The 224,402-nt window shown below is 38.5% G+C and overlaps 5 protein-coding genes across 10 annotated transcripts; 2 read left to right on the top strand and 3 right to left on the bottom strand.

Moving 5' to 3' along the window:
- Positions 1-9,800: 9,800 nt before the first annotated feature.
- On the bottom strand, positions 9,801-72,826 carry SLC41A2 (solute carrier family 41 member 2). The gene is made up of 11 exons (XM_026117999.2): positions 72,471-72,826; positions 61,623-62,367; positions 58,483-58,590; positions 52,077-52,148; positions 51,012-51,156; positions 48,967-49,113; positions 39,368-39,515; positions 37,475-37,554; positions 24,336-24,467; positions 23,226-23,374; positions 9,801-12,109 (listed from the first exon to the last, which is right to left on the bottom strand). Exons 2-11 carry the CDS (start codon positions 62,175-62,177, stop codon positions 11,924-11,926), a joined length of 1,722 nt encoding a protein of 573 aa, XP_025973784.1. The 5' UTR covers positions 62,178-62,367; positions 72,471-72,826; the 3' UTR covers positions 9,801-11,923.
- A 3,364-nt stretch (positions 72,827-76,190) lies between these two features.
- NOPCHAP1 (NOP protein chaperone 1) lies at positions 76,191-82,547 on the top strand. The gene is made up of 4 exons (XM_026117892.2): positions 76,191-76,388; positions 77,796-77,882; positions 79,654-79,790; positions 81,166-82,547. Exons 1-4 carry the CDS (start codon positions 76,319-76,321, stop codon positions 81,346-81,348), a joined length of 477 nt encoding a protein of 158 aa, XP_025973677.1. The 5' UTR covers positions 76,191-76,318; the 3' UTR covers positions 81,349-82,547.
- A 437-nt stretch (positions 82,548-82,984) lies between these two features.
- ALDH1L2 (aldehyde dehydrogenase 1 family member L2) lies at positions 82,985-122,170 on the bottom strand. 5 transcript variants are annotated; one of them, XM_064513516.1, is made up of 24 exons: positions 115,219-115,336; positions 109,969-110,087; positions 109,218-109,365; positions 108,539-108,773; positions 106,392-106,557; positions 105,453-105,554; positions 103,377-103,466; positions 102,176-102,310; positions 101,650-101,775; positions 100,334-100,425; positions 99,371-99,518; positions 98,485-98,604; positions 97,184-97,311; positions 92,827-92,977; positions 92,039-92,109; positions 91,827-91,932; positions 91,283-91,370; positions 90,405-90,498; positions 90,043-90,139; positions 88,445-88,543; positions 87,521-87,686; positions 86,154-86,259; positions 84,761-84,960; positions 82,985-83,726 (listed from the first exon to the last, which is right to left on the bottom strand). In XM_064513516.1, the coding sequence occupies exons 4-24, from the start codon at positions 108,625-108,627 to the stop codon at positions 83,671-83,673; spliced, it is 2,430 nt and encodes an 809-aa protein (XP_064369586.1). In that variant the 5' UTR covers positions 108,628-108,773; positions 109,218-109,365; positions 109,969-110,087; positions 115,219-115,336; the 3' UTR covers positions 82,985-83,670. The 5 variants fall into 5 exon arrangements, with proteins under 5 accessions (XP_064369586.1, XP_064369587.1, XP_025973728.2 ...); XM_064513517.1 differs by lacking the exon at positions 115,219-115,336 and adding an exon at positions 110,968-111,285; XM_026117943.2 differs by lacking the exons at positions 109,218-109,365; positions 109,969-110,087 and adding an exon at positions 122,026-122,170 and having other exon boundaries at positions 115,219-115,360.
- Positions 122,171-128,823: 6,653 nt separating this feature from the next.
- Positions 128,824-170,642, top strand: WASHC4 (WASH complex subunit 4). 2 transcript variants are annotated; one of them, XM_026118042.2, is made up of 34 exons: positions 128,824-128,966; positions 132,965-133,104; positions 134,256-134,309; positions 134,452-134,517; positions 134,686-134,731; positions 137,092-137,159; positions 140,470-140,552; positions 141,445-141,487; positions 141,990-142,093; positions 142,630-142,750; positions 144,289-144,412; positions 144,524-144,651; positions 145,390-145,550; positions 147,343-147,469; positions 148,780-148,905; positions 149,434-149,541; positions 150,449-150,595; positions 150,683-150,762; positions 151,981-152,086; positions 152,896-153,012; positions 154,493-154,661; positions 154,796-154,950; positions 156,336-156,410; positions 157,183-157,287; positions 158,814-158,948; positions 159,770-159,878; positions 160,590-160,656; positions 161,402-161,488; positions 162,061-162,208; positions 163,584-163,680; positions 164,190-164,386; positions 165,429-165,528; positions 167,063-167,138; positions 169,850-170,642. In XM_026118042.2, the coding sequence occupies exons 1-33, from the start codon at positions 128,906-128,908 to the stop codon at positions 167,128-167,130; spliced, it is 3,522 nt and encodes a 1,173-aa protein (XP_025973827.1). In that variant the 5' UTR covers positions 128,824-128,905; the 3' UTR covers positions 167,131-167,138; positions 169,850-170,642. The 2 variants fall into 2 exon arrangements, with proteins under 2 accessions (XP_025973827.1, XP_064369576.1); XM_064513506.1 differs by having other exon boundaries at positions 167,895-170,642.
- A 31-nt stretch (positions 170,643-170,673) lies between these two features.
- On the bottom strand, positions 170,674-211,660 carry APPL2 (adaptor protein, phosphotyrosine interacting with PH domain and leucine zipper 2). The gene is made up of 21 exons (XM_026118044.2): positions 211,385-211,660; positions 206,436-206,534; positions 195,896-195,955; positions 195,357-195,428; positions 191,808-191,895; positions 189,685-189,726; positions 189,510-189,568; positions 188,375-188,521; positions 186,060-186,142; positions 180,090-180,248; positions 179,191-179,379; positions 178,824-178,866; positions 178,691-178,747; positions 178,484-178,572; positions 176,792-176,944; positions 176,624-176,676; positions 174,939-175,113; positions 174,193-174,229; positions 173,928-174,068; positions 173,151-173,198; positions 170,674-172,285 (listed from the first exon to the last, which is right to left on the bottom strand). Exons 1-21 carry the CDS (start codon positions 211,436-211,438, stop codon positions 172,157-172,159), a joined length of 1,977 nt encoding a protein of 658 aa, XP_025973829.2. The 5' UTR covers positions 211,439-211,660; the 3' UTR covers positions 170,674-172,156.
- Between the last annotated feature and the right edge of the window lie 12,742 nt (positions 211,661-224,402).

Raw genomic sequence — 224,402 nt, 5'->3', positions numbered from 1 at the left:
TGGCAAGGATTTGTCTTTCTGTGAAGCCTCCAACTTTCCGTTAATGAATTAGCAATTTTATAAAAGCCCTTCCCATTGCTATCCAGCATACAGCTTCTATCCCTGGGCTCCCCGGTCCCACCTCCAAGGCTGTGCCGTGCCAGGACAGCAGAGCCATGGCATCGCCAAGCCATCTCCATCGCTGTGGAGGGAGAGGCCGTGGTGCCTTGCTGGGGGTGGGGGAAGGATGTGAAGAAGCACCAGGATCCTTCACTCTTCAGGTGCCCTTTTGCCCATGCAGATAAGCCCAGTGGAGATGACACAAAGCTTGAACATAGCCTGTCCCTGTGGTCGTAACGCACAAGCTCTGCCAACACTTTGCAAGCCTTTTGCCTGACTGCAAACACACTTCACTGAATTCTACCATAGCTCAACGCCCCCCCGCCCCAAAACCAGGAAACAGAGGGGGAGGAGGCGCAGAGGAGAAAGTTAAACACATGCAACCAGGAGCACAGTGGAAACGAGAGCGTCTGCTTCCCAAACGGCAGGACAGTGCTCTGTCCACTAGCTCTGTTACATGTAATTACTTGCAAGATTCCTGATGCCCCCCCCCCCACACACACACACGCACAAAATTGCTTGCTTTTGCAGTTGCACTTACAGCTTTGCCAAAGGTTGAAAATTTTGAGAAGGTGGAGTCCAATTTTATGTCTCCGTGCTCTAAAGGACAACATATCTAAAAACTACCTCCCCAAATTAAATGCAAGTCAGTTTTAAAAATCTAGGTTAAACAAGAAAAACCAGTTTTATTTTCCCTGTTTAAACAACAGGCCCTTTTCCCCGTTACTCAAAATGTCAATCTGCGAGAGTGCCCAAGTGCCTGGAATGCGGGAGTCAACGCGTGATCAATAACCCACTTCTGCTGCTTATGTTAGAGGCATTTAGGCTTGAAAGTAGTGACCTATTCATGGAGGGTAAATATAGAAAATATTTTTGCTCAATTATAAGTTGTTAAAAATATCTTTTCCTGATATTTTAAAAATGTTACTGACTTTGACATTGAAAATGGATTCCTCTGCCCTGACTTTTTTGACTAAATGCAGACCCAAGATGATAGATTTTCTTTAGATATTTAGTAGTATACATCCCACAAGTTTTCAATAAATACCCAAGATATTTTGGAAAATGAGACTTCGCACTTCATGTAATATTATGTGGGGTGTTTTTTTTTTAAAATTTCTTTGCAGTTAGAGATTTTACTTAAAAAACAAACAGCAAAGCACAATGTGCTCGCACTAGCAAAAGTCAATCCAGAAATTTATGTTCTCATTTCTATTTTTTGACTAATATATGAAGCTGTCAGGGTAACACATAGTTGAATAATAACAGCCAATGCATTAGGTTTCAGCTTATTTGGTATTTTAAAAACTAGATTTATAGCATGGGAAATCATGGCTTTTTAGGTAGCAAGAGATCTCCATGCTGTCAATAAATATTTGCAGTCAATCAATCAAAAGCAGCAAATTGCAACATGCTCTAATTTCCTGTAAAAGCATCTGCAAAGAGAGGGTTTGAGCCCTGCCTAGGCCTTTGCTAGCCAGACTTAGCCCAAAAAATAGTTATCTGCTAGGGTAAAACAGGTTTAATTTTGTGTCTAAAATAAAGATTTGGTTTTTTTATAAAAATGATCGCTCCATTAATGCAACAATCAATGCACACTTTTACTTTTTTTTTTTTTTTTTTTTTTAATATGAAAAAGATAGATATGGAAAAAATGTCAAATCAGAAAATGCAGTGCAGCTATGGAAAGACAAACACTGTTTGTGGAGGCTTGCAAATAAACCTTGAGACACCTACTCAAGGAAAACAACACATTTTCTATCCTGGAACTGTAGCTATATGTGATTTACTAAGAAATTTGCCTTCAGTAATATGGAAAGACATAACAATTCAGCTATTGTGTATTAAGTATACAATGTGCTTTGCTATTTTATCATAAAAATGTTACTGGTGTATATGCAATAAGATTTTATGTGCAATATGTAGCATTTATACAGCAGATGCTTTTAAGCTTCCCTTTTTTCACTTGGGAAAATTTCAAAAAATTAAAGCCACAATTAGTTTCTACAAAAAAAATGTCTGAATTCAACTGGCCAAGGATTAGAAGAAGGAACAGCTGAGCGAAATTCAAATGAGAAATTAAGTCTGCCGAACTAAGGAAACGGAATACACGACAAAACTGGAGAGCAGCATCTAAGGACACGGTGAAGTGAATACTCTTGTTTGCCTTATTGTAGCATGTTTCAGATTCCCTGACAAACCTTCACCAGTGGTATTGGGAGCTGACTAAAACCGCCGGATGGCTCCCCTCGCACGTTCAGGAGTAGCTGGGTGCTGAGGCCCAGGAGACGCAGCTGGATGTTAGCGCACCGGGTCCCTCCCAGCTTCTAGGCCCACTTACGCACTTGGCTTGCACAGCGTCTAGGCACCGGTCTCAGTTTTCACGAGCGTACGGATGTGAGAGGGAAAGCATTTAGGCCAACACTTCGAAAAGAATCACCTACTTTCAGCTCTAAGACATTTTGTGCTCAGTTTTGACTTGCCGAGGCTCCCTCTGAAGCCACTGGGACCTGCGGGTCCTCCACACCTTAAACCAGGATAAGGCTGCGCTCACCTGTGCTGCCACAGTCACCCGTGATGGGTGTTACCGCTAACCCCTCCTTCATTATCCAGTTTTCATGCAAAGTAAGCCTTCCAGGTGGGCAGAGATTTCCAGCTGGAGGCAAAGATGTTGGTTTTCCCTCTGGCAGGACATTTCAATAGATGAAGTCAAGCAGGTGTGTTCCCAGTTAGAAACAAAAAAAAACCTGCTCACGTTTTCCTTTGATCACATGAAGAGCCTCAGGATGATTAACCGGTGAGACGGTGTTGATAGTTAACAGTTTCATACCATGAAACTTACTGACGTGATCTGGATATGGATATGCTTCATGATACCAGGGAACCTGTACCATGACACAAGCCGGGTGTTCAGAGCGGGACTGCGTGCTGCACTACCAGGTGCTGCCCTTGCTTTCAGCAGCTCTGCCAGGCAGCTGAGCAGCAGCCTCGGACTGTGCAAGCCTGATCGTCCTGTCGCTCAGAGGAGCTTGGTTTTACCAGCTGACTTCCAGAGACTGCAATGAAGAGCAGAGGTGCTGCCTTGTCTTTTTAGGCCCAAGTTTGAAGTTTTTATACGAAACGATTTAAATTCATCGTGGGTTGGTGACCGAGGATTCCAGTATCTCCTGATTCCTGAGAGGAATTAAAATGGTGTCAGCGGTATAATGAAGCTGGCTTTTCTCTACGGCTACTGGCAGCACCCTGCACAGCTGAGGGGGAAGTACACAGTCCCCTGCCTAACCCTGGAGGCAAACTGGGCTATTCACTGAGCGCAGGAGCGCTCACGTACTCGTGCTTGGCAACATAGCATTCCTGTCCCTAATTCTGGGGGCTTCTGTTGGAAAAAAGAATCCAGATTATCTAGGGGCTTTCAGAGGCCTTCTGGGAACAGATGACAGCTGTGGTCATAGCATACGGAGGAGGTGTAGATCTCTCGCCTAATCTACCTCAAAGAGGGAGGAATGGACATGCACCTCCTTCTCCTGCGCGTGGCAGGGTCTTCTGTATAGATACAAATAGAACTGAATGGATTACAAGATTTCATCCCTATCTAGCAGGAGACTTGACCAGGAACAGATGTGAGGGATTCACACAACCATGACATGATCTGAGTAGCAGGGAAATCTGCAGGTATGTTGTGGCTCTGAACAAATCAGGTAATTAAAAATGAACTTGTTCTGAACACTTCAGTTCCATAATTTGCCACAAAACTGGGTGTAATCTTGTTAGAGATGAACAAGAATTTGCAATCAGAAAGGTGAACAGTCACTACTTTTGCCGAACGAATACATGTTGTGAGAGGCTTCTAACAGTAGTAAGATGTTATTCTATCATCTCCTCTACTGAGTGCTAAAACTCTTCAGGTTTGTTTCTCTTATCACCATTCAGAAAGCTATATGTATTATTCCAGAGATATGTATGCATTACTGAGTGCTCTGCGTGCAGATTCTGTATCTATTAAAGGTTTATGTAATGTAATTGTCTCAAGCTTGGAAAGGCCTTAAAATGCAGGTTTAGTACCAAGCAGCTGAAACTTTCTATGTGCTGATGGACATTTCCACACCTTCCTCCATCTCTAGTAAGACGTAAGAACCTGGATTGCAGAGGAAGCAGCACATTCCCATCACATAAGAAGTCAACAAGGCAAAGGAGAAACTAAGCAGATAGCTGAGACATGTCGCATGGGACAGAGAGCAGGTCCGCAGGGCAGAGTGGGGGTAGCTCGGTAAATACCTTCAGATGGGTTGGAAGAACTGATACATGGACAGCTTTTCTTTCCCAATTCTAGCAAAGTCTTACGATGTACCAGCAACACAGTAGGTATCTCTGTGATGGCTCTTCCAGCTATGGAGCTGTCTGAGGTGGAGAGATCCATCCACACTGCCAGTACTTCTGTATGGTACCAATCCCACCTAATGTCATACTCTGTATAATGCCAAGACTATATATTCAGGCTTTGCTCAAAGCAGAAGATTTAGCTCTAAGGGGCTAACAGTCACAGCTCATGACAGTCTCTCCCTTGCCTTGTAAAGTCTCATGCACAGAGTGCACATCCAGACACGACAGCGAACAGAGCAGCGTTTCATGCTCTCTGGAACATTACTCTTACAGTGCTTTATAAAGAGTCTTTAAAAAATGAGTCTGCGCTCTAACGTGGGAATATAGCAAAGGCCAGCTAGAAGTGAAACCTGGGAATGAGGGTGTCTTTTAGGATCCCACTGTGCAGCATTTTAGATTTTTCATACCGCACCAAGGATGCATTGGATTTGTGAGTTTACTTTCGGAGGCCTTAGTGCCTTCTACTCCACCGGGGTGGGGTGGACAGGGTATAGTTTCCACAGGCATGTTATAAACTCATACCACAATAGTACCTAGTGGCCTTAATGGATTTGGCTCTGAAGAAGCAGCAATGGAAATCTCAAAGGGTTAAGCATTGAAGTAAGCCAGAAATCAAATGGGAAACAGAGTGATCAGCCAATCTTCATACATTAGATAAATAAAGACCTTCCTTACTCCTCCAGATTGTCTACTCCTTTGACCACAAATTCAGATAATCTTGGTAACTGAGCTGATTTCAGTTATTTACTGTGACCATGCTTAAAAAGCTAACTTCTGATTTGGAAATGCTCCAAACTCCAGAGAGACTCTTCTGTTTTAAGTGAAGGCTACCATTCATTTCTCTAGAACTGCAATTAATCAAACATGTCTAAGGAAGTCTGCATTTTCATGTGTAATGAGTAAAAATTGGCTCAGTCTCCAAAACAATTAAGACAAAGCAGAATCTTGGATGCTCTAACAGAAATAAGAATTGGTTATGTCAGCACAGGACAAGACTAACCCTGAGAATACCTGCTTGAAAGAAAAATATTTAATGGGAAAAATGGCTTTGGATGATCTAATGCTAACCATAGTTAGAGGATTCACCGGAAAGTAGCCTAATGGATGATGGCTTCCCAAGTATAAATTGAACATGTACTACTGTAGCTCCTGATTTTTGAAGAACAGTTTAGAATGTCAAGTTTATTCAAATGTTGCTCTACTTTCGCCAGGACATGTCAACAGCTTCATTAATCAAAAACAAAAGAAGACAGAAAAACCAAGTAAACAGACAAATTCCTGTTTAGATCTTGTGCACGGTAAAGCCTATAATGCGAATCTGAGCACTAAAAATAGCAAATCTTAAGGCAACATTAAGAAGCCAGTTTTATCTACCACATAATTCATTCAGGACCGTATTTCACTTGCAAAAAGTAGATTTAAAATTATTCAAGGAAAGCAACTCCTTGACCTCTCCAGGCTTTTATCAACTCTTGCAGAGGAAATAAACTCCCAAAAGAGAGAGCAGAAGAATGTTAAATAAAGTTAATGGGCAGGTTCGGTAAAGGAAGAAGGAAATTTCAAGTATTTGTTTGAACCAAGAAACGAAAGCATAAATACTGCATATGATGAACTGTGGCCTGCATATTAAATAAACCACTAGCAGGATGTGAAATCAAATGAAATTTTTAATTGCAGAGCAATCGAAGCCCACCTGGCATGGGGGGGTTACAGCTTTACTCCCATTTTAGAATCCCTCTGTTCTCCAATCCTAACAAAGCTGAATGGCTACAGGGTACAGTACTGCTCTTGGGTACCCCCACAGAATATGACAATCTTGCATATTTACTAAACATCTTAGCTTTAATTGTGAATTATTCATGCTCCGTTAATACTAGATTCCCTAGAGTACCTATGCAAAACATGCACAGTATGATGAAATTCTCACTGAATTTAACAGAAAGCTTTTCTTTTATGAATACCAGAATGAGGCTTTAATGACCAAACACACCTCTTTATTAGTTCTTTCCCTCCACCTGTATTTACAGAAAGCTCATTTATATCTTTGAGTAGGTATGGGAAAAATGATAATCAAAAAGATAACCGAACAACAGACTGGCTTCACTAGGAATGCATTTGAGATCAATTAAAACAACATATCGTAGCACAGAACAACCTGATCCAAAAAAAAAAAAAAAATCCTTTGAGAGACTTTATGCTACCTCCTTATAATACTGTTTTTGAGCCTCATCTTCCTCTTTTTAAAGCAGGTTAGACTTCAATTAGCATGCTCTGTTAGTATTTTCTGCATGTCTAAAGAGCCTATCTATCTTTGCAGCAGCAATTTTGCCATAATAATAATAATGAATTTCAAACCCTCCATTTCACAGAGTTCTTACAGTTCTTATACTAGTGCATCCAGATGTGTGTATTTTGAGTTATTTTTGGTCTTAAGAGAACTTGCACAATGCTCAGAACTGAAGTTAAACAATAAATATGTTAAAAAGATGATAGCTGTCATTTTGATAAAAGAGGTGAGATTAATGTGCAGCTTACCGTATTCTCTTCAACATACCAAAACACCCAATGAAATCAGTATACTAAACACTGGTATGGAAGAGAGTATCATAAATTTAAACATTACAGCATTAAGGCAAGTAGTACAGTCATGATATAAAAATCTAAATATTGATCTAAGTAAGTTAAAAGAAACACCCTCCCCTATAACAAGTAGCATAATAAAGCTGTGGAACTATCCTGGCTATACATTTACTATAAAATAAGCTGGAGTAATTCAGCGACTGAGTAGAATGCAATGATCATTTCAAAGCACTACACAGAAAAACAAAACACCCATAGTATAAAATGCTTCTGATTCCAAATTTTAAAGCTGCATTTAGTTGCTGTTTAACAAATGAAATTGTTGCCTTTCATGCAAGCTCATAGAATAATTGAGATGGTTACAAACGCCTCCAAAATTCGGAATGATACTCACTTCACATAACCTGCCCCTACTTCTATTTTACTCTAAAGATATTCTTGAAGTAGAAGAAAAAAAGAGGAGATGGTAAGAATGGCCAAGAAAATACAGTTTTATTCTTCCTTTCCCCAGCTTATGCTTCTCTTTTTCACCCAGTAGAAAGAAATACATCCTGCTAGTTTGACTGGTGGGTATGAAACATCGTTCTCAGGAAGCACCTACAAATGAAACAGAACAACAACGAAACGACTAGCCAAAGACTCACTAGATGATACAGACAAAAGGTTTTATTGTTGCTTTTTGTTTTGACTGAGGCATCTGAGAAAACTGCGTGGCAGAGTAATGTACTATATTTTATTTGAAAAACTAAAAACTTTGAATAAAATCAATTCTAGGAAAGAAAAATCCCTCTGGTTTAGACAGCAGGAACAAGAGGTTGGATTTGTTTGATGAAATTTTTTTTTTCTTTACATAGCATACAGTAATGTCATTATCAGCCATGACATGTTCTGTATGTCCTGCAGCTGATTTTGGAAAGAACTGTTGTCAATTAAAAAAACATTCCCCAGAAAATACACTGCAAGTTTTTTTTTGTTTGTTTGTTTTTTTAAAAAAAGGATGTGCATCTCCATGGGTTTTGGTGTTCAGTGCAATACTCAGGGCATGCCACCGTTCCATAGTCAGCTAAAGCATTCTTCATGCTATGCTCATTTCTGCCCCTTTCTTTTGCACAACTCAGAGTTGTGGCTTGCATAGCTCACTGCTTGGGCAGCTGCCTAAGTACAGGTTGTGCCCAAGCACAGCCCATTTCGTCTGATACGAGACGTCACTCTTCATCTGCTGAATTAGCACCTTTTAATACAAAATAAGAGCACTCTGACAGTTACTTGGCTTCAGGTAAAGATGATAACTCATAAAGCCAGAGCAGCTGAAGCTTCTGGCTGCTTTAAGTAGTCAAGGAATGGAAATGGTAAAAGCAGTCGCAGGAGAAGGTGTACCATGTATTGCAGGTTAAGAGCCTGAGTAAGAAAGACAATGGTGAATGAAGTGATTTGAGCAAAAGTCATAAAGAAAATACCAGGAAAGAAGGAATTCTTTATGCTAGATACTGGCAAGCAGATAGATGTGAATTCACTATAGCCCTAATTAGATTGGAAATCATAAAGGAAGCTGTGAAAGCATCTTCTAGCAGGTGTAGGGGAGCAAAACACTTTGCTGATTTTAATACAAAGAGCGATCATTTTATCAGCAAGATTATAAAATACGGCTGCTTTATGCTGCAGCATGTCCCTTTCAATTGTATGCTTTGAATAGTATAAAAAAGGGACACGTTATCCTGTCCTGAATAGATTTTTTTTTGTATCATTTCATACACACAAATATAGTGGAGTAGTTAGCGATTCCTGGGATATGCTTAAAAATCATGTTGGTGGAGACTGTAGAGAGGTTGACTTGCCTAGAGTTAAAATTGGTCTAGGGAGTGCTCAGTTTTTGAGCAGACTATAGATTCTCTGATATCCAAGAACTTTTTAGTGCCTTCCTCCTTATTACCCTCATGCAAGGGAATAATATCCCCCCAGAAGCTTGGTGGATAAGAGCTTTTTCCCTTCATAATATCATGCAGCAGAATTGCCAAACCTGTGTAAGTTTTTTAAATACCTCTTCAAACATAGGAAGCAAAATCCTTCCTGCACCATGGATTATCTATTCCTTCTCTTCCAGATGTCTAGGCTTTCTGCACTTTATCAATATCATACTTCCCCCCATTTAAACTTTTTGTTAACCATACCTTACTGACAGCATTTATTTTCTTCTCACTTCCACCATTCCCCAAAGTACCCCTTTTCCACCTCTACCTCCAAAGTACTTCTCTTGCTCGCCTTCCATGCAAGTCTCCCCAACTTCTTCCATCACCAGTTTCATTTTTCTTCCCTTTCTGAAAAATAAGTTTGGCCTTGTCTTTTATTTTTTTCTCCAAATAACTGACTTCTGTTTGCTATTATATTCCTGCCTCTCATAAGGAAGGTTCTGTGAAGGTTTGCACCTTTCCTTCCCACGGTACAGATTTTGCTCTCTCAATCATGCAACAACTCTCCTCCTCTTGAAGTTTTTCCATTACACTGGTTTCATCGTTTATTCTACTTCCATGCTCAGATTTTCCCAGTCTGTCAATGTATGTCCCCTTTTCAAATTTCACTGAATTTGTCCCTTTTGACAACTCCTCAATTCTGCCATCTAATCAGTCACCCATTGGTCAGCAGGCTGTACCAATATTTATTTCTGGGAAAATATTTAACACACTAAGGATACTGTCATGACTAAATACTATAATGCACTCATGCATCACATAAGCACAGGTCAGTCAAGTATCTCAAGAAATTTTAATTTTTAAGAATCTTGCAATTCATCAAAAATGACTTTAAAAACCAGTAACTCCAATAAGAAAAGCACTTAAAATGGCAGTTTAGTTCATTCAGATGACAGTTGTATCATAATTAATAACTGTGCATCTAAATCTATACCCAAGATAAATAACCCTTACTAAAAAAAATTAAAAATCAAAACCTGTTACATCTAGTCCATTTTACACAATTTAATAGGAGTATTTCCTGCAATGTTACATACAAGAAACTATTTTAAATAACATTAATATAAACTAAGAAAAGTCAGAGAACCTAAATTTAGAAAGACGTCATCTTTCGCTCATATAACATAAGACATAATACATATGATTCATCCACCAACTATGTTATCATAACTGTAAGAAAAAGCTTAAATACAAATGTTTAAATGGGGTGCTAGATGTCAGGCATCTAAATCTGTGTGTAGGCACTGAAATAGCTGGTTTAATTTTCAGAATTGCAAACATTTTCAATTTCCATAGAGTTTAAGGTGACCAACACCTACAAAAGTCCGACTAACACTTATGCACACGATTAACTTAATTCATCTGAGTAGGCTCATTAAATTAAAAGGGACAATTTATATACATAAACTCACATGACTAATGTTTACAGGATTACAACATATGCTGATATATGTATTTAGTTGTCTAATTAAAATCTCAAAATTTAAAATGTTTTATCATAATATTTAAAATCTGAATTGCTTATGCAATCATGTATTTAGGCTGTATTCTATGGTCTTTAAAAACATATGCTGTAAGGAACTCTCACTAGTTTTTAAAACAGAGCAATTAGTACATTTTTTCAAAGTGGCAACCAGTGTCCCCATTTGATCAATGTATTATATGAAAAAGTGAGGTATACAAACATGAGAAATCATTCAGGAGCAGTACTTTTCCCTATGGACCATACTAGAGTTTTAAAGCAGAAATCCTGTTAGCAACAATGGAGATTTATGCTAAGAAACAGACGACATAGATGATAACTGCAATTTTAAAAGTTTATGCAACTTTATAAGTGCCTAAGAAGGCAACATATTTTTTTATACCCCAAATTTTAATCAGGGATAAATACTTACATTTGAATCAACACCTCTAAATATTTGACTAAAATCAAAATACCGGCATACTCTTTAAGTATGTCAAATATCAGTGCCATCACAACACCATTAATATTGATTAGTTAAACATCTTTCCAGTAGCTAAATGAAAATGCAGTTTTCAACACAAGGAGTTTTAATTATTCATCCATTATTTTTGATCAGATCAGTGTCACATTCTATGCCTTTACTATGCATCGGTTCTAATAAATTACATCAGCAAAATGATTAGGTTGCTCTTTTCAGTAAAAAGTAAAAGGGCTTAATTCTGCAGACACTTTTCAAGTGTCTAATTTTACAAATACTGATGGTCATATTAGTATATTTAAAATAAAGCATGTGACAAAATGTTTAGACAATCAGGGTTCAGATCACTGTAATAGTTATTATTGATATAAAATCTGCAACAGCCAGAGAGCTACAGCACTAAAATTGCAAGTTAGGAACATATTATCAACTAGTCAGGTAATGTTGGTAAAACTGAATTCATCTGAGGTCTACCAGCCACTTCTGTGGTAAGATGAAAATATATACACTTTGTTTTGGGGAAGAAAAAAAACAAGGCAAGCTACTGATTGGCACCCTCTTCCTCATCACCACTGAATGATCAATTAGAGATTTTTCTAGTTCACACTGTATGTAATGAATTGTTCTTTTAAAAGACCAGATCTTTTAAAAATGTTAAACTTGGTAAAAGATTGATCTGCCCTTCATTGTGTCTACTCAGATGTTTTCAACTAGCAGCAATCCTCCTTGTTTTCATTGTAAAGATCTCAAATATCCGCATAGGTCCATCTTTTTTTAAAAAAAACAACAACAACAACAACAACAAAGCAAACCAGAAACTTTAAGGCTGTTTTATATCTGTGTCAATTTGATCTACTCATACCAAACAGAACAATTGTTTTGAGGACCTTCAAGTGGAATGACCAGTCTTCTTAATATTCTGGAAAAAGTCATCAATTGCATCCACTGGAATAGTCAGTCTCCAACATCCCCATCTCTGTCACCTATGAGCCACAGAAAATGAAAACCCATGGCTAACAAGGCAGTTCCAAGTAGATCTCCCAATGCGGTAAGATATGGGATAGAAAAACTGTCAGGATCTTTTCCTTTTTTCCAGAAGTGGTGCACCATCCAGTCAGCAATCCATAATAGAGTAAACACCTACAGAACATCAAACAAACAAAATCTGTATTATTATCACTTAAATTATACTGAAAGAAAGTCAACAGTCAACGTTATTATTTCCATAGTGCTTAGCACTATCGTACACAACTGCTTTTGAAAAATATAAATGATTAATCTGAATTAATTTCTGATTAAAACTCCCCACAACCAGAAACAGGGACACTTAGCCAACTTCTTTCAAACAGAATGAACAAATTAAACCACTGACAGCATTCTTTCAGTCTTCTGCTTGAAAAAAATCTGACAATGGCAAGAAAAACACAAATCCCACACAAATGTGTGATGGCACTTCTCACACCAGACAGTATTCTGTGTAGTGAGAGCATAAATGAGGTTTCAAGATTATTCAGCACTGACTGATGCTACCCCAGATGAAAGCACTCAAAATAGACTTAACTTGTTACCACAGACCTAGATCTGAGGTGTAATCAGACATGATATAAAGAATATGGGGTCAGATTAAGAACAGTTTCATCTAGATAGTATGAGCCACTACAAATGGCTTAGAAGCTACTTTTATGCATGAAATACCAACTTCAGCTCTACTGTAATAAGGCACACCTGCAGTATATATTATGAAAGTGTCACTCCAGGCTGAATATGTACCAAAGTAAAAGATTTCATTCCCAACTGTGAATGTCTGAACATCTGAGAGGCTTGATCTTAATACCAAAGGTATGTGTAAATCATCAACCCAGTTTTAGAAAAGAATTCTTTTAATGTTCCACAGCTGTATAATAAGAGGTTCTGGTTCAGTGGAATCATGTGGTGTGGCATGGCATGAGATGAGTGGATAAAAACACTACTAACTGAGCTTGTGTTTCTTCTTTTCTGCCTAAGATGAAATAAACATTATATTGTATGCATTTTTTAGTTAATCATATCTTCAGGAAGGATAAACTCAAGACAGTTATTACCATATCCATTTTTTTAAAGTCTATTATGTACATTTAAAAGAGTATGCAATAAAAAAAGTGGTAAAAGGTACAAAATTTATATTTTACTTAATTAATTACCAACAATTACTATCAAAAGCATCTTTATAAATGTGTCTACTCATTTACTGAAACACTGATGTGATGTGATGTGGTTGACACTTCTCCACAATACAAAATACAGTACAATGAATGTTACATAAAAATGTGGTGAAAAAATTATTCTCAGTTAATCATTGCTTTACAAAAGCCTATTTTCAAATACAAACATGGACTTCCAATTACAAAAAAAAAAAGGGAGAGTATTTGCTTAATGAAAAATTCACAGCTTATTTATATAAACATATCTTCTGAAAAGGGAACTCTGTAGTCTAAGCTAATTATGCAAGTCCTAGGTGTGCTGACTGGAATCCAAACAAATATATTTAAAACAGATGTTTTCTTTGGAAGACTATCAGATTCTTTGAGTTGGCTCTTTCTTCTAACACAGACAAAAAGAGGTCTGTTTATAAAAGATACTGTATGTTAGCATCACTTACTGGATGTACACAGAAAACTCTATAGCCCCCAAATCAACAATAGTTATGCATATTCTACTGGAGGATGAAAGCACTCATTCCAAGAATAATTTACAATCTATTTATATAAGGCACACAACTAATTAAACATAACATACACTGTACAATTTAAATGACAGTATACACATTTGTCTTTAAAAATTCATGACATGAAACTTTTAATTGGTCTATATATTTTCCATTCTAAAATAACTGGCTTAGACTATGGTGGAAAGTAGGTAGTTTGGAAATTAAGCTTTGTGAACTTTTCAAAATAATTATTGTTGACATATTAACTTACGGATGCATAACACACAATGCAAATTATAGCAAGCCGGGTTTCTGAAAGTAATGGGAAAAAAAGAATTATGGTATATTGTACTAACCGAAGGCTTTAACAGTATACACTGCCAGCAGGGACATAGTGATTACATTATAAATCACAAAATTCCAGTTCACCAGCCTTTATTTTGGGGAAGGAATAGTGCTATTGTCATACATTTGCATGGCTAGAAAATGACTTAACAAAGATCAGTCTTTGGAAATGGTTGGTTACTTATTTGGCCACAATATTGGCAAGGTAGGAGTCAATCAATGTGACCTAAAACATTAATGAGATTTTGCTTCTTATCAATATTAAGACAGAGAGATCACAACTGTCTGTCTATTGTTATTTTTGATAACAACACTAAAACTCCTATCATGAGTTTGCTGACTTTTTGAAAGTAAGACAGTCCTTGAACTTAAAGTGGTAACACACAAAGATCTGACAGAGGCAAAAACAAATATCAGGCAGATATACCCATGCAGAAGCGTAAAGGAGAGCAAAGACTGATAAAAATGGAAAGTTTCTAAGGCACAGGGAGGAAATTTTATAGGAGGCATTATGAGACTTGTCACAACAGTAGTTTTGTGCTACATTGCTTTACGTTTGCTGGGATTTATTAGTAGCCTATACTTATTTAAGCAAAATCGTGCAGATGGCATGGTAGTGCAAATACAGCATATTTCTACTCTGCATTTATTCTATGAAGAACAAAGCCCAAGCATGCTTCAAACTGAAAACTAGCTGTTTTGTGGAAAAAAGAATGAAGGGATCAACATTACAGAAAAGCATAATGAGACAATAAAAAATTACCTGGTTAACATGAAATGCTGTACAAAAATGATAAGAAAAGCATGAAAATATATGAAGAACTATTGTTCAAGATGTGAGCTAGTATTTTACAATTATTTAAAATACAGAGGAAGAGATCGATGAAATGTCTTTTGCAAAAAAAAGAGAGGAGGAGTAGAAATATGAAACAGGACGGTTTTGGAAGTTTTAAAAAAACCCTAAATAGCTACATATATAAAAGGTTTGACTAAGAAAAGGGAAATACTATATAGCCACTGATCAAGAAAAAAATAACAGAGCAAGCATTGCAAAAATACAGACAAAATTCCAGACATTCTGATACTTTAAAAGAAATACTGACTTTTCTCTTTAGTCTTTTAGAATCAATTACTACTAAAAGTGAGGAAAATGAAGCTACAGACATCATCAGTTTTAGACTAAGTAGGTATGAAATAAGTATCCCAATAATGCCTGATATTTTCTATTTATAAATGTGGTGTATCTGTAAAAAGATGTATTAGTCACATTGCCAAAAAAAGTCTGCAGAAGACAGAATAGAGACACTACTTAATCAATATAGCAATAAGACTGAGAAAAAGGAGGAAAGAGAGGAAGAGCGAGTGGCTTTTATCAGATCCCAGTGAGCCTTTATCAGACTCTAATGACGAGGAATCTGAAAATAAGGAGTATAAATATACCTATCACATTGCACAACAAAGGATAGATATAAAGAAAGAGTAATTCTAGATATTGAAGTTTCTGATTCAAGTTAATATGAGATTGAAACTGAAATTGAAGACAAATGTTTAAATAAAATGAGGCTGTATATTTAAAGCTGAAATCTTATGACTGCAAAACTAGAAACATTACATAAGACAAAACAGTTCTTTTCCTTTGCTACAAATGCAAATTTCCTTTGCTACAATGCACAAAAATTGCTTTCATTCTTTGCAGGTCATTAGATAAAATTACCAAGTTTAGCTATAGAAGAGTTATTTTGGTCTTTTGCATGTAGTGAAGTCCTCTAAAAGCTGTTTGCACACTCTTATATAACTAATTACTCATGGCTTCAGAAATGGGAAAAGAATGAAACTCTAATTTAAAATAAAAATATGTAACTCCTTCCAAACACTCTTAACATAGTCTAAACAATATAGGCTAATATGTTGCAGCATGCTATAATATTTTTATTGTTTCTTTCATCTAGGATTACCATATTTCATTAGTGAATACATGTCAAACTCACAGTGATAAAAGTATAACATTCAAATGAATAATCTTTATTAATGAGGCTTGACTCTTTCATGTTTATATTAGTTTATATATAGTTTCTGTGATTAGTGAATTCCAGTACCAAGCTGAAAAGAGCAAGTTTAGGTTACATAGTTTGTAGATACTTTTTCACACTGATAATCAGGCATTACCAAAATTCAACTCTAAGTGCTATGTGGAGCCAGGACCTTTCAGCGGTTTATTTAGCATGCCTTAGATGGACAAGATTTCCAGCACCTTATTAGTACTACTGTTTCTTTTTAAATTGTTTCCGTGTGAAGTTGCATTATGAAATAGTTTCATTCTGTTACTTTAGACTGGAAACATAGATGCAAACAAACTGTGATATCCTGCTTTCAAATGGATTTTAATTGTCTTACTCTCAATCTTATATTGACTCAGAATTCACCCACAACATAACCATGACAAGCTCTGGTAATTATTGTATAACAGCTGTTATAATGATGAATTTCAGAGGTAAGTTTATATTATTTTAAAAAATTATTAGTTAATGAAACCCTCAATTAAGGATCTCTAGAGATTACTGTGTCCTGACTCTGAAATTCTCATCAGATTTATGGTTTAGGTCTTGTAGTGGTTTTGATCTGAATTAAGTTAATTTTTAAATTGTACTTTGGATTTCTCAGATTTTAAATTGCTTTTGATGTCTTCATGTGAAACTGAGTATTACCTTTAAAGCACTCATAACAGGTCTATACTGAACTTGCTGAATTCCCACTGTCTCCAACCACAATTCTGTAGTCAGAGAAATCAGGAAGTAGGCTCTACATGTTTAGGCAATGAAACTGTTGCAGACTTGGACATCTGTGCTCTTCATATTTCCTGAAATTTGCACTGTTTTACTAATTTTTCAAAATAGTTCTCCCTGCTGCTTTCTCAGGTAGCAGCTCTGGTCTGCATCATGCCTAGGGGGACAAGTCACTAGCTCCCCCAAACATGCAGAGATTTCCTTCAATGTTTGGCTGTAGAGAAACCAGAGTTTTTACTTGCTATTGTCATTCATCTTTTAGTTATCTTGTGATTAGTAAACATCAATTCATTCTCTTTGTGAGTGAATATAGATATCTCACAGAAGAGCCAACCCTTTCCTTAGAAAACTTCTAAAAACTTGCTTCTCAAACAACGCTAATCAAAACGAGTACATTTCACCGGTCTTTTGCCTTTCTGGATTTGATTCAAATACATACAGCAGCTGTGGCATGCCTATACACAAAAGTCACATCAGTTTAATTTAAATCAGTTTCCAAGCTGATTTAGGACTTTAACTAATGAACTTTGGAGACTCTTGATGCAGTGAATTAAGACATCATAAACCCCAGGCCTTTCTCCATGCTCTTTTGAAACTACTCCTACGCTATCAGAGGCAAGAAAAGACAATGCATGTTTCTGTGTCTTCTGACTCTTCTCTTTCAATCTAACATAGCAGACTGGCATTAAACTGGCAATGCAAGTGAGATTGTGCTGATAGGCTGGACTGCGATCAGCACTCATTGAGGCACAGAGATGTGTTTGCTTCTGCCACCAGTCATTCTAGTAACGGCGGAGAACAGACAGGGAAGGAATGAGAACAATGGGCTGAGGAAAGAGAGCATCATCATCAACTACTGTAAGCGGATGCTCTTCATCATCTCTTGGACAATCTATGATTTAAGAAAATTGCCAGGAGTGCTGGGCAATTTTAGCTTTGCATTGCTTCCCTCTAACTTCTGTGTAGAAAATGTCTTGGGAGCAAGGCCAGGAACCTATCTGAAAACTATTATTCCTTGGTAATACTAGTTCACTTCCTAATGTCAAACCATTTAAGTTACGTGTATGCAGGTGATATGTATCATCACCTGTTTTCTACCTAAAGTGCATAGCACTATGGTATCCAAGTACCCAGATAGCATAATATAAACTTACATATGACTAAAACCTTATCTAAGTAAAAAAGACTATACTAGTTTAACTGAAGGTGTTTCTAAACCAATTAGATTGTACCGGTATCATTTTGTGGGAAGGAAATTCTTTTACTCCATAGTTTAAATCCAGATTCCTCAAACAGTCTTCTTGCTCTCTTTGCATCTTTGCCAAACACCCAGGTTTAATCAAGGCAGTCCCAATTTCAGGCTGCTTGTCAGATGACTGAAGGAGAGTACAACCCAGACCATTAAATGTTCAGGTATGCTCAATTTGCAGTAGCTACAACTTAGTATATCCTGCTACATACACGAGTACTTTGAGCTTAAACTTCTGGGGGGGGGAAAGGGATATCTCTCTTCTAATGACTTTGTAGGAACCAGGCTTCTACTACTGACAGTAACATGTCTAGAGGAGAAAGGGTTAGCGATGTCCAGGTTCAGGTCCCAGTGAATCTGGCAAGTCTGTTTCTCATGCTGCAACAATATGGCATTAAACAGGCACAACTGTCCAGGTTTGGATATTAATTTCCCTATTTCCTTGACTTGTGGGGTCTCTTTAGCAGGTTCATGCTCTACATTTTGGAAGTTCACATTTTCTGTCAAAAAAAGCAGTATTTAAAATGCAACAATATCTTTTCTGTAAAAACAATTTTCCATATTTTGGTATAATTTACATTATACCCCATGGGTAATTTTTTCACATTGAAGAGAACCATACCATCACGTTCTATTAGAAACCTCGAATACTGAGAAATCTAGGACATTTCTAATGTAAACAGAAAGTCATTAAGAGCATTGCTCATTTCTTGGATTCTGTTGCCCCAAACAACTCTGAAATACTGAAAAAGTTACTTTACAGGAGTAGACATCTGATCCTCATTGGATAAGAGCAATTGTATTTTGGAATGACTAATTTGCTTGGTGATAGCTTTTGGAATCTCCTCTTGTTTGTTTATTCCCAGAGTCTTTAACATAACTGTGCGCTCGGATTTGGTTAGAAGGTGTGAAAATTCCTTAGAGGTCATTTTACTGGCTCAGTGAGAACACTAAGAACAGAGGCAGCCTTTGAATGTCCAAAGCAGTATGTCAGGACTGATGGCTTGGCAGTCCCAGTCTTGCTCTCATTCTACTGCAGTTGACAAGACAGAAAATGAAACTGCTCAGTGCATAGCTTCATACCGTTGGAAAGTATTTGTTCCCTTGAAAGGTAGAGGAGGGGACTGTTTTTCAATTAATATATTGTTTGTTGCTCAAAAGCCAGACTGTAACTTCATGTAGCATAGTGGGAGGTATGTGTCTGTGTGACTCGTTTTTGTAAAATTTTCAAAAATGCGTTCCTGTTGAATAGATGTCACTTACCAAATCCAAACCAGGTTTAAAATCAATCCACTGGTTTTCATCAATGCACGCTGCTTTGCCTAGATAAGGTATGCTGCATTACTTGAAGTAACCTACATACTTGCAGGTGCCTATTTACATAGATGAGCTTCCTCACACTTTTTATTCCGGTATTTTCCTCTGATGCTGCCACTGATAAACACAAAACAGGCTCTCCACTACAGGACTATTTCAAAGCTTTTGAAGTCAATCCTGAAAAAATCTAGTTGAATGCAGATGAATTTAAATAGTTGTGTAGTTTTCCCCATCTTTATGAAAACATAATTGTGAAATCCTATCTCACTGAAATTAAAGGAAGTTTTGCCATGGAGTTCAATAGGACCATTTTTTTAAATTTATTTCAAGAACAGCAACAATATACTTTTGAAAGTAGGAAGATTAAGAAAAAAACCAAACCTTCTGTTTGGCCAAGAATTGTGTTGTTCACAGAGAATCAGAGAGAATGAGATGTTGCAGATCACCATACTGGCTAGTCACATTATTTAAAATATCATAACTAATGATCTTTTAAAACAACTGTATATTCAATGAAACTGTTCTTTATTTTACTACATAGTGTATTTTTGTTCAGTAAAAAATAAATCATACTAATGCTAATGTAAAGCATGGCATATTAATTACTTATTTCCCACAAATATTTCAATTACGAGATATCCCAGAGACAGAATATTGAAAATGGAAAAGAACAACAGTAAAAGGAAGCTGATAAGCACAGGTGGCAAAAAAATCTCAAGCAAACAATTAAAGTATCAGAATTGGATGAAAACAAAATTAACTACCTGACTGGAACTTCAGTAATATTGTATGGAGCTTGTAATGCAGATAATTTCTGTTTTATTAGTTGGTGAGGAAGTATATTGAAGTTTACAGGCAACCTGAAAAAGTATTGTTAAAATGCCAAATAGAGGAATTCATGTTTATGTTACAAATTTACTGTAGAGGTAGTGTGGAGTATTTCATTGACCAAGAAAGAGCATAAACTCACAGAGCAAGAGATAAATAAAAAACTTGTAATGATACCTTTCATTTAACATTTCCTTGATTTTTTTCAGCTTATTATAACATTCCAGTTCTACTTTTGTCATTCCCTAAGCCCACACACATTTTAACAAATATTGTAGTGGACAATCAGAGATAATAAATAATGTCTTGAAGTGAAGTAAAAATATAGTTCAGTCCACTGTAAAACACTTAATTAAACAATGTAAACATCTCACAAAAGCCACTTGATCTTTAAAGATAGAAAATTCACTTTTTTGTAGCTTTTTTATAATTTGGCAGGTTTTTTAACGACTGGAAAAAACGTAAAAAAGTTGAGTATATTGCCATAATTATCATTCAGCTCCATATTTTTCCCGCTAACTTGATATAATAAATAATGAATTAGAAAGTGTAAAGCAGTGATACCAAACCGCCTCAAACACAAGACTGACCATAATTAATTCTTACCTTTGGGAAGCACTGTAGTCTAGCAACTTATCATATATCACCTCAAACATAAATAAGGTATTTTAGCCTGCTTAAATGCAGGCTCGTAATTCTTGATGTACATTTTCATATGCCTTCAATGCACAAAATGTCAAGTCCAATACATTATCAAAAGGGCTAAAATACAAATCTTCCACTGCTCAAGAAACTGTCACTTGATTTGTTCTATTGATAATTGAAGTGACAGTAATTAGCTGTGAGGTTTTTCAGTTTTACTGTAGAGCTGGAAAAGCCATCATTGGGAGGACAAAAATATTAAAAAAATCTGGAAAAATGAGATCAGTAGATGTTGGTTTATGCAAACATGAAAGAAATGACAGTTTCAAAATCATTGAAAAATGGGAAGAGGAATGAGCATGGATATTTAAGTGTTTTACTTTAGAAAGGAGAAACCAAAAGCCCAGAAATGCAGTAGGGAAGAAGAGTACTAGACTGACAGGTAAATGAAATATATTTGAGATTTAAGGGTTAAAGCAAGAATTCTCTCTTTGAAAATTTTAAATCTGCTATAGTTACAATTATGTAAAACTATGATAACCACTACTAGAAAAATGCCAGAATAATGAGAATGGAAAAGAATCTAGTTAAATATTTTCAGAAGGTCTCAAAAAACAAGGGGTTCCAAATTGTAAATCTGTCAAGACCCTTGAGAAGTTATAGTGTGCAATACTGTTACTCAGTTTCAGAACAAATACATTTCAAACTGCCTGTTATGGCTGAAGACAGAAGGTAGAGAGGGGAAAATCATCCATAAAATGGAGGGGGGGGGGAGCTAAATGCAAGGTATTAAAGGTTAAAAAACGGAAAATTAGGTGTGGTGTTACAGAATGAGTAGAGATACATGACTGTAAAACCGAAAATTCTAATCAGCCCTTGAATTTATAAAGATTAATTCACATGTGCATTTTTTCCCATGACAAGCCTAAACTACCATGTGATATGAAAGTTCTTCCCTAAGGCCTTAACCTGGTTTTCAGCTGAACTGCAGTTCTCAAAACCTGCCCTATCTTCTGCTGCTGAAGAAAAGGTTTGTAGTCATAAACATATGATAGTAGTTCTGTGAGCAGGTGAACAATATAGATTTCATATGGATTTATGTCTTTAGCTTGATTCCCATGTGAATTCTCTGAAGTCTACTAACAGCTGATATACGCAGTCTTGCCTTCAGCAGAGGCATTAATGGGAACTCTTTCGGACTTAGTATCACTCACTGACAGCTGTCTCAGAAAAGCTTGACTGAACTGGGTCAAAGGTTTCAAAAGTTATTAGAAAGGACAACCAGACAGAATAGAGAGTGTGAATAAAACAAGTGATAAGGCTGGAAACTAGAAATAGTATGCAACAGGAAAATTAAAAATAACGGTTTGACAACTTTTAGGGAGAGACTCTCACATGCAAAGTTTTCTGGTTATATTCTACGTAAAAAATATGGAATTCTCATATAAAATTAAAATAGAAGCAGTTTTCAAAACTTAACTGGAATAGCAGAGTGATGAACACAGGAAGACAATTCAAAACGTTAAAAATTATGTTTTTATTAGGAATTTATTGAACGATGACAGTTTGTATTTTAAAATTAAGTTGATTACATATTTAGAAGCAATATGTGGACATAGGGATATTTCAACTGTATTTTTATTGTGCAAGATGAACATTCAAAAAATTTTTAAGTACAATGAAACATTTTAGTTAGCCAAGTTTTAGCTAAAAATTGGCTGTGGATTTAATAAAAACATTTCATTTTATATTACTGATTTCTCTGAGTGAAATTACTTCAGCTTAAGGCATTGCTATTTCAAAAGGCTTCTCTCAAGACCTGCCATTGCTTGGTTTGGACAGACCACTAGGTAAGACCAGCCAAAATAATGTAAAACTATTTAACAATTAATGCAATTACAATTTCTCCTAGAGTGGTTACTGTCAGCCTAAGTTCAACTTTTGTAAATATTATGAATGCACTAAGCCGTAACATTCTCATCTACTACATTTTTCAGTATGTTAACTAAAACAGTACTGTGAACCATTTTAAGAAACTACTTTGAGAGATTCGAGAATTTTTCCTGGTGTAGCCATTTTTCATAAATGCTACCTTTCCTTCTCTCTACTCCCCCTCTAGCTGATTAATAGGAGGGGGTTTTTAGATGCAGTGGTGCCAAGAAGAAAGCAAGAAAGAAAGAGAAAAAGCAAACTGCATGACTGGGAAATAATGCAATCAAGTGTTTTATGAGAAGCACTCACAATACAGACACACCTGTGTAAGCTGTATGCATGTGGGGATAGTTACCTCCAAACTGTGCTGAAAGCCTCTTGTACTATTCATGAGATTTCAGAAACCAGATAAAGTGTGATTTTCTTCAAGGATGTACTTTTATACAAGCATTTTCAAGTTATATTTGTTCTTACCTGTAGCAGAGCTGCAAACAAATACACTGCTATAAAGATGGGAGTTAAGGAAGTATGGCCACTTTTCATTAAATGGATAGTGTACAAGAAAATTAGGTGTCCAGGAATCACCAGAAGAAGCAGAACTTGGGCTGATTTGTTATTTACTCCTATAATAAAAAATCCAAAATGCAGTTAAGCTCTTTAATTACTATCTTTTTTAATTAATTTTAATATAAAAAGCAGGTCTGTGGAACAGCAGGCATTATTTTCCACTGAAAGACTCCTTGAGGGTTTCCACTGGGGGAAGAAAGACAGCTCTAGAGTCTCCTAGCAAAGCTAAGCAAGGCCATTGCAGAAGAGGGTACAAACTGTCTGCTTTGAATCACTACATTTCCTACATCCATTTGGGTTCTGTACACATGGATTACCATCTAATTTTTTGGAGCTGCAGTGATTTCCGACAGTGTTCCTAGCAGAGAGGATATTTTGGACCCCATATTCAAGATTTATCCTCAGAAGAATCTTGTATTTCTGAAAAATAGCCCCATATTTACCATTTTCTTATCTGCACCAATCTATTTCACAAATATGAAAGTGTAATAGATGCTACTGCAAATTCAAATTTCATTATAGCTACTATATTATTAGGAAAGTGGGCAATACTAGGGAGGAATAAACTGGGAAGCAAGAATCTAGACAAGAAATGGAAAATGGGGAGTGGAAAGCAGGGACTAAGCTTAGTAATTATGGTAGAAATAAAGTTTGGTCGTAACAGGACGTTAGTGTGAACTTCTGGAGTTAGATGACAGAAGTTAGGAGCAGGCAAATGAGCTAAAGCAAGATAAAGGCTGAAATCCTTGTCAGGGGGTATCCTCAATTTCCTGCCCCATCAATCCCCACCTTTGACCCTTGTGATAGCTAAAACTTTCTCCTTGCTATTCTCTATGCACCCCCTCTCTTCACAGTCAAACATCTGCAGGCAAAGGAAACTGCCATACCTCTGCTGCCTTTGAATCGTGTACAACAACTTATTTTGTTGCTCTGTTCCTCACTGGAGGTATTGGGGACATATGGGGGGGAAAAAAAAGAGACACGAGACACTAGTTTTAACAATTAACTAATACATACCTGTACCATAATACGTTCTGCATGGATAATAGCAACCCTTTGCTTCTTCTGGCAGTTCTCCAGGAATGCTGTGTAAATGGAGGTAGGTAGAAATTCTGCTAGCTTGAATAGCTACTAGATTACCACCAATACCTGAAATACAAAAGGACAAGTGGTACACTTTCAACTATTTTTTTCCTTTAATAGGCAATATTTTTGCAAATTTACCAACTTCCTTGATGTTTAGCACAGCCCATTAAGTACAAAAGTCAAATAGAAAAACATCTTTAGAATGTATGTTACTTATTGATGGGCCAACACCAGTCATTAAAACAATGGAAAAACCTGGGCTACAGTTTAATGTATCATTAGACAGGAATATTTGGACATCAACTTTAATTTGTAATAAAGGCAAAAGATTCCCCCCAAAGGTTCAACCTGACACTCGCTCGTAGGTGAAGCTCCCTTTTAAAGCTCCCTTTTCTTTGTCAATCCCTCCCAGAACAACAGAAGTACTACAAAGCTGTGCCACCACTGGATTACCTTCCTAGGCCAGTATTGCTGGCAAGTATAAATAACACAAAGCAGATGCACTATCACAAGCATAAATGCAGGCTTCACAGAATCACAGGACTGCAGAATTTTTCAAGAGATGATCTACCCATTCCCCTTTGCCACAGAGAAGCTTTAACCAAAATCTTGTGCTATTCATAATTCAGGTTGAAAGGACAAGCATTTGAATAACTAACTGATCTTTAAAATAATGGCAGTAACACGAATAATGGCATAATTCTACCTTCTCCCTGACCACTCTTGATGTGCTTGCCATCAGAAAAAATATTTCTGTGAAACAACTTTGATGTTCAGTGAACTTAACAAACAATGTATACCTACATCACACAATCCAGTGGCATACAGAACATACCCAAATAAGCTTCGTAGCAATACAGCGGTATTAACACACACAGATCGTCTACTGCTATTATGCTCAAGTATTGTCTACTTCCACATCAAGCACAAGCTTTTTTCCCCCATATTCTTTACAGATCAATGACTTGCTCTGAGAAGATATGATTAGGCAGAAGTAAACACATGAGCTGACACAGATCTTGTCCTACTCAGGAAAGAGAAAGATCTTGTTTATTGTGGTTGAACTGATTTGTTTATCTGATACTTTGGGCTTTGGTTGCAAAACAAGTGTCTGTGGGTTACCAGAAGTCCCTGTTTGCCAGTTCTCTTTGGGGAGTATGCTGCAGTCAGGACAAAGATCTAATACTGAGAACTCAATGAAGATTTCCTGCCTCATCACTGCTTAAAGACACTAAACGGCAAAATCTAAGGAGAGAGTAGGACTTTTAAGCAAAAGGTTTACAATACCAATCAGGAAATAAGGTATGAGCAAAAAACACACGGAGTTGGCAGAAAGGACTGATTATCAAAGGAAGCTGCATCTACTCAGTCAGAAAATATAGGGAAAAAATGTGAACTACCATAAAAGTTGAGTCAGTCTTTGCAAAGAAAATTAAAATAACAATATATTTTTTTCAGACAGACTACAGAACTAGAAGTAAAAAAAAAAAAAAAAAAAAAAAAAAAAAGGAGTCAAAATAAACTATAAATGGGTACAGATTAAAAACAATCTAAGTTTTTAGGGTCTCTAGGGTCTAAAGTCTTTTAGACTTTAGAACATCATCTTTTGATAGTTTTCATTATGGACAATGGTATTGAGACTCCTTCCTAATGAGAATAAAGTAAGGAAACAGAGGGAGAAGTAAAGTGAAGGATCAATGCACTACATTTGGATGGGGATCAGATAACTTCTGTCTGAATTATCAAAAAGCTGTTAAATAAAACTGCATCTTAATAAAGCTATCAAGCTGGGTATCGTGCCACATGACTAGAATATATGAAACAGTTCCTGCTTTAAAAAGATGGTATAAAAGCAATCTGGGTTATTACAGGCAAGATAGCAACTGCAAAAACTGACATAGTCAAAACAGTATTAAGAGATGAAACAAGTAAAATCCTTTCTCACTATCTCTGTCTTTTATAGTATTATGAAAAGAATAACAGAAATAATCAGGGCTATCTTTCCAGGTATGTTTTGAGGCTTGCAGCAATGCAACCATCAAACATGTTGGAACAGGAAACAGATTTCAAGTATTTCCTAGGACATACACAATTTCTGCTTTTGACCAATTATTTTCAAATCAGTTCAATTCATCCAAACAGAAGTATGATAGATGATCTCGACCTCTTTTCCTAACTAACAACAAAGGAAAGTGGATATAGGAGGGAAAAGAATTAAGGAAAATGGAAATTTGCCCACTTGAAAGGACAATAAAGAAAGTGGCTAGACAACAGAGAAACAGACTAGTCTATGAAAAGAAGGTACAAGACTGCTTGTCAAGCCTCTGATGGATAGGTATTCATCAAAAATCTTTGTACTTTTATAGCCATCCTTTAGAGAGAGAAAGCATGCTCCAAACATATTTGTGCATGTAGATTTAAAAAAATGACTCAAAGGCAGTCATAGTGATTCTAAATCAAACTGGTCAGCCATGGAACACTGGTAAAAAGAAGGTGATATCTGCTCAGCAAAGGAAGCTGACAAACTAACCAAAATGGCTAATGTGGAGCATGATTTCTGGAGATGTAACATTGTCTTTTCTATTTTCATTTTAGATAAGCTGAACATATATGATCTGTTTTAGCTAATGGGAAAGGAAACATTCATATATTAAGCAAAATTATCTTAAATTTAATTTGGTCTGAGTCTCAGCAATCTAAGATCGTTGGTATGTGGATAGTTTTACACACATATCCTCAAAGAACCTCATACACTTTAAGCAGGTGTACTGAAGTATAAAAATCTTCTAGAATCTATGCATTCTGCTCAGTCTCAACAAATTGACAATGTAGTGATGGACGGCAGCAGTCACATCATCCTTTAGTTCTGCCTACCCACCTATCAACTCTTCCCTCTACCTACTTTTAAACCTTTTGGCCAATTTCCTCCAATACAAGGATTCTTAAAGATGCTAACTACCTCCAAGTATGGTTAAACAAGATAACAAACAGGAAACCGGATTAGTAGAGAGAAAGATTCAAACCAGTGTTCTCAGTGAGAAAAAGGCAGTCATTTGAGCTGTATGCTTATCAGCATAACCACACCAGCTGTCTAGTCAGCACATACATAGCTTGGAGCCAAGCACGATGCCTCTTACTCAGCCAGTAGTTAAAAGGGATGTGGAAAAGGAATGACGGTACTGTGGAAAGCAGAGGGAGAAGAGAGAGAACATTGTGGGCAGCAGGTATTGCAGGGACACAAGGTCATAGGAGCACTGGGGACAGAAAGGGTTATCTGGTGCTCTAACAACACAGGAAACAAATCAGTAGAGCATCGCATGTCATTATTCTGCTGGTCACAGAATGACTTGGATAAGCTGTGTCTGCATTAAATGTATCCCTTTGACATATACACAGATATTCAGTTTATTTTTCTCTAATAGAGGCTATTCTGTGTGTGAAATTATCTCAGCAATATCAGATTAATCATATCCCTGTGAGAAGTATAAAACAGATAGAATTGCATAGGTTGACGAGATGCCAATACACCAAACTGGTAGCTCCTGAGCACCTGAATGAAGAAAATGGTAGTGTGCTCCATAGCTGCTAATATTATGAAAACCTCTGCAGGCGTATATGTAGACTATTTCCATGAATATTTAAGTCATAAGATTTGCTTCCTGGAAAACTGTATTGGAGTCATCATAGCAAAACTTCCATTTTATAATAAAGATTAACTTTTTAGCTTCTTTTCATTCTCATGAGAACTACAACACAGAGAAAAATAATTTATTTCAAAAGTAAAATCCTACAACTGTTATTGCATTCCTCTCAGGACAGCAGAAGTGCTTAACTTAAACATGAAAATACTACTTTGTCAATAAGCAGAAGAGAAGTTGTCTAGTAACATGTGAAGAATGTCATGCTGGCTTATGTTAAAAAGAAAGTTTAAAACCTCATTGTTTTATTGAACCAGTCATGGGCTTAAGCAATAGCCTCTTTTCTGCAGAATAAATATTTCTTCTGAAAATTGTTATCACAGTTCTTTCTTGCCTAACAAGCACACAAAACTATATTCAAAGCAGAGCCAAAACCATGTCATATATTTGCAACTATGTTTACCACTGTGATTCTAATAATCATTATCTGGAAAAGGACTTTTTTCTAATAGTAGAATATATATATACACACATATTGCAAAGCACATTAAAAGTGCTTTGCATCAATACATCTTAAAGAATATTTCAAAGCAGATCTGTCTCATTAACATTTTATCATAATTCACATTTTATAGGTAGGAAAACAGAAGCTAAAGGAAGCTGGATGGGTGTTGCTGATGTAGGCTAGTCAGAGTCCACCTAATCACACAGGCTGTTTTCTTCAGATGTCTTATATTGCATGCTTTAATAGACAAAAAAATTCTGTGTAAATATAACCAAGGAATTTATGTTGTATCATAGATGCATGATGTTTGAGCAAGTATGATATGCTTGCCGAATATACTTGCCCATCCCCTTCAACTCATTTCCTTTGATTAAAAAGTCATTCAATGATTTATGTACATGATATATTTGCCTATCACTATAGTTCATATATACGTATATAGATAGATAGGTAGATTGTACGCACACACACAGTACTACTGTGTGGGGGCATGATAATTTCACTAAATCAGGCAGTTAGCCTGTCCTAGATGTTCCCAAACCCATGACCTGCACACCTGCAACAGTTTATGCTTTCTGTATTAATTCTTGGATTATTATTATTGTTATTTTTAATCACATCAAACCCTGCTTTCTCACTTAGAGGGTGAAGGCACCCATTGCTTGATAATTTTATAAAAAAGTGGGCAAAGCCACCTCTTCCTCTCAAGTCTATTTCAGCTATGTTTCAAATGAACAGAGCAAGCACTACTTACTGCTTTTAAAGAACAGATGTATGCATCTAACCTTAGAAAAGGATTCTAAATGTTGAATCTTGAGCAGACAGAGGTACTTGTCTCTTCCCTGACTTAAGTGGCAAAGACCCAGAAATGCTTTCAGGATAGCTCTCTGCTGGAAGAGGACTGCTCTCTTCCAAGATATATCACCTTCTTTAAAGTCATCAGGAGATATCGTTGGGAGCCCCTTGCTCTGGGTTTTAGTTTCTCTGCAGGAGACCACGCACCTAGAAACAAGGTGTTCCAAAGCCAAAGTTCTTAGTAGATATAGCCCTCTATACGTAAACACTTTATATCTGTCTGTAAACACCTCATAGGTAGAGTTGGTATAAATTATGACACAGTCCAATAATATGATTACTTTTCTTCCTCTTAGACCTCTAATTCAATGCCACAAAGTACTGTCTAAATGTCACTTCGATATTTTGTTTTAGCATTAGCATATCATGATTACCTCATGTCTTATTTAGTATCCACTATTCAAAGTCTGGACTGAATATAGACTTATTAGTCTGCCTTCTGCTTTTCAGTGGTGCTTGTTACTATAAATCTTACTTTAAAAATATTAATACATTTATTTTTAAAACATACTCGTAAAGTGATGTTTTCCTCACTTTAATTATTTGTGCTATCTGTAAAGACTATTTTGTGGTTTTGGATGTCCAGTGTGAAACATTTAAGTTCAGATTTTTCAAAATATTTTCAAAGCAGACTTCTTATTAATTTCATTTGTACCAATTTAGCTTAGCATTTCTGCAAGTCAGATCCAGGATCTCTAAACAGGCATTCCAGAAAATGAGAAATAAGTTATTACTAATTAACAAAAAAAATGGTTTAAGGGACTTTTTTAGCACTCAGGGAGAACTGTATGACAGGCAAGAGCAATATTCCAAAGCTGTATTCAGCTAGCTTATTCATAAGGTTACCTCCTCTCCTGTAGCTTTCCATCTCATTCTTTGATTTTTTTTTGTTATGTTTTAATAAATTAAGCAAGGTTCTTGCAGAAAACTGCCTCCTCTGAAAGCACTGAGAGCACAAGACAAAGCTTGCGTACTCAGATTTAATGACCAGTGCCATAACTACTAACAAGACTACGAAAATCAGTTGACTAACGGTGTAAGAATGGCAAACCGGTATGCATATCAGTTCATTGAGATAACAGATTTTTAAAAATTCAGCTGTGTGGAGACAGAGTAACCAGTTACAGAATATTTGAACAATACAGAACAATGACTGTGTTGTTCGCTAGCATCTACGATACAGTTTTTGCAAAAGTCCAAAAAACAATTAATGTCCACATAAGGAGAGAATTAGTCCAACACCATTCCCAAATTGATTTTTATTGTGGATCTATGTATCTAGAGAGGGAAAGCAAAAAGATTCCTGCTTTTGAGCACTCTTGAGCACAATCCACAGTTCAAAATAGTAAATTGTGCCAATTAGTCATTCTGGAGTTCAACGGCAACATGCTTTTTGATATCACTTGTATTATAAAAGTGAAATGGAAAGGAAAAAAAGAATTTCAGTTACAATAGTGACCAAAGTGCTAAATTTTGGAATAACTAGATTATCTTTCAGAAAAGTCAGTATGAATTTTTGCCCTGACACCTGCACCAGTGACTTCAAAAAATCAGGTTTTATGCAAGTGAAATACTAAAATGAGAAGCCTTGCTTAACCAGATACCTCTCTACGTTGTTTTTTTATCCAAATTTCTTCTATCTTCCTTTGCTCTTTGTGGCACTTCTGTTAACACTTAAAAATGTTTTGGGGAAAACAGATGAAAACCATTAGCTTTTCCTATAGGGCCATTTTTTAAGAGAAGTCTTTAAAACAACATTGCACGTACAAATCATTACATTTTACAAAAGGAGTGGGTTATGTTTGATTTGGCTTATAAATTATTTCTTTCTCATGCCTAACTTAGAAATTGTTCCTTGACTTCTACTCAAAAAATGAAAATATTCTCGTTATAATTATCAAATTATGATGTGAAAGCTAATTATTACTGAAATCTTGTAAAAGATTTACAAGACTTACGAGAAAAAAACACATACTTTATAGTAGCATAGAATACACACATTTACACATACAGGCTAGCAACTAGTAATAGTAGAACTACCACCCAATAATGTGTTAGAATTAAATATACAGAATCAAAATCCTCCTCCGTTTTCATGCCAAAATAAAGATTGAGTTATAGAGTTCTCATACAGAATAGGTGCCATTCTGAGACTATTACACTCTTTCCAATTCAGGATGCAAAGTAATCCTTTCACTACCCAGCCAAGTTGCTCTGACACCATGCATGTACTCTAATGTTTTCCCTTGTAATTCAGAGAGGCACCAAATTTCAGGAGACCATGATTATCTTCTAATCAAAGCACCTCTGTGTTGTATGAAAGCTGAGAGTACAACTACTCTGTATGAGAGTAAAATATACAAAGTTACATAAAAATACATTTTTTGAGGGGGAATGTTCCTTGGTGTTTTCTTTCCACATTCTCCCAAACAAAGAATCTACAGCAAAAGCTCTCTGAAAGAAAAAACAGTCTGTTGTTCTATTTATCCTATAAATACATAAACAAAGGTATGGTTTGGGGAATATATTATACAAGCTTAACTTTCATCTCCCAGGCGACAGACATGCATTAAGTTTTGCATTAAATTTTCTCATACAGGTTTCTCATATTCTTTGATTTATATTTATTCCCTTAAGGTATCAAATACAAGTACAGCCAAAGAGTAAAAAACTTTACAACAGGTTTGTGTTATCTTTAAAGAGTACTGTTTCAAACCATCTGTAAAAGAAAGTGTTGCTATATAAAGCCTGCAAAGCATGTCTGATTTTCAGGCATTTTCAGAATTATTTTGTAGTATCTCAGTTGTACAAAAATACAGAAAAATGGGGGGAAGATCTACAGATATGCTGGTCATTATGCAGTAATTCCTAAAATGTAAATATCTAGAAGATAGCTCACTATGTTTTGTCTACGGATATAACCAAAAGGAAGAGGAAAGTGGCTCTATCTAGTAACTGCACCTTACTTCATTTCTGCGGCATACTCTCAAGCATATAATTGTTCAAAGCATTATCTTTTTCTGCACAAAAGGAACTCCGTTTCTTGCCAATTTCAACTCCTGGGCCAAATTCAACATGCTGTGATGCTAGAAGAGGATCTGCAAATTTTAACCAACTTGGCCATTACAAAACACAAAAATCAACTTTTAGTATTGAGGCTGAAGCACAGTCACACTTCGGTTTAGTTATTTTATTTAGAACTTCAATACATGAAAAATAGACATCTAAATCTCAAGTAGTCTGTAAGTACAACAAAGGTTGAGACCACAAAATGATTTCTTTATATTTAGAAAGCAGAGTGACAATTTAGCCCAACCAACCATAGAATTAAAAATAATTATTACTCTCAAGAAATGTGTTTAACAGGGAAAAATGGAAAAATGGTTTTAAAATACTTCTGGCCACCAGCAGTAAAGTTGACTATAAATGCCTCTCTGATTAAGAACTATTTTTATACCCTTTGCAAATATTTGCAGTTATTGTTAATAGGGGTAGGAACCTTTGAGGCTGCTAATATTCCAGACCAATATTTCTTAAATGAAAAGGTATATGGCTCCATGCTGTAATGTATGTGGCGGAAGTAACTTGTCCCACATCTAAGAATGTGCAAATCACCTATACAGCACGAAGTCCAAAGCTATTTAATCGCTAGGAATCCACAGGAAGCCCAAAACCTGACAACTTTGCAGCACATACTGTCTGGGATTTCTAGCTATCCAACAATGGGCACTGAAAAGTCAGACAGTTTGAAATCAGGACAAATTTACCCTGCCTCAATTTTTGACCAGACAAAATTTCAATAGGTTACAACCTTTCCTTCAGGTTTCCCTGGTGGTTTCCTGGGGAGTAGGAGCAACAAACTTGAAAGGGAAAGGAAAAAGCATTTGAAGAGCCTTTTGAGGGGGAAAACCCTCAGCTACTTTCACTATTTATGCTTACAATGAGATTTCCAAGGACAGAACTACAGGACTGGTAGGCAACACCTTCTGCAACAATAATATTTCAAAAAACATCTGTTAAGTGGTCTAACACACCTTTTCTGTTGGTAAATGAGCGACAGCAGATGTGCTTTTTTAACTGAAAGATTTCCTAAATTCCAGTTTACTACACTATACTGACCAGCAACACCAGGAGGTGCCAGTAGAATTACGAAACCCAGGAGGGTTTAATCTAACAGCAATCAAAAAAATTACTTACCTACAATTTCCTTTCTCAGGAGCTGTATCATAAAACAGGCACATTCTGCATTCTCTACACAGAAAGTATTTGCTCTATATTTTCCAATAGAAAAGCTTCTGTGTTTACTATCTGGAGGTTTGAGGGGGTTAGCACACGCACATACAACAACATTTACACATTGCTCCCCTCTACTGATTTGTGAATGAGGGAAGAACAGAATTCCTTAATGCCCCTATTGCTGCCAGTGGCCCAGTAAAAGCAGCATTGCTATTTCTAATAACAGGCCATAGGCCTTATGCTAACTTTGCCTTACTCAAACTCTGCAAGGCCCTAGTTTTGGCCTATTAGACTTGTAATCAATTTGTTATGAGAATTTGCTGTGTAAAATGGAGCTTGGTAGGAAGTTTTTCCTGTAGTTTTCTTGCAGTTTTCTTGGAGTTTAAGTGTGGGAAAATAGCAAAAGCCTTGAAAATATGGGCACAGGACTATAAACAACTCGCTGATAGTCCATTCCTGGTTACTGAAGAAGTTTAAATCTACAGAATCGGGGGAAAAAGACTAACACAACAAAAAAACATAACAAGAAGAGAAGTAACTAAGCAATAAAAATCCAGATGAACAACAGGTAAGGCACCTAACGTGACTTGGAAAAGTAACAACTTCAGGCATTGCACAGTAGACCGGAGGCAAAGACCAAGAACAGCCTAGAAACACAAAACATCTTATAAAAAGGCAGTATTTTGAAGGAGGATGGTACAGACAGCACATCACATCATTGCAGAACCACTGTGGGACTGTCAGAGCTATAAGCCAGCCCCCTGCTCTCCCTGCCTTCTTTAGGGACTCTCTCTTTCCCTGCCTGCCCCAATAGCCCTGGTATCCTCTCTCCACCTGCCTGATTCTTCAAGGATCTTTTGACCTGTCACCTAATCACCCAAGGCTGTGTATCACAGCATGCATATATATATGTATGTGTCCGAGCGTGTTTCCCCGACAACTTCTGTGCATTTCTCCTCTCTAACACTCTAACCTGTCAATAATGCCCTATTGCATACAAACTTGATTTGGCTAGGTACTATTTGGATAACACTATTGGCGCATTCTTTTTCTCTAAAGATCGTTCAAAAGAATGTATGCACAGTCCCTTCTCTTGGTAAATGTATGAAAAAATCCCCAAGAAATAAAATGGTACATTTAACTTTTTCTCTAGAGGCATGTTTATAGCAAGCTGTCATTCTTGGCAATTAAAATGATTTACTAAGTTCAATCACTAGCCAAAAATGTTAAAACGGTAAAATGTAAACACGCTGGCAATATAGGTTTCACAGCCAATTTCTGTGGAAAAAAAGAAAAGACGACCTTGAACAAGATGCATAGTTCCATTTACAGCAGCAGTCTGTAACTGCTACAGGGTAAAAGACCATGATCATTGCAACATCTGGTAGAAGCATGAGGCCTTGAGAAAAGAAAGCTGTTAGTGGCATGGTAAGTGGTAAGTCTAGAAATAAGTGAGTATTCTAGTACAGCATATTGAAGCAAAGGTAGATGCCTACTCAGAAACAGTAATAAAAAGAACTGCCAGACAGTTGTTTCCTTTTGTAAGCAAGAGGTGACATCTAAGAAAGCAGGACTACTGGTAAGAGTTTTGGGTACACCTGCCTAAGAAAAAGAACATTCTAGATTACTGATTTTTCAGCTTAGTAAAGAAAGCTTTAAGCTAGGTGGGAAAGGGACATCTACTGGGAAAGCAACTCAGAAAGAGAAGCAGTCTGTCATGCTTTTGTGCTCTGAAGCAAAACTTTTGTTTCTACTGGCTGGAGAAAGTTACCACGGGAAACAACTGTTTCAGGCCCCAAATTAGCTAATGAGGAAAAACTGCTTATAAAAACCAATTTAGTGAAAGCAATCATCAAATACAGTTCACTATTAAATGAAAAAAAAAAGGGCATCACTAGAATAAGGATAATGGATTAAAAAAAAAAACCCAACCCCCAAGCCCCAGTCAGCAAGAAGCTCAGACAACTGCCACCTAGATTCTCTTAGGAAGAGGAGTTACTGAAAAGGACTATTATGAGAAAGCTTTCTGGTGTAAAGCAGAATATAGTTGAAGATCAACATGGCTACACTGCTCTTCAGGTATCTCAAAATCAAAATGTAGATAAAAAGAGTAGCAAGTTGGAATGAATACAAAGGAGAGGCATATGCACAGAAGCATAAAGGCTGAATTGGAAAAATGAATTTAAGGTTAGCAAGGAACATAAGCAACAACATAGAAATGCTTCACATTAAAGTAAGATTAAAAAGAAAAAGAAGACCTTAATAGGGGGGGAAAAAGTAACGTGCTACATGGAAGACTGAAATATTCAGTTCCTTTTGCTACCATCTTTGTAAAAATGGAGATCTGTGATCACAAACTTAGATGTATTAAGTCTGTAGGGCCCAAGGGTAAATTAAATTTAAAACATCCTTAGAGAGCTAGATGAACAATTCCTGAATTATCAGTGATTATCTTTTCAAACTCATTATCTTTGAGGTTAGAGAATACCAGAGGGCTATAAAAGGGAAAACAGAAAATATAACTTTAAAAAGAGCCGAAAAGGATGACCTGGGGAATCTGTACATCGGTCCAATTTCTATTCCCAGATAAGTATTAGAATAAATTATTAAACAGACAATTTGTAAGCACCTAGAAGATATAAAAGTGGTAAAACAAGGGCTAACATGAATTTTTCAAGAACATGCTTGTGTCAAAACAATACCACTTCCTCCTCTGACACAATAGCTTGCCTATGGGCACTGCAATAGATATGCCAAATCTTGACTGCAATAAAGCTTAGAAAACTTTTTGATGCTATCTCATACCACATATCCTGTAGCAACCTCTGGAAATAGAACACATCAGGGTGATGTGCTTCAAAACTAAAACACAGGGTCAATATGAACATTTTATTATCAAAGTGGAAGAGAATGACGAGTGGTCATAAGTCATGTAATTGATAGTTTGGAAGTCAGAATAGAATATAGCCATACAGAATTTGCAAAGGCCAAATGAAGAGAAATCAAAAGCACTTTGTAAGCCAAAATAAGAAGTCAAAATCATCTCGATAATTGGAGAAATGGTTTGAAATCAACAATATATACAAGGGCAAGATAATGTAAGAAATCAAATGGAGAACTACAAAACAAGAAAAAAAGAGCTAGGTAGCAAAATAGCAGGGAAAGTTCTGGTAACTATAATTATCACAAACTAAATGTGAATCAAAAGGGTGATACTGTATCGAAAAAAGCTCAGAAGTTCGCATTTTCAAACTGCATTGGTGTAATAAGATATTACCTCTTCTTATAAATTCTGCCCCGCTGATACCCTTAAACAATCAAACATGTAACAATTTATGGACTAAATTTTCACAAATACTCCTGGAAAGTACATAACAAGCCAGGAACCAACACACACTTTTCTTGCCTGTAGCATCCCTCTTAATTCTTAAATCTACACATACTACAAGTAATTTAAACTACTATTTTGAAAATTTGCCCTTGGATGTTCAAAGGAAAATCTTTTGAAAAAAAAAAAAAATCTTTGTCTTCCTCAGCCATAAGAGTTTCAGTATAATATTTGAATATCTCTTTTTCAATTTTTACCCTTTTGGTTTGTCACTGCGCACTTTAGGCTCCTATTTCTCACATTCTCTATCATGTTTTAATGTTCATAATAAATAAGATCAAGAGTACTCCTTAGGTGTTTAAAGTCAAAACTCCTTAGAAGACAACAAAGTCAAAACATGAAAAGAATATAGCAGATACTAATTTGCATAACAGAATCTTACTGTAATAGATTTCTATCAAATCAAAATGTATCAATACAGTAGTAAATAATTCTATCGTAGTCTTACCATTAATTACTGGTGTATAAACAACAATTCCAACCAAATTAGGATCCGATACAGTTGTGTCCAGAATAAGGCCACCAATACTGAAAAACAAAGTACAACATATAGAATAAGGTGAGCAGATGCACTAATTAGTGTTTCAAATCTTATTTAGCATTATCAATCTTTGAACATCTTCAAGCCATTATTTTCTTCTCAATTTACCTTTTTTCCCTATCTCTGTTCTGACCTGCAGATTAATATTTTTAGCTGAGTTAAACAGATGTTAAATATGAGGCACAAATTAAGTACATAAAAATCACTGTCAATATTCTATGTTTGAGAGAGTTGTAAGTAATCATAAATGCATATGCACTGGGATGATGAAACTTTAAAACAGAGTCGCTAAAAATTCCCTATAAAAAGCCTAAGCACCAATACCCAAGCACCTACACTGTTTGAATTATAAATTAACTTATTTAGTAAGGAATAATAAAAATGTTAGTATGTGACGATAGCACTCACTGTGAAATTGAAATTCTAGTATGCATCTGTAAATACCCAAGAATACATATACAATAATTTTGCTCTATTTTTCTACAAAGTGGCAGGGTATGTCACTATTTTTTTTCCAAGATCACTCATAGGGGCTGCAGTCATGAATTGTAGATTCCTTTGCTATGCAGTATGTAAACACCAAAAAAAAAAAAAGTGTTCTACCTCAAGTATGAGTTGTTCATAAATCTTTTCCTAATATTAGGAGCAAATTATTAATCTTTAATTTAGATTAAGAAATCAAAAAGCTCATGAAATGCATGAGACTGCTGAGAAAATTATTTATTTATTTCAAGTAAGGAAGCTATATATTCCAAAGCTTTGTTAAAACAGCATTAAAATCAACCAGTACTTGTACCCTTCTTGGTCATGAAAAGTTGCTAAACTTAAACTTTTGAAGAACAGTAAAATATAAAAGTAAAATAGGCAATGTTCAAGCAGTTCGACCTTACATCTGGCCTAAAACCCAGTGACACATGAAGATACTCTGAATAAACAAAAACACTGTGGGAAGAGCTCTAACACCTCACTGATGAGACAAAACTTAGAACTAAAGCATAGCAAACAGGAATTATCAGCACATAAAACAAAGTCAAACTCACAGAACTACTTAAGTTATGCAATCTGTTGCCACCCCTTTACCTTTTTGTATGCACCCCTCATCAGCCTCTAGAGGCCGTGATCACTTATCCCAGCCATCAGTGGACAACATCTTTGGCAAAAATATTGCAACAGACAGAAAAACTGTGGCTGGCAGACCTACAAAATTCAATGCTAAATAAGACAAGCTTGGTCTCTCACAGAACCAAGATACTCATCTTGTTTTACGTTACAGTTAAAGCCCCAAAGCTTATAGAGGCTAACCTTCCCCATAGAGACCACAACTGAAGTAATTGTCAACCATTTGTCTTGCAAGTCTGTTGACTATAGCACAAACAATGGCATGTTCTTTGTTCTTTCTCTTGCTATAGTTACTGATTTATATATTAAAATTGACTTCTTGTATATCAAAGACCATAGAATTTCAAGCAATCACTCATAGCTTTCATTTGACTAAATCAAATCTCTGAGATCAGTGTGCAGTCTTGACTTAAAACTGCAAGACATTAATAGTTCAACATTTCCTTCATTTGATACGGTGCTACTCTGTTCAGTCATTTCCACAGGCTACTGCTAGCTCCCCAACTCATTGCTACCTGTAACTTAACTTCGTAATTTCCCACTTTTTTGAAGATTAAAGTTTATCTATATTCCACATCCCAGAGAGTTGTTAAATGTTTCTTTTAAACACAAACAGGTGTTAAATAAGATATACAGAGAGACAGTGTGACTATCAAGACAAAGCAAGACAAATAGACTTACCTGCTGATAATCATAGCAGTTATAACAGGCTCCCATCCTGAATGGAGAACAGTTCTGGTTGCTGGGTGTTTGGCAGCTATGACAATCCCCATGGGAGTCAGAGCCAAAAAAAAGGCACCAACCAAAGGAGATACATAGTAATATGTCTCTAAAATAGTAATAAAGAAAAACAAAAGAACTGTTTTACTTTCAAGACATTCCTATCAGTTCTAATTCAGAACGCTAAAACAGATTATATTCCACCTTTTGCAAGAGAAGAATTTTAATAGTCTTTATCACTGTGGTATCTAAATTTTCAACTACCGCATTAAACAACATGGTCGACATCTGTCATGTATGACTACTCTCTCCCATCTTCTCCGTGACAGAACAACATATGCAAAGTAGGAATTTTTGCAGAGAATTTTTATATGATGTTATATGATAAAAAATATAGATCTTTTTGTTACACATCTCAAAAAAAGGAACTGAATGTACAGAAAATAAATATTTGTTTATGTACAAATGCGTAGCATATATCAACCGCCTTCTTCCTAAAGCACAAATAATATAGTAACCTTCCCAGAAAAAAAGTGTATCTAAAGTGATACAACCACAATGTGTTCATATATCTTGTCATTCATGTAAGGCTTTTCTGAGCAGAGTACTAAAACATTTATGTGAGTGGCTCAATTTTTTTATAACCAGTCTGAAAGCGTAATTCACAGCCACAATTCTGCTGCTTGCACCTGTCCATCAGAATTGCATCATATTTCATAGGAAGACAGCTGCAAATACCAGTAAGGGAGGACCATCATAAAGTAGAACTGCTAATGCAAATGGCTGCCTCTGCCGAAAGATTACTATTTTCTTCACAAGTTAGTTTGGTCTTACAGTCCCATTCAGTCAGAAGCTATCCCACTGACTCAGGACTTCCTAATTGAACAGTGAGGTAAATAATGGAAAATCTATCTATCTCAATGGCAAGTATGTATAAACTATACAAATATCCCAATTCTACATGTGTTTATTTTTATGAGAAATGTGGCAGTGGTATTTAGCATTGAAATTTTGTCTAAACATGCACAATTTAGACAAAACTTAAAACAAAATATATTTTAAATCATCAGTTCTGTAGTACATATAAACACTCTAACAAAGAGTAATATAAAGTATAAACAAAAGTTATCTCATCCAAGCATTATGGTTTATTAGAAAGGCTGCAAATTCAAGCAGCTACTACTTTCATGCTATCTTGGTGGAGGGAGGGAGAACAGCTAAAATTACGCCTGGAAGAATTGCTGTAGAGTTTTTAGAAGTTACTATCCTTCTGCCTTGGCTGGTACAACCTCTGCAGCAAAGCCAGCACAAAAGATAGTGAGATTACTTACATTGTGTAAGCTAAAATTAGAAAGCTACCTGAATAAGAATGAGATGAAGCCCAAAAGTCATTTTTCCCCTTCCTTTTCTAACTTTTGTAAAATGTACTATCCCCCTCCTCTTTTGTGGTGCTACTTCTTTTTCCATCTTTTCTCCTCTTTCTGTGACCTAAGAAGAGGAAGATGGGCCTACTGTAAAAAGGTCTCACTCAAAAGTGAGTGATTCCTTTATTTGGTAATTATAGTTTTATCAAACTTAATAAAAAAGACAAAAATGAACTGATGTAAAGTTGTCGAACTCTTTTTGGTCATGTGGACCATTACTTATTACCCAGGTAAATGCATTCCTCTCTCCACTTGCAATGAAGAAAGATCCCTGGGTAAATTAAAAATGGTCACATGCAAAGGAATCATTCATTCTACATCAGTTTATTTAAATCTTTGATGCAATAAGTTTTTCTCTCCTTTTTTTTCCTTTCCTTTTAAGAAGTTAACCATATTGTATTCCTGCTGCTTACTTTTTCTCCCTTTCTGGTTGTTCCTGTTATACAGAAACAAGGGGAGACATTAGCATGTACCAGATCCCCAACAACTGATCTAAAGGTCAGAATGACAGAATAGTTCTAATGTATATTTAGTAAAATAGAAAAGGGCAGAAAATAATGAAATTCCATTAATATTATAAAGTTACAAGTCTTTACTACATTTGTGGAGAGGCTGCCAATTTTATTACATGATAAAGTCTGCGGGTCAGCAGGGATCCTCTGTTGGAAAAGACATTCAACAGCAAAATACAGATGCAATGTTGAGCAGCGGAGAAAAAAGCATTTTCCTAATTAATCACTAATTTTCAAAAGTATCTCACTTCTACTACGTCAACAATTAGCCCACTGTACTCTCTATTACAGGATTTCTACCAATACAGGAAAGGAAATTAAAAGTTCAAAAAAGCATGTTTTTTCTATAATTTCCAATCTCATTAACAACTTAAAAAACTTTTTGGAAGGTGATCAAGAGAAAAGGGAGAGTATTTAACCATCTGCACCAGTCTCCAAGACTGGAGAACTAGTCCAAGAATACAGTCCAAGAACTACAAAGAACACTAAAAATAAGCATTCTTTTACTCAAAGTGAAATATATTGTATAATTCCTTTCTTCTAGAAAAGAAAAAAAAAGAACAGAGATATAACAGAAAACAGTCCAACAAATGAACCTTCATATCAACCAGGCAATTATACAAACAATGCTAACCAAGGGTTATTTCATAAGTAACTTTAATAAATACTAATTATGTAAAATATAAAATTGGAGATATACATAGAAATATGTGATTCTACCACAAAAATGTTTTATGACAAATTTTAAAAAAGGAAAGAAAAATTATGAGAAGACAATCTCAGCTAGTGTAAAATGATTCATGATGTATAGCCCAAATAAATACAAATTATATCTGCAGTACGAGAGGACCGTAATATTTCAAGAGGTCAGCAAATAGCCAGATGCACGGCCAGCTTAACAAATCTTAGAAAACACAACTAACCTATGGTTGATTTTCAATACTTTCCCAACTTGAATTCAAGACATTTTAAGTTAGCTAAAAGCACCTACTGTTAGAAAGAAATATTTATCTACACAATATGACACAAGCTGTCATTTTTACATCACACAAAGCAAAAGTTAGATGAATTTTCAAGAGGGTCAAAAGATGTTTTATAACAACAAGAACAAAGTACATAGTGACATAAAAGATGACGACATGAAAGAAAATGCAATTGGTGTTTTTTTGTACACCGTGATAGGGCTTCCAAGACTACTCAGCAATGGCTTAGCTTTGTTCCTTTGAGTCAACAGTAGGTGGAAGGAGTTATTAAACCCTATAGATGGAGCTGCACATGAACAGGATTATAAAAGTTACCCCAGTGTTACAAAACTGCGTCAGAAGTTTCTTCTTGAAAAAAACAAAAGCCATTTGGTCCTCAGGAGCGGGCCATCTTCGAGGACAGGACACAGCTAGAGCTTCAATATATATATTTTTTACTTCTGCTATAGCATATTAGTAGTTTTAGGGGGATTCCCAGTTCTAAAAATGCTAGAAGGAGTGATAAAAGAATATCAATAGGCCACCAACCATCTCCATGCTGCTAAACAAGATGGAAATCAGGTATACGTATTAGTCAGTTTACAAGCTTTAGACTAGACAAGTGAAATTCACCCTACACAGGTTTTAAGGCAAAGTTTTAATTAAAAACAGAACTATAGAAGCAATTAAGAGTTTAGAAACATATCTCAGAAACTGTCACAAGTGAGCAATAATAGACTCCAATGCCCTGCAGGACCAGGGAAACTAGTTGGTTCCAGCCTAACTCTTGGAAACAGAATGTAGGATTTTTTTAGCTATGGGTGACGCTACTGGTAGAACAACTTACTAGAAGAATTAAAAAGATGCTAACATTGAAATCCATCTTTTGAGTAAGGGTGGGCCATTTAGTCCACAAAAGAAGACAAAAATGTATTCTACAATAGCTGGAAAATGGGAAAATGGAATAAATGACTCCTGTTTTAGGGCTCATTTTACTCCACTTTTGATAGCTTTCTAGTTTTTAGCTTATATGGTAAAAGGAATCTTATTCAAATCTTCTCTGGGGGCTCTGCTGTAGAGGCTGTACCATCCAACAGAGGAAGATCAACTTCTAAAAACCCCCAACAACTCTTCAAGGAACTTTTGACTGTGACCTTAGATTAAAAAGCAAGTGGGGAGGAGGGAAAAGACAAGGACCTCAACCAGTTTCTAACTGACCTGCAATTATTTTAAGCACTCATTGCCTTAGCAACCTGTGATACCAATCGATCTTCCAGTTCAGAAAAAGTGATGCCTAACATTTTAATGCTCATGCAGGGCATCTACTGTGACCTAACGTTCAGTGCAGCGCCACTCAAAACAGTGCAACCTCTGGTAGGAATTCTATGTAAATTAGAAGTATAATACTTCAAAGTAACAGTTAGAAACCTGAAAATAAAATCGGGAGTCACACAGTTTGTTTTCTCAACCGAGATGCAGGAATGCCTGAGACATACATATATTTAAACCACGTTCTGTGAGGCAAAACATTTATTTTTGGATGGCTTTAACCTAGTCTTCAGAGCATTACAAATGACTAACAAAGCCACGCAACATGAACTCTCTGCATTTAGTATACCGGGTCTTCATATTTCAGAGTGTACCATCTTCACTAGTCGAGGAACACAAACCCCAGCTCCAACGACGGTCCCAGGGAGCCCTCTAGTGCTCCACAAGGAAAGGCCACCATTCATATTGGATTACGTTGCACTAAGCTAGTTACTTAAATCGTTGAAGTGAAGGAAACATAAAGTACATTTTCCTCACCAGAAAACAAGCCCCCTAGCTATTTAACTATTTTACACTGTATTAAAAGATACAGTAACCTTATACAACGTGTTTAAGCACCACTAATTTTAAAGCATAAAAAATCTGACAGTGGCTTAGGCATCCTACACATTTAAGGTGCTGGGTATCAAAGACTCCTCTCCAACTGGCTAAAGGATTCAACTGATTTAAGTATTTAAAAGACAAGTCTGTATATGATAATTGTCTCAGTAAAGAAAATTATAAATGATCATCTTTAGGGAGGCAATTCACAGAGTAATTTAGATGTACAGATACAGTTCTTTTAAGGGAGCTGAAAAGACATAGTTGTTAACTTTATTATTTAAACCCCAGCGTTAGATGGATTTGCCATTATTTATGAAACACTCAGAAGAACTTTTAAAAAACTACATGTACGATGGTGGCTAAACAACATACTTGAGTTAGCCCTGGCCTAGGTAAGAAGTACAGTGCTACAGTCCTATTCCTTGCCTCTTCTGGGGACACCACCATGAAGCACTGTCTCAAACCAAAAGCTGAGCACAGGCATACAGCTCTGTTACAGACAGGAAGAAAGCTTGTAACATAAATAATTTTCCCCTTCCAGTCTCACTATCTGAAGGCAACTCTTTCCATGTTGAGCGGAGCCATAAACTTACACTCTGTTTCAGCACATTTGGGTAGCCAGGCTAACAAATTGTAGGGGAAAATAGCTCACTCGGAAGAAAATTCAGAGGTGAATTCATCCTCCTTCACTTCTAGCTCATAAACTGGCGGGGGAGGGGGGGTTATAACATTCCCATTCTGCTTGCTATTCTAATATTGAGAAGGCAGGGAAATGACAGAAAGAACGTAAGAACATAAGCCGCTAGGTGAGGTCAAAGATCTCACCTAGTCCAATATCCTGTGTCTGACTATAGCCAACAGTTAAGGCTCTAGGAAAGAAGATAAGAAAATGGCAAGTTTATTTCCATGCTTATTTCAGTGTGTGCTGCCAGCTTCTGCTACTATGTGCCTCAGTGATTTCACCACCCAAGTTTCTATCTCCATCTTTGTGTTCAATACTCTTCAATGGATTCCTCTCTGAAGAAGTCATCCAAATATTTTCTAAAATCACTTTGGTCAGCTTCATATGGTACGGAAATAAGTTCCACATATACTGTACTTTCAATTATATAAATAATACGTAAATAAATATTCAATTATATAAATACTTTATTTTACTTTTTAAACCTGGTGTCCGATCATTTTCTAAATACCTTTTCCATGCTGGTCAAAACTTTGTATACCTTTCCTGAGCTAAAGGAGTACAAGTATATTTAACTCTCCCCATACAGAAGCTACACCATACTTTTTATTCATCATTACCATTTCATTGTTCAAATAATTACATCTTGGAAAACACATATTTTGAAGGTCTTTTGAAGTATGTTCTTACTTTAGAAAGTCTATTTCCTAAGAGAGGGTAATAGAAAGATATTGAAAAACATGAAGAGCAGAAGCAATCATTTCAGAGGTAGTAAGACAATTACACATAGCAGCAAAAGCGAAGTATTTCCAAAAGACCAGTTGGAAACAGAATTGGAAGTAACTCTTAGAAGTGTACTGGAGAATGCAAGAAAATCCTTTCCCCTACTCATATATACTCATCAGCTGCTGACTGAAATGCATGTGAGTGCTCATGACAGCTATAAAAGTAGCAAAGGAACAGTTCAAACTGGCCCCACTTCTTTTTTATACCTCTCTGATATATTAGGCCATCTCCAAGTAGAGATGTAAAATTTCTGGAAATGTGTGAAAGCATGCAAGAAGAAAGTCTAAGTTTCTTTCCCCATCTTGTTTTTGGGTTTCAGTGGGTCTTTTTGTTTCTTAGTTTTTTCTTCCAAAAAGAAAGATGAATGTTTTAGGAGCAATGGAAGTATTAGCAGTAACTATTTACTTCTTTAAGAATAAGAAACATACTATATGTAATTTATACAAGGCATAAGAAGCAGTACTAGTTCTAGTCATGAAATAATAAAACATTGTTAAGTTGTGAAGACAAATGTAGCTACTATTAAAATTCAGTTGTGTGGCATACTAATACATGCAACTAATTTTTGCCTGTAGCCACAATTTAAAAGACAGAAAGGAGCAGAGGAAGGCATTTAAAAACAGAAAACATCAGTATGACTGATTTACTGATTTTGAGCCCTACAGGTTTAACTATATAGACAACATTACAATTCAAATACATAAGAAAGTAATATTTCTAGGGAAAAGCCTTAGGAAACAGATGAAACATCACTGCCATGCTTATTGCAATGTAGATAACAAAGTAAAATCTTAAAGACCACAAAAAAGTTTGACTTACAGAACAGAAGTTTCTAAGAAACTTCATTTGAAATACTTAGTAGTTAACACTTAAAGCCTGAAGTCCAGCAGTAATATTTTGAAATCAGCCACAGTCCTGGCTAGAGCAAATTTTAACAATAACCATAAATCTCACCTAAGTCCTAACTCAAATTTGGCAATCCACATCTACTCAAATAGCTAGCACCCCTCCTAATAATCCTAGCTAGCTCTCTGCTCTCTTTAATCCAGCTAGGATACCAGTTTCACTGGCTCTTCATGGGCTAGCATAAATCCTAATTCTAAACTGAAATCCAGTCAAACATATCAACTGTGGGGACCTGAAGTCTATAAAAAGCACAATACGCCAATATTTCTACTCTAGCAATACTTTTGCACATAGCAATAAATCTAAATTAACAGTCTCTAATGAGCTAAACTCTAATTACTATCCTAGGACTAGCAACAGCTAGAGACATCAAATTTCATGACAATAGATGCTTCTCCTCCATTTTTCTCATCATGAAAAAAAAAAGATAGGAGGTTAAAAAAATCTGTATTAATTTGCTTCTCACTGTAAGCTTGTAAACTATAGGAAGTATTTGAGAAATAAGTTATTTTATTAGAATATGATATAGAATATGCATTTAATTTAAGTATAATTTAAGTTCTAACAAAAAAAGCAAACATTGAAAATGGATAAGTGTTGCACACTGATGTAGTTAAGCTGACATCATGCCAACACCTTTTAAACATGGAAATATAAAATTATTAGTTGAAAATAAAGAAAAAAAATGGCAAGTAGCACCAAGATAGCTTGAGTCTTACATACCTTTTCTGATCGATGCCATAACACTTACACAGAACAGCTCAAATTTTTAGAGAAAAAGGCTTGAAAAATGAGCATAGGTATAAAGAATATATATAGTGATGTTAACATATCTGTTAAAACAATGATGACTCAACAAAAAATTTGGCCTGTGGTATCTTGTACTATAATTGTCTAAAATTATGTATTTTTAAATACAATATATTTTAAATAGATTATTTTGAAGGAGTCAATTAGAGCAATAATGTAATTTTAAATATTGTTCTGAGCATTCACTTTTTTTTCTCCTGAGAGAAAATGTTTTCACACTTTTTGTTTCCTCATAAGGGACAGAGGGGGAGACGGAGAAACAGGAAAAAAAAGATTGATTTTCAAGTTCCCCATTCTCATTTTCCAAGCTAACATCTCTTTCTGTGACAGTCAAGCCTTTCACTACATCAGCTACAATATGAGCACGCTTTTAGTAATAATAATCATCAGTATATTCATTTTTAGCAGATATTGTGACAATGAACCTTCTTCAGTACTCTGCTTCTTTAAGAGAACAGGACTTGGACAGTCTAGGTCTTGGAAATCATAAAAACAAAGGACTACAGAAACATGCAGACTACTAATGTAAGAGAAGAAAGGCAGACTAAAACATGAATTCACAAGAAAATTAGTTTGGAGCCGTTTATGTGTAATTTGCCTGTTCATAGGCCTTCAGCTATCAGTGGGAAAATGAACAATAATAATAATATAATAAAAAAAATTTAAAAACTGTCATCAAGAAGCCAGATAGAAGGTATGATTAGATCATTACCATCTGAAGTCAATAGTCAAGGCAGGTCTCTCCTTTGCTGCTGGACTATTAAGAATGCTATTTGATATTTGCTTTTTCATCTTTCATGGCAGAACTGCTGTTCTGAAGAAAGCTACAGCGAAATCAGCAGATTTGTTTGAAATATGTTCTCCAAATATATAAGACAAAACAAAACAAAGTAAACAAAAAAGGGTAGAGCCGTTATTTGGAGAAGGTGGAAGTGGTTATTTCATTTACTGTTAAGCATAAGTAAAAGCTGGAAAAGCTGGTAAATGGTAAAGCTGATAAAAAGATGCATGGGCACAGTCAACAGGAGGGAGACATGAAAGTGTTCTGCTGCGAGGGAAGCAGGAAATATGGAAGAGCTGGGGGAACGGGTACTGGAAGCAAGAGTAGGAGAGATGAGGAACAAGTCAGTATTGCAGTATGAGCTGGAAAGAACTGTCTTGTAGAACGACTGATCAAAACATGCAGTTCAACACCCTCCCTCTAGTGCAAAAGAAAAACAATTAAATAGGGCTCTGGGAAGCAAATATTTGATTTAGGGGTGGACATTCAGGAAACTAGGATGAAGACAGCTCCCCTCCCCCTGCAGAAAGCAGAGAAAATTCACCAACTCAGCAACTGCAGTTTCAAATTCAAATACAGATCTGCTGAGGTACTCTGAGACCGTTTAGGATATTAGGAGATGGTGCCAAGATTGTGGCTAGTGATTTTTACCATTTTGGAGAGTGGGTGGAGGAAGCATGGCATAATGTTTCAACCCGAGATTTATTGTCTGATAGTATAAGTGTTGATAACAAAGCCAGTTACACTAAAAGGTTTTCTAAATCTCCTCCCTCATGCCCCTGGAAAGAGCTTCCTAGGGAAATAAATACTCAGAAACATACTTACCAAGGCAAGTATAAAGACCCTGACTTATCCATGCTAGTATAGCAAGAGTGATAAGATCTCCAAAACTTGCTGCTATAGGAGTGGCAACATTGTCAGGATTAATACCAGTCTTCTTTGATCCAACAATAACTCCAACCATTATTATTCCTAAATTCAACAAAGAAGAAAGTATGCTAATCATATCTATTTCCCACAGGAAATTCCAAGATAATGGTAATTTCAAACTTGATAAATAAGAAGTCCATGCCTTTGCCCAGGATGATCATTCCTCCCACCTGACACATTTCTGCATTTTTAATTCTTAGCAATTTTAAAAAATGAGGTTATGTATTTTAAAAACTACAGCAAGCAAAGAAAACCATCTGTAAAGTGAGCTGTTTTTGTTTACGATTAGAATTCTCACTGTTAAAACTGTAAATCAATCATCTCTTGAGAAAAAGATATTCATTGTGTTACTTCTACACTCTATTAACTCTAGCTGGCTGAGATTTATATTATTACAGTAGGCTGAAAACAACATAAGATTAAACACTATGATATTGGAAATTGTGCAAGATTTCCAGTCATGAACTTAGCACTTGAAGCCATGAAGCTGTATCATAATGTAAATAAAAAACAAGCCAACATATTAAAATGATAGTTGCTACACAGTCAAAACATTTTAAATTGAGGCCATTGGTTTCTATTTTTTTCTATAAACAGCAACACTGCCACTCTTTTTAAGAAGCATTTCTCTAAAGAATGCAAGCGGCTACTAAAAGCACAATTCACATTAAGAGTATTCTTTGGCAGGTACTTGAAGTACTTTCTCCTCATCATATAATACATTTAAGAGTTTCAACTGTATTCATTATTCTCCATGTTGTTTTACAGAAATAAAAAAAAAAAGTTATTCTTTTCATGTATTTCAGCAAGTAATGTTATTTATTATAGGCTAAATTAGGAGTTCACTTTCAGATGAACTGCCTAAAGAGTTACGCTGCATTAAATTCTCAAACGGAAGAACTGAAATGATCATATGGGATCACAATATTTCAACAGCACCTGTTTCATGTGTAGGAGTTAGATGCTTAGAAAGTAATTTCCTGTGCTGGCCAATCACCAGATACAACAAAGATTTTTCTTTATGTCTAGATAATACATGACAAGTGGAAAGAACACAGTCCTGTTTACCGATCCTACTGCTGCTCTTAATTCCACCTCATGATGAAAATCAATGGCTTTGTAGTCACTAAAAAAGCATGTGTTCTTAATGTGGTATTAATTCCACGCAAAATTTTAACGATGTCAAGACAGTTTGCAATTTTCATATAAGTAAATATATCATGTTAGTAAAAAAGGGAAGCTAAACATTACGAAGACTACTAACTGTGTATTTTCACTAAGAATATGTCACAAGTAGAGGCACCTTTTTTTCCCCTACTGTCCATTAAGGACTTTCTTAAACTTTTATGACTAAATCTTTCCTGACAATTGCCAAGGATAAGCTTAAATGCATCACAGCATGTGGCTCAAGACAGATACACTGATACTGTCTATAGAGGGCAACCTGGACACTGAGCCAGTGTATGCCCTTCCACTACCAAACCAACTGGCTCACTTCAGACACAAAGCAGATCCCAAATACTATGGAAGCAGCATGGATAACCACGGAATTTGCATTCAGCTATCACCCAGGCTCAGCTGGGCTTAATTACAAATAATTTCCACATGTCCAGTTCTGAGAATGTATTTTGTACAGTAATGAATATAAAAAGTAGGGAAAAAGTTGCCTTCTCTCATCTCATTAGGAAAACCTAAAAACCACACTTTTTGTTTTAGAGATGCTCAGGAGGTCATGCAAATTAAACTCTTCCAAAAATATTATGGAAGAGGGATGTAATATTAAGGCCTACATGGAAATTGCAAAAGGGCATTCTATTGTCAGCTGTGTTTTAGTGACTATGCATTACTGGATTTCAATTTTTAAGGATAGCAGCATAAATACACACTCTGCCTCCACAAAGCAAAGTAACTGTAAAAAATAACAAATACACTTCTTTTACCTTGTAAAAGAGAAGCTATGAAGGCAGTTGCTACACTGCTAGAACACAAAAGGATTGAATGATCAAAGCGGTATTTGCCTTCTGGAATCCAGCCCAATACAACTGCTGCCACTGCTGCCAGGAAACCAACTACTGTTGCCTGAACCTAGAAAAGAAACAGGTAAATATTTTTGGTTATAAATGAGTGGCTCTTAAAATAATTGATTTAAGGGGACTATGGGATCATTCCCTGTTATTCTTTCCTCCTATCTACATTTGCTTGCAAAGTGTAGAGGGAGCATGCATATCCATCTTGCAGAGAAGATGGTATCCCTGATTGATCAAGAAGAAAAATCCTATGCCAGTAGTAAAGGCTTTACCAGTAATTCAGAGACTCAAAAATAACAAAAGTAAAATCAGGGAAAAGAGCTGAGGAATCACCAGGAGCCTAAGATGAAATGCCTAAAAAGCTTCCTAAGCCATTTAAAACAGTGAAGTCACAGCATAAACACTTCACTTTTTTTTTTTTTTTTTTTTTTTTGAATCCTGTATGTTCCATTACAAAATATGAGCATGGAGTAGTTCTCACTTTAGATTAAGAGATAGTTACTTTGGAGAATAAACACTCATTTCCTCAAATGACCCAGCTATTTAAAATATAGTTTATTATCCAAAAGCTCCATTACATCCATTACATCTTTTAAATATTGAATCCAATTAAAATACAGTATTGAAAAGATTTGAGGTCAAGTTTTAGAGTCTTTGACAAATCTGAAATTATTCTCTAATCAGCCTTAGAAATGTTCTCTCTGGAAAATTAAAAATGAAATACTATTGATACAGTCACAAAGCATAGTGGTGATAAACCTTCTTCTGGTGATAAACAGAACTTTATATTGTTTTACAGAAGAACTACACTGTACCACAAGCAATCGATCACGAAAACATTATATTTTAAGTATGACCCAGTGGAGTAGAGCTAGATTCCTATTAACATTTTCTATCTCCACATTTGCCCAAATTTGTGCTGGACATTTTAAATAACTTTAAGTTTTGTAAGTAAACAAGCTAGTCAATTGCATTTACCTGTTTTAAGGCCAAATTGCCAATTATTAGGTTCCATTTCTCAATGGGAGAATCCATTTTCCCAATATTTACCTGTCAAAATTACAAGACAATTTAAGACATTTGGGTTTAAAATTACTTAGAAAATTCACTAACAAGGCAGAAAACCACAAATAATTCAACTCTCACCAAAAAATGTTGATATTATGTCCATTCTATAGGGATTAACAAACTCAAAAAAATATTTTGTGGAATTTGTTGATCATACACAGTAATTAGAAATTTGATCCTTAACAGCTTTTAAGTTTAAGTCTCTTTTAAAACAATTAACACCTAATGCCAGACATTCTGAAAGCAAGTTAAAACCAAGCTGTGCTTTTTCAAGTCAAGCATTTAAAATTGCACGTGTGTTACCTATTCAAAAATAGCCAAGGCTGATGCAGTTTCATGCAGTAAGTAACTTGTTTAACATTAGCCTGCTGTGTAAGGTATACTAGCTACCTGATATTCCATGAATGCTCCGAACGCGACCAGTGATTAGATCCGTGGCTGGAAGGGAACTTAGCAGTGTTCAGTCACTTTAGACTAAACTTTTTTCTATGGGCCCCAGATTCTATGAGCCAATAAAAAATGTGCAGACATATGTATATGTAAACACACATACTTTTATGTATATGTATTAATTGATTGCAACTACCCACATACATAAAATGTATTTGCAAGTGCTTACAAAAATCAGAAACTACATCTAGTAGTGTTTTGTGTTTAACTTTGGGTTTATTCCAATACAACCAGAGACTTATAATGCTGTAAATGATACAAGTCCAGGCCTAAGGCAGTAGTTGGAAAGACTGCAAATTATTATTATTTTAACAAATGAAAAAGGATATACATGTTGTTTTATAATATATTCCATACTTTTATTTATTTTTTGAGTTAGAGGACAAAATCTGAAGAACCATACGTACCACTGCAGCATGACTGCAATAAAAATACCTTACTTTTTGAGCTAATCGAACAATTCTTACTTTTTTTTGCAGAAATACTGGTGTTTATTTTTTCTGTAGAACATTAATTTATAAAATAACCTATACTTCTCAAAATACAGAAAGCCTCAATGCTTTTTTTTTCTCTTTCGATGATTTCTTTTCAGTTATACTTCCATTTCTTTTCCATTTTTTTATGGTTTGTGATTTTAGTGATTTACGAGGAATGAGGTGTTAAAAGAAATACCCAACTAAAAAATCTGGAAGCTTAATAAGACATGTTATCTCAATCTACACTATAAATATTTTACAGAATTCAAAGTACAGTCAAAGCTCTATCAGTATATGCATTAAGTTTAAATACTACAGCAGTATTTAAGGAAGTACAGGAAAGAATCTTCTTTGCATCCTTCTTAAATATACATGCTAAACGATGGGCTATGGAAAGCTTCAAATGTTTTTTCCTTTCAAAAAGTTTTTGAAAAGTATCAAACAATCCCTGCTAAAACAGTAATCCTGCAAAATGCTTGATTGATTCAGCCTGCAAGTGAGCTGCTGCCAAAAGGCATAGTTCTTCTCTCCCCTATCATCAGCTGCAAGATCATGTTCTCTTTCTTGAATCACATCTAGCAACTCCACAAGTTCATGGCATTGCAGATTTGCTTGCTGCTTTATGGAAAACTTTTTTTAGGGAAGTAGAAATGGATTTTCTTCAACAGAATGATCTGATCTGTCAGTGGCTGCACAAATGCTCCTGGGGTTAGGAAGAAAGAGAGAGCAAGACTCCTCCCTCCAGCTACAAATTTCCATTAAATCAGATAGAATAGATGGACCTAAACAAAAGGCTTATGAAGCCACACTGCTAATGCCTGCCACTGATAACAAGCAGACGATCAAAACAAGGGAGTCTGCGTAAAGTTTATAGGGATGTCTGGATGAGTGTCTTTCTTTTCTTCCTCTTATATAAAAAAAGGAAAAGGAATAGGGAGAGGAGACAATGGTGTAAACTGAGACAACAGTGGGAATGACCCAAAGAACAGAACAAAGTTGAAGAATACAAAACACACAAGAGAAATATTATGTTTGAAAGGGCATTTGACCTACGTACATGTCATACACTTATGCCAGCACAATGTGGGGGTAGGAGGAACTGTTTACTTTAACACTAATGCCAAAAAAAAGTACAAGCTATACCCTTAAGCTGATTAAAACAACAGTCTTGAGACACAGTGAAAGGACTAATTTTAAAGTGGATAGGAAATTGTGAGTGACTCGTAACAAGCAGCTAAAGCAGAAATTTGGGCAACAAGATGAAGCTGATTCAGGCAAAAGCTGGAAACAGAGGTTTTATGAATAGAAACTTATTGAAATAACAAAACATTATGTTTTGGCTGACTACATAATTACAATGGGGTAAAGTGAAGATAATTAGTTTACAGCCCCAAGAGCATAGGCACATCTACAAATTCAGATGCAATTATAAACTAACTGAGCCAGAAGGGCAGGAATGAGCTCCAAAGCTGAAGTTATATTAGAAATTTTCTCCTTAAAGGCAGAGCTATTCACAGAGGCACAGTCCTGCATTTAGTGTTGAGACAGTATTTGTTGGAGAGCTGGCTTGTGCAAATTTGCATCAGAGGAAGGAAGATTAATCATACAAGTGTCTCCAAATGACCGTTTAGATATGCCGCACATGAATATACATGGCTAAATGAATGTATGGCTAAAGAGAGCCGGGGTCAATGAAATCAATGCGAAGAGTACAAATACCAAAATCTTTCACAGAGGTCTGAGAGAAGTGGTATGTAAATTGTATGTCCAATAGCAAGTTTTTTTTGGTAAAACTCTTCAGTAATGAATGATACAATATGACATAGCACCCATTTTTAAAACCTAGGAGAGTGCCAGTAAACAACTGTCCTGGAGTTTAAATTCATATTTGGCGACCAAACCCAAGCTGCCACATGTAAAAAGTTACAGGCAACAGATTACACATGTAATAACATGTAACAAATTCCGGTATATTTTTTTTCTAACTAACAGACACCTTACAAAGCTCTTGTGCATTTGTCTGCCTTCACAGCAGCTCTCTGTGAGGATGGCTGGCTATCCCCAAGCTCACAGAGCTGTGCATGTTGCAACTGAAGTTGAGCATGAAAAAAGGCACGTAAGAGAAAGTTGCAAGGTTCTTTGTAAGATAAAGGCCATTTTTTCTGTTTAACAACATATAAAGACTAAATATCATCTCGTTAGTATTATCTTGATAATGAATTACCTAAAGTGTTCTTATTTCATACGATATTCTTATTTCATACAATATTTAAACCTCCACTGTGTTTTACATGTGTATATGCATACAAACACACACACACACACACACACACACACACACAACCTCCAATATTTTCTGTTGATCTTCACCAGCTGAAATACATTAGAGTGCCCACTGGCTAAAGGAGAGAACGTCCACCAAACTGTGACGTGTGTCTACCTCCTTCCTAAGAGGGATGTGCAATGAACTTCAAATAGATCTAAGGAAATCCTAGAAAGTATTTCAGTCGTCTGTGTAACTTAGTCCAGGGTCTTCCATGATCCTTCAGGAAAACAGGCCACCTAAGGAACTACCAGAGACATCAGAAAAAAAAAAAAATCAAGCCTGTTGATTCAAAGCTGGGAAACAGCTTGGTGCCAGTGGTGCTGTTGCCTGAAGAAATGTACACGTCACTGACTTCTTCTTAGCCAGCTAAGTAATTTTCATGGTGGTGCGCTGTGAACAGGGTTGACTAACCTGATTTGGCCAAGCTGGACATAAGACAACTACTGGTAGTGCGATGAGAGGAAGCCTCCATGGCATGCTTGAGTGAAAAGCTCTGAAGCATCAGCTGACTTAAGTTTTGGTGAGACTTAATAACAGTAGCAGTGGTAAGTGGAACTGGTAAAACTCCTCAGACTAAGCTCTATTAGAATGGGCTGTGCATCAAAAGATGAAATATAGCTTTCACAGTTGGCACAAAGTCTAACAGGCATTCGCCAAAATCAGTGAAATCCAGAAAAAAGGAAAAGGTAGTTATACATCAAAAGCAGCACAGCATTTTGACTCAACAAGCTAATTTCACGGAAATAAAGTAGTGGTAAAAGGTAAACTGTCCAGAAGGATGCTGTCCCAGAAAGGATGCTGTCCTTGCTTGAGGGCAAATATGATGAATAAACTGGTGAAGGCAACAGACAAGAAGTAAAGCTTAAAGCACTTCATCAGTCTGGCTGTATTCTATTGTTTGAGTCTTGTTAGGAGCCTGGCATTCAAATGTCCAAACTGGTACTGAAAAATCACATTCAAAACATCTGCAGGTCATGTTATCACACAGTTAATGCGATACTTATAGGCATGCCATTCTGGTTTGGGGGGAAGTGGCCTGAACCTGAGGGTGTCAACTTCAGCTAAGCACTGAACATGCAGGCAGTGCTGTGGAACCTCCTGTGTCAATCTTCCTGGGGAGGGGAGCCCAACTCTTTGACTTTAGGTAACAATTGAGAGATAATATGAACTGGAGTCAGGACTCCCAGTGCAGAAAAAAGGTCTATATTTTACAGATGTCTCCAGAGAGGCATGAGCATCACAGATGAGATGGTATTGCTGAGGATGGGGAAATCAGGCAACGATCTGCTTAGAGAAGAGGTGCTGGAATCGTAATCTGACAAAAGTCTCATCCTTTTGCTTGAGCTACAATTGAGCCAGGAGAATTAAAGATCACATTATCTGAAGCAGAGCTAGGGGAGCTCATTCTGACCCTCGTTTGTTACATCTTCAGTAAAGCACTGGCAGATACTGGACTTCCTTGGATTTATTCTTCACGAGGCAATACAAATACTTTAAATGCTCAGGCAGGGAGTTGTGTAAGATGTGAACAAATTAAGTGACAGGTCAACACAAAAAACCCTGCAAGGTAAATAAAAATATTCATGCCTGACAATAAAGGCAGTAAGGTTTAAATGCAAATTACTATTAAGAAACAATAAGAAAACCCAGAAAATTAAGAACATTAGAATCAAGCGGAAAACATGACTGAATAGCTAAGTCTGCTGCTGATGAAGACGCAACAAAACCTGCCTATTCATATGTATGAAAGAAAGGGTATGGGGGAAAATTCATCAGTTTCTATAATGGGCATGACACAAGCAGACCTTCACAGGACTGCTAAGGTTATGTCCATCACAGTGTGTATTTGGGCAATAACTGAATGTGATGTGGTAATGAAATGTACTAATGACAGAAAGCTGGAAGGCCTTCTCAATACAAAGAATTATAATATTATACAGAAACTAGATGACCTTGAGGATTACAGCAACAAAACCAGATGAAATTCAACAGCAGAAGTCATGTCAGAGGTCAGGTGCTTATGGACTATTAGTATTTCTGCCAGAAGATGGAAGTGACAGCTGGAAATAACACAAAAGGAGAAATACTAGGACTCCATAATTGATCACCAAGTGACTGAGGTCTAAAAGTGATGCTCCTAGGAATAGAAGTAAATATAATCCTAGAATGTTTCAAGGGAGCTATTTTCAAGAGAAATAGGGAAGTGTTTTTTTACAAAATTACACTGAGGTCTCATCTGCAATTATACACACCTTTTACCAATCCTTTTTTCCAGAAAAATTCATTCAAGCAGCAATAGAGAGAGAAAGCCCCTTGCCCCCTCAGAGAATGGAAGGCTTATCTTACAAAGGAGAAATACTGCATAAGGCAGTGTGTTACAGAGATACCCAAGATAGCTCAGGTATCAGAAATAGTTTAGCCAAGTTAGTGGAGCATTCTATTCATGACAGTTATTCACACAGAAAAAATACACACGCAAAGGTAATCTGGTTTCTTGAGCTAGAAAGACAAAGGGATGGAACATCCCTTGAGACATAAAAAAGAACTATGACAAAGACATACAAAAAAAGGCATAGAAAAGAACTACTTATGCTAAATTACAGTGTTGGCACAAAAAAAAATTGTTTAGCTAGAAAGTTTTAAAAAAGTTTCTTGTGGTTTGATCAGCAAAAGTCTAGAGTAGCAATGTGAGCAATGCTTTATTTTGGTGCCACACAAGTGGTCTTTGAAAAACGTATTTAAAGCTTACACAGTAGCCTATTCAAACCCCATCAAGGCCAAAGAGACCAGTCAAGCTTCCAGAATATAAAGGTAAATCTCAAAAATCTACTCAATCTGCTGTGAAGGATGACGCAAAGGAAATGGAAGAAGGTAAAATTTTGGGGTGTGAAGATTGGAAGAGGGTTGCCTTTTTAGCTTTGCCAATTTAATAACAAATTTAAAGACCTCTTCTAACAGCCAAATTAAGCCGTAAGTACAAAACATTTCTGTTCCAAAGATCTGTTCATGTTTTGAAATATTTACAGCATATCTGAAGGGGTAAGGGAAAGAGAAAGTTACTTACAGCAGTTGACAGTCTGGATGCCAAGGTCATTTCTAAATTTCCCTTGAGACCAAGAAGTGCAGGAACCAGGATAAAAACTTCAGTAACATTCTTGAACACATCCCAGTGCTATTTAATGGATACAGAGGGGAAAAATTAAATTGAAAAATTCTCTTTAGATCATCCTTAAAGCAATGCCTAAAATTCTGTAACTCATAAGCTAAGTCTCTATAAGACACAATCTTTTAATATTAGACCTAGAAAACTTTAAAGAAAAAACTGTTATCTGTCTAGATAAAAGACAATTATGACCGCATATTACCACGCTAAAGATCAGAATACCCAAAGTAAAATATACAAAAGTTTCTAAATGAATATGGCTCTCCTACTGCACTTTCTTCTCATCTTTTAGATAAAGACTAAGTAAAAGTAATTTGAAAAATTTATTTTTCCTGGTTAATCAATAATTATTTCTTACTCTCTCTGAAAAGGGAGACTAATTTTTAATATTGCAGTTTAATGCATGTAATTTCTGTTTATATTGTGCATATGCTAAGTTAATTTCAACCACTTAAATTACACTACTAGTACATAAAACCAATAACTAGAAACTAATATGAAATTTAGTAACATTTCTCTTCATACTAGCAGGAAATTAAATCTTGATCTTACAGCAAACCTAGTTCAAAAAGATGTCATTAACTTGAAGTCTTTTTTATGACTCTAAAATATTATCAGGTGCTATACGTGCTCTTGAGTTCTGCTGTTAATTTACAAAATATTTTCCTCTTTTCCCTTCCTGCTGTCCAGAAACTTCATATAAAAACAGCAAGTAATAAGTTGTCAAATGGTCAAAGTCCATAACTCTGCTCTTATCTCTTTTACTTATAAAAAGCTTTGGATTTGCTTACAACAAAAATTTTAAAATTTAGAAGAGTATCGTTTTCCAAAACCCAGACTTTATAAAGCAAAAAACAAAGACAAAATCTCTCATAATTCTATTATGTGAGCAATTCTGAGCTCTCAGAACAGAAATGCTGTGCTGCATTAACTGTCTGTCAGTCCATGTATTTAAGTGGTATTCATCTATCAACTTTACCTAAATTAATGAAATTGTAATATAAATTGTCTCTGTATTCAGGGATTTGTAGCAATTTAAAAAATGATTTTAACAAAAGACTGATTCAATTCTCAAATGTAAACAGGATCTGAGAATATACTATATTTGAAATTACATATATTTTTACTACTGTGAAAGAATAGCCACAAAATGGTTGGTAAAAATCCAAGCTTAAAATACTTTGTCTTGTTTAAATTTTCATTTTCAAAACATGTTCTGTCATATTTTAAAACCTCACTTTACTGACATCATCGTTTAATGGCAATTTTAAGGTGCAAAAAGCTATTACTGACTCTGGTTACTTATTTTTGCCCCAGTGTCACAACCTTGCTCCTGCATGGTGAGCTGGACTTGGAAACCAATTGAGATTAAAATTAATACAGAAAAAAAATTTTTTTCAATCCAGTTCAACAAAACCAGCTACACACACAGTTATGTTCCCTTAAGGAAAGAAGTGCAAGGTGAAACACTGTGTTGGAAGCCAATAGTGGGCACAATTGCCTCTTTTGGCTGGTCATTAAGGTATATCAGGAAGTAAATCATATATTAATGAACATGAGCAAAGCATCTGAACAAAGCATAAGACTGGTAAGATTTGTATGAAGAAAGCATAAAATTGACATATAACAGTGAATATATACAGAAGCAGGAAAGTGTGCATGCCATTTTTTATTTTCCTTTTTCTGATGTGTAAGTGTCTTAATTGATTAGGTCAAAGTTTTCTAACTCTCTCAAGATTTTGAGTGACAGTCACCTTTTACTCATCTTTAAATGAACACTGTAAAATTTTAAAATACATCTAAAAACATCTAAAACAGAATGAAACAAAACATAAAAGCCCAGATTAATTCCTTTACAGTCTTTCCAATATGAAAGGTGTGGTTATTTAACATATGTTTGAATAATCTGCGTATCTACTCATACAGGAAGAGAGAACCCATTAGGTTTATAATTACAATGAATTTCTGTTTTTGAAAAAAATAGAAACTAGGTAGGAAATAAAAGTAAATATAGCCTTTACAAAGCAGACAGAATGCAAGAAAGTAAGCTAGTCCAATCAATAAACCTTTCTTAACTGTTACATCAATTTTCTTCAAACATCACTACACAAAGAATTATTTCATAAGCAACTGTTACTTTAATGCCACTGAAATGCTTGCTATGCGCAACTGAGTTAAGCAAGGAACCAGTCCTAAAAACATTCCATATCAGTAGGGTCTTAGTCATATAATACTCCGACACATTGTTTTAAAATATTATTAAATACAACTCTTATAATTCAGAGAAAGTTCTGTTTTATCTTAACCCTGAATAACTATCATCAGTTAAATTTGCTAGCACAAATCAAGATAATCTGGCCTGAATGTATCTACCATAGTTATATTTCAAGGCGGAATTGGCTTTGTATCCCTGTTCACAGCATTGATGTTTGTAATTCTGTGTTCACTATACTTAATATTATACTAAAAAGTCACTTACACATACCTGAACACTCTAAAAAACTCTAAATCACTTCATATGAATTTCATACAGAATATGAATGTAATGAACACTTTTATATACCATATGTATTACACGGACCACATGTACACATGTTCTCAGATACTGTAGAGATATGAGATGCACAAGTAGGTGAGGTAATACAATAAATTCTTCTCAATTTTTAAACACGTACATATTGTGACATCACAGTTTATTACAACGTCCACTTAACCATGTATACATTTATTAATGTCAACAGAATTTTGAACCAACTTACTTTTTTTACTAGATTTTTATCTTTATTTAAAGCAAGAGGTAAGTTTATTCACCAGTTTACTATGATTAAGTGACAATACTTACCTAGACTTGAATAACTCCCAATGAAATTATGAAACTGTTTTAAAAGAAGTATAGGGAAAAGGAGGAGTTCATAATAGTAGAAACACACATAGATATAATTGTGGTTTAATATCGCAAAGATCTGCAATACCATGCATTAGAATTGAAAAACCCACAGATCACCTGTCAAAAAAACCCACCTTCCAAAGCAAATACCAACCTGCACAATATCCAAAACCATGCCAGCGGAAACAGTTCCAAATCCTGCTAGCAAAAAAGGTACAAGTATCTGTAATGCCATAATACTACTAGATTCTTTGGGTTGTTTTCTGCTCCCTTCCACAATGATATCTTCATTGCTGTCACTAGATAAGTTATCTTCCTGCAACATGGCATCTGTTTCTGAAGCGTCCATTCCATCACAGTAATTATAACTGGTAAAATCATCGTATTTAGGGCTACAGCTAGATGGGCTGTGTCCATTACTACCATGGAAAGTGGGTTCTGAGAAGTGATGGTACTCCATGTGCTGATCAGATCTAACATTAAAATTGTGTCCTGCTGGCTGCAATCCATCTTGCCAGACACCATTCACTTTTTTATGTCTTTCATCCTGGTTTATCTGGTAAACAACAGGAACCATACTCAAAAGCAGGTTCAAAAATTTATCAGACTGAATTGTATTAAGATTTATGGTCCAATTAACAAAACCTTCCCTGTCATGAACTCTGCTATTTGTTTTGGTGATAGTAGATCTGCCTTTACAGTTAGTCATAGTGTTACAGAAATATAGGTTGGAAAAGCACTTTGTTCCTCAGACATCAACGAAGAAATCCTGTAGATAAGTCATCAAGTGCCACACTCGATGGTTTTAAAATGGATAAACCAAAATGATCCTTTTTTGCAGGTAAAAAGATTTTCTCATTGATCTCAGATCTTGAACAATTCCATAAGTAAGGCTGGATCTGAAAAAAAAACCAAGTATATATTCAAGCTTTAAAATATTTTAACTCCGTACAGAAGACACAAAATACTAGCCTAAATTCTCAGGTCACCCGATACCTTTTCAATGGAAGTGTTTGTAGAAAAGCAAATCTACTCCAACCTTTAACTCCCTAATTTGGAAGAAATTAAAAGGCAAAAAGGAAAAACTGGTGAATGAGGAAGCTTCTCAAACCCCCATACTCTCCAGTGAGTGAAAAAGACAGCAATGTGGATTGTAAGTGAATACACTGATACCCTAACTTTTGCCTTCTTAAGGCCTGGAAAGCCAACATCATCAGGTAGTGTGTGTAGTCTAGATTTCCAGCGGCCTTGAAGGCAGTAGGTCCTGGCTGCCAGAAAGTCCCCAGAGAAAAGTATCTGGAGGAAGTGCAAAGGCACAGATAAGGAGAACCCACTCAATGCACTATGGAGCCACTACTATTCCTTGGACCCTATGCTAATGGCATGAATGTGGGGCACAGGTAAGAAAAAAAGAAAAACTTTCAAAACACTATCATAGGTGGTAAGCCTAAAACCATTACTGGCTGGGAAAGGCCTTATGTGTTGATTGTCCCTGACTCCCTCTCAGAAAAAAACAATGACAAACCAGTACTGGTATACTGACTGGTATGTACGATTTGAAAGCATGATAATTTAAAATCTTACTTACTGAATTTGCTCTGAAGCAAGCATACAAATTATGTTAAATACAAGTAAAGAGCTACTACATATGTAATGAAACTGGACACTTTTTCACAAAATACTATAATATCAAGGAAAGGAGACATTGAAATTCAGACTAATTACTCTAAAATAGTTTAAATTTGCCTAATTTAAAAATAAACCCACACTGCTATACTCATAAATATGTCATATTCAAATTTAATTAAATTAGAAAAATTAAATAAAAATGCTAGGAGTTGAGGTAATTTAAATAAAGATACTAAAAATCTGATTTTAATTTAATTTTGCATGTGGTGTACACTGCAGGTATTTCCTGAAAGATAGGTTATTTTGATATCTGGTAACCACTAAAATAAAATTATTTGATCAGCATTAACACTAAATGTGGTTTGTTTATTTTGCTTTCTGTGGGTGATGCAAATACAATACTTTTTTATGTTTAGTGTCATTTAATGTGCATTTATTTCAACTTTTAAATTTCCATCATGTTAGAAAATTAAACAATGATGTGTTGGACAGTCTCAAGTCACTTGACATTTCCTCCATCAGAAGCCCCTTTACCTTGATCTTCTTCGATTTTCATGTTACGGTCACTGTTACAACAGTTTACTAAAAGAACGACAGCATTCATTTGACTTGAAGCTTTGTTGACTTTGGTATTTACTGTTGGACTCCATAATACAAGCAAATGATTGGCATAAACAAAGAAACAAAGATTAGGCAGATTACCCTAGCATGATGCAGGATAACACAACTCCACAAGATCAAGACACCATATCAACGCAGAGCCAGAAAAACATGTATATTTACAGACTGTAGGAAATAAAAATAGTTTAGGGTTGGAGGATTTTTAATCTGTTTTCCTAAGAAAATGGGGTGCCCAAGATCATCCTTTTTGTGTTATGGTCCCTGTTCTTCCCCTCCCTCTATTTCAACATTGTTAAATCACACAATATTTTTGTAGCAACTTCAACTAAATTTGACAGAGTGGAGGTCTCAAAGCTATTAGCTATTAAAAGCGTTATAAAGAGAGACCTGAATTTATGTCCCTGTTATAATGCATCTTCAAACATTAGTTAAGATAATTTACCCACATATAGCCACAGCAAGTCAGACTTCAAAAGTCCTGCTGCTTATAGAACTACCACATTTTTTTCATGAGTGAGGAGATGATGCAGACTCAACATGAAGGCTTTTCTTCAACAACTGATTTACCCAAGGGAGCTCTGGCCAAGAAATGCATATTTTAAAGATGGCAATGGAGTCTGTCACTTGAGTTAGGAAGAAGTCAAGTTTCATAAGGAAAAAAACATTTTTTTTCCACAGAACCAACAGAACCAAGATTCCTTAAATGTCTTTTGCCACTCTACAGTAGGTTGTGCTATGTTGAACCTTCTACCATAGGTGTACAAAAAACTCCTAGACCTCAAATCTGTTTTTCACATAGCATACTTTAATTAAGAGTAACAAAACAACTATTGCTGCTATCCCAGAAGAGCTCTAACCACAGGTCAATACAGTGTTCAGTTAAATGCTACAGAATGAGAGAACAAGAAGGAGCAGTTTTGTTCTTTCCTGGCCCAAAGAATGTATTGTCTAAGTAAAAGAAAAGATACGGTGCATAGAAAAAGACAAACAGAAGTATTAAATCAGCAACCTACTACCAACTTTTGTGACAACAGCAAAAAGTGTTACTGAAGAATTAAGAGGAATATAAGCAGAAGAGAGGATCACGGGAAGTTGAGGAAAATAAGGATTTCAAGAATAGTATAGCTGAGTGTGCTGCAGTTTGCCAACTGATTTATGAAGATGCAAAGGGCCACACTAGCTATGAAGTTTGCAGAAGGAAACATTTTGGACCACTTTAGCCAAGTGAGTTTCACGTGACCACAAGATGCATTCAGGTTAGAGAAACTTTACGACAGAATTAAATAACAGGATGTGGAATTACAATGTAAAAGAGCCCTTGGTGAAAGACACTTACAGAGACCCACAGCAACCTTGCCGTTTGGTTGGCTTTTTTTTTTTTTTTCACAAAGGGATGAGGGAGTAACAAACGAAGGATTTTATTTCACTCCCAGTGAAATACATTAAGGAAATTTCCCACTAGCTTTAACGAGGCAGAGTCTGGCTCTCATTGTGGTTTCTCCAATATGTCTTCCAATCATATCACTGGGAGTACTAGACTGGTGACTCATGGAAATTATTCACTGTTCTGGAACTTTGGCCAAAAATATTTGGGTTAATTATCTGTATCTTAAAACCACATGTTTTTTTTTCTCCTTGAAAATTTATACTTTATTTTTTAAAGAAATAAATCTTTGGGGGAGGTTGTGGTTTCATTTAATACGAGAAAGTGTTAATAAATAAAAATAACACTAACAGAAAAAAAAAAGAGGGACAGAAAAATGATTCAGTCAACTAGAAAAAGTTACAAAAGGGGAAAGAGGCCGGCCTGGATGGCTAACAGCTGAAAAGAAATAGTACAAAGCAGTTTGGATGATGGCCATTTATGTTTTTCCTACCAGAAAGTCTTGGAACACAAAAAAGTGAGCAAATGATAAATGCTGAAAAAGGAGAACTTAAGATGACGAACTGAAAAATATGCTATACAATAAAGAGTAATTATATCTTTAGAGCATGCCCAGAGAAGGTAACCATGAACCTTTGTGAAAGTAACTATTCATTTTTAAAAACCTATTCCAACAATCTTCCAAATGTCATTTGATGCTGTAATTCTATCCTGAGTTAATGGATGCTAATATTGCTGTAGTTTTAGGTTTTGTTTGCACCTATACAAAGCAGCAAACCATCTAAGGAGTAGAATGATCTCTGGGTCAAGAATTCCTTCAGAAGCTTCATCACTGACAAGAACAATCTCAATTTTATTGTGCTGTCTAGAAAAGATACAGGCACCAAAAGAAGCAAGCACTACTAGAGTAACTCATACAAAAGAACTCTATTTCTGTATTAAAAATAGTTAGAGCACAGGCAGGAAGTATAAATCTCAGAAATCCCATCCCCAGCTTCTGTGGAAGGAAGAGATAAGTGAATCTGGTTCTTGCCTTATAATCAGGAGGTTACAGAGTAAGGTAAAGTACTAAAAAAAGGGAGAGAGAGACAAAGTTCCTCTGAGAAGCCAGGAAGCAGCCTCAAATTTACCACAATCAGCACATTATATGTGAATATGAAAGGACATCTTTTCTTTCTTCCTACATGCAAAATAATGAGCTATGTCCAGACTATGAATATAATAATTCACACTTCTTTATTGTTTCCTAAGTACCTACATTTAATAGTTTCTTCCTTTCCTTCATTCATTCTATTTCACATAACAATTAATGTGTATTATTTGTATCTCTCTCAGTCCCACAAGCGTACACAAATAGTAAATACAACCATACCTGCTATTTGCTGAGGACATACTCCTGAAAAGTGAGACACTTTGCAATTTGACAGATAACAAACCAATTTTCCCCTTAAGAATTAATATATTTGATTGGGGAATGCCTGCAGCAATTAAAAAAATACACATAGAAACAGCATACATGTGGAGAACGGACAGGCAGAAGCAGGATCACCAGCTAGCTGGAAGAGATGCTGACTTTTGGAAATGGGGAGCTACTTCAGAAAATCTCGGACACTTCAGCTATGAGACTAAACATCTGACCTTTACCACATTTTTCCATCCCTCACATTTGATTGACTTGATTGATCTTGATTCATCTGACAGAGATGAACACAACAATGAAAATGTAACTCTTCAGGAAGGGGCAGCAAAAACACTCTTCAAATAATATGATTATCCAAATGAATTGCCCACACTGCTCCAGATGTCCTCAGGACTCAATTCCCAAGAGCATGGAACAAACATATGGCTTAAAGAATATCTAGCACTGGAAGGATTAAGGGACTGGATTCTACAGCTAAATATGATTGTCTGGTGAGTAGACTGTTGATAATTTCTCTTAAACATGAAAACAATTAGTAATTAAATTGCCGTGTTCTTTTAGGTACCTTCAAAAAAAGGGAAGGGGATGAATGGACAGTCATAGTGTATGAAACTTTTTGTAGAGTCAGCATTATGACAGGCTAAAACAAAGATGTATTAAAATCTAAGTCTAGGAAAATTAATTTTCTGATCCTCTTTCAGAGTTTGGCTAACAAAAATAAAAGATAACACCTATTAAATAATACTGAAGGCTTTCACAGGATGCAAATCTACTCATGCCATAGTCAAACTCCACTTTTCCTAGAAGTTGCAAACTTTTATTATAGGTAATCATTTAAAGTAATAATAAGCTTCCATTTTTATATTTAATCTCTATGTTGCACTTCTATGTGGTCTATAATAAAACACAACCTATCACCTGAGAAACACCTCAGTACAAGAACAATCAAGGGAATATCCTTGGAAAGGGATTTTCAGGAAAATGATATGAAACATTAATGAAATACTGAGCTTTAATACTTTTCCTTAATCAACATATAAGTACTTTGACAGCTCTATATCAGTCTTGAAAAGGGCCTTTCATTTGATGACAGCCAGTGTATGCTGATTTTACTATTTCTAGTGTTTTTCCATATAGTAAATTTTTTTTCCCATTAATAGAGATTATTTCTTGTGGAGAAAACTCAAGAGGGTCTAGTTTTGCTCATTTTCACATTTACGTTACATATCCGTTTTCAGAGCAGATAAAATCCTAATCACATGTACAGAAATAGGAATTCTGCTATTGATTTAAGCAGGGTTAGACTTTCATAATTCTGGACATGTTTGTAAATGGCATTTATTAATTCAGGAAAGATGCCACTGTTCCTGAATTGTATACTTAAATCACCATATTTACGTAGCATGGAGGAGATGCTGATTATGTATTTTTAAATAGTCTTCTGTGACACCTTTTACAGTTACTGGATATTTGGTATATGATTCTTTTCCCTTTATAGGTCTTTTACATCTGCTCAGTGTAAAACCAAAATCACAGGGATAATTATAATGAAATGGTCATATCCGTGTCTAAGGACTCTCATAATAAGTTGGTTATATCCAATGGTTGTGCTGCCATTCAGGGAGACCTCAACAGGCTGGAGAAACTGGCCAACAGGAACTTCATAATGTTCAACACAGGGAAATGCAAAGTCTTGCAGCTGGGGAGGAATAACTCCACATACCAGCATAGCCTGGGGGCCAACTGGCTGGTAAGCAGCTTTGCAGAAAAGGCCCTCGGGGTCCTGGTGGACATCAAGTGAAGCAAGAGCCAGCAATGTGCCCTCACGGCAAAGAAGGCCAATGGCATCCTGGACTGCACTGGGAGGAGCGTTGCCAGCAAGTGGAGGGAAGTGATCCTGCTCCTCTACTCAGCCCCGGTGAGGCCACACCTCTGTCTAGTTCTGGGCTCCTCAGTAGGAGACATGGATTTACTGGAGAGAGTCCAGTGAAGGGCCATGAAGATGATTAAGGAATTGGAGCATCTGTCATATGAGGAGAGCGAGGAGAGGCTGAGAGAGCTGGGGCTCTTTAGCCTGGAGAACAGAAGGTTCAGGGGGATCTTATGCATATATATCATTTATACATGTATAAATACCTGATTTGGGGAAGTAAAAAAGAGAGCCAGAGTTCTCAGTGGCAGACAGTGAAAGGACAAAAGTCAAGAGGCACAAATTCAAACATTGGTAATCCCATTTATGTGTAAGAAAAGGGTTTTTTTACTGTGAGGCTAGCCAAACACTGGAACAGGTTGCCCAGACAGGTTGCAGAGTTTCCAGCCTTGTAGATATTTACAGCTCAACTGGACACAGCCCTGAGCAACCTGCTCTAGTTGACTCTGCTCTGAGCAAGAGAGGGTTGGACTAGACAATTTCTAGAGGTCCATTCCAGCCTCAACAACCCTGTGATTCTGTGAAGTTTGGTACGTGAGGTTTTGGGGTTTTTTTGTAAGTTCATAATAAGATTTACATAGATAACAGAGGGCTCTGTAGGGCCTCCTCTCCACTGTTGTAACTGTCTTGTATAATACAAGTTCCCAGTAATACACTGACATCCACATACAGCTATGGCTAATCTTTAAATTGCTAAATCCTTGTAAACATAGCAGTAGAAAGTGAAAGCTGTATTGGATCACCTCAGCATATATAGAGAGTAATAAACAGACTGTATTATCATTAGCCACTTTGCGGAAACCAGAGTCCAAGGTGGTGCATGGGGGTAAGATTATTTATAGCAGATGCTTAATGTTTGGTATCAGAGACCAGAAAACATGCTGGAAGTTAATAAATGTTGTTTACAAGGCAAATACATGGCCATTACATACCACTGATGGTGACGGTTGATGTGGTGTTTATTGTACGGCAGTTGTAGGGTTAAATCAACAGTAAAAGAAACAAAAGGAATAAATAATAAGGAAAAAAAATAGATGAAACAACCTCCAAATGTCTTCTTGAATATAAGTAAAACTAAAGAGCAACTAGCCTCAGGCTCAATTTTCAGACAAGTTTTAGACTATTGCATTCCACTTCCTGAACATGGCAGCTTTTGATTTTGGCCCCAAGGAAAGGAAAAGCAGCTGTCAGAAAAAAGTTTGATTTGCCTCTACACTTTTAAGGCAACTCACTTAGAAGAGACCAAAAATGCAGCCCAAAATGGGGTGGCAAGGCTGTGAAATGTGGTCAGGTTGTAAAATCACCCAAACGAAATGCCAATTTAAAAACTACCTGGCAAATCATGCTCAGCTCATCAAAAGTAAGTGTGAAAGTGTTAAATATAAAAGACAATGCATGTAGTCCTCTAGATTAAGTGACCGATAAATACTTACCGGGATGAATCCTAACTGTACTATTTGGGATGCCACCTACAGTTTTCTATTGTCATCACCAACTGAGAATGAATTGCTTATTAACTCAGACTCATATAAACACTTCACGTTGCTTTTTGGTGGATACTGAAGTATTTGAAAAAAAAAAGATACATTGCTATTTTTCCTTCTGAAGGAAGGAAAGTCATACTGTAGTATTCTGGTCACAGTTTCACAATCTCTTTAAACCAACAGAAGTAGGAACTCCTGCCAAAACAGGTCTTGCCACCTATTCTCATCTTTTCAATAGCTTTAATCATTTGTGTGGCTGCTGAGCAAGCCAAGTGAGGGAACAGATATGGTTGAAAATTACTTTCTGTTTGATTGGTTTTAGGGGCGAGGTTTTGTTCTTCTAACTTTTTTTTTTGCTGGGTCGATTTTCAGCTGGATCAGCACATCTTACAGCCAAGCAAATGTTAATGCAAGCACAAGGGAATGAGTGGGAATATACAAAATAGATGAAGGAGAGAATGGAATTGCTCATTCAGGAGTAACCTGCACTTAATTTGGCTCAAAGGAATCACACAGCTGTAGTGTAAGAACTCGTTTCTGAAAGAGGATCAGAAAGGAATGCTTACACAGAAACACAGAAGTGAAAGTATTATGTTGCAACATAACAGGTGTGTGTATATATATATATATATATATGTACCCATAATAAATCATAACATCTGTAAACTCCAGTAGGTTTATTTCCTTGGAGCTTTTGTTTAAAAGTTATTCACAGTATTCTAAACTTTATTTACTATGTTTGATAAACCTTAGAATTTTTCATATATATATATATATATATATATATATATATGAAACTACATAGTACTCTTGTAGAATGCTGGATGGGAAATTCACTTCCTATATGTTAAGGCTTTACAATCGGTAAGTCTGAGTAGAACACTGTATAGACTTTTCTGAAAAATTCAAAAAAGGGCACATCTGGTCTGTGCTTCAACAAAGTTAAGTAAAACACAGGAAGAAATAGAATATAATAATTCATACGTAATACTGCTTCAGCATTCCTGCAAGTATATCCAAAAAGTTTACAAACTGATGGGAAAAAAAGTCTACATCTAAAAGGACACATTGCCTCAGACTGTGCAGCCAGTTATAGGAAATGAACTGAACTGAAAAAGCTAGTATAATTTAAGGTGTCTGCTAAAGGTTGGCAGGACTTTACCAAGTAGAGATATATGAGTGAACTTTTGTTCTGTATTTTTTATGTTTTGTTCCTGACATTAAGATTAAACAATAATTCAGTTCTGTATGCTCCACTTATCAGAGCCTGGCTAACGTACTGTATTTTATAATCTAGGATCTATTATGAGCAAAGAAGGTTTACATGATTGCATCCTGGACAGGATGGGGGAGCTATGATAAAGTTCACTGAAATTAAAGAAAGAGATGGAGGTATTACTTGAATTTAACTGAGAATTAATGACAGAGTAGAAACTAAAATGTAGTAAATCACAAAAAGCACTTACGTTTTGGCAGGAAAGTATGGAAAGAGCACAACACATGTTAATTACAGGGCTTGTAAACAAATGGGATGACAGTTCAAGTCCACCTGTATTTTGTACAGGTAAGAGTCCCATGTTTTTCTGGCACCTGCATCTGTGATAGCAGATTATGGCATATTTTTATAGGTGCAATGTGGGAATAGAAATGTAAATATACACTGATAAGTAGAGTGCTAAGAAATTAGGGTCATTGGAAACGTTGGGCAGATCTTGTATAGAGAAACCAAAAAGAATCATTGTCCAGACTATCTGGAGCAGTGCATGATTATATGCACGTCATGAAAACAGCTACTGGGGTTTGAAGAGAGCAGGGTATCAGGATGCAGGTGGCATTTTATCTTTCAGCATCAGTAGGCAGGATGCAGGACACTTGAGCAGGACAGGGAAACCGGTGAATCTAAGAGCCTCCACTAGTTCAGGAGGAGATGCCTGCCAGGAATATGATGCGGATGAAAGGAAGTAATACAGAGAGGCTGTTTGGCTGAGTCCCATGGCCCCTAGTATAGGGAAAGGAAGCGTGGACGGAGGAGATGCCCTCCTGCACTCAGGTAGGGTACAGCAAGAGTAGAGGAAATGGAAAAGGGCTGGGGGGCAGTACCATATATACGGAAGTATGTGCCCCCCGCCTCCAGGAGAAAAGCGAGGCGCCGCGCCTTCTTTTGGGGAGGGGGCGAGCCCTACCGTATATACCGGTGGCTCGGCGCCTCGCTGTTGGCGCCGTCCATTTAAGGAGGACGGCGGGTGCCGTGTATCTCGGAGTCCTTACGCAGACGCTCGTATTCGGGGTGGGGTCGGCGCGCTTCTCCCGGGGGAGAGGCGGGCGGGGAGGGCACGGCGCCGGCAGGGCGGCGCAGCTCAGCTCCTTGACTTGCGCAGAAACTTTCCAGCTCGCCGCCTCCCCACGGCCCCCCGCTGCCTCCCCTACCCCGGGGTGGCAGGTCGTCGGCCGCCCTTGCGCAGCGCCCGCCCCGGCCCCCCTCCCGATCCCGATCCCCCCCCCCGGCGCCCCTTTGGGCTGTCCCTTCCCCTCACCTGGGCGAGAGCGACAGCGGCGGCAGCTGCCCGCGGTCCCGTTCCATCGCCGCGCGGAGAGCGGCCGCCGGCCCCGGGCAGGGAGGGACCAGACCGGCGGCGGTGACAGCTCCGGGGCTAGGTGAGCGCCGCCGCCACTGAGCAGGCGCGGAAGCCGCTCGAGGGCGGGCGGGCAGCCCCCGCGATGATGTGGCCCGTGATGCGCAGCAGCTGCCGCCGCCGCCGCCACCGGCTCCTCTGACCCGGCAGCGGGCGAGGGAGCGCGCGGGGGAGGGGCCGAGCGCCGGCAGCGCGAGCCGTGGCCAACCGTCACCCCGCGCCGTTGGCGGTGGGCGCGGGGGGGGGGGGGGGCGGCGGCCGCGGAGCCCCCCCGCCCCGCCGCCATGGCGGGGGCTCCTTCCCGGCGCGGGGGGCGCACGCAGCGGGGACGAAGGGCGCCCCACGCCGCCGCCCTTCAGGGACGGGCAGCCCCGCGCGGGGGCGTGCGGAGGCAGAGGGGGGCCGCGGGCAGGGGGGAGCAAGCCGCGGCCCCCTGTCCAACCGTCGGCGTCGTCTCCGAGCGGCCCGGCCCCGAAAGTCGGCTCCGCGGGCGCAACGGGGCCGCCTGGGGAGCCACGCGTCATTACTAGCCACTTCGCAACTCAGTTCTTGCGTTAAAAAACAAAAAAATAACCAAAAACCTCACAGACTTTGACCAACGGAACGAGAAGCCCCTGGCTTCAATGACCCGGGCTCCCGGAGCATCGCCACCCGCAGCGCTGTCACGGCTGCGCCACGTCCCCGGCGCCTCTGCCAGGAGGTGCTGAGGGCATGGAAAGGCGGCGGGCATGCAGGGAGCTTGCACAGCTGGCCTAGCTCACACTCCTCGCCCTGCTTTGCCTTTCTGACCCTCTCAAATGCTGGAGGCTTTTTGATTTTTTTGCCCCCCTCCCGGCAATGGAGGCAACGTGCAAGATTGGGTTTCCATGCTACTCCCCTCCGAACAGCCCTGCTAATGCTTTACAGCATAGGGAAAACAAAAGACTGCGAAGCAGAGCGTACACCAAATGCACTCTCTTGGCAGACCACAATGATGCATTTGCTTCCACTTGCAAAAGCTGTCTTGGCAACATAACACAAGACTCAGCATTTTTTACTTATTTCAGAATTTTAGGGAACACTTAGAACATTTTCGCTCTGCTCATGTAGCATGGCTAAAAATAACTTCCCGAAGAAGAAGAATGTTTACAGTATTTGGTTCAGAATGTATTTATGTGAAAACTTTATGCTGTGCTGAAAACTTTAAGCAAGTGCTTAAACTTCAGTCTGTGAATAACTCTCTTGAAACCAACTACATCAAATTAAATACATATCTAGTTAGTTGCAAAGACATAGCCTTGCTGGGCTTGTTTTGAGACATTTATTTCTTTATATTAATATTAAAGCATTTATATTTTTGCAGTTGAGAATGTGTTTTCAAAGCATTATTGCTAATATTATTCCTGTATTGTTGCTTTATACTTCAGAGCAGTGAGGATGCCTTAAGTGGAAAGTGAAAAGGAAGAAAGAGGGGGAAAAAAAGACGACCTGGATTTAATGATGGCAGACAGGCTGACAGCATCGTTTTTCCTTTCTATTGACAGAACAATAGACAGCATGGGCAAGTCACCAAGTATCTGTCATAAACTGTAGCTAAGTGCTGTGAATATGTGTAGAAAAGTGGAGAGTTAGGCATGGGAGAATGTATTTGCAGGACTGGGGCCAAAATAATCTGCACGACAGGAGTGAAATGTACGGCATCATCTCAAACTCTGAGTCAATACTACATTAAATGAATGAAGCAGTCCAAGCCATAGAGCTATTAATTCAGTGGCAAATGCTGCCTCAAGCCTGAATTTATTAGAAGATGGGCTAAGGGAGTTGTTGTCTCCCTACCCCAGTAACCATATATACCCATGCCTTGTGTATGCTTATATATTAGGTGCCAGGGATACATAGCTGGGCAACCTTCCAAATCAGATAAAGGTTTCATCTGCTGCTGTTGCCCATAGATTAGGAGACATGTTTGAGGCTGGGGAATAGCACCTAAGGGTGCCATTTCCGCCTTTCCTAATTGCTTGTTTGGTGATCTTGGGCAACTCATTTCTTCTGTCCATAGTACAGGTTCCTTCACAGTATTACGTCCCTCCCCCCACTGAATCACTTGATACCCATGGATGGAATATATTATTTGACATCCACACATTATTATTTTGGGCTGTGTGCAAATTCAAAAAGACTCATTTTTTGTGGCCTGACACAAAAAGACTCAACCCTCATGAGATCATGAGAGCTAGCAATGGAATTTTTCTTGGAGCCCGAAACTGTGGTGCACATTTGAGTGTAAGATGTGAACTTGATAGGAAATGCAGTCGTGGCAGAATCATGGAACACACCTGGATCTGCAGCTGCTGTGGGAAAGCAGCACAGGAGACTTCCCCTGCTTTGGCCAGCCTCTGTCAGGAGCAAAGCAGTTCAGTCTCCTGGTTTGCCTCCAGCACCTTTAAATTTGTTCATTCTCAGATACCGGTGTGTGTGTTTTTTACTTGTTTCTTATGCAGTGAGAGTACATAATCATTAGGAGTTGGGGGGGGAAGGTGTTTCATATTTCATCCTGGAGCAGTACTTACATGATTACTACATTTTCTCATTTTTGGCCTGGACTTTCCATCTCATCTCTTATGAACTATTCAGTTCTGTTTTTACAGTTTTCACATTGTCTCAACTGTAATAGATAGGAACAGAAATCGTAGAGCAAATCCTGAATAACAGGTTGGCCAATGCCAGCTAAGCTTGACAGTTATGTAAGTTTCTTTTCCAAGGAATAATTAAAGTTCCCTCAGGGTCTAAAATTTAATCTTAGGTGCATTTGTCAGATTCTGATAATGAAAATGGGAAAGGTTTCAAAAAAGCAGATACTTACCTAGCTGCCAGGCATTCAAATAAAATTATCCACTTGCCGAGTTTAATACTCACATTTTTTCTACAAGTGATTGATGTATTTTTCATGCCAAATCATTTCATAAAGATGAAAAAATATTTTTTCTTTGTAATGTGAATTGTTTTCCTTTCTATATTTTTAACCCTAGATTTACACGGACATAGGTGTTTGTATGTTACTGTAAGTTTTGTGTTTACCCTTGTGCTAGCCAAAGGTCATGTACGAAATAGAGAATTAATGTTGGTATTTTTTCCTGAATTTAGCTACTTCCTCCACAGAACGGTTTCATTTTTAGATGCTTAGCTCAGGGTTGCTTTAAATTCTGAATTTTTCACAATTTTGATGTACAAAGATACTCTATCGATTTTCCACCGTTCTACAAAGAGCGGATAAAAGCTGAGGATATGAATTGGAAAACAGTAGTTGTCCTAGGCTGCACAAATACTCATGTTGTCATGTATTTTGTTATATAAAAAGTAATGGTTAATTCCGCTGGGCGAAGTGCCGTGCTAACACGGCCGAGACGCAGATCTGACTGACGGGGCTGCCTCCACGATTTCATTTCCCCGTTACGTAAGGTGACACCACGCGGCAAGTTACTACCATACGAATCAGGATCCCTGGGGGTACACACAGGCGCCTCGCCCCATCTCCCGCTGAACTGCACGCGTAAACGGAAATAACCGGTATCTGCCGCGTGAGTTCGTGCGGCCGTTACCTAGAAGGACCCCCGCCCCCAGCCGGCGCGTGCGCGCCTCGCGCCGGGCCGCGCGCGGCGCGGATCAGCTGGGCGCCTCCGGACCTCCCGCCCTGCAGGCGCCGCTGCGGCGGCGGCGGCCGCGCGCGGAGCTCGCTTCCGGCTCGGGCGGCGCATGGCGCAGGACGGCGCATGGCGCAGGACGGCGGGGCGGCGGGGCCGGCCGCCTCCCGGGAGCTGCTGGCCGTGGGGCGCCGAGGAGGTGAGCGGCCCCGGTGGGAACGGCTGCGGGAGCGGGGTCGCCCCCGGGCAGCGGCGCAGCCGAGAGGCTGGGCCTGGCGAAGGCCGCGCCGGGCCTCTCGCCGCGGCGGCCGGCCCGCCCGGTTGTACGGGGCGAGCGGCGCTGCCCGGGGGCTCGGCCGCACCGCCCAGCGGGGCCAGGGCGGCGGGGAAGAGCGGTCCGTGGCGTAGGGGACGGAGGAAGGGCGGTTCAGGGCGTGGGGAGCCCGCGGGCTCGCCGGTCAGGGGATAGCCGTCCTCTGCCACGGCCCGGGGAGGCTTCTCAGGGCGCGCAACTACTAGCGCTGTTTCCTATTACATTACATTACATTTTGTTACATATCTCACATTTATTACTAACGTTTTCCTAGGCGCTGCTGATACAGTGCGGACTAAATACCCCCCGGAAATTAGTATCGACAGTCATAGGCGCATTTCTACCAGGAAAGAAATGTTAAAAAGAAATAGAGCTTCATTTTAGTTAATGTGGAATGACTGATGGCTGTCTTGGCAGTCATAAGAATTAACTTGTCTAATTAATGCACATTTTCAGTACATCATTTGGATTTTGTGAATCTTGAAAATATATTTAGCATCTCTGTTTGTGGCCTGCTTTCATTCATCACCACCACCATCATATATGCAAGAGAAGGGATTTTAATCAGTGTAACTCATGCACATTAGCTGTTTCCACAGTGCAACATCCTGTTACAAGGTGTTTTTCTATGTAGTATACCAGGGGACAGCAGACTGACTTCACCTAGCTATATGACTATCCTGACTTGAGTATTACAGGTAGTGCCTCTACCTGTTGGTATCTGTCATGGAGCAGACTTTTGATAACGACTTCAAAAATAGTGGATGTCTGTAAGAAATGACATGCTGGGTCAGACCAGTGATCTGTCTAGCCCAGTAGTCTTTCACCTGACAATTGCAATAGAAAATGGCAATTATGGAAAGCTTGTTAGCTTAAGCATTTTCTGCTGCCTATTCTTGTAATTGCCCAGGATCTGTAATTGTTGGGGTCGAGATGCTAGAGTGATTCCTGCCCAGTTGTTTGGTATCTGTTTATGGCTCTCTTGTCCATGAATTTGTGTAATTCTATTTTGAACCTGCTGGTCTGTCTGCTTTCACAACCTCCTGAGGTAGCAAGCTCTAGACATTCACTACATAAAGAAGTACTTTCATGAACCATCCCAAACAGAAGTCAAGAAACAGTACTTGCAGGAAAGGAGACTGGAATTCCTGGAGATAGAGATGGTTGAATCCTGATCTCTCTTAAGTTTGTTGTAGAAAGGTAAAAAAGTAGCAGCAAGGAAAGAAGTTCACACTGAAAATGTGACATTGATGGCTGACATAGGTAAACATTCAAATGCTTGTTTGTTTCCAGGACTGGAAGAAACATTGTTGATTAGTTCAAAATTTAGCAACAAGAAGGCCACAAATTTACAGACAGTTAGGATGCCAAGGAGTAATGGTAAGTATAACTTTGCTATTGGAACACAGTCAAGTACTATTTAACATATATATTTAACATAACTTACTCTAGCTTCAATAAATTTTCAGGTATTTCCTCGCATTTATAAAGGGGGAAGCTCTTGTGTTCTGTTTCTGTTGGTGTTAGGTCCTCCCTTGCAGTTGCATGATTAATGTGTAGGAGGTGCAGATGTGACTTCTGCAAAAAATCTAGATTTTGCGATGCTAGGCTTTATGGTTGTAAGTTTTAGGGACCTTGTTCTTACAGAAATACTCCCACTGTCTCCATATAGTCAATTACCTGGATTGTACCTTAAGTCATCATTTAGTCAGCTGCTTTCAAATTGATATAGGAGACACAGATCATTTTCGTAAGTTCATTTTTAACAAACGTGCTGTCAAAAATTATTAAGACAGATTATATAACCTTTCATTCATAATAAATTCATTTGAATGTATTAAGGCATTTTTTTAAACAAGCTATGTTCCTTTTTTCTTAGTCAACTCTACACATAGTTAACATTCTCTTCAATGTAACTCCATACATACCAGTGGTGTAGTAATTATGTTTCTTTGAAAACTGGGTATACCTATTTCTTCAGGACTTGTTCTCTTCATGAAAACATACCAAAGTTCTTCACTTGCAGATTGCTTTCTTCCAGTATAATCAGAGTTGTTGCTTTTTATTGATCAGGTCTTCTAATCTATCTTCAGAAGTAATTTGTCAGTATAGAATATTTGCTGCTATAAAAGCATTTTGGTAAAAATTTACATTGTCGAGTTACTGTATTTTTATTTGTGATTGAGCCGAGATTTAAAAATAATAGCAGAACAAATTACTCTGTAATATCAAGTTCTTCCTTGGATATAAGTCTTTAGGAAGGTGACAGTATTTCAAAGGTAGGTGCTACCTATTAGACTTCTGCGGAGCTTGTTCAGAATAGTACAGTTTTACTTCACGGGGAGTGAAAACTAGAGACTGAATCATCTGCCACGTGTAGGGGAAAGACTGTCTGAAGAAATTCTGGAAGCAGGTGAAGCTACTCTCTTCCTCCATGACAGGGGAATGGGTCTGATTCTCTTAATGACAGTGATTATCTTAAAATTGTTGGGAAGTCCCAGCAAGTTTAGAGAGAGATTTCTGCAGAGGATAAGTGCTTTATGCTTCAACCTAGAGCATGTCTCTTTCCCACCCTCTTAATTTCAGAGCCTGCTGTTGATACTGTATTACTTTCTTCTGTGTGGCAGCATGACACCTGTGACATTTATGCTGTAGCTAATTTTTCCATCTTCTTTCAGTCTATACTTTAAGAAGGAGGAAAGAAAGACATATTTCCATTGAGATAATACTGATTTTGAAATTTCTCAAGATGCCACTCAGTATGTTTTTAAAACAATGGATTTGCAAGCAAGTTTTCTTTAAACTAGCCACACTTTATTTTGAGAATCCAAATAGAATTGATAAGTGATTTCTTACTGAACCACGTTCTGACTAATAGATTCTGTATCATTCAGGAGTCTATGTCTTGGGAAATTGAATATTGTAATAAATCTCTTCTTTCTAAAAATCCTAAATATGGTAGACAGTTGGAAATTACAGTTGAAATGGAATCTGTTTTGATATTCAGATTTTTGTAGTATACGTGTATAAATTAACGTCTCTGTGTATATATGTGTGTATATGTAGATATAAACACACGTGTGTGTATATATTTACACATACACACACTTTTATATATGGTAATTCTATATTATAATTATTTCTATTGTAGTTTTGGACAGAGTACAGAGCTTTCTACCACAGATGGCACATGCAAATGATGAGCTAAGAAGAAAAATGGTAACAACACCAGGTCATCAGTTTGATATTGAAAATCTAGACAGTGCAACAGAAAAAGTCATAGAAATGGTAAGCGTGTACTATATTTTTGATCTCATAAAGTAAACTGAGATGAGGTTAGAGTAATTCTCTAACCTTAGAATTAACTAGTTTGATAGATAAGGCTAAGTCTTTACCATTTTAGTCTGAAATATGCAAATTGAAAGTCTAAGAGTAATAACTCACTTTCAGCTGTTTTTTGTAGGTATTTTTAGGCCTGGCTATAGGTCTTTGGCTACCAAAGTCATTAATGTCTTTAGGGTTTGTATTTGTCTATTTATTTATATTCACATCATTATTCCCTTTCGCTTAACTGGAATGCTGCAGCCATGTGCTCACTTAAGAAAATTACAAAATGAAATGGCTGTGATATGTGCATGTATCTAATCATATGGCTGGAAGATTGCCTGTCCTAGACAAGTGCCTTCTGGTCTGCAGACTTGCAAGAAAGAAGGCAGCCTGGGGTTGGTCTGTGAGCTGTTGGATTCAGAGTTCTTGCAGATTGTATCCAACCTTCATGCTGTAAGTTGTCCAGCACTAGTATTGATTGAAAGAATTCCAAATAGTGAGAAGAAAAAGCAGATCATGAAAATTATTTGTTTCAATATGCTCAAGTGGAATGAATAACTTGGACAGAGAAGATTTTTCATGTGATAGTGTCCGACAAGTGTCTTGGCTTTATAATAAATAAATAAGCCAAGAGACCCGGTGATTAATAGCATAATGCTATTTGCAGATCACTGAAGAAATTTACTAACATCTCAGTTCCTGTATGTTGCTTTGCAGCAGATGGGAAGTTTTTGAGGTGAAGATCATCAGTTTAAGAGAAATGTTTTCAGAGAGAAAAGAATACCTCAAAAATCATGGTACTGCAAATGGAAATACATAATCACTTTTGCTTTAAAAAATGTCATGGTGGTCGAGATGACTTGCTGTTTTGAAGTAGTTTTAGTACCAAGACTAATAGTGGATTATAAGATAAGAATTATATTAATAAATATTTATACAAACATATGTTTGTATATGTATCATGATCTCTTATGCATTAAATGGTTTGATTTGAATTCTTCACTGAAAATTACAGCTTTGATGCCCTTGCTCATCAATTTAAATATCTGATTTAGTTTATCTGAGTTCAGCTATGTACTCATTTCTCTGGTAATCATATAAAAATGCTCTTATATTTGCTATGGGCATAATAATTACATTTAAAAAAAACTGGAGTTGTGTTCATGATATTTTTTATAATCCCACAAGAACCCAAATGTCTTTCTAATCGTGGTTGTGGAGTTTTCTTATGGTGGTAGGGTTGTTTATCTGTTTGCTTTATGTTTTAATCAAATGATAGGTGCTATATTGAAATGTATAATATGTTAACTTAAGGTCTTTTTTTTTTTTCTTCCAGAATGTGGCTTTAGTTGAACTGAGTGGTTCTGATACGGATGAAGAGGTATCAGTCTCAGAAGATGACTCAGAATCTGAAGATGCCTGTACAACTGATGAAGTGACAATAGACAACATTAAGTTTCCTAAACAAAAGGGAGAAAAGGGCAAAATAGAAATTTTGGACAGCAAAGTGAATGAGTAAATCCATTTGTATTTTACTTTTTTTTGAATGAGTCATGCTTTCTGACTTTGAAGACTTGACCCTTAAACTGCCTTGTTTCCCAATGCGACGTCCACCAGGATCATGGGAAATGCTGTAGTTTATATGGTTGGGAATGCAATATCCACTTGGATGATTGTTTTTTTTATAGTTCTGAGGCGAGCTGCATCTCTGAAGAATTACTGTCTTATTCGTCAAATGACACAGAAATGAGCTTCACTGGGAAGTCCGACTAAGAAAGCAGCTGGAAGTGAGGCACTTAAGCAGGAAGGCATGCTGCAGAGCTAGTTAAGAAGTAGAATTCTTGGCCTGTTGCCTTGCTGAAAAAAGGTCTCTGTAGTGTGGTAGAAAGAGTTTTTGCCTAAAGGAGAGGGAAGAGATAACTAAAAGAGAAGCTTTGTTTTTTGTATTCATTGTCCTCTGAAGTGAAGTGTTATGTACATGTCTTCAATATTAAACATTCTCTTAAAGTACATTTGAGGTATGTCTACATTGCAGTCATGATAGTAACTGCTGTACATGAAAGCAGTGGCTGAGGTTATTTCAAGGTAAGGTAGCATGTGTAAGAACAACATTTTAACCAGCCGTGACTCAAGAGAAAGTTCAGCAAACTCTCTTGGGTTTCTTGGTCTGCACTGAGCTTTGTATAGGTAGATCTATAGATCTATCTATGCATAGATTGCTGCTAGTCCCTAAACTAGCTTGTATCAGCAATAATGTTTGTGGCTGTAGTGTAGATACCCTCAGAGCTTAAAGGGTCAAGTCTATCTCTGTGGTGTTGCAATTGCTTTAAACTTCACTTTTCATCTCCCACTTTCCCTGTCACATACTTTCATCCTCTCCATTTTGTTGACAGCTGTCCTTTCCAGAAGAATATAAAGACCTGTACTTAGATTAGTTTGACACAACTGTGGAATCATAGTCAGTGAAAGTATGTGTCCTTCATACTTACCTCAGATTGATAAAAAGCAATGATTTGGACTGTTTATTTACCTTAAAGATCATTTTGCATTTCAGAAGTATCTGTGGTGCTCCTGGATATCATCATTTGTTTCTCAAAGGAACTTTGTATTTTCTACACCATTAAAATAAAATTTTCTATACTGTATTTGCTCAAATTTTAAACTTCAAACATTGTGACTTGAAACCTGCAATTAATTAAACCATTATTTGGAATCTCACACTTAAATCTTGAATTTTCTTTAAAGATCTATTTACGGAGTATTTGGGATAGGAAATAAGGATTGTAGTCTTCCTTTCACAATACGGATTCTTAAAAACAGGAGGAGGGCACGGTTCACTGGGATTATCTGATTAAATCACAAAATATTTTGGAGGAGAGGAAGGATGGAAAGCAAGGACTGCTATTTTTGATGGCAGATCAGATCAAGCTTTGGGTGGAGTTGTACTCTTAAAAAGAGCAAGCAGTTTTAAGTAGACTTAGTTTGTTAGATAGGGTCTTGATCTGTATGGAAAGCTTCTATTCAAATTGGAAACAAGTTTGAAGGCCACTATCTTAACTCAGTGATTTTTACAAGAGATTTTTCCAGAGATTAGAAAAAATGAAAGTAGGAAATATGAATAAGCATTCTATATAAAACAGTGATAACAGTCCATGTGCACAGACACAAAAAGTGATTTTAATCTGTTAATGTAACCACCTTTCAAATTGCAGGCAGATCACACGTTCTGTATCAACAAAAAGATAGAAAATATTTTCAGTAATTTTAGCTTGATATGCATAGTTTAACACCAGTGTTGAACTCTGTATGTACTATACAAAGATCATAGTAAGTGCACTTTCTTGCATTTATTTACTTCTTATGGCACGAAGGTTTTCTGTACTGCTGAAGAATCACCAGAGCAGAATGTTTGATTGCTACTGTAAAACTTGAACCAGTTTTTAGCAAAAATGACATAATATATTTTAGTTCAACTTTGAGAAAAGCCTTATGATTAAAGATTTAAAATGATTATGTAAATAATATGTTCATGCAAATATAAAAGTAGGCATGTGAGAACACATTCTTCAGTTGTACTAAAAAAAAAAAAAAGCCCACTTTCTTTTTCCTGCTTGTGCTAATAACTGTTACTGTTGCTGGATAATTTAAATAACTTCCGATTAATGGTCAAATGTTTTCATCTTTCAGTGAGACTAAAATCTGGACCTGATTTATATAAATTTGTGCATGGATTGGGTGTATTTGTTTGTTAGTTTTACCACTTTGGACAGCATATCCTGGGCTTCATGGAGTCCATAAGACTACAACTCAGCCAGTTTACTTTCCAAGTGAGACAGTTGCTTTAATATTCCACAGTGACAGCTTTGGTTCTGAGATATTCATGAAGAGCTTCTTCACCTGTAAGAGCACAATATTAACCAATTAGAATAGCAGCTAAATGAGAGAATGTTGTCAACCTTTAGCCCTATTACAAAAATTCACAACACTAGCCAACACTTTGAGTCCTTAAGGAAAAATGACAAACTGATTAATTTACCCTCCTGCTGAGATCTACAGAACTGGTTTGACAAGGAAGGGCCAAAGCCAACAAATGTGGGGAAAAAAAAAGGAGCTGGAATTTAAAAATGTGTGGGATTAAACAGCAGCAATTTCTAGATGGTCGTTGTGGCTCATAGTGGAATTTGAAGGAGTTTGATTTGCCTAGAATAGGTTACATCTCTAGGTATAGATTCTGTGTGAAGACTCTTAATTATTTTTCTTTTTTTTTCCCCTGATAATATTAATAATTATGGTTTCAGGAAATGTTTGATACTTGTTATAGATTCCAAAGGGAAAATCTCTTGTGTCACAACGAAAAAACTTCTCTTGAACTTTTCTTTGCTATGGGGCTTGATCTGTATAGACTTGTAAAGCTTCTTTGACAGACTAGATCTGGCTTTTTTTAAACTGTTTTCTGAAAGAAACAAGTTTTATGCAGTCTTGCTCTGGGCCCCATGGCAATTTTTTATCACATTTTAAGGCATAATAAAGAAAAGAATTTCCCATGTTCTTACAAGAGATGTAAGTTAGTGTTCTTTCTGAGGGAAAGGAAAGGAGACTCTGGCCCATACCTTCGTTGCTTGACAGCAGCTGGTAGCTTGTACACAGCTCTGGACAAGCTGTAATTTGACCACTTCAAGAGAAATTGGAAAGGAATATTCTGTGTGCCATCAAGGTATTTAGGAAATGTACGGGAAAGGGTGAGCTGGAGGTACTGAGGCAGGAATTCTGTAGGGATGGGAGCAGAGAGGAACTAGCTCACTGCAATTGGAGGAACATAGGAGATGCAGGGCACATACCCATAGCTCAGATTTACTAGCTGTGCTGTTCACAGGGAAACTTTTTTTTTTCATTGATTTGGACTGTCTGATGAAAAACGGGGGACAACTTACCTAAATCTTTTCCAAAGCCAGATTGTTTAAATCCACCAAATGGTGCAGCGACATCGGTTTTGTTGTACGTGTTAATAAAAACTGTTCCAGCTTCTAGCTTTTCACTTATATAGAGAGCTTTGCTTATGTCTCTCGTGAAAACTCCGGAAGCTAAACCATATTCTGTGGAATTTGCCCTTCTTAGCACTCCATCAACATCTCTATGGGGGGAAAGAATTGATTTAATTGCTGGTAGGTAAAATACACAGGTGTTAACAACCTTCCACTGTCAATTTCAATTTCATACTTTTTCTTTCCAGTTCGCTTCTTAAACCACATCATTTAGTAAGTACTAATGTGTGCATCAATCCATCAGATTTATGGAAATTCATACCATTGCTTCAAACTTGTAAAGTTTATAAGTTTACATTTCAATGGTTAAGATTTACACTGAGAAATGTCGAAAGAAAAGTTGCATCATGCATACCATCTTCGTGCAGCTGCAGTACAAGATGGGGAATAGAGCAACACAAAAATACTTGTAAAGCAGAGCTATGCAGCAGATTATGAATCGGTTTGCTAAAAACTGGCCCCACTTTACAAGTTAGTGCAGAATAAATGCTGAAACTAAGGCTTCTATTGTGACGCATCTTTTCAGGCCATGTCTAGAGTGCTATTTTCTTTATGTATTTCAGCTCCATACAGCTTCAAAATCCACAGTAATTTAAAAAATCAAAACACTTAATATAGTCTCTTATTACTAATATAGTTGCTTATCATACATAATTTATAGATGTGAAGGGTTGTCTATGTGGTCAGTCCTTAACTGCATTTTCAAACTGCAGAAAAATGAAATCTGGTGGAAATAGTTATATGACATTTATATATAGATTTTTTTATTTAATCTGTGCGTAAAATTAATTCCTATGATTTGGAATGAAAGCCATTAAAACTGGCAGTCTACAAAATATATAGAGCGATTTTCATCTATAACAGTAATGTGCCAGTGTTATATAATGCACAACAATGTTATGCAGTCCTTTGCGACAATGAGAAGAATAAGCAATTCCATTGGAAAAATACATGTTTTGTAATTTGATCAGGCTATTGCAATAATCACGTCACCTTCAGTAATAAGACTCAATATTCAATGAAATGTTTCTAAGAGGTGGCATTTAGGGTTGCATAGTATCCCCTACTGCACTGCTATAGCATTGATTTTGTGTTGACATGGAGAAGGATGTCCCCCAAAGTGTGTTTACTTAAGATTTAGCTGGAAAAAAATCTAAGGATTCAGCCTGGTCTTACAAGATTTAACAAAATCATACTACTGGACACTCTGATAATATTATTTTTACATTTTGAGTGAAAATGAGAAAATAATGTTTCTAATAGTAACCAGAAGAGAACATACCCATTTTTAAATTTAGAAATTACCATCACAGGACCAAAGGATTCTTCCTGGGCAATATACATATGGTCTTCAACATCTGTGAATACTGTGGGTTCCATGAAGAAACCTAAACAGAGGATAGGGCATCATTTGAGCACGGACAAAATACTTCTTGGTTTGTATTGTCTAGGCCATCTCTTTTCCATACTTTGAGGTGAGCCCAAGTCATAGGCATGTTGAGACTTGAAACAGAATACTAAGATTGATATGAAGTAATACGTATGAATGGCAATGCATGTGTGTGAGCACTAAAGAAGCAGCAGAACAAGGGTTAAAAAAATGGCCTGTACTGATCACAGCAGTAATGTGTGTTGTTCATATCAAGACTAGAAGGCCAGCACCCCACAGCCAGGCAACTTCCCAATGGAAGACCCTGGACTCAGGCAGGAAGGTGGCAGCAAGGTTAAAGGTGTCAACAGGACTGTAGCCATAAAGATCTGTATGTTCCAAACACGAAAAAACATGTGATGGGCAGCAACTTTGCCTAAGATTTATGGAGACTGAAGTAAGCAAAATTCTGAGGTAAAGGGCCAGTCCATGACAGCTGTTGATTTCTATTGGGTGTAAAAGACCTGTCCAAAACCTAGTTAATCATTGCTAATGAGGAAAAGCCCAAGAGTCAGAGTGAGGACTTCACAGTAGGCATCCCTTGCTGTCCCTGTGTTGCACACCGGTTCTGGCCAGACCTCTTCTACACTCACATCTGGGTGTGTGAGTGTATTTGCGTGCGAGTGGGTAAAATCAATGTATTTTGAGATTTTGTATATTTGCCTTCCCTTCCATAAGATTTCTCATTAAATTTATTCCATTGATTCCCTATAGCTACAAATTTTCTCTTTCATTTTCTTTGGGTACACAATCGTTATGTTTTGAAACTGATGCAAATGTTTCTCCTTCGTTACTGATACAGGACAGATGTCCACGAGAAAATGTTTTCTCTTATGCCTGCCCATCAAACTTAGCATTCTTTACATAGCAAAAAATGCTTTTGATCATAATTCCTGATGCCGACTCCGCAAGCAAGGTATCCCAAACAGCTTTAGTGTTTTGTCAATGTAATTAGCTACAACTATACTTACGCTCTTGCTAGTTCAACAATGTTGCAGAAAAGATCTCAGTGCCCCACAAGTAACAGCACTGGATTCTGAGTCAACTTCATATGCTATGCTTCAGTTGCACAACTTCTCTTAATACGGGAGTTTTCAAGTCTCATCCTGGGCTTACCTGGTACTGTTCCACAATACTGCTACTCTTTATTTAATGCAGCAGAGACAACCACATTTTATTTAAAGTGTAAGAATTCCAAACACCTTTGGGTAGTATTTTACCTGGTCTATTTACTTGTCTTCCTCCATATACTAGAGTGGCACCTTCTTTTACTCCAGTTTCACAATATTGCAGCAACTTTTCCAAATGTGCTTTGTGATTTTGTGGACCATGATCTGTAGATCTATCAAGTGGGTCACCAATTTTCATCTTTTTTATTTCTTCTACCTATGGATTATCCAATTAAAATGAAGTTACATAATGTAGCAAATAAACAGTTGTTAAAGTAACCAGTGATTCTGGATGCTTCATTGCTTGTGCTATGAAGTTTGGCCCCAAGAAAGGACTGAATTTTTAGAAGATAAAATGCTCATTGCTTTCTAAAATGATGCTTTATAAAGTGTCTTATGCTTGATGCCCTCAATTGCTGGTTACTTCTGAAAGTTTTTGATGCTGTTTTCATGCATTCATTCTCTTCTGCTATTAAGATACACATGTAAAAGGTTACCTTTTACTGGTGGTGAATGAGCTATCACAATAATTTCCTTTTCTTGAGCTAGATAAATGAATTCTGCAATGGTACTATAACTACTGGGGTGACTACTGGATTTTTAATAATGACAATTGTATGATTCTAGCTATGCTTCCAATATGCCTTTTTTTTAAACTTCAAGCAGTCTTTGATCACACTGACGTAAGTTCAGTGATTTTTTTTTAAATCTTGCTTTCCTAGTCAAATATGAAATATCACTGATGGTACAATATCTACTATGTCTCTTATCTGTGCATTTCTGATGAAAATATCTCCCTTCAATGCCTCCCTTTCAACCTGGTAAAAGCTTCATTGGAAGCAGCATTGCCTATCATAAGCAGTAATGAGAAGTTAAACAACTAAAAATAACAAGAAATGTACGTGTCTATAAAACTAGTGGATCTTTGTGCTGTAGGAAAGTATCTACTTAAACATTAGTCCTTAAATATCTTACCACTTTTCCAACGAATTCATCATGGATTGATTCTTCCACAAACAGCCTGCCAGCAGCAATGCAGTTTTCTCCTTTGTTGAAATATACTGCTCCCATACCCTGATCAGGGAAAACAACACATTAATATATGCATCTTTTTGTTCATTCTCCCTTTCGTTCTGTTCACTTGGGTTGCCCTCAAATGTAATGCTTTATTTAAACAGACATCATCAGTGCAAGAAGCAGACTAGTCTTATAACCAGCAAACACTCTTCTATGGAGACAAATGGCTCAGGATGAACCCATTTGCACTGCTCTTTCCATTTCCATCAGCCTTCCACAGAAACACTGGCTGCAGCATCACAAAGAAGCGGGCTGACAGCAAGACCGATGAATATAAAACTGTGCTAATCCACCGAGCAATATTGCTTGTGTTGATAGTTGTATGTAACTGGGTCAGCGTTATCCCATTCTAATCTGCAGAGAAGCTCCTATTTCAAGAATGCGGATTCACACCCTGTGCTGTTTGTTGCTTTGTACTTACCAAGAACTGATGCCTGCCACTGTTTTTTCAGGGGAGTGGGGAGGTGGGGGAAGAAAGGGCAGGACAACTAGGACAACTAAAACTTCTAAATGCTTGTTTTCTGGCTGCTGCAAAGGTCTAGGTAGTGACCTAGACTAGCTCTGGCACTAGTAGGTATGATTGGAATCATGTGCTAGTGTCAAGAGCATAGCCAAAACACATTGTTTCACAGTCACTAAAAGCCGTTAATGTCACTTATATCTCAGGCAAACCTCTGCATCATTCCCTTTCTTCTCCAGCTGAGAGCATTGGTGGGGCCAAGCAGGCCGCTGATTGCTATGTGTCAGCTTTTATTATTTTCCACGTATACTTCACTGCGCAGTCACACAAACTATTGTGCTCCCAAAAGAGGGTCTAAAAGTGGGAAAAATGCATAATAGCTTCTTCCTGGTAGCAGAACTGCTTAAGCCAGTTCAATGAATTCATGGAATTAGCAGTATGGGTAAGTAGTGTGTGGGAGACCTTTGTTTTGTTCTTAGTGAGCAAACTGTATTTGTTATCATTTTGATGAATCAGTACACGTGAACAGGAAATAAGCTCCTTAAATCTACTGAATTTCTTGTTTGCACAAATTATTTAAAAATTTTAAACAAGTTATAGCTGGTCAGGAAGGTGGAGGTTATAGTGATGGTGAATTACAAAGCACTATATGGCAGTATGGAGCTCACTATATTTTGGCTCACTTTTCAGGCTTTTGTATTTGAAGTTTTTTTTGAGTATCAAATTTTGACAGAAATCACTTTTAATGTATAAACTTGGCTGGTGAAAATATTTTCCACCTATATTTCCTTACTTGGTTGTATTTTTCAATGTATACTTCTTGTAGTACAGATCTCTGGCTTTTTGATGGAGCATTAAAGGTTTAATTGTGCTGGCACAGAGAAACATCCTGTAGAAAAAGAGTCTGCTTTTTAACAGATTGCATGAAATTTTATGAAAGGGTCCCTGCTGCACTTTTTGGCAATTCAATAAGAATATTGCAATATTGTGAGGATGTATCATGAAGGCTTTGAATATAGTTTTCTTTGTAACTTACCATTTTTACGGCTCTGTCAAGTTCACAGTCATTGAATATGATCAATGGCGATTTACCACCAAGTTCAAGAGAAACTTTCTTCAGATTAGTGGCTGCACTGGAAAAATCATAAATAATTATGTAAAAACAAGCTTTAAATAGCTAAATCCATTATTTTGCTTTAATCAAATCTAGTGAAAACGTATAGCACAAACTTCTCTCTATTTTCCAATAAAGAGACTTAAGCAGAATTCTACATAAATGACCATACATAGTTATGCTTCTGTATTACTGTCTTACTGTATTACTGCTACATGCAAGATCTAGTTAATAAGACAGTTTGGAACAACAGTGTTTATTTATGAATCTTATGCTAAGAATACCTCTCCATGATCTTTTTACCAGTTGGCGTTGAACCAGTGAATCCGACTTTGCGAACATCTGGATGTTCAGACAAGTGCTGTCCCACTAAGCCACCTAGTGGGATGAGGAAAACAGCTTAACTGGGCAGCACATACGCAATTTCTACTACCCCAGTAGTGGCACTGTAATACAGAAACAGCTAATAATAGGTGAATCAAGCACAATATCACATCCTTACTTACATTTACAGCTTTATTTATATCAGCATCAGAGTCTCATACTAGTTAACGTAAACTACATGAATGGCTCCAAATTTCCCCATCTCTCTGGTCTAAAGAACTTTCTCCCTAATAGTTCACTGTAGGTAGAATAACTTAATTTGTAACAAAGCTTCACCCATACGGTTACCTTGTCACTTTCTTTCCTTAGGGGAAAGAGGAGGATAGTGTCATCAGGTAAGGCAGTGTGGACCATAATTTATTGATACTGATCAGTAAGCATCTTGTCAGCTTGCTGTAGGTTTCACAGTCACATTTAAATGCAGTAATACTTCCATGTGATGGTAAGATTAGGAAAAAAAAAGAAGTCTTACAAGGAAGGACAACATGCTTCTCTGTAAATAAATTCTTTTTCAGAGTGTTAATGCTATCTGTGTGAACTTGGAGGTGGGTAAGCCAAGGGCTGTTATCATTAGCTAGAGCCATGTGATCTACAGATTTTCCCAGTTCTTTTCTGGGAATATGTGAAATTGCTGTGTAACATATATGCCAGCCTACTAGGAATGAAGATAAGGCCATGCAGCATACACTTATGCATGCCGATCTGCAGAAGTAAAATGCTAGTTCACCAGTTTCAGCATGACCTAGTTCCAGGAAAATGATTAGTTAAAGTTTTTTACCTGAACCAGGCAGAATATTTATAACGCCCTTAGGAAATCCAGCTTTAGCTGAGAGTTCTGCAAACTTTAAGGAAGTCAGTGGTGTGACCTAAGTGGAAACATTTGTATTAGGTCTTCTGTTTTAGTTAAATGTGTGATGATATCTTTTACATTCTGTACTTCTTAATTTTGATACAATATCCATCTTCTTCTTCCTCAAAATACTGATGAATTAAAAATGATGGCTTCTGAAGAAAAAGGAATGTATTCTGTTCATATGCAGTAATAGTATTTTGAGTTTATGTCCACCTCCCTAACAAAAGCACCATGCAACACAAACACCAAGAAAGAAACAGAAGACAGAAACTAATTTTTGAAAATGAGAGTAGCGTCAGAGCAGAAGCAAAGCCAATCGGTACCTTGTATCATCATGACAATTTATATTACTTTACATGAGCTTTACAACATATGACAGCTCAACCTATGGATGAAATCAAATAGAATGGCTGAACTGCTTTGCCTGAACAAATACTGAAGGCCTGGAGCCATTCCTCCGTGTTTTTACCTGAGCTGGTTTGAGAACCAACGTGTTGCCTGCAGCCAAGCAGGCTGCGCTCTTCCATGCAAGCATCATCAGTGGGTAATTCCAGGGAATAACAATTGCACACACGCTGAAGGTGGGGAAAAACACAGAAAGATTATATTTTTGATAGCACTTTTTGCATGGCTTTTCTATTGGTCAAGACTGTCACTAGGAACAAAAAAAGTGATGCTTACCCTATTGGTTCTTTTTTGGTGAATGTTAGATTATGGTTTGGCCGGGCCTGGTTAATTGGAATTGTAGCACCCTGAAAGAAAGAGGTGGGATCTTTTTATAAATCTCAAATGTGCCATTTAACCATTTCTGTTAAAAATACCATTGCCATATAAGAATGTTGTGCAGAAGCAGTTGTGCACCAGAGAGAGGGTCAGGGATGCTGCTACTGTGTAATTTCCTGCTACAGGTACTGTAGTCAACTCTTGGTTATCAGTTGGATAGAACAAAAGCACAGCTAACAAAGGTATGCAAGAACATAAAGTGAGGATATAATGAAGAAAAGAAAGCCAAATGACATTCTTGATTGGGGAGCTTAAAGATACTTGAGGAAATGTTATTGAACCTGAGCCATGTGCTATGGCACCAAGCAAACTCACCAGCCTTGGTTAGGACATAACATAGCTCATGTGTCTCTGCACCTACAGCACAGCTGAGCCACCGCAAGGACATTCTGATCCATGAATAATCAAAAGCTGACTAAAAATGCATATACACTATGATACTTCAACTACTTAGATATTATTAGATATATAATTAGATATTTAGAGTCAGACTCTAAATCCACATTCTCCAGTTGGAAGTAGACTGTGCTTCTTTTGTATTGTCAGGGAGACTTATTTTAGGTAAAATTCTAATTTATTTTTGGATTCCTTGATTACCTTTGCTAACACTGCTTTTTGGGACAGTGTCAGCAAAGAATGTGCACAGAAGCACTGTCATTCATTTCTTCCTTTACACATTCACTTGCCTGAATTTTGTCACACCATCCAGCAAAGTATCTGAATGTTTGTACAGACATTCCTACATGGGTCTTCAAAGCTAATGTGTAGACAGCTCCTGAGTCGATAGATTCTATTGTCGCTAACTCTTCTTGATGTTCTTCCATCAGGTCTGCAAGTCTTTAATCAAAACATAACAAATACACATCAAAGAGAGGTGACATCTAACTGCTGGCAGCCTAAAGTGAGATTTGGTAGGGCAAAAAAATGTAACTAAAATAACATTTCCCCAGAATTTAGTAGTGCAGCGTTGGGACCATCAGTCATTAATATCAGTAAGAACTTGAACAAATGCCTGCTAAAGTCTGAAAATGTCTTCACATTGACTGTAGGAGTAACGGGATGAGGAAGTGGTCTCTGAAAATGTCACTCGATTTTTCAATTATGATCTTGTAAATATAATAATCATTAGAATACTGTACCCACTTTTTTTCTTGTACTATGAGGAACTTATTATAGAAAATCAGACCAGTAAGTCAGAAAACAAATTCACAATAACATTAAAAATATCAAGTAATCAAAAATGCTGAGAAGTACTTATGGTCCTAGCTTAGATTTCGGAAAGCTAGCTTCATTATACCACTTTGTATTGTCTGAGCTTGGACAAATTACTTAATGCTAGATGCTTCAAAGGCACCTGGATATATAAAGATGCAGATCCCAAGGTGTAATGCAAATTGCATTTAACATGTCTTGGTACTTTCAAAAATCTGGCCTGTCGTCTCCCGAGGCCTCAGTTATCCATCTGTTAGATCAGTGAAGCAAGATGGTGAGGTACAAGTAAGACTGTGAGCATATCCACAATAAAAACCATAACTTAATAGTAGCTACAGAAGTGTCTCAGGCAGGCATCTATGCAGACAGATCACCTATACTTGTGAGGAGCTCTTGTAATTTTAGTCAGACGCCGTTCAGGCAGAAAGGTCTGTTTGCATGAATCAATGTACACACCTAGGTCTTAGTTAGAGCTCTCATATTACCGTGAAACAGACATATCAAGGCTTTTCTTAAGCTTCAGTCTGTGTTTTGGTACTCAGATGTATAACCAATGTCCTCATGTGATTCTGAGAGGTTAACTGAGTGCCTTTTAGATCCTGTAAGGAATATTTGAAGAGGGGCATGCAACCTATTTTTTCCATTTAGCAAATTCTGCCCATTTAAAACACTGGTAAAAAGGTGGAAAAATGCTCTTTGATACCTGTTTTAACTGTATCTTGGAGTGCCAGCTACAGGCCAGGGCATTAGCACTAGTGTGTAAAAGATGGGATATGCCACGCCAGGGGCAAAGGAGAATGTCCCTTTAAACTCATGGCTAGTGTCTTCTATTGATGATTCCTTAAGACACAGCAGCAGAGCTAGGGGCTTTAATGGCACAAACCTTCTCTCCAGTGTGGCACTGAAAAACTCTAGTTTGAATAGGGGCCGGAGAAAAAGGGGCCTCATTTGAAATAATGTGGACCAAAGAGAGCCTTAATTCATACTCGGAATGGTTTGCAAAATAAATATTCTGGTATAGCTGTCTTAGAGAGCTCCCTCCCTAGGCAGTGAAGAGTTTAATCCAGGTCATCAACTGGAATAATGTATGTAGTTTAGGGGAGTTATATTTTCCATATGCCTAACCAACATAGTTATGCTTGTAAAACCTTTCAAGTGTTAAACAGAGCAATAGTTTTAAGACCTTAAAAGTGTATCTTCAGGGCAGAGTAAACTTGGGCACTCAAGTTCCCTACCTTCCTAATACAATTTAAAACCAAGTTTATACATGCTTTGAATCCAGGTACACTTGTGAAAGATTTAAGTGAAAGGCTGTATTTAATTTTAATGTGAGTTCTGACTTGCCTATTTCGTGCTGTGATGGTTATTCGATGTTCTTTTACAGGCCTGCAGCCCTTTTCCCAACCTTTTGTAGCTACAGACTTCTCACTCGTCACGAACTCCTGGAATAATGGCGTGCCAGGGTAGATCTTCCCTGTTCAGTCTGCACCCATGCAACTACAACATAGGTGGAATTGGTACTCTAGAGATCGCCAGTTCTGTTTGAGCCCATACTTTATGAGATAAGCAGAATTTTCAGTTTTCTTTTCACTCTTTATTGCTAAGATTCCTGCTATGTCTTGTCAAACACGAGGCATTCTTTAATACTTTTTTTACTTCTATTTGGTGCATAGGAGTATGATAAAAGAGAGGGGGAGAATTTACATTCCAGGCATTCAATAAAGTAAAAACTCTTACAGCCATTTTAATGTGATAATAAATGATCTGCTGCACACACTACTGCAGTGCACAGACCCATGTATCTTAAGTGCAGCGTTACATTTCCCCATGCTCCTCTTCTTCAGCTCTCAGAGCACAGACACACAATGGATTCCCTATTCCTTACTGTCTTGCTTGGCTAAACCCAGCCTTATGGTGCCAGGGTCATCTTCTAGTTGCATACCCCCAACCTGTGAACCAGCTGGATCTTCAGTTTCCTATCTTTGCAGATGTTATACAGAAAGCAGTGTGCTGCAGTTAAAGGAATGGCAGGGACCCACCCCTACGCCCCCCAGAACGGCCAGACAGTGTTATCTTGCCTCGTCAGCCAAATGCGCTGTCTACTGCCATCCTGCAGGTGCTCACTGTGTAACTGATCCTGCTTCTGCTGTGCATTCTCGTGTCCAGGGATAGCCTCCTGACGCAGTGAAATAAAGGCTTAAAATAGCAGTGAGTATGAGCACACTACTGAAGACAAGACTTTTGAAGGGAAAATCCTTCTCTTCCATAGAGATAAATATCCAGTCTCCTCAACATAAATGGCCTTGCCAGGACCTCCAGCAGTAATGCTGAAGAACCTGCCTTTCTGACTGACTACAGCCTGAAGAAAAAAATGTGTCAGACACATAGGACCTACTCCTTCATGAGTTCCTCAGGACAGGAAATTCTCCATGCTTTCAGCTCAGTTCAAGCCCCCAATTTCCTTGAAGCCAACTGCTATGTCAAGAATAGTAACTAAGCTCTCCACATACCGTATAGGAACAGAATTTGCCTAATACATCTCCTCCTCAGTGTTGACAATTGATTTTCCATCATCGTAGGAGCTAACTGTGGCAGTCGGGGGTAGCAATCTGCTTCTCTAATAATCTCTACTCTTCTCATACATTCACATGTCCCAGAACTGAAAAAGCAGCGAAAGCTCTTCATACGGCTCCATGAAAGAGGTTTCTTTCATAGGAAAGCTCTGGAGCTTCTAGTCATCCCAGGTTTGCAAGACGATGATGTTCTCCCTATGCTTGCCATTTGGCACCAGAAGCATCATGCTGCATACGGGGAATACGCAATATCTGTGCTTTTGTCAGCTGCCTCCAGTAACATCCTGGCAATATCTGGCTAGCACGAGCATCTTGCCAAAATCACCTATTGCCCTCCTAGGATCAGAAGCCACCACTAAAATGCCATTCACTGAGTGTGACCTCTGTTTACCTCCTGAAACAATAATAACACAGCCCAAAAAGAGAACCAGGTATGATCTAGGGTTGATGCAACAAAACAGATAAACGAGAAGTACACAGCTGGCAATGTCTCAGATAAATGTAGGATTCAGCTTAGACTTTTTGTACACAGGACAATTATTCCAGAACAGACCACAAAACAGCTCCTAGGCTGGCTCTTTAAGCAAGTGAGAAGTATGCTGAGATATGCTCCTAGAAAATCTAGCATCAGTTGCAGTCTATTTCAAAATCAGTGGCAATGTGGTTATAAGTTTACTGTATGTAGTGCAGATATAGGCAGGGTTTGCTGGGTCAAAAGTCTCTGCCTACTCAACCTAGTTAGACTCTGCCTTGAAAACTTAGCCTCACCTATACGGAAGGATTTGGACTTTACAAGTGAATTCTCAATCCTTGCAATAGAGGGAGGAAAGCATATAGATTAAATTAAGCCATCAGCTATTTTAAAGTCCTTTTCTTCCAATTCTTTGTTTCCATTTACAAATAAAAATTCTTCATGTTAATATGGTTTCAACTGGAGGGTCAGAATTTCTCAAAGAGACTGCCAAAGTTTCAGTCAATAGTGAAGTGATCACTGGCTAGGGAACCCAGGTCTCCTCCTGATAGTGAGAGAGAGCTACTGAGATTCTACCTGGGCACAAGAAAGGTTCAGGCCTCAGCTACGATCTCAGGCCAGTGCGCTGCAGTAAACTAGGAGATGAAAAGGTAGGTAGTCCAGTAACACTGAAAATGGGATTATGAGTATCCATCACATTCAGGTAAAGTATGTTACAATTCTTCAGAGGAACAAAATAATTAGCTTTAAGGAAACTAAACAAACACAATGCCACCCTTTACATACCTGTACATGAGCCGCCCTCTTTCCCGTGCGTTCATTCTTCCCCATTCACCATTTTCGAATGCCTCTTTCGCTGCTGCCACTGCTTTGTCAACATCAGCCAACGAAGCAGAAGATACACTGGCTATTACCTGGGACAAGGTAGCAATGTGTTAGCTCAGACTGAAAGGCTGGGATGCATGGAGTTACTCCTTCCTCTTAAACTTTTTGACTGGGTGTAAGAAAATACTTGATATCCTCAAGCCCCGTCAGTCGTCATGGGTGAGTCAGGTTCCAAAAAGTTCAGACACAACTAATGGTGGCCGAGTTTGGAGGACAGTGCAGGGACCCTGATCCCTAGATCTCTTCTTTTTTTCCTTCAGCACCAAGGAGCATCATCCCACTGGATTTCACCCTCTTTTCATATGTAAAATCAATCAGATGTGACAAAAGTGGAAAGCCCTAATATGTGGTATTATCATCTAATATCTAAACATGCTAAAATGACTCCTGCATGTTCCATTTCTCTGGAATGCAGCTTCTGTTATCATGAACCACCATATAAACACAGTATTTTGTAACGATTATATACCATAATTATTATATTTTAAAGCCTAACACAAAATTGTTATGATTTTTATTCCATTCCATGAGTTACAAGGAAAGTACTAGATTCTGGCTTCCAATCCTCGTAAAATCTGTGCCACTGATTTCAGTGGAATTTCATTACTCCAGAATTGCAATAGCATATGCAGACATCAGGGTCACTCCTCTTATTTGTAATTCTTACTTAACAGTTGCTCAACCAAGATTCAGTACCTTCAAGAGGATGAAGTGAAACTATTTTCCTACTGAAAAGTCATTTCTCTTACTGGGAATTTAAAGGGACATTTTAAAGTCACATTTGCCCTAAGACATCATGCTTGTTAAAAAAAAAAAAAAAAAGAAGTTGATGACGACAGGAAACGTATATAATATGCTAATAGAAATACTTCTTTAGCAACTAAACCTTAGCCTTTTTTGTTTGCAAAGCCTTTGCAAAGCCAAACAAGTATGAAATCAAAGTAAAACAAACAGCTGGGTATGCAGATTGGCATATAATAGTTGAAGTGGAATTAGATAATATTTACTGTGATGCTTGACTGACACACAAAAACTGAAGAATATACAGATTGACAAGTAAATTAAAAATTTCAGATTTATTTAGGGGGTTCTTAAATTTGTACTGTATGGTTTTGAACCCAATAATATTCAGTTAGTGTCTTACATTTGTTCAAAAGCAGACTGAAATAAACTGATATTGATCATACTTAGAAATTACTCACTGATCCATCTGTTGGATTTACGGTGTCATATGTTTTTCCATCATCAGCATTTATAAATTGTCCATTTATGAAACATTGGTATGGCATCTTCACAGTCATGTTGTTCACATCTTTTGAAATCTAAGAGTGAAACACACAAGAAATAAATATTTTAGTACTTAAAATATAACATTTTAATGTAGCCTAACAACAGAAGATAGCTTTTGATACTGATAACTAACTTTCAGCTGCATTTTAGGATATATATATGGCTATTAAGAACAGTCAAAAGGGTAAAATGAAATAGAAGTCATATTCTTCCTGAACACCAGTACCCACACTCTGAGATAGTTAAGTGGATTTCTGTATTTTTTATCACTGGGTCTCTATCTTCAAACCAACACTAAACCTGGATCAGATTGGTCCTGAAGAGGTGCAGAACTTCAAACAAATGCCCAGCTCAAGCAAATTCCCCAAGTTCAAGCAATCTTGACTTGCTTAATGTCTTCAAAAACACACCCTACACCTTTCACACAAAGTTTTCTAACAAACTCTTAGGAGAAAAGTCTAGCACTGTTTGTCTCAGGAAAGCAGAAGGTCTGCAACTATTCTGACTGAAATATATTAGCAGGATACTGCACTGGGGGGGTGCTTGTGTGAACTACTCTACTGCATGTTCCTGGTCTCCCAGTTTCAGGAACAACATGAGTCACATTACACATATACTTCCATTCTGAAATGCAAATACATAAAACTTGCAGAAAAAAGCCACGAAGAAGAGCTCATATGCCCAAATACTTGCTTGTTCTTCCTACCGCATCAAGCAGCCTAACAAAATGCATTGCCTATCTCCAAAACAACCAAGAAACAACAAGCAATAAAGACAAAGTAATCAATGATGTCTTACGTAATCAATGACTAACTCTTCTTCTTTGTCTTCTCCCCTGAGTTTTCTGACAGCCATTTGAATAAAGTCTGCAAACTTAGTGGCCATATACACATCTTCATTCTGCAGCTGAAGTCCACTATACTTCTGTTTGATCTCCTCCAGCATTCTAAAGATTTCAAAGACAGAACAAGTTGAATTTCAAATGAAAGAATTATTCAGATGATCATATCATTAGAGGGCAGAAAGGAGTCAAAAGTGAATAGTTCCAGGCAGTTTGCTGACACCTTTTGGGTTAATTGGGGGTGTTACAGAAAAGTAAATGTGAGTTCTGGAATACTCTTAGGTAAACTTTTGGAAATAAATGACAAATAGCATACATTGTTTGATGAACAGCATATGAGACTACTCTCACCAACACATGGAGGAAGTTCTGAGCTCTATGACACCGGCAATTAGGATGGGCAATAATCAGCTTGTTAAAATAAAAGTGAAATCCTAGTCTTATGGCCTTGCATATCTGAGTTACAAAAAGAAGTTAACTGAGGTGACCCAACACAGCATGAACTCAATGCACTTACTTGTAAGCACTGGGCTCAGTCCTTCCTGTGAAAGGCTTTGAATGACTTTCCCTATGGGGATTCCTTTGCTCAGCTCCTCAGTCAGCCCACTGCTCTTGAGATACCTGGCATTGCATGCTGATGGCTTTGGGCACCATCATGCTTCCCCATGTGGCTGATGTTTCTGAAGTCAAGGGGAATTTTGCTTGAGTAGAAAAGGCAGGACTGCATCAATATCTCCTGATTTGGGGCACAGAACCCTACCGTGCTTCCAAAGGTAGGAAAGGGAATAGATAGAGCAGTGGGAAATAAATTGGAAAAATCATTTTTGTTCACTACTTTATCAACCTTGATTTAAAAGTACCATGACAAGTTTGTTTCCATTAACTTTTGCTTCAAATTATTATTTTGAATATTTGTTTACCTGACAACGTGCATCGAGGATGCTCCAGATTTGAAGAAGTCTGTAGAATCCTCAATTACAGCAACATTGCTCAAAATTCCCTTCCAAATAGCCTAATAATATATTAAAATAATGGAGACAGTTATGAACAATGCTCTAATTGCAAGAAGTATTTCCTGAAAAGTATTTTAGAACGTATTTATGCTTTCAAAGTGTGTTACTTCAACAGATACTACAATAGAAAGCCATTTTAAGCAGGTCTGGAACTTGATGATAGCCAATAAAATCTACAGCATAATTATCACACCAAAAAGATCATTTTTGTCCATGATAGTATCACCTAATCATGCAAGCAAACTTAATGCTACAATGCTAATAATTTCTATGCCCATTTTTACTAAAGCCTTCCCCTTCCAAATAATAGCATTGAATTGCATTAGGGAATATGTTCTCAGCAGAGGCTTGGGGAACTTTGTGACTGAACTGATGGAATTTTTGGCACCTGGGCAGAGCTGAGAGGTAGTTTAAGCTGCATGTGTTAGATCAGTATGTCTCCTAACAGGAATGCTAAAATAACTGGTAGCATGATATTTAAATTAATGATAAATAGGTCTCAAGAGTTAGCAGCTAGTGTCATAAACTGAAGAGGTAATATTTCTTCTAGCTATTTTATCAGTCAGTCAATAGGTCCAGGCAGCACTTAGGTTGCTGGCAGGCAGGTTCAAGGGAAGCCTGAATGAGCAGTTTAAAACATTAGTGCCTTGAGCTGCCTGACCTGTCTCAAATGTTACTGACTGTACAGCAGAGCTGGCAGAACAGAAGATGTCTGTGCTTCAGCTGCTCAGCGGCCCACAACTTACACAAATGACAAGTGTGGCTTTCAGCTAAGAACCTGACACTCACTGCATAGGCAGTGATTACCAGAAAGCACAACAAGATGCCTCTCCAAGTGCAAAAATTTCTGCTCCAGCTGCTCCATTGCCACATCCCTCTGCCAGCTAACCCCTTGTGTGTGGTTGCAGTAGGAGAGAGAGACAGCACGGACAGGTACAGGCATAAAACCCTGTCATTTGCCAACGCTTGACCCTGCAACCACTTTCTCTGTATCACTTGCCTCCGAAAGAAAACTTTCTAGGGTTATGTGTTTTAGCATGAACTCCCAAATCCATCCAAATTAACTTCAATAACTAAAGATTCAACCCTATGCTTTCTGAGTACATGTCACAAAAAAAGAAAAAAATTGCATGGTTAATTAAAAGATATGCCTTGTCTATAATGAGAAGTATATAATGCTTTTCTCTGAAGTAATATCCCATGAAAGCAGATTATAGAATTACCCTGATATCTTCTGCCATCTTTTTCTCCTCTTCTGTAAGTTCCAGGGCAGCTGTTTCATCAGCAGAGAAGTATTTAGATGCAGGGATCATTCTTCCATCCTCAAACTGTAGATTTCTCACTAGTACCTGGAAAACAAGGGGATATGATTTTTAAACTATTTGGGATGCAATACATCCTTGTGTGGTGATCTTCTCGGTATTAATATTATCATTGAAACAGTAAAATAAATAGCTTGCAGGAAAGCTGCTATGATGCAGGTAATTAAAAACAGGTCACTTCCATCTGTCTTTCAGATTCTCTTCTAGTATTGGTACATTTTAATACATAACCAAAATGGATAAGATCTGAGTGAGAAGCAAGAAATTAATGCTTTTTCTATAGAATGGCAGAAGATTAATAAACTCCAAGCTAATTAACTGTCTGTCTTTAGCAGGTGGATTTGTCTAGCCTGACAATTCCACACTTCTTGCACTTTTTGCTAAAGTTATTCCATCCATGCTCATGTTTGCCAGGATGAGCACTTACCATCTTCTCGTCATTACCAAAAATGACCAAGCCATTCTTGGTTACAAGTCCAGGTCTTGAAGCACCTTCTATTGCCAGCTCTGGTCCAGCAGGCACTGAAGCATCAAGTAATGATGATCCATAGAAAGTAACCACCTAAAAATAAACAGAGTGAAAGGTGCACAGATTTTAAATATGCTTGAAAATGCTAGGAATGAAGTGATACTATTTTGAAGCTTTAATATACTATAATGTAAGAACAAAAAAGTACCTACCCATGGAAAATGTGTTACAACATTATCTCTGTATCTTTATGACCTAGGACATGTAAAACCTTGCAAACCGCCTAAAAGCTGCTTAGCTGTAACATCAAGCATGATGAAACCAATGCAGAAAGGGAAGCGGCTTTAGTCAGCGCATGTCTGGAGTGAGAGACTGGCAGAAGCCTGGCTGCGACTTGGCAGATCCTACTTGGCTCCCGGGCTAGCCATGCTGAACGCTGCCTCTCACCTGAGCTCCTCTCTTCTCTCTGGGGTCTCAAGCCAGCACCAGTACCTGGACATTAGGGCAGAACCAGGCCTTTGGAGCAGCCTATGAGCAGCTGGCTAAGTAACAAAATTTGGACATTACAGCCAGGGAAGAGAATGCGATTTTAAAAATATTTCACACAAAGAAAACATGGATCAAAGGCACAGTGCTTTTTAGAAATTGAAATGAAGTAGTTTTTTTGGATAAAATGAGAAGTATTTATTTTTGCAAATGATTCTAGCACTCCTAGGCCCAAATCTCTTAAAAAAAAATCCTTTGTTATTTCAGTAGTTGACAGTGTTTCATTCTGAGTCATACTGTGATGTTGCCCACTGTACAGCATGTGTTTTATTACAGACATGTAATGTACACCTACTAGGCAAAATAACTGACATAGTCTGACTCTACCCTGCCTACTTACTGCTTTGTTCCATTTTTTTCAGATATTGCTTTTATCTTTCTTTGAATTAAATGGACCTAACAGAAAATCCTAGCTACAATATATCTGTTCTGTACATTTGTTTAGGTGTCTGTTCTAGATATGTACAAAATATACAGTCATCAAATGAGAGCCACCCCAAAGTAACCCCTAACTGTAGTCATCCATATGCAATCCCTTTTAGCCTTTATAATAAAAAACATCTGCCGAGAGGGTATAGAAAAAAAGGATACCCTTCTGGTTTCCAGAGCATACCTGGTCATCTATTTTCGTCCATGCTCCAGGTACTTTATCATGCCCTCGGATCCAATTGTGCAAAGCTGCTGCAGGTTGGTCCCAAGAGATCTGCGAAATCAAGACATACAAGCTAACTCTTTTCTGTTTGCTTATAAATCAAGTTAGTAATGTTTTCCTACGTAAGAGTTACAAATCTTCCCTCTCTCTCTTTCAACTGCTTATTTAAGAACACAGAAAGGGTCTGGTCTAATAAAGGAAGATCAGTGATCTCCAGATTACTAGTCATCAAAGACCATAAAATGGGATGCTCTTAGCACTTCTCTCCTCTGTGCAGCTTTTACCTTTTCACACATTCTCCTTCTCACAAGAAGACCATGAAAATATCACACTTGCTACTAGCTATTCCTAAACAATTAATATTATTATAATTAATATATTAAAATTAATTAATAATTAAATTAATTAATATCATTAACAAATTTAATAAGCACAGCATAAACATAAATAGTGTGTGTCAGGGATATCACCTTCTGCTGAAAATGATCTATTTACTGCTTGGAGCCTAATTTAATAAACCTACAAACACTTATTAAAATACTTATTAATCCTTTACTAACCCTTCATAAACTGTTTCATAAATGGAATCTCTGCTACAGCTTGCAATTCCTGCAAGGTCTTCCAAGATAAGTCTAAGTTTATTGTAAGAGGAACATGGAAATAATATTTTGTTAAGAACATCATGGATATTGTGTATCATGTGTAACACCAGTGAAAATGCATTCCTTCATCTTTGCAGTATCATGAGCATACGTATGAAATGAATTAGAGAAAGTATTGGAGTATCTATCAAATAACAAACACTGAGGTACCCAGTGTCTTTCTTAGTTTAAGCACAAAGAATATTGAGAAGCAAGCTATAAGCCAATGAAAAAAGTTTTACAACAGGGAAATTAAGTTGGTTGACTCCATGAAAGTTTCTTATGTCTTATATTTAAGGGATGAATACAGCATTTTGACCACAGATACAAATTAAATGCATAAATTAAAAATTACAAGTCACTAAAGTTCTTTGAATTCACTGCAATTTTGCATATATTATTTAAGTTGTTAAGTCCTCATACTCATTCTTTCTTTTGATCAGTAATGCCATGAAAGCTCTTCTTTGTAGGCTCCTTTTCTGAGATGTTTTGGAATAGATAGGAGTCAATTGTTTTAATTTTTTCAGCTGTTCTAGTTCCTATGTACTGTGTCAGCATGTATATGGGCACACAAAATTTTGGTCCATGACATAACTCTCCTTTGAGGTCAGATTGCTTAAAAATATCCATATGCTGTTTGTGTCTAATGTAAGTCAGGAGTTGTAACATGAAGAAACACATTATTACATCATTTCAGATGAAAAGGACTATGTTCATCATAAACAACAGACTGAAATCAGTATTTTTTGCCTTTTTTATTGGGCACTTTCATTTGTCTAGCAAAAGAAAAGAAGGTACAAAAGACTGCATTCACTATCATTTTATGGTGGCCCTTCCAACCAAAAAGAAGATCCAGCTAAGAGTAAGAAGCTTATTATGTACCACAAGCTAATGCAGTGAGAGCAGTTATATAGTAGAGTCCTTACATATGTGTTTGAATTATTTTCGTATATGTTGCTTTTTCACATGATCTGTTTTTTACTTCCTGGTAGGTGCCAGCAGCTCAATTTTCCTAATGGCATATCTATTTCTGGTAGAGAATTTAGCATGAACTGTTGGTAAACACACCAACCAAAAAAAGAGAGAGACCTCCATTCAATGCTATATTTAAAAGTATCGTAACATTAAGAATCTACTGAAGGAGCAGCTGCCATGTAGCTGGGTGCAGATGATCCCAAGCAGGACATCAAGTGTCTAAATATAGGTAACCGCTGACAGAGAATATGAACCTCACCTGGGGCTCCATTAGACACATCCTTGGAGTTACCCCAGGAATATGAGGGGAAGAAACAACTGTGTTAAAACCCAAGTCAACTGGATGTCACTACTATCGTAATCTGAGTTAGTAACACCTTTTCTACTGATGTGCACAAAACACAGTGGTATCTAACAGTACCTCTGCATTTTCTTTTTTCTGGATCCCTTCATATGTTGCCCCTTCTTTAGGCTGAGGTATCCGAGGAGCTTTACCATCAGCAATTAGATGTACAGCTTCCACCTAAGTAGGAAAACAACAGTTTTAATGTTACTTTGGTACTTATTTTCTGTTCAGTCATTCTTGTGAATGATAGCAGATCTTCTTGCATAAAAGGAACGGGCTTATTTTTAACACCTAGGATTTCCAAAATCAGGGAGACCAATACTACACAGATTTACATACATGCATGCTTAAACTTCTTTGACAGAAGAAATAGCCTCAGAAATGTGATGAGAATGCCTAGTCAGCATGCATATTAGCTACCTAAATTCTGCAGGTCCAGAACCTAGCTAAGGACAGAATTTGGTTCTGTATGTTTGTATCCAACTCTTACTGCTTTTGTTTCTGCAAAAGCTATTTCTCTATAATGGAGAGAGAAAAAAAATTCTCTACGATTCCACACTGAGTATTTTTAATGCATTTTCTTTTACGCATTTTAAAACAAAATGAAAAAAGACCAAGCATACAAAATCCAAAGCCATCAACTGAACTTTAAACACTATTCCTCTTTTTTCTTTATCTTTACCCCTGACTTTCTGCCCCCTCTAAGCCCATAAAAATTTTCACCTTGTAAAACATCAAAAAGTCTATGGAAAGAGCTACATTCCAGACAAAACTGACTTCTTGCCTTCTGTGGAAACAGGACATGCTGCCTGCTGCCAGCAACAGATATTCCAAGGCCAGTTCCTCAGCTCTGTGAAGCATCAGAGCTCCACTAAAGTCACTGATTCAGCTGAGCAGCAAGATCTCAGTTTTCCCAAATTTATCCTCTTTGTCTATATTACCTTTATTTTCAAACTGCAACAATTTTTTTTTTTTGCCTTTTAAAATGTTGATATTTAGCACAGATAAACATACCATAGCCTTTATTCCTTCTGGGAAGAGAAACCGGTTATACAGGTCATCCACAGTATCATTTTGGCCTACATCACATTCTCGCTGCAGAAGAATTGGTCCAGTGTCAAGACCATCATCAGCCCAGAAAATAGTAAATCCTGCCTTCTTATCTCCTTGAATTAAAGTCCTGCACATAAAAAAGCCTTACAGTAAATACTGACAGTATGAAAGCACTCAGGGATATCAACTCATCTGTTACACATTCATTTGCTTCAGGTAGATAGAAAAGAAAAAGATCCTGTGTCAATCACACGGTATATTGTGCTAATTATTTTAAATGTATTAACAGTGGTAAGACACAGAACAAAAGGTGTGCAATAGCTGTGATGTAATTTGAAAGATGGATACATCGAAACACGGAAATTTAAAAAGTCTGCTTCTGGATAGTATATTCTAATTCATAGCTGCTTACTGTAATTAACTAAGCCTCACAACTTAGCTGTAGGTCAGCAAGGGAAGTACAGTTGTTTCACAGCTGAAAAAGAGCTAGAGTGGAAGATGACAGATGCTTAACAAAGCACCACTGTGCAACTAACTGTTCAAGGAAAAGTCATTAGAGGAATTTAAATCTAGCCAGATTCTCAGTATGTATATATGTATGGTATGTATGCACATAGCACTGCTTACAACAGACCTACGCTGATTTTCATCAGCTCAGGATCTGCCTCTGAATTTGAAGGGAACTTTGATCACTTAGATTTTCCAGTTCTCCTTTAGAACTGCAGGTGCTTCAGAATTACGGAAAATCAAACACAAGTGTATTTAAGGGAGCAAACAAAAATGGAAAGACAACTTTCCTGCATGCTTTTAATCATCTGTCTGCATGCAAACACCAATGCAGTTTACTGCAAGATGTATTTCATGTAAGTGTTCCCTTGGCAGTCCATGCTGTGATCAGGATCACATGATCACCTTACACACACAAAAATTTTCAGTGTATTACAAATACTGAGAAATACATTATTAAAATGAATAAAGCATGCATGTGTACAGAAAGAGGGACAAAGACTGAAGACAATTGTGGAAGCTGGCACGTATAACAAAAGTGTGCAGATACGTGAAAGCTTACAAAAGTATGGATAGCCCATATCAGATCTTGCACACATTTAAGCATCTCTTCTGCTTTAGATGATGTGAAAACACAGAGAGAGCACTCAGGTAAAGGTAGTGAGAAGTGCATGTTCTCAGCATCGTTCCAGGGGAGAAGCAGGTACTGTGGGCAAATGTCCCTGACGCTCAGTAGGTAACAGGACGAGAACTACTGGGTGGCCCCTGCTCTGCCCACCCTTCCCAGCTCCCTCTGCACTGGGCTCCTGATGACAGAGCAGCAGCAACAAGAGGAGGCTGGAAAGCAAGGAGCGAGGAGCCCTCAGAGGCCTAGGACCCTTGTTTGTGCCTGGTAGTCCTCATCCCTGCCTAATTCCCACAGGCTTTCTCAGTCACATGGGGAGAGATTAGGTCTGTTCAGTAGTACCTTGGTTGTGGCTGCGACAGATAGAAGAAGTTGTGAGGAGAGCAAGGGGCGCAAAAGTAAAACATGAGAATGGTCAGCCAAGGCCAAATCAAGGCCAAATCCTAGCTCTGTTTAAAAGTCTTCATAGGCCTACAGCCTTTATCTGAGAAGGGCAGGAGCAGATGCTTACAGAAGGAATATATGAAATAGGGCAAGACACAGTGATACACCACAGTGATACACCACTTTCCCATTTCCAGAAATCTTAACCTCAGGAATGTCCTGAAGCAGGGGCTGTATCTACATCTCTGTGTGTAACAAGTCTGGATGAATTTTTCTTCCATGAATACATCCTTCTAAAGCTCTCCAGACATGCAGTTCCACAGTTTAGTAACAAACTGTCTCGAGAAAAAGTACTTCCTTTATTCAGTCAAATCCTACTATCTGATCTCTTTGCTAGCTGCCCCCTAATTTTTTATTAAGAGAAAGAATGAACAATCATTCCTTATTTATGAAGCTCAGCTGCATCAGAGAAATTGCTTCACTTGCAAGTCAGTCAGGAACTGTGCCGGCACTTACAGGAGTAATTGGTCTGGCCCAACGGCCTAACACGAGACATACACACAGTTCTGATGAACTTGTTACAAAATCTCACCAGTTGATTGCAGAAGCTCCTCGGTGGCGTGGTAGGATGGATGGATGGTAAATAATTGAGCCATGCTTGGGGCAGTCAATCACATCCATGGGGATGAACTGCGTGCAGAAAGGCAGGACATTGAGCTCTGCTCCAACCGATTTGTAGGCTGCAATTACTTCCTGGATAGTCTTGCCTTTAGCTCTCCACCTGGGGAACTTGAAAACAGGAGTGCCGTCCTTCTCTGCTGCCAAGGCTGAAGGGAAAGAACAATTGTTTTTAATTCACATTTTGTCTTAAAAATTCAAACAGAAATCAGAGAAACATTGCATGAAACTCAAACAGATCATCAAATGTGATTAAAGCGTGCCCTTTGCACTGTTCTGTTCTGTTCTATATGTTGTTTATTGGACCTTTGGAGTAGGACATAGTTTATTAGTTCTGTCTTTGATTCTTACTCCTACAGCTCATGTCATTCTCAGCTTTAAGTTCATTTTTTTGACCTAAGTAATAAGTACCAGTGAAGGTAGAAGAGAACGATGAATGCTATTGACTGTTTAAACAATGGTGCTTCATTTCCTGTCCAGTCACTCCATCTGCGAACAACTGGTTTGCCTTCGCAGAACTTAATTTTCCACTTCAGCAATTTTGTATGTGCCTGTGACTTCATATAACTAAGATTCACTCATGTTAGCAGCACCTTGCCATGTGATTCAAATAATGACATGCTGGTGGCCTTCAGTTATCTCCTCAAAATTTTGTTAACTGATGCCTTCTAGGTCCTCTTCTGTATGGGAAAGTACAGAAGAATGTCGAGGAGATAGACGACGGAAGCTAGCCAGACCATCCTGTGGGAAAAGGAGCATCAACAGGGCATGTTGACCCATAGTCATGTAGTTGAGCCTGTGCCAGGGTGGCGCTGCACCTGGACTTTGAATCGAGAATAACAATGAGCTCAACATGCTTACTGCGCATGTGTATGGTACATAAAAACTTCATCTAGTGCCCTCCCCCTCCCAGAGTTCCTCACCCTGGACCGACACTCAGCGGTGCCAGGGATCCCCCGCTCCATTATTGCCTCGACCGGGAAAACGCCGGGGAACCCCCGTTCAGACGCAGAGGTAATAAATGCTCCATATCGACCATCGTATGCCTTGTGTTTGTGTATCCATCCCTGCTGGGAGTCCAGGCGGTGCCCCCGCCTCACCCTTACACTTGGCGTAGTCGGCAGGATACACAAACGACAATGCCGTGGCTGAGGAGAGCGAAGGGGGAAGGCGAAAGTCAAGAAGGGACTGCTCGCCTGCGGCTGCCAGGATGGCCCCAGACTGAGCCATGGGGGCCAGCAGCTGCATTGCTTGCCAAGCTGGCAGTCCCTGAGGACTGGCCAGAGTTGGCACAGGGGGAAAGTGTTACCCCAAAGGTGGTTGAATCCGCTTTGCAGGTTATACCCTTCCACGGCGCTTCGGGAGCAGCTCAGAAGCTGGCCGGACGATTAGGGTGGGCACTGCTGACAGACATTCGAGCCTTAGATAACAAGGTATCGTCTTTGCAGCAACGAGTAAAGGATCTGGAGAAGGAGAGTGGAGATTTATGTGATGCGAAGGCGGTAGCACAGGAGTTGATTATGACCCAAACTGAAAAGAGTCAGGAATTACCCCTAGGGTAGAGCGATTAGCTTTGTGGATGGCTAAGAAGTGCTGCAGGTGTTATGGGAAGGTGCCCACTACTCTTCTCAGGTGCGGGCGATTATAACTTGACCCTCCTGAGACCCAGAGAAGTGGGATGGCAATATCTGGAGTACTTCATCTGGCTTGGAGGTTGAATTTGCATTAGAAGTAGAACTGACTACTCCCCAGGTCTGACCTCTTGTGCAATTGAAGGGGGAGAGACAAATAGATAGGGATACTGTAGAGTAGTCAAGGATTTATACGCCAAAAGAGTTATGTGAGTTTTTAACTACTTTCCAGCAGCAGCCCAGAGAGTCTTTGTTAGCCTGGTTAGTGAGAGCATGGGATGCAGGTGCTGGATCGCTTACTCTTGTAAGAGAGGAGCTGAATTTAATGAGCCCCTTATCAACTGATGCTCAACTACAGTATTATCTTACCCAATTAACTTCTGCACGGGATGGGGCAGGAAATGTTATTGTAGCTCCAACATTGTATCAATGGTTGTGCGCCGCTGTGGTAGGTTCTTACCCATCCACAGGTGAGTTAGCCACTACAGTGGGGGCTTTGGTAAAAACATACGGAATTTTGCACTTGTTGGTAAACCAGATACTAAGCAAGTGAGAGCAGTTTGGAATTCCAAGGCAAGAAGATTGGCAGGGACTACTAAATTGAGTGGAAAGCTAATGAGGTGACAGATGTGGACTGATTTGCTGCAGGTAGGGGTATTCCATGATGAGATAAATGGTCTTTCTACTGCTGACTTATTTAAGCAGCAATTACCTGCTAATCAGCAGTATCAGACACAGCCTACCGCTCCAGCCACAGTGCGGAAATTGCCAGCCAAAAGACAATGAGGGGGAGGCGGGTCCCTTGCAATATGAGCATCCATTGCGGCTTGGCATCCGGGGGACCGACGCTCTTATGTACCCCTGCGAATTCACCGGTGCTCTGGAGGAGAAATTGCTGTGCTTGCGTTAGTAGATACTGGGGCAGAAGTTACTGTACTACACAGTGCGGTAGCTCCAGGGAGGCCACTATTCTTATATGTGGGTTGGAAGGATCAGCCACCCCAGCGGTACAGGCAGTAGTTACGTTAACAATCGGCCAAAAAAAAAAAAAAAAACCCTCAATTACCCTGGTTTTATTAGCACTGATTCGTGAATACCTCTTGCGGATTGACATGTTACTGGGCAGAGATATTCAGACCCTACAGGAGCAGGAGTGGGCTGTAAACCCTGAGAAGGTACAGGGGCTGGACATCAGTGTGCAATTCTTAGGGATAGTCTGGAGGCGGCAGACGAAAGCTATCCCTGAGAAAGTGCGCAACACTATTCAACAATACCCTGTTGCCACTGCTGTAAAACAACTACAAGCTTTTGGGGGGCCTTTTGGGGTTCTGGCGGACCTTTATACCCCACTTAGCACATTAAATGCAGCCACTACAGCGTTTGACCAAAAAAAAGGGTAGCCAGTGGCAATGGACTAAAGAGCAGCAGCAAGCCTGTGACCTGTGCAAGGAGGCGGTGGTCCAACGTTCCAAGCTATTCACTCCATACGAGGGACAACCCTTCGAGAGGGAGGTAACAGTTATGGGGGATAGGATGTCTTGGGGGTTGTGGCAGCAATGTGCCCACACAAGATGGGAATCTATAGTTTCTGATCCTTTTCCCTGCAAGGGGCCACAGCAAATTATACACCTCTGGAAAAACAGCTTTTGGCTGTGGCGTGGGCTTTGCAGGATACCGAAGGAGTTACAGGACATGACCTGGTGACTGTACACACCCCCATCCCCATTCAGGCATGGGTGATGGACGATGCAGTCAGGGCCCATGTGGGGGTGGCCCAAGCTGCAACTCAGTGGAAATGGAAACACTGTCTACAAGGGGGGAAAAAGAATATGAGTACCCCACATGCCTTGCGGTACCTTAACCTTGTTAAGGGAAGTACGTTTTGAGCAAATGCCTCTATTGTCTGAGCCAGAGGGGCTGCCCCCCTCCCCCTTGCTCCCCCAATAGACCCATTACCTGTCCAAGAGGCCCGTCCTTTCGGGACGTTGTCTCCTGAGCGAGTACAAGCCAAACTGACCCTAGCAATCCCTGCTCTGATATCTGTAATGGAAGGGGGGGATTGCCCCCCGCGTACTTGCCTCTGGGGAGGTAGAATTCTGTACATCTGAGTAACTTATGATTACTGAATGAAGAGTTATAAGCTTACATTTAAGACGTGACTGCCCTTCATAGTGTATATGGCTGATTACACCTTTGATACCTGTTAAAATAGCCCCACTCTTATTGACCTCTTCTCAAGATTTATCTTTCCAGGTATCCGTATCCACGCCAGTGAATGTCTCACAGGGAGCACCAATACTGCGAGGAATTCTGATCCACAGTGCCGAGTGCCTCAAGTTCAGCAAACACCCTCAATACACTCTTTAGCCAGTGTGTGCGTACTAACTTCTCAAAAGAAAAAACAGCCTGGCACTATTTTAGCAGATGGTCCAGGAGTCACTGCTCTTGTTCTTCCTGATGGCGATACCATGCCTCTCTATCTTCCCATCAACAGGTTACCACGCCGGCATCTGTAAGTTGCTGTTGGAATGTTGCCTCTTGCGACCACAACAGATGCCCTTGATCTACAAGACCATCCACCTTCCCATGTAAATACATGGATTTGACTCGCACAAATATCAGCCACCTCATACAGGGAGGACTCTTGTTTATATCTTGCTTTGTATTATACTATGTTTTGATTTCATTACTTCGTAAACTCCCTTGCCATCATACCCCATGCCCTTCTGAGGATTGGGATGGCCTGTAACTAGCTTTCCGTCGCGGGGGTGGAGTGTATGGGAAAGTGTGGAAGAATGTCGAGGAGATAGACGACGGAAGCCAGCCAGACCATCCTGTGGGAAAAGGAGCATCAACAGGGCATGTTGACCCATAGTCATGTAGTTGAGCCTGTGCCAGGGTGGCGCTGCACCTGGACTTTGAATCGAGAATAACAATGAGCTCAACATGCTTACTGCGCATGTGTATGGTACATAAAAACTTCATCTAGTGCCCTCCCCCTCCCAGAGTTCCTCACCCTGGACCGACACTCAGCGGTGCCAGGGATCCCCCGCTCCATTATTGCCTCGACCGGGAAAACGCCGGGGAACCCCCGTTCAGACGCAGAGGTAATAAATGCTCCATATCGACCATCGTATGCCTTGTGTTTGTGTATCCATCCCTGCTGGGAGTCCAGGCGGTGCCCCCGCCTCACCCTTACATCTTCCATTTATCTGTGAGTCAGAGAGCCACACCTAAGATCAGGCTCAAAGGAGAGAGAAATAACTGCACTAATTGTGTTACAGTTCAGAGAGAATTTTTAGATGTTAGATAAATTCCACTGCACAACTGCTTTATAACCCACCACAGAGAGCAGGACAGTACAGTCAAGCTCTACGTCTGTTGAGTTGGAGGTTTAATAGGAAAAAAGGGGGAAACAAGCAATGGTATAGAAAATTCACCTCATTTAATATATGCTTCTAAACATATTTTTGTAGAAACTTTCTCTTTATCATTTTTTAAATAAAACCTTGAGTTCGGCCCAAAGCATCTTTAGCATATTAAGTTAGGTCTTAAGCAGATACTTACGCAGGTGTCATTCCATCATTCCACACTGCACGTTGGAAGTAAGCATCTACTGCAATTGCTTATAGAAATAAAAATCCTAGCTGCCTGAGGATATAGAAACATTACCAAATTTCACTTGAGACTTAAGATCTTTGAATCACATGGAGGCAGAAAGCAGTAAAGAATCTAGCAAAATCATTATTTATCATTAAAAGTATAATAAATGAATTCTATGGCTTAGTTAAAATAAATACATGATTGAAATCAGTGGAAGATTTGCCGAGTCGGAACTGCTTGTATAATAATAGTTTGTATAATGCAATCAAGTATTATGGCATGCTCCCAGAAATGGACAGTCAGACTGTCTTTTTCTCAGTAGCAGTTCAAATTCTTCCAAAGCGTGATAAATTCTTATAATAAGGTAGAGTTATAGAATGTAATAAGCTCAAAAACTATGTGCTAGTTTGGGAGTGCCATAGCCTAGGTAAGCAAAATTTATGTTTGATTCTTCCCTCAAAAGAGTCCTGTAAAAACATGTCAGAACCTGACAAAAAACACTAGGTGACTTCAGACAGTTTATGGAATGTAGTTTTAAATTCTGATTACCTAGAAAGGTAACTTTCCTTCTGGCACTTCTATCAGCTAACCATAACAACTCACCATTTTTGTGCTTCTGAAAGGAAAAAGGAAGTTACAATTCAGATAATGATTCCAAAGTAGCTTCTTTGTTATGGTAGATTCTGTAGTATGAGTGTAATTCTGAATACGTGTCAGCCAATAACGCTTTCTTTTAAAGGTCTAGAAAATCCTCATGCACCTTGGCAATGGAAAACCGAAGTGCAAAGCTTCCTCTGCCCTCTTGAATGGCTTGTCCATACCCCAGGTGGAAGAGCAATAGGCTCTGTGGGTACGCTGCTGCACACAAACTTGGCAGAGAGGGCAGAAAGCCAGGAATAAACAGTCTTGGCTCCATGCCTTGAATGTCACAGAGAGCATGAAGAAACAGGTGACAGACATTTGTGCTTGAGTACAGGCTCAGTAGCTATTTGCTTCCTCTCCAGAGAAGGGAGTAAGTCAAGAGATAATACTGCCTCCTCGGAGCTGCCTTCAAACACTGTGCGTATTGTAAGATACAGATCTAGTTCAGAATAATTACCTCTAGGATGTCCATTCAAATGTTCCCAGATTAATTTTTTTTTTTTTAATATCTTAATGTATGGTTAGAAACAGCTTTTAAACGCTGATTAACTAACAAGGCTAAACTGGTTCTGGAAGTTGCGTTTTTTAAAGCACAGTGAATCCAGTGTAATAAAGGCAATATATGCAAGTCATTCCCATATAGACATCACCTTCTCACGAAAAGGCAAGTTTTCAGGCACACCTCTAACATTAACATTTGGATTATGGTTACACTTACCCAAAGGATCAGCTTGTCCATTCTTGTCAGGCACTGTGAATACTCCCACAACTTTGTGGCCCTCTTTTCGCAGCTTATTATAGACTTCTTGTCCAAAAATACTTTGACCTATTAGTGCTAGCTTTAGCTTATGTTGATAAGCCTGTCAAAAGAATTAAAACAGACTATGTTTTAGGATACAAAGAAAATATGTTGCTATCTACATTTCTCTCTTGCTCTTTCTTATTTGAAAGGCAATAATCTTTCTAACCAATCACCCTTGAAGGAGTAATAATCACATTTTGAGATTAATCACAAGTAATGTAAAATTACCTGTAAGACCATACTTAGCATAGAAGTATCATCTGATGTTGGTATTACTTCCCCAGAATTTTCATTAGACAGACCCACTGCTTGTTACAAGAGCCATAACAGGCTCCATGATCTTATTCCTGCTTATAACTAATACAGTAACGAAAATTCATTTTTGAAACAGGTATATTAAACATTTCTGGGCATTACTTAGGTGCCTGGAACATGCCCTCTAAACCTCTGCAATTAAATGGAGGCATATTACTAGTGGTCAGTATCTACAGGCTAAAGAACACAAGCTTGCATTCCCTTGTAAACCTGCCAAATTAAAGGTGGTGATCAACCTTTTGATCCTTCTACCAGGAAATATTGTTAAGCAGGATGTTCCTTTGATGGACATCTACTGGCATTCTGTGTTTGGATCCCAGTACACTAGGCATGTGCTTTTAAGCTTCTTCAGACCGAGTAGATGCCAAGAACTGCCCCACCTGTTAAATTTTAGGATAGCTGGAATCACAACACTGCTGTGATATCAGGATATCACCTACGGCTATTCTGTTCAGGTGCTTATATTAAGAAAAGTATTATTTCCTTCAAATTCCCCAAAATCTTAAGGACAGCTTTTTGCAAAACTCCAGCTTTGAGGGCACTCTAATTTCTGTTTTTCCCTTTCGAGGAAACATGCAAGCTGAAGCACAGCTCACATTTTCTGACGTGGATGTAGCCCCTGTGTGAATGGGAAAGATAAGAAGAAGAGATGGCCCAGCTTCAGTGAATCCACTATAACTCCAGAAACGCTCCAAGACTAATTGCTTTTTACAGTGAACTCTACAACAAACACACTGACTGAAGTGTTGAAAATAGTCCAAGATCTCCTGCAATACTTCTTGCATATGGCTCTTTTTTCCCTTCCTGCTCAAGAGTCCCCATGAACCCTTCAACTTTTTCAATCTGCACTCTAGCATCTGGTTTCTTTGCCGAGGTTCCTAGGTAGAAGTGAATGTCAAGGCATATTCTCTTCAATCTATCATATATCCCGTCTGCTGTCAAAAGGGACAGTTGTGCTCCTCTTCCTCCCTACCGTCAGTATCTTGCTCCTAACACCTCATTTATACCAGAACTGGTATTCCTGTGGCTGCTTGATGAACTGGACTGGCTACTCAGCTAGGTGGACATTGACTCGTGGTTAATTTTCAACTAGATCAACTCACTGATCGAGCGCACTGCACAGCCACGACTGCTGGCACAGGTCCCATGGTGGAGCAGGAATGAGCATGCAGGGGCCGGCAGAAGGGTGGAAATGCCCTGCAAGCACTGCCTTTGCATTTTTCATCAGCTATGACTGGAAAACTTTGAAAAACAAAGGGACTAGTGGACCTGGTTATGAAATGAAGGTCCATATCTAATAAAAAGAAACCCTACCTTCATCAAAGTTGAATCTGATGGAAGCTATTCCTAGACTCAGACCATTAATGATCTCTCCTCTTAGAAGGCCTGAATGAAAGGCAGAAAGTAAATCCACATATTGCCTACCTCTATTCTCAACCTCATCCTTCCCAACTTGACTTTGACTTCCATTTTTTTTGAGCAGCTTATGGCACTAGATGCCATGACCTCAGAATGAAAAACAGGAATCAAAGCACTGTCTGAATTTCTTAACCATTGGTATTTTTCCTGTATGTTGGCACCTGTCTATTTTTCTCCTTACTCCTCTTTTCCCTTTCTTATGGAGGCTGGGACATGAGGACACCTTGACTAAGTGAGTTATAATTGGATACCAAATGGCCTGGAATGCTAATCAGATCATATGACAATTCTATGACAAACAAAAGTGTCCTGAAAAACAGGTTACTCTAAGCCACAATCGTTGGCATTCATTTCACAGCTGACATATTACTGCTGCATTTTGTTGTTTGCAAGTTACATTTTAGCTGTGCAGCTGGCCTCAGAAAAGAGACCTAAGAAATGGGAGGTTCCAAAACAGGACTATTGAAGTGTGCCCTTTATTTTGTGCATACAGATTTGATGGAAGACAGTAGGAAATAGCTATTTGTCCAGAGATAATATTTTCCCTCAGAATGAAACTGCATAGTAAAACTGTCCCTGCACTAGAGCATTAGTCAGCACTAGTGCAACTGCAGTAGTAATAAGTTGTAAAGGGGAGCGTAACTCAGGCTCTTGCAAAATCATGGCAGGCTGGTAAAAAACACCTGTGAGACTGGTGATGATGATATGCCCAAACAAAGGTGCACTGTTGGCAGTAATACCTGAAATACGCTGACTGTTTTGTTCTTAGTAAAGACATGACCTTCTTGTTTTGAATTACAATGTGCATAAGTTATCCTTGCAGTTTTTATCTAGCAAGGCCCAATGGACGCAGGTAGAGATTACCAACGATTTATCACTAACATCTTCACTTTTCAGAAATGCTGGTAGTCATCAAATTTTCCTAATCATTTAATTGTTCTAAGTACAGCAGGCAAGTTGGAAGAAGTTTGACCTGCTGGGTCATTGAACATGTTTGGCATGGTATGAAATCTTCTGATTTCTGTACAGTGTTGATTTACAATGGCAGCCCTGCTGGTGCATGGAAGGAACACGAAAGAAAGTCCAGGTGTGAGTTACTTGTTCTACTTTCGTTCTTTTGTGAACATCTTTCAGCAAAAACAGAGCACTGGAAGGGATCTCCTTAGCTAAGAAATCCAGCCCTCTGCTATCACAAGCAACCGTGACATGCGATCGCTTTCATAAATTTATCCACGTTCCAACACGAAGTACAGGTTTTTTGCTCTCACCATGCCGTTCCATTGCTTTTCTGATACTTAGCAACCTTATAGTAATTTTCAGTCCAAATTTATCACCACTGACTTAAACCCATTCATTTGGGGGGAACATGGCTCTTTAATCATATCTTTTCTCTTATCTTTATTTTATTAGACCAAACAAGCCAAGCCCTTTTAACTGCATCTCATAAGAGAGGGATGCTAGCCCTGTGTTCATCCTATAGCTTTCTGCACCTTCTCTAGTTTCTGAAACCTGAGTGATGGGAGCTGTATCCAGGTGACACCTTGTCAGGGCTTGGAACATTTGCACTACTATTTTCACCTTTCCTGGAAATCCTCTGGTTAATATCTGCTAGACTATATACACATACACCAGAACAAGGAAACTTTTCAGCTTGTAATAACATTTTCAATGTATTTCTGCCTAACATTTTAGAGGTAATAAAACCCATCCATTTATATTATTTACCACAGAAAAAATCAGGACCTCTTCAAAAGCATTTTAAGAACTAGTTTCACTGGAAAAGAGTGCAATTTTAGCTAAGACTGAGAGAGCTTCCACAGCCAAATTTCTGCAAGGACGCAATAGAGACTGAGTGCACAAACAGTTTTATATGTCTCCAAATTTTTTAGCTCCTCAGTTTCTGCATTTTGGATTCTGACACTATGTATGAAACTGTCAGATTGCTATTTGTAGTTGGACATAATTGTATTTTTCCATGTCTGAGGACTCAAACCAGAAAAACTTCATGACCAGTTTTGAAGACCATATTTAAAATCAATAGCTGTAATAAAATACTAACTAAATGGAACTTTAAAAGTACTTTCATAAATTATATCTTTAGCATTATTTTAAGAACTACTTTTTCTCCACTTATTCATGAAGTTTTAAAGCATATGTCTCCCATATTCCTAAACTTACCTCTTAATTCATATTTCCCTGTGAATAAATCTGATTCTTGTATTACACGGAACTGCATACCGGCTCCAGTTCCGAATCATGAGTTGCTGTAAATCAGCATAGTTTGAGTTACGTTACATGTGCTCAATTCATGCTAGCTGTGGAACTGAGCTAACAAATGGCGAGAAGGAAAAATAAGACACAATCCCTAAAGGAACAAAAAATAAAACTGGCAAAACTGCAAAGACAAGATTGCAGGCTGGCTAACTCTGAAAGTTCCCTTTCTTAACTGTAGTGCACAAAAAGACTGTTCTGGCAACAGATAAACTCTTCCATCTCAGGCTCACAGAAAGCTACTCAATCAGAGACTGGTTTCAATTGCGAGAGGGTCATTCTTGAATTCTCCACTACGTGGTACGTGTGTACTGCATGATTTCTATCAACATCTGGCTTAGACGTGGCAATCTGCTTGTATTGTATTAACACATATGCTGTCATCAGTAGAGAGCAAGACACAAATCCACAAATCAACCGTGCATTGGATTTCTACTGGCTTCAGTGAAACCCCATAAAAGCAGGGGCTTGCATGATCAGGCCACAAATCCAACTGTTCATTTTTTGTCCTATTAGAAAAACAACAGCTGAGTAACTGCACAAGACCTTACAGCCGCCCCGTATCTTCTTTAGGAAAATTCTCCTCAAGTGTTCCTTACCTAAGACGAGTAAGACCTGTGAAAGTGGGAAATCATTTTAGAAGAATGTCACGCGGACATAACAGAGCTGATTAAAACTGAAAGTTCTGTAAAATTACACAGAAATGGACAACAGTTCGGTGTTTTCTTTCTCACAGAAAAGGCACATTTTGGCCTAGGTGCACCATCACTAACATGTATCAAGGAGCTCTAGAAAGAAGCTCCTTAAAGAACACCAAAATAATTAGGCTAAATAAAGCACTAAATGGGTATTGGATCATTATCATTAATGCATACAAAGATTAATTTTGTGACTGTTGCTGTCAGTGCTGTCAAGAGGCAGTACTGAATTTCATTTGCAGCTGCCTGCCTGACTGCAGACAGGAGACATGAGTTAACAGATGCATTTCTTTCGATGGGAAAGTTAATGGTTCATGGGTTAGTGCATTATCGGAGTGGGCTGCTCTCTGTATTTTTGTAAGATTACCCAGTGCCTAGTTACAGGACAATGGAGCTCTGACTGTTTACAGAGATCTGCCCTTTCGTTACTTAGGGCATAGCAGAAGAATGTAGTTAAGATGACAGTGCTACCAAAGGATAAGAATTCAGAAAATGGATGCTCACTGTACTGTAATTCTGTTGTTTTCATTGTGTGAACTTCTTTCTTCTCCGTTAACCTTCTATTTTGCTTATATTATAATGCCGATTAAAATGCCAGTTCTAAATTAATTGTTTCCCTGACTCAAGTGCTTTCTCCCTGGATGAAGAAATAACATAAGGTAAAGGGCATAAAACCTGGAAATTACTTGTACAAGCAATTTTGTCTTTGCCTAATACCAATGAGTGTCTGATGGCTGGGTAATTTATTTTGGGTAATTGGCTCATTCCTTGGGATGGTCATACTCAGAAAAGACTTTGTTTAACAAAATGGTCTGAACGCAGTATAAGTCTTGCCAGATATAAAAATGAGCAACTTTACCAATACCTTTTAGATGTGAGCACATGAGGATATTGCACTCACACCATGCAGTAAAAATGGTTGCTTTCCAGAGGTTAAGAATCCCGATCTCCCATTGGCATTAATAGAAACTGTGAGTGTTCAACCTGCCTGAAACAGTCCACTTTTATTTCATTGCCTCAGTATGAAAGTATAGATTTAAGTTTAATTTCCCTATCTGAAAATTCTGGCCACAGTATCTGTGGATATGGTAGTATTTATTTGCAACAAAGGACTGGAATTTATTTTACAACGGCTGTTTTAAAGATATACAGTATTTCAGTGCTTGCTTCCATTCCAGTTCTTTTTTTCCTCCAAAACACTGAACCAAAAATAAAATGAATGAATACCAGTAAGCACCGCATGGAGAAACTACCTGACAAATGCTGGTAAGTACCTGGTCAAGTGCTAATTCTTAGAAACGGAAGGCAAGTCCAAGAGCTACATTTCTTTCAGAAGAGTCTAATGTTAGCAAACCCTCACACAGAAAAATATTTATTTCATAGTTAGAAACGATCATTATTTCCTACTACTGCCCTTTCCGTATGCGGGCACGTGTGTATGTCTGACATTTAATGGACATCGGTTTCAGTTCAGATTTCTTGAAGGCGAGCCCTTAGTAACTGCTACTGCGGTTACGATGTTTACTATGAAAAAGATAAGAATACTGCATGATTCTCTAGAAGAATTCGGCGAAGCGAGTCCATCAAAAACATTTTGAGCACGCTACGTCTTTTAAAAACGACTGCAAAATCATGTCTCTTTCGAGAAGCAGCACTGCAACTTTATTTCTCTCGAGGATCCCCCGACATGTGCCAAATTCCAGCGTCTCCACATGGAAAGCTGGAGCGGAGCCATGCACAGGCAAAGCGCTCCCATCTGTCATTCCTCCTCCCTTGCGGCACCGCCGACCGCCATTACAGAAAGCTGCTGCTCCAGCTCTCCACCCGCAGTCCTCCGCCGGAGCGGCTGCCGCTGTCCGCGGCCGCGCGGGGCTGCGCGCAGGCCGCGCCGCCGCCGGGGGAGCCGCCGCGCTGCGGGGCGCTCGGCTCCGCGGGTGCCCGTCCGCGCCCCCCGCCGCAGCCTCCCCTGCTCGCCCCGCTTTAGCGAAGGCGCCGCCCGCCCTCCCGCCCCCCCACTCACCGCCGCCGAGGTGGAGAAGGCGCGCAGCAGGCGCGGCGCTGCGCGCAGCATGGCGCGGGCTGCCGGCGGACGCGGAGCCGGCACCGGGCAACCGGCACCAGCGCCGGGCACGGCAGGCCGCGACGCGCCGCCCCGTCTGATGCAACCCGCGCCGCCCCTGGCGCCCCGCCAGCTCCTGCGGCTCCGGGCCCCGGGGGCTCCGCGAAGGGCCCGCAGTAAGGTTTTTTTTTTAAAACAAAAATCTAAAAATCCGTATTGCAAACATTTCTGCTCTGATAATGCAGCTAACTCAACAGTCCCCCCCAGCATTTGAGGTCATCTCTTGACATAAATGTCTTGGCTTTAATATTTTTCCAGGCTCATGGAAATACCTTCTTGTCAGGGCGATGGAGATGAGCTAAGAAAATCAGGGGGCAAACAAAAGCGACCCCCACAGCGGTAGGAATGGCAAGGCAGAAGCAGACAGCGTGGCAGTAGTTAAGCATCGTGGCAAATTAGGTCAGTTTTCAACCTCAGCAGCGCTCAGCCTTAAAAAACAGGGGTGGGGGAAAGACCAGCATAGGAAGCAGGGAAGGAAAAAAAGGGAGAAGTTGGTCACCATGCTGCTGACTTGTGAACCACATCAGAGAAGTCAGAAGTGACGCTTCAGCCAAATTTGTAACCTGTAGAGATCTTGCCAAGGAGAGAAAATACAGTAGGCAGAGCCTTGCCTAGCGCTTACAGATACCTTTTTCGCCATGATTTTTTGATCTTTTCCAATACAGGGACTATACACAAAAGCACAATCCTTCTGGTAATTGGTCAAACCCACAAAGCATTCAAATATAAAGTATGTGCATCTATTGTTTACTAAAGTAACTACTTCACTAACTCAGTCAGCTGGAGGAATTAGTGTATGTATGGTCTTCATACGACTTGACGCGGACTGCATAAATTTCGCAAAATGGAATGGAAACATCTTCCATAGAAGGTGGCATCAAAAATGGTCCTACACCACCAAGTTTGGAGTTGGATTCAAACATCGCCAGAGTTCACGAATTCATGAATCTTCAAATCCTTGTTCACGATTCAAAATCCTTTCCACCACCACATTCTTGCCATTTAATAGTTGACATGCAAGCTTAAGGCAAAATACTTGGTATTCCTAGGAAAGTAATTTCTAATGATTTATGACTCTATTCGTTATACATCCACAATGCAGACATTACAACAATGTGCATGTAAAGCACTGGGGTTTTCATTACGTGGCAGACCTTGGACTCCAAAACACAACTCCAAATCCACCGAGACGAAAAGATATCTCCATTTACGTCACAGATTATTAAAATGTTAGGTGGAAAAGGGAAAAATCACTAAAGAAAGTGTCTCTCATTAGTAGAATCACAGTATTTAATAAAGAACAGCAGGGGAGTAAGGTATGGACTTTACTTTAGATTTCATAGTAAATAAGAGGTGCTGTGAGAGGAATAAGGGTGAGGGTATGCTAAATCCCATGCAAGGATGATATCTGTCTACCATCAGCTTTTTCTTTATGATCAGAGGGATGAACTCATTCATATACATGGGCTTTTAACTGCTGAACAATCTGTCTATTCAGAATTTCAAGGACCAATGTAAGCATTCAGTCAATTCAATTTGTCCTTTTTTTGTTGCCTGGAAAATGATTAAGTTAATCTGTCTATCTGAGAATGAACACTAAGTCTTGTGACATAGCAACCTCCAACATCAGCATTAAATACCATAACTGTTATGACCCACTCCTTTGAGTTCTGCGCTGTTTGGAAAAAATGACATGAAATAGTCCCCACTAATTTCTGTATCCCAATCAGAAAAGTACTTTGCAATTTATCAAAGTTTGTTGTTAATCTGGAGAGAAATCCTAACCCCAGTGAAGTCAGTGTAAATTTTGCAATTGATTTGGAGCATGTCTTACACATCTTGATTTCTTTCTTCCAGTTCTGGCTCTTGTTTCCTAAAGCCAAAGTTTAGCTTTGAAGAAGATTGCAGTTAGCCATAGCAAGCTTTCCATCATGAGTTTCCCCCGATCTAATCACTTTCTGTTCCCTAATTTTCACAGACATATGTCAGCAAGTGGTGTGAAAAGGTATAGGTAGGAGGTAGGGGGATGTACGTAGTTATGTGATGCACAAATATGATTCAGGACCTGAAAGTGCTTGTTCAATAGCATGCTCACAAAGCAAAATGCATTTGTATGTACAGAAATGTACAGAAAAAACCTAAGACCTAATCTGGTTGAACTTTATAAATTCTTGTTGATTTCTGTGGAAGGAAAAGTTACTCAATGTCTTTGAAGATATCATCAAGACTTGGCAAGATCATCATGGAAGGCTGCATGTCAAGGCACTGAGTACATGCACTTTCTGAAGTGCTGGGAAACTTCTCGGACTCTCTCAGGATTTTTTTTGTTTTGAAAATCATACCCTGGGATTTACTAATTAACTAAACTAGCTCTGTAAAAGCTTTTTGATGGGGATTTTCATAATGAAGCAAGATTTGATCATAGTTCAGACTCAAATTCATTATGAGTATTTTAGAGCTCGCCCAGTTTTAAAGATTGGCTTGAGCAATTAAAAAAATAAAGTAAGGCTTTGTACTGTTTCTTCTCTAACTATGTTAATTGCATGACAAGTTTCAACTCAAATATTGTACAAAAGCAACTTTTCATGTTTTTCCACTTGCTGAAGCAAGATTTCATGGGAAGCTTTTATTTCTCTCTGCAACAGTTGTTATATTTAAGAGGATCTTATACTTGCTTTAATAGTTTTTTTAATCTGGGCCTTAACTTCATTTCAGCCTAAACATCCAGATGACAGTGAGGCTTTCACAGCCTACTGATAGACTCCCCATCAGACAACCTATCTGCGATCTAGACAACTGCTTAAAAACACAGGCCTGCCATATCATTTTTCCAGAGTTACCAAAAAGAGACATCTATCCGATGAGGATAAGGAATTATTTTACCAATTTAACCAGGAGAAGGAGTTATCACGTGCAGTTGCCTTACTGATACGCATAAATGTGAGTCTTTCACGTTCCGTACAATAGAACAGAAACTACTTCTGCAAAAATTGGTGTTGGCTTTGTGCATCAAAGTTGCAAAGAGCGAGTCTCAGATAGTGAATCCTTTCTGGGAATCCTGCCACAAAAGCTTTGAGCAAGGATTTTATTTTATTTAAAATATTTGGAGAGCTGAGCATTAGATGTTCCCCAGACAAAGAACATATTGCATAGCTGGTTTCCTGCAGATCCAGGAAGCCAAATCCTTTCTCCTATAAGTAAGTATAGTTCTATCAGTTTTGATTACACTTTGCCTGTATACACACTAGAAGCAATTTTTGCTCTGGGCGCTCTTTACCAGCTCTTTAAAAAATGGCTTCTGTTTGAATGCTATGTTAAAGTTTTCACTAGGCTTTTGAACATCACTTAATTACTGTTTAAAAATACCAAATAAATTTACTGACCAACGTTGCATGGTGTCTCCAACTGGTAACTTCAAAGGGAGAAGGATGCTTAATACCTTACAAAATCAAGCCTCTGTTTTGAGTTACCAATCCACAGATACCGAGCCACTACACCCCATAAAGAAAACAGCCATAGTATCAACTTAATTGTATTTCAGACTTTATTCTCTAATGTGGCATCCACCTGCCTCTTTTAGTGCCCTAGTATAGAAAGTAATTTTATCGGGAACATATTTATGTGAGACATAGTTTGTGTGAAAGTCCAATATGAAATTTTAAACTCATGATCATTTTCGTCTTGCCTAAAGAAAATAATAGGACAATGATTGCTTTCTTAACTGGGCCCTTCTTCACTAATATTCAAAATTACCCAAAATCACTGTATTAAACAAAACCTAAAGACTTTTTTGGTTACTGTATCTTCTGAAGATATTAACAAATATTTTAGCAATCTTAGCAACTTCTTATAAGCTTGTACCAAATAAAAACTTTGTGGTACAAATGACAGCCATAAATGTCAACTGACTTTCAGAAATGGTGCTCATAAAATCTGTACATAATTTCACACGAGCAAAGAGCGTAAAGCCACTGATAAGTCAGCACAGTCCATTTATCAATACAGTTAAGCTAGACTTGCTGTCACTAAAAGCAATCAGCTTCTGGATAAAGTCTGAATCAGACTTTCAGAGGATATCAAAGTTCTAGCGGCATCTAGAATTGACCTCAAAAACCTAAGTGTAACCAAACACTGCCACCTAGTGAATCAAAGGAAAAACAAAAACGAGTCATTTAAAACTGCATCGTGAGTGACCGCCTGAAGCTTGACTGGTGTATCTGTTTAATTGTGATTTTTAAGTTAGTCACTTAGCTTTCTGCTCTTCTTTTTTAAAAAATGCATTATTTCAATACATTTTATTTTAAAGTAATTTCCTTTTTCCATATGCAAAATAAGGCTTACATCTGTTTGTGTTACAGGAATAGCAATGCACTCTTTGGTGTGGCTATTGTGAAAACCAACCAGTTGGGTTACTCTGTCCTCAGTTTTGTTGGTCTCTCATTCTTGCAACAAGCAACCCTACAGTATTTTACTCTTTACAAATTCAGTTCGCATGCTGGGGAGGGAAGGCCCTACAAGAGTGCCAGTTCTGTAAGTTTATCCCTTGCACCGACTTGCAGAATTCAAGGAGACATTTTTCTGAGACAAGTAGCAAAATGCCTGGTGACCACTTTTTAGGCAGTGTAACAGTCTCTGTTCATGTGCAGCTTTCCATAGTCAGAAGAACCGATATTTCGTTTCAAAGAAAGCAAATAGGGATTGTAGAGAACAGTTTTCTATTATTTTATTTTTCAAAATTGAAAGACCCATCCTGGCTTTGAACACATGTACAGCAGCTCTGCTGAGTTCAATGAAAGCTATATGTACATGGTTGCAGGCAGAATGTGATCCTTAAAGTCCAGTATAAATTGTGGTTCCATTCTGTTCATACTTACCATATCTTTAGAAGTACTTGTATTCACTGCCAGTTGTCATCATCCCGCACTATTAAGCTTTTAAACTTGTAGTGACTTAAAAAAACTCCTAAGTATTAACAACTGGAGTTTGCACAGAAGTCAATGAGTGCAGGAGACACATTTATGCTATGATTATTTGACAACGTTGACCAAAGCAGAGTTCTCTCCCTTAAAAATAAAGTTATCCCAAATACTGATTATGTAATTTTCCATAAAATTAATTTTCATCTCTTCTTTCCAAGGTGAGTCTCTTAGAAGGCACTTTAATGAGGTAAAAACTCATATACAAGAATAAACCAGCCAACCAGATCTCTCTTCCCTAGAAAGACCTTTATGATTAATAGATTCCAAAACATGGAGTCCTTTTCCTCAAAAAATAGTTATAGCAGGTGCTACTGTTAAGACGTGCTGCCGTTACAGAATTAGCTTTTGTGGATGCTCCTGCAATTACTGACATCACTCACTGGTGTTGCTATTTTTGCTGCTATTGCCCCAGTGCAATTGCTGATGTGCCAGGAGGCACAGCTTGGCCGACCTCCATACCTACCAGTAGGGATCAAGACCTCTTGATCTTGAGAGGCATCTATAGTTTTTGGCCTTGGGCCGATTTTGCTATCTGTTGGCATGGACCGATATCAGCATTGCTACTTCTCAATATCGAGAGGCATTGCCGCCTGTTGATTTCCATCCCTATTGATAGGGATTGATATCTACAGCTACTAATAGTTATTGATACCTATTGATATAAATCCCTATTGGTAGGTATTGATACCTCTCGATCTCGAGAGGCTTCTATAGCTGTCAGTCTTGGGCTGATTTTGCCATTGCTTGGCAGTGACTGACATCAATACCTCTTGCTATCGAGAGGCATCGATGCCCATCCATTTCCACCCTGAAGGATAGGGATCGATATCGATAGGTATCAATAACTAATGATGTTGAACCCTATCCATAGGCATTGATACCTCTTGATCCTGAGAGCCATCGATGCCTGTTGGTTTCCATACCTAACAATAAGGATCGATATTGATAGGTATTGATGGTACCTATTGATAGTTACCTATCTTTATTGATATCGATCCTTACTGATAGGCATCGATACCTTTTAATTGCAAGGGGCATCTATAGCTTTTGGTCTCGGGCCATTTTGCTACCAGTCGGCATCGCCCAGTATCGACACTGATACCTCTTGACCTTGAGAGGCATCGATGCCTAGCAATCTCCATACCTATCAATAGGGATCAATATCGATAGATATCGACAAGTGTCCATATCGACAGGCATCGATATCGAGAAGTATCTACAGCTTTTGGGCTGGTTTTGCTATCGATTGGCAGCAACCGACACCAATCCCTCTCGCTATCGAGAGGCATCAAGGCCTGTCCATTTCCGTGCCTATCAGTAGGGTATGACATCGATAGGTACAGGCATTGTTTTGGGCTGATTTTGCTATCGGTCGGCAGCGACCAACACCAATCCCTCTCGCTACTGAGAGGCATCAACGCCTGTCCGTTTCCATGCCTGTCAACAGGGTTTGACATCGACAGGTACAGGCATCGACAGGCGCCGGTACCTCTCCGTGTCCAGACGGATCTATAGCTTTCTGTCTCGGGCTGATTTTTCTACTGGCTGGCATCAGCCGACAGCGACATGGGTCCCTCTCGCCATCGAGAGGCCGCTACAGCTTCTGTGTCGGGCCGACGCTGACGGGGCGGCAAGGCCCGGCCAGGGCGGCGGGGCCTTGCGGCTCCCGCCAGGCGGGGGCGCCACCTCCCCGCCTTCGCGGACTCCATTTCCCAGAGTGCGGCGCGGCAGCGGGGCAGGAAGTCTCGTGTCGGTGAGTCAGGAGGGGAGGGGGAGCCGCTGCTGGGGCGCTCACGGCGGCGATGGCGCTGGAGACCCTCTCCCCGGACTGGGAGTTCGACCGCCTCGACGACGGCTCGCAGAGTGAGCGTGCGGGCGCGCGCGCGCCGCGGGGGAGGGCGGGCGGCGCGCGCGGGGTTGCGGCGCTAACGGCCGCCGGGGGAGAGCGGGGGCGCGGGCTGAGCGGAGGAGACTCCGCTGCCGTCCCGGCCCCGCGCGCGCGGGGACACGGAACGGCACGGCAGGGCGGGGGGAGGGGGAGGAGGAAGCGGCGGGCGGGGGAACTGAGCGGGGTCAGCCTCCCCCCATCTTCCCTCACGGCCCCGGCCGGGGCCGGGGGGCCGGCCGCCGCCGCCGCAACGGCTGCTCCTCCGCAGGGCAGGCTGCTGGGGGGTTGTGGCGGTGGCCTTTTTTTCCCTCCCGCGCCCTCTCCGTAGGTGTCTGGGATGGGAGAACGGCTGTTGCTCCCCTTTCTCCTCTCTGGGGAGTCCCCTGCAGGGCCACCAGCGTTGCGAGGGAGAGGGCAGGCAGATCTGTGCGACTTTCTTCTCCTGCGTGAACCGGGGAGAAGGAATGGATGCTGGTCGTGGACATCATGGGTCTTTTTTTTTTTTTTTTTTTTTTAACTTCCCCAAAGTATTTGGTGGCCCCCCAAAAATTTTGCAACCGCTCCCCCGGTTAGCCAGAGAAGGCATACTGGGAGAATTTAGTTGTACGAGGTTTCCTCTGGCTGAGGTTTCATGTCTTGGGCAATCACTTGCAATTTCATCTTTAAAAATAAATAAATAAGACCATGTGATGCTTAACTCTGTCAGCAGGTTTCTGTGCCTGTCAAAATCCACGTTTTCCTCAGTGTGTAGAGGTGACCTACTTTCTAAACCAGGAGTATATACAGTTGTTGCACTGTAATGTGTGCTGTACCTTGAACTGTGCCAAACTAATTACACTAGGTGTTGCTGTGCAAATATATCATTCATGGACCAACTGTTGCACATATAGCGTTATTCCAAGGGATGATACAGTTTATGCCATATTCATTTAAACTCACTTTCAGTGGAAGCTGAAGCTGTACTGAGCTTACATGTTTTCTAGCCATGGAATGCAAAATGCAGCGTTTCCTGGAAATGCCAAATCTCTGCTGCTTTGAGGGTGACATTAAGTGCAGTTCAGAGAACTTTGCATGACATAATATGCTGCATTACAACCATCTCGACAGTGAACAAGCAGGCTGCTCTTCTGTTGTGAACAGTATGTAACTGTTAAGGGAAGAGCCAAAGAAAATCCCTGTGACTGTGACCTGTGTCATTAATCATTCTCAGTTATGCTCTAAACTGAGAAAGAAGGTACTACCTAAGTCCACTTTGTTGGATCCCTGTCCTGGATATGTATGGGCACAGCATTAGCAAATCCTGTTGTGGCAATATATTCACTGAATGTTGACATCGCTGACTTTATAAAATAAAATAAGGTGAAGTTGCGGAATCTGTACAAACTGAGCAGATATCTGACATTATTCAAACTGTGATGCTTTCATCTTATCACCTGAGGGGAAACTAACTGAATCAAACTTTATTGTAAATGCATCATGTCGTATGAAGTAGGACTTGTCTACTGTTTGGAAGGAAAAGCAAATTCCTGCATTCTGTGATTCCTTTTTCTTTCTCTGTGTGATCTGGTTTATTTAGGAAAAGATTTTCTGCATCTTTGTGAAAAGTTGTCCCACCTCCCAGTCATGCTTTATCAGTTCAACCCTGCCTACATCTGGGTAGCCAATAGCTTTCATACTCTTGTCTCTCTGTGAGAAATTATTCACACCTGTTTCTTATTTTATATGACCAGTTGGAGGTGGGAGGTTAACAGCTATCAGCAGTCACCTGTTCAGAGATGCCAGTTCTGTTGAGCAATCGCAGTGTTGTTTAAATACATCACTTGGCTGCTGAGAAGGGTGACAGGACTTGGGTGTCTAGCAGAGTGCTGCTGCAGAATTTGGTTTGAAAGTTGCTGCTCGCTTAGCAGGCAGTTGATTTGAACAGGAGTGCCCAGTTCCTACTCTTGCACGCTTCAGTAGTTTTCCTGTTCCGCTTATAAAGCCCTGATACCTCTTTCAGTTTCTCTGCTCTGAGTTTGTCTTGTGGGAAGGGAGGAGCTGGGGTTGGGGAATACCACAGCATGCGTCTGTAAGTCTCCATACTCAACAGAATTGAATTTTCTAGCAGTAAGGTACTAAAGCTGACATGATGGTTAGTTAAACTCCATCCTGCAGGGCTCTGAGTAGCATCCATCAGTATTTTACTAGTTTTCTGCAGCAGAGCTTCCAGAAGATGCATTGGAATTGCCCTCTGAGGAATCTGGGAGACAAGATGAATTGGATGGAATAGAAGAACAGGATGCTGTACCACAAGGGCTGCACATTAGTGTTTTTGAGTGTGTACAGCCGATGGAGAGCTTTTTCTTTGCTTGCTTCTTACTCATTAAGTGACATTCGGTCTTCTCATTTTAATAATATCTGTGCTTGTGTCTAGGCTGCGGGTACAGGTACAACCTGATGGTACCAATGCAGAAATTAGCATGGAATAGTTTATCCTGCTTCTTGGGTGGGTTGTGCAATTCATGTGCCCCTATGGTTGGCACTGCTACTGGCTTCAAAATAGCATCTTAGAGTTAGTTCAGGAATGCTTACTCTTTGCTGCAGTCACTTCTCCTTCTCAGTCTCAACCTTGCTGTACACAATCCTTCTCATCTCTGCATGTTTATGTATCCTCATCCATTCCTCCCCTTATACCTGGTGAAGTGTCCTATCACATATCTTCTCTTCCTCCAAAAAATGTCTGAAGAACAATTGATTCGGCTGTACTCTTCCTCCAGAGTAACCATTAACTATCATTTGACTGAGTTACTGGCAACTCACATCGTTTTATTCTGCTCGTTTAACCTTATACTTATCTAAGTTTTTAAATTTTCCAGAGCAGCCTACTCAGTGAAATGTGAAAAGAGCACATATATTGCTACCTAAATTAAAAGAACCCTGCCTGCAGAGTTGACATCCTCTTTAGGCAAACTTCAGTTATTTAGCTTACTTATATTCCCTCTCAAATTTTTTTTAGTTAACCCTATTTTCAGCAAGTAAGACAATCTTAAACTGTTAGGTACATAATTTAATTATGGGGAGGGTACTTTAATCTTCATGTAAAAAAAGGATTGTACTTCCTGACTGAATAAGAAAGCCTTGAGCTGTGATCATTGTCTCTATACTTCAGATTATCCAGCTAAGTTAGTAATTGTGTATTTCTTTCTTCCAGAATATGTGAAGAAAAAAAGATCAGGACTGAGCAAATGAAACTTGCGTGTAGTCATTAAGCTTACTTTACTAATTAATGCCACTGTCCTTGGTATTTGACCAGCTGAATGTTGTTTGAACATTGTAACCTGCTTACAGCTAACAATTACAGGACAGTTCTTCCTTTGAACATCCAAGTGCTAAGCAAAAGAATGGTTCTGTTTGAAGAAATTGAGTTTGAAAGTGGGGGAATGATTGAAAGCTGTAATTGTCCAGTGTAGTGCCCTAATGACTTACTGAGAGGTAGCAGGGAGGGACTGAAAGAAGATTGCTATTAATATAACTGCTACTCAGGCCAAAATGATTAGACCTATTGCCTCAAGTTCTAATGTAATTCTATATGCACCCGATCAATTAATGGGTAGAATCAACTGCCATGTTATGATTTGTCCAGTCATTTCTTTGCGCAGCGTCTTGATGTGATAGTTAGGTTTGTTAAGATCTCAGTTTGAAGATGTATGTAAATTAAAAAATAGTTATTTCTGTAAACTTCTTAGATGTTTAGTACTCTTATCAGATAATATTTGGATTCCTTTTAAACTGACATTGAACTTTATAGTGTTTTTTAAATAAATAAGAACTTTACTAAACCAATGCAGTTGTACTAGCAAAAAAAAATTAAGCAGAATAAGGAATATAGTACTGCAAGCTAAATAGGAACAGATTAAATATTTTAAAATAAATTTTAGGATATTGCAATTTACTGAGCTTTTTCTAAAATTGTACAAATGTTATTAATTCCCAGAAATCCATGCTGAAGTGCAGTTGAAGAATTATGGAAAATTTCTTGAGGAATATACGTCTCAGCTGAAGAGAATTGAGGATGCTTTGGATGACTCTATTGGAGATGTTTGGGACTTCAGTCTTGATCCCATTGCGTTAAAGGTCTTCATGTATTTAATATGCAGTGAAATTGTGTTCCTTATTCCTGCTTTCCTTCAAAACCTCAAAAGTAAAAGCTGCATACATTTGTGCTCTTAAGATTTTGATTTTGTGCTTGAGAAACCTGTCTAAAACAATTCTAATTATCAAATAACTAATAAATTGGTGCTTATCCCCACAGAACAGGTTTTCATGTTATTCTTTTCCCTGTCGTTTGGATGCCGGTGAAAGTTAAATGCATTAACAGTTCTTGATGTCTTGGGAGGCCTGATACCTGCAAACTTCTTCCCTGTGTATTTTTTTTTTAATTAAAAAAAAAAAAAATTTCCAGAAGAGCTCCCTTATAGTTGTTTAACTGCAAAGTGAACAGTATGTGTATTTTTAATTATGTTTTGATGTAATGGCCTTGATTTTATTTAATTTTATTTTTTTTAGAAAAGAAAATTACACAGTGTTTTCTGTTTTCTAGAGGTGGTTATTTCCTTGGTCAGAAATTTCCCATCCTCTGTGGAGTACACTTTGGGTTTTTTGTTTTTTTTTGTTTTTTTCTTCACTGAACTTGTAGACACTATTCAAAAGGACTTTTAGCTTTTGTTCCCGTATGGAACTTGTCTATGCAGAAGATACAGTGGGTCAAAACATTCCTCCAGCTTTTCAAATTAGGTGCAGGGCCACTACAGTACTAGATGTATACGAAGTAGTCAGTCTCATGTCCGATTCAAGTACAAAATTTTAGTGCCTGCATGCAGATACACACCATGTTTCCCGTTTCATGCATTTGGGATTCTTAGTTCATGTTGTAGGTTTCCTGAGCTGCTTTTCTGCATGCTTCATAATGACCATGCTTTTGCTTTACAATTCCTGTAAGTAAATTACCATAAATACTATAGAGTATATTTACTTATTTCCCCTTCTACCATCAGTGAAGAGGAAGGTATTTCCCTACATATACAAAAAGTGAAGATTTCTTGCAGCATAGGTTGCCATTATTGTACTTGCCATTATTGTACAGTTTTATTGCCCTCTTATTACTGACCTCATTTGAGATTAAACTGAAAAAAAATGATACTTACCTAGTTGGATAAATGTGTTTTGACCAGTATTTTCTAAAGGTGTGATTTTTTTTCTGTTTGTTTTTTTTTAATAAATTGTAGCTTTTGCCATATGAACAGTCTTCTCTTCTGGAGCTCATAAAGACAGAAAACAAGGTAGGTGCTTTATGCTTACATGTGAAAGATGATTAGAGTTATTCTAGCTAAAACCTCTCTAAACATGAGGAATGCTATACAAGGCATTTACTTGCTGTAGTCTTGTAAATGTAATCTATGTTTTTTTCCCCTTTGAGTCTAGGTTCTGAACAAAGTAATAACTGTTTATGCTGCCCTTTGCTGTGAAATCAAGAAATTAAAGTATGAGGTAAATTCAACTGTCTTTTATTGCTGTGTGAAAATGTTTGATTGGCAAGCTGGTATGTAGATTTGTTCTGTCATGATAAAGAAACAAGATACAATGTCTAAATAATTTTTGTAGCGTGATTGTATGTATCCTTTTTATTAAAAAACAAATTTCTGCTTTTCTTGTTAGGCAGAAACTAAATTTTATAATGGCCTCTTGTTTTATGGAGAAGGAGGTAAGTAGTTCCCTTTACTGTAAAAGTTTGTAGTTTTATGTTATTACTTCAGGTTATATTGAAAGCTACTGTATGTGTAATCCTGTAATACAGATACATGCTTTCATTATATTTTTGGCTGGTAAATGCCAAAGAATGGACTTCGAGGTTACGGAGCTATACATTAGTGTCTTGTGAGACATTAGTGTCTTCTGAGACAGCATTAAGATTTTATCTTTAAAGCTCCATTATCTGCAGTAAGTATTGTTATATTAATAGGAAGTTTCACTGCAACCTTATTTACATGAGGAGTAGGACGTCGGGGCTGTTGACATTTTTCAGACAGATGGCCTTTAAGTAAAGAAATTGAGAAAATGCATGAGATTTAAAAGCAATGCTTCTGAAGTTTGTCATGATTACTTTTGTAAAACATTTAGGCTTCTTTTCTTTAATGTCATTATACTTAATGTATAGGGTACAGAAACCTGAGTTTACGTACTCTAGCAGCTATTTTTCAAAGTATTGGCATTGAACACCTATTCTTTTGCATTTAAAAACACTTCTTAATCTATATCTCATTGGAACTAGATTTTTCATTGATAGCTTAGCACGAGGTATTTGTTCAGGTTTTTATTGTTTTATTGCTTACAAATTTAGTATTTTATATCAAAGTCCTGTGCACTTTATTCATGGGACCATAGTTGTTCCAATGTACTAATGTAATCGTCTGCCCTTAAAGTGCAGGTAATATTACTCTTGCTGCTGTTTAGACTGTGACATAATACAGGAACATAAATTATTTTAAGTCAGTCTAGTTGACAAATGGTGAGAGCAAGCTTTAGATGAAAACTGCTTTTTGTCATGGAGTTATGCTAGTAACCCCTCTGCGGGGTTGGTCTTAAGTGCTTTCTTAAAGGATGTTAGTCTGGGAATGAAAACAGATCTTAGTCATGGGGTCTGATTGTACCGATGACTTTATTTAGGGACAAGCCACCTAAGTTTGTTTTCTGTTTGAGAAACGTGGGAGAAAGGGAAGGAATGCTCCTTCAGAGTAGTCTTGCAAAAGTACTTTGCAAAGCTTTTCAAGAGCCTTAGATGTGACAGAGCAGGGAGTGGTTGAGAATTGCAGGAAACAAGAGGTCAACCTTTTGTGGATTAGATGGGGATGCAGAAATGATGTTCTTTGCTCCCAAATCCTTTGCAACTTCTACCAACCTTACTTAGTTCAAAACAGCTAACAAAGTCACTGGCTCAGTTAAGCAGAGAAATACCGTGCTGGCCTTTGTCTAATCTAGATATGCAAAACACTTCTTCATCTTGTTCTTACAGTGGCTAGGGCTGGCCTAGGAACTTGAGGTCGAGTTAGATTTGTTTTTGGGACATCCACTAAACTCAGTAGAGTAATAGTTAAATAACACCTGTGAAGGGGAAGGATATAGTATTTAGCATTTTTGTGCTGGAGCTTTATCTTACAGAAGTGTGAAGGTTTCTTTAGTCTCTGGTGACTGCTCTAAAGAAATGTTTTTACAAAGCAAAAAATCAGAAATCTAAAAGAAAAAAAAACTTAGGAGTTTCCCTCTATAAAATGAGAGGTGAGATCTAGAAACAGGAAGCTGCTTTTCTCTAATGTGAGGTAATTTCTTATGCAGATAAGTTTGCAATTATAAGCTATTTTTATGCAGAGTGGTTCCACAGAAAAATCTTAAGTCTATAGCATTAAACTGTCCTCATATTAAAAAGACTGTCAATGGTAGTATAACCACTACAGCTGTCTGAAAGATTTCTGCATTGATGATGTAGTTATACTAACAAGATACTAGGGGTTACAATACTTTGCATATAGTAATGCTTTGAAGACATGGTGATGAACCACTATCGTGGTGCTGGATAGTATATGGAAAAGGAAAATCAATTTTTTGAAGAAATTGTACACTGCACATCATTTTCCAATGATTAATGATTGCAGCATCTTGTTTCAGTAAATAATCATATCACTAGACCTTCCTTGCAACAGAAGTACCTAATACTTTTGCAGACTCTTATTAATGGAAACATTGATATGAAGTTACATAAAATACATGCCTGCCAAGAATTGCATTCCATAATTTTTTTTTTATTTTCTTTCATGTGATGGAGACCTCTTTTCCCTGCTTTGTGTGTAGCTTATACATAATATAATTTATACTGAGACAGAAACTTCAAAAATGTCTGGCTTAAGAAAGCAAAATGAAAACTTATACAGCTCCCATCAGGGATACATTGCCTTGTAATAATGTGTTCCAGTTGTATTACAAAAAGTAACTTGGAGAGCAAGTTTCACAGTGAAATGAATAGGTCTAACATAGGCTTTTGAAAGTAGTGACAAATTTTTGTCTTTCAAGCCACAGATTCCAGCATGGTGGAGGGAGATTGCCAAATACAGATGGGAAGATTTGTTTCTTTCTTGCAGGTAGAGTACATTTTGGTTTTGATAGCAGTTGTAATCTTAAACTTATTTGCAAAATGAATTTAACTGTCCGCCCTATCCTGCTTGCATCTCACTGAAAATCATTAGTTATTTGATATGTTGCTACATTTTGCCTGCAGAGCTGTCACAGTCAGCTCACTTACCACAGAACTCTTTAGCTTGGTTTGGTCGTCTGTTGCTTTTTTTTTGTTTATGCTTGTGTAAAATTCTGGAATTATGGTGTATGTAATCATTGTTCAAAGAAATTAGAATTTACCTAAGCAAACTTTAACAAGAGATGATGATTATGGTTGTTTCATTCGATAAGGTTAAGGAACTCTGGTTTTATGGTTTTGAGTGGCAAGTTTAGTTTTTTATTGAAAATTGGGCATGGATTGTTTGTTTATACATCTTTGTCTAGCTCATAGGAGGAGGCAAAATTAAAATGTGTTCTGGAAAAAAAATTACTCATGCCTCAAACTTTCAGAGAACATTCCTTTCAGAAACGGTTTGGTTGTTATCAGGGTATTTGCAGGAAAACGGGATCTAGGTTTCTTCTGAGGATTTCCTGTGCTCTTGAGTTTCAGCCTGTGGTGGAAACTTTTTCTTTTTTTCCCTTCAGTATAGTTTTTAAGTGATTCTCATATTCCAAATATTGCTTTATTTTCATACAAAACTTACTTGTAATGAAGTATGTATGTTAAAATAGAGAAGATACAGGAGACTTCTAGAATGTTTAAACAGAATCCTGTTTAATAAAGCTTAAAATTACTCTCCTGGTTTTTATACCAGCATGGCAGTTCTCACTTACTGAGTTGCTGACAGGTTAAATGCCATAGGAGATTGCTTTTCAACCTCTTTCACCATGCTCAGGTGCAGTTAATTCTTGGAATGTCTTGTTGATTTTCCCCCCCGTCATTTTTCAGGCTTGTTGTCCCACCAACTTTGCTGTTTTACTTCTCTCGTCCTCTAACTCTTGCTGACCAGATGTTAGAGAGAGATGTGTTAGTGGTCCTGAGACAGGGCTACTGTACACTTGTGTTTTCCCAGGTATGTTCTCTTCTGCTAGGAGACTTTCCAGATGAAAGCTGAGGACAGCATGACTGGATGTCTTCAGCATATCTGTATTGCAGACCCACTCTGTAGTACAAATTTATGCATATTGGTAGGGGATACACTGATGTATATATTTATAGGGTGTAAACTAAATAAAACTCTAGTAGCCTCACTTGTGAGCCCACTTTGTATGTGTGCAGCTATGGCTTGCTGAATGCTGAACAAGTCAGGAAAGAAGGGAAAGTCAGCACATTACCCCAGAGGGAAGATTAGTGTGCTAACAGGTTTGTATTACTAAAGCTATGAGGAAATCTTTTTCTGTATTTATCCTGTTCTTTTTCCACTGTTGTGTTCCTCTAAATCCAATCAGGAGTAGTCTGTATGCAGAGGCTGGGGAAATACTGATATAGTCAATGTTGCGAGCATATTCCTAATGGCAGTGTGAAAATATGAATGAAAACTACAGAAGAGGTGAAATGTTGCTTTCATAGAGCTACTGTGCACCTGTAGGTTTACTGACTTTTTTGAGTTCAGGGTTTCTTGGTGTCCAGAGAACATTCACAGCTTGATCAACTAGATGTAAAAGCCTAAAATTTTGTGTGTAGTAACACTAAAAAGACAAATTATCAAAATAATGCAGTGAAACTCTGGTAGATGCTTTTGATCCTACAGAATACAGTGTATTTGAAGAAGTCTGACAACATGGCTATTGTCTGTACTATGTAGCTACTAATAAGCATGTGCTGTTGAATTGGACTGTTGCCTGGAGGTTTTAAAATGGCAGCTGGTTCTGGCTTTTTTTAAGTGTTTTTTTTTTAAGAGGAAGAGAATTAGGACCCAAACAGCACTTTAAAGTGGATGAAAAGCAGAAAGTGAAATTTCCCTGGTTGATTGCACATCCAAGATAGTGAAATACAAGCTGTAAATGATCTCCAGATGATAAAATCAAATTAGACTTCTCTGGGCTGATTTCCACTCTCCACCCCCTTGCATTCACCCAGGAAATGATGTGATCTCAATTGTCTACTAATCTGCTCCTTTGGAGTCTGTTGGCTGGTTTCAGCTGCGTTTAAGAGAGGAAAAAAGTATAAGAAGTAATGACACTTCCATGTTTTGTGCAAACTGGTGACTAGTAGAAGGCAGAAACCCAAATAAGATCTATTTTGGACAGAAGGGAAGACAGAATTCAGCTGTTATCTGCGGTCTTCTGGCAAGACCGGCGGGCTGGCTGGTTAGCCTGTGTAGGCTGGCTGGTCTGGAGCCATCTGTGTGCTTACTGGCCAGGCTGAGCACCTGCTGACTTGCCTGATAGGAATATAGGGGACATTAGTGAGCAAATATTACTGTGCTTAAGGAAAATCCAGATTTGTTTATTATATTGCTCAAGGAACACCTTGTTAAAATCTGTTACAGAAATTAAGATCACTTCTTTACGTTATCACAGCTGACCTCTTACTCATTTTTTTTTTACTGTGTAACTGGGTTCAAGTTCTGCTTTAGTCAAAAAACACACCTCCTAAAGATGTTTGGTCTTGTTTTTTGAAGTCCATCCACTCATGTGTCTTCCACTGGTTAATCATGCTCACTGTAGGTACAGGCTTCTGTGTTAACTTCTAGTTTGAATTTGTGTCTCTGCTGTTCTCAGAGTTGTAATTCTTGAGTCTAATGGAGAAAAAGTGAAAGAGTCACTTGCTAGCAGAAATTCTCTCTCTGAAGGTACTTGAGCACTGTCCTTGAGTCACCTCTTAATGTCTTTAATAAGGTGAACTCTTTAAATATCTTGCTGTAAAAGCTTTTAAGCCTATTGAACCTCCTTATGGTGACTCTTGTCTGTACCTTCTCCAAAGATTCAATATCCTTTTTAAAATGTGGTCCTGAGTGTCAAACGTGGTATTTCAGGATCTAGCTTGCTGAAACCATTTGCAAGCATGAAATCATTTCTGTCTCCCTTGTTATGATTCTATTTATATGACCGTGCTGCATATTTGTCCCTTTTTACAAACTATCAGTACAACTTGTATTAAACTTGTATTATTCAGTTGCTTCTTAACTGTAGCCCCAGATCCTTTTTAGAGCAGTTACTAGGATAATGTTCACCATTCTGCCGTAGCTCTGTCCACTGACTTGGATTAGGAAAGATACTTGGAGCTTGGGTCACAAGTTCAGGGGTTTACATTCCATGCTTTAGAAATAGTGAAGTGTGTAATGAGGGTCTATACATATATATGCTTTTTTTTTTTTTTTTTTAATCTTTCAGGAGTTGTCTTGCTTTGTTACTCGATGTTATGAAGTAGTGGTGAATGTAGTGCATCAGCTGGCTGTTCTCTATACCGGCAACAAGTAAGTACTGTCTGAAATGCTATATCTTTTGATAACAGCTACTATGGATGATAGTGCTGCTTATTTTCATGTTGCGAATCTTAGTATATATTTGTCACAGCATTACCATGATTTTCACCCATTAAGTTGAGCTTAGTGAGGTCTGATGGGTTTAGTTTTTATGATAAACCAGCCCTATTATTATGTATTGTCTAAAATCTGCTCATGATACTTGCAGGCCTAGCTTGTATCATGGTAAGCATCTTTAGATGATAGGATAAGAAAAAAATGCCAGAACAGTGCACCACAGACCAATGCACTATTGTTGAAATAGTAGCTAAGAGGGCCTAATTATCAAAATAGTTTGTCACAGATAAGTGGAACTCTTACTGTCACTGAAAATCCTCTTGGGGAAAAATAAAATTGCAGGGCTCTTGATCTTTTTTCAGATAGGATAACACTATCCTTTTCTGTTTTATTTGTTGTTTTTACTTTTATCTTACACTGCTGCACAAAGCAGACTTTCTGTTCAGTGTTGAATGAACAAGTCTGGATTTGTAGCCTGGATATTACTTGGTTGAAAGTGTGAAGTGATATCAGACGTTTCAGCTGAAAGGCTGTATAAATGCTACATGCTGTTAGCCTAGCTGGGAATTGCTGATATGTGTGCAATGAATGAAATCTGTGGTTTGATCCGACTGTATATTGTGCATTCAAAAAAGCATTATTAAATTTGATAGTAGCACACAGTTTTCACAGAGAGCATACTCCTAATAATATTTTGAGTTCTTTTGTTTTCTGAAAGTTACTATGTTAATGAAAAAAAAATATTCCCAAAACCTTGGTATGGAACTGATAAATGTCCCCTCTTTTAAGGATTACAAAGATGTTAAGATACTTATTTTGTTTACAGAAATGCACCAAAAATTATAGAGACATCAGGAGTCCATTTTCAGGTAGGAATGATTTGGAGCCCTTTTGCTTATGTTGATTATTTCTATGTTTTAATCTTTAATACTGAGAAAAAGTGGCAAGAATGTGAATTTCCAGTACAACTTTCAATCTGGGATCTTGTTTAAAGGTTTTACTTTGTTAATTAGCTTTTTCCTGTCCTTTATGTGGAAAGGGTTAGTACCTGCATGTGTGTCAAACTCTAACTTTCTTAGTTTAAAAGTGTTTGCATGCACCCATACTGTATACAATATATGCTTGTGCATGTAGACAATTTGGGAATCCTACCTTCACCATCAAGTTATATTAGTAAACTTAAAGTGGGGCCTGCATGCAAGCTCCTGTTCCTTGTGTCACTTCACAAAATACTTGATCTTTAAGCTACCAAACTAAGAAATCTCTGATTTAACTCTTATTGGCTGGTATGATGGGGAAACGAACTGAAATTTTATCTGCCATGCTCCATTGCAATAAATTGTTTAATAACTACAGTCTGTTTCTTAACAGACAATGTACGAGCATCTGGGGGAATTGCTGACAGTCTTAATCACCTTGGATGAAATAATTGACAATCATGCCACTCTGAAAGATCACTGGACCATGTACAAGAGGTGTGTCTCTGAAGGTGTGAAAAATAGTCCCACAACATAAAAGATGAAAACGTGCTTTTCTTTTCTTTTTTTTTTTTTCTTTTTTCTTTCTCTCCCAAGAAAGTCAGTTTGGGAACATGGATTTTGATAGCCCTGAGTGTTGCCAGGAACCTCAATGAGGAGCAATGGGAATATATATATCATGGAGATAAGTTTACAAACTTGAGTAAGAATACTAACTTAAGTAAAACAAAACAATTATATAGGTAGGTAAATTAATGGGAAATAACTTTCATTGAAAAATATCAATAGATAGAAGTTACTCAAATGCTTATGATTTATGGAGACCTAGAGCGTTTTTAGGTGGCAAGGGAGAAGGTTTCTTTCTTTTTTTTTTTCTTTTTTTTTAATGTTGGAGTTGCTGCTGGGCACGGATGTGGGCAATAAATTAGAATATGCTCCACAGAATAGAGGGCTTATCAAAACAATACAGGATAGAAAACTGTTAGCATGTCCTAATTGTTTTGTGTATGTGGTCCCCCCCAATTTCCTTACAGGCTGCTAAAATCTGTTCATCACAACCCTTCTAAGTTTGGGATTCAAGAAGATAAACTGAAGCCATTTGAAAAGTTGCTGTTAAAACTGGAATGCCAATTACTCGATGGAATGATATTTCAGGTAATGAAAAAAATGTTTCCTAGTGCAATAGGGGAAACTATGATATTAGATGAGACCATTTCTAGAATGGTATTTAATAGAGTTTTGACCTTCTGTGAGCATTTTAACTGTTGTTGTTGTTGTTCTGAATACAGCAATGTTTAAATGTGTGAATTTGTCTTTCTTGCATTTATACATAAAAAATGCTCTATTGTGAGATCTTCCTTGCTCTTCTCATGTTTTAGAGCTGTGCCAGGCTTTGAATGGTAGCAATTAATGTTTACTGCTTTGCAGAGTGAAAGAAGCACATAGAACTTGGATTACGACTGTGTATTTTATGGAATTCTATTTTTCACCAGAAATGTTAATAGAGGTCAGGTGTAAAGAATGTAACTCCTGGAGAGGTTTGCTTTACTGAGGAGATTTTAACTCATAGCTATATTAATCTTCAAAAGTATGTTAAGTCTGGCCTCTTGCTATATTTCCTAACATATGAGACAGCCGTCTTAAAAATCAGGAATCGCTTTAGTTATTTAGTGATATCCCCGAAACATTCAAGTAAGTGCACAGGTGGATGAGAAGGATTACTACTTTTCCAATGTATTTAATGTATATGTGTTCCTAGAAGTGTGTTTTTAGAAAAGCATCTGTATCTGAGATACTGAAATTGGATGTGGTGACATTGTGGGCAGTGGATAGTACTGCTGAATCTGGTTGAAGCAGAGCCACTTGAACAGGGTGGTTATTTAAGTCTTACTGTTACATCTGGCATGGGTGGGGGAAGAAGGTTTTCCTCTGGAATAGCCTCGAAACAGGAAATTGTACACAAATCATTAAATGCAGTTTAGCTTCTTTCAAAGAACATCACTGTCAACAACTACCATCTTAACTTTATCTAATGTTGCGTTCATATAAAGACTTCATGCTGTATTTAGTTTGAGATATCGGTAGCATTTGTCTGGCATTCGTTCAAGGAATTTCCTCCCCCTTCCTAATGAAAACAGAAATATTTGAAAAATATTGTGAAATACAATCCCATTAAATATTTTTCTAATATATTTAGAAAATATGAAATGTCTCCATATTTTCCTGTTTTGATTTTTATATATGTATTTGGAAAACTCTTTTAAAAAAGAGTGTTGTCAGGTTTTTATGCTATGACTTTGAACCACATCCTACAAATAACTTGCATTTAATCTTGCTTAGTTAACAGACAGTTAGTAATGCATTATAATACAGTAAAGTAAATATGCATCTAGTTTCTCATCATTAACCCATCATATGTTTTCTTTAAAAATACCCCTTAACAGAAATGTTAAATAAATAAATAAAATGGGTTGTTTGAATATTAGCTATAGGAGAGGGTTTTACTTAGCATAGTATACCAGACTGGAAACATGAAATTTCACAACATGTTGATGTTCAGTTATGTTTAATTTAGGACTGTACGTTCAGATTTATGATGTACGATGTAGATCACTGTTCTTCTCTCTTCCAAAATCAGTATTCTTTTGAAGTCTAGCATTCATGGCATTAACATTATATTTCTTTTTGCTCAGGCCTGTATAGAACAACAGTTTGATTCCATAAATGGTGGAGTGTCTGTGTCAAAGAACAGCACGTTTGCTGAAGAATTTACTCATACTATTCGCACAATTTTTGCAAATGTTGAAGCTAAACTTGGTAATGCCAGCTCATATTTCTTGTGCCAACCTCACTGTGTCTAAAAGTTTTTATATTGCTTGTCTGGGAGTAGACTTCAAAGATGCTTTTTCTGTGCGTGTGTTTCTGCAGGTGAACCTTCGGAAATTGACCAGAGAGATAAATACGTCGGAATCTGTGGCCTCTTTGTGCTGCATTTTCAGATTTTTCGGACCATAGACAAGAAATTTTACAAGTCACTGTTAGATGTCTGCAAAAAGGTGAATGCTTTACTCTGTTGTCAATAATTAAGAGGGGGAAAAAAATCATAACATCAATAATGAAGTAGATAATTTTCTTAATACAGCATGTCTAAGACTTGGTGAGAGAAAACACAATTTACTGAAAGGTTTCAGGGAGCAGATTTAATAGTTTTCTACTTCCTTATAATTTCCCCCCCTTCTTCTTTTTAAGATAACGTAAAACTTGTATTTTCACTTCATTTTAGATTTAGTCAGCAGCAAGGTAAAATGACTTGAAATTACCATTATAATTTTCTTCTCAAGGCTGATATAACAGTGAGTTTATAGACAAGTTTATAAATTTGAGTATTGTGGGACTGAATAAATGATTTGGGGGTTTTGACCTTTGCTGCGTAACATGCATTTTTCAAGTATCTCTAAGTACAGTGGCAATCGGGTTTTTTCATTTTCAGTTGGTATTAAGAAATGATTAAATTCTTTAACACTGTTTAGAAGCACTGAGAGTAGTAACAATTTTGCATGTGATGTATGTGCTTCATGGACGTGTGTGTGTGTGAGAAGGTAATGCTTTGTAGAAACTAGTGATGCATAAGTAAACTGAATTGCCTAATACAGTTCAAAAGAGGCGTAAAAAACAGATATTTGTTAAATAAAAAGTCTGACCCTGTGCACAGTGGCATGGTATTTGTTTTAATTACTTAGGCTTATGGCTACTTCATAGTGGTTGTGTGGTGTTCCCCCTTCCCCACCTTCCAGGTACCAGCTGTCACATTAACTGCTAACATTATATGGTTTGCTGATAACTTTCTGATTCAGAAGATACCAGCTGCTGCCAAACTTCTGGACAAGAAAAGTATTCATACAGTTAAAATGCAAAGGGAGAATTTTCTACAACAGAAGGCACAGTCACTCACCAAGTATGTATGCTAAATATTGCTTCATTGTGCTGTTCAGCAAATAGTTTATAACCACGTGGTTTTATTCGTTCGGTGCACTAACATGTTGTGTAGTGTTGCTCAGTGGTGTTAAACAATTGTTATATTTTGTTGCATTGTGTGTGTTACTGTGCTGTTGAAAAAGCACCAGTCACAAGTATTTTTCATGTTAGACTTTCAGAAAATCCTGTCTTTTTTTTTATATCAAAATCACAGAGTTCCTAGGAGTTCTAAGTGTTTGACTATTTCAGTTGTTTCTATTTCTGCACTTTTAACTTACTTTTTTTAAACTAGTGTCTGTTAACCTGAGCTGCTGTAGTTTCCATTAATGGGGCTATCTGTTTCAGTCTGTTTGTGGAGAGTAAGTCTGTAGTAGGCTAACTTGCAGAGAGTTTTCCCTTTTCAGTGGTACTTGTGCTCTGCATGTAATTTCTTTCCCTAAATTCTTTCCAAAATCTGTTTAAGGACCAGTTGGATTTTTTCCTTGAGTCCTCAGCCTTATGAGGAAGATTATGCTGCACTGCATGGGGAGGTAACATGGCTTAAGGTTTCTGTTTGTGTTGCAAACCAAAACAAGAAGGTGGAAAATGGCTTGTGGAGGAGAAGTAAATGCTTAAATTTCACAGGTGGTCCTCAGCTGTCTTCTAGCCTCGCATACAAGCTGGCAGAACTGAGTTGGAAAAAGAGAGGGTAATAAATCACTGCCGATACGATCCTCTTGCAGGTTATGTTCACTACCCGCCCTGTTTTCTTTATCAATCCGCCTGTTCCTGTGGACCTAGGATATAAACCAGTAAGAGTCAGGAGCTCTGACTGAATTCTTTCCCAGGCTTTCGTTCCTGGGTGGAGCACAATTCCACGGCTGCTTTGCTTCTGGCCCTGGGCAGTGGCACAGTCTTGTCTTGGCAGCTCTTAAGATGTGGGAAACATTTTGAGGACATTGTAGTCACGTAATGTGTAGATTAATTTGAATTCTGCCAGTAATTGCTTTTCTTGCCTTTTACAAGTTCTTGCATTGCTTTTGATCATTGGGCTATTGCCTTAAAAAATACACTTTCTGAAGTGTAACTTTTGACATGTCATTAATGACCTGAATATAGTTCTACTATAGTTGTTACAATAAGTAATGTTGCAGTGTCACAGGTCTGAAGCATAAAATAAATAGCAGTTTTACAGGTGGATTCTGTTTAATTACAGGAAGTGCAATCAGAGCAGATTATCTTCTGGAGAAGTATGTTATGTAATACAAATTTTCAGTCCAGTCGGGCATTGCTTTAATGACAAATTATGTACATTAAAAAGTTCAAACTTGGGTGGAAAAAAACTTAGCAATTGATGTAGGTCATCTTTGTCTAGTGTTTAGAAGCATGTTCTAGCAGCTTTATTTACTGTTTTAATTTAAAGTGTAGTATGTGTATTGCTAAGAAGGCCATTTGTTCTCTTGAAAGAATGAGATACAAATGAGATACAAATTCTGATTTTGTCTTTTAGATTATGCTTGTACAGATATAATTGACAGATTAATCCTTACCTAGAGAGAAGCAAAATTTAAATGAGTATGTGAAGTTTTGTTACTTTGGGGAATGGAGTGAGCTTTTACTATGGAGACTGAACACTTTATTTTTATATATAAAAATAATATAAAAATTATAGATTTTATAAAAAAAAAAGTGTGTGTGCATGTGTATTCGGAAGGATTTAAGCTTTGGAAGGAGATAAGAAAATCATCATACTCTTATTTGAAGTGAGTCACCTGCTTTGTTTCCCTCTCCAGAGATATGCAGTCATACTATGTCTTTGTGAGCTCGTGGATGACAAAAATGGAATCTATTTTGTCAAAGGAGCAACGAATGGATAAGTTTGCTGAAGATCTTTCTAACCGCTGCAATGTCTTCATTCAGGTGTGCAGTCTTTTAATGTGGTGCTACCTGAAGTTGTACAGTGATACAGGAAGTTGATATTTTGGTGCAAGTTGAACATTAAAACAAATCACAGAACTTGTGTGGTCATCCGTATGTTATTTTACAATGTGGGAATTTTATATTTTAAATGCCCATTAGATGCTGTTCTAAGTAATTCTGTAAAAGGTGTTCCCATAAAGCATGTGGGGAAAGCAAATCGAACTGAATATTCAGCTGCTAATTTCTGAATCTTTCTTTTGACTTAGGAAATCAAGAAAGCTTCGCTTCCTCTGTAGTAAAGCGGGGTGTGTTTGTAGGGTTTTTCTTGTCTTTTCCATTAGTAATGAGGTATTTAAGTTGTACTGAACCAGTGCCTAATTTAATTCTACTTAGTATAGTTTCTATTTCCAGTAAAAAGTTTTGCATTGTCTCATTGTGCTTTGCCTAGTGATGGTACTTTGCAAAAATCTAACTTCATTCTGAGGCAGCTGGTTTTCTTTTGGCCTACTGACAGCATGTAGTCCTAATGTAAAATTCATCTTATTTCTAAATTTATTTATTTTTTGCTGGTTTTGATATGTCTTCTTGACAGATGAAAATAGGTGTGTGATAAAAATATGATCCTAGATCTGCTTTTTTGACATCTGAATTATTTGCATTGGACTTGTGTAAATTTTGTCTGTAAGAAATTCAGTTTCATAGACCATTTGCTGGTTGGTTTTTTTACCCCTTTTTTTAATTGTAGCTACCTCCTTTAAAGTAACTTGGATGATACTTTTTTGCTGTATGTAGTCAATATTTGATTTTAAAAGCTTAGGAGAGTTTGAAAAATTTACTGTAGACACTATTCATTTTCTTCTATTGTGGGATGAACAGTTCTATTTAGAAAGTGTAGAACTGTGTAAATAATGTCAGGTTATGGATTCTGTGGAATCTGTAAATTTTAGCTTGTGTTTGTGATAGGCTGTATTTTTTTTCTTGTTTTATAGTAGGTTTGAAATGATTAGTCCTTTTGAGGCTGTGTGATTGATTCATTGACTTATGATGAATTTGTATAGCTCTAGGAAAGGTTGATGATAAAGTGATTTAGTGAATCTTAGGCAAGCTCATAATCTGCCTAACAGAAGGGTCTTATTCAGCTTTATAGGAGATCTCGAGCTTGCTTATTAGGTGGGAGAGTGGTGGGGACTCTAGTGTGAAGAGGCAAAAGTTAGTTTTCTATCCTGTATGAAAGAAGACAGAGGACTTATTTGATTGACATATTGTGAAAATGTTCATTTATTCTCTTCCCCTCCTTGTTTTATTTTTAGGGTTTCCTTTATGCATATAGTCTTAGCACCATTATTAAGACCACAATGAATCTCTACATGTCAATGCAAAAACCTATGACCAAAACCTCAGTGAAAGCTCTGTGCAGACTTGTGGAACTTCTCAAGGTAGGTTACTGGATCAAACTGTTTATTTCATTTAGGCCTTTACAGAGAACTTTAGTCAAATACAACATGTTACAAAAACTGAGTGGGGAAATGTTTTTACATGGCTTCTACTTCAAGACTGGATTTGGTTAGAGAAGAATAGGGTCTGGGAAACCAGAACTGATTTTCTAACCAGCTTCCTTAGTTTTCATTTTCTATTCATCCCTTCTTCCCCCGCACCCGCAACCCCAAAGGAAAATACTCTGTTTTGATGATGACTTTCCAAAGTTATGTAGAACAGAGCTGGATTATCAATTAAAAAAAAAAAACAACAAACCTTACAGTATACTCTTAACTTTTTTATGCTCCCAAGTAATTAGACCCTTTTCAGGTGCTGAGGGTTAATTGTAACTGCAACTAATGGTCCATTACAAAGTGGAGATAGAAGCTATATTTGCAGTGTGGATGAGTCAGCAAGCATGAAAAGAAATTCTAAAGGCAATGATCTCAGTAACTGCATGATCTGTTGTGTTTTGGCATTCACTTCAGGCAATAGAACACATGTTTTACCGAAGAAGTATGGTTGTGGCAGATTCTGTGACGCACATCACTCAGCATCTACAGTATCAGGCTCTTCACTCTATTTCTGTAGCCAAGGTATATAACCCAAATTCTAGTAATTAATCCTCCTATAAGTAGTGTTTTTTAAATGGACAGAAATATGCCGAGACTTGTATATTGAGTGGATATCGAGGGGAGAAAAATGAAGGAGGATATTCTGTGAACAGATCTTGACATGTGAAAATGAGTAAGAGGCAGGGCTGGTAAATAGAAGAGTTCATTAGTACTAATGTTGCTGATGTTATTTACTGTGCTTTGTCCTTTGCTAATCACATTTCTAAGTGATGTAAGCTCTAAGGCATATATCTAACGTAGCTTTATCATTTATGAGTAGGATTTTCATGTTGAGCATACTTTCTGAAGATTGAAAAAGGATTTCTTTCTGTAACTCTTTAGTGATACTGTGCCTCTTCTGAACTATAGTGCTATTCGCAAATAAGTCTTTCAGATGTATTTAGCCAGAGGACCCAGTTCCCCTTGTTTGTTCCTGTAAATGTTTTTTGCATTTAATCTTTCCTGTAAACTAGAATAGGAAATTGCAAGTTGTCATTCTTATTACCATGTTTGTACATCTTCTAGCTATTCATCCATAAACTGGATTTTGTTACAAACAACAGGGAGCTACTGTTTTAAAAAAAAGTTGCATATACCATAGAATTAAAATTGTCACGGAGTCGCATGTAGTTTGCACATTTTTTATATGCTATGACCTGATCTATGTTGATGCTGAATTGCACATATTCCAAGTTTATATATAAATAATACCACTGAATTGACAGAGGAGGTGAATCTAGGTTCAGTTAGCTCTGTTCACAAACCTAATTTGTTTGCAGAAATACTCTGTGTTGTGACAAGTCCATAAATTTTGAAAGGAAGAAATAAGCTTGTTGCTTTTTGGCTTAGATAACTTTTCTCCAAATTTCTGTGTCTTTCTATCATCAAGAAAAGAGTCATTTCTGATAAAAAGTACAGCGAGCAGCGCCTGGATGTTCTCTCTGCTTTGGTGTTGGCTGAGAACACCCTCAATGGACCAAGTACAAAGCAGAGGCGACTAATAGTTTCCCTTGCGTTGAGTGTGGGAACACAGATGGTAAGTGCCGCCAGGATTGTTCCAGACTTTCACTTGTTTACATATAACCTCTTATTGAATATCTTGTCCTTTTTCTCTTTTGCACAGAAAACTTTTAAAGATGAAGAACTTCTTCCCCTTCAGTTAGTTCTGAAAAAGCTAGACTTGATCAGTGAACTTGTAGAGCGGTAAGCAGTAGCATGTGATGTATAGGAGGCAGTGTAGTGTAATTGTGGGAGCAGGATCTCGATGATGCAAATTGAAAAATGTTGCAGCTGCATGCTGGTGTTGATATTTGCGCATAGTGTAGACCAGGGATGGACAGAAAATGAAACAATGCTAGAACTGTGAGCGTAGTGAGCCTGTAGCTCACTAATCTTTGGTCAAGAAATGCAAGTCACATTTTACTAGCAGTTTTGCTAGTAAACTGCAGCACTTTGCTAGCAGTTAAGTAAAATGTACTTTTCTTATTGTTTTTAAATTCTGTCACTTCCTGGGACATGTAGATGACTAGGCTCTATGTTAAATTTAAGTTTTCCTTTGTACCCAAACTTGACAATCACCTGTATGGTATCATCACACTTACTCATAAATATTACTGTAAGTGCATTTATATATACAACCTGGTAGCTTATAAAACTACTGTTACTTTGGCCATGAGGCAAAGCTAAGTGGTCAGTTCTTAAAACTTGAATTTGCTACAACTACTTGTGGCATTGTATTGCATCTGTTAAGATTAGTTATGAGATAATACCTGTCAGTTTGGGAGATGAGGCTGTTAGTCCATATGTGACACCAAATTTTACCATTGCTATAATTTTAAGTGGCACTCAGTTTGTATAATGCTAGCCATCTGAAAGTCGGGTGAACGCCTAGGGTCCCTGCATACTCCGTGAAGAGAAACAAACACCTTCAGCAGATGACTTGGCCCATCCTGGGATAAGTGCTGCACGAGTTGTGATCGGGAGATGCCCGTTTCCCTGTTTGTGATAGAAAGTTAGAATATACGTGTGACTTTTAGGCTACTGAAGTTATGTTAGATCAAAATTACTGCTGAGATCAAGAGAGTTGTTTAGGATATTGCTGTAGCGTAAGGTTCAGTTCTTCCAGAGGCTGAGTAAACATTGTTTCTAAAGCCGGTGTACTGTTTGTTTATAAATAGGCTAGTGGAACTTAAGTTTCTTTTGAAGCACAATGCATCTGGAACATTAGGGTAACCATGTAAAACTTAAACTCGAAAAGCAGTTGTCTTTAGTTTAAACCCACTAAAATACCTATTATATATAAATATATATATATATTTATATATATATATTATATATAAATATATATAAATACCTATATACCTATGTATAGAAGAATGACTTCCTCTGATTCTGTGTCTAATTAGTAATCTTGTATTGTAGAGTTCGAGCACAATGTGACTGTTGTTTCCTATACTGGCATCGAGCAGTCTTTCCAATCTATTTAGATGATGTGTATGAAAATGCAGTTGATTCTGCTAGACTGCATGTAAGTAACAATGTTGTAACTTAGCTTAACAAGCCACTGTAATGGGAGGGATGGGAGAAGGAGGGAAGAGCTTAGACTGAAACTCTTTAAGCAAAACCTTCAGTCAAAAAGAACATGGCCATGCAAGAGTAACTACTGAGGCACAAGTTTTTTGGCAATCTGGAGGATATAAATGCAATTTTTATTGTAAGTCTAAGAAAAATATCTTTTAGATTTCTCTAAAACTCTCAGGTGACTATTGTTAACTCTGTGTTTCTCTGTCTCACTCTTTGTTCCTCTTTTATTTGTTCATTCTGATTTGAAACGGACACCTATTGCTGAACTTCAAGCTTTTTGTTCCACAGTGTGGTTTAGATACTTCTAAAGCACTTAACCGCCATGTTCAGTAATGCTGTGTAGGATAGTTGAACTGTTCTTTTTCCCTCTTCCCTCTTCCCCCCCACCTTTGAAGCAACAGGTATTTGTTGCAGAAACAAATCACTTTGGCATGCTTATCCTGATAGAATCAATTATCTGATCCAGTATTGTACGTGCCATGGTTAATCATGGTATTAAAATAATGCCAGTGGAAATTGCGTAAAGTGAAATTGCTAATGATTATGACCTTTCAATTAATGGATCAGTGGCAATTAAATACCTCAGATTAATGTGTTAAAGATAAAGGAACTTTCATTGGACTTATGAAGCCTGTTTTTAATAAAGGTGGGAAGACGAGGTTTTGATTTGTTGAAGTTTAGCTTTGAATGCTATTTGAGATGCTGTTGACATGTCTGTCAGTCTGTTGATTAAGCAGAATAGTTGTTTTTCAGTATATGTTTAGTGCACTACGGGACTGCGTACCTGCTATGATGCATGCAAGACACTTGGAATCCCATGAGGTACTTCTGGAATGCTATGACAAAGAAATCATGGAAGTGCTCAATGAGGTAAATATTGTGAATGGAAATTAAAGGCAACAGTATATTTGGAATATATTCTAGGCCCACATCTGTGGTATTGAACTTGATTATAGTCTATAAAAATAGTGTAAAGACCTTTGAGGTTGGTGTGAAGTGTTTTAATAAATGAGAAAACATTCACTGATTATCTTGGATATTTAAGATGTTGTTAATGGTATCCATGTTGGTTAGGAGTATGAAAATATTGCAGTCTGAATTATATTAGATAAGCTGGCAAAAACTCTGTTGTATAGTGCTTTTGGTCAGATTAGCTTCTGCTTGTATGACTGCAGAAAAAAACATACTTTTTTTGGTAGTATATGTGTATGCCTTTTACGCTACGTAAGTGTAGGTGGCCTCTTTAGAGAGCTGTTGCGTAGAATTACAAAGGATACTTGACAGAGTGAGAATGTGAATTCAGTTTTCCCGAGTCCTAGGTCTTAACTTGAACAAATTTTTTTTTGTCTGACTAGTTCAAAAACAAACATTGCGTATTCTTCAGAAAGTCAGGCCAGATTGCTTATTGCAAGGCTTTTCTGTGGTCTTCTTGGAAACCTGCTCCATCTATGAAAATTAGGGTTTATAAGGAGTGCATACCTAACAAGCACAGGGAAAAAGAAGAGTTCTCAAACTGTCGATTGTAAATAGGCTCAAGAGGTTGGAGAGAGAAGAAGGGTTTCCTTCTACCTTGTTGTTACCATAGCGTCATTTCCATCCGTGCTTTGCTTTGCAGAATATGATTTGAATTTTGCTGATGTCCACAGATTGCTGAATCTGTATTTGGAGGGTTTGTGTGTTAGGAGAAGAGAATGTGTATTCAAATATACACAGAAAACTGTGTTTTCATGACAAATCATTATAGGAGACTTATTCAGCCATAAAATGGTCTAAAAGCATTGCTTTTATGTGTGTCAGGAAGGATTTGGACAGACATTACCTGCTGAGTGCTAAGCATTTTTTGTTGCCTTGAGCAGTTCCTGAACTCGTCCAGTTCTAGTTAAAAGATCATAATTTGCCTGTTCTGCTACAGCAAAGTACTTCATCAGTGAAGTATTTTCAAGATGTGTATTTGGAGGGTTTTCTCTAGATAAATAGCTATAAGCCTGGTTCTCCTTAAGATGGAAGTGAGAAGACTTGCATTTGAATTGGGTTAAACTCCTATGTAGAGTTTTATCCATGTACAGAATGGAGTTAGATGGCTATAGCGTAACTTTTTCTGAGCTGTATAACTTTCTTGCCATTGTGTACTAGAACAGAATCACAGGAATTAAATACCCTTCTGGTTCACAAGTGTTCTTTGTGTTTGACTTGCGTATTGCTGCTGTGGCAAAGCTATCTTCACTAATTTAATCAGTCTTTTTTACAGTGCTTTCATGCAGTGCAGAGATGTTAGCTCTGTTAACAGAACGATGTAAATGGACGCAGACAGTGATTTTCTTATTTTTATTTTTCAAACTTCCCTAAATAGCACCTGCTGGACAAATTATGTAAAGAGATAGAAAAGGACCTACGCCTATCAGTTCACACGCACCTAAAACTTGATGACAGAAATCCCTTCAGAGTTGGTATGAAGGATCTAGCTCACTTCTTCTTTCTGAATCCAATACGTTTTTTCAATCGCTTCATTGACATAAAAGGTGAGTTGTGATGCATTTTGTTGATGCCGTTATTTTATCTCTGTTACAGTTTGTTTTTAGTTTATCTTTTTACTTCTTTCCACACTTACTAAATACATAGGGCTATTTTAATTCATCCTTTCATGTGTTTACAGCTTATGTGACGCACTATTTGGACAAGACCTTCTACAATTTAACAACTGTAGCTCTTCATGACTGGGCTACCTATAGTGAAATGAGAAACCTAGCAACTCAACGATATGGTTTAAGTATGACTGAAGCACATCTTCCCAGCCAGACTTTGGAACAGGTACAGTATCCACAGGATGTGAATATAATTTGTGCTGTTGCATTGTCATACTAAGTAGCTGTTCAAAGATCATTAAAATGAAATTTGGAGAACTGTTTGGAAAAAACAGCGTCTAATTTCTGGTTGACTTCTGAGACAAGGATCTTATCTTTCTTTGGAAATACTTAGATCCAATATCAGTTAATTCCATAATTCCACTTGTGAGGTCTCGTTTGTTTTTAACACCACATTTAATACTTTCCCTGCTTTGTTGCTTGCTTCTTGGCAGGTTCTGCCCAGCAGTGACCAAGAGAGGCTATGGTTTACAGGCTGGGCATCCACAACTTTAAATGGCCTCTATTTAGCTTAATAGGAAAGTGACCTAAAGCCTCCTAGAAACTCCTAACCATGGTTACATGTAGAATAAAGTTACTGTTTCATCAAGTTAATGGTCAAGGTATTCACTGTTACAGGGTGGGTTCAAAAGAAATACAATTTACGTATTTATAAAGATTTATGTTAAGTTCAAGAGTTTGTAGATGTACAGCTTCCTTTTTTTATGTTCACAGTGGCTGTTCTTTACCAAGTTGGAAGAGAGAGGAAACTAAAAGTCTGGCTACTTCTTTTCTTATTGAAGCAAAGTGCAGTTCATTATAGTTTATCTTATTCTGGCTTTGGCTTTCTATTGACACTGTTTGGACATCAGATTGTGTTGTAGAGAACTGAATTTTTTCACCATATTGATTTCATAACATTCATCCTGGTATGAGCTTTACCTTAAAACAAACAAACAAAACAAAAAACCACAGAAAAATCCTGATACAGTCCTTGACACAATTAGAAGTAGTGTTTAGATTAAATAACATCTTCTCTATGCTCAGTGATACTAGAGGGACTCCTTCAACAGGTTATCAAACAAAAGAACTGTCAAATTTGCAAATACAAAATTTCAGTGTCCTAAGCAGAATGAGGAAAATAATATAAAAAAATAGCTATATATTTATGTCACAGAAATCTCTGAATCTGAGAACAGCTTGATTTTTTTTCTAATTTTTTTTTTATGTTTGTTTTTTATATGTGGTGTTTTTCGGGGAGGGGGCCTTGCCATATGGACTTGAGAATCCCTTGGTTTTAGGGGAAGCTAAAGGCAGAAGTGTAAATTTAAATATGTGAGCTTAGCTGCTTTTTTTTTCTTCTAAGTGACATCTTATAAACATTGAACAGAAATTGTGAAGAGTTGTGTGTGTGGTATTTGGTTTTTTTTTAATGATGAAGAGGGAAGATACTGATTCCTGGAGTGTTTTCAAGTAACTATAGAAATGATATTTACAGGTCTTAGTGGTTATGCATCTTAGTTATTGAGAGCTACTATGATAAAAATTTCTCAATAGATAATATTGTTTCAGGGTCTGGATGTTTTGGAAATCATGAGAAATATTCATGTTTTTGTATCTCGCTACCTCTACAATCTGAATAATCAGGTAAAGTATATTCTGTACTTCTGGGCTTGGCTTTAGTTTGAAGGTTTTGAGCAGTGCAAAGTAGTATACATGTAAGACTGTGACCCCAGCTGAATATGCTTAGTGATGAGTTGTACAGTAGCTATTACTACTCTGGAAAAACATTTTGGGGGATACTGTAGATAATTCTTTGAAAATGTTCCGTGAACGTATTTTGCGTATTGTAGGATCACCCCATCTCAAATGTTACATTGAAACTAGAAGAGAAGGTAGCAAGGATGATTGGCTGCTATATAAGGACATATTATACATACTGGATTATTTTTCAGCTTGAAAAAAGGATATCTGAGGATGCGTTATAAGAGAGGGGAAGTCATGAATGATATGGAGAACATGCGTAATCCTCTGTGGATTGAGAATAAGGGGCCCTCTATGAAACTGAGCAGCTTAAAGAAAAGGGAATACTTTTTCTCATAGCACATAATTCAGTGGTGGAACTCATTGCCATAGTATAGTGGGGCCGAAAGAAATTAGACCAGTTAATGAAGGATGGGCTCAAACATGAGAGTTTGGGTGTAATATCATCTTTGGAACGTTAAATCACCAGAAACTGGAGGGTCATACAGGGTAGAGTTCATGTGTGTGCTCTGTTTTATCTTTTCTTTCCCTAAGCAGGAGTTATTGGCTACTTTCAGAAATAGGGTATGGGCTACCTAGACTGCTAATCTATCACAGAGTCAGTTTTGGGTAAATAACTTTTTTCTCTCTTCCCTGCCCCCCCCACTCCCCCCAGATATTCATTGAAAGAACTAGTAATAACAAACACTTGAACACTATCAATATCCGACATATTGCCAATTCGATTCGAACTCATGGAACGGGAATCATGAACACAACAGTGAGTATATTCTGCACTGTGGGGTTTCTGTTTTGTTTTTTTAATACCATCTTTTAATAGTGCAAAAGAGCCTCCAGACTCTTGCATTTCCAAATAGTTTGACTGTGCAATTTTATTAATGCAATAATGTTTTTTGTGTATTACTGAAACAAACCAGTTCTTAGGAGTCATGCAGCCTATATCAGAAAATCTCTTGGGAGTTATGCCGCTACTAGCTGTTACATAAAAGCTAGTGAGGGATCTAAAAACACACCTATAAAAGGCAGAGATGTCCTGGTTGGGACTCTGAATTCAATAATGAGGAAAATAATATTTATCAAACGTGTGGCACAACATTTTGACTTGTAATTGCATACATAAACTAGTATGCTGTAAGTTGCTGCTTATTAACACTTGATATGCAGATATTTTTGCTGCTGTCAAAGCAAATCTTGGGAAGGAATGCAATGTTAAATTAAGTTGATCTCGTAATAATTATGCTTAAGAAACATCAGCTTCTGTATTAGTGAGACGAAAGCTGCTGATCTATGATACTTTATTTAAAGGCCTAGTATTACTAGAATGCTTGTAATGCTGTCTGTGATGCAGACGGTAGTCTTATCCAGCGGAAGGCATTTTTCTCTCTGCATGGTAAATAAGAGTGCTTCCTGTAGCTTATTTATTACAGCAGGAATTTATCATTGTTTTCATATTTGGATACGGTGCTGAAGTTCAGCTAAGCATTTTTTGATGTGCTTTCAAATCTGCTACTCATCTTTTCTACCTCTTTGCTGCTTTCTTTGTCCCACTCTTCTGGCCCCCATCAACAAAAAAAGAAAGGAACTTGGTGAATGTTGAGCTGACTCGCAGGTCATTACTTTGAAAGTGAAAATGGTTAGAAACAAAAGGTTTTCATGCCTCCTCACACTGTGGGAAATAACCTCCCTTGCGCTGTTATTCTGAGAGTGATTTTTCTTTCCCATACTAGAATAGTTACTCTTGGTTACTTCAGTTACTGAGAAAGTTGTCCTGCTTTTTGACTTTGCTGCTTTATTTACTTCTGACTGAGGTTGTTCAGGTGGATATAAAAATTAATGGGCAGGGGGAAAATAAGCTTCTGTCTTATGGGACAGTATTTCTAAAAACTTTTATGGAAGTGAAAAGGTGTGTCAAGAGGTTATGCAGACTCTGCAGTTTGACTGAGGAAGTTGAGCTCATTTGCCCTTTTCAACTTGAATTGTTTTGTTTCAAAGGGACAGTAACAGGATATTTCAGACAGTGTGGGGCAGGTCACAGAACTGAAATGGCCAACTTACGCTGTGTCCCTTCTGCCTTTCCTGAAAGAGTAAACCTTTCAGGAGAAGATTTTTCTTTATTTTTTTGAACTAGTGAAATTGAAAAGATCGAGGGCAAGAATAACAAATTCAAAATCAATTGTGGCAAAGTTTCTGTTTTTGAAAATTACATTATTGTAAATGCAAGTTATTCGGGAATTTGCTAGGGATGCATGCTAATTTGTCAACTTTCTCAATTTGACTTCATTTTAGGTGAACTTTACGTATCAATTTTTGAGGAAAAAGTTTTATATTTTTAGCCAGTTCATGTATGATGAGCATATCAAATCTAGACTTATCAAAGACATCAGATTCTTCAGGGAAGTCAAGGATCAAAATGATCACAAGGTATAGTAAATTTTGAAGGATTGACAGTAACTTGGCTGAAATATGTGCTACTTCCATGTAAGTGAAGCTGAAGCTGTACCAAACAATGAAATGTCACAGCTTTCCTTTTATTTAAATGTGTATTTCCAGCCCGAGTGACAGTTTTGTGGTGTGTGTGTGTGTGGTGTGGGTTTTTTTTTTTCATTTATTTTTTTAAGCAAAATGCAGTGTTACAAATTGCTGTTTTCAGAATGGCTGTGTTTCATTCTGGCTGCTCTAAGTATTTTCTTTGATGTTAATGAGATTGGATAAAATCATTCTGTCAGTGAACTGGAAAAGATGATTTGATGCAATTGTGGTCTAGTGTAGGTCCTAAACTTCTGGTTCAAATCATGCTAAGCAGCTGTCTGTTTTGAATAGTAAGATTATTCAGATAGAATCCGAAATAGATGTGAACATGTAGCATTTATTCTACTGTGTCAAGATTTGGGGATTTGGGTCTAATTTCCAATGATGGAGAATAAATTTCTCAAAAATGAGACAGTGTATTTTAGTAAAATATGCTAGCAGTTTCTTTGTATATCAAGTGCTTATTTCTATAAGGAATACTTTATTCAGACAAAAATAACACTTCTATTTCAGTTTGCAGCTCGCACAAGTGACTTAGTCAAACGACACTTGCAAAGTAATGTAGACAGGCAGGCCTATACTTAAAATGAAGCTGTAGATATGAGGTAGGGATATGTTGCAAATAGAATTATATTGACATGAAATGTACATATACTTATATCTTTAAAGATAAGTGGTTATTCATACAAATTATTCTAAAATAATTTCTCTAGTATCCCTTTGAAAGAGCAGATAAATTCAACCGAGGCATCAGAAAACTTGGAATGACCCCGGATGGCCAAAGTTACCTTGACCAGTTCAGACAACTCATAAGTCAAATCGGTATGAAATTCTATCTAAGATAATGTTATAAGTGTTTATTGGAAGAGTCTTCGTAGTCTACTAACTGAACTTTAGCTTAGGCTAAAAGCAGTTACATGGAGGGTACTTCACTTGTACCTCATGTGAAATAGATACTCTCATCTAATAATACAGAAGTGGGCTTTGCATGTCTTAACCTAAAATGTGTCTACCACTGGCATAGGTGTTACTTTTTAGATTATCTTTTTCTTCATTTTATGGAATAGACTTTTGTCCAGGTGGAGTATGTTTCCCAGTAAATAAATAGTATTCAGAAGTTCAGATACTTCAAAAAATGCTGTATGTCCAGCTAAAGTTACTTTGTGTATATGAGTTATGCATGACACTACAGTGATATTTTTTTACATTGTTACTGTAAACATGTAGGATCAGTCTGAATTTGCAGATGCTTAAGGTGCTAGATGGAAAGAGTTTGTACAATTCCACCCTAGCGGTATCAGGCAAGTGAACACAACCTTGCTAGATGAGACGTTTATGTTTTACTTTTCCAGATGGACTTTTGACACTAAGGTTCAGTCCCGTTTCCACCCCCCCGCCTGTGTGTTGGTTTTCAGAACGATTTCTTTGTCAAAAATGTTATGGCAACTTCAATGTACATTTCAGAGCTTATAAGAGTTTTGAAGTGTGTGTGTATATATTTAAATAATAATACAGTTTTTCTTGTTTTTAAAGGCAATGCTATGGGTTATGTGCGAATGATAAGATCTGGTGGACTTCACTGCTGTAGTAGTGCAATTAGGTACTTCCACAAATATTTTATTTTTCTGTTTGTGCTTTCTCGTTCCTTTGCTCCTCATTTTTACTGATATTCCCTAGAAAAGGTCCGTTTCCCTACCCCTCCCCAAATAAATGTATCATTTAAATAAAAAATAGCAAGGCTCCATTTCTATGTCTTCATCTGACTGGTAGTATCGAAAATATTTTCCGAGTTCAGAGGAGCTGTGAAATCATTGCTGCGAAACACCAAGAATCAAACGAATTATATGCAGAGACATTGGAAAAGAGTTAATAGAATGTGTCAGTCAGTCATTAATCCTAGTTCTTGATGTTAATCACTCAGAGTCCAGGTGCTTTAAGGAAAAATAGTACTTCAAATACTAGTGCTTGAAGAACTTAGCATTTATTTGATACTTCTTTCCACTTTGATTATCTGTGTGTATGTAAGCATACAGCGTTGTTAAAATCTGATCACTGTTACATACAAGGAAATGGCTGGTTTTCTACAAGTGAGAATGAATTATCAAGGGCAGCAAATGCTTGAGAGAGGAGATGGTAGCCTAGGAAAAGCAGAAACATGTATAATGCAGTGTGTGTTTGGATTTAATAGTGCCTGGAAGGGAAAGGGATGACAGATACAGTATAACATGGAAGTAGTTCAGGAGCCCAGAAGACAAGATATCTTATTAACAAAATTATAAATTACAGTAGATGCTTCAGTGGATAAAGGCAATTGAGCATAATTCTAACAAACAGTAAGTTTTCAGGTTTGTTCCTGATCTGGAAGATATTGTTAATTTTGAAGAGCTAGTGAAAGAAGAAGGGCTCTCAGAAGAAACGCAAAAAGCAGCAAGGTACCTTAACATCATGCTTTGAGGTCTGAGGCAGGAATGGGATAAGAGAATTATAGTTTTAAAGAAACACAGTTGATAGAGTTGCATCTTTTTGGGTGTTAAAAAGTTCAACTTAGTTTTATGCAAAAATATGTGTTGTTCAAAGAGGGAAAGAAATAGGAACAATTGTCATAAAAATGCTAAATGTAATGTGGTATTTATACTAATTGACTTGCTATAGAATCCAGCTTCTTGATAAAATTCTTGTTACTTGAAGAATAACAGACTTCTCTCACCAAGTGTCTGACACCCATGTTTTGGATGCACAGGTCCCTTAAAAAGAAAAAGGGGGGGAGGAGGGAATATTCTGTCCATGGACCCCTCCCTGGCATCCCTGAGGCTTATGAGGAAATTAAATTGGGCAATGTGATCCAAGGTGGCTCTATAGGTAGGGTGTAATCTTGGATCCTCTGGTCAGAAAGCTGAATTGTAGATGTAGCTTAAGGGTGGAGAGAGGGCAATTACCCCAGAAGGGTGAGTAAGCAAATAAACTTCTAGCAGAACACAGGTAACACATTGCTTATTCTTTGCAGACAGTTGGACTCTGTCCTCAGTGATCTCACGCGTAACTTTGCAGAAGGAACAGAGTACTTCAAAATGCTTGTGGATGTATTTGCGCCTGAATTCCGCAGTCCAAAGAATATGCATTTGCGCAACTTCTATATAATTGTTCCTCCGCTGGTTAGTATTTGCACTGTATGTGCCAATACATATTTTTTAAAAGTATCAGATTTGTGGTTCAATATTTTACATTAGGCTGTTGATTAGCATATTCTACTTTCTTCCCTGATTATGATTAGAATTGCTTTGAGCCTGGCTTTGCCAACAGTTGTCCAAAGCCATTTTTTCTTGTTTTTTTTTTTTTTTTTTTTTTTTTTAATCAACTCATATACTAGCAACTCAAAAGCTAACTTTAAATATTTCTCCTCCTATTTGAATCAAATTGGAGAATCCAAGATTAAAAAAGGAGGAATTGAAACAGCAAGGATGAGGGGAGTTTAAAACACTGTTCTTCAGCTATCTATCCTGTGTGTACTCTTTCAGCATCACAGTAGGTACCTTCAAGCTCTTTTAATGTCATGTTCTAGAGCAATAAAATTGGGGCCCTCTGTTACAATCAGATCTGCTTTTGTTAACGAGTTGTGTTTTTAAAAAGAGCCCCACTGAACTGAGGTGATGCACACTTGAGTGCAGGGTTCTGGCCATTTGGAAGCAGCTCAGGTTGAAGGCCTAAGTGGTCTGAACAGACTCATGTACAACATCCCATCTTAGGAATTAATGTATCAAGGAACTAATTTTGGAACATAGATGAGCCACAAACTAAGACTGTAAAAAAAAAAAAAAAAAAAACAGGTATATTATGGTAACAGAAGTGAGGGAAAGGAAATGCTTGACATACTGTTGTTCTTCTTCCTTCCCATTTTTCAGGTTCTCTTTTTGATAAATACTGTTTTGGAAAATACCATCCATTTTATGCTAAAACGCATTTTGATGTATTTAACAATTTCTTGAAAACCTATGACACTATTTAATGTACACTTATTTCCATGTCCCAAGAGTAGCTATGCGTACAGAGACATAACCATTGCTTGATAATACTACATAGATCTAATTTTTTAACATTATAGTAAATGTAAGGAGGCTGTTGAAATCTTATTTTTGCAACTGTCTAAATAGAGTGAAATAATACACTGTAATTTTAATATCTCTAAGCTTTCCAACAACTTGGACTATTTTAGTTACTTTGTGCTTTAGTTACAAGTTTACCTTTATTAATTCTCCAGGGAGTGCTAAGTAATAGAGTGTAATGTATACAGCAAAGGTGAAGATGCACTTTGTTTTTTACATATGCATATACAAATGTCTTTCAAAACTTAATTTACCTTCTTCCCCCAAAATCTAGCAAAAGGACAGGCTTTTCATGCAGAAATGTCTAATGATGGAGGATACAATTAGCATAGTTTTGGGGATGGAAACATATTTATAGCTAACAGCATTCATATACCTTTTAAGTCTTTTATGATGATTCAAAGACGGTTGTTTTTCACTCTTCCAGACTCTCAATTTTGTAGAGCATTCAATCAGTTGCAAGGAGAAATTGAATAAGAAGAATAAAAGTGGAGCAGCTTTCACTGATGATGGATTTGCCATGGGTAAGTTTCAGCATGCTGACTAGCCCTCCAGTGAGCCAATATTATGGATATGTGTAAGAGAAGTTTGTTATATATTTTGTGTGTACCCAGTTTCCCAGATTTAAATTTGGGTTGTCTTGGTTTCAGCACAGTGGACTTCAGGGCTTTTGTTTTGTACGGGAACTCTTCAGCATGGAGTAATGGAGTATTGTAACAGACAGTTTTGTCCTATGTTATGCTCCCCCCCCCCTCCTTTTTTCTTTTTCCTCAAAGCTTGCGGATTTGGGCAGATGAGAATATGTGCAAGTTTGTGTATACTTGTGAGTTTTTTTAAAAGTTGAGACATGCTCTCTATTATTCTTTCTCTGTTAGATTTAATTGTAAGTTAAATTAAAATAAAGTTAAATTAAATAAATTAAAGTTTAATTGCATGAGAGTTAAAAACTTAATCTGATCCTTCAAAGACATCCACAGAATGTGTTTCACTAATTGCATGTTGACTTTGGTAAATGATTTGTTAATGACCACAGGTGTGGCGTACATTCTGAAGCTTTTGGATCAGTACCAGGAGTTTGATTCGCTGCACTGGTTCCAGTCTGTTAGAGAGAAATATGTGAAGGAAATAAGAGCAGTAGCTAAACAACAGAATGTGCAGTCCACTAATCAAGATGAAAAACTGCTACAAACTATGAACTTGACCCACAAGCGACTGGAAGTTTGCTTACAGGTATTAGCATGGTTCTAGTTATGTCCTATGTAGAGTTCTGCACTTACCATCATGGTTCAGGTAGCTATTTTCTAAAGGAGCACATCAAGAGCAAAACCCCAGAGCATTTCCTAGGGAGAAAGAAAAAAAAAAAAAAACAAAGAAAAACCTGTGAAGATTTGAGGTGTATTACTTGCAGGGTGTGTCCTAAGCACTTGTGATATTTGATGAGTGAGTCAGTAATTTGAGTTGGATGATTAGCAGCTTTTGAATCTAGTACAACTAAAGTCTAAATGTTTAAATAGGAAAGAGCAGCTTTTCAGTTACATTTGTTATAACAAAGATTTTATATAGCACCGTGAATCTGCAAAGCTACTTGAGTGTTAATTCCCTAAGTTGCTAAGTTGAAGTATATGCCAGCTATCAGAGGAGAGACAAGTTACTTGAATGAATTCTGAAGCACAGCAGTTCTGGTTTCATCTGAGACATGAATGCTTACTGTTTCTCTTGCTTTGTTTTTGTGTTGAGGATGTTATAGGACAAATCTGTAATTGTTTATGGTTATAAATAGGCCATGATTACATTCTGTAAATGCACATCTGTTGCTGAAATGGATGAAGCCCTACAAGGCCTCATGACTGCCAAGGGCCTACGTTATGGTGTCTGGTCTGCTGCTGTTACAAAAACTGCATTGCTGAACCTTGTTTGGAGACTGGCCAAGCTTGTAATCACTTAGATTGTTGGCTTGCATGTTTTTCCATGGGCAAGTCATTCCAAATTCTCACTGCTGCTACAAACCTCGTTTTCAGCCTCAGTGGATTAATCCCGGTTTTATTGCACTGATGCTGCTTTACTTAAATTACCTTTTAAAGTTCTTCTAGCTGACTTCTGCTTTACAAAACACACGTGTACCAGGTGTGAGGGGAGGAAGACTTTCAAAAGCATTCAAATGATTTAGCTACTGAAATCTTACTGTCTGAGATGCTTTTGAAAGATCCCATTCTACATCCCATCTACAAATGCATTTTTGTGATACACTCCTATTTTGTATCTTTTTACTTAGGAATTTGAACTGCTTTATTTCTCACTAAGTAGCGCAAGAATATTTTTCAGAGCAGATAAAACTGCAGCAGAAGAAAACCAGGAAAAGAGAGAAAAAGAAGGTGAGTGAATGTTGACTGCAGAACACACATTGTTCTCTTCAGGGGTTATGCTCTAGTAGGGAAAGTGCTCTTTCATTTTTCTCCATAGCTACTTTCTTGCTAGTGGGTTGAATCAGCATTCCATAAAAAGTTTTCTGGGTTGAGGGTGTTTCACCAGGAGTGAAGAACAGTCCAGAGGGGTCTTCTCTGGAATGGGTAAATTTTAAGCTGGACTTCTGGAGAGGGAAAAAAACCCCCAAAAACAACAACAAAAAAAACCCAACCACTAGTGCGCAAAAAAGAAAACCAGCCTAGGACAGGAAGAATTTCAGACTAGTGGTAGTATTAAGTTCAGTAACTTCAGCATCAGGCATTCCATTCCATCACCAGTTTTGTTAATGACAGTCTTCTCTGCACAACCTTTGCTGGAAAACTGGTGTTTTCCAGATTTTGAACAGATTTGAGTTACTGAGCAGCTGTTTTTTCAACTTACATAGGCAGATGATTCTTGGAACTACTATACCTAATTTTCAGATGTTTATGATGTGTTTTGGTTTACCATTTAATTATATTCAAAGGTTATCTCAATTGGTGGTAAGGTCTCTTGACTAGTTAACATGGGAATTTTGCTTTTATGTGCACATGCACGCATATGTATGTACATGTGTATATGTTCTCCCTCCTGAATTCTGGAAAAGTCTTCTGGTTGTGGGAAATTATCATGTATGTTTTAAAACCTGTTCTCAAAGAAATGAGAATGCTCCCAACGGTTAAGATATGAAAGCACTGTTCAATCACAAATTACTTAGAAACTCAAGTCTCCCATAGCTGAATGTAGCAATGTATTAAAAATTGAATTGGTAAATAATTTCCCCCTGTAGTTCTGACAAAAACACAAGAGTGACCTGTGAGATTACTCTAACTGAGCCAAAGATCTTTTTTTTTCTATACTAGGGAAACTAATTAGTTCACAAAGAGTTCTTTTAGTGTAAATTTACATTTGATCTCATTCAGTAGAGTTGTTCAAATAATTGTCTAACTTGGCGAGGGGGAGGAGGGAACCATAAGCAGTGTGATGAGCAAAATAGACAAATTATCCTGTCTCTTTTGGTAGAACATGCTGTAGAACAGCAGTTACTGAAATACATTTCGGGTTAAATATTCACTGTCATGATACCCATTCAGTTCTCTGTGGAAAATGTGTTAGTAGTGAGAAAAGCTTGAAATGGATACCAGAATTAAAAGCTGTGAATGCAGTAATATCGTTGCCTTCTACCATAATATGTCGACTTGGACTGTGCAAAATGTGTGAGCATATATATCTATTCTTCGCATAAGTAGTTCTACTGGTGTGAAGAAATCTCTTGCCCCAGATACGGGTTTCTTCACAGGGCCAGGATGTTTTTAGCTACAGGATCGGTTAGGATACACTGACCGTGGTATACTCTATCAAGTGTTTTATGATGTGAGCATAATGCATACGCTAAGACTTTCTTCTTACTATCTTGAATAAAATATTGAACATAATCTATGTCTTCAATTTTTATTTTTATAGAAGAATCTGTTAAAACAAGCAACGGAGATCTTTCCAATTCTACGCCGGCAGATCCTGTTGTGAAATGATAAAGCTGGTACGGGTGATGAGTACTTACTCAAATAATTCATTTTTCTTTGTCACTATCGGTAGCCCTCTGTAGGGGTAAAAGCTCTAGATTTGATTTACTTTCTCTGCTAAATCCAATAGAAAATGTACGCTAGTACACTAGCGTCCAGAGCTGCTAGGTCTGCATTTGTCTCTCTCTTCTTTAGAAACCTCTATTTTTCAGGGGTTATTTATTTACATTATTTACAGCATTCTCTTTCTCTAGAAAATAACCATATAAAATCTTGTCGTTGGAGGAAGTTATTTTAAGTTACAGAAGTGTGTATCAAGAAATCATCCTAATTTTTAGATGTTTTCTTGCATCTCTAATATAACACTTTGGGTGGGGGGGGGGGGGGGAACTCACAACAGTGGTCTAAAATTTGAACTGGTGTGTGTCTTCAACCAGAAGAAAAATTAAAGCAAGATACTGTGCATATCTGTTGTCCCCCCCAAAACAATTTGGGCATTTATTTATGCAGTCCTGTTGTACTTAACACAGTCACAGATTACGCTGTAGGCATAACAGTGTATGTTGTGAATGTATGTTAAAGCTGTTACACAATATGGAAATTCTTATTAATACTGTATTACACAAAACCTTTAGTTTATTATTTGGGCTGTGGGAAACTTAAAATCCTGTCAGGTACTTATTTCTCCCTGGTCTCCCCCTCCCCCACCCATACCAGATAAAGGGAAAACATGAAAAGTAATGTAATAAACTACTGTTCATTTCATATCGAAGGTCTGATATGCATCCACAGAAGTAAGGAAATCCAGAGCCAAGACAGAACCACAATCAGCTCTTCCTTTTATGACCAGACACTGTGTGATGCGTGTCTGTAACTATTAAGTGATCTTACACTTCATGACTATGTTGTGCCTAACTGCAAGTTTCAGCCTCAGATCTGTATTTCCTTGCCCTTGTAGGTCTGTTGTACCCTCTGTGTTGTTCATACAGTCTTACATGCCTGATTATTAACAATAATTGCACTGCAGATTTCAGAAGCTGCTGAACACTGTGAGAACTCTGTATAAATTTAACAACTTTTAATGTCTGCAAGTAGAAGTTTCTATACTGTGCAGGAGTTATTCAGATTCCTGACTCGAGTAAATAGCTAGACTTAGTTTAAAAATAAGTACCAGTTTCATTAAAAGATACAATTGTGTTTTAATCTCCCAGAATATAAAATAAGGTCTTACTAGCTGGAATAAACACTCTAGTCACCCTGAGAATTACCTTTTTTCTTTCTTCTTTTTCCTTTTTCTTCTTTTTCCTTTTTCTTCTTTTTCCTTTTTCTTCTTTTTCCTTTTTCTTCTTTTTCCTTTTTCTTCTTTTTCCTTTTTCTTCTTTTTCCTTTTTCTTCTTTTTCCTTTTTCTTCTTTTTCCTTTTTCTTCTTTTTCCTTTTTCTTCTTTTTCCTTTTTCTTCTTTTTCCTTTTTCTTCTTTTTCCTTTTTCTTCTTTTTCCTTTTTCTTCTTTCTTTTCTCCCCCCCTCCCCCCCTCTCCCCCCTCTTTCTTTTCTACTTTTTTCTTTTTTTTTGGCACTTAACTGGCAACTGTAATTGCCAGCTTCTTTCATTTCTTCTTTAAGGTAAATGGTTCAAATTGCTCCACCCTTGGATCACTTGATTGCTAAGATAATTCCTGTCAGCCCTTTGATATGCCCTTCTCTGCCAGTCACTTTAACATTCAAAAACTAGGAGAAATGTTTTGTTGCAACTGGAGAGACCAGGCTGATAGGCAAGTCCTCTCGTTGGTTCTGAAAACATGACCCAGAAGCTTAATGGACTGTATAAATCAGCTGGACTCATTAAAGCTTTTATTTTTGATTCATTACAACTGCAGAGACTGCTCTAAAAATGCTGCATTACGTGATTTAATTTTTGCATTTTTATTGATATGTTTTTGTCATAATTTGTGTACGTTTTAATTTTTTGACCAAGTTGTGCCCACACTGAATATTCTCAGTAACGTTGCTGAGAACAGCAGCATTCTTGCTGCTGCTGCTAATTTCCATGCTGTTGTAATTGCAATAGACAGGTTTTCATATTCCTAACTCATCTTAAGTCATATGATTGATAAGTTCTTGGCTTGTCCTGGCCAAGCACTTCCTTTTCTTCCATGCTAACTGCAGAATGACCTATAGATGTTAGTTGATTCCCTACGGATTGACTTGCTAGATAGCTGTGTACAGTCAAGGCATTGCCTGTGCTCTGTGAAACCTGCACTTAATTTTTTCCCCCTCCCTTTTTTTGGAAGGACGCTCTCTGATAGGTAATAATTTGCAGTTAACCTTAAACTGTGCATTTTCCTAATATGTGTACAGTGGTAACAAATCAATGTGGTTCTGGTGATGAAATTCTACAAGACATAAGCTTATTTTTATAAAACACTTTTTAGATCTGGGGGACCTGAATGTATACTATATGGCCAAATTAACGAGGAAAAATATATATATACACACTCATAAATATGTACAGTGATAAAAACTATTCTTGCTAATACTGTAGTTATTGTATTTAAAAAAAAATTTGTCATGTAGCAGCATATAGATGCAGGAAGCTTTCTGTCATCTGAAATACAAGGAGGGTCACAGTTTTAGATGTCCCTGTGTCAATGAAAGTCACATTAAATCCGTGCTGTGGTGCTACTACTGGACTGATTTTCAATGCTTTTGCCTTCCTGCTCTGATTATAGGAACAAACTGGACCCTAACTGGTTGTCTGGAGAAGTGAGGATGGATTTAAAACAAAAACAAAAAAACCCCAAACTAATCCAAACCTCCTGCTCACTCAAAGTTCCTGGAGGCGATAAAGGAAAGTGAGGATGATGAGTTTGCTGCAGGGACATAACCTAGTTATCGACCTTTTTTTCATGGGCAGAACAGGCTGAAGGCCAGTCTATCTCCCTGAGAAAGCCCCTGTCCTCTCATGCTTGTTCTTGTGATCAGGCTGTTGCATATAGAAGTGGCAACAGCAGCTCTTCTAAAATCTTGAGACCAGCTTCTGACTTGCTGCTGTGCCCTTCATGTCAGAAGCCAGGGGGCTGCCTTGGCCTTCCTCCTAACAGCGTTGCATTTAGAGGAAGCGGAGCTTGGCCGATGCCCTAAGTCACCTTCAAAAGTTTTTTGTGTGTCACCCCAAAGTCAAAGGGCATTTGCCATTGATGGGTTAGGAGCAGTGGCCTCAGCAGCACCCAGCTGGTCTGTGCTTCACTGGGAAACAAACCGTGGATGTATGTTTTGCTTTGCTGGAGGGTAGATTCCAGAGGCCCCACTGTAGTCTGTAATTAGAGGTAACTTTGAGTTTTTATCTGATGTCCATCAATAACAACTGTTTTCAGCTTCTCAGGTACAAAGGACCAAATGTAACACTTATGTTTCCTAACTCCTTGTACAAAAGGGTATTTTGTTACCTCAGTCTCTTTGGTTCTGTGAGCAGAGTACGCTATGTACATAAAACTGTTAATAAATGTAATTTTGAGAACCTCATTCTTAGTTGTCTTCAGTAACAGGAGTTCAGCAGGTTTTAATTTTTTTAATAGGACAGCTTCAATTTTTATTAATAAAGAAGTGTTTGTGCCAGTTACTAACAGTTCTCTTCCATGGTTCTTACAATCATTAAACAACTAGTTAAATGAATTTATTCCATGTTGAACACTTGCAAACTGAGATCTTTCAGAAATATTTCATTTCTGTAGCATAGATCCTGCTTACAGAAAATCTATTTTCCTAGTAAATGCTTGAGAAGAATTAAAATCAGTTGAGAAATTTCAGCCACTTGTTCCAGTTACCTTTTCTTGATAAATACAAACATTATGCAGGTAGTTTCCCCCATCGTTCCCCTTCCCCCCCCCAAGTACTGTTATTTTTGCTTGTTTTTGCAAAGTACAGTTTCTCAGGTTGTCAGGTTAAACTGGAAAAAAAAAATCTAAACTTATTAGCCACTATACATAGTGCCTCATTTCAGGAATGTACTGTGAGACTAGTCAATGCACCATAGACTTATAATCTAGCATTTTATTGCTCAGCTTCTTAAAACTGAAGATTGCTGGTAAACTCTCAAATATTATGTCACCATAACGCTAAACACACAAACAACTCTATAAAAGTACTTATTTGTCCTACAATTGTTATCTCTCTGGCAACTTAACTTTTAAGAAACCTAACCATATAAAAACTGCACACAACTGACATGCTGTATTTGTTGACCACTTTTGATGTTTGTATATCAGTGGTATTTAAGAGTAATAAATCAAGAAGGTACATTATATCCATTATTTAATTACAGAATGTGAGTGTGGTCCCCATGAAGGTAAGAGTAGGCACTTAGATTTGTTTTGTAAGCTTATTCCAGATGCAATATAAAAATAGATTACATTAATAGGAAAAATTTAGTGTTTAACAAATTGTTTTGTAAATAGGCTAGCACAAAAGTAAATCTTGTTACACTTAGACTAGACTAAAAATAACTTCATCTGAAAATAAAGTAAATAGTGCATTTTTTAACCTTCATTCAGATGCACATAATTATGCAAGCTATGAAAATTGATGACTATGGTAGGAAATTGGAGGCCTGATTATTATTATTTTTAAAGGAGCTGACAGCTCACAACTTGCACTGATTTCAGTGGAAGTGTAGGCTGCTTATCAGTTAAATCTGAAGAAACAACATTAACCCCTTGTGGCGGACAGCTGTGTTTTCCTAACTACCAGCAGCAAGGGGCTAATGCTGAAACATTCCCCAAGATTGTCAGCTTCCCAGACACATCTGTACAGTACACATTCACATATGCAAAAAGCTTTGAAGACCAAGTTCTGCTTTTGCTTCATTGTAAATCCAGAGAAACTCCACTGCAAAGATGCCACATTCTCTCTCTCTAGCAGGATGACAGAAGTTGGCCTAATGTGTGCACAGATGATTAAAAACCAGAGATTCTTGCAAAAAGACTCCCTGCTTTTCCTGCTCCCACAGAGGCTGTAGGAAATGACAAGTTTTTTGTTTTCTATGCTTCTGACTCCTCCCCTTGTTCATGTATGGTTCCATCCTCTTCTGACTGATCATTCAAAAGCATGAACTTTCCATCATTTGTTAATGGCACAGACTTCATTAACTGAGCTAATGCTTCTGGGTCCTAAGGGAAAACAAAAAAAAGAGTTCAGCTGTCTGCAGCAACCTTTTAGAGGAGCATATCATTTTTCCAGTACTTGTTAAGATTTTGTAACTTGGTTTTCTATTACAATGTTTAGCCTAAAGGTTTTAATGTAAGTAATTCTGGCCTCAAGTTTTGAATCACAGGTAATCGATTTCAGTTCAGTAGAACTCCTTGGGTATGTAAAAATGAGTCATTTGTTTTGAGCCTTTATTCTGCTGCTCTTGCCTGAAATTGCTGTAATTGCTGAAAATTGAGAAAAATCTTAAATAACTGTCCAACCAAATTCTCAGTTGTTATACTTGTACTAATTGTCTGTGACCAAAAGGTCTTTTCCTCAGCTTGTTCTGAAATCCCAGCAGTAAAAATATACAGGAAATGTTATGTATTAGTGTCAAATCTTTACATGGGTAAATTTATATAATGGGCTAGGTAACTTTGCCATTCATTTTAAGTGAAAAAATGTTTTGTGAGATTTCCTCCCTAAGGGAGGAAGGAATATGAGTTTCTAAAAATGAAACCATAACAGGTGCAATTTGCACTTCAGCCAAAGAATTTGCTTTAACCTTGCTCACAACTTCCATCCACACATGAAAATAGATTTGTATAGTTTTGAATTTGATTTAGAGGGCCAAGTTTTATCTCAAATCAAGCTATGACAAAGTCAAATTTAGTTTATTTTTATATACCCTGTGACTCTCTTAAATGGTGTCTGCAAAACTTTAGAAGCAGCAGGTGTTCCTCCCCACCCCCAAGTGTCCAGCAGAGGTAGCTGGAAAGTGCAGCCATAATCAGAAGAGTATGCGTCAAAACACAGATACAAGGAATTAAATCAAAACACTTTTACCTTCTGTGCCTCAATGATTTCTTTTCCCAAGCTGATGGCATAGCAAATCTAAAGAAGAAATGTATATAAGTCTTATTTTTTTGGGTTTATTGCTTAATCTTGACTAAAACATAGAAGCATCAATGCAAACTCAGTCTTAAATAAAGGTCTAAAAACAGAGGACACAAATTCACTAGAATGATTACATAAAAATAGAACTGTCCTGGGTGCTGTTTCAAAGCTTTTAGGCCAGTTATTCAACTTTCTGTTCAATCCAGTTTGTTTTGTTGCTGGGTGTGAAACTTCCTTCACCAAACTTAAGTGCACTGGAGAACACCCTGAAGTTTCGAACTAAATTTTTTTTTAAGACAGAAAAATTCCCCAGCACATTCCTATTCTCACATCATTAGCAGATGCAGCAAGCACACAGCTCTATCCAGTGGTGTTAACACAGTATGTCTATCTATCTTTTCTATGAGAGCTTTATAGGTGTACTTGTCTCAACATAGCTGACAAATTCATTTTTGTTAATGTTGGTGCTAGACACACTTCCTTGTATCTTTTGCTCTTTGTATTAACAATCGTATTGTTTCTGTCTTGTTACATGTGCTGCTGCATTAGCTGTAAATTAGGGGTTTTTTTTAGACTAAAGCCATCAAAGGCTTGCATGTTAAGGCATGTTACCCTAGCAAGCAATCTAGCTACTCTTGCTTCTACAATAGTTTCCCTGATGTGTAAGCCAAGAAGCCTAAGACCTGTTCTTTCTAAATAAAGTATATCATTAAATGTTATGCAAACCTTTTCCCCTTCTGTGTTGCTCTCAAAAATATATGCGCTCATGGATTCTTCTCCCAGAGTCTCACTGGGATGGACCACAAAACCAATCAGTCTCTTGTTATCCTGATGAGCGGCAAACTGTGTCACGCTTGCAAGTTCAAACTGGAAAAGTATGATCAACAATTTTTTTTTTTAAATAGCATATACTTGAGAGCTCAGGTTCATGTGACTGAGCATTCACTGCTGTGGCAGAAAACCAGCATCAAAACAAAGGAAAGTTACTTACACTTGTTCGTGTAACTTGGGTTTGAGGATCTATTAACCTGCAATTTTATTAAAAAAAAAAAAAAAAAAAAAAAAGGTTTTAGAAGAGCAACTCTTAGTGGTAACTTCAAGGTGCTTTACAGTACAAAGGTGATCACTATCACCATTTTACAGATGAGGAAACAGATGCACACTGAGTCAAGTGCTTTATCTGTGATCAGTCAATGGCAAAGTTCATCTTCAGCCCCTGACTCCCAGCTGCATGACCTGTGGGTCATAGCATCATTCTGACTCGCTAACTGGTTAAGCATCCTGAGTGCATGAACTAGCCATGTGTATGTATCTAAACTCACTACAGCTAGAGCAAATGTCTTGTATGAACATGTCAGTATTGTCACCACAGGATAAGAGGACAAAGTGATGGCTGTATTTATTGCATTGAAACATGTTGGTGTATGTGAAGTAAGTAAGAGAATCTTCTTGGACCCCAGTCTTTTAATGCATTTTTCTGCATCTTTGAGTGCCTTACAGCACTACTGCATCCTCTGTATTTTGGCAGGATGTTCATACAGCTTTGTCAAGAGGATGATTTCTAGACACTGCAGAATAAAGAGAGAGACATTCTGCTAAGTAAAATAAATCTCAGGATCTTGACACCCCAAGGGTGTATTTCTTGGAAAAACAAAACCAAAAATACTCTACTAATCATAAGTTGTACATAGAGAAAAGAAAGCTGAGAAATGGTAAGTGATGAAGTTTTTATAGTACCTCAAGTTCTTGCTGGTGACCATAAGATGGGATTCAGTCATACGGAATATGTTATGAATAGCTCGAGCAGCTAACACTTGTCTCATAGCTTCATAAATCACCTCACTTGTGTCATCTGACTGAACAGCCATTGATCCTAAAAACCGAACTATGAACATCTGCTGCAAGAGTGAATCTGGAAGAGAAAAGGCATAACCTCCTTCACTGTGCTGCTTTATACGTAACTTCAACTACTGGAAAACTGAACCTAGCCACAGATATGTATTTTTTTTCCTTGGAAACAAGGGTAGACCAGTGGGTGGTGACTTCCTTTTCACACTAGCAGGGCATTGCTCTGACCAATTTTTCAAGAGTACTCGAACAGGCAGCAAGTAGAACAAAATCACAGCTGCTTGGAAGCTTTAAAAAAAAGGTAACTGGTCCTTTATGAATTTTGTGATTAGTTGGTATAATTCACTTGATATCTTGTTATAAGCTGGATGAACTGTGACAAATAAACTGTGATAAATTAATAATTTTGCATAAGGCTTAGCTGCCATCAAACCAATTCTCATCTTTAGACTTTGTATATTCCTCAGTTTGTTCTGTCTTTCTGCCCTTCCCTGCAGATGGTTCTAATGAGTTTTTCATTAAACTCTTCCTTGCTCATTGACTATCTCTTATCAGTCTCTTATTTACAACTGAGTAGCTGTTTAGCGGTGAGCAAGGTAAGGCAGTATGGGTCTGCTCCAGTATGTGACTGCTCCAGGAACGCAGCAGCTATGTCTACTTTGCGCAGGCCAGCACCACAAAGAGACCATTAAGCATCAGCTTCAGCTGAGCCAGTGGCTATAATGCGGAGTCACTTGTGCAGTCTGAGAAGCAGGGCAGTCACCTAAGGGCTGTGCTCGTTTTTACGTGCTGTAGTGGGGCCACATGCTGCTGCTGCTTACAGTGTAGCTGTGCCCTGCTGCTGTCAGGCAGCCATCCTACCTTGCAATGGAACAGCGCCTGCCAGTGAGACTATCCGAATCGGTGGATCAGCTTGAGCCACACCATGCTTTTAACATTTACCATTTCTTTTTGGTTTTTAGTAGTATCCTTGTAGGGGCTGTTGGGTCCAGACAGCAGTTGCAATTGGTGCTGAGGAAGCCAGAGCCCTGCCTGTGCTCGCAGAGGAAGGTCAGAACTGCTACATTTCAGTGTTGCATCAGTGGGAGGAGGAAAAGGCAGGGAACAGCACAGAAATTTCTTTTGCTGAAAGAGACACATTTCTACTGCTAGCTGTACCCTGGGCCTCTGCAAGATTTGGCTTGTGGATTTCAGAGTACATGGAGGTAAAAAATGGCTATTGAGCAGCCTCAAACTTAAGCACAGTTATAACATAGTCCCATCAAGCACTTTCTAAAGTAGTCAATAGCTACTCTTTAAAAACAAAACAAACAAACCAAATAAATCTTTTTTCCTTTTAACTTCTGAAGTAAAGCTAATCTGGAATGCAGCCTGGACTATCAAGGAAGAGATGTGTTTTGTCACAGGTACAGATGTTTAAAAGGCAGGCTTGTGAAAAGTAATTAACTGTATTATGGGGCTGTTACTGATGCTCTGTGATGTCAGGTGCTTTCATTAAGAGACAGAGGATAGGCTGACAGCTAAATTAAACATAAGATCATGACTAATTTTAACTAGAAAAATGAAGCACTTACCTTCCTCCTCATCTTTACTGCTGTCTTCAGATTCCCCAAATGGGTTTGCACGCCTATGAAGTAAGAATAAAAACTCTAATTACAGATTGTTGTCACAAATACTATAAAATACCTAATGGTCTCCTCTGAAATCACTCTGTTAAAAGTGATCACTGTCTCTGACCATACCTGCCACCTCTGTTTTGGTCCAGGAATTCTGTGGCAGGCAGTACAATATCAAATTGAATTGGTGTTCCAGGAGCAATGAGTTGTGTTGAGTCTTGAATGCCAGCTGTTTCACTGGGAACTATTTTATCATTTGCTGTATTCTTTACATTCTGGCTAAAATGAGAGTGGAAAAATATTTCAAACAGTGATACCATATCTTTGCTTTGGAAGGGAGACAAGTTTATTCAAAAATTGAAAGCGGGAATGAAGCAGTATTCATAACCATAAAGAGTATTTTCCTACTAACCTGTTATTGAGCATTTTGATAAAATTTGTTTCATTTTTTGTACCCAAAATCATTTAGAAGAAAAGTAAATGTTGGTATATTAAACCAGAATTCAGATCAATTCTAAATGATTGTAGATTGACCTTCAGTAATTGGTGGCTGTTTGCTCCCTGCCCTCTAGTGGCCATACGGCCACAGGCATCTTACAATGTGATAGTTAAGAAAAAATGTTACATATTCAGTCAGATTTCTTCCTGCACCTTTTCTCAAAGAATAAAATTTTAAGTTTCCCAGAGCTACAGTAGTCATAACGATACACATTACTACATATGATACATTCATTTTACTAGTAGCATCTTTTATGTCTAGAAGGCTTTCTCGTTGCATACAGAGGTAAAAGTGACTTGGAGATAACCTGTCAATGAAATAGTTATTTCCTTTGCCCAGTCAAACAGACAGAGGTAGTCTTCTTTTTATAAAACCTCTAATCAAAGTAAAACAGCTGTACCATGAATAAAATGAGAATGCCTATAGGCATTCCCCATGCCTATAGGGGATCTTTGGAATCTGTAAGCAATCACAATAAAGGAAACAATAAATCGTAATAAATGCACAGGCTTGAGAGGCAGAAGATAAGAAAAAGGTTTGAATGTCTAGAAGTAAATATCTAAGTAAGAATTTACAATTTTCTGACAAATCTTGCAGAAAAGTTTCTTCACGTTGAAGTCAGTGTGACACAAACTTGCCCTATTTAACTTAGCACACTGCTGCTCAAAGCAGGAATTCAGTCCAACACTGGGCTTGAAAGCCAGCTCTGATCATGGAGGTTGAAGAGCTCTCACTGGGCAGGATGCTGGGATCATTAGCGAAGTAGACAGAGAAACCATACATAAAATATGTATTTTGAATATAAGCATATCCTAGAGCACTATTAACAATTTCTGAAGAGGAGGGGAGCTTTAACGATTGATCCGAATGAGCACAGAACAACAATAATTATTCTGACAGCCACGTAAGGTGTAGTCCTGTGAACATTGACGGGAATTGGTTGAGATAGTATTTAAAAATACACTTGTTGACTTGTTGACTATTTAAAACTACACTTGTAGACTTGGGGTCTCTGTTGCACTATATACATTACTGCACAATGTTCACAAATAAAGCACTACCTTTGTTTCAGAACAAACAGCAAAAACTCAGTAGCAACTATAAGGAGTTTTAAAGGTGTGATCTGGAGCAATGAGCATTACCCTCAACACCTACCATCTCTTATGGCTTTCACTAGGAAACATCAGTAGAAAAATCTGCTGGCACAGCCAGGCTTGCAAAGCCAGGGCCTAGACAGGACTTCCAGGTGACTATTGCCCCGTAAGAGGAGTATGACTGAGCACACAACAGTCTCTAGTCCATGCAAACAAATATGTTACCTGGGATGGTGAACTTCATGTTTTTTCCCAAAGCTGGTAATGGGAGTCACTGCTTGTAGGGCTGTCTGATTTAATTTGATAGCAGCTGCCTATGAAAACAAAAAAAGAACTGCTCTTTTACATACGTACTTTGGGTGTATTGTCTTGCAAAGAGCAACAACAAGCAAGTTGGAAGAAACAGACTAAAAGATGAAAACAAGCTCCCACCTCTGGATTGTCAGTGAGATAGATCTGTCTGGAGATGTTGTTGATGGCACATATCCACTAAAAGGAAAAATAAAATTGAACTCTTCAAACCCATTTGTGTACAAGAACGACAACATTAAGAAAATATTTTTACCTCCTCATATTCCTTCTTGCTTTCTGCTTGAAGAGTTATACCCCTAAAATATAAACACAGTGCGTCAATGCTAGCAGCAGACACCAGGACTACTTGACTCTGGGTTTTATAATAAGGTCACTGCACTTTTTCTCTATTAACTATCAAAGGAACAAAAATCATGAATTGACTGCAGCTAAATGATGCCACATTTGCTCTTCAGGCAGTTGTAGGGGGAGGCAGATGGGAATGATCATGCCTATAATTTGGAAACACCCTACTGGAAACCCAGAAAAGCTTACTATTATAGCAAGCATGTTTTATGTGAAACACCATCTGAAAGGGTAGGTGTGACTGGCTGTCCTCAAATAAAACCTGTGTCTCATACGATTTGCCTGTAGGAGTGGTGATCTGAAAGCAGTATCTTCTATCTTCACAGTCTACAGCCATAACGGAGCAGTTGTCCAGATCCTGAATCAATCCTCCAGCCACTGCTCCCCGCGGCTGACACATCAAGTTGCCACCTTGAGTGAAGAAATACAGCCTTTCCCATGTTGTAGTCACCAGACCTGTTTTACTGAAGAGAATATGCAGTGCTAAAGACTCAACAGTATTTTAGATATGACTCCAAATGACCTTACGTAACTGTGAACATATTCTGCTGCTAAGCTAAACTTTATTTTGAACTCTGGATTTTTTTTTTTTTTTTAATAATGAAACTTAGTTTAGAATTAAAAGATCCACCTGTTCCTAGCACAGACTAATCCTTAATGAAAGGTGAAGAATTAAACTAGTTCCAAGCACCTCAAGTTAAAAAAAAAATATCAGCACTATCTCCTAGCTAGGGAATAAAAGGATTTTTATTATTAACTAGTATATTACTTAGCTTGATAAAGAAATGTATTTTCAAGCTGATGAGCAGTGAGAAAAAATTTAGCACAAATGGTCATCATTAAAAAAAGTGAATTCTGCAATATTATCTCATATTCCATCTTCTCTCTAGCTCTAGAGTCCTTTATATTATACTGTAATTCAGCTCTTAGCATGCTGCTAGAAATTAGTAAGTGTCCAATGCTCACCAAAAAATAAATATTGATTAGTCTAATTGCTTTAAGCTTTTAACCTGTATTTTCAAAGATGACGGAGACACTTAGGAGCTGAAGGGTAGAACTACTACAGTGATTCAGTAGCCTAAAACCTCATTACACAAAGAGTCTTTAAGACCTAAATAAATGTAGCAACTACTCATCAATCAAACAAACTAGCAGGTAGCAATAATTGTCTTACTTTCTTAGATTAAGGTAGCCAGCCTTCTGGATGAGATTTCTATTGATAGCAGGTGAAGTTACATCAGAATCCGGGGTGTAAACAGATTCATTAACTGAAATTAAGTCTTGCTGTGATACCCTCATTGCTTCAGCTTCAGCATCCAACTCTCCCTGTATGCTGGCGGGGAGGAGAAAAAACAAAATAGACCCCAGAGTCATTGTTAGTCAGTTTATACCAGGATATAGCTAACGTCTGTAACCCTACAAGAACAAAAATACCAGTTAAGATTATATATGACTCTAATTAAATTTATACGTTTCGGAGTAAAATCTCCTACTGGTTTAGAGTAGTGTAAAGATAAAGTTTATTTTTAAAATAGACTTTCCAGGAAAGATAATGTAAGATTACACGTCCAAGGCATTTCTCTAAGCACTGGATAAATCAGTGCAGTTCGGAAAGAATGGAAGAAAGAGGCATACAACAGGGAGCTACTCCCAGAAAATGTCATCTGAGGCTAAAGAGACAAGATGCACATGCTCTGCAGATATTAACAATGGCTTAAGGAAAACACAGCTATCTTTGGCAAGCTGGCAGCAAAAGCATAGCCAAGATTTCCCCTTGCTCTTTGCTTTGAAATTCTGTCTTGAAGATGTTACTTTCAGTATGTTTTAGACAGTAGCTATGCTTTTTTCCTTACAATTTGTAATGTTATACTAAAGTTAGTTATCTTCTTTCTCCAAGCGCTATAAAGAGATAATCATCAGAAATATCACAGTATGCTGTAAGCCTGAAATGGGTACATATGAGGAATGTTTAAATGTCTAGAGTGAAGAGGCAAGTTCTGTTTTTTGAGACACAGCTTCTAAGAGCAATGCCCGTATGGGGTTACGGTGCTGAGCATACACAGAAGTTGCTCTAGTATAGTGGCACCATTCAAAGTAGGCTTTACTGTAGTATCTCCTGCCTTTCACAGAACTTTGTCTTATTACTGCAACTGCATAACTTGTTGGAATTCTTGTCATGAGACCACTGATCACAGACTTCTAGCAGAAAGTTTTCCACTGATTTCAGCACAAGAAAATATTTTAGCAAAATCTATAGTTCAAGTCTTGGTTTTGCTTTAATTTTTGTTTATAATACAGTTTTACACATTGGTATGATTCAGAAAGCATCCTAGGTGGAGGCTGGCAAAACTGAACTCTTTTGAATATACCTGTATACATCTTGTTTGCTGAAAGTGGTAATTGTGAAAGGGTATCTGAGTGCAAATTCAACTCAGAAAGAAAGTGGTAGTTCTTTGTAGAACACCTATCATACAGACATATAATGCAGTGCTGAACATCTACATATGCATAAACCTCCTGTAAGACCTCCTTGGTTTGAAGGGGAAACTAGAGTAGCGATTTTAATGGGAAAAAAAAGCAACAAGAGGTCAGAGTCATTATATGATATGTCAGTGAAGTACCTTAATTTTTTTTTCCCCCAGATCTACCCTCTCAGACAATCATTGGGAACCACTTCATTTTCAGAGGTTCCCACTGACCGCTTTAACAGGCCCATCAGACCAAAAATCCTGCCTTCTTTCCATGAGCTTTAATAAGGCTGTGTTTGGCTGGCAGATTCTCCTGATCAGGTACATCAGTCAGATGGACTCAATCAGAAAGCAGCTAAAGGCCTGCCATTTTGAAATTGTGACATAATAAATTTAATAATTAAAAAAATAACTACTAGGTAAACAGTCAGATTAATATGTCGTGGAACTCCAAGTCTGCTGCAAGTACTATATTTGGTGCATCCGTGGACAAGGAAATAACAGATGGCATCTGTCTGCACTGTCCTGTGAACTGAAGTCCAGATGGCTGATGTCCCTGCAAGGCTGCGCTCTATCATCTTCTGAAGTTCACTGTGGTCAGGGAAGGTTTCTAATGACTAAAAAAAAGGCAAGTGTCATACCCATCTTCAAGAAGGGCAAGAAACAGAATCGGGGGAACTATGGGCCAGTCAGCCATTCCTCAGTCCCTGGCAAGGTTATGGAGCAAATTCTCCTGGAAGCCATTTCCAAGCACATAAAGGACAAGAAGGTGACTGGGAATAGCCAGCACAAATTTACCAAAGACGAACCATGCCTGACCAACCCGCTGCCTTCTGTGATGAGATGACTAGCTTGGTGGATGGGAGGAAAGTAGTGGATATTATTTCACTTGACTTTGGCAAGGCCTTTCACTTGGTTTCCCATAACATCTTTATGGGCAAATTGGTGAAATATGAACTGGAGAAGCAGACTGCAAGACGGGTAGAAAAGTTGGCTGGACTGCTGGGCTGAATGACTTGTAATCAGTGATACAAAGTCTAACTAGTATCCAGCTATTAGTGGCATCCCTCAAGGGTCAATACTGGGGTGGCAGTTTCAAATCTTTAACAAGAGCTGGACAATGGGACAAACTGCACCCTCAGCAAGCAGGCAGATGACACCAAATTGGGAGGACTGATTGGTATGCTGCAGTGGAGGGCTGCTATTCAAAGGGACCTTGACAGGCTGAGAAAAGGTCAGACAGGAACCTCATGAAGTTCAACAAAGTCCTGAACCTGGGATAAAATAACCCCATGCAGCAGTACAGGCTGTCGGGCAACCAGATAAAAAGCAGCTGTCGGCAAAGGACATGGGGGTCCTGGAGAACAAGAAGTTGAGCATGAGGCAATGCCATGCCCTTGTGGCAAAGAAGGCCAGTCACACCCTGGGAAGTACTAGCAAGAGTGTAGCCAGCAGGCCAAAGGTGGTCATTATTTCCCTCTATTCAGCACTTGGTGAGACTCCAGCTGGAGTACTGTGTCCAGTTTTGGACCCCCAGCACAGGAAAGACGCTGACAAACTGGAGCAAGTCCAGTGAAGGGCCACCAAGATGGTTAGGGTGCCAGAGCACGTGATGCATGAGAAAAGGCTGAGAACTATTTTTCAGACTCAGAGAATGAAGGCTAAGGAGGGATCTTATTGTTATTTTAACTACCTAATGGGAGGGTATACAGGCAGATGGAGCCAGATCCTTCTTGGAGGTGCACAGTGATAGCATGTGAGGCAACGGACAGAAGCTGAAACAAGGGAAATTCTGATTAGATACTAGGGTGAATGGGAGTGGTCCAACACTAGACCAAGGGCCCAGAAAGGCTGGGGAATCTCCATCCTTGGACATGCTCAAAATTTGACTGGACACAGCCCTGAGCAGCCTCCTGTAATTGACCCTCTTCTCAGCAGGTGGTTGGACCACATAACCTCTAGAGGTCCATATTCAAATTTCAGAAAAAGAATACTAGTAAATATTTAATTTCTTTAATAACTTCTCCAAACTTAAGCAGTTACTAACTGTATCCAGGTTACTAGGAATACTCATGGGGTGGGTGCACAAGAATACTTATCATTGCTTTACCTTAGAAAGTCATTAGCATCTGCACCTGTGCTTTAAGCAACTTTTCCCCGCTCCTTGCTGCCTAAGCGGCTAAACCTTATGGAGAACATGAGCACATAATACAGAGCAGGACCAAAGATCCACTGAGGCCACTATCCTATCAGTTGCCAAAAGCCTGTGGAAGAGTACAAGGCAAGCAAGTATGGTTCTTCCCCTGTTCTCTTTAGCCTGTTGTTGAAGCTGGTGATGTACTGTAACTGCAGAAGTGACCTATAAAGAGACTGCTGCATTTAAGTCAGTGCTAAGCAGGATTTGACTGGCCAGATGAAGAGTCACTCTTGCATCATAGTGTTAGTTTGCTTTGTAATAGCTTATTTCCAGCATTTCCTTATCTTTTGAAAGCTGAGACTTCCTAAGCTCCCACATCATCTCCAAAACGAGACCAACTGTGGGTATCTTACCACTTGGCCAAGTCACATGAAAGGCTAAGTAATATCATTGTATTTGAATTGAATTAGATCATAATTTTGCAGCCCAGTGCCTTTCAATATTAAGTGCTGGAACAGGAATTATTTAAATTCAATTTTGAAATAAAATGGAACAATGCTGTCAGCTTTTATATTAGTACTACTTCAATGAATTTTTTCATCAGCCATTTTTGTTGCACCATAAATTCCTTCCAACAAAACTGCCCTGGCATCTTCATGGTTCCTGAGACTGAATTCCTCTCTTCCTAAGGCCTCTCTCTCTTATCATCAAGGTTGAAAGGAGAGAAAAGCTGGCAGTTCTGAAGTTCTATGCATTTGTGGCAGCTAGATCAATTGGTTACTGAGGATAAGTTAATGATCCCTCCTTTCTAACATGCTTTGATACTGTTAGCAATGTTTACTATGTAAATGAAAATACTTTTAAATATGAAGAGTCAGTTTCATGATCAGCTTAAACAGATATAACACTACATTGCTGCTGAAATTCTGGAGCTGCAAAATGAGTTGAATCAACTTGCTGTTCTGAAAGAAAACAAATCTGACAAATAAAAAGCTTTTAGCTAGATCAGCAGCAGATCTGACTCACTGAGGGCCTTGTGATTTCCAGCACCTAAGAAGGAAAGGGACACATTTTTCAGTGACTGTGTGATCTTCAATCATGAAACTATGTCCTGTGTTGATAACTGCTGAGTTGTATAGTGTGGTTCAGAATTTTGCAAGCTTCTCTTCTGGGTTTTCCAAGGACCTCATACTCCTGCTTTAGCCACATTTGGGTTACGCTTTCAAGCTTTGCTATGTGACAGACTTTGGGAGGAAAAAAAAAAAAAAGGCAGACCCAGCAAAACAAGCGAGCAGCCTATTTTTGTTTCCATTTAGCCCTGTGTACTGTCCAGAGTGCAAATCCACCAGACTTTGGCAAACAAGGGCTTATTCTATGGTGAGGATCCAGTGTTAGGATCCTTGCTACACAACAAGAATTTGTAAATATACAAAGCGGTCCTTGCACACAGAGTCTGCAAGACACAGGCAAAATGCTCTTAATAAATAAAGGGCAGAATTTTAAGGGAGTTTAAAATTTGTTATCCACTCTGTAGAAATGCTATGTTGACTATAGAGAAAGCTGCTTGAAGAGTGAGTGTGAAAAGGTATAGGAAATAAAGAATCATTTGGTGAAAGACAATCTACTACACAGTGAAGTTATTTATAACACTGCTCTCAAATTAACAAGTATGCCTTATTTAAAATCCCACCAGAGTCAATATAAGTAATGATGTAGATATATTCCAATATGAAAGGTAAGAAGCAACAAGGCAAAGGAATCGGTCTAGCGTTCCAGCTGATTTAAAATAAATATTTCGTGTTTTCTCTGATAGGTTTCATTTTAAATGTAAAGTTTACAACAATTACAGGGACTTAATTATAAAGAAAATGTCAGTCTCCATTACATATAGAAGAGCACAGAGAGATGGAAAATAGAAGAAGTAATCACAAAACTAGGAGAACTAAACTGGGGCAGTTTATTGAATAAGGTCTTATCCAAAGGAGTTTGAACTCTAGTGGACAGATACAGCCTACACTGGAGGCAATGAGTATGTTCTCTAGGCAGTAAGTTTTATTTGCTTTGTGTACATACAGCATCAACCACTACAGGCCCAAAATCTAATTTGGGAGGCTACTGTAAAAATAATTTATATTTACTACCGAAGACCCAGCAAGTATAAATACCTGTAATTCAGAATGCACTTTAGCTCTATTTTATTATTACTTCTGTTTAGCCCTTTTAAGCCCAAATTCCATGTTTTTGTGTTCAGGAAGAGATACAGAAATGTAAGAGCGCATTTAAACACTTTACAGTATACAGTTACTGGCTATACTGTACAAACAGTCTGTAGTGCACTGACTGAATTTTCCTTTATATGTACAAACATACCTCCCTTCCACCTGCTGCTTTAGCATTATATACCTAACAATGCAATACAAGCATGGAAGCACTCTCCTGAGTACGAAACACAGGTAGTGTCTACTATGTGCTGAAGATTATAGCAGTATTGCTCAGAATGCAAAGGAACAAATAATAGGAAGCCTAAGTATCATCTTACCTTTGAACCATGTCTGAAACAGATGACAAAAAGCTGTCCATTCTTTTGGAAAACATCTCTGCTCCTTTCTTAAAAAAGTTAATCTGAAAAATACAACAAGGGGACGCTGGAAGTTATCTTGGAAGGTTCTGGCAGAGAAGCAACAGATCATGGGGCTTGTGTTAACAGTCATCCCATGACGACCAACGCCTTCAGCTGACAATCAAAGACATCGTTAAAACAACTGCCTTGCCTTCCTTGTCTTTATCACTTTTGCACCCTTCCACCCTCTCACACACCCTTTTACACACACACAAGCTACTGGCTGCTGACAGATGCCTTCCCAGTGAAGGTGCTGAATGACTAAGGGGACAGGTAGCCACCTCCCGTAGCAGCACTGTGTAGCACTGGGTCTAATGGTGTTATGAGCCACTGCATCCAATGCCACATCAAAAGGCATGGGACAGAAATCTTCCATTAGATTTGGCAGATCAAGTCCGACCTAAAATTTTTTAAGCTGCTATGGCAAAGTCCATCAGGAAAGTGATGCACGACCAGGGCAACCAGTTATATCAAATACAGTTTTATCACTGATTGTCTTCTACTGAAGGAACTGAAAGTAGCCACAAAGGTCAAAGTGCACTTTTTGTGACAGAGGATGAATTCATGCTAGGAACACTTTGCTAGTATGGCTCAGCAGGCATGCAACAGCAGCAAAGCCCTCGGTGTAGACTTGACCTTGGGTTACCCCTCTGTGAGGCACACAGTCACAGTCAGGACATCCCGACAGCTGTGTGAAACATGGACGTGGTAGTGCGTGTGTGTGATTAATTAGCTTTCTCAGAAAGACACAGTGAACTACTTCTAGCAGAAATGTAAAAACACTGAAACAATTCTTTGCTGTTGAGCAATTTATCCTCTCTCATCCGACTGTATTTGCAGTTCCACTCCTTTTCCCCCAACCTTGGGAGATGGGATTCCCCTTACCTGTAACAGATTTCTATGACTACGTTATTGACCACAAAACTGTCCCTTTATAGACAAAGGGGAGAAACAGGCTCTCTTAAAGAATGATTGACCTCTTCTATTTCAATAGCCTACTTTAGGAAGGAAGAGCCTTAAATTCCACTGACTACAATGAGACTGACATGCCTAGCTCAGATGCTGATGTGAGTTTTCAGTCAAACAAATCCTGCATTAGCAATTGCTTCCTCCAGAAAATTCCTTAGGGCCTGATCATTCTGCAGAAGTGTGAAATAGAAGGCACACAAGTTTTGAGTGATTAATAAAGAAAGCATATACTGGCAAAGCTGAAGGATGTTTCACAGTATTTAAACATCAATATCACTGGCTTCTGGTTGCCCAGCCATTCCCACAGCAGCCAAAGACTTTCCTGCATAAAGCACTGAGATAGGGCAATTTTGCTGAATAAAAAACAAGGAAAGGAAGTTCTGTTTGGCTTCCAGGTAGCTTCTTTTGCCCAGGTATCATTACAACAGAGAAGCAGTGTAAATTCTCACTTTAAGGAAAGCAACTGTGAATTCTCATTTAGTACCCATTTTGTACAGGGCACATGATTTGCAAAAGACACAGAACAGTGGAGATGATGATCCACGCTATAATCTCAAACAGCACTGAATCCATTCTTTCTGTTTTTGTGGCTCCATTCTCGTTTTCCCAGATGCTTTCTTTCATCAGTGTGGAAGCACAAGGGACCCTTAAAACGGGTGTGTAATGAGAATCAAGTGCTGTGGAAATACTAGCTTGTTGATTCTCCTGACATCCTGGAGAGTCAGACTATTAGTATTACTACCACATTTTACAGACTTCAGAAATGTGTGTTCAGCCACTCTATCAAATTGCTGGCAGAATAAAAATTACAAAAACGATTTCCCAGCCTTAGGCTCAATCCATTCTACTGTTCTGTCTCTCCAGTCCTCCAGTGCATGCTCTGTTCCCTGTCCTGTAAACTCCTCATCAGTATGCTGAACATCATGTGCCAGAAAGGAAACTGCTACATAGGAGAGTTTGTGCAGACACAGAGTAAACAGTGCAAGTAAACGCTATTGTACCGATCATTTGGTCATGAATGAATTAAACGCAGGCTGTACTGATTCTGCATTTAGGTGTATTGGATTTTTTTTTTACTTGGGTTTTTTCTGAATGTCTAAGCATCCAACTATCTGCCATAAACAAAGTCAGTTGTTAAAATCTAGGCACGCTGAGTACAGTTTTCTCCCATTTTCATTTGTCAGCTGCCAAAAAAGTCCAGAGCTACAATATCTTATTCTTCCCAAGGGCATGTCTAGGTGATTTTGTAGCTTTATCATCCATACCTGTCCTTGTGTGTATCCTAGCATAGGTTCCATCATTGCTATTCTCTTCCTGTACTGCAGAGCATTCAGGGCACAGTAATATTGCAGAGATGAAAGATGCTGCTTTCTCCTCACATTTGCCACTTCTTTTGCCACTTCTGCCTTAAGCTGAATAAAAATTGATAAAGAGTCTGACAAAGTGTTGCTGTTCATTTGGATATATTTACTGATTATTTTCAAGTTATCATTAAACAACTGTCACTACAGAACCTCTCCGCATTAAAATGAAGGATGAGAAACAAACAAAGCAAACCAAACCCCAAATCAAGTACTTTAAGTTCTGCTCTAGCAAGAGATACTTAAGTATTTGGGCAGCCCCTATGACTACAAACTATACAACTACTGCAACTAACACACTAGATCCGATTGCAATGCAGGAAATTTATTTGCAGCTGGGGTCACAATACAAGCCTGTAAGTGCAGAATTCACAGATGAATAGTTCACAATGTGCTCTATCACATTCTCTTCTGTAATGCATTTCCCTTAAAGGACTAGTCTGTCCTTCTAGAATTGAAGCACTCTTATGACAGAGTCAATCATACGTTCCTGGCATACAGGAGTGTCCTTTGGAGCAGTGGTCCAGTGGGCAATGAAGGAGATAGATACACAAAACAATCCCATCAACTCAGTTTCACGTACTTTAAGTGGCATTGCAATGCATACAGAGAACCCTAGCAGGAAGGCAGATGAGGAAAATGAAATGTTTTATGCACAGCAGACACAAGGCTTCATGACACAGTTCCCAATGAATTGTACTCAGTGATACAGCTTCATCACATCAGCTGTACAGCAGTAGGCCTATACAAATCTATAGCCATTTGGATTGTTTCTGTCGGAAGAGGTCCCCTACATCCGAATGGCTCTAGTTCAGCAAAATACTTGATCACTTGCCTAACTTGGAGTAAACAGGTATAACTGCTGAATTGAAGTCTAAAAGCTTTGTGTCTGCTTGGAAACTAAATCACAAGTACTCTTGAGCTATTGTGAATTTATGATGAACTCTCAAAAGTTCATTAGTGTATGTAAGGGTTAGCTATAATGATGTAGACAGAACAGCTGATGAAAACTTATCCTTTTCCCTTTCACATTCTTTACCTTTTCATTTTCTTTCCTTTTCGGTAACCTGCTATACTTTGCCATGGACACGTCATGTTCTGCAGACAAGGAATATTTTTTTTAGAATTGTGATGTGTGTGTGCATAGATTTAAAATGGCTTCTGTGAGGTAACAGGTGCACGCCATTGGAAACAAACCAACCCGTGAAACGTACCATTGCTAGCAAGGCCAAAAAGATCCTTCAACGTGCTTACTTCTGGAAAAGAAAATTAAATATTCAAAATTAAAAGAGCTGTAAACACCACTTGTTCAACCGAGACCACAACAAAACTAAAACCCTTTAGAGCATTCTTAATGCCTAAGTCATTCTGATCTTTTTAAAGTAGAGATACATAAATTGTGTCTGTCTTGAAAATGATAAACCAAATCAGCTGGGTGAGAAATGAACAGACAGACAGAAACGTAAGAGCTGAGTTTACTTCATTGAACAACCTATGAATATGAAAAAGACTGCAAATCTGCCATGTGTAATTTACCCAACGAAGCACCATTTCTCTATGCCTGTCGTCACAAAAGGTCCCCCACTACTGTAAAAGACCACCAGCTCTGAACAACCTCCTGACCATACATGATACAGAGAAATCTCAGAGACTAATACAACATCTGAACTAAGTCCCTTTCCTGTCGATGAATCTCCATCAATGCAGAACTTTTTTTGCTAAGCTTCTCTGTGAAAAGAAACATTTATCAAATACATCTGACTGCTGGCTACCATGCTTATCTAACAAACGTTGGCCAAAAGTTTCTGATTCAGGTAGAGGGAAGAAAAAAGCTAAACAGGCGACTCAACTTTCAAAAGTATTGGGCGCAAAGTGCTCTCAGTGTCCGTATCAGTACATACCACAACTGGCAAAGCCCTTTTCAAAAAGCTATAAAGAAAGGACATTCATAAGAACAGCCATTATGCAACTGAAAAAAATAAGGGAAATTGTGAGATGTCATCATGGTCTCTGGTTATTTGTAACAGCCTACTCATAGATCAGCTTCCTGCCACTTTTTCTTCCCCCAACACTTCTGCGTGACTCTAATGCAGGAAGACAGAAACTCTTGCTCAGGTTTGACTAACTTGTACCTAGAGGTTTCTACAGTATTCAGTACATACACATAACAGGATCATAAGTAAAAGCAAGAGAACACAGTTATTTCCCGTGCTCCTTTGTTTAAGCCTACAGTGAAATTTCAATGCATCCAGGCCTCTCTACTGAAAATGCTGCTCTACTGTCAGACAAAAATGGAGGTTGGGATGGATGGATAGAATAAAACGGACTTTGACATCCAAAGAAGCAGAAGAAACTTTCATTTTTTGTCATGTCTGAAGCAGCTGAGGTTTTTGGTGGCAGGCTTCACTTCCATGTTCTTTTTACGCTCTTCTTTTATGCACCAGGGGACAGAAACCACAAAGATGGGAGTAAAATCATCGTACCAATGCAGCCACATTAAAGAGCTGTGAAAGCATTTACAGAACCAAAATCTTACCATCCAAATGCTGCTTGATTTTTAACACTAAATTATAAACAAGATATCCATTTTGCTAGGCACCTCGATGTCTTTTTTAAGTAGGATGGTATGATATAAGGAACATAAACCAGCTATTATTTTGCTGCAGTTGTTCCATCTCCCAATAAAATGTCTTTAAAAAGTACATGAACAGGAGAGTGAGCTGAACATGCTGCGCTAAAATCTCAAGTTTCTGTTGCATGAGTAGGTTAGAGTGCCCTTGACCTTGAATATCAGGCCTCCCTTGAAATTATAACAAATGTTTGCATTATTGCTTTGCTGTTTAAACAAGAAATTTCCAAGTTTGTGCAATCAGGTTACTTGGAACTTTCCTGGGATAGCAGAGATTTAAAGAGGACGGATTGCTTAAAAGGGAGGGAATACAGCATATTAAGAAGGAAAAAAAATTTCTGCTTGTGCCTTTCAAACAAACCTAAACTTCTAAAGTGGGATTAATACTATTTACAAGCCAGATTCATTGCTAAATTTCCCTGCTTTGGGCAGTTTCACTGACTTCAGTGAAATTACACTAGTGTAAAAGCAAAGTGACTCAACAAAGAACAAAGTCATGTATTTTCAGACTTGCATAAAATGTGGTGAATTTGCACTATTTATGCCTGAGCAAAAGCCTATACCTGGCAGTGATATTCTGCAGTAGATAAATATCAAACTTTTCTGTGAATTAACATAAGAAAAATTTGTATATGACATTAAGCATCAGCTTATTATGAAATAAATCAGGCAACAAAATACCAAGAGAGAAATTAAAATAAAACTTACCCGTGAGATCCTTTTCCCGAAATTGTATTATTGGGAGAACCATTGTATCTGCAAGCTGTTTTGCCAGTTCAGAATGGAGAATATTGAGCTGAAACAGAAAAAGAGGAATGCCCCCAAGACACAATGTACGTAAAAAGAACAATACACATTGTCTGTTGCTGAACTGTGAGCAATATACATCTCCACGTAACAAACTCAGCCCTCCTGAATGTCAGAATTCTACTCAGAAACCAGTATTCATATATGATATAAAGCACAGGCAGTTACCTTCGTCGTAAAGGACAAATTTCTTAGAAAACCTCTCGCTGAGCAAAATTATGCAAGGTCTGGTTGCTTTATGGTATTTCTCATTGCAAATGGTGCAAATATATCAAGACCACCAAATGTCATTATAATCAATCATTTGGCCTTACACATCTCCTCCAAGGTATTAAAAACCCATGAATAGCAAACATGAAACTCTAGTTTATTCAAATTCTGGTGTTTGGGCCTTTATACTGGTTACTTTGGAAACTCATATAAAACACTCCTGAACACCACCTAAAGCAATGAAGTCCTGACAAAGTTAGTAAAAGACCAACACTGATGGCTACACACCGGTAGCTATCAACAAACATCTTTAAGTGCTCCAGTCAGAAATATTATCTTACTAGTAAACAGCCAGAAAAATGAGGCAAACTTGCCAGAAGCCAAGCTTGGAACAAAAGCATGCATCTTCACACTATGTGCTGTCCAGTTTACTATGCAAACACTGGATCTTACTTCGGCAGTATCAGAAACTCCCATTTTGTCCAAATAAAAGACTTAAATAAACAGTCAGTGCAATTTGAAGTTTTCAAAGTAAAATGTGAGTATACCTTACCTTCTGTAAGTTCAGTGTGTCAGTTTAAAATAAAAAGCTTAAATTTATTAGTACTTTCATTTCTTATGTTTTTTCCTCATGTAAACTGGGAGAAAGAAACAAGTACAACCAAAGTTTTCAAAATGACAAGCTCAGCATCTGGCAGCCACAGTCACATACTATTGACTTTTTCCTTCCTTTCGTAATACTCAACTTCAAATGTCTCCTGCTAAAAATCTGTGGTTTGCATGGTCTTTCTGCACGCAGCACTCAACACCAACAGGGATTTTGCCTGAGTAAGTACTAGCAGATCACCACGACTTTTTCACCAGAAAAAATAGCACCAATTTCTACATTATGCATCTTTCTCCCATTTCCATGTAGGAAGACCAACCAGCCCAAGTGGTTAAACTACAGCCATCCTAATCATGTGATTTATATTCACTATTATTTTCCAGTCCACTACCTACTCCAGCTTTCTGATGAACACATACGTGCTTACTTACAGGTTTCCACTGTAACTTCAGTTTTCTCACTATGTACATGAATACAGGTTTTTCTTTAAAGCACTTTTTTGTTTTAAATACATTACATATACAACCTACAAAAATTATTTTTCTCTTGAAAGCAAAAGTATATAAACTCTTTCAAGAAGAGACTTTTGTTGCCTTTGTACAGCACTCTATACACCAGGGTGCAGCCTTCAACTATAGTTGTTAAACCCTACTATAATAATAATTTTAAAAGTCATCTTTGGCAGTGCAAAACTGCAGAGTGATGATCTATATGAAGACACTCTGGATCAGAGTGTGGCCCCTAGCACTGTGCAGCTGTTGAAGAAGCACACCTGCCATTTGTGTCCAGCAGACAAGAAAAGGATATAACACACTTCCATGCTCAAAATGCGTTTCTCAAGATATGTGAGACAGATATGGATTTTCCCCTAAATGCTTAATTTAATTCCTGCCTGGTGTTTTCCAATGATCCAAAGAATTTTTCAGTTCCCATATACCATATTAGGCAGTTCACTAGACCATTAATGCTAAAGCTTAACCGAAAAGGATTTCATTTGTAATTAGCCCTTATTAGCCAGATTTTGTTAGTTCTCTATACCACAGAATTCCAGTTCCACTTCCATGAGTAAACTCTCTTTCCACTCATGAAAGTTAACCAGGACACAGTCACAATGGGAGACATACAAGGAAAGGTCCCATTTCAATTTTACCCTTAGATCAGTTTCTTGTTCCTAATCTTGTAAGCATCTCTAAAATTCTGCACATCACAACGTATTTTTAAAACACCTGTGTGACACTGCACAGGATGAAGGCAAGGCTGTCATGTCAGCAGTGACATGCAAACAGTCTTAGATGTGTTCGGGTAGGATGTCTACTACACTGCTGGAGTGCCTGATGTTACAAACTATGAGGACACTACGCACTGACATTACATTCTGCCTGTTTGTTCATGGTATAGTATCCTTCTGGAGGCCTCTAGGCAGGGTTATGCAGGTAGGGAGGCAGTCTGTATTTCCCACTAGATGATATAGAACTAAAACGGGGTATTTCAATGCCTGTAGAAAGGACAACTGGAAAATAACAGGTACAGGGGCTAGCTAACACACATAAAAGGAGGCTAATGAAAGGAGCAGTTTCTTGCGAACTACAAAACCGAACACAAAGGTTCCTAGTTTTCAGCCTGGAAAGAGGATGATTCTTTTGTATCTGAGAAGGAGAAAGTTCTGCTTTTGGTCTGTTTGTACTTCACCAAGACAGGCACCTGACTTGTATTCCCAGAGCATCCTTTCAAGTATTCCCAGAGAGCTGGTATGCCGCAAGAGAGGCCTAAGGGCAAAGCTAACCTTTGGGATTCTTCTCATTAAATCACTAGAGTTACCCATGGGATGAGCATGGCTATAAATTTTTTTAACTTCCTTTTTGCCCCACATCTCTCCTATCTCCAGTCTCCTCGCCAAAATCAGACCTCAGGACACTCCTTTGCCCTCTTAATGAAGATTAAAAGTACGCTAACAAGAAGCACAGCATTCTTCCGACAGTACACAGCCCTGCTCGTACCAGGGAGAGTGATGTGACACCAAAGAAGGATTCTTAAGCGATAAGGACCTAGATACTGACATTATCTTGAAATGTTATATGGGTAGGCCTAGCAAGAGCACATTTAGAAAGACTCCCAGTGCTTAGCAGCTGCCTACAGAGAGTAGGTGTGTTGTGTGTGTGCAGCTGTAGTACCTAACCCGCCCTCAGCAGTTCTGCCACCTGGCCCAACACCCTTTGGATTCCATGTGATCTAACAGGAACTAAGCGGCAACTTTACTAATACACAGCTGTCCTGCCTCCATCCCTGGGAAGTTCTGGGCTCAGAATGCAGTGTTTATTTTTTTTAATTGAGTGCAATTAGAAATGACCCCAGTTTAGCTGACATGTGTCCTGTTTTAGCCTCTAATTTCCCTACTTGGTAAGTGCAGCTTTGCTCTGAGGATGGCTTGTGGGAAGGAGACAAAGACACAGCTCTAGTGGTCGGTACTCCTGAAAAGGCTGTTACAAAACAGTGGGTTTATGCTCCCTTTCTCGCCTGTTCAAATGGCTGTATAGAGCCCAGGCGCAATCCAGTCTGCAGAGGGAAGGCTCAGAATCAAAAGGATTTATCACCAAAACAGAAAACAAAAAAATTTTATTGGCAATTCAAATTACCTCATCCACAACTTTTGAAAAGTAATGAAGGGTGGATATCACTTCTTCATCTCCTTTACCTAAGGCAAAATGCTGAAAACAGAAACACACATTTGGTCTGTAAATCAATAAAATTGGTATAAGTATAAAAATATGTTTTACTACAGAGGTAATAAATACTCCTACAGAAGGCAGTAAATGATAAAACTAAATGGAAGAACAGTAACTCGTTAATACATATTCTTTATACTTTGCTCCTCTTGTTTTAAAGGAACTGATTTTGCACAACATATAGTTAACAGGTATTTTAAAGTCATGGTCATACAATAACAAAAAATTGGTTTGCATCTTTATGAATTAACTTACATTTTGGACTGGGCTTTTCAAGATGCTCAGAAGTGACCTAATTCCCCTCAATGTGCTGGAGAATTTTACAATTGTCTTCACACGAAATCAAGTAGGCCAATGCTCTAAATACTTTTAGAAACCACACTCTTTGAATAGGCTTCTTCACAAGTGCTGAGGCTGAACAGAAACCAAAGGTAAAATATCGAACATACCTGCTTTTCATAGGCAAGGAGCTGCTTCGAAAGCTGTTGTGTGGCAAGACACATTTCATTCTACAAACAAAAGAGACAAGTTAATAGAAATAAAAGCAGCAAGTTAATAGAAATAATGAAAAGTCTTTAGGACTGTTGTTTCTACTTCATTACCATCTTCTTGTCTGAATCTGCAACTACTTACACAGATGTTCAGTTGTATGTAAACAACCAATCCCAAAAATAACTGTACAGAGAAGCAGCAATAGCAGGTGCACTTCAGACCTGATCAACCCACAGTTTGCTTCAATTTATCTACTTTGATTACAGATAGGATTTTTTTTTTCAAAATAATAAAACTAGAACAACCTTAAACATGGATGCAGTCATACCAGCATAAGAATATTTCATACAGGTTAATCACCTTTCTCCAAAATTTTCAGAAATGAAGGGTGTCAGTAGATGCACCTTTATATAATGCATTCATGCTCATGGGATGTATTGATACAGTTACACTGCTTTAAGCTTATACAGGAGTACAAAACAGTGCATAATTCTGTATTCTCACAGTTAAGCTGTCCAGTGAAAGTATGCTCATTTTTAGAGTTACCCAAAGTAAGACTTGTAGGGAGAATGCATAACTTTGATCGATATAGCTGGAAAAAAAAACAGAGAAGCTTTTGGATATGTGAACCTTTATTCAATATATTCATAACACTAGTATATCAGTTCCTCAGTGTCTGATTGGTTAACAGTGATTAAAACTGGCATTAAAAAAAAAGCGAAACTGGGATCTATGTTAACCTTTGTCAGATCTTTCTCTTCCTCGATAACTCAGAAAACTAATCACTTTTCATTTCATTTTAAAGCTTTAGCATATTCTATTCCCCTCTCTGAATATGTAAGACCATAGAGTTTGTAAAATTCAGAGCAACCTCTGAATTGCTTTAATAGCACCCTTTATGCTGGGGCTGGAGCAGAAAACTATTAAAACCAGGACAGAATTCGTGTGCCCTCTTTTTTCTGCCCTGTTGTCCTGAGGGAGCAGAACAAAGCACAACTGCCAATCTGGGACAGAGATTTCGAAACAGCCTCTGCTTTGGCCTCACGCTATCTCTGACATGCTGCATTACAGCCTGATGCTTCTGCACCACTTCAGCCTGCCAGGAAGGAGGACTAACACAGACATCAAGGCTGGTCTCAGACATCTGGCCAGGGTCTTTGGTGTGCCCAAGTGCTCAGAAAGAACAAAGAGATATTGCCACAGCCTAGGTAGCAGTAGACATATGTGAACAGCTGGACTGTGAACACCTGGTAGAAAAAGACAGCAGAGCTAGTCCCAACTATTGTAAAACACTATGGTGATATTACTCCCAGCTGGATGGAGATGTAAGAGCAGAGGCCTTCCAAGGCAAGAGCAAGGGCTCAGAAATGGGGCTAATCTGGGTCCAAATTCAGATCATGTGCTCCCCATGACCACTTTCACCTCACAATGATGGATTTTTTCTTGTTTCAGACCAACCAGCAACGAGCATTACACTTTCATATAGTATTTAGTAGCCAGGAAGATTTGCAGGTTGGTTACGTGAATTGTGAAGCTTTTACGTGAGAAAGCTTTACACAAACACTTGGGATTTAAGTATTTCCCAAGCCAGTGGACGGAAAAGGATACTGTATCTTACAATGAGTTAATGAGCCTTGTAAAGAGCTTAGCCAAGAAGGGGAATGGACATTAGCTATCTGCCCTGAGGCAGTAAGAGCAGCTGAGAGACTTCACCACCCTCAAAGTGGGAGCTGGCAAGCAATGGCTTGATGACAGGAAGGATGAGAGTCCTTCCATGTGGAGTGGTGACATTAAAAGGGTGTGTGTGTTTGTGTACATGTGGGCGGAGTCCAAAGATGAATTCAGACTACAAAAAGAAGCAGAGGTTCTCAGGTCTGGGATCTTTTTCCTTGAACACCACCTGAAAGACAGAGCCGAGTAAGAAATGGAGTCCTCACACAGGAACTGTGTGTCATCAGTCAGATTTATAGGCGAGCAGGGGTGAGGAAAACCTTTTGAAAATAACCTGAAAGTTAGAAACATGCCTCTTTTTGTTTCGGTTCACTTATTCATAAAAAGTCTGCAACTGTATGGTCTGTTTTGGATTTTGAAAACAAATGCTTTTGGCTTAAACTGGCTAACATGAAGAGAAGCTTTAAAACAACACGCTGACACCAAAGGCTATTCCTTTGTGCTAGCGATCCTCAAAACTTCTAGTAGTTTGGTTTTTAAGACTACCAGATTCTCAGTGTCCCCCCGCCCTGCCCAGCCACGATATCCAATGAAGTAATAAAGAGTAACAGAGTAAGAAAGAGCATCTTTACTCATCTACAGGGGATCATTTCAGGGGTGGCAACGCAGAGAGGTGTGTGAAGGAGGCATCTTCCAATGATCACCCCTCTCCAGGAAACGCCTCTGGTATTTGACAGGATAATGGGGGGAAACACATAAACCCTGATGGCTTCGAAGGCGCGTAAGTTAATGGCACCATGTCAAGCATAAGATCACGTGACAAAAGCCACAGATAGACTGCAAGCAGATATTCATGGTATGCTACTGTACATACGGGGTGGGGGTGGGGGGGAAAAAATCGATGGAAGGGCCCAAAACAAAATTTACTTCTGGATTTTGGGACGATAGTCCCATACATCACTGTTGTCCCACTGGTGTCAGTAGGTCATGCTTTTCATGTTTTTAGGATGGATGCTTTGTGTTAGAACAGCATGAATGCTTTCTACTCAATGCCGGCCCATGTGGAAGAGTTAATCCTGGGTCTTTCCCTCTTTCTCCCAACCTCTACCAGATTTTGTTCCCATTAGACGTACAAAGTCACTCATTTTATCACTGAAAACAAAACAAACACTTGTAAACAGTTCCAATTAAGCAAGCACATATAAACACAGCTACATTGCATAAGAAACACGAAGCAGGCAAAGTGCTCTGCTGACCTAGTAGTAAGACTGCTTTGCTAAGCACACATATCTGGGAAAGTTTGGTTTAATCCGCCTTCTGTTTGTTCCTAATCAGCCTTCTCCCTCCCCGCTACTGCCACTGCTAATCAGTCTTAAGACTTCAAAGTTATTTGCATTGCTTCAATTCACAGATCCACTGAATCCAGGAAAATCATTCTAACAGGTTTTAATCTATTTCCAAAATATTCCCACTGAATCCAGCCACATTTTATCCTAAACTGCCTGAAAATTCAGTAGACCACAGTAAAAAAAGCTACTATACAATCCTGACTGCCTGTTCAGCACAACCTCTTCCACATTGCCTTGAAATTTCAGAATTCATCAAGCATTTCAGGAATAGGAGAGCTATTGGTGACAGGTTACCAACTAGAAACTACTAGAAGCCTGAAAAGAAATCTAGGCATTCTGAATGAAGGCAATATTAACCAGTACTGGCCCTTGCAAATATCTGCATTTTCACTAGATGATTTTACACAATAGGGAAAACATCACTGTGGTATTAATGTAAAAAAAATACACTGGAAGGGAGGAAGAAAGGACTGGACAGAAACAGGTATCAAGCACTTACAATCAGTTATGATCATAGATATATTCCTGTCTCAAAAAAAAAAAAAAAAAAAAAAGAAAAAAGAAAAAAGAAAAGAAACCTTAAGGAAAAAACCCAGCAACCTTGGCTAGCATGCTTAGGGCAGAGGAATAGATTTTTGTACAGTTCACTAACACCAGATTACACAGAAATGCTAATGAACGTGGTGTCTTGAATCTAACATTAATCTATCATAAATGACAAAATACCAGATTAGAAAACCTCTGTTCTAATTCTTAACTCAGTACTTCATCCTCCCTTCAAGTAAGTCAGCAACAAAATGTCCAACTGTTATTTTTTTTTTGATCTAGTGCTAGAGCAAAGGCATGCGATTTTCTGGGCTGATTCCACCTTCTTCATTATCACCTTTATTCGCCCAGCTGTCTGTATGAATGAAAGACAGTAGGATTTTTCTGTAACTTGTTTGTAATAAGATCTCCACTGCAGGATTTTTCTGTAACTTGTTTGTAATAAGATCTCCACTGCCTTAACCATTTATTTGTGAGACATTCCATCCCTTCCTAGGATCTCTTTTCGTATTTTTCCCAAATAAACTCTGGGTACAATGCATCCAAGTCAGAAGGTATTTCTATATACAGTTGTCTAACAGATTCCAGATTTGAGGGCATGTGAAGGATTAAGCCGGGCTATAAATTAACTTGTAAAGACACAGAGCTATTCCATCATGTCCAATCCTAATATAATGAAGCTTTCAGCAAAGCTACTTTTCTGCTTCAGCTTCAGCTAAAGCTAGCAAAGTCTGCAAGTAACCAGTACACAGAACTGCCAAATGTTTCTTCTTGTAAACAAGTAAGATACTAGGAAAGGGATATGTTTCCCGAATCTTGTATGTGCACAATGACATGCAATAAAATTTGGCTTACATTTGGGTAAGCCTAATGTTTGATGAATAACGAAGAAAAGATAGGTGGTTGAAGAAGAAGTTCCACAAGGGAGTTACTGCTTTCTCATCCCTTCGGAACTAGGGAACACATTTACCTTTAAAATCAGGCACAGCAAAGAACTGGGTCTTTATATGACCGTTTTATGCAGCTCTGTTTACATGTGCATGTCATCTTCCTGGAATATGTAATTCTCCAGCAATCTGAAAAATGTTACAGCCCTACATGTTTACGTTTGCATATTAAATGGCTTGAAAACATGAACCCAAGGGTGGGAGAAGCTAAGCATCACCAGCGTGCTCAGGCTGTGCAGCACCTTACAACATCAGGCTAACATGCAGCTTGCGCTGTTACCGCATTCAGTCCTCACAAATGGGAACAGCTCAGCAAAGGATCATCTAATAGCTCGAAAAAAGAAGAGACGCTAGTCAAAATTCTGCTGTAAAACAGCAAAGGCAGCTACAATATGATGTCTAATTCAGTAGGGAAAGAATCTTTGCAGCTTCCTGCAAGGCAACTACTGTCAGCAGGGCATCTATACATTGTAGTATCCTTGTAGTACTCAGACCTCCAGATCTTGGTTATCATGATATTACCTTGTTTCCATGCATGGTGACAACTCCAGCTACATCAGCAGTATTAAAATGAACTCCCATGGCTTTGTAAATACACTAGATATCATGTGATTATGCTCTGTTTACCTCTGCTAGTAGCATATGGTGAATAGGCCTCGGGAAGTGCTTCATAGCAAACTTACAATGAACATGGAACAATAATATATATATACATATATATATATAGCACTTCACAGAAGTCAGTACTGACAACTCTATTATATTGCAAGTCTGTCCTATCTGATATTCTATGAAAGCTTCTCTATGTGGAACTGAAGGGTTACAAAATGCGTAACTTAAACTTTATTTCAAAGAAAAAGTTTGAAAAGGCAACACAATTGTTCCCTAAGGCATGAAAATAAATGCAGTAAAAAAAAAAAAAAATCAATATCACTGCTTACTTGTTCTTTTAGCAAGAAGTAATTTAAGCATTCAGAACACTTGGGGTTAGCTGTGCAGTGTAATAAATACAAAAATCTGTGTATGCCCCTTAGCCAGCTTATCAGCGATCTACTTGATTTATAGCCTAATGAAGTCAATATAAAAACAGATTCAACAAAAAGCACTACGGAAAAATGCAGAAGAGAGGTGTCATGAATCTGGGGAAAGAAATAATGTTTGTATAAAGCACTACCTAAAATAGCCCTGGACACATATAAGCTGCTTTGAAACCAGTTTAATGTTAATTAAACAAAGACTATTCAGTAATTTTGGAGAGTTTCCCTTGGAGCCTGTACATAAATAGGCAGTGAACTCCAGAGGTTGTTGCTGCCTTGCCCGTATGACTGTGGAATCACAAGACAACTGCTAACAGAGACCCTCTGAAGCTGAACAGAACAGCTCTCCACAATTCCCATGTCGTTCTCTCTCTGGAGATATTGCTGAAGGCGATACTGGCTTCTTTCGATTCCCCTTCTATTCCCACTGCTTGTAATATCTAGACCAGTGTGTCAGGAATGCCAAAAAGAAATCTCTTTCCAGTGACAACATATAACACCTTACTTTCCTCTAATTTGCTTACCAGTTTACCTTTCTAATAGTCAGTAAGTGACACAATACTCTCCTCAGTTCGTGACACAATACTCTCCTCAGTTCTTAATGAATACTCTGTTTGCGTAGTACAATAAAGAACTGGAGATGATGGTAAGGCTCTGAAGAAAATTTAATATGGCAATGGGAAGTCAGGAATGTGAACTGGGCACAGTTTGTTCACACACCATTGCAAGAGCCTCAGCATGCAACCTCAGTTAATGAAGTTTTCTAACAATCCCTGCTGGCTGTATTACCTATTGCTCAGGGGAGAAACGATCAGAACGATGGAAACAACATTCACAGAAATCAGACAGCAGTAACGCCAGATGCAGCATCAGGGCTTGCAGGGAGGGAGAACTGCAAGGACAAAATCTGTAAGAAAGATTTCTTACACGAGACCATCAACATGATAAACTACTCCTGGGTCCCAGAGCAGAGTCAAGAGAACAGAACTGAAGCAGGAAGTGTAATACGTTTTCACAAGGGTGTGGTTCATTTTATGAACAAATATAAAAATGTTTCTCTACATTTACACACATGGACTTGACAGATCTGCTGAACTTCACTCCCAAAGTGTGAGCTAATACATTTGGCTCCTGTAGCCTTCTCCTTCACGATGGGATCATACACTGCATCTGCCGTGTAGCATCGCAGCCTCTTTTTCACTACCAAACCCCATGGGCCAAACGGAGTCATCACCCTGTTGCATTTGGTGTGCCAGCCATCCTGACCCTGCACAACAAGGGGCTTGCCACACATCCAGGGCTTTGCACTCAAAGGAGATCTTCCAGGAGCACATCATCCAGCTGCAGCCTTAGTGCTACAAGCCCTCCCACACCAAGTGGCTCTGTGTGCCCAGGCGGCATACCCATCGCAAAATCCTGCAATGCCTCCACCACTCCATATGATGCTGCAGACCTCTCCTTCCCCTCTTGGCACAAAAGCAGTTTCAAGTCATTTCAAAGCTCTGCCTACAGGGTTTAGTGAAGCCCTTCCCGATGAAGGCACCCATTCCAACAACTGCCCTAAAGTCATTAGAAAAATATGCTCCAATCGGCTGACACCAAAAAGCATGCAAAACGAAGCTGTGCCTCAATAAGTGGAATTCTGAAAAATGAGGTCCCCAGCATCTAGCAGAATTCTGTAGCTAAGAAGGAACGCAAAAGGAGCTTTCCAAAAGGGTTTCCACCTTCCTAAAAGTGTTTTAGAAAGGTCTGGGCAAATTCTTCCTTGCATTCCTTTCAAACATACTGACACAAGCGTTTAGAGGTGCCTGGACTGTCAATTTACAAACTTGCTGCTGTTCTGCACACAAAGCAGTGTTTTTGGGACAAATACATACATATACCACATGGATAATTACCAGCTTGCAGTTGCTACTAATTGCTGCTCCTCTGGGACTTTGCACTGAACCCATGGAGAACTGCCAACTATTGTTATTTGATCATAAGCTACGGTAGTTTGAATTACATGAAAATTCCAGTTCTCATCACAAGAAACACTAGGCTTCTAGTAAACTTGCAGAAAATCTTGAAAATACTCTCCAGACACCCCTGGGAAAATTTAGTTCAGAGTGTAGTTAGGAAGAAACCAAGATTTTTTTTAATTATTAAAGTATTATTAAACTATTTTGAGAGGGCATAAGCCCTGATTTTTAACATTATGGACAGGTACAACTGACTGCTGTTTTGTCTGACTGACATGATTGTGATTCCAGCTGTTTTTATGGCTACATAAACAGAACTTGTATCATTGCATCAAAGTAGGTCAGTCACTGTAATTCCTATTTTACAGATAAGTAAATCTTAGGGAATGGTAGTGACTTTCCAAAGGCAAAAAAAGTCATGAAAATAACAAAGGCAAATTCAGAACTTGGATTTTCATTACTCTCCAGTTTTACAGTGCCTCTACTGAATCTCATTTCCTTTCAAAATAAAAAGGGTTGGTAGCATTTCCTAATGAACAGTTAGCAAAGCCCACATGACATGTCTCCTAACAAAGCACCAGCAAAAATTGATTTTCTCTTAAGCTGTGAATAGACAGGAATCAGCAAAGAAATATTACACACTGATTTTTCTTAACTGTCTATTCATGTTTAGTGGGCAATTCCGTATTTCACTTCTTTTTCTAGGGCAAAAGCAATCATAGCATTTTGTAACAAGGGGTATGCATTTCAAAAATTGAGGGTGGATTCAATCAGAAAGAGTGTCCTCCTTTGAAATATTCAGAAACAGTTCTTTAAATGGTATATTAATATTTGCAAAGTTTGGTAAAATTAGTCAGAAATGAATGTTAGTTATCCTACATAGCACCAATACTCTCCTGGGAATTAATCATCATATATGGCTGAATTAATTATTCCCATTTTTTTAATTTAAATAACAATGTTAGACTGTTCTTTTTTATTTCATGCAAGAATATCAAGACCTTTAAAAGCACATATAGGAAAAAAAAGTTTCCATTTTCTTTTCCACTTACATCACTAATACAATCTATTTATGCTTTAACATTACTGTAATGTCCTTTTTGCTACTACAGTTCTGGGTCCTGGGAACATGAGCCCAAACTGAAGTTACAATCCGTTGATTCCCAAGGAATTTTGAGGCAGTAACAGCAATACTAAAGACACTAAATGTTAAGCCAATGCCTTCAGTAAGGTCCCTGACACTGGCCACTACACCTGAATTTTCCCAAGTCCCTGGTAATTTTGGGCGCCAACATCCATATCTTTAAGAAGTCTGTACTTAAACAACTGCCAAGTGCCTCCCATCGCAAAATGGAAGCAAATGTCTGATAAGATATTTCAAGGCATACACCTAAAATACATGATTAACCGAAAATCTGGGTCAAACTAAAGCAGGAAGCGTGTGGGAATAAGGGGTACAAGAAGTGCTGGGTAAATGAAGAAGACTCAGTAGTACTGCAAAGCACAGATGGGCGAATGGGCTGAGGCAGTGAAAAGAAACGGGAAGTGTCATAAACTGTGGGGAAACTGAAATGGAGAAGGGTAAAAACTGAGATGGAAAGGAAGAGGCAAACAAAAGCAGACAAAGCATTTTTTCCACGAATCACAGGCCGGAGCCACTGCTTCCTAATGCCATCCTAAAAAGGCATTAGCAGGGAGAAGGAACATGTAGTCCACAAACTGGACACTTCATAATCAAGCATATTTATGCTCTGATTTCCTCCTACTACTCATTTCAATCCCATCTCCTTCTGGTTTCAGATTTCCACCATCCAACATGCCCATGCTCTTGTTATTCTTAAAGCCCAATGCCACTGTCAAAATGCCCATCACTGACTCTGTCTTGAGTGCCGATTTCATGCCATCTCTCCAGCCCCTGGCTATGCACTGTACTGTTTCTTAAGCATCTGAGTTGTGCTCTAAGCCTCTAACTGCTCTGCATTTGCACAGGGCCCCGAACACAAAGACTAGAACTGGACCTTCCAGTTGCAGGTTGCTAGACCTTCAGCAGGCTGCTCTTTCTCCCGAGTCACACTATCAGTCACTCCAAAGAGCAATCCCACCAAACGGGCATATACAAGCACTAGTTTTATAGCTGAACTGATTTCTGATAATGTAAGATAAGAATCAGGCACTCAGTCTCCCAGTAAATTCAAAGTACTCAGTTCTCCTCACCTCTCCACGCTCTTTGACTTATTAGTTTAAGAATAGAACTGTGGTTTCAATGGAAATCAGGTATCTAACCTACATAAATGCTTGCACAAATTCCATGACATATTGTCTACGTCTTTAAAGGCCTAGATATGGTAGTCTGAAATATCTAGCCTTATGCACATGGGAATTCTAGCTTCACTGAAAAAAATCACTCAGATTTATAATAATACTTTCCAAAGCACTGCATGTAACTTACCTTACAAGTTTTATTTTCAAAGGGATTTAATCATCGAGGTCATGTAAATGCTTTAGAAAGTGTTATCTTTTTCCCACTCCCATATTTTTCACACTGCCTACTTTAGGTACTCAGCTTCAACATGATTCAAGGTGTACATTCTCTCTGTTACCAATGGACACAGACAGTTGCTTCTATACAGTGAATCAAAGCATTCAAGTTAGATGCCTAAAGTCAGAGTGAATATCCCTCTGTCCATTGTGTCTATATTTAGGCAAGCAATTCTGTAAAAGCTGACTTTCCAATATACTATACACAATTTTTCTTTTATTGTCTTATCTGTTGGTCTGTCTCCAAACTATTTCTCATACAGGCGACGAGTTTCCGAACGCCAAGGCAGGAAGAGGATGAGACATGAGATGGAAAACACCCATAACTCCTCTGCAAGCTACAGGAGGGTGCAGGTACTTGGCACCAGTCTAAATCATGTAACAGCATCATAATAGCAACATAGCTTCTACTGCTCATTGAACAAAAGCAACACAAATGAAAAATTACCTGAGCACCGTAGACACGCTGCATTGCCTGAAGCAACTGGTTTGTATATTCGGTAAGGGTTCCTGCATCTTCTTCAAATACGCTAAGCAAAGACCGAGTCTTCAATAAAAGAAAAAAAAGCAAACAGTTTTAACCCCAAATGAAAATACTTAAAATAATCATAAAAGACTATAAATAAAAGGTAGCAAAAATACAAATGAATCAGAAATAATAAGCTGTTGAGTTTATATGGCTCCACTTATTCATAGATCTCAAAAAATAGGGAGAAATTGGTCTTTCTTGTAAACAGACGCTTAAGAAAGTGATCTGCTAAAATGGTAACGTGGCCAGGTTCTGACTCCTAGTCTCTTGCTCTAACTAACAGACATTCCTTCCAACACCATCAGGAATGTAAAAAATCCTGAATATCTGCCTCCTGACTACAGTAGTCCAAGCCACACTAAGGACTCTGGGACAAACACCATTGCTCGCTCACTTCACCTCTCTAACGTCAGACTGCATTAAAAACACCCTTTTTCATTAGATAATTTACAGAGTATTATTCACTCTCAACTGTCTTGAGCAATTCTTAAAGGGCCACTGACAAAGCTAGCTGACGTAATCAGACCAAACAACTGGTTGTTCATTTATAACAACGACCACAGCAGCATACACATGCTCAGAGATATCCCGTACTTTCTCCATTCTGCTCGCTCATCTTTGTCAGCAAAGGGGAAGAAAAAGAGCATAATAACTTGTGTTGTCTTAGAGATGTGAATTTCCTTGGTTTGTTTTGGTAGAATCACCAGGAACAATGAGTTATGCTGCTGACACAGCTTCTGACATAAGAAAGAACAAAATCTCAGAAAAATGCTGAGCTCTGGAACTTACTAGATGAAGACAATACTGAAAGAGGGAAGCCTCTCACTGCATTTTTGACAGTGTCCCTTTAACAAAGTCATGATCCATCCTTGGTCTTAACTCTGGTAAATCCAATCTGTTTGATGCTAACTGGCAATGTCTTTCCATCTGTACAGCTAATTTATACGACATTAGTTTCATCTGCTTACCTGAGTGGCATCCATAAACACCAGTACTTTAATAATCATGTCAGCCCTGTAACAGGGGCAGTGCTTTATCTGTCCTCCTATTACAGGAATCTCTAACGTGCTTGAAGGATCCAGGTTCTAATCTGGGATATTTATTTTAGAGTCTTACAGAAATTTTAAGTTTCCCCACTATTTAAGAGGGGGCACATGTACTTCCCCAAGGCATTTATTCTTCTTTACAAAGCTCTCTGCAGACATTTTACATTTGTCACGAAAAAAACTCAAAATCAGCATCCTTTAAGACCTCTGGCCTAAAGACAAACCATCATTTCATCTCTGCAGAGAAGTATCTGTCTAAGCGATAAAACGCTGTTGCCCAGTGGTTCGAGTGGGTGATGTGGGAGTCAGACCAACCCAGTCAGGTTCTGCTCTAGACATTGCATGCCCTGCAGATACTTCCACACTTGGGGTAAATCACCTGAGCTCTCAACATTTTGGCCTGCTGACGTGTAAAACTAGCACAATACTTTCTACCTTAGAGACGCCGTGGCAGTCAATGCACTTGGAAAATTAGTTTGTGATCCTAGCATATAAGGAGATAGATACACAGCTACAAAGCACTGTTTTCAGATAAAGAGAACACAAAAACCAAACACTGGAGCAAAGGCCAAACCAATGAAATGGATACCAAGACAGCAACTTTATAAAGCACCTTTCTGCAGAACTGCCTTACAGGGATGGTGGCATGATATTGAGAGTTTCCAGTACTAACCTATTATTTCAGTAATTGAAAACCTACTGGCTTTCAAAAATACCTGTTTTTAAATGTTTTTACCTTCAATGATGTAGCAATTAAAATTAGCAAAACTAACACCAACAATCCATCTCCTATCGATACAGTGCTCATCTTCCCTGTAATGTGTTACAACAGCAGATGAACTCTATAGGATATAAGGATAGTTACAAAAAATAAATCTAGGGAAGACAAAAATGATTAGCATTACTTGTAAAGTTTTATCAAGACCAATCTCAAGCCAAGACTAAAAAATAAAACAGAATAAAAAGTTGTTGCCTGAATTAGGCTACACATTGCATATTTCTGCATCCTGGAAAAGGTTTTCAAACATACAAATGACAGCCAGATGCCAAAATCTTACTGAACTTTTGCAGGTTCACTTTTTCAGATGCCTAAATATGGACTGAGGTAGAACAACTCTGGGAAATCATTTCTGGAAGTCTTGGCCTCAGTTATTAGCACTTTGTTCAAAAATAATAAAAACAATAAATGATTCAAGCAGTTTGGAAGTTATGCTTGGAAACTTTTATATTTAAGAACACTATTTTAAATCACTGCAACGAAATGCCAGCATATATATATTTTTGTTGCTGCTGCTGTTTTGACAAATTCTGGAATAGCAGATAAGGCTGTTGAAATGAACTAGTAATCCAAACACGAATCTAACATTTTTTGGAGGTGTCATTAATAGCACCATCATCTCAGCTTCTGGAAACACAGGAAAAAAATGCTGCTTTCATGTGAGTATTTCCCCTGATTTTAGCATGACTGTTTGCACAAATTTCTCTATTTTGTGACCAAAGACTTCAAAGTTAGGGCATACCTTATGGTATCTTTTGGTCAGTGCTTGGAGACAGATCAAGACAAAATTACTAGATTTTTGGGGAGAGAGAAAGCGAGCTTCAGAAAACTGATAAAGAAATAACTTCAGCCTAATTCTCATCCGTCTCGCACATAATTTATGTATTTCATATAGCCTATGCAAAATGAGGTTATATCCTCATTTTACCAACGCTCTGCATTGCTGTAAGTAACTGCAAAAGGCAGAAGAGAATCAGGTCACTTTGCACACAAGTAAATGATCACATATGCTACTAAATTGTAAGCTCTGTAGGACAGAGACTGTCTTTTTGCTCTTATTTTGCAGTACCCAGCTCATGGAGGCCATAGATCTGAAGCTCTCTCCAAAAGCCAAGTAATAAAAAAAGAAAGACTGGAAAAAAAATATGTTCCCTTGCATGAAAAAAAACAGATTTTAGCAATTAGCAATTTTAGGTCATCAAATACAACTAAATAATGCCCTTCTCTTCTAAAGTTACAGGACTCAAACAAAATGTGATGGCCAAATCAAGCCAAAACATCCTGCAAATACTGATGTTTATGCACAGCCCAGTATTTCCAGTTATTGCAAAGGAGAGGTTAACAGCCTACATTTCAGGTCAGAAGAAAGATGAAGACCTCCAAATGCAAGTCAGTGCTTTGTCCTGTTGCTTTCAGTCAGCATTAAATTTTTAATCATTGAAGCAAGTGTTGACTGAACAGGAAAATGAGTTCACTTGTCCTGTGTGTCAAGTTCATCAGCTCCAGATGCACTGGGAGGTTAATACTAAAAATGTTAATAACTGTTCAGAATAAATGTAGCACATTTTGGTAAATGTGCGAAACAGAATAATTCAGGCTGGAAAGGAACGCTGGGGGTCATCTGGTCCAAACACCTACTTGAAGCAGGGCCAACTCTGACATTAGACCAGATTACTCAAGGCCTTCTCCAACCAAGTTTTAAAAACCTCTCAGGGATGGAGATTGCAGGCATGCCATATCAAAGAGATGACACCAATCGCTCCTGCTAGGATGGGATTTCATAGAATCACAGAAAACCAGGATGAGAAGAGGTGATCAAGAATAGCCCCAAGACTAAATAATCCCTGACAGGTGTGCACCTGATCTTTCCTTTAAAATATCTCTTGATGGAGACTGTGTAACATCTCTTGGCAATCCACTCCACAGCTTACCTATCCAATTCCTCCTCCTGGTCCATCAGCAGATGAGTTAAGGGTTCTACCTGAGGATACATGGGAGCAGGGCCCATGCAGATCCACCCTGCACTTTGTTTTTCCCTTCCCTGCTTCAGCCATCACTTTTGAATGTGCATGCACCATGCTTTGCCCTCAAGTGCCCCTTCCCCATTCCTCAGTGAAATTTCCCCTCTCTCTCACCCAAACTTCCCCTCTCGCCTCCTCTTTCCTCAGCACTTGGGGCCTCGTGCCTCCCTGCCCCACGACCACCGCTGCCCGGCAGGTCCTCCTCTGCGGGGTCACCGCCGTGCTTGAAGGAGAAGGCAGAAACGGCCCGTCCTCGTTCCCCCTTCAGGAGGCGGTCATCTTCGGTGGGATTCGCCTCGCCGAACCTCACCTCTCCTCCGCAAGGGAGGTCCCGCTCTCCGAACCACGGCCCTTGGGATCCCTCATAACCAGCGGAGAGAAACGGGCTGGCTTGTGGCGAGATCTGGCTGCCTTGCCTTGGCTGCCGACGTGGGGTTCAGACGACTCATGCCGCCGAGCCGCCCGTCCCCTCACTGGCCACCAGCAAAGCCGCGATGCCAAGCCATGTATATCATTCCCCACCGACGCCACTTCGCCTCTTTGGGGTGATCCTTGCGCCCCAAGACGGGAAAAGCGCGAGGAAAAAGCCAAAGGAGAGGTTAATTTGACAGAGATGAGGAAAAGGGCACCCTCGCCCCAGCCCCGCCTGCCCTGCACGGGGTTGCCGCTCCCTCCTGCCGGACGGGCCCTAGGAGCAGCCGGGACCTACGTTCTCCTGCCTGAAAGACGACGGGTGGGAGGCCAAAACCACCGGGCAGCCGAAGGGCCGCCACGTACCTGCTTCGCAGCAAGCCGCCGAGCATCCCCGCCGCCCCCTCCTACCCACTCCGGCAGCCCCAACGGAGCCGCCCCGCCGCCACCCCACAGCTGCTCCGCGGCCGGGCCCGGGGCCCCCCGGCGGCCGCAGCCGCCCGCGCCCCGGCCGGGCCCGGCGGGCAGCCGCCGGCTCAGGTGCGTCACACGGCGGCGGGCGGCCCGGCAGCGTCCCCCGGTGCGGCCCCCCTCCGCTTCCCCGGCCGCTACCTGCGGGCTGTCCTGCAAAGCCTCTTCCAGGAGGAGTCTGTCGACGGCGGGCATGTTGGCGCTGCGGCGCAGGGAGCTGGCTGTGCGGCGGGAGCCGCCCGCTGGCACGCCCGGGCGGCGGCGGCAGGCGGGCGGGCCGCTGCGCTCGGCGGCGGCGGCGTCCCTCCCCGCGGGGCGACCGCGGCTCTCGGCAGGCAGCGCGGCTGGCTGGCTGCGCTGGCCGGGTCGGGGCGGCCGCGCAGCGCCGCTAACTCCGCCCAGTTCCCGTCTGCGGGAGGAAGCGAGTCACGGCGAGGGCCTGGCGGTCGCGGGCAGCGCCGCGGCGCCCCGCCGCCATTAGCTCCGCGGCCGGGGGCCGCGGCGCTGCTTCCCCACCTCAGGCCAGGGGCAAAAGCGACACCCTGCCGCCAGGTTTAGGGGCCTGGCCATGCTCTGGCAGTTGTTGAGGACTTCGCTGTGACCTTGGCGGTGTCCCCGCTCTGCTCGGGGGCTCCGGGGGGCTGCAGGCAGCTGCCGCAGCACCGGGTAGCTCGGAAACCAACGTTTTTCCGAGGTCCTCGATGGCTTTTCTAGGCCCGGAGCGGCCCCCTGGCTAAGCGCGGCCTGCCCCGGAGCGGCCCTCACGTGGGGCGCCTGCGTTGCTCATTGTTTGTGGGCTGCTGCACATGCTGAATTGCAGGAGTCCAGTGTGCTCCAGGCCCTGCAGCCCCAGCTTAGCCTCATCCCTGCAGTGAGGGGGTTGGAAGGGATGTTTGTAAGCTCCTGTTTATCTATGAGCAAAGGCATGTTTTTAATACTCATTACTCTCTTCGTTGCACTGGGTAACTTCAGCATTTGGGCATCCACTCAAATGCTTGGGTGGCCAAGGCCAATGGGTTGAAAGCTAACGTATTTTCATGGGCGTTTTGTTACGTTCACGGTTTTGAAAGGTGGCCGTTGCTTTTGGTTGCCTTTGTTTCTGTAAAAGTCCAGATTTATTGATCTTCAGTCGTTACGTGCTTATCAGTCGTTATGTGCTTATCAGCAGTAGCTCTCAGTGTTGCAGTGTGACTCGAGAGAAAATGGAGCGCTTTGAAAAAAAAATTCTGAAGAGTTCAGGAAAAATCCTGACAATTAAAAAGCAAATGCACACAGAAGTATTGGCTGTAAAATGGTAAGACACTTTCCTCTTAGGAAAAGTTCCACAGGCTTCAGATAATTCATGTTGCTGCAGTCCTTTAATAGAAGAAAAATTATTTAAAATATTTATGCAGTCTGTGTTGCAAAAAAGCTTCCAAACATTGGCATTGGCCTTGTTTCCTATTATGGTAAGTGGGCAGCTTTTGTATCTTAACTCCCTGTTGATTTTTCCATTTCTGTCATTTTCAAACAGTTGTGAACATTTTATATGACAAGAAAGGTGACAGCTAATACAGATTTTCTTGCTGATTAAAAGGCTGCATGTGAGCAGGTGGCTTTAGAAAAGTTCTGCAAATCAGCTGGATGGTTGTTTGCTTTAATTATGTATGAGAAAGAATCATCAAACCCTGTAGCTTTGGCTAAGATCTTTCTGTGGGTCTGACATTGATTAGTATTGCTTCTGAAGCTTGTGATATGACCTTTTAACCCAATGTGCCAAGCCTGCCTTGGTATGACTCTGCTCCACCAGCCCTGAAGCTGGACTCCCTGTTCCAGGCCCTTGAATAAGAACAGAGTTCTCCTCACGTTCAGTCCACTTTTCCTGCCTGAATAAAGAGACGGAGCAGTAATAAAAATCACTAGCTAATACCACAAGTATTAAGTACTACAGATGATACTCATTTATGTAATGAGAAGACAAAAATAGATATGACTTTATAATACTAATGTTAATTCAGAGAATTTTAGAAAGGTGGAAAGAGGTCAGAAAAAATGCGCATGTGGAATTTTAAGTAAGGCATTAGCTAGGCATTAGACTTAAGAATTCATGACCACTTTCGAGTCAGTTTTGTCAGTCTGTGATAAAGTCTTTCTTTTTTTATCCAAAGATTTTTTTAAAACATCGTTTTAAATTCACTGTAGTAGAAGTTCAGGCTTTATCAGATGTTCTGTAATTCTTGAAGTAGCTTCAGGACATTTTTGAATATTTCCCAAATATTTCTGTTATAACTCTGCCCTTTTCCCCCCGATCTTGAAATAGATCAGCAACAGCTCTTCCCCACTGGGTTGAGGTATTTCCTTGACCAAGAAAACATCTGCATCTTTGGTGGGGTTTTTCACATCATCTTTCCCAAGAACTGTAACATTTAAAGTCTTATTTCATTCTTCTTGATGGCTTTGTTTAGGCTGAGCTTCAAGTGCAGAAGCCTGTTATCATTTTTCCAGAACTGAGGATAACTATTTCTAGAACAGGCTCTACTGTTTTTATTTATGTGGAACAAAAAGCACTTCAATAATTATTGGAAAGTTAACTATTTTAGTATGTCTCACTCTTTTTTACATCATTCTTTATACAGCTTTAAACTTTGTTGATTGTTTATGTGCAGTGATCAGAAGACTTATTAAATTGCCCCAATACTGTTGAGGTGTTTTTGAATTAAAAAAAATAGTTATGACTTAATAACTGAAATTACCCTTTCCTTGCATTACTGATAATTGAAATTAATTCCTCAGTTACCTAGTTTTGTTAGGTTTCAAGAATTATACTTTTGTTCTGACAACTCTAAATAATGTCTTGTCTTTAAAATGATTAGAATAATCTATAGTACTACTACCAAACATTTCAACAATTTAGCACACAGTTGTAGTGATACTACAGAAAAATTAGGTACATTTGTGTATAGGCAGAGGCATAGGTGATGCCTAAACCTTTAAAATACAGAGATGCTGTCTCTGGGTTTCACCCTGGATGATAAAGTGGGTTTCCCTACACTGCACAAGTACTGCAGTGTTGGGCTGCCGGACCTAGGGAGGACATGGGAAGCAGCCTGGCCAGTCCAGCCCCAAGGGTGCATGCGACTGGGACGCACTCTGGTGCCTAAATTGCATCTGGTGCCCAAGCTAACTTCTGCAGAACTATCTCAGTAGCTTTCCACTGCATAGTATTTTATCCTCCCTCTGGAAGAGGAGCTGCATGGCGTTTATCTTGTGTGGTTCAGAAGCTGCTCACTGAGCTTGGCAGTGCTAGCAGGGAACCACCACTGCTGTAGCTCCTGTCTGCTAAATTCTATTATGAATGCTACTCCTCAGTTATTACAGAAGTGTTGCTGGTGAAAAGCACTCTCTTGGCGTTTGTTCGGAGTCATATTTAACAGGAACATTGTACATATACAAAGAGAATAGGAAAACAGCTGATACAGTACCTAGAATCAATCACCTGAATGTACTTTGTAGTTCAAGAAACCAGTCATGGCAGTATGAATGGAGCTGTTCTACAGCTCCAGTCAGTAGCCCAATTCGTTCTTGTATGTGTATTTTCATTGTACAGATGGCTTGATTATGTTCAGATAAATGCTTTTTACAGTGTGGAAACTTAAGGTAAAACCCTTGGAATGGCCAAAATGAAATTGGCACGTGTTCCTTATAAGATTAATAACGATGTAATAAATAATATCACATAAAATCAATAAATAATTTAGAGTGCTGAGGCTGAAGAAATTCATTGTGAACTATTTGTTGTACTATTTCTAAGAAGAAGTGGTGCTTCTTTCCATTGTACCTGAATGTAGTTCAAAAATCTCATAGTTGACAGAATTAACAGTTTTAAAGGAAAGAAGAAATAACTCTGGATTGATTTGTAAGCTCGAGTTTGTCTGCTATTTGAATCTTGGCACAGTGATGTAAAAACTTACAGTATTATTGCAATTTTGCAGAAATCGGTGCATCTTCAAACTTGAATTTTGGGTTTTACTCTAGACAGTCTTGTTCCTGTTTGAGGTTGGCCAGGAATATCCCATGGTAAGAAGCCAGTCATGTATGTTCCTCCGCAGACTGCCTTCGCTTATGTGGCGGAAGGGACCACGGCGTAAAATGGTCGTTTGGGACTGTGCTTTCTAGCAGGACTCGAGCATCTTAGTACCGTATTTCCAGATTTGTTTCTTCTGGGAGAGCTTACTAGCCCAAGTACATTGCCGCCCAACTGCCCAGTGCCAGCTCAGAGCTGAAAGTGGTTATGCTGAGTCTGTATGGAGCTGCGCAGGAGTTAATCAATCAGCCCTGTCAGCTTTAATTGGCCTGTTTGGAAACAAGGCAGCTGTTCTGCATCCTTAGCATAATTTATTTCCCAATTTGATAATCCACCCAGAATTAATGACCGACTGTAATTATTTTTTTCCGGTTAGACTAGTTACAGAGTAAGTCTTATTGCATTGTGTTTTCTTTGTCATATTTTCCATTATAACTTTAAAGAACATATTGCATTATACTTCCTTTTTGGCTTCATACCTTATACTTAGCTTTACAAGACATTACTGAGCAGTAATGTGCTAGTCACATGTTTGCAAAGTCAGCTGAGTCTATTTATACACTTACACAGAGTGCCTGATATTCTTCTTCGTGCTCAATAACAAAGAAATCTTTGGACTATGGATGAGTTTTAGAAATGTAAAAATTTATCCTAAATACATGTAATAATTTATCCTAAAAATCCTAAATAGTGCAGCCATCCTAAAGAAACATAGAGGGTATATTAAATGATACTAGTAATAAATCAATTTGAATGAATTTTTTACAAATGAGGGATCTGAAAAGGAATCTCACTACTCTCGCTACTAGGAGCATCCCAATAGCAATAATTATTACTGTCTGAATAATTACTGGCTAGATAACTAATAGAGCATCTAATGTACATGAGAACTCTTGAACACAGAGAAGGAGTGATAGCTTGTGGTGTTACGTATGACCCAAAGATAATACCAAGGTGAAATAAAATTCCATTGAAATTATTAATTGCCATGCAGCCAAGGTCTCATGCTTTTTGTTTTAATGTAAAACACATGGCTTTGTTTGTTTCCATTAAACACATTAGTAATATGCCAGAATGGATATGTACAGATGGACTTGATAATGGCATGGATTGAATTAAAACCTCTTTGAGACTGAAGGGTGTAACTGCCATCTTTCATCTCATTTAATTTAGGAACAATTACGTTCTTTTATGTAACCAAGCAGTTGAAACAACAGCAGTCTCCATCCAGATCCGGAAGAAGAATATGGTTCCACAAGACCAAGGCTTTGGTGACAGCACCCGTGCGAGGTAGCAGCGCCGCTTCCCCTGTCACTGCCTCAGGGCTGCGGGCCATGGCCTCTGGTGGCCTTGGCACAGCTCTGTCTGGGAGCCTGTCTGAGAAAGGGGATCTGGTTTAGCATTTTTTGTTTGTTTTGCAAGGGATAGAAACATGCCAAGGATTTTTATAACATATACTGCTCCCTAACCTAGCCTAGCAGATACTTCCCGTATTTCAGCGGGTGATCCAATGGAATTTGGGGATATCTGAGGCGTACTGAAAAATCTTAACATGAAATATGACAACTACCATAAAGAATTATATAACACAGTACAAATATTACATCAAAGAAATACGTACATGGTATGATTTTTATAGATTTAAATGAAGGAAATCTAATGTTGGGCATATAGAAATTTTATGAAATGCTACCCAAGGTCAAAATACTATGTTACAGATGCCACTGCAGTCACAGATAGGACTGTCAGGAGTTCCGTGTCGGAGGAAGCAATGACTCAGAGCCCTTCTTTTATTATCTTTAAAATACAATATTAATACACATATTGCAGGCAAATACACCTAATGTCGGCCTGTCTAGAGCCAGCTTTTAGCCTAATTTTCTTACCATGAGGTCACCTGAACCAGCCAGGCCCTGCACTCTGTGTTTAGTTTGAAAGACAGAATTGAAAAGTATGTGTCATCTTACCTCTGATCACTGCCTTTGATTCACCTTCCTTTGGCATCTCTGGCTGGCTACTTAGACTAGAAGAGCTGAGTGCTAAAGCCATAACCTAAACAGTAGAACATATCCTAAATCTGCAAAAGTCTACTTGCAATAACATGTTCTTTTTGGCCTTCTCGCTTGCTCTTTGGGGTCTTTTTGTTCTGTGTACAGACTGTAGCACAGCGGGGTCCCAATCCATAACTGGGGCTGCTGAAGCATCTGCAGGGGCCCCAGACAGCTCCTCTGGTTGCTTATGCCTGAAACAGAGCCTGCCTTTACTGCCCAAAGCAAAGGCCGAGCAGGACATGGTGGTTCACCAGAGTATCGTTTTATGTTTGCAAAGAAACAGCAGAAAAAAACGGAGAATGACACAGAGAGCAACAGGGAAACTCTAGACAGCACTCGGATGCCCAATGATACCACAATCTCTCTATTTCCTGAAGAGGAGTGAGTCCACAATCTCTCTATTTCCTGAAGAGGAGTGAGTCCTCCAGGCAAGCTGCCAAGGCAGTGTCATGAACACGCACACACGAGCATGTGCTGGCATGCTGGGGAAATACATGGCTGCCTGGGCAGTAGGTTTGGGCACCTCCAATCTACTGCAACAGGAGCCATCTAACCGAGCTCTGTGTTCTTCCAAAGTGTCTTGGGTGCCTCCTGCTTTGCTAGATCAGAGGTTTCCAGCTTTTCTTCCTGTGCTGGCCATTTAGCAGCTTTACTGTTGGGAGAAAGCCAGATGGAAACCTTCTGCTGACCACTATTGTAAATCCAGTGCTTGCCAGACTGCACAGCGTGTGCACTGAGATCCTCCGGCACTGCCTCTGGTAGCAGGCTTGTCACACTGGAATGCTGGTGGCCTTCGTTCTTGGGGGCCACTCAGGTATATAAGGGGAGCAGGATGTTGAATGATTACGTCAGACACTGCAAACCAGACATTGATACTCTCTTCCATAAGGCTCTTAGACCATTTTGTTGGACGTGTGCTGGTCCTATAATATGAATAAGACCAGGACCCCTAGGAAACATGGCAGCAGGGCCAGACTGCTGTTAGGAAAATAATTCTTCTAGTCAGCCCTTCTCAGTGCACTCCCAGAGTTTTCCTAGAAAAAAAGCCACTGTGAGCAAGCTACAAGCAAGAGGAATTATCCCACCAGGCCACCTGCAGTTTGCCAGCTGTAACCTCTCCAGCCTGTGCGACTGGTGTGCACCTTGCGTCAAGTTCCCCAGAATTTGCCTTGTAGCAGCAATGCTGCCCTGTTGTTCTGCTTCCCACTGTGTGATTGATGTTGCAGGTGGGTGTTTCGTCTCTGCCAAATTTTGGTATTATGCCCATAATAATGCTTTATATTACCTGTGTGCTTGACTACATAGGTCCAGTCCTGCAAACACAGAAACTTGTGTGTACCCCTCGAATTCCTGGAGATTAATCAAGCATATAAATGCTGGCTGGATCAGTAAATAGTTTTCCAGCTCTTTCCAAATCATTTATGGTAACACATTGCTTATCTTTGTTTTTCTTTCACTTTTTAAAAAGAACATTTAGGGCACAGGTCGCATACAATCATTATCTTTAAATACAAACTCAAGTGCAGACAAGATCCTAGTTCAGCAAGCATCTTTTCTTTATGAAAACCGTGAAGTGTACAGACAACATGTACACCCGGCAAGGTCCAAAGGACTTCATAATGTACATGGGTTTTTCTTAGAGGATACCCTTGGTTCCTAATTAGTTTTTCACCCTCTCAAATCAAACCTGTATCAAACAGCAAAAAGAAGAAAGCACTGAGCAGAACGGCAACACAAATCTGTGACTGGCAGAGCACGAATAGTAATATAATGAAAAATTCTCCCCTCAGCATCTAAACTACTTTAATTGTTTTAAAAGAAATCTATCAAAAAAGAAAAGTTTTGGAGGATTTTCAGCCATTGCCTGAAATGAGCTGCTAGTGCATATAGCACTTCAGAGAAGGTCTTGCTACATTTGATTTACACTGTGTTGTAGTATTGGCAAAATGAGCAATCTTCAGTACTTAGAAAACTAAATCAACATATACTGACTTTGTTTCAACGAAGCTATTTACTGTTAGATTTGAGTCTGGATCTTCGCTCCTTTCCACTGCGGTACGTATGGATCCGTGCTGCCAACCTATGTAGTTTTACTGTGTCACGATGTTCTGGGGCGGCCGTACCGGCTGGGGCTGACGGGACTGCAGCCTCTCCATTAGCACTTCCCCATGTGACACCTCCTTGTTTCAGCATGGCAGAGATTTCATTTTTGCTGAAAAAGGACTAATCCTTATCGTTACGGAGGAAAGAGAGCAAATGCAAGCTCACAAAACTCACTGATTGGACATCGAAGAAGTAAAACTCCACAGTAATTATTTTAAGCTAAGTTCATGATTTTCAAGGAATCCCATGCATTTTCAGAGCCCCAACTCATGATTTTTGGACAAAGTTGCATATACACATAGTAGTAAACAAAATACTAGTATTGTGGGAGTAATTCTAGGGATGTATGGAGGAATGGTTAATCTTGGAGTTTGATACATTGCCTCCATTATGTTATTAAACCTGGAATGTATGAAACTACATAAAGTGCATCATGCAGAGTCTCCCAAACTGTCCATCTCTGTCTCTCTACTCTTACTCCCTTTGCCTCTGCTTGTGGGTTCACAAGTTGACTCCATGTTTGACAAACAGTGAATTGCTTCATCTTACTAATGAGAGGAGATTGTCTCCTTTATATTGGTGCTAAAAGGATGCCTTCTATGAGAACTTCATATACCTACAGACGTAGGTTGCATATGGTTTGTTTTATTTGTATGTTTACAAATGTTCTGCTATCGTAAACATTTCAAATTATATATTTTAAAATCTCTTAATGCTTAAAATTTACTAATATTTTATGTCTGTCAAAAATCACCTTATTGAAGTTCAGTGTTAAAAACATACTCTTGCTATTTGTCAGTTAATGCAAAATAATATAATTGCCATATGTGGGTGTCTTTTCTGAACAAGCTAACACACACTGCTTCCATGTTGCTAATTGTATGAAGAACTTGTTTACCATATGCCTAATATGACAGTGGATTCAGTGAATCAAAACGATTAGAATCCTCTAGTACTAAATGCATATTTGGATAAAAACATGCTGTTTTGACAGACATATGGTTCTCTCTCTCTCTGTTTTTTTTTAACCTGGCTAGTATTTGCTGAAGCAGAATTCCAGGTGAGCAATAAAATGGCTCATACAAGTTATGAAAATCCTGTCCAGCATGAATTATATATGGCCACTTTATACTGGCGAATTTTAGCCTACCTATGTCTTCAAAAGATAAGATGTTAAATGATCAGAGATGGATAAAGGCACAGATTCGATGAAGACAGTTTAACTATGACATTTTACACCATGAGGATGTAGCTCCTATTTCTACTGCATATGAAAAAGGGGCAGCCCCTGTGATATTTGGATGCATCACCAATATAAGGAAAAACCAATTACTATGTGTGGAAACTATAAAGGAAATCTGTATCAACAGCAGTGCTTCAGAGGAAGAACTTACTTAGATCTGAAAAAGTGCATGAAAACAAAAAGAAAATAAAGCAGGGTTACTGTCTGCCCGGGATAGTGAGGAAATAAGAGCCTTGTGTACAGAAGCCTCTCTTGAAAAGAAAGCATGGGATTTCACATAGATAGACTGGTACTTTGTCCAGGGGACCAACTTCTGAGAAGCAGGCCTTTTCTGCTATACATTTCTGAAGCAGGCAAAGTTTTTCTGCAATGATCTAGATAAAGTTGTCTTACACTATTTGATTACCAGTTTAGGCTCCAGTCTATCAAATGGTGAAAGTGTGTGTTTAGTACAAATCAGTGGGATTAAAGCGTATGCCTAAAGTGAAACTCATGCTTTAGTTTGTCATTTAGAAGGGATGCATTGCCGAATGGGCATCTTAATGACATGTCAGAATAAAGATCCTTTCTCTAGCATTTTTCCATGGGTGGGTTTTTTGTCTTTTCATTTTCGTGATCACTTCTTTGTTTGTAAAAGCTGATTTGGCTGCATCTTGCAAATGAATTTACATAATGAGAGACAGGGGAAAGAGAGATTACTCTGCCTGCATATCATATCATATTAAAAGCATGGAGTAAGATGCTTTTCTCCTCTAGAATAGACCTTTGGGAGACTGTTATCAGTGATAGTAAAGTGAAGTTTGAGTGACCGCAGAAGTAAGAAACGATCTTATATATCTCCTGTATTTTTATAAGATCTTTAATAGAAGGATCCAATATATCATATGTATCAACCTTTTAGGCGCAGAAAGGATTCCAAACTGTTTCTGAATACACAATGTAAGCATTTGTCCATTTGTTTTTTTCAGGGGCACTTACCTTCAATTGTGGCAGCCAATGTACCAGGCATCCTTTTCAATGGGAAGGGAGGGCAATTAAAAAAGCTGTGAATTTAGAGTTTTATGAAGTAAAACTCACTGGAGTCCCCTATTTGTATCTGGAAAGGGAAAAAGCAGGGTTATTACCTAACTCTGATTCTGAAGAAATAAGAGGTGAGAGACCATAATTTGGATTCTGCTAAAGATCCACAGGGATGTTTTCTTATTTTCTTCTGCCTTTCCCAGGGAGGACTCCAATGTCTCAAAGGTAACCATTTTTGAAAGCTGGTAATTCAAGCCTGAATGTACTGCAAATGTTGGAAATGGATTTCACTGCCACTAATATGTTTGCAGGTTTTTAAGGAGACTGATAAAATATACCTTTTAAGTCCCCTTTGTTGCTGATACAGCAATCCTTACTCAGCCAGACCTCCTAAGAGCTTGGAGAGAGCTTGAGTATACGGTCCCAAACTGAATCATCCCTATGGCTCTAAAGTAAAAATCTTGCGGGGAGTAAGTAATAACCAAGCCCTGGAGGCAAATTTCTCAAGAGTTTTGTGCAGGTCTGCGCATATGAAAATCTAAACATTTTTTGGAACGGATAAAGACACTGATGTGAACATACTAGCATTGAACTGTGACTTGTTTTTCCCCATGAACTTCACCCAGTGCATGCCTGAACTCCCTTTCTAACTCGTGAAACAGCTAAGAATCATATGCCCTGAACTGTTAGCATTTAAAAACAAAGGGGATTTTCATGACTATGCACAATAATCACATTCAGAAAGAATTAATACAAAATTAAGCAATGTTTATTTCATCTATTGTGTCAGAGATTTTGGAGCGGGGGGTGACTCTTTTTTTATTTTTTTGGTAAAGCTGGCATATGAGCTAACAGAATTCACATCTCTTCCACACTTAGTGGCCGTCCACTTAGTAATGTGCTCTTGCTTCTCCATGGCTGATCACTGAGTTTCCTGTTCCTTTCTGCCAGGTGTTTTATGGAAAGATGCATTTTCATTGATTTCAGCTGGTGTAAGTCCATGTCTGATTTGGCCCAGCAATGAGAATTTTACCTGTGACTTCCATGAGAGCAAGATCAGATAGAGGAAAGAAAATCTTCTCGCCTTAGGGAGAAAAAAGCCAGCGGGGGATTCCCGGCAGGCAGGAAGAGGATGTGAGGGTGAGCCTTAAGGCAGCTCTTTACCCACTTTTTCTCATTGCTGACAAGGAGCGCAGGGAGGGATGTGCTGACTGACTCTGTGCTGCCTCTTCTATAAGCCTGGGATTACTAGCACAGTTTGATCTCTAAAGTAGTTTTTAAAAATCCTTTCACAGATATTCTTTTTTAAACCATTTTAACTACCTACTGATACAGCTGCCAGGAAATGAGAAGTTACCATCACTGCTGCTGCTGAAGATTAGTATAGGGGATATGACAAATTTTGAATGGCATGGAGCGGTGGATTGATTCTCTGCTGTTTATTTAATAGGAAGAGCAAAACCATGAGTAGCATGGAGTGGGGCATCGATTTGCCAGTGTTTATTCTAATACAAAGAACAAACACTCAACAGCTGGAGCTGGCAGGAGCCAGGTTCAAAGCAAACAAAAGGAGCTTCTTCAAATAACAGGTGGCTGAGAAGTGCAATGCAGGGTGTTGTGGGTGCTAACAGCTTGCATGGGTTTGCAGAAGAGAAATCTGTTACGGTTGCTAAATATACAGGAACCTCGTCTGCGTCAGGAAGAGCCTGAACTGCAAATGTTGTAGCCTGGGAGGGAGACTTGGGGGCGGGGGGACATACCATATAAGCTTCCTCTGTTCTCTCAGCTGCTGTCAGAGCCGTCAGTCAGAACCTGAGCAAAGCGGATCTTTGCTTTAACCGGATATGGCTGTTTTTATGTTCTTGTTCATTAGGTTCATCTTTTTTTTTTTTTTTTTTTTTTTAATTTAACCCCATCCCATTGTTTCATACTTTGGCTTCCCTGTTATCTCATCCATCAGCTATTTCTTCTCCTTCTGACTGCCAGCAAAGATGGAAATTCATTTAATGGCCAGATGGCACCTTGCACAGTTGAGGTCAAACTGGTATGATCGTCAAGTAATATTGCTAAGAAATATTGCAGAAACAGAGGGTATCGTGTCCTCTCTTTTTGATAGCCTATGGGTTTTGTTGTAATTGTCATTTGGTTTCTGCTCCTGGAAACAAAATTCATTAACACTTTGTGGCTTGAGAATGGCTTTAAGAATAGAGTGGGATTTCTGAAACTTCACAAAAATCTAAAGATCTCTGCACACAAAATTCAGAACCATTTTCCACTGCCAAGTAATGGGCACCTTCAATGGGCTACAGAATCATGCTACCTTTTATTCATAAGGTCTTGGTCCCCCCCTTTTTTTTTTAGTATCAATGATAATAATTGAACATCTTGATGCAGTTGACTTTGTTCACTGACATATAGAAGCAGACAACCTCCAGCTGAACCAGGAGTGCTTTTGTCTGTCGAAGTCTTGGACTTGGGCTCATGAGTATGCCAAGCAGAACCGTCCTTGCAGGTTCCCTGGGGAACTGGGGAGTAACTGGCTGACCTTCAGCGGCCCAATGATCACAACCATCATCTGTGCAACACCAGATGCTCATGATAGTTTCACAAATCAATGAAAACTACTAACCCTGTACAATAAGGGTGCCATAGCAACACTGTAAAACTGTTCAGGAAGGA

The sequence above is a fragment of the Dromaius novaehollandiae genome, chromosome 1 (assembly GCF_036370855.1).
Source record: "Dromaius novaehollandiae isolate bDroNov1 chromosome 1, bDroNov1.hap1, whole genome shotgun sequence".
NCBI lineage: Eukaryota > Metazoa > Chordata > Aves > Casuariiformes > Dromaiidae > Dromaius > Dromaius novaehollandiae.
This window is presented reverse-complemented; position numbering and strand designations above follow the sequence as displayed.

Coding starts and splice junctions, on each gene's coding strand:
- SLC41A2 (XM_026117999.2), bottom strand. CDS start 62,177: ATGACTAACTGTAAAGGCAGATCTACTATCACCAAAACAAATAGCAGA. Junction 49,114..51,011: donor CATAGCTTCTCTTTTACAAG/GTAAAAGAAGTG, acceptor TGTTGAATTTAG/GAATAATAATGGTTGGAGTT. Junction 24,468..37,474: donor TTATACACCAGTAATTAATG/GTAAGACTACGA, acceptor TTTGTATTTCAG/GTATTGGTGGTAATCTAGTA.
- NOPCHAP1 (XM_026117892.2), top strand. CDS start 76,319: ATGGCGCAGGACGGCGGGGCGGCGGGGCCGGCCGCCTCCCGGGAGCTG. Junction 76,389..77,795: donor GGCCGTGGGGCGCCGAGGAG/GTGAGCGGCCCC, acceptor GTTTGTTTCCAG/GACTGGAAGAAACATTGTTG. Junction 79,791..81,165: donor CAGAAAAAGTCATAGAAATG/GTAAGCGTGTAC, acceptor TTTTTCTTCCAG/AATGTGGCTTTAGTTGAACT.
- ALDH1L2 (XM_026117943.2), bottom strand. CDS start 122,076: ATGCTGCGCGCAGCGCCGCGCCTGCTGCGCGCCTTCTCCACCTCGGCG. Junction 92,110..92,826: donor GATGGTGTGACAAAATTCAG/GCAAGTGAATGT, acceptor TCTTTCTTTCAG/GGTGCTACAATTCCAATTAA. Junction 84,961..86,153: donor ATTTCTAAATTTAAAAATGG/GTATGTTCTCTT, acceptor TTCCCCCCATAG/AGATGTTGATGGAGTGCTAA.
- WASHC4 (XM_026118042.2), top strand. CDS start 128,906: ATGGCGCTGGAGACCCTCTCCCCGGACTGGGAGTTCGACCGCCTCGAC. Junction 142,094..142,629: donor CACTGGACCATGTACAAGAG/GTGTGTCTCTGA, acceptor ATTTCCTTACAG/GCTGCTAAAATCTGTTCATC. Junction 158,949..159,769: donor AGGATCAAAATGATCACAAG/GTATAGTAAATT, acceptor TAATTTCTCTAG/TATCCCTTTGAAAGAGCAGA.
- APPL2 (XM_026118044.2), bottom strand. CDS start 211,438: ATGCCCGCCGTCGACAGACTCCTCCTGGAAGAGGCTTTGCAGGACAGC. Junction 188,522..189,509: donor AAAGGAAAGAAAATGAAAAG/GTAAAGAATGTG, acceptor ATTTTTATTCAG/CTTAAGGCAGAAGTGGCAAA. Junction 178,867..179,190: donor ACCACTCCTACAGGCAAATC/GTATGAGACACA, acceptor TTTATATTTTAG/GGGTATAACTCTTCAAGCAG.